At 39.6% G+C, this 288358-nt stretch overlaps 3 protein-coding genes across 5 annotated transcripts; 2 read left to right on the top strand and 1 right to left on the bottom strand.

The window, feature by feature from the left end:
• The first annotated feature begins 54486 nt into the window (after window positions 1–54486).
• Window positions 54487–57656, top strand: LOC108695396 (potassium voltage-gated channel subfamily S member 2). The gene is made up of 2 exons (XM_018223875.2): window positions 54487–54955; window positions 56072–57656. Exon 2 carries the CDS (start codon window positions 56104–56106, stop codon window positions 57535–57537), a length of 1434 nt encoding a protein of 477 aa, XP_018079364.1. The 5' UTR covers window positions 54487–54955; window positions 56072–56103; the 3' UTR covers window positions 57538–57656.
• A 34886-nt stretch (window positions 57657–92542) lies between these two features.
• On the bottom strand, window positions 92543–234341 carry stk3.S (serine/threonine kinase 3 S homeolog). The gene is given in 11 exon segments (NM_001091664.1): window positions 92543–93825; window positions 126017–126192; window positions 144471–144672; window positions 159429–159554; window positions 168931–169068; window positions 207564–207731; window positions 207812–207976; window positions 213121–213235; window positions 214239–214367; window positions 222034–222114; window positions 234275–234341. Coding segments are annotated over 11 exon segments (1482 nt in total). The 5' UTR covers window positions 234298–234341; the 3' UTR covers window positions 92543–93666.
• A 26125-nt stretch (window positions 234342–260466) lies between these two features.
• osr2.S (odd-skipped related transciption factor 2 S homeolog) lies at window positions 260467–271318 on the top strand. 3 transcript variants are annotated; one of them, XM_018268816.2, is made up of 4 exons: window positions 260467–260777; window positions 265284–266030; window positions 268721–268820; window positions 270772–271318. In XM_018268816.2, exons 2-4 carry the CDS (start codon window positions 265375–265377, stop codon window positions 270952–270954), a joined length of 939 nt encoding a protein of 312 aa, XP_018124305.1. In that variant the 5' UTR covers window positions 260467–260777; window positions 265284–265374; the 3' UTR covers window positions 270955–271318.
• Window positions 271319–288358: the final 17040 nt, after the last annotated feature.

Genomic DNA, 288358 nt, shown 5'->3' with positions numbered 1-288358 from the left:
TCCAAAATAAAGTCCATCAGTTCTAAAATGAAAATCGAAACCACGATCAAACGAAAGGAAGTGGAAAAAATGCAAACCTGCTGGAATTTAAAATGTGACCATGACAATTCCAATCGGATAAAAGCAATTTTTACTCTGATTTGTTTGGAGAAATGTATTTTTAAAATTACAGCGGTTCAGAAGGTTTAGACATTTCCTCTCAACACATAGAAATACTCCTGCGTAGGCAAAATGTCTTCTCCAGAGTCAGCTGAAAATCACACGGGGAGGTTGGGGGGTTAAGAAAGTTATTCTCTATCGGTAATCTCATTTATTTCTTAAGGTTAAACACATATTGGTCATTGACTTTGCTACTTTTGAGCAAATCAGCAGAACATTGCCTAAGGAGTTGGGCCAAAATGATTGCCGTCTCCACTTCAGGGCTCCTTTGGATATTACTGGGAAGTTTTGGAAATCTCTCTAGGTGAGGGCACGCCTCCTGAGCCATAAAACTTATAGGAACTCTGCAAATAGACGGGAATTCTATTGCACGAAGAGCACCAAAAGTTAACAAAAGTAATCAAAGGAATTGTCTAACGGGGATTGACACCTCTCTGGGCATTCAGGAAATATCAACCTGCAAAACAAATGTCTGTTAAATTGCTCAGAAAGCTCTACTAAGCATGATTAAAATTGACAACATTTATTTTTTAGTTTTCAAGCTATTAGTAGTTTTGTACACTGCTGATATAATTAATTTGCCAACAACAGCAACATTTTGGTTTCCTTAGCAAAGAATGTACTTTCTCTGTTTAGAAAATGAAGTTAGTGAGTCACTGAATGTTCTACTTTGGTTGGTTCTAAGCTGAGCAACATTATAAGACCTTTTTTTATTTCTCTGGAAATTAATTAAACATTTGAGTAAAGAAAATGTAAAATCTACAGCAAAATCAGCTCTTCGGTGTCTCCACCGAAGAGCTGGAATATTTGCTGCACTAGGCTTAGATAAGGGCCAGTTTAGTGAAATGCAGGTAGAAGAGTTACGTGCCCCCTAGTTCTGGCCCTGCATGTTACATGTCTGATTAAAACGATACTGTCATGGGAAAAAAAAATTTTTTCAAAATGAATCAGTTAATAGTGCTGCTCCAGCAGAATTCTGCACTAAAATCCATTTCTCAAAAGAGCAAACAGATTTTTTTATATTCAATTTTGAAATCTGACATGGGGATAGACATATTGTCAATTTCCCAGCTGCCATAAGTCATGTGACTTGTGCTCTGATAAACTTCAATCACTCTTTACTGCTGTACTGCAAGTTGGAGTGATATCACCCCCCTCCCTTTTTCCCTCCAGCAGCCAAACAAAAGAACAATGGGAAGGTAACCAGATAACAGCTCCCTAACACAAGATAACAGCTGCCTGGTAGATCTAAGAACAACACTCAATAGTAAAAACCCATGTCTCACTGAGACACATTCAGTTACATTGAGAAGGAAAAACAGCAGCCTGCCAGAAAGCATTTCTCTCCTAAAGTGCAGGCACAAGTCACATGACCAGGGGCAGCTGGGAAATTGACAATATGTCTAGCCCCATGTCAGATTTCAAAATTGAATATAAAAAAACCTGTTTGCTCTTTTGAGAAATGGATTTCAGTGTAGAATTCTGCTGGAGCAGCACTATTAACTGATTCATTTTGAAAAAAAAAAATTTTTCCCATGACAATATCCCTTTAAATATGAAGTTAGCGACCTGCCTCTCCCACTCTTGTCCCAGCAGAATGAATGCAGAATGTATTAATGGTTTTAAGTGATGAGTGAAACTTTTCACCAAGTTTTGCTGTGCAAATGACGTCCATAGACTCTAATGGGTGAAAAGAAATTGTCAAAGATTTTGTGGCCCATAGACTTCATTTCGGTGAATTTTCACGGGTTTCACGAATTTTCAGCAAAGTGAAATGGGTCAGATTCCCCATTACTAATGGTGTTGGTTGGAGGTTTCAGCACTCTGAAATGGAGCACAGAGGCTTGTCCACTTCATTTAGCCTGGAAGACAAACTACAAAAAATTATAGATTGGGGCAATTTTTTTGGACTTTGCACCCTGCCTTCAGTTATTTGAAGCACTTTTTATACGCATTTCTTATTATAGTTTTCTTGCTTTTTTTATAAGCAGAGCAACATCAGAAGACTTTCTTCTTCTTCTCCTGAAGTTTTCCTATAACAATTAGACTGGTGTGTAGAACTGACCAGCAGGTGGTGCTGTTGTATCAGTTTAATTGCATTAGCAGAGTAAAAACAAGAAAAAAAAGATTTATATTAATTTAGTTTAGCTAGGGTTTAACTGGTGACAGGCAGATGTACAATGTGAACTAACTGCAGAGCTATCTCTCCTCAACAGACAATTGGCTGTTCTGCTTTTTATCCAGAGCAGTGAGGTTCTTTCTCAAAGCAGGTCATGCCATTTTCTATGCATTCAGCACTATTTTATAGTGAAATGTAAATTCCACAGGATTTGCTGACTCTGCAAGCGTTTAATAGAGATGTCGCGAACTGTTCGCCGGCGAACTTGTTCGCGCGAACATCGGGTGTTCGCGCTCGCCGGAAGTTCGCGAACGTCGCGCGACGTTCGCCATTTTGGGTTCGCCATTGTTGGCGCTTTTTTTTGCCCTCTCACCCCAGACCAGCAGGTACATGGCAGCCAATCAGGAAGCTCTCCCCTGGACCACTCCCCTTCCCTATAAAAACCGAAGCCCTGCAGCGTTTTTTCACTCTGCCTGTGTGTGCTGAAGAGATAGTGTAGGGAGAGAGCTGCTGCCTGTTAGTGATTTCAGGGACAGTTGAAAGTTTGCTGGCTAGTAATCGTTTTGATACTGCTCTGTTATTGGAGGGACAGAAGTCTGCAGGGGTTTGAGGGACATTTAAGCTTAGGTAGCTTTGCTGGCTAGTAATCTACCTTCTACTGCAGTGCTCTGTATGTAGCTGCAGTGGGCAGCTGTCCTGCTTCTGATCTCATCTGCTGACTGCTGCAATAACAGTAGTCCTTGTAAGGACTGCTTTTATTTATTTTTTTGTTGTTTTACTACTACTACTACTACTACTACTATAAGAGCCCAGTGCTATTAGTCTAGCAGTGTTGGGGAGTGGGACTGGTGTGCTAATCTGCTGCTCCTAGTAGTTCAGCAGCACCAACTTTAATTTTTTTTTTTTAATATTCATTTTTTTTTTATTTTACTTTTTTTTATTTTACTACCGCTGTAGTAGTGTATAAGTTGACCTTTTAGGCATTATTTGCCCTGTAGGCATTATTTGCACACTGTTTTCTTCAACCCGCCATCGAGCTGTGTGACCTTGTTCCCATTCTGTCTAAATATCCATAATATTACCGTCTCCAGAAAAAACACCGGAGTCACTTTTTTCAAGCAGCATTCATATATTTTACGTAATCCGTATCCACCGCTGTAGTAGTGTATACGTTGGCCTTGTAGGCATTATTTGCACACTGTTTTCTTCAACCCGCCATCGAGCTGTGTGACCTTGTTCACATTCTGTCTAAATATCCATAATATTACCGTCTCCAGAAAAAACACCGGAGTCACTTTTTTCAAGCAGCCATAATATATTTTACGTAATCCGTATCCACCGCTGTAGTAGTGTATACGTTGGCCTTGTAGGCATTATTTGCACACTGTTTTCTTCAACCCGCCATCGAGCTGTGTGACCTTGTTCCCATTCTGTCTAAATATCCATAATATTACCGTCTCCAGAAAAAACACCGGAGTCACTTTTTTCAAGCAGCCATAATATATTTTACGTAATCCGTATCCACCGCTGTAGTAGTGTATACGTTGGCCTTGTAGGCATTATTTGCACACTGTTTTCTTCAACCCGCCATCGAGCTGTGTGACCTTGTTCCCATTCTGTCTAAATATCCATAATATTACCGTCTCCAGAAAAAACACCGGAGTCACTTTTTTCAAGCAGCCATAATATATTTTACGTAATCCGTATCCACCGCTGTAGTAGTGTATACGTTGGCCTTGTAGGCATTGTTTGCCCAGTTTTTTTGGCCACAGCCACTGAAGCACAGAGGCCAGAAAAAATATGCCATATAAATGCTGAAAATAGTCATTTTTTGCCATACGTTGACTCAACGTATATGGCAAAAAATGACTATTTTCAGCATTTATGTGGCATATTTTTTCTGGCAACTGTGCTTCAGTGGCTGCAACCAAAAAAACTGGGCAAACAATGTCTACAAGGTCAACGTATGGCGAAAAATTACTATTTTCAGCATTTATATGGCATATTTTTTCTGGCAACTGTGCTTCAGTGGCTGCGTCCAAAAAAACTGGGCAAACAATGTCTACAAGGTCAACGTATGGCGAAAAATGACTATTTTCAGCATTTATATGGCATATTTTTTCTGGCAACTGTGCTTCAGTGGCTGCGTCCAAAAAAACTGGGCAAACAATGCCTACAAGGTCAACGTATGGCAGTTGTTTAAAGAGAACAGTAGATTACTAGCCAGCAAAGCTACCTAAGCTAAAATGTCCCTCAAATCCCTGCAGACTTCTGTCCCTCCAATACAGAGCAGTATCAAGCAGATTACTAGCCAGCAAACTTACTATCATCTGTCCCTGAAATCACTAACAGCTCTCCCCCTACACTATCTCTTCCAAGCACACACAGGCAGATTTTTCAGATACATTTTTGCCCTTGATCCCCCTCTGGCATGCCACTGTCCAGGTCGTTGCACCCTTTAAACAACTTTAAAATCATTTTTCTGGCCAGAAATGTCTTTTCTAGATGTTAAAGTTCGCCTTCCCATTGAAGTCTATGGGGTTCGCGAACCGTTCGCGAACCGCTCGCATTTTTGCGCAAGTTCGCGAATATGTTCGCGAACTTTTTTTCCGACGTTCGCTACATCCCTAGCGTTTAATAGCAAAGTCTATCGAGTCAGAAGAAGAAGAGGTATCACAGAGTTTAAAATAAAATGATTCCAGTGGGTTTAGGTAAATCAGACTGTTAATTAATTAGCAACAGGAATATGGAAACAGAGCTAATCATAATAGTGTTTCCTAACAGGTATTGCACCTTCCTCCCCGGGACAAACTATGGTCCCCTTTACTAGCAAAATAATGTAAGCACAAGGAATAAAAGAATGGAAAATGATGTACTCTATGATGATGAGATACTCTAGTTCCCTTACCTTTAGCCAAGGAGCTAAATATAGCAGCCTTAGAGAAAATGCCCAGGTGACAGCCAGTAACAACATCACCTTATTACTTATTATATGGCAGGTTCTACTGAATTCATATTCACTGGGAATAATGAGGAGCAGGTCAGCTACATGAGCAATTTGGGCTCAACCGCAGAATTAAGAGGGTTCAACACCCCTCTTTGTTGGCAAGGATTACTCAGACTCAACATAGCATAAATATAACACCACCTGATCAGCATTGTGTTACAAGTGCACCCAACATGGCCCACCAATTGAATGTTACCAGCACTGTGGGCAGGAGGTACCACTCACTGACAGGACTGGACCAACTGGTAGACATAATATTAGAACTTTCACAAGACTAAACCAACTTGTAGACAGTTAGAGTATTACAGTGGTGTTCAGGGCCCACCAGGGCTGTCGTCTCAGGGCCCCACCATCATAGTCACTCACTCCTCTGCTCTCATGAAACGCCAGTCTATACCCCCATGTGGCGGGAGGGGGTGAGAGAGGAGTTTTTGTTGGAGATCGGAGCCCTCTGGGTTTTTTTCTGGCATACCTCCAGCCCAGTCCGACCCTGGTTAGTGTGATACACATACTTACTGACCTGCCCTCCTGCTCTGACACTGGGATAGCTGAAAATAATGCAGTTTCCAGAAACCTGACCCAACAAAATAATTCTCAAGTAACCCATCAGGCCCAAGTATATAATTATGTGTGACCAATCAGGTTGCTGTAGCAGGGACCTGAAAACTGCAAAAAAGCTTCTCACCTCCATGTTCCTCAATACCGACTGTGAGAAGGTATTTCTTCTATAATCTTAAAACTGAGGCTTTACCCTTTTATTTAAAAACTATTATTGCGCTTTCCGTTCCTCTTGTTCAAAGGGCAACTGACTAATGCGAGCCACCAGATGTCGCTCTGCAATACATGATGAAAATGAACCAGAGCATTTGTGGATTTATTTTCAGTCGATGAATACCGTAAAGCGAATAAATAATTAAATGACTCTTCTTTCATCAGCCACTTGGCACTGATTAAAACAATGTATTCCAGTGCAACAGAACGCCGCAACACACTGAAGCAAGTCGCTGCCATTAAAGAATTATTCCTGAGGCAAAGGCACGTGCCAGGAGCTTACAATCAATTTATTATTTATGCATATAGTGGAGTAACCCAGTGCATATTGTGAAGTCACTTTGAGAAATGACTATACAGACGTTAAAGGGGATCTATGGCGAGAAAAATGTGTGTTATTATAGAGCAAAGCAAGTCACTTTGTGATACAGGTATGAGACCTGTTATCCAAAATACTTGGAGCCTGGGTTTTTCCAGATAAGGGATGTTTAATTTAGATCTTTATAGCTTAAGTCATTAAGGGTCTGGCCGCACAGGCAGATTAGGGGGGGGTTTAGTTGCTAGGCGACAAATTTCGTCTTCTTCGCTGCGATTAATCTCCCCAATCTGCCTTCCCCTGTCTTCCGCTGGCTAAAATGTAAATCGCCTGGGGGCAGCCACACGGAGCGCTTCATTTTCTGAAGTCGCCCGTAATTGCCTCACGAGGAAACTTCGGGCAACTTCTGAAAACGAAGCGCTCCGTGTGCCTGCCCCCAGGCGATTTACATTTTAGCCGGCGGAAGGCAGGGAACGGCAGATCAGGGAGATAAATTATGGCAAAGAAGAGGAGATTTGTCGCCTGGCAACTAATCTCCCCAAATCTGACCGTGTGGCCAGACCCTTAAGGAAAAGGAGTCTTTTTTGCCAAAAGTTAGGCACCCCCTAGTGAATGTATTTACTTACCTGACACTCCAGGCCGGAAAAACTGCACCAGCCTGGGGTTATTCCAGCGAGCACCCCGGACTCTTCTCACAGCTGCGCATGAGCAGTAGAGTGAAAAGATGAACTTTAAAGAAAAAGTTGACTATTTAATTCTACTACGCAGGGGCATTTCTGCTATGAGGCAAGATAGCCAAGACCATAGGCCAGTGATCCCCAACCAGTAGCTCGTGAGCAACATGTTGCTCTCCAACCTCTTGGATGTGGCTCCCAGTGGCCTCAAAGCAGGAGCTTATTTTTTAATTCCAGGCTTGGAGGCAAGTTTTGGTTGTATAAAAACCAGGTGCACTGCCAAACAGAGTCTCAATGTAGGCTTACAATCCACATAGGGGCTACTAAATGGCAAATCACAGCCCTTATTTGGCACCCCAAGAACATTTTTCATGCTAGTGTTGCTCCCCAACTCCTTTTACTTCTGAATGTTGCTCACAGGTTCAAAAGGTTGGGGATCCCTGCCATAGGCCATGGCACAGTTTTTAGCACAGAAATTAAGTCTGACACCACCTTTCCGTTTTAAATGCAGCTTCGCTGGCTTCTATTTGGAAAAAAAAATCAATGCTTCAGTGCTCTTGCTTCACATAAGCATTAGCAGTCCCGCTGTAACACACGTCTCAGAATCCTCTCTTGGACTCACTCTTGACATTCTGTCTCCTGGGAGGGGTTTTCTCTCCAGTCCTTTGGAGATCTCTCCAACACTTTGAGTGGGGAATCACAATCTCTTTCCCAACTACTTTCACACACGCACCCCTCCTTCCTGCACATGGAGGTTTCCACGGGCCACTCACCCTCCTCCACTCAAGGAGGTCTCAAGGGGTAAGCCCTGAGGTGTAGTCTCACACCTGCTTTGTAACTACAGCTTCATTAGATAAATACCTCTAACTTAGGCAGCTGCAAAACACTTAATGGAGGAAAGAATGGAAGGCCCATCCTGCTCTCCTCCATTCACTCCAGGGACCCATTATCCAGCTTTTCCTGAGCTGGCAGAATACACAGCGTTATTTGCTGCAGAAACACACATATTTCCCTGGAGTTTACTATTCACCAGCCTAATACTGGCAAAATACACACAATATCATGGTCTTTTTAACCACATCTCTTAAACAGGTAAGTCAATTCATGCACTTAATTGGTTTCTGGATAAAGGATCCCATGCCCATATACAAAAATAGTATACCCCATAGTGAGGCTTCCCTGGCCTGTAGACTTAACCTTCTAGATAAATCAATACTATATAATAATGCCAACAAGATTTCTCTCTTATGCTGCATTTCTTTTAAGGTAACTGGTAATGTATTAGCAGGCACTGAATCCAAACCAGTTTGTAGAATCCAGGAGCCAGAGTTTATAGTTAAAAAGAGATTTATATTTTACATTCTGATTATTAAAAAAACAGCCTTACACGTTTCGTGTCAACAGGGACACTTAATCATATGCTATTGAACGGCTATTATTTTTTAATCATAATGTAAAATAAAAAATATCTTTTTAACCAGAAAATCTGGCTCCTGGATTCTACAAACAGGTTTGGATTTGGTGAGTGCCTGCTATTACATTAGCAGCTGCATCTGTTGTTGTTTCTTTTTGGGTACTCTAATCTGTGTACACAAGAGAAAGACCTCTCATTGTTATAATTAATACTATGTCGTAGATTTTATGAGATAGCATGAAAATAACTTTACCTAGAATTCTATGGTTCCCCACTTTTATATATCAAGCTGATATGTGTTGGTGAATTCACATTTGTTCAGAGGACTTCTAGCCTGAATAGCATTTAAAGGAGAAGGAAAGGCAAAAATGAAGTAAGCTTTATCAGAAAGGTCTATATAAATACACCAGTAAGCCCTCAAAGTAATGCTGATCTGAGTCCTCTGTCAAAAGAAACACCTCATTTCCTTCTATTGTGTACACATGGGCTTCTGTATCAGACTTCCTGTTTTCAGCTTAAACCTCCAGAGCCAGGGCTTGAGCATGCTCAGTTTGCTCCTCTCTCCCTCTCCCCCTCCCTTTCCCCCCTCCCTCCTCCACTCCCTGCTGTAATCTGAGCCCCAGAGCTATGAGTGAGCAGGGAGAGACTAAGGCAGGAAGTGATGTCACACCAAGCTAATATGGCAGCTGCTATCATAAACAAACAGAGAGATTCTAGAGCTGTTTAATAAGGTATGGTAAAGCATTCTGCAGAATAAATATAGTTGCTCACGTGCAGTAACAGCATCTTTTGTTCACGGATCTGCACACACACAATTCTCTTCAGTTAAGGATGTAACCCCTTTTTTATTGTTATATCACCAACAGTATCAATGTTTTGGGGGGGGGGTACATCCTCCCTTCATCAGCCTGAAAATTAAAAAAATAGGGGTTACATCCCCAACTGCAGAGAATTGTGTGTGTGCAGATCCGTAGACAAAAGTTGTTGTTGCTAAGGGACCTTGTCGGGTCAACGGAGGGCCAGCACCACCATTGCAGTAGGAGTGATACAGGAGATACAACGCATTATTCATGTGCAGTAACCCATAGCAACCAATCAGCTGGTAGCATTTATTGATCACCAGTTTAAAAGCAGACACCTTATTGGTTGCTAAGGGTTACTGCACCAGGGCAAAATTACATATGGGTGCCTCTAGACTGCCCTGTCTCATTGGCTGGCTGGCCATACTATGGGTGTACTAGGGGTGAACATGAGGGACTCTGTCATGGGCTCTGAGGTGGGGGGCCCCTAGAGATATGAAAGTGCAGGTTGGTTGGGGCAAGGATTGGGCAGATCATGGACAGGGTTTTGGAATACTGGATCAATACTGGAATGAATTAGGGGCATGACCATCTATACAGAGAGATTTTTTGATCTGGAGGTCTAGGTGACCACTGGGCTAATAACTAGGACCCCATAAGGTGAGGATTCTGTTAAGTTTGTATTATGAGGCCCCTGATGGTGGTCCTGTCAGTCCAGCCTTATTCTCTGACATCACTGGAACATGGCTAGTTAAACTGGATAGAAATGATGCTCTCCAGAGAAGGTCCAGCCTTGTAGGTATTTATAATAGCTGTATTGAGAGAGAAAATGTATGTTCCCCTGTACTAAGCAGAATTCTGCTGAAAAATCAGGAGTAAAGTGGCCTTTTAGTCTTGGTTGCACTTCACTTGAATTACTCAGACCTGCACTCAATCCTCATAAGTCTTTTTCAGCAACCTTTCAACCCAAGAATGCTGTATCACTGGCATTTAAAACAATAACAGTCATGAGATTCCCTGCTGGAAACAATAAGGGGGGTGGTTGCAAATGGTAGTTTGTTTGGTCTTCCCTTAAAGGACCTTTATGCTGGAAAACAAGCCGAGAGGTTATGTCAGGTTTAATGATTTCAAACATGAATTAGGAAAAACCAAAGTAATAGTTCTAGTAGAAGACAGCTCTCAGGCTGCAACAACAGGCAATTCAGCACCTTTGAAGGATTAGCAATGATTTAACCCCACAAAAATGCACAACAAATTGCAATTGTGATTTTTTTTTCCTTCTCTATTCATTGTCAGTGTCTAGGCTGGAGAAACATTTGCGCTTCACCCACAGCTGGAATCAATTTTTAATATTTAAAACGGAAAAAGAAAACAAAATGTGAAACACACACATAGATCTGTCTGTTTCCCATTGCGATGTTCCCAAACATTACAGTTTAGAAATAAACTCCTGATATATTTATTCTCTTGCCAACTGGCATCTGTCAATGGCACATACTGCAGCGCTATATCTGTGCACATCTGTCAGCAGAATAACCATGTAATAAGATAAATGACTAGACACAACCATTCCACAACCTCCCCCATCAGCAAATGGCTGGAACTACCGGTCCCATTATATCAGCTTATTCTCACCTAGCAATGGCTTGTTACTGAGACCTGTAAATGTGGCACGGCCCGGCTACACCAATAACATATCTAACACAATTTAAAACCATGAAATATAAGCTCTTAACACATTTCAGTGATTCTATACAGACTATGAAAAGCCAGGGATCTTTAAAAGCAAAGTAGGTTATAAGTGCAAAGAATAAAGTGCAAAGTGCTGACCAGTTATTGGCTTAGAAAACTATTAAAGGGATTCTGTAATGATTTTTATGGTGTCTTTTTTATTTCTAAATTACACTGTTTAATTCCCTCTACCATTTAAAATTTTGTTCCTGAACCAACAAGTGTATTTTCATAGCTGTATTATTGGTGTATTATTTGCTCATTGTGCCTATTCCCATGCTTTCAGAAAGAGGCAAAACTTCTTGATGGAACTGCTTTCAGTTAAGCTATTGTTTCTCCTATTCAATGTGACTGAAGGAGTCACAGTGGGACTTGGATTGTTACTATCTGGTTACTGCCATTGTTTTATTGATGAGCTGCTGTAGGGGAAAGGGAAGTGGGTGATATCACTCCAACTTGCAATGCAGCAGTAAAGAGAGTGTGAAGTTTATCAAAACACAAATCACATGGCTGAGGGCAAAAGTTTGCACTCCATTTAGAAAGCAAGTGCCTGGGTGCCAGAATCTTTTACAATAAAGCAGCATATAAAACCTGCACTCACAAGACTTTTGAAGTGAAAAAAGGGGTTGTTGTTTTTTTCATTAAACCAATGTTTTGGTCTCAACGATGTCTCTTTTGAGAGCAAAACGTCGGCTTCCATGGTCCCCCTAGGGCAACAGCTTTAAAGGAAAATGAAAGTTTCAATCCAACAATCCAAGGGTAGTGGCAAATGTTAGGGCACCCCTTAAGGATTGAAATTACCAGGATCGGACTGGGGAGCCCGGGGGCCCACCAGGGCTTCTGCCTCAGGGCCCCCCTCTTGACCCTAGGGGCTGCTGCCTCAGGGCCTTCCATCCGAAAACACCCCCCAGCCGCACGTGTGCGCAAGCGTACTAACGCCCGCGCAGTCACGTCAGTGCGCATACTGCTTTATGCCATGACAGGAGAAAGAAGAAAACCTGGGTGCAGATCTGGGCCAGCGGGGCCCACTAGAGCCCAGGGACCACCGAGTTTATTCCCGGTATCCCGCCGGCCCAGTCCGACCCTGGTAATTACTTGCCTGATACCCTGGGCCGGTGCTTCTGTTAACAGGGAACTGCATTTATCCAGGGCCTAATGGCAGACTGCGTTGTGCCTCGAAACACATTTCAACCAAAATTTCACTGCCCTGCACTCCACTAGAGATAACATTATTGTAAGAAATAAGGATTCAACAAATTCAGGTTTAGGTGCTAAATATGAATTTGTTGGAGGATTCAGCATTAGTTGCATCCCTAGTAAGTAAGGCACATCAGCTTGAAATGCACCGTCAATAAATTCACAGAATTTTATTCTTGTTTAACTTTGGATTAAATACTAGTGTTTTATATTGAGCAGCCAACCCGCATGCCAAATGATGTTTCCATTTGACTAGGGGGAGCATTATATTTCCATGCTGGCAAACTGTAGACCAGTTCATTGACATATCTTAGGCTGGAACATATAATGTCTAAAATAATGACAGTTGTGAAATTATCAAACAAACTGTGGGAATGGTGAGTCATGTCACTTACCAAGCAGACACTTTGGGGCCTGTGATGTTAGAAATGGTGCATAGGCCCTGAAACACACATTAGGGCTTGGCAAGTATCGTAATGAGAATCTTCCTAAATTCGCTCCAAAGATGTTTCATCTTCTCATAGAAGAGGCACCCTAAAATGGAAACCAGAGCTAAATGAGCCACCTCCATACAACAAAACACAATATATTTTCCAGTGTCCACGGCACATTGTATAAATGAGTCATGGTCAGAGCACTTTATCAAGATAAAATGAACATGGAAAGTGCATTGGCAATGAAAAGATTCGCAGTCTAAACGGACAATTAGGAGATTGATTATATAATGAAGATTAATTTTGATATGGGACAAGTGTCATGTGTTTCTATTTCTACAATCTGTTTATATGTACATGTATGTATGTATTCAGCGGTCTAGTTTATGACTGACGTCAAGCTGTAAGAAAGAATATCGAAGGTACCTGCTGAAAGGGGGATTCTGGATTCACCTGACATAGGGAAATTAGGATTGATGTAAGGAAAGAAGAACAGCACATGGTCATTCTTAGTAAAAACAAATAATAATTATTAGAAATATGAAACTAGGGCAAATCAGTGGTCCAATCATATTTTTCTTGTGTATCTCTATTGATCAGAGCTGTCTTTAGATGGATGGATGACTGTCCTGGGAACCACATAAAGTTGAGGTAGCTGTAGAGGAAATCGCACACCCACGACAGACGTCCAATATAGTGGTACCTGGTGCCCGGTGATAAAGGAATCGGCAAACCTCTCAAATGGATACGAAAAAGCACACCGGCACACAGGATTTGAAGCTGCAGGGCAAGCCCTTGCAATTTTTTAATGCAGTGCAGGTGCAACGTTTCGGGGTCACGCCCCTTTGTCAAGCATGCTTGACAAAGGGGCGTGACCCCGAAACGTTGCACCTGCACTGCATTAAAAAATTGCAAGGGCTTGCCCTGCAGCTTCAAATCCTGTGTGCCGGTGTGCTTTTTCGTAACCACATAAAGTTGGACACTGAAGAGCAGCAATTGCAGGGTATAATAATGAAAAACTGCTAAACTTCTAAGGCAAGAAGGCAACATTATGACAAGATGGCACCCATAACACTTCATATTAGTTCTGTGCATCCTGTGGCCCTTCAGGTGTTGTCAATTGACAGATTATAGCAACTACATACAAGGGAATGTTTTACGATTACTAGATCTTCAAGTAAGGGTTATACTGCATATCTTGTTAAATGTTGAAACTCCAGGACTTTCCTACAGCTATAGTCTCAAAGTTGTCCAAAGGTGGATTGTTCGGTTGAAGAGAAGCTTTGGAGGGCTATTTTTTTTAAATGATAATCCCATACAACAGTGATCCCCAACCAGTAACTCATGAGCCACATGTTGCTCCCCAACCCCTTGGATGTTGCTCCCAGTGGCCTCAAAGCAGGTGCTTATTTTTGAATTCCAGGCTTGGAGGCAAGTTTTGGTTGCATAATAACCAGATGTACTGACAAACAGAGACTCCTGTAGGCTGCCAGTCCACATAGGGGCTACCAATAGCCAATCAAAGCCCTTATTTGGCAGTGCACCCCCAGGAACTTATGCTTGTGTTGTTCCCCAACTCTTTTGACATCTGAATGTTGCTCATGGGTGAAAAAGGTTGGGGACCCCTGCCATACAACATACATCCAGGCTTCTCAACCATCTATTGAGTGGCCACTAAATGTGTTAGTTACACTGTTTCTCTTCTACACATCAGGCTGGTATTGAAACGTGGAATGCTAATAGTAGTCGGTCATGTGAATGGAGCCTCCCTATATGGATCGATCAGTCAACCTGCAAACATCAATTCACAGTTTTGAGGTGCAAAACACAAAATATCTGCTGAGCTCATTCTTTGCAGGCAATAAGATGGGAAATGAGATCCAAGTACATTAACTCTCATTTCAAAACCAAATAAATGGATAGAACATTCTGTGTACCTTTATGTAAATAATATTACAGTTGTGTTGCTTTACATTGATGGTATATACAGATATAATAAGTGATCACTTGACAGTTAACTTCAAGATAATTGTCAGGAAGTTACTCACCAGCATTTCGGAAGATGTTTCAAATCTCTCTCAAACATTTTATTAGTACGTGAAACCACAACAGTCCTCCTCTCCCGAAAATGGAAGCAAGAAAGAGTAGATGGGGCTGTTATGCTGAAGATTTTACTCATGTGGGTTTTTATGTGGTAATTAACATCTGAAATGATCGACTTTTAAAGCAACTTCAATAGTTATCGAAATGAAACACTGTCCCACCTCCCAAACCACAACTGAAGGATCTTGATCTTTACTGGGCTGCCATAAACTCTGGGAAATGTGTGACAATACATAAGGATTTCAATATTAATTGTGATTACTCACTGCTGTCCTTTATTCCTTTGCATTAGGCTTGCCTTTCATCTTAGGGCTGCTCATTTTGGTTACATTTCCTATTCTGTACATAAGGAGTCGTCATCTATAAATCTTCAAGCTTCCACATTTCTTAATTAATAAAACAAGGTGTATCTATTGTCTTAAATTGTCTGTAAACCCAGCAGCTGATTCTCCAAAATGCCATAGGCTCCTCCATGTCTGATTTGTAAATTAAAGTCTATGTAGGCAATCTACTCCAATGTATTGTAGTTTATAAAGAAAAGAGTTATAGGAATGTTGCAAATGCTGCTGTCGGTGATTTTCTACATTCATTACTGCAATGTCATTTTCCAAGTCTCTTTGCCGTTTTCATTGCACGCTTCACCTAGTGACAGACTACATCTAATCTAAAAATAAGAATTGATTTCAAAGTTGAGGGTTGACTTTAAAATATATATATGGATGAAAGAAACTCTGAATTGTATCAATTGAAATTACTTATGGAAATAAGCAGAACTGGTTGTGTTCCTTTAAAGAAAACACTCAAGGCATGGCTCCTGCTCTACTGCTATATTTGGAACTCCAAAATCTTCTATTGCCCTATGTTTCAGTTGCTTCAAAGGCCCATTACAAGAGCGTTCTAGAAGACATTTTTGGAATAAATTATTTGTGGTATTTGGTGTTATTTGTAGGGTTGTCATCTTTTCCCCACTGTTTGCTCTATGCCAGGTAGAAAACCATTGCATATATGACTGCTGGTGTTTAAAGAAAACAATGGTTGGTGTCCAGCTTTGGCTCTCCTTCACTTTCTCATATAATGATGCACCATACACTTAGTGATAAGTTTTTCCAACATGCCCGATTCCTGAACTAATAGCAGAGCAGTCAGTCCATAGTACATGGACATCAGCAGGAATCATTGGGTCGGGATACATGTACAAAATATTATTGATGCACAAAATGTTACTGTTTAACAACTTCCAACATAGCATCCATACCATCACATTATCAAGGGTTCAAGCAAGCTGGGAGCTATAGTAATTCCTCCTACATCAGGAATTACTGTATGTTTGGAAAGCTAAATCAGCACAAATCAGAAAGCTTTAGCGAAGAGGATGGGGGTTGGAGAACACACCTTTTCTGTTTTGCCATTTTGAGTATAGACACTAGGTGTAAACATTTAGGACATGTAAAGGCAAAAAAAATAAAATCCCATTTTTACTTTCTTTAATGAAAAACAAACCTATATCCAATATACTTTAATTAAAAAATGTGTACTGTTTTTATAAGAAACCTGACTGTATGCAGTGAAATTCTCCCTTCATTTACTGCTGTGGATAGGAATTGTCAGACGGTCCCTAACTGCTGAGCAGGGAAACAATCATACTTATGAACAGCAGGGGGAGCCCCCACCTTACTTCCCAGCCATGCAGAACTCAAGCAGCTTTGTTTATGATGATCCCTAAGCAGCCCAGACCACACTGAGCATGTGCACAGTCTTAGTCTTGCAAAGATGTTTAAAAAAGTTACAAGATGGTGACCCCCTGTAGCCAACTTTGAAAGCATAAATGATTTGTTTGATTAGGCTTGTGATGCAGTAAGTTCATGTTTGTATTAAGTATACAAAATACAGCATTTCTAGCCTTATTCTATTTTAGACTTTACATGCCCTTTAATAATTAAACTACCAGGTTTCCAATCTCCAGGTAGGATATTTAATGGCACACTTCAGTTCCTGGCACAAAGTCCCTTTTCTTTATTACTTAGAGTAGAACTATCTTCCCTCCTGTGCAAAAAAGCAGCTGTTCCTTCAAAGCAAACACACCCTACAATTGTTTGCTACTCACAAGTAAGCTCAGAGGGGTTGACTAGCTGGAGTTCACAGGGAGCACTGACACTTTTTACAGAGGGAACAGTCACACCCTGGGCATCTTGTAGCTTGGCAGCAGGGAAGAAAGACCATCATTTATGGTTTTAGGTCTTCATATTGACTTCTCTCTGACCCTTGGGTAATCAGAATCCCTCCAGATACTGTTAAACATGCCCATGCCACCAACAGCTGGACCTTTTGGATTTCACTAGTAGGATATCTTTACTGTATAATTGTATAAGGGAAGTAGCCCTGATCTAAGTGCCCTTTATGTGTTGTACCATCCTTAGTATAATAAACTGTTTGGAAAATGGCTGTGCTTCAAGTACAATCACCTGTACAATATGCACAGCGGTGGATAAATAAATAGGCTACCCTGGGCTATAGATTAGGGGTCCATAGTGTTTAGGGACCCATCTAGCTTTTTCCATTATTATTATTATTTTATTTGAAAATTTTATTTTTATCTGCGTTGCTGGGCCTGGTTGTGGTCAGGATGAGTGCATGATACCTGCTGGAAGAAGACTAGGCAGCCAGACAAGACAAGGTGTGAGTGCACTTGAGCTCTTGAAGACATGTCTTACCAAACCTCCCAACATTCTGGAAATAGAAAGAGGGACAAAAATATTTGCTGCGTTGAGGGCGGCAACATTTTTTGACCATGCCTATTTTGTCACCACTCATTACCATGTCAATTTTACAAAATTTGGCAGGTTATGAAAGTTTGAACACACTACTTTGGTTTTTATGTGTTATTACAGTTTTGCCAACGCAGGTAAATTGCCCTTTAAGATGCAAATCAGTTTCCCCAAGAGACCTCCTTATCTTAAATTGTTGCAAAAGTATCTAAGTATCTATTTTGGGCTCTCTGCCAAAAGCCAATTAAGTTAGAAACGTTGTATCTTTTTCTGGCTGTTCAGTGCAGGAGATCAAAGAGAAAGTCAGGATATTTCAGTAACAATCTGGGACTGCGAGTTGAGCTGTCAAAATCAGGACTGTCCCGTGAAAAACGGGACAGTTGGGAGGTATGTCTTGCAGAGCTTGGGTGCACAGGACACACCAGTGTCGGACTGGGACACCAGGGGCCCACCCAAAAACCTTTGACTAGGGGCCCACCAATTAATCTTAGAGCAGGGGCCCACTCTCAGTAGTATTATTCTTCCTGTCCTCACTCAATCTCTATTCTCCTAGTCTCTTTTCTTTACATACTATAATACTATAACCTATTATTCCATCGATTTAGCCACTTTGTTCTCAAAAAAATAGGGAATGGCCATGAAATAGGCCAAATGTTTAGCAGCATGAGTTCCCACTGACACCTGGGCCCACCGGGACTTTTCCTGGTATCCCGATGGGCCAGTCCGACACTGGGACACACACCTTGTCTTGTCTAGCTGCCCAATCTTCTATATATAAAATCTACTATATGTTTACTGGGCACATGAATAATGTTCGGAGTATTAGTTCCTGGGCTGAACATTTACTGAGGAATTGCAGATAATATCAGAGTTATTTTTGATATGTCATGGTGGTGTGTATATTTGCAAAAGCCTTGCCACTCATGTGTTGTGTATCTATGTCTTTCTGCATGGGATCGTGTGGATTATGTGGATCCTTAAAAAAATCTCTCTCTAGCCTGAAATCAACATTATTTTTTGTTTGAGTTCTATTTCTTTAAGTCATATGTGTGTATAAGGGATTGTTTTTCTGCCTCGTTGGAGACTCGCTCCATTCCCCCCCAACTGCCACGGAGCAGAATTTTCCAGTTACCGCCATGTGTTGTCAGATTCTGTCATAGGCAAATAATGAACTAATCCTGAATGTGGATTAAGGTTTCGTCTGAGTGAAAATGAAAAATGAAGCCTTGCCACTCTGTTGTGATATTGTATGTATAAGATGTCGCCAGTTTATAAATCGGGCCGTCCTTCACAACCCTGCACTGGCGAATATTAACGCTTCGCATAACTAAAATATAAATATCATTTAAAAGCCCCATAATGATGACAAATGAATGGGTTTGGAAGGATGAAATAACAAACATACATAAAGGTCCCAATCTACATCTCTCCTCGATTTCTGAACATTCAGTATGCAATGGCATCTAATTATTTCACAGATGAATCATTTATTGCTATTTACGTTTTTTACTCCATCGCCCCATGAGCTTCCATTACTAATATTTTTACTATGAAATCCTACTACAGGTATAGGATCCCCTCCGAATTACGGAATGGCTGTCTCCCATAGACTCCATTTTATCCAAATAATCCAAATTTTTAAAAATGATTTCCTTTTTCTCTGTAATAATAAAAGAGTAGCTTGTACTTTATCCCAACTAAGATATAATTAATCCTTATTGGAGGCAAAACCAGCATATTGGGTTTATTTAATGTTTACGGTAAATGAATTTCTAGTAGACTTAAGGCATGAAGACCCAAATTACGGAAAGATCCGTTATACAGAAAACCCCAGGTCCCGAGCATTCTGGATAACAGGTCCCATACCTGTACTCTCTCCTACTTCATAGTCTCCCATAACAAAGCAAGCCATTCAGCATTGTGCAGTGGTTATTGATCATAATAACTTAACATTACGGTCATTAATATAAAACTCCCATTTGGTCTATGTCATAACTAGGGATCAGCGCCTGCACTAGGTCCTGATAATGGAACCTAAACAGGTATGGGACCTGTTATCCAGAATTCTTGGGATCTGGGGTTTTCCGTTTAATGGATCTTTCCGTAATTTGGATCTTCATACCTTGTCTACTAGAAAATAATATAAACATGAAATAAATCCAATAGGCTGGTTTTGCTTCCAAGAAGGATTAATTATATCTTAGTTGGGATCAAGTACAAGCTACTGTTTTATTATTACAGAGAAAAAAGGAAATCATTTTTTCAAATTTGATTAGATTAAAATAAAGGGAGACAGACTTACTAGCTGCTGTGTAGCCATTAGGGGCAGCCATTGAAGTACAGACTACACAGTTAATAACATATACGTTCTGAAGAATCCCACTGAATACTACAGAGCTTATCTGTTATCTGCTGTGTATCCTGTGCCTTTTCTCCTTTTTCAGCTTTGAATGGCTGCCCCCATGGCTACACAGCAGCTTATTTATATAAACTATAGTGGTGTTTCTGAAGCAAACACACCAGTTTTACCAGTGCAGAGCAACAGTACAGTGTTTTTAAACACTTTAATTTTTTGGTGTTACAGTTCCCGTCCTTGTAATCTAAATATTTTAATAATAAGTTTAAATATATAGGTTACAAGGATGGGTACAGACAGCATAATTCAGCTGAGTTCAGAGCTGGTGCACCAATCAACCAACGAAATGCCTGGGTGCTGGTTATAGACAGCATACAAACGAAAAAATGAAACCGGGGTTAGGGATTTCACTTCCTGAAGACGGCTCGAGTGTAGTAGCCGAAACGTTGAAATAAAGCCTACCACGTGTTTTTCATCAAAGCCCTAGGAGTGCGATTTCATTTTTTCGTATATATATATATATATATATATATATATATATATATATATATATATATATATATATATATATATATATATATATATTATAGTAGAGTATTGTAGAGAAGGAAAAACTGTATTAAATTGTTATTCTTTTAAAACACTTTCACTTTTTTTGTATTACTGTTCCTTTAATACATACTCTTGCAAGTTACAAACTGTCTGCAATGTCAAGAGCTCATTGATCAAGATAATTGCATATTTCACAGAGTCATTGATATAAAATATCTCTTTGTTCTGTCTTATAATTATTGATCAAATTGTCTGCAAGACAAAACGGGTTATGCTAAGATAATACATCATTAGTCCTGCAAATGGCGATGTAAAATGTAGGTATATACAACGTACATGGCAAACTGTGCATTATTGACGCATGTATAGTAATTCATTTATGTGTTATTAGTGTGGAATAAATGAGTAGGGAGGCAAATTTTGATAACCATAATCAATGAATAATCTGGAATCACCAAAGAAAACGCAGTGAACTTTCAGGCTATAACAGTTAAGCTAATGACAACATAAGTCAGTTACCAAGAAGAAAGGTTGGTAGTTAGTAGGTTGGTACTATAAGCACCTGATTTCCCCAGTGTAGTAGTCAAACTGGAAAAGTCACTGACTCCAACTACATTGTACATTCTAGTTATTGGACTATGCTGTCTGTCCATGTCCCTGTAACCAGTACAAAGCTGTTCTTATTTCTAAGCTCATTACTTATGCCAACCTCAAAGCAAGTCTGACACTGATATAAAATACCTGCCTGATCTATGTTATAACTATTGATTAAAGTGTCTACAAAATGGAAGAGGTTTTGCTGGGGTAATACATTGTTTTTCCTGCAAACGGCAATCTGAAATGCGGAAATAAAAAAAAGGCAATAACTCATCAATACCTGAATGGCTCCTGTTTCAATGTCTCGGTGCAGGCATACTAACATGCATGCAATGAAAATGAGATACTAGTAAGTTTGGGACTGAATGAGCTTGTGGTTGAAAGGAAGATGGGTATATTTTACCTCTATCCTGCTAAAAAAAGGCAGAATCCTGGCCGAATCTCAAACCGAATCCTGTACTCTGTGCATCGCTACTAAATACACAAAATTAAAGTGGATCATGGAAGTGCTTGCCAAAATTGTTACAAAACACATAAAAAGGAAATGCTTTATGTATATTCCATCCCATCCCCCACATTTCCCCTAACTTGCACATTTAAGTAAGGGAGCAATGGGGGTAGAAGAGGGCCCTGTATTTATTGCCTGCCCTATGGCAGATGGTAGGAAGAGTATTTCTTTGCTCCTGCCAACACTGTGTTCTGCATCTTGTGCCAGAATATTTATCCAGCTCAAAGTGTAGAACACAGAAGCCAGACAGAAGTGGAGTGATCTAGTTAAATAACCTCTACATAATTAATTTAACAAGATGACCTAAGGGGACATGTACCTAGAGCCTGGAAGTATCGGCCAATGCCAGCAGTGCCATATTCACCAGGACATTGAAGGTCTATGTGCTTTGTTTTAGAGCATAGAGGCCTGCAGCAATTCTTCTACCTGTAGGACAGGGTAACAACTACAAAAAACATGGGGTGGTGCCCATTTTATGCACTTTATACAGGTAATAAAAAATAGCCCCTCTAATGTCCAGTGCTGGGCCAAATCCTTACACAGGCACACGGAGAAGGCTTTGAGTTTGAATTCCCTTCATTGAACATCTCAAGAGTTTTTACATAACATGAAAACAAACTGTAGGCTAGCATACGCTAAGTGGCTTGGAAGATTGCTTATTTGTTTCAATGATAACATTTGTTTATACCATGCACATTGTTTCTGGCATAGAAAATAAATGGCTTCTGCGCTGCTAAATATTCCCTGCTATTTTGTTTGGAGCTCGTCCCTAAGATAAACCTAAACAGAAGCATTGAAAATGATGCATATATCAAGACCTACAAATCAAGAGCATCATCATTAAAAGGTCTCAATCACTAGGGTTACTCATTGTCAGGAATGCCGGAAGCACCTGACGGCGCTGCTTACCTTCCCGGCGGTCGCGATGAAAATCCAAGATGGAGTCTCCCATGCTTAACACATGGGTGTGGCGTCGCTGAATGATGATGTCATCACTGGTCAGGGATTTTGTAATTAAAGGGTGCCCTGGACGCTGAAACCCTGCCCAATAATAGGTCTTCAATCTTGTGAGTACCTGGGTGTATTTTTGTCTGTCTGATTCCTGGTTTTGATTCTGCTGTGATCCTGACTCTGATCCTGATCTGCCTGCCTGTTTGAACTCTTGTCTGGACTTTAACTAACGATTGTGCCTGATTCCTATTTGTACTGCATACTCTGACCTTAACCCTTGTTGGGCTTCCTCCTCGGTCCTGACTACTCCTGCTGGGAGCTGATAGGCCCCCTGACACTCATGAGCAATGGCGAGTATAATGGGAAGACAAACTAAATGAGGAACCGTCACACAGGATCTAATGCAAATGGGGATATACCCCTTACTTGTTTATTACATCAAATGATACACAACGTTTCGGGGGCCGGGCCAGCTCCCGAAATGTTGTGTAACATTTGACATAATAAACACGTAAGGGGTAAATGCCCATTTGCATTAGATCCTGTGTGATGGTTCCTTATTTCGTATGTCTCCATTGGATGCAGGGGAGTGCTGTCTCTCTAGAGGATTGAGCACCAGGCTCGGCAGCATTGGAAGGCCAGTGAGTGCATTCACACTTTCTCTTCTACAAGTATAATGGGAAGACCAGTGTCTTTGCTAAGACCTTGTTGTTCCTGGAGAAGAATATCAGAACCCGAGTCACAATAAGACTTAAACCCTGTAGGCTCCAGCCCTCCTGGCTCCTGCAGACCCAGGCCTGCTCCCTGGAACTTTGGGTATGCCCCAACACCCCTGATCGCAGATGCAAGGAGAAAGTTAAAACAAGTAGATGGGTGCATGTGAGAGACAGGTTGGCGTCGGGTCTGACTTCTGGAGGAACTTGTCTGGGGTGGGGGGCTCGAAATTGGGGTGGGGAGACCCTGAGAAGGGGCTCTGAGGTGACAGCCCCAGTGGGCCAGGATACCCCAGTCCAGCATTGTATAAATGAGTCTAGTTTATTGTTTATGTTTCCTGCAAGTATAACAAAGGAACATTTCAGATGGAAGGTGATATTTTTCTTAAAGCAGTCTTTTCCAAGTAAGTCTAATAATGTGTCTGTTAGTATGTATGTATATTATGTAGTTACATTGCGCAGCTGTTGGTTGACCATAAAAGGAGAAAGAATATCATCATCCCCAGCTTCTGCACCCTATAAACTCAATATGTTATTCTAATTATAGCAATTCTGAAAAAGAAACTCAATTACTCAATTTCCGAAAAGGCTCATTATAGGGCCGCTATACCCAAACATTTTCCAGAAGGATTGTCCTAGCTGCTAGTAGCACCTATGCTGATACACTGTAGTCTTAGGATATTTCTCTCTACAGGCTATTAGAAACCCAACTTGATTATCCCTGCAATACAGAGTTCTTTACACGATCATATTTGGTTCTCCACATTCCAGTGACATCAGAATACAATTATTCTGGCTTATTAACACCAAAGACAAAGTCATTGAATGAAAAAATAGCAAAGCAGATTGCACTGGCCTGGCCTATCACACAGTTCAAGCCACACTCACTTAACCTTGCTTACTACTAGGTACCTTAGTCCTTAGAATGAGTTCTTAGAACCTCCTAGTTGTGTTAGTGGCTTTTATTCCACAATTGTGCCCACATGACTATATATATATATTTTAGAAATGCTGCATAAAGCCAGTGCAGGCAGAGATGTCCCTAAGTGATTGGTGACATAAGGATTAAGACCTGCTCACTAATTATTTAATTTTGGCATCATTGCTGGGACTGAATCAATAACCTACTGATAACATGGAGATTCCTCACACCTATGGATCAGTAATAAACCAATACAACCTTTGCAACCCTTCGTATGTTTCCCATGGAGGAGAACCAAAGTGTCCGTTCAATACTTGCCATTTCAAGTGCTGACATTTTTCATCGAAATACAATTCTTTATCGGTTCTGCTGAGAATTTGCCTCAAAACAAGAGGAACAAAAACAGATTTATATTTTTTTCCAAGATTAAAATAAAAGGGTTTTATCTCATGGAACACGGGATTAAAATTCTGATTGCAAGCAAAAAAATGTCAGTATATGTAAATATACATTCATGCCAACTGCCAATTAAAGAGTCATGAGGCTTTATTAAAACAGCTGGAGAAAGTGAAACGCCTAAATTTAATTATAGTGGAATTGGTCATGTATCGCTAAGATCTCTAGACTGCAATATCTGTTACAATAGTGGTTGCTAAACAAAATTGTCCTCAGGCCCCCTAAACCCTGCATAGCTTTGGCCTTTCCCAACAGTAGCACTGGAACAGCAGTCAGTGCTACTCACACATTTTTAATGGTTTATCAATGAATAACATCTTTTTAGGGTGACTCCATCTTGGAAATTGCAGAGGCTAAGAATGGTATAAGTAACAATAATATTCTACATCACTATGTGCCGTGAGTACAACGTATACACATGAGTAGTGATCTGGCAGTAGCTGGAGTGGCATTAGGATGGTATTATCCCAGACAGCAAAATGTTGTGAGTTTTCTCCAAAAATAAAGACCAAAATTAAGATTAAGAATTCAAATAATTTATTGGGACATATAGGTAACGCGTTTCATGCCTACTGGGGCACTTACTCATAGGCTATGGTATTATCCTAGACATAATACAAATAATAAATGGCAAGCACTGTCATAACTATAACCTACCATTTTTCACAGGGCCATTCCCAATCATTGACCCCCATGATGCTTGTTGCTGACCATATGGGGTTTTAAGTGGTATGGGTATGGTTGGTTTAAATGGGATGTGTCTTTGGTGATAATGATAAAAGTGTGAATCTACTCTACTGCTGGGATCTTCCTGCCATGTACCTGTGTTCTAAAGCCCAATGGAGAACCATAGTTTATAGAAAATCCTGTGTAAGTATGAAGAACAAACTAGGCCTGACCTGAGATTCAGTAAAAACCCTGGCATTTCAGTAGCTTTTTGATGATATATATGCCCCATTATTCTCAGTCTGCAACAGTATTCCATCCATTTCAAGTCACAGTGTAAAAAGCCCATCAATGTTAATTGCTAAGGCATTTTCAAGTACTCTGACCTTTTTAAGGTGGTGGCAAACAAGGAAATTAGTCGCCCCCAGCGACAAATCTTCGCTACTGCGGACGACTAATCTCCTCGAAATGCCTTTCATAGTTGCCTCACGATGAAACTTCTGGAGACTTCGGAATTCTGAATCGATACGTATGCCATCCCGTCGGCGATTTGTATTCTTGCCAGGCATTTCGGGGAAATTAGTTGCCCGCAGTTGAGAAGATTTGTCGCTGGGCCACCACCCTAATGCTGCTCAGTGGAGTTTCAGACTTCTCTACTAAGTAGCCCTATCTATCTTCTTCACATTTAACTTCAGGACTTTAAAATGTAATGGAACACAGGATGTTTTAATTAATGGAATTTGTAGCCGTTAGAGTGCTTATTATATCACCAAACCGGGAGTGATTTTATAATGTTCTGGCATTTGTTTCAGCACAAGACTATGTAGATCCTGCCTTGCTTGTGTTGAGATAAGTGCAAACTCCAAGTATCCAATTTGCACATTGTAAATAAAACCGTCAGAGATGTTTCTGTCGTTTTTCATTTATTTAAATTCTACAATAAAAACGTTGTTGTACAGACACTATAAATAGGCCGGTGGATTGTGCATTTGTACTCGGAATGGTTTAGATGGATTGTTGTAGCATCTGCTGTTTAATGTTAACCAAGAACCATTAAAAGACTATGTTAAATGTTTATTTCCACTTGTTGACTTGTGTTATGAGGAAGCTCGCTGTGAGATTGTATAGCTTTAAGCGTGGCAATAAGTTTATTATTGTCATCCACTTAGGAACTCATTTAGGAAAGTGGTTTATGTAAAGGCAATCTAAAGTATTCACTAGATTCATCTAAATAGGAGGCCCCTGCCTGAAAGCAGACACATTGCATTATCTCATGAACATGTCAGAATTGCTGAAAAATTGTTATGAATACCAATATATATATTTTTGTGTGCTGAACTGAAGGCCCCCTTTTCTTTATGATTGATAACTGCTGTGTTTAATATCACCAAAAGCTTAAATGTATATATTGTACTATTCATATTACATTATATGTGTAAATATTTACTGAGCACGATTTAGTTATAGGGTGAGTATTTGTTTTAATGATCCTGAATGAAAGATCCTTTCTTTTTAGACTAAAGGAAAGCTGGATTCACTGTAAGGCAATTTTTTTACAGTACAGATATGACATCTGAAAGTCACTGCCATTTAATGCGGTTAGTAACCACGAATTATGGGAGTCACTGTCCCATTTCATGCCGGAAGTCACCGTGTGCAATAGAACAAAATAAAAATGAAGCATGGGGAGTATCTCCTCCACATAATTGCTAAAGCTGGCTAAATGTACACTAAAGACTTTGGTCCGATTCCATTTGGACTGATAATCTGTTCTCCAAAACTGCTGCATACCATAATGCTAGTCTGGCAGCCTGAATTGGAACACATATTTGGAACATGCATCCGACTGTTCTAGAAGTCAATAAATATTACATCTTTGTAAATGATTTGAAATGTTGAATCTGATCTTTCTACAGAGTTCAGGTCTTGCTGGAATTGTGGTGGGTAATTTGCACTGGGTCTTCATGTAGCAACATATTCCTATACGTAATTCATACTAAAAATATAATAGAATGATGCCACGAAGGTTATGGGTGTTCAAGGCAGGGATGGAATGGGACCTAAAGACTTGCTGGGAAGTCTCCTGCTGATCTGTGGGCGATAGAATGGAGGTAGGGAGACATTTTTGTTTGGGGAGGCCTTAGATCAATATATATAGCTTTTAATCTCCTTTTAGGGGGGACTAAGCCTCCCTAAATGTGCATTATTCACTGCCAATTGTTAATGAATTTCTTCATTTGCTGTATCCTCCTAGACCTTAGTGGGTAATTGGCTAAATGGAACTTCCGATGGTTCTTAGAGAAAGTAAAAAGAAGATGTCCATGCACCCACGTCGGGTTTGGCCCTTGTAACTAAGTTCTCATTGGAAAGTTTGTGGGATGTAACACTACTAACTCAATGAAGCCAGCCATTGTAAATGCCCTAATAAGAGGCAAATTGTAACAACCTGCCTGGAGTTGAATCAGGGACCTGGTGTTCCTGTGCTTTCTGCATTCCCACTGCTCTATGTGAGGAGACAACTAATGCCCTTGTTTACTCCTATGCTTTGTAACGGCAAGTAGCATGGCTTGTCTCACCTGTTTCCAGTCTGGCCACAGATGATCAGTGTAAGCCATTGGCTATAAAAAAAAAAAAACCCTGCTCTGTTCTTTTTGACCAACGTAGGTCTATTTCCTGATAGCTCTTAGGTTTGATTCTCATCTGCTTTGCTGTTCCTGACCTTTGCCTGCTGTCTGAACCGACCCTTGCCTGTTTGACCACTCTTCTGGATCCTGACTTTGTACCATGTTACTGACTGGTTTTGACCCGGCCTGTTTATCTTGACTATGCTCCTGATTTTGTACTGCGCTGTCTGGTTGTACTGTCACAACCTGTTCCACTACTTCACTCTCTGTTCCCTGTTACTACTGTATACGTTATGGTTCCCTTGCCTGCCCAGAACTTTCTCGCTGGTCCTAATACTTTAGTCATGGTGGCATCCGAGTAGCAGAGGGCTACTCCCGAAGTCAAAGGTAGCTGCTATAGGCGGACGTGTGAGCTGAGGCCAGGACCTAGGAGCTTTTTCTGGGTTTGGGATACCATACTTGACACAAATATCACATATCATAAATGCAATTAAATCCACTTTTACTTTAGCACTTTCTCCAAACTTTTCAGTCTGTTCAGTCCTGTTCTGACGGAATGAATTTAGTTTTACCCCGGTCATAGGGCTGGTTTTATGATAGAGGGGTAGCAAATATAAATTATAAATATGGAGATATAGAATATTGTATATGCTGCTAACCAGGCATCCTCACAACTAGACAATACATCTGAATGGTCTAATTCAGGGATCCCCAACCTTTTAACCCGTGAGCAACATTCAGTAGTAAAAGGAGTTGGGGAGCAACACTAGCATGAAAAATGTTCTTGGGGAGCTGGGATTGGCCATTTGGTAGCCCCTTTGTGGATTGTCATCCTACATCGAGGCTCTGTTTGGCAGTACACCTGGTTTTTATACAACCAAAACTTGCCTTCAAGCCTGAAATTTGCAAATAAGCACCTGCTTTGAGGCCACTGAGTGCAACATCCAAGGGTTTGGAGAGCAACATGTTGCTCATGATCTACTGGTTGGGGATCACTGGTCTAATTGCACTGACTCATTTCCTCAGATCCATGGAAAGGTGCATGTGGGGCCTCCTAGCAGGGGCATATTTATATTTAGCCACTCAAGGGCCTGTGCTTAGTGTGGCTGTATAAATCCAGTGGCAGAGCTGGGGGTGAAGATAACATGCACTGGCAGACCATGTTGTGTCACCTGGTGGGTGGGGGCACATTGAAGTCCGATACCTAGGATGGCCCTGGACGAAAACAGAGCCCTGACAGATTGGGCAGAGAAGGAGTAGGATTTAGCTGGAATTGGGGTGTAATGAGAGGGAATTACAAATCTACTGGAAATAAATTTGCTCTAAATTTGTAATAGTGGCAGCAGCCTTGGCTGGAGTTTTACTGCCTAGGTGTGTGTAATACTGGCCAGGAGGCAACCTTAAGGTGGCCATAGACGTAACAATTACGATCTTTCTTGAAAAAGATCTTTCCAAGAAAGATCGTTCGTTTCTATACACATGTAGAGCTGAATTTTCAGATATATAGGTAGAAACAATAGAACTCTACCTGTATCAGACGATTCAGCACTAACAATGGCCGATGTTTGGGTTCCTTCAAAGGCACCCGATCAAAATTTTCCATCCAGCCAATCGGCCAGCCGTCCGAAATCCAAGTCTGCCGATATCGGTCAGCTCTTTTCCCACCATACACGCTCCGAATATCATATGAAAATACGATTCTTACAATATTATCTGTGCCTCTATGGCCACCTTAACTTTCAGCCTGTCACAGATCCTAATCTTATTTGATGACAAGCTCCCTCATTGACTCTCAAAGACTTTACCATTCCATGTGCATCAGTCAAGGTGCTTGTCATTAAACACCATTAGATGTAGTCACAGGTGCAGAGGTGCATTTTGTCCGATGCTGTTCAGCAGTGACAGACAAAACACCCCATGTGCCGTTACCCATCACTTTTGCTTAGCCTACCGATGGGGTGTTGGAAGTGGTAGAAGAACTAAAAAGCTATAGATAGCAAATGTATATTAAAAATGGTCTGTTTTGCCACTATAAATAAAGACAGCCCTGGGGGTTACCCAGACCAAAATTAAAAACAGGAGGTTATTCTGGAATGCTTTGGGCTTCATTGATTTCTATCAGCGTACATCTCACAAAATCTGTCCCACAAAACCATAGCACCGGCCCGGCAAGTTCCCCCTCCTCTCCATTTATCTGATGCTACGCTAGAACTGTGGCTTGATCTTTACTCGACCCTTGATGTTTATCTCTGAGAACATGTCCTGCAGGAAACAAAAGAACCCTGGAATCCAGTCTCTGTTTGGACAGGGACTGCCAACCAAATATCTGTTTACTGTCTTTAACCAAATTATAGCCCTGCGCTTAACATCTGGGGCTCTTGTTTTACATAATGTACATCTAATTAGATAATCAAAGTAAATAAAGTTTGGATGTTTGCGAGAAAAAAGATTACCAGTCCATCAGGATATTTGGCCGGAGAAACTGCCTTTTGGTGGACACGTACAACGTGACTCATCGTAGACCCCAGGACTCAATCCATTCTGTCCAAGTAGGAATAAATCCAATTAGATTTTGTGATTGACAACAGCAGGCAAACATCTCATCTTTAAATCCTGCTCTCAGAACACATAATCCTAAAAATCATGTTGTATGATTGTGTCCTCCTCTGCTTTGTTTAACAGAAAGTGTGTGAGACCTTAATCCATCTTCGAGCGCCTCTGCCAGCTGGGGTATAGTCAGTCGGACAACGGAGTGTATCTATAGTAGGGCAACTTCAGGCTTTCTACATAACTCAGCTTTAGGTTGATAATCCGATCACTTGGCTGTAATTATCATCTTTATGCTGATGATACCCAAATATATTTAGCCACCCCTTCATTAACAGCTGAAACAGAGGCTCAAATCTCTAACTGCCTCCTAACAATCTCCAACTGGATGAACCAGCGCCACCTCAAATTTAGCCTAACAAAAACTGAACTAATCATCTTTCCACCAGGGCAGAGATATGAGCTCAGATTCGGCGAGATTTAGTCGCCTGGCGATAAATATCCTCTTCTTCAGGGCACCTCATTTTCCAGAACTGCCTCCCGCCAACTAGAATGTAAATCGCCGCAGGATGGCACTTGGAGTGCTTCATTTTCTGAAGTTGCCAGAAGTTTCCTCTAAGTTTCCTCTCTATTTATGGAATACTCACAGGGTCGGTCCCCACCGGGGCCCCCTCTGCCCCCCTACTGTGAGGAGCCGATCAGGGCACACGTATGAATGCGCACCCAGCGAGCATGCACGAACAGCGGCGCGGATGCGCAGACGGCATTGCGCAGTGCCAAAAGAAACTTTTTTTTAAGCATTCCTATATCAGAAGAGGGGTCTGGCCTGGCGGGGGCCCATGAGGGTCGGCCCACCTGGTTTTTTCCCGGGTTTCCAGTCGGGCCAGTCCAACACTGGCTTGATAAAAGGCCATTTGAAGCCTGAAACATCGCTGTGATGCCCAGAAGTCTGCAATAAAGGCATTTTTATCTTACAAAGATTGAGTGGTGCTGTTCAATTACAATTTCTTCAATATTGTGATAAGTGGCCACTGGGGAACCTGCACTACAACTCAAAAAGGTGTAAGAAGTCGTGCTGACTGCTCCTTGTACACAGTCCGACACTGAATACTCATTAACCCTGCCAACTCAGCTCGCTGTCTGGGGGATAATCTTTGACACCTCTCTCTCCTTCTCTCATCACATTAACACCACTGTCAAAACCTGTCACTATTTCTTATGCAATATTGCCAAAATCCGTCCTTTCCTTTCACCTGCTACGGCCAAGACACTCATGCATGCTCTCATATTATCCTGACTAGATTACTGTAACCTTCTACTAACTGGCCTCCCTAAATCCAATCTCTCCCCTCTACAGTCTGTATTAAACACTGCTGCTAGAATTATCCTCCTCTCATCCAAAGGGGTACAGGCCCCTCCGCTGCTGAAGTCCTTATCATGGCTTCCTATAAAACGAAGGATAATTTATAAACTCCTCCTCATAACCTTCAAAGCCCTTCATTCCTCTAAACCTAACTACATCTCATCTCTTGCTTCTCTATATGTTCCTGGCTGAAACCTCCTCTCAGAGCAACCGCTTAACTGTACCCCCCACTACTACTGCTGTTTCCCATGTCAAACTCTTCTCTCTTGCTGCTCCTTATATTTGAATCTCTCCGGAGAGAATCCTCCCTTAATTTTTTTTAAAACGAAACTCAAAGACTACCTCTGGGAGCACCTGGATTACACTTGAACTTGGAACTGCCACTTATTTGACAGTGTCACCCACTGTAACCTACAGCACCTTAATACCCCTCTGAATTGTGTAAATTACTCTCCCATTTAGACTGTAAGCCCCATGGGGTAGGGTTCTCCATCCTTTGTCTCCTTGACACTAAGAACTTAATCTGTATTGTAATTATATTTTATGTTTATGTGAATTGTATTTCTAATAATGCACTTATTGTTATGTATTATTGTAGTGACCCCTTGTTTGTTACTACTAATTTATTGGAGCTGAGCACAACTATATATAAGTGCACAAGAGTGCACGTGGATGTATGTATCTTTAATGAAGCAGGAACATTTTTGTGATCAAAACTGCTGTTATAAATCAGCCAGAATATATTTTCAGCACACATATCCAGTACATGCTAACAGGCCCGTGCCAATGACTGGGCCTACACAAATGGACATCTTGACCTCTTATGACTACAAACAACATCGCTGTGGAACATGTTTCATAAAAGGGTGACTTCACAGCTCTCTATTTTAGTGATGGGATATTAAATTCAACAGGCATGGATTTGCTGCGATTTTCCGTGTTTCGCCACCAGCGAATATATTCACAAAACTGCGGCGAAAATTTGTCGGCGAAAAATCCACTGCAACAACAAAACATTGTTGTGCATCAGAATTGTCGTGCATATAAAATTGTTGCGCATTGAAATTATTCGGATGCTCACTGCATTTGGATCCAGCACATGGGCCAGGAGACATGGAATCCATGTAATTCTGATGTGCAAGAAAGGAAAGGAAGCAGAGCACTGCCAAAATTTGTTATATGTCCAGAACTGATAGATCCCAGTGGTACTTCTGCTATTGCCCCAAACAGTTAATGACCATGAAAATGCTGCACTTGTAGTAGTGTGTTTGTCCCAATTTTTCTTCTTAATCGCTTGAAAATTGAGTCTGTTGCATTTAATGAATATAAACCACTAATAAATGTTGTAAATCAGCAATCCGGAAGGCAAAGAAAGGAAATGAAGAGTTAATTGCGGTGGAGGTGAAAACTAACCCTAAAAAGTTTTTTTAAATGTATTAGTAGTAAAAAGATGCAGGTTGAAAGTGTTTCTCCATTAAATAATGGTACCAGTATGGTTGTAACAGATACAGAAAAGGCAAATGTGCTAAATCAGTTCTTTTCTTTGGTGTATATAATAGAAGAGTCGGAGTTCCCAGGCTCACTTTATAGCTGCACTAATGGCTCAGCTCAATCTAGTCAGTGGCTGACTCAGGATATGATTCATAAAGCTTTAATAAAAATTAATGTAAACAAGGCTCCAGGGCCTGATGGCATACACCCCTGGGTTCTAAGAGAGCTTAGTTCAGTTTTAGACCAGCCCCTATTTCTGATTTTCTTAGATTTGCTGGTATCCTGCCTATGGATTGGAGAAAAGCTGATGTTATTCCAATATTTAAAAAGGGAATACGATCTCAGCCTGGCAATTATAGGCCAGTAAGTTTGACATCTGCGGTGGGCAAATTATTTGAAGGCTTGTTAAGGGATCACATTCAAAATGTTGTCCTAGTGAATGGCATTATGAGCAGCAATCAGCATGGCTTTATGAAAGATAGGTCATGTCAGACAAATCTGATTGCATTTTATGATGAGGTAAGTAAGATTCTGGACAGTGGGGGGCAGTAGATCTATTTAGATTTTGCCAAAGCGTTTGATACTGTGCCCCACAAACGAGTGCTTTCTAAACTAAGGTCTGTTGTGCTTAATGAAGTTGTTTGCACGTGGATAGGAAACTGGCTACAGGATCGGGTACAGTTTGCTCCATGATAGGATCAGTGCACTTTTGCGTAACGAATCGCACACAGCCATCATATCAATTCGACAGCCAAATACAATGTCAACTCTAACTTTTGGACGCCATTGCTTCCAAACATCCTCAGTTGCACGGGCTTTGATGCATCAGATGCAACTGCAGTGATTGCAGGGCCACAAACTTGCTGGAATTGTGGGAAAACATACAGCAATGTGAGGATTCAGAAAAACACTTTGCACAATGGACTTAAAGGAGCCCTTATATCTGTAACTGTGTTTTGAATTAACGGGTACACAAAGGTTAAACTTTCAAGGGGGGCTTGAATTAGAAATGAGCCCCTTCTTTTCAACATGTGCTGAGGCTAAAGAGGCCCCCACACGAGGGGCCAACACGGCAATTCTGGAACATCTTTACGCAGTAGCTTTACCTTTGGACAACAGTAGCAAATGGCAGAGTTAGCAAATCCCCCAGTTTGTGCATCAGCAGCTGTTTCTGTTGTTAAACCTCTTACTGCAGCGAGTGCTAATAATCTGGTATATTTTCAATAAATACAGACTTTCGTTTTATTAGTCAGCCGCCTCCATGATCTGCACAAACCAGGGCATCAACACTGCTGAGTCTAATGTGCCGTTTACCTACGTGTGCCAATTTGCTCCTTCAGCAAAACAGTGAAACCCACACGTTCAGTCATGTACCTTTATTTATTGTAGGAGTCCCCCTGCTGCAATGTTCATGCTTAATGAGTAAACCTGAAGAATTGCAAAGAGCTGGCGCTTAAATGGGGGAAAGTATTCATCAGCTCCTTGTTCTGAAGACAGTTTGATTTTGTCAGCAGTAAATAGAAAACGACTTTGATTCTCTGCAAAAACTTAAAACCTCAATACTCGACAGTTTTTCTTTTTATGGCAGCTCGTTACAATTCTCGGAATGATTATTAGCAACATTTATGATTGGTTACATTTTCTGTGGTTCCCTGAGATTTCATTTGACTTGAATTGTTTTGCTGCGTACAAGGAATTCCGACGCAGGAATGGAAAGTTAATAGACACCATCCTTGTTTGTTAACATGATCCCCAACATGATGGGTTTGGGTCGGGCGTTTGTTCTGCTATCAGCATGTTTGCATAAGGAATAGGAAGAAATAGGAAGGTGCAATAGGAAGAAATATAAGAAATAGGAAGGTGCAATAAATAATGAAAGCTCATTGCAAAAACAGAGCTTAAATTTTAAAAAATATGTAAAAAAAACGTTCAAAGCATTCCAACTAAGGGACTATTTTTGACTTTGTTTTTTTATTGCTGGCCCTAGGGCCAAGCGATCATATTACAAGAGCGGGTATATGAGCTGTCGGAGCAAGGACCGATCAACTAGCTGATGCGGTCCGCAAACTCACAAAAAAATCAAACCTGTCCAATTGACATATGACCAATTTTTGGTCATGTATTGGTTTGGGTGGGCTCATCGGAAGTCCCCATACACTGGGTATAAATCTGCCAGGGTATGGCCACCTTTATATGGACAGGGCATGCAGCAGCTATGCAGGACGTGGCATAAAGAGCAAAGTCTGGAATACAGATGACTGGTGCATGAGATTTATATTAGTCTGGTGTGCTATGCTGGCCCAAGGGATAAGGGATAGACTGTAAGCTCTACGGGGCAGGGACCTCCTTCCCACTGTGTCTCTTACCACATAGCACTGAAGCCTTTTTGTCCTGATATGAATTCTGTGTATATTTATTATGTAATTTGTCTTCCCCATGTATGCTGTTATATATATTGTACTTTTATGTACTGGACAGTGCTGTGGCTCCTTAAAGGACCAGTAACATAAAAAAATTTAATTGTTTTAAAGTAATAAAAATATAAAGCAGTGTTCTGCACTGGTAAAACTGGTGTGTTTGTTTCAGAAACGCTACTATTGTTTATATAAATAAGCTGCTGTGTAGCAATGGGGGCAGCCAATCAAAGGAGAAAAGGCTCAAATTACACAGCAGATAGCAGATAAGCTCTATAGAACATAATGGTGTTATCTGTTATCCACTATTTAACCTGTGCCATATAGCCTTTTTTCAACTTTCACCATTGCTACTCAGCAGCTTGTTTATATGAACTATAGTAGTGTTTCTGAAGCAAACACAGCCGTTTTACCAGTGCAGGGCAACACTACATGATTTTTTCATTACTTTAAAGCACTTTCATTTTTTGGTGTTACTGTTCCTTTAACATCACTTTTTTAAAGTTATACATACATACATACATGAAGGTGGCATTTCTAGTGTGACACAGATCTGAATATTGCTCCCTTCACTCCTGGGGATGTTAGACCTGGACGGATGGCCAGAAGATGATTCCTTCAAGCTTAATACGGTTATCGAATTCCTGCAAGAAATCTGACATGGACCTATGGAAGGCAATTTATGGAAGGGTCAGCTTGTTTATATAAACTATAGTAGTCTATCTGAAGCAAACGCACCAGTTTTACCAGTGCAGGGCAACACTACATTATATTTTCATTGCTTTAAAAAAACTGTCATTTTTTTGGTGTTACTGTTCCTTTAAAAATAAACATGATCAAACTTTGCATTTTTTCCCAATTACTTTTGTCCCATAAGGATTATAATCCTTTGAATTATTCTGGGGAAAAGCGATCCTCCTTTTTATGTATTAAGATTACTGCTAAGGATCGCTTAAAAATTTGGCAAAACTATAAGAATAATATTTATCCAGAATCTTGGAAGGACCAACAATTTAGATTATTACATCTTGGTTCCAACACAATGTTTTCTGAATCCTCTGATTTAAGAAAAGAATCTTATTGTCCAAAATTTAACGAAAAATATGGTATTGACATTTTTCACGCTTTTTGGTCATGTCAAGTGATGGGAGAATTCGTCCAGTTTCGCTTTGTTATATGCGCGCATATTTTGGTCAAATATATTAAAGTCAATTGGTGTCCGAATAATTTTGACGCGCGACAATGTTAGCGCACGCGATAAGTGCCCAAATTTTATTCAACACTGCGGATTGTTCGCAGGTGAATTTTCTTTTCTCCAGTTTTGCAAATGTATTTGCCGGTGGTGAAACGCAGAAATTAACCGCAAATTTGCGCCTGGCGAATTTATTCACCCATTACTAGTCATGTCCTTTTATCAAGATCTTTTGGGATAGCATTCAGGAATTTATTAGAAAAGTTCTAATTTTAAAATTAAACTTGTCCCACAAATGCATTGCTTGACTTTACAGATTATCTTCAAGAATCGGATAAAATCACTTCATGTTATTTCTGACGAAATGGTTAATTTTTGTTTTCTTGTTGTGTCAGCCTCTAGGAAGTCAATTTTTTTTAATTGGATTAAAGATACTGCTCCTGTTTTGGAAAATGTTCTTCATTACACTTGGGGCAGAGACACATGCTCAGATTTGGGGATATTAGTAAAGAATTTAAGATATGATAAGGTTTCTGTTATCTGTTGAGATTGTTAAAGGGCATGTAAAGTCTAAAATAGAATAAGGCTAGAAATGCTGTATTTTGTATACTAAATATAAACATGAACTTACTGCACCACAAGCCTAATCAAACAAATAATTTATGCTTTCAAAGTTGGCTACAGGGGGTCACCATCTTGTAACTTTGTTATACATCTTTGCAAGACTAAGACTGTGCACATGCTCAGTGTGGTCTGCGCTGCTTAGGGATCATCATAAACAAAGCTGCTTGAGTTCTGCATGGCTGGGAAGTAAGGCGGGGGCTCCCCCTGCTGTTCATAAGTATGATTGTTTCCCTGCTCAGCAGTTAGGGACCATCTGCCAATTCCTATCCACAGCAGTAAATGAAGGGAGAATTTCACTGCATACAGTCAGGTTTCTTATAAAAACAGTACATATTTTTTAATTAAAGTATAATGGAGATAGGTTTCTTTTTCATTAAAGAAAGTAAAAATGGGATTTTATTTTTTGCCTTTACATGCCCTTTAATGAAACCAAAACTTTTCCATTCACATAAACATAACCCTTTAGTTCATGGAGAGATTGCATCTGCTATATTATATTATATTTCATTTCTCATTTTGAAATAGTCATGTCAATTTATAGTCTGAACTGTTTTATTGCTGGATTATTTTAAAATTCAACAAAGGGAAATTGAAAAGGAAAAAAAAAACTTTGCATTTTCAACTGTGTTTTTGGTGAAAAATGCAAACATCATAATTAGAATTTCTCCATGTTTTTTGTTTTACTGGGGAAAAAACTCATTCTTTTGTGGCAAAATAAAAGGCCATCCCTTCCCAATGACTTCAATGTATTAGGTGGAAATGCCTGCGAAATTTAGTAGATTTTCGTATTTCTGCAATATCACAACAGGCCACTTTCACTCATCATTTCCAATATTAAATTCAAACCATTTCACAACGTTAAATTGCTTAGAGTGGTCTTCTGAGCACTGCAATTTACATGATCTATTTCATATATTTATTTTATCTATTTTGATTACATTATTTATTTCTAGAGTTCATGACACTGGCAGTTTTTACACTGTCAAGTTACAAAGGTGTAACCTGAGTGCCCCCTGCTGTTCAGCCAAGTCGAGAACCAGGCAGAGCAGCAAAAGCTTATTTTACTGAAGCGGGAAGGGTCTCTTGATGTTTCTCTACTCTAATCTGGGAAAAGTCAGAAAATGATTCTTGTTACAGTGATTTATGCATTTGCTGCTCTGTCAGGCCTTAACTGACAACAAACATCAGGGGGCTCTCAGGTTACACATTCATGGTAGCAGTAAAAAAATAAAAAGAAGTATTAAAATTAGGGATGCACCGAATCCACTATTTTGGATTCGGCCGAACCCCCGAATCCTTCGTGAAAGATTCGGCCCAATACCGAACCGAATCCGAACCCTAATTTGCATATGCAAATTAGGGGTGGGAAGGGGAACTTTTTTTTACTTCCTTGTTTTCTGACAAAAAGTCACGTGATTTCCCTCCCTGCCCCTAATATGCGTATGCAAATTAGGATTCGGATTTGGTTCGGCCTGGCAAAAGGATTCGGGCGAATCCGAATCCTGCTGAAAAGGGCCGAATCCTGGCCGAATCCCGAACCGAATCCTGGATTCGGTGCATCCCTAATTAAAATGCAAAAGAGCAATGAGAGCAATTTCCCTATAAATACCTTTAAATTCAGGATCATCATCTAACTATAATGGGCCAATGTGTCACTGAAGTCTATTGATGTTCGCAGATCTATTAAAGGAACAAGCAGCATTGTAGTTTCCAGCCTTACTACTAAATAATGCAAATCTGTAAATAAATTAGGCTATCTAGGCAAAATAGTACAATCAAAAATATATATTTTACTGAGCCTTTGCAGAAAGATACATTGATGATGAAGTTCAAATGTGTCCTTGCTAGGAATGCACTGAATCCAGGATTTGGTTTGGGATTCGGCCAGGATTCAGCCTGTTTTAGCAGTATTCGGATTCGTCCGAATCTTTCTGCCCGCCTAAACAGAATCCAAATCCTATTTTGCATATGTAAATTAGGGGGGGAGGGAAATCGCGTGACTTTTTGGAAGGAAGTAAAAAATGTTTTCCTCTTCCCACCCCTAATTTCCATATACAAATTAGTATTCACATTCAGTCCGGTATTCTGCCGAATCTTTCACGAAGGATTCAGGGGTTCGGTTGAATCCAAAATAGTGGATTCGGGTCATCCCAGTCCTTGCCTTTCATTAAGTGCAAATGAACATTTGCACTAACTGTCAGTTTTTTTACACAGACTCACAACATCATTTTCTACCCTATTTTTGTGGTTGAGGATTTCTGTCCAACAGACGCTTCTGATATTTATAGAAATAGAATTCTCAGCCTTGTCAGAGAGAGAGACACAAGGAGAAAGCTGTGTGATATCCAAGCAGAGCAGAGAAACACAGCAATGACTTTTAAATGGAGTCTCATTTAATATGACAAAAAAAAAATCATTTGCAGATTATAGGCTGGCTTCTTTCTCGTGAGTTCATTCATGGAAGAATAGATTTGTTGAATTTAAAACAGTGTTAAATATTTGCTCATTACTGCTGTCAAGTGAAATTAATTCCGCATTTGACTACCAATTCCCAAATGGATAATAGGATAGCAAATTAAAATAGCAGCTCTCAGTAAAAATTAGCCTTAACCAGATAGAAGTAGCAGCTATTAAAGTCCCTCTGGTTCCCAGTTTGTGTGGCTGCCCCTCATTGATGCCCAAAGCAGGGACAACCTCTGAATGTTCTTCATTATTAAATTAGGTGAATGTGCTTAGTGACATACCATAATATCATATATTTGTCCCTTTGTTATCAACTAATAGACCACAAAAGAAAGAAAGAATGAGAGGGGTGACAGTAGGGCAAATTCTCTACATAAGCACCAAGGCTAGGACAATATCTTTAGGGGCAGCCCTTGGGTACCTGTAAAAAAAAATATTTTCCCCAACACACTGCCACATACTTGCAGCTAAATCCAGTGGTGAAGCTAATAGTTAGGATGAATTTCACTCTCTCCCATGATTAGAGGATGAACTGACCAGCAACCACAGGGGACAGGCTGGGGTCTGCTGCCTATGGCAGTGCCCTAAATCCAGTTCTGGATGACAGTCCAAAAATGTTTAAAAATCAATGTTCTAGCACAGTGATATTGCAATTTTTGAGCTGAAGCTCCCCTTTGGGTTCCAACATTTTATCAGGTGCATAAAGACATATTATTAAAGTAATACAGATATGGTAAGAAGATCCAGTACAAATCTCACCCAAGACAGACAACAGATAGATAGATAGATAGATAGATAGATAGATAGATAGATAGATAGATAGATAGATAGATAGATAGATAGATAGATAGATAGACAGAGAGAGAGAGAGAGAGAGAGAGAGACAGAGACAGAGACAGAGAGACAGATGATAGATGATAGATAGAGAGAGAGAGATGATAGATAGATAGATAGATAGATAGATAGATAGATAGATAGATAGATAGATAGATAGATAGATAGATGATAGACAGACAGACAGACAGACAGACAGACAGACAGACAGACAGACAGACAGATAGATAGATAGATAGACAGATAGACGTTATGGGATTTGAGAATATCTTACCCCACAGTTAAACACCTTTAGAAACGTTCATGTTTTCAAACAGCAAACCACAAATAATGACTTCTTTTAACTGCTTTTTATTCTGGACAAGGGGCTGCTTTTTTTAAAATTTGAGTATTACCAGGAATTAGTGTAATTTTCCCCACGCTACATGTTTCCTCGTAGCAACTCTTGTTCGATAAATGATGAGCTGATACATTAGTATCAGCAGTAGAAGGCCAGTAACTAATAGTATCAGATTGTGACCATTGCCCTGATACAGACTTTAGTACAGTGTAGGGAACATGCTCAGTAGGGGCTGAAGTTGCTGCTGTTGGGAAATGTACCAAATAACACATTAAGGTGCAGGAAAGCAAAGCTGCTAGGAAACATAAGAAGGAAAAAAACAAATATATTTTTTAACATAATTTTAAGAAAATCAATTAAATTGAAAATAAAGCAATGGAAATACTTGTTGGTGTTCTATTTGAAACAATATGTTCTGTACATGTGAACTGGACAGGTCTCTCCAATGTTAAAACAGTCCAAGCATGGGCAGCCCATCTCTCCCATTAATTCATTTAATCGGCCTTCAATGTACTTTCTTTAATTAGACACAGTTATACAATGTTCTTTTTGTGTGCGGCAATCTGAATCCTGCCACAAGGTGGCGTATGTGGTGAAAATCCCCAATGGAGTAAAATTGCTTTGGTATCACTGGGCGCTCCAATGTTGGGCACATTTAGATCTGAATAATGCACATAACTATATTATTATATAATTAATAACATCAGCTCCACTTGCTGTTCAGTTTTGCCAACCGCCCCACAGTCAGCAGAAAATTAAGTTAGCGAGAAAAGCAGACACTAGAGACGTTGCTCTGCTCAAAGTATGAAGTTAGTGAGCAGAGAAGAGTCTTCTAACGTTTCTCCAGTCAGTTCTAAGCAGAGCTCTCTGGTCAGTTCTCACTAAATAAATTTTCTGCTGCCTCTCTCTGGACATATTGGTGGTAGTGTTGCTTCAAATTCACAATGCTGGCATTGAGGAGAGTGAAAACTTGAAAATAACACATGTTAAGTTTCCAAAGTCGCCAAAGACGAGTGCTCCAAGCAAGTTATGGGTTTATATTTCATTTCAATCCTGTAAATGCATGCAGATAATAGCTGGATATAGAAAAAGGGATTACTGCTGGCACTTGCATGGTTAATTAAATCCCTGTGCTGTTGCCAGACTGTTATTAGCCACAGCCTGCCTATCTTTGGAACATGTGCCCCCAGGCATTTCAATAATATTGCAATTCCCTAAGCAGGAAGCTGCCCATATTGTACTGTAACTGTCATGGAGGCATCCACATGTAATAAACACACACACATGCACAGCTGGGAAGTTATTTCCATAAACATAAAAAAAAATGAATATTTATACACCATCAACCCATGACAGATCTCCCTTTAAGTCAAAACATATCTGTAAGTGAGGTATTGCAAATGTGCTCAGAATAAGCCGCGTCCCTCTTATGTAACTGTCTCTTTGCAATATATAAATGGAGGGCAAAACCAGCTTCTAATCAGGGTAGATTTTTCCTTTAACCAATAGCCAATGAGACACTTTTACGGATTAATAGCCAAGAAATTGTTATCGTCGGCAGAGCAGATAGCGAGGGGCACATTTGATAGCCGGTTCGTTTTGTTGGATTTTAATTTGAATGCTCCGCAAAGCTGCCTGCGTGAAGCCCATTAGAATACTAATGTTCTGAGCCGCCAACTAAATTAGGAATAAATATGCCGGGTGCTGCTGGAAAGTATATCCGCACGGCAGAACGCTTGGCAAATAAAATAAAACAGTTCAATGATGTAACAGTTAGAGAGGGGGTTCAAGTTTCATTTATTAAAGGGCATGTAAAGTCTAAAATAGAATAAGGCTAGAAATGCTGTATTTTGTATACTAAATATAAACATGAACTTACTGCACCACAAGTCTAATCAAACAAATGATTTATGCTTTCAAAGTTGGCTACAGGGGGTCACCATCTTGTAACTTTGTTATACATCTTTGCAAGACCAAGACTGTGCACATGCTCAGTGTGGTCTGGGCTGCTTAGGGATCGTCATAAACAAAGCTGCTTGAGTTCTGCATGGCTGGGAAGCTACGACGTTGCGCATTCCCCTGCTTGTTCCTAAGTATGATTGTTTCCCCTGCTCAGCAGTTAGGAGACCGATCTGACCAATTCCTATCCACAGCAGTAAGTGAAGGGAGAATTTCACTGCATACAGTCAGGTTTCTTATAAAAACGGTACACATTTTTGAATTAAAGTATATAGGAGATAGGTTTCTTTTTCAATAAAGAAAGTAAAAAATTTTGAACGATTCGAAGGATTTGAATCCATCGATCGAAGGATTTTCCTTCGATCAGAAAATTGTTAGGAAGCCTATGGGGACCTTCCCCATAGGCTAACATTGGCCTCAGTAGGTTTTAGGTGGCGAACTTGAGGGTCGAAGTATTTTTAAAGAGAGAGTACTTTGACTATCAAATGCTCGAATAGTCGAACGATTTTTAGTTCGAATCGTTCAATTCCAAGTCGAAGGCCGAAGTCGAAGGTCGAAGTAGCCCATTCGATGGTCGAATTAGCTTCACTCGAGCTAAGTAAATGGGCCCCTTAGTGTTGTGCTTCTGTACCAGCCCAAGGCAACCACAGCCCTTTAGCAGTAAAGATCGTTGTCTCCAAAGATGCCCCAGTAGCTCCCCATCTTCTTTTCTGCTGATTCACTGCACATGCTCTGTGCTGCTGTCACTTACTGAGCTTAGGGAGCCACTCACAATATACAGTACACATAGAATAGAAATGTCACAATATAAGGCTGATTAGTAATTAATACAGATAATTACTACATGGCAGCACAGAAACCAGTGCAATTAGCATCAGAATTTAATAATCAGCCCTGTAGTATCAGCTTATATTACAGACCAACCTCATTTTCTGCTGGATAATTAGTGACGACCCCTAAGCTTAGCTTCTCAACAGCTGCTCAGAGCCCACTGAGCATGTGAGTGTCACAGACACTTTCCAAGATGGTGACCCCCTGTGACAAGTTTGAAGTCCTGGATCATTGCTGCTATTGACAAGCTGCAACTTTAGGCTGGTGCAATATGTTCAGTATATAAAATATGATATTTTTAACCATATTCATTGTTAAGGTTTAGTTCTCCAGGCTTACTGCAAGTTGCAGAGAAGCAAGTATGGGCACAGTACCTTTCTAAATAACATGAATAAATAAAGTGAGTTTCCTCCTACAGAACAAAATCTGGGGAACTTGATATGAAACAGATCAATATTTTAATGGAGAAGAGAGAAAACTTATTTACAGTGACTGCAGTATCCAAGTCTCCTGGCTTTGATTTGAATCCCTGTTCTTTGTTTTATGGTCCTTCCATTCCTTTACATTGTCATTTGTATCATTTATTGCCCTTTTACAGGAATTTAAGAGTTTTGATTCTGACACTCGAGAACCAGGAGGCTGTTTAGCGCTAATCTCATGCAAGATGTAGAAAGTCAGCAATGAAGAACAAACAGCGTACAAATGGTAAATGGACTGAGCAGCAGGTACCCTAAAATAATGTTTTGGGGAGGAGTGAGTCTGCAAGATACAGCGGAGCACAAAAATAAACGTTTTAAAAAGTCATACTGTACAGCTTATTTCAAACTTGTATTTCTGCTATGTTTTCAGAAAACCTAAATAAAAGTTTCAAAAAGGCAAAAAAAAACATTATTTGGGGGTTAAAATTGACACGTAAAATAGGAAGGGAATTGTAATATATTTTCATTAAAGACAGCCTGGGGTCCTAGAATGGGATCTACTCAATGGGGTGCACAGTGGCGGTAGCAATGTTGCAGATGAAAGCTCACGTGCTCTTAGAGACAATTATTCATAAACATCTTCTTGGTGATTAGTGTAAGGTCTTTATGCCGATGAAGATCCCCCGAGGCCTAACCAGCAAGGCAGTAATGAGCTCTCTGGGGCTCATATCCTCATACACCCAAACGTGAATAAGCTGCACCCAACAGGCAACTTATCCACTGCAAATAACCCTTGCATTAATCTGCCAGCCAATCAGCAGAGAGTACAAAGCACCACCAAAATGCAGCTGACATTCCATTGCCAGGCATTATTCTGTATATAAAGAACATTTATTTTATTTTACATGGAAGCATCCTTCCTCCCTTGTCACATAAAAAAGCAGCACAAATGGGACAATGATAATGAGAACTGACAGATTCTGCTGCAGCTAATGGCATTAGGGTGGAAAAGAATTCTGCTTTATATCAGCTCTTGGGTCGGGTCGTTAAGAAGACAAGACGTTGTGATTCATTGTGATGATCTGTAATAATGAAGTAGATGTGGAATGTATACATTGATTGATGTCTCCTCAGTTACTAACCAGAAGCAGCAGCTATGGACATTCATTTCACAGCAACATTTATAACCTTTACATTAGGGATGCAATGAATCCACTATTTTGGATTCCGCCGAACCCATCATCCTTGGAGAAAGATTCGGCCGAATAATGAACCAAATGAGAAAATATTTTTTACTTCCTTGTCTTGTGACAAAAGTCACACAATTTCCTTACCAGGCCCTAATTTGCATATGCAAATTCAGATTCAGTTCGGCCGGGCAGAAGGATTCAGTCGAATCCGAATCCAGCTCAAAAAGGCCGAATCCCGAACCAAATACTGGATTCGGTGCATCTCTACTTTATATATATATAAAGGTCACTTGACTTAAAGGAGAACTAAACCCTAAAAATTAATAGGGCTAAAACGCCATGTTTTATATACTGAACTTATTGCACCAGGGCTGATTAAATTCTGATGCTAATTGCACTGGTTTCTGTGCTGCCATGTAGTAATTATCTGTATTAATTACTAATCAGCCTTATATTGTGACTTTTCTATTCTATGGGGCTGATTCACTATGGGTCGAATATCGAGGGTTAATTAACCCTCGATATTCGACTAGGAATTGAAATCCTTCGACTTCGAATATCGAAGTCGAAGGATTTAGCGCAGAAAATTCGATCGAACTATCGAAGGATTATTCCTTCGATCGAACGATTAAATCCTTCGAATCGAACGATTCGAAGGATTTTAATCCAACGATCGAAGGAATATCCTTCGATCAAAAAAACGTAGGCAAGCCTATGGGGACCTTCCCCATAGGCTAACATTGACTTCGGTAGCTTTTAGATGGCGAACTAGGGGGTCGAAGTTTTTTTTAAAGAGACGGTACTTCGACTATTGAATGGTCGAATAGTCGAACGATTTTTAGTTCGAATCCTTCGATTCGAAGTCGTAGTCGTAGTTGAAGGTCGAAGTAGTCCATTCGATGGTCGAAGTAGCCCAAAATCGAATCCTTCACTCGAATTTAGTGAATCAGCCCCTTTGTGTACTGTATATTGTGAGTGGGTCCCTAAGCTCAGTAAGTGACAGTGAATCAGCAGAAAAGAAGATGGGGAGCTACTGGGGCATCTTTGGAGAAACAGATCTTTACTGCTAAAGGGCTGTGGTTGCCTTGGGCTGGTACAGAGGCTCAAAACATCCTGTTCAACATTTCTAGCTACTACTTTAGTTTAACTTTACTTGTCCTTTAAGAAGTTGGCATGGCAATTGCACCCACATGTGTTTGTCAAAATGTCATTGTTTTACAGAAACGATGTGCAAGGGGCATAAATGACAAATACTCCATAGTTCATGCAGCCTTTATCTTCATCTATTCCCCCCTCACATAATGTACAAAAGAACAGCTTATCTAAAGCACAAAAAGACAAGAGGAATTAGACTGGTTCCCTGGATCAGCTCAGTACTTCTAGTATCAATAGGAAAGGGTTAATATCTTTTAAGCAAGGAAGAAAATACAAGGCTAAATACTGGTAGTCTTAATGCAATGGTGACAGGTCTGATTGCTCTTTTGGGGTCAGAAAGGAATTTACCTTCATCTTTGGCAAATGGGAGAACGTTTCAATGTTCCCTCCATCCTGTGGATTAATTACATTAGATAGGATTTACCTGTGTAAACGTTTGATCTTTATTGACGTTATTTTTCAGCCTCAATTTATAAGGTAATCTTATATTATGTCACTTGCTAAAAAGGCAGCAGAACCTTTATTGAAACTGTTGAATGTATCCCCTTGTGATCTAATATATGGTTTATAGTACCCCTGTCCATTTCCCAAATGCATCAGCCCAAGCCCAGGCAGGAGAATGCACCAGAACTTCCATCTGAAATCATGTGGTCCCAAATGACTTACTTATTAAGGCCCACCCCTTAATTATTAGCACAACTGAGCCCCCTGGACTAAGGAGAATGGACCCCCCCCCCAAAAAAAAAGCATAACTTAATGATTCATATGGCCATACACATAATATATCCTGGCCATGGCCCTTACAATCAGTAACATAGTAAGTTAGGTTGAAAAAAGACACACGTCCATCATGTTCAACCTTAAGTCTATATATAACCTGCCTAACTGCCAGTTGATCCAGTTGAAGGAAAAAACCATCTGAAGCCTCTCCAATTTGCCTCAGAGGGGAAAAATTCCTTCCTGGCTCCAAAATGGCAATGGGACCAGTCCCTGGATCAACTTGTACTATGAGCTATCTCCCATAACCCTGTATTCCCTCACTTGCTAAACACCATCCAACCACTTTTTTTTTATTCTTTTTTTTAAAAAAGTTAATAAAGTACAATAAATTAGTTAATAAAGTACAACTTTACATAAAATCAGCGGCTTGAGTGTCATTGATAGGTTACTCTATGTCTCTTTATGCTTGGGTTATCAAAGGTTCACTAGTCATTAGGGATGTACTGAATCCTTAGTGAAAGATTCGGCCGAATACCGAACCGAATCCGAGTGGAAAACATTTTTTACTTCCTTGTTTTGTGACAGAAAGTCACGTGATTTCCCTTCCTGTCCCAAATTTGCATATGCAAATAGGGCCATATGCAAATTAGGATTTGGATTCATCCGAATCCAAACTCTGCTGAAAAAGGCCGAATCCTGAACCGAATCCTGTATTTGGTGCATCCCTACTAGTCATAGGATCCAACTCCCTCGTAACCTCCTTTCTTCTAATCGGAATGATAAATATGATACAGCCTCAACAAATTATCACTTTCATTCAAGTCCATGGAATAGTTATAAGGGTTCAGCCTCCCCCACAAAAATCTTAGGGGGGCCTTGAACATGCAGCAGACACTCTCCCCATTCTGGCCACTCACCACAAATGAGTAAAAGAGAAGGCAACTGGGCGTGTTCAAGGCCCCCTAAAATGTTTGTTGGGGAGGCTAAACCCTTTTAGCGATGACTTAAATGAAAGTGATAGTTTGTTCAAGCTGTATCATATTTACATTTCATAGAATTACAGGTCTGCAAAATCAAATCCCATACACGTGAATAGATTAAAGGGCATGTAAAGGCAAAAAATAAAATCCCATTTTTACTTTATTTAATGAAAAAGAAACCTATCTCCAATATACTTCGATTAAAAAATGTGTACCGTTTTTAGCAGGGGGAGCCCCGCCTTACTTCCCAGCCATGCAGAACTCAAGCAGCTTTGTTTATGACAATCCCTAAGCAGCCCAGACCACACTGAGCATGTGCACAGTCTTAGTCTTGCAAAGATGTATAACACAGTTACAAGATGGTGACCCCCTGTAGCCAACTTTGAAAGCATAAATTATTTGTTTGATTAGGCTTGTGGTGCAGTAAGTTCATGTTTATATTTAGTATACAAAATACAGCATTTCTAGCCTTAGTCTATTTTAGACTTTACACACCCTTTAAGTTGCCTTTTTCCCAGGGATTCCAATCAACATCAAAATTGACTGAACCCACTGAATGTCCACACAGTCCTTGGGGGGATTGATTACAATGCAGTTGATTCAGAACAATATATTTACAGGCAAAAACAGAAGATAGACGGCACTTCAGGACTTGTTTTATTATGGCAGACAGCTGTGCAAAGGAGCTTTGCACAGCTATCTGCCATAATAAAACAAGTCCAGAAGTGCCGCCCAGTTTTTTCGTACAACACAGTGGGGACACTGGAGACTGAGCACCTGGCAGGGGTGGAACTTAGCGGTGAGCTTGAGCGGTCTCCATCTTTGTGTTTTTTTATATATATTTACAGGTATAACATGTACTAAACGCGCAAATTTTTGGAGTTCTTCCATTGTAAACATCGATGATTCCCCTCCATTATTCTACCCAATCAGATGCACAGGATCCTACATGCGATTTCAAGCTCAGATATACCTATTTACTAGGTTGCCTTAGATCAGGATTGCCATGACCTAGGAAAAATAAAGGCTAAATGAATGACTTCCATTAACCAAGATTAAAACCAATCAATCTCTGTGTATGTATATAAGATGTATATAAACATCACGTTATACGTAGAATATAATATAAATGTGCTGGTATACACAAACCTTTGTTAAGCAGTTATAGGCATCGTGTGAGCTGAAAAGAAGCCGAGAAATGAAATTGGAATAACACGAAGTGACATCTGACTATATTTGCAATTTCTGCAGCTGGTGTTCCTGCCTGTGTAGCAGCTGGTTACATAATACACAGAGTCTCACATATCAGCTGCTGGGGAAACAGCCATCCCTCCAATCCTGTTCAGCCACCAAAAATACAGAGGACTCAGTATAGAGCCAATTGTTCTATGGGGCCAACAGCTTGTTGTCTTATTGTCAACTGCTGCCCCCCTGGTCTTACATTTACAATAACTAAATGCAGAATACACGTGTCCATATCCCAGATTCATAATAGTTAGATTATTGCAAATAATGACTGACCCCTACAACGTTAGATATGGGACTGATACAAAATGATTTCCCTGTAAAAAAGAAGACGAGATCGTCTGTCAAATGCTGTCTCCCTATGGAAATCATTTCTGAGAACAACAGTATCTTCATTTCAGACAGAGCTGCTTGAAGAAGTGAGAAAATAGGACTTTTGCCCAGGTCCCCAACAGAAGAACGGACACAATGGGGCATATTTATCAAAGAGTGAAGCTAGAGATCCCTACAATTCACTAGATTGAAATTCCGCCATTCTCCATTCATTTCAAATTTCTATTTCATTTAATAACACCCATTGCAATCTGGAATAAATCTTTGCAGCAAGGGTGCAGGGTTTGTGCATGTTAGTGAACTGAACACATTTGAAAGCCTGTCATTTAAGGAGTGAATGGAGTCAGGAGATGGACCTCCACTCGGATGCCTTTGATTACACCCTATTAAAGTGGACCTGTCACCCAGACACAAAAAGCTGTATAATAAAAGTCCTTTTCAAACTAAACCTGAAATCCAATTTCTATTTTTATCAAAGCATTCATAGCTGCTGTAAACTCTTTTTAAAAGTCTCAGCTGTCACGGCTCCTTCACGTCCACTTGCTTTGAATCGTTTTGCAGGCAAGCACCATTGGCACCAGGCATTCTCAGTTTAACGTACAAATTACTCAACAGGCTGCCCACTGAATCTTTCAAACATAACTACATGCTACAATGGGAGAAGGCTCTCCAAATTACACTCTCGACCCAGCAATGGTCTCAATGCAGCCTTACGGCGAATTTGGGGAGTACTTGTGTTTCCAATAGAGAGACCTCGATCAAACTCCTGCACAGGACCTACCTGGTGCCCTTGCGACTGCATCGGATCTACCCGTCTTGCGACCCGCATTGCTTCAGGGGCTGCCAAGCCACAGGCTCCATGCTTCACATTTGGTGGACGTGCCCAGTTATCTCCATCTTCTGGGATCGCATCACCCAACTATTATCCAAGATCTTCCATATTGACTTTCCCAAGGACCCCGCCACTTTTCTCCTGGGGAAAAAACCGGCCAAACTGTCCAATCCGTCTCATAGGCTGTCACAGCACATTCTCACAGCTGCCAGGTTGATTATTGCTCGCAACTGGAAAAAACCCACTATCCCTATTCTCATGCTTAAAGCAAAGATAATTGACATTGCAGCTAACGAAAGATTGTCTTACATGTTGCAAAATGACCTGGAGGCCTACGATAAGATTTGGTTGCCCTGGTTAATGTATGAAAATGACCCCTTGCTTTTCTCAGCATTGCATGTATAACCTGTCTCCTTTCCTTTGGGTCCTCTCACTGCATGTGCCCTTGATTATGCTCATGATTATTGTTCTCGTTTACTTTGACACCTAGCCCAGCCGCCGTTTTTACTTTTACTTTTTACTTTATTTTCTTTTTCTGTTTTTTTTTTTTATTTATGTGTTTAATTTCATACTGTTACTGTACTCATGCGACAATGAGATGTATTCTTTCTTCTTTTATTTTTCATTTACTGATATTTTTGGAAAATCAATAAAACTTTCAGTTTAAAAAAAAAAAGTCTCAGCTGTCAATCAAATGACTTTCACTTTCCATTCATCACTTCCTAGATGTCACTGCTCTCCCCACATTCCCCCAGTTCACTTCAACGTTTAATTGTGTAACCAGTACATGGGGATGGACATCAGGTCCCCCATTCTGGTGCACAAACAAGATTCTGAGATGATACAAGACTTGTCTTAATAACAGTGTCCACAAAATGGCTCCTGTCTACTTGTTATAATAATTAATTCCCAGAATTAAGGAAACAAGATTCAAATAATTTCTACAGTGTAAGTAAAGTTCATTTTGCTTGACTAATGTGATAAAATAGGATTTTGAATAATTTGTTTGGGTGACGGGTCCCCTTTAAGCAATATGAGCATTCAGTCAATAAGCTTTTAATTGGATTGGGTTCAACATACTAAATAGTGGGTTATTAATGTGAATTTTGTACTTTAGTAGCTTTTTTTTGTGCAATTGGCACAGATTAATCAAGAAGATTATATTGCAACAGTATGAACCTATAAGCACAAAGCACACGGGGAGACAAGTACTTAATGCCTGCTCAGGGCAAGTGTTAATAATGGGGAATTCCTCAATTAGAGCCCACTGTGTGCTGTATCTTGCACTTAATGTGTGGCTGCAACTGGCTCACCAACACAACACACTCCTATAACAGGGCACAAGAGCTACAGTATATGCCGAGTGTTTTAATGGTCACAGTTCTTGTGTCCCATCCTTTATGGAGTTGGTGTGTTGACCCATTGCTCCTAAACCTGCCTTCCTTGTAAACAGAACAATATTGTTTTAATTTAAAGCATTAAAGAACAGTGTTACATTGTAATTATAGTCATTCTTCTAAAAGTAAGGTCAGTTTGTGCCCCTGTAAAGCTTGGCTGCCCTCAATTCAGTCCATCGTGGCCTTCTCACAAATTCAGGCACAATTATATTCCTTTCCTCTTAATAACATTCACTATAAGAAATGCTCCCTTGGCAATTCTTTACTATAGGAAACAACCTCTTCCTTCTTCTGATAAACTTGCGTGTGAGTGCAGAACCCCCCCCCCCATTCCTAACATAAGAACATTAACTTTTATCAGAGATGATTAAGAACCAGGCAGAGAAACTGCTCTCTGGAATAAGTTCTTGTGAAACAGTAAGGTGATCACACACATTTACATGAATGCATAGGGGTTTCAATAAATGCTTTCAAATTGGACTTGACTTCTTCGTATTCTAGGATTTATTTTATATTCCTAAAACGATTAACCTTTTCTTGTGCTACTCTCTCCAGTTTGATGTTTGTTGTTAGGGTCCCACGGGTATAGGGGAGTGTCTGAACAGAACAATAAGTTAAAAATACAACTTGTAATATTAGCTTTGAGAATATGGGCTCAGCGAGAATCTGATATACAGCTGCTGAAGGCTCAGGGGTTGACAATCTCGAATCACATAAATCTAGAGTGACCAATAGGCAGATCATGATTTAACACCAGCTCGTGGCGCAGAGCAGAGCACTGTTATTAGATCACAATCCCAGGTGCATGTCACCGTTATTCAGATATTTATACTAAATTACTTGAGGAATTGCTGCTTATGGTCTTTATGGCGTAACATCATGTGCATGTGCAATCCTGGTGTAGCTCACAGCATTTGACAACAGAAAAAGAAGAGTGAAACTGAGAATGAGAGGAAAAGAAAGAAAGAAAAAAAGAGAGAGAGAAAGAAAGAAAGAAAGAAAGAAAGAAAGAAAGAGTTTATTGTCATTTCATCCATATACGTTTGTACAGTACACAGTGAAACAAAACAACGTTCCTCTAGGACCATAGTGCTACACACAACATAGATGTACCGGACAACAGACTAAAAGTGCAAGTGCAAAAATATGCAACTTCTGCAAGACAGGACAGCATAGTGCAGGGACAGGACAATACAGTGCACACTGTCTTGTCCTGATGAGAGAAAAGAAAGAAAGAAAAGAAAGAAAGAAAGAAAGAAAGAAAGAAAGAAAGAAAGAAAGAAAGAAAGAAAGAAAGAAAGAAAGAACGAGAGAAAGAAAGAACGAGAGAAAGAAAGAAAGAACGAGAGAAAAGAAAAAGAAAAAATAAAGAACAAGAAAAAAAAGAAAGAATGAGAGAAAGAAAGAAAAAAGAATGAAAGAAAGAAAGAAAGAACGAGAGAAAGAAGGAAAGAAAGAAATAATGAGAGAAAGAAAGAAGGAAAGAAAGAAAGAAAGAAAGAAAGAAAGAAAGAAAGAAAGAAAGAAAGAAAGAAAGAAAGAAAGAAAGAAAGAAAGAAAGAAAGAAAGAAAGAAAGAGAAATAAATGGCACAAGAGGTGAGTGGGTAGTTGTGTAACATATGCACCTATATTATTATGTATTGTATATGGTAAAGTGTATATGGTAAAGTTCACCAGGTGTATCAGTACCTAACCACACCCCAGGATATGGGTCTGTAAGATGCAGGCTTTCAGAATTCAAGTACATAAGAAAGCCTTTAAAGGTGTTGAAATTGTCCAAAAAAAATCCATGCCTTCCAAGCAGGGCAGTGTGATACACCAAGACTGCCTGAAAAGCTCCACAGATTTCTCAGTATTACATCATCAGTCTAAGCAGAGATATGAAACAAGGATTCCTCTGTAGACAGCTAAGTACAATTGAGAGGCAACAGGAGGCCTGTGGTCTGTGTGTGACTTAGAGCATTAAAAAAAGCATTATGAGTTATACAGGTCATGGAATTTCAAAATGAGCCCAAGAGGTACATTATTTCTAAAAATAAATAAATATTGTTTTTTTTGTGACCCAGGTGAAACGTGGAGCCATTAGAAGTCAATACTAATGGGGGCAGGAGATATAGGGGGCCCAAATTAATGAGTAATTTCAACACATATTGCTTAAACAGGACAATCTCTGGATATGTTGGGGGCCCTAAAACGAATTTGCTGTGGGGCCGAAAACATCTGGTTAAGCCAGTGCACCAGCCCCTTTCTCATGCTGAATAATTGGTGTAAAGGGGTCAGAGCTCATCATGGGCATCAGCCTCCCCAGGACTCCCCGATACATATGAGCTGTGAGTCCTACACGTCATATCTCCAGTGTAAGGTGAACTTTGCTTTCCAGACATGCAGCTCATCCTTCCCTCCTCCCCTTTGTCATGGTGCAGAGGAAATCCAGTCTGAAATCAGCATCAGTCACTGGGAGCACCTGAACAACCAGGCAACTGTCACAATAACAAAAGCTGCTCGGCCGGGGAGGTGGCAGTTGGGCGCCAGGGAGTGAGGAAAGGCGAAACGTCGGGCGCACAATGGACCTGATGCTGCTGCTGCTGCTGCGGAGAATGGGAGCGGAGTGAGCGCGCCGGGGAGCTGTCCTTTCAGCACTACCGCCGCTTTCATTCCTCCTGCTGTTTTTAACGCTTTTCCCCAACATCGCTGGCAACATAGGGAATCCTCGCACAGACATGGCAAGTGCCTTTAGAAGTTGGACTACTGGATTCCCTGCCATTGCCTCTAAACTTCAAGCAGCAGCAGGTAAGAGCCAACCTTCATTCCATTCAGTGCTATGGAGGCAGCCAGAATCCTTATTAGCGCCGATCTATGTACTTAGCGCTGACATATTCCTCTCCCACCAATCACAGATTATTGAGTTCATAGGGGACCTGGGTGACCCCTGACAAACCTTTTGCTCTACCTTCAGTAGGGTGAAGAACTGTCTGAGAAAATGAAAATTTGATATAAGCTTCATCATACTAAAATGAGAAGTTTTGTAGATATGCTTAATTAGAAATTCTGCATGGTTTCTGAAATAAATTAATCTTCACTATTCCTCTCTCAGCATCTGTTTCTCTTCATTCTGTCTTCATGCAGGAGTTGGGTGTCAGATAGTCATTGACGGTAAAATCCAATATATCCTTTTACCTAGAACAGGGATCCCCAACCTTTTGAACCCGTGAGCAACATTCAGAAGAAAAAGGAGTTGGGGAGCAACACTAGCATGAAAAATATTCTTGGGGAGCCAAATAAGGGCTGTGATTGACCATTTAGTAACTCCTATGTGGATTGTCAACCGACATTGAGGCTCTATTTGGCAGTACCTGATTTTTATTTAACCAAAACTTGTCTCCAAGCCTGGAATTCAAAAATAAACACCTGCTTTGATGCCACTGGGGTTGGAGAGCAATATGTTTCTCACGAGCTACTGGTTGGGGACCACTGACCTAGAAGATGTATTAGAGCTCACTCACCAGACATCATGTCTCTCTACATGCAGGATTTGTGCAAAAGGCAGTAATTTTGTTAGACTTTGTTTGTACTGGAATCAGTTATTTGAGTGAGCTCTAATTCATTTACTTAACATGACTTGGGGCAGCTGGGAAATTGACAATATGTCTAGGCCCATGTCAGATTTCAAAATTAAATATAAAAAAATTAGTTTGCTCTTTTGAGAAATGGATTTCAGTGCAGAATTCTGCTGGAGCAGCACTAGTAACTGATTCATTTTGAAAAAAATGTTTTTTCCCATGACAGTATCCCTTTAATTGATTGTATTTAGAAAGTTTCTTATTTCAGCATGTTCTATATTCAATTTCCATTTTCACGATAGTTCCCCTGTAAATATTTCTTCCTTGGCGTGTGCTTCCCTTGCAGGTCGGTTGAAGCAGACAGTGTGAGGGCTCAACATGACAGGGAAGATCCTCGTGGGGTTGTCCGACTCCAGCTTTGAGGAAACAGAGATCAGCATCAATGTTGGGGGTTATAAGAAGAGACTACGGTATGACACTCTGCTGAGGTTTCCAGAAACCCGACTTTGCAAGCTCTTAGCCTGTCGCTCCAAGGAATCCATCCTGGAACTGTGCGATGATTATGATGATACAAAGAATGAGTTTTACTTCGACAGGAATCCAGAACTGTTCCCCTACGTGCTGCATTTCTACAATACTGGCAAACTCCATGTCATGGGGGAGCTCTGCGTCTTCTCTTTCTGCCAAGAGATTGAGTACTGGGGGATCAACGAATTCTTCATAGACTCCTGCTGTAGCTACAGTTATCATGGGAGGAAAGTGGAACCTGAGCAAGACCAGTGGGAAGAGAACAGCGAGAGGGAAAGCACCACGTCTTCCTTTGACGAGATCTTGGCATTTTACCATGATGCTGCCAAATTTGACAGGCAACCATTGGGGACCATTAGGAGAAGACTTTGGTTGGCTTTAGATAACCCTGGTTACTCCATCCTGAGCAGAATATTTAGCATCCTTTCCATTTTGATAGTCCTTGGATCTATTGTGACCATGTGCCTCAACAGCTTGCCAGAATTCCAAGTGGTCAATGCCAATGGCAGTCTAGAAGAAGACCCTCGGTTTGAGATAGTAGAACATTTTGGGATAGCTTGGTTCACTCTTGAACTGGTGGTGCGTTTCGCAGTCTCCCCTGACCTAACCCTGTTCTTTAAACACCCACTGAACATTATAGACTTCATATCTATAGCCCCATTTTACATTACATTGATAGTCAATTTGGTGGTAGAGAGCAGCCCAACTCTTGCCAACCTAGGAAGAGTGGCCCAAGTGCTCAGACTTATGAGGATCTTTCGTATCCTGAAACTTGCCAGACATTCTACTGGCCTGAGGTCTCTAGGGGCCACTTTAAAGTACAGTTACAGGGAGGTGGGACTGCTGCTGCTCTATCTGTCTGTTGGGATTTCAATATTTTCAGTTGTTGCGTACACTATAGAAAAAGAAGAAAATGATGGGCTAGCCACCATTCCAGCCTGCTGGTGGTGGGCCACAGTAAGTATGACTACAGTAGGGTACGGAGATGTCGTCCCAGGCACCATCGCTGGCAAACTAACTGCCTCAGCTTGTATTTTGGCTGGCATCTTGGTTGTTGTCCTCCCCATCACCTTAATATTCAATAAGTTCTCTCATTTTTACAAAAGGCAAAAACAACTTGAGAATGCAATGAGAAGCTGCGATTTTGGTGATGGGGTGAAAGAGGTCCCGTCTGTAAACCTAAGGGATTACTATGCTCATAAAGTAAAATCTCTCATGGCGAGCCTCACAAATATGAGTAAGAGTACTCCAAGCGAACAAAGTCTCACTGACTCCATTAATTAGTTTACATTAAAGGCAGGGTCTCCAGTATATTCAGAGGCATCCAATCCTGCAATGATAACAATGTGTCTGTCTGTAAATGTTGCCCCTCACTCTCTAATTACTTTGTTGGACACAGTTGTGAGCTCACAGCCTGAGACAGAACCATAGGTCGAGAATAATGAAGGGAGCCTTGGCCCCCCAATAAGAGACCAAATATAATAAAATGTTCGAATACAATTGTAAGTTCTCCAATGGCATGCCTTTCATTGGTAGCCTTACTAAAAATAAGAATTCACCTCTCCCCCACCCCCTGGACAAAGCCTTGACGTTCTTCAGGGGCGTAACTACAGAGGAAGCAGACCCTGCGGCAGCCAGGAGATATAGGAGCCCCCATGAGGCCCTAATTCATATACATTTTGAATAAATACTGGTAAAACAAGTCAACCTCTAGACATTTTTGGGGCCTAATAAATAATTTGCTGTGGGGCCCAGTAATATCTAGTTACTAGTGATGGGCGAATTTATCTGCCAGGCGCGAATTTGTGGCGAATTTCTGAGTTTAAATATATTTGCGGTGAAAATTCAAAGCACGCCCATTGACTTTTATGCAATTGGACAAAATAGGTGCGCATCTAATTGTCGCCGGCATTGGAATTGTCGAAAGCGCCGGTGTCAAAATTTTCATTTCGCGAAACGGGACAAATTCGCCCATCGCTACTAGTTACACCACTAATGTTCTTCCTTTATGGCATTGGGACTGTACTCTTGCTGTATGGAGCTATTAGGGTGGGGGACACATTCATACAAAAAGTAATAAAAAGCAAAGCCTGACACAGTAATTACACGGGACAGTAGCACCCGAAATAATAAAACTGACTTAAATGCATTTAGGAATATCTATAAACCATGATTTTTTTTTAACAAGAATACATTAAACGAGTAGTTTACCTTCACAATAACTTTTTGATTGACACTCCTTTATTATTCCTTATAGTTTTTGAACGATTAGCCTTCTTCTTCTTCAGAATCTTTCCAGCTTTCAAAAGGGGTTCACTGAGCCCAGCAGCCAAAAATTATTAGAAAACCAATAAATGTGAATCCCTTCAAAATATCAAGTTCAAAAGTTTATTGTAAATACAAAAAATGTTTATTAGGACATAGTGAATAGAGGCCTAACGTGTTTCGTGGGGCACTTGCTCATAGGCTTTCACACTCACAGCCTATGAGTTAGAGCATGAAACGCATTAGCAACAAATCACTTCTTCTTCGGACGACTAATCTCCCTGAACTGCCTTCCTGCCAGCTAGAATGTAAATCGCCAGCGGGATGGCACTCGGATCGCTTCGGCTTTCCAAAGCCGCCCGAAGTTTCTTTGTAAAGGCAACTTCGGGTGGCTTCGGAAAACGAAGCGTTCCGAGTGCCATCCCGCTGGCGATTTACATTCTAGCCGGCAGGAAGGCAGTTCAGGGAGATTAGTTTCCCAAAGAAAAGCGATTTGTTGCTGGGCGACTAATCTCCCGAAATAGCAGCGTTTCTGCCCTGAATGTGGCTGATCACAGTGGAGCAGATAAACCCCCACTGCAATAAAACTTCTGCTTCACAAGGGACAAATACATGTCAAGTGGGAGAAATCATTTTCTGTTGCCACTGGTCCTTTAAAAGCCAAAATGCTGCCCGTTCTTATGTTACTCCCGTTGATGTGCCTGGTTTCCAGTGTTCTGTCTCTCTGTAGCTCTTGTATTGTGCACGAAGGCAATATGTTTGCAGCTAATTACTTCCAAACTGAATTGTGAGCAATATCCGTGTTTGTTTCTATTGCAGTGTCAGAGATAAGATCCTATCAGCTTCCTGGAGTGTCTTTGTGCCCCGTGTGTATATAAATATATATATATATAATCTGTCTCTGTCTGTCAGGTGGTGCATTTGCTAAATGAACATCCAGTAAATGTAGATATTGAACGTTCCCTCACACTGCGGGTGCTGGGGTTGTGTTTCCGTACAATCCACTTATCAATATGAGAGTAACGTGTATCCATCTCTCTGTGAGTCACAATCACAACAACCTTGGGGGGAGACGCAGGTCTAAGGCTGCAGGGCTGTGCAATGGCGAGATGCAAAAACTAGTTTATGTATTAAAGGGGATATATCAAGGGCTGATACTGTGTAATAATTGTTTTCTAACACTCTAGAGTTTATACCTAATCAGTGGGGTAATTAGAGTGCGCCGGGCCCCCCTGTAAAAATATCCTCAGAAGGGCCCAGCAGACACCAATCCCCATCTTCCCACCCACTTACCGTCAGCCTCTGCCCCACCCACCTCTGCCCCACCCACGTCCCACCTCTGCCCCACCTATGCCACAACTCCGTCCCACCTCCACCCCACCCACGTCCCACCTCCGCCCCACCCATGTCACACCTCTGCCCCACCTACGTTCCAACTCCAACCCACCCACGTCCCACCTCCACCCCACCCACGTCCCACCTCCGCCCCACCCATGTCACACCTCTGCCCCACCTACGTTCCAACTCCAACCCACCCACGTCCCACCTCCGCCCCACCCATATCCCACCTTCGCCCCACCCACATCCCACCTCCGCCCCACCCACATCCCACCTCCGCCCCACCCATGTCACACCTCCGCATGTGGGTAAGAAAAATATTCACACAGTCGGCCGACCCAACTTTAATGCAACTGATCCTGTTTATGAAATCCATTTGCCTCTGGCCAACAATAGGCAATCCTCAAAATGGGTTTGAAATACAACTCTCAGCGTTGCTCAGGCAGTCAGATGTTGGGGTTTGCTGGGAGTTGTTTGAACAGCTGCTGGAGGGCCACTGACAGACCCCACACCTACTTCTGTGACAAGAACAGAATCAGGGTATAAGGCATTTGTACTGTATATGTCTATGACATGAAGTTTTTTTGTTATAACCTTTGTGTACGTTCTATTAAATCAGAATTTCTGTTGTGGAACCGTGTTTGTGAGTTTATACTGTTTATTTATGGCACATTCCTGCTACCGAGATGTTCTGTGCGAAAGATAAAAATGGTTTAACCTTAGAAGCACAAACATTTTATGTAGAGCTGAGTGGAACTATTTATGGACCAATCATATGATAATGTACCAACTGGGTGACGTGGCTGAGAATGATCAAAATCTGTCCACAGGTTAGTCCACTAACATCGATCAGCCTCGGAGTATGAACTGTTAAGCTGGCCATAGACTCAAAGATCCGCTCGTTTGGCGACATAGCCAAACGAGCGTATCTTTCCCCAATATGCCACTAACTGCGTGGCTATATCGGGGGTAATTCGAACGTTCGGCCATATGGCCGAATGATCGAATTACGATGCGCCAAGGGGCTCTGACGGGTCGGTCGGTTAAAAATCAAACCTTCCCGATCAATATCGTGACCAGATATCGATCGGGAAGACCCGTCGGAAGCCCCCATACACGGGCAGATAAGCTGTCAAATTGGTCCAAACGACCGATATCTGCAGCTTTATCTGCCCGTGTATGGCCACCTTTATACCTACAATGTGCTTTATGCTGATTTCCTAACTGTCTCTGGGCACCTGCTTTCATCTATCAGAGAACTTCATTCACCCTCTAAATAAAAAAACACATTAAGGCAAGGACTCTTTTTTGCACTTACTGTACATTTTGTCTTCTGTGTTGTGACATTTGTTGAAAACACTGGAGGCCAGAGGGAAAGGCTGATCTTTATTCCACTGCTGCTGTCCCTCTCCATTAATGCAACTGATCTGGGCTTTATTAATCTTAAACCAATAGTAATGAGTTCATTGGTATAAGGACCCTGTCACTGGTGTTGCTAACCTGTTGTAATGTTGTTATTGCAAGTCTAATAAGGTTCTAGCATTTTGAAGGTTCACCTTAAAGCTGACTTTTAGTCTGTTATAGAATGTCCTGTGCATCTTTTCATTTGGTCTTCATTTTTTATTTTAGTTTGTGAACTATTTGCCTTCCTCTCTTGCCTCCTAAATAGAGGTCAGTAGGAATGGGCGAATTTGACCCATTTCGTTTTGCCAAAAATTCGCCGCCAGCGAAATGTCACCGACGCCCATTAAAGTCTATGGGCGTCATTTCCATGGCGAAACAAGGCGGAAAAATTTGTTTCTCTGTGGAGCTAAAGTATTTTACTATTAATATGTTACATTCTTTTCAGGCACTTTTTATCTTCCAGTCTCCCCTTCATACTACTCTATAGTTTCTAGTATAACTTAAACCCTAGCAACCAGTGGCACATCTTAGAAGGGCCGTACCCCAGCAAAGAAATCAACAAGAAAGTGGGCAGTGTGCTTAGTAATGATGGGTGAATTTATTTGGCAGGCGTGGATTCGCTGCGAATTTCCGCGTTTCGCCACAGGCGAATACATTTGGCGCAGAACTTCGCAGGCCGCCGTCAACAGTTTTTCAGTTTTCAATTTAGACATCGGCGATGAGTAACAACGCAAATTCTTTTTTTAATAATTTCGCGAGGAATTCTCGAAATTCGTGGAGAAGCGAAATGGGACAAATTCACCCATCACTAGTGCTTCCTCACTGGTTGCCCCAATCAACCCACACGCCACATACATCAGAATGTTTAGCAGAAGAAGGGGCTGAAGATTGGCACTGCCGTACAGCAAGACAACATTAGTAGTTACACCATTACTAGTAACCAAATACCTGCTGAAATGCTGTTGAACAAAAACCTTTATAAAACAAAAAAAAAATTAACCCAACTGCAAGTTGTCTTAGAATATCACTTAAACCATATTGTTTAAAGGGGTGGTTTACCTTTAAGTTAATATGTAATAGTATGGCCAACTTTTCAATTAGTCTTCATTATTATTTCTTTTATCGTTTTTGAAGTATTTGTCTTCTTCTTGTGACTCTTTCCAGCATTCAAATGGGGGTCACTGACCCCATCTAAAAACAAATGCTCTGTTAGGCTACACATTTATTGTTATTGCTCCTCTTTCTATTCAGGCCTCTCCTATTCATATTCCAGTCTTTTATGCAAATCACTGTATGGTTGCTAGGGTAATTTGGACCCTAGCAACCAGATTGCGGAAATTGCAAACCGGAGAGCTGCTGAATTAAGAGATAAATTATACAAACCACAAATGGTAAAAAATGAAAACCAATTGCAAATTGTCTCAGAATATCACTCTCTAGTCTACACCATACTAAAAGTTAATTTAAAGGTGAACAACACCATAAAGTCTACTGTGGCTCTTGTTTAATGTAAGCCTGTCCCTCTCTCATATCATCATATTGTCATTTGTTGTAAGCTTATTGTATACCTACTGTTTGTGTTTACAAAGACTGGAAAACTGTGGGTGTAAAATGCTGGACCTCAAAAGGGAGCTTCAAGCAAGAAAACCCATATCATTCATCAGTTTCTAGTTGGTAAAAGAGCCGAACAGTGAATATGGTCATAGAGCAAAAAAAAAAAAACATGAACTGCCAGGGAATCACCAATTTTGGTCTAATGACCCTCCCTTGGCTCAAGGTTTGGGGAAGCTGCATTTCCTATGACAAGTTAAGGATGTGCATAACTGGGTCTCTCTCATCTTCTGATCATTAGTATTAAATTGTCTGTACCGCTGTGTAGGTGGTTGCAACCTCAATTTAGCTTGTGATATAATGTACAAATAGTCACACATCTAAGCAACAACTTTGCATCCCTTTGAAACCAATGATCTCCTGTTCTTCTGGCGACTAATCTCCCCAAAACGCCTTCCTGCCTGATAGAATGTGAATCACGGCAGGATGGGATCCTTGTGAGGCAATTTCGGGAAACTTCGGAAAACGAAACAATTAGGGGCTGATTCATTAAGGGTCGAATATCGAGGGTTAATTAACCCTCGATATTCGACTAGGAATTGAAATCCTTCGACTTCGAATATCGTAGTCGAAGGATTTAGCGCAAATTCTGCGATCGTACGATCAAAGGATTATTCCTTCGATCGAACGATAAAATCCTTCGAATCGAACGATTCGAAGGATTTAAATCCAACGATCGAAGGAATATCCTTCGATCAAAAAAACTTAGGAAAGCCTATGGGGAAGGTCCCCATAGGCTAACATTGACTTCGGTAGCTTTTAGCTGCCGAACTAGGGGTCGAAGTTTTTTTTAAAGTGACACTACTTCGACTATCGAATGGTCGAATAGTCGAACGATTTTTAGTTCGAATCCTTTGATTCGAAGTCGTAGTCGTAGTCGAAGGTCGATGTAGCCCATTCGATGGTCGAAGTAGCCCAAAAAATACTTCGAAATTCGAAGTTTTTTTACTTCGAATCCTTCACTCGAATTTAGTGAATCGGCCCCTTAGAGTTTCAGGGAGATTAGTCGCCCGAAGAAGAGGAGATTTGTCGCTGGGAGACTAATCTCCCCCCGAATCGTAGCGTGTGCCACCACCCTTAGAGATACTGTATATCATTAAGGGATTAAGACGCTACTAGGAGCATAGAGGGCCCCATGGGAGTCCAAACTGATTCACATTTATTTTATATGTGCAAACATAAACTTGAGGTTAGAGGAGTGAGGGTGGCATGAAATAATTTGGCAGAAGTGAAGCAGCAGTTGGGTTTTCCATCTTTTCTTATGTCCCTAAAGGTAGGAATTTAAATCCTATCCTTGTAGCGTTCTTGAGGCCCTGGTCTGGTGCAAGTTATATAAATTAAATCCAATGTCTATACGATTGATAATTGTAAATTAGGAGTCGGGAGCATCAGACCTCCAATAGCGTTTGCCTCCGTGCTGCACGTGTGTAAATCACACACCAAGGAATTCAATTTGGCACAAACTTGTAGAACACACGGAGCATCAGGAACTAACGATCAATTAGCAAGAAAATATCACTCCATTAAAAATGTTCCAAATATTTTACACACCAAGGGGATCTACGCTTTACGCGTTTCGTGGCATCTCGACACTTCCTCAGGGTTGTAACATGTTTTGCACCTTTATTGAGCTTTATTGCTCGTGTCAGGGCTGTAACATTATATCAGATATAAGTAGAAGTATCTCACCCCCCTCCCTCGGCAAGGGAAAAAGGAGCGCAAGCCTGGGGCCATTTGTTTGTTCTTTGTGGTACAGATGGAATAAATATCGACAGCCATTGTCTCCTTGTTTTGTTATGGCTCTGCAGCTCCTTGTAAAGTAAATCACAGCGCATGATCCCAGTTATAGAAAGCAAAGGAAACAACTGAAACCAGTGAAACACAGGCATTTACAGTCTTCACACTTCCACTCCAGGGGACATTGTTCAACTCTAATTCTACTATAGTGCTGTTTGTTGTCCCTTAAAGGGATACTGTCATTATTTTTATGGTGTCAGTTTTTATTTCTAAATGACACTGATAACACTGCAAATAATTCATTCTACCATATAAAATTGAATATTTAATATATGAAACACAGAAAAAAACATCTCCAGGGATCGGTGTAACCCACGCTGTGGCGTTGACCAGCCTCTAGAAACTCTTGTGCCAGCGCTTGGTCTAACCCACAATCTGGAGTTTACCAGATTGCGGGTTAGTCATACACAGCTCACAGATAGTGTAGGACTCATGTACTACGAGGGGCCTTAATGTAGCACGTGAGCTTACATATTTTGGCCAAAGTGTGGTACCAACACCTGATTCTTTTATAATAATTATTTTTAAAGGCAAACTGTGCACTGGCAATTTTTCTATAGCTGCCATTCAGCCTTTAAAGTGGGGAATTATTTATAGGTGGATGTTATTGAGCTGGGGCTTAAAAGCTCCTTGCTTTCTCACTAGAGCTTTAGAGTTAAGGGTAAGTATACAATGGTCTTACTACTCAGTCACACTGTTTGCTGGGAGACTTGATTTTAAATGCACTACATACTTAGAATGCTAACTCTATAGTGTAGGACTCACGTACAATGAGAGGCCTCGATGTGGCACGTGAGCTTACATATTTTGACTAAAGTATAGTATAGCACTTAATTTTTTGTAACAAATGTTTTTTTAGTTGTAATATCGGTGTGTAGTCGCATCTCAGGTCATTTTGCCTGGTCATGTGCTTTCAGAAAGAGCCAGCACTTTAGGATGGAACTGCTTTCTGGCAGGCTGATGTTTCTCTTACTCAATGTAACTGAATGTGTCGCAGTGGGACCTGGATTTTACTATTGAGTGCTGTTCTTAGATCTACCAGGCAGCTGTTATCTTGTGTTAGAGAGCTGTTATCTGGTTACCTTCCCATTGTTCTGTTAGGCTGCTGTGGGGAAAGGGAGGGGGTGATATCACTCCAGTACAGCAGTAAAAGGTGACGTTTATCAGAGCACAAGTCACATGACTGGGGGCAGCTGGGAAACTGACAATATGTCTAGCCGCATGTTCGATTTCAAATTTAAGTATAAAAATAAATCTGTTTGCTCTTTAAAAAAATGGATTTTAGTGCAGAAAGGCTACTGGAACTGCGTTATTAACTGATGCGTTTTGTTTTCCCGTGACAGTATCCCTTTAAGCCAACCATACACACCTACATCTTGTAGTTCTTTGTTCCGCTCCTGGTCCCAGAGGGAAGCAAATATCTCTCCTCTCATTTTCACAAGAGTCCAAAAAAACACTATCCTAATCCCTCCCACAGCAGAAGAATTGTCATTATATTTGGAAATTCTGTATCTTACACACATCCCCCGCACCTTAGCACGAGCCAATAGACTTATGCAGCTTCTGTCTTTCCAGGGGGAGTTGCAGAGGTTAAAACACTAGCAAAGATTGACTACTATCTCGACACATGCCCTACATTCAGTTAATGTTTTATCCTATAGGGATAACATAATTGCAGTCACACAGCATGACGTTGGCACCAATAAAGAGTAAATATATATTAGATGGGGAAAGAATATAAGGAAAAGTGTCAGTACTAAGTAATGGTAAGCACTGGGGAAATAATAAACATCAGGTGATTTCTAATCAGTCTCAGAGAGAAATATTGACATTTATTTGGTTCCATAAAGAGTGTTTTTCTGTGTTAGCTGCATGTGTTTAATGTCCTGTGTTTGGGATTTATTTGTAGCTTTGTTATGAAGGTTTGGCTCCTACTCATGTGCTGATACTTGGCAAGACGTCAGCTGAACGCTTGAATGGCTGTAGCTTTCAATGTGTCTCCCTGACAATAATACACAAAGCAAAGGAGAGGATAGAGAGATCAAATATTCCCCCCTTCAGTACTCGTAGTCTTTCCTTTTATACACAGGGAGGGAATTTTAGATTTTCATAGAAATATTATAACTCACAGTTACTATGATCAAGGGCAGAAGCAATCAAAATACATCGGGTTATTGGTGCTGTTGCTATATTGTTTTTAGAAGACATTGAAAAGAGACAGGTAAGTGATCCATTCTCCGCAAACCCTTTATCCAGAAAGCTTAGAATTACAGGACAGTCATCTCCCACAATTAATTCAAATTTTTAAAACACATTCCTCTTTGCTCTGTAATAATAAAACAGTAGCTTGTACTTGATCCCAGCTAAGATATAATTAATCCTTATTGGAAGCAAAAGCAGCCTATTGGGTTTATTTAATGTTTAAATGATTGCGAATCAGACTACGGAATGACCCCTTATCCAGAAAACCCCAGGTTCCATTCTGGATAACATGTTCCACACCTGTACTGTAGTTTGATAGACAACTATTCAATATTTTCTTACATAGTGCACTTACATAATTAATTTGTCAGTCCTGTATATTATAATTATTATTCAAGAACACATCCAAACCCTTGTTAAAGGTATCAAGAGAACCTGCCCATCACAACATCATCCAGAGGAGCATTCAATAGCCTCACTGCCTCACTGCTTCAGGTGAAAATTATTTTATTCCTTACTACTGTCACTAAATGCGTTCCTAATAAAGATGTAATATAGAGTTTTCAGACAGAGTGGGATCCCACATGGCTGGGGGCAGCTGGGAAACTGACAATATAGACAAATACAAGAGTCCTCTGCACTCAACCCGTTATCAATAGCTCCCACCCTTCCCAACTATAGTCAGGTGATCCCACTGGTGTCTAATATAAGGGTAAGGCATTTTTCAGTAGCAGTATGCACAAAATGCCTCTGTCTTAAATATATTGATAATGGGTTGAGTGCAGAGGACTCTTGTATTTGTCTATATGTATTTTGTGAAGCAATAGAATTCTTAATGAATCAGATGAAAATTGAGGACTGGCCAGATATGGGATGACTGTGACGTAGTTGGCCAGCTTAAACATATTGCAATATATGGACAAACAATCCCTGTGTTGTTTAAAGGGTAAGGCATTTTTCAGTAGCAGTATGCACAAAATGTCTCTGTCTTAAATATATTGATAATGGGTTGAGTGCAGAGGAATCTTGTATTTGACTATATGTATTTTGTGGTCACAGCCTCATTGCACCCCCGCCTAATGGTTTTAAAAAATAGTGGTGAGCACAACTTTCCCTTGAAACTGACAAAATGTCTAGCCCCATGTCAGATTTCAAAATTGAATATAAAAAAATCTGTTTGCTCTTTTGAGAAATGGATTTCAGTGCAGAATTCTGCTGGAGCAGCACTATTAACTGATGTGTTTTGAAAAAAACTTTTTTTCCCATGACAGTATCCCTTTAAGAACAAATATATAATGTGTGTGTACAGATACCCAAAGTTTCTTTCTTGCCACGAGCAAAGGTATAAGGGCCTTTTCGCATTCTTTTTTTTTACTTGTGGATTGTTTTCATCCAGTTCCATCTGACAAAGAAAACAGAAAATATGGAAGAAGAACAGAATTAATTCTAGTACAATATCCCCAAGCAATTGAAACTGAATACAGGTATGGGATCCATTATCTGGAAAGCCATTATCCAGAAAGCTCCTAATTACGGAAAGGCCATCTCCCACAGTCTCTATTTTTATCCAAATAATCCAACAAGCTGCAGGCTCTATAGATCATCTCCACAGCTGCTATTTATTGTGCCCTTCATTTCTATATTGCTCTGTTTTACATCAAGCTGAAATATCATCCCCAAGTCCACATAACGTCAGTCTTGGTTGTTTAAATGAAATTCTGGGTGCTGGAAACCTTAGATATCATATCGTCTAATGAACAGATACGGGAGTCTCTTTGAACATGTGATAGTTAGAAAAGGAATATACCATGTATCTAATCTATAGATAATGCTTTAATAACAGGTCATGTTCTATAGAGTTATTCAAGAGATTTAGGGGCCGATTCACTAAATTCGAGTGAAGGATTCGAAGTAAAAAAACAAGTATTTTTTGGGCTACTTCGACCATCGAATGGGCTACTTCGACCTTCCACTATGACTACGACTACGAATCGAAGGATTCGAACTAAAAATCGTTCGACTATTCGACCATTCGATAGTCGAAGTACTGTCTCTTTAAAAAAAACTTTGACCCCCTACTTCGGCAGCTAAAAGCTACCGAAGTCAATGTTAGCCTATGGGGAAGGTCCCCATAGGCTTGCCTAACTTTTTTTGATCGAAGGATATTCCTTCGATCATTGGATTTAAATCCTTCGAATCGTTCGATTCGAAGGATTTAATCGTTCGATCGAAGGAATAATCCTTCGATCGTACGATCGTAGCATTTGCGCTAAATCCTTCGACTTCGATATTCGAAGTCGAAGGATTTCAATTCCTAGTCGAATATCGAGAGTTAATTAACCCTCGATATTCGACCCATAGTGAATCAGCCCCTTAATCCATATTGACATATGATTGGTACCAGTTAGCAGGAAATTGATAAATAACAAATTGCCAGCAGAAATGTAAAATTAGAGACATAAATGACAGAAGTTATACAGTTTTATAGAGCTATGCAGAAAACATTGCCTCTTAGGTAAAAATCTACCTGGTGCTCAATGCTCTAGGAGGGACATTTCTAGAAAACAATTTTCATAAGATCATAAGATGACAATCCTGCACACATGGGGTGGGGGAGCAGGAATATTTAGCTGGCATGTCCTAAATATGCCACAATGTCCCCCAAGACACAGAAAGGTGTTTATTAACCTCCTGTAAGCTTAACTGTACATTCCCTTAAGTGTAAATATTTTTTTAAATTAATGAAAGGGGAATAGATGGGGAATGAGAGCAAAGTGGAGAAAAGTTTTGCTGAAGGGCCACAACATTATAAGTAACCTTTTCCCTATCTGGGGCCCAATACAAGCAATGGCACAATTACATAAGGATAATCTGGGGGTTCTGCCAGGGCCCCAAATTCCATGAGGACTGGTGTGGATTTGGCCAAGGAAGCATCAGGGGCAGAGCTGGGGTACAGCCCAAGGACAAAGGAATAATACATTTGCCCGTTTGCAAATTCATCATTTGTGTTCCCCTTTACCCCCAAAAGACTTCACACATGAATTCATTAAAGGCACTGACTTGGAGAAATACATAGGGGTAAAATTACTAAAGGGCAAAGTGGCCGTCGCTAGCAAAAATTTGCAAAAAAGTTAATTCTCAGGGACATCGGCAATTTACTAAGAGGCGTAGAGGACAATTTGCTAGCGAAAAATCTCAGCGCTAACGGAGTTTTGAGTCCTTTCGCCAGATGAATGATCGTTACCTGGCGAACTGATAAGATGAAGCTACATCCTCCTCAATCTTATGTCAGTGACATCACATCCTGTATTCCAAAAAGTCATAAAAAAGACAAAACACTGGAGATTTTTCATATTTTAATGTGGGATTAAGCTTAAAAGTTGTAACTGTTAAATATATTTTTTTAACCATTTGAAGCTCATTCCACATTTGTTTTAGGGTGGGCTCATGTCTAGGGCATTAGAAGACCTCTTTTGTCTTTATTTTGCTTCCATATATACGACCTATATGTACCCGCCATATTTAGATTGACGTAAGCGCAAGTATGTTAACGAAGTTTCGCTAGGAAGTAATGGTAGTGAAAATTCGTTTTGAATCGACAAAAGTATGCCAGCATTTGATTGCCACGCTGAAACTTCGCAATTTGATAAATAAGCGTATTCGCTATGAATTAACGAAGTGTGGAGAAGCCTTCTGAAGCGAAAATTTGTATTTTTGCCCCATAGGCAATTAGTAAATTTGCCCCATAGGGTTGCCATCTGGCCAGTATTTTACCAGCCTGGTCAGTAAAAATTCTGATTGATGCCAATACTAGTAAAGAAAGATGACGATATTGGAAGGATAGTTTTTATTCGAAGAAAAGGTGGCAACACCACAAATAACTTCTTATAGAATTCAGTAGAATATCACAGCGTCCATCATTACAGCAACACAGCACCCGGCTTCTAGGAACCATAAACTGAGACTATTAAACATTTCATTTTCCTTGTGTTTATATCAGTGTAAATGTTGGGGGGGGGGGGGCTAAATGATTTCATGAGTCGCTTTAACAGAAGGTTTTGATATTTCTGATGGAAATCCCGTTGTGTGTGAAGGTGAAATATTTCATAACAAAATCCCTGTAGTATTATAGTTCAATCCACTTTGCGGAAGTGTTGGAAGCATTCGAGTAACACAATAATCCCAGGAGCATGGCGTAAGGATCCAAACAACAGGACACTGTCAGACAACAAACAGCTATGAAGAAATGAATGAGTTGAAATAATACAGGAAGCTTTTTTAATTTGGGCTTTTCATATATACACTAATCAGACAAAGGATTTGGCTTTGTTCTCCCTAAATTGGCCTTGTATCAACAGCAACCATGACACAAAGCCCCAGAGTTTATAAGTACATGATATTCACACCCCTGACACTGTGTTTTATCTTTGCTCCACTTGTAACCTTGGGAGGCAATTGTTTCAAATAATATTGAGCTGTGCCTGGGGAGGGAGTTCTAAGCAACTTTTTAATTAGTTACCATTAATTAATTTTTATAGTTTTTAAATTATTTGCCTTCTTTCCAGCTTTCAAATGGGGTCACTGACCCATCTAAAAATGCTCTGTAAAGCTACAAATGTACGGTTATTGCTACTTTGTATGACTCATATTTCTGTTCAGACCCTGCTCCTGTTCATGCTCCAGTCTCTTATTCAAATCAATGCATGGTTGCTAGGGTAACTTGGACCCTGGCAACATCCTGCACTCCATCATCGTCAGGACAGCCCATTAAGAAAGAATGGTAATGGCTGGACCTGCGCTCCCCTGTGTTTCGGAAAAGCCCTTAAGCTGGTCATACACTTAGAGATCCGCCCATTTCGCAAGGTTGCAGATAAGCAGGACTTTTTCCTGACATGTTCCTGTGACATCAAGTTTGGGCCCTTGGACCAAATAATCAGATCACAAAAATGGTAAATGCAGGCCAATGGCACTAACTGATGTGGCCCTTGCAATGATAGCTTTTTTTAACCTGCTCGATTAAAATCTACTTGATTTCAAATCACTACTTGTTAGATTAGGTGGGTGGCATCAGGCCCGGATTTAGGGTTGCCACCTATTTTTTTTTGGCAAAAACGGGCAGGGGCGGGCTGGTGACGTAGGGGCAAGCTAGTGATGTCAGAGGGGTGATATCAGGGGGCGGGGACGGTGAGGTCAGGGGCAGGCGTGATGACGTGGTGATCAATGATTAGTTGATCGCCATGTCATTCACTTTAATGTCCTATTTGGAAATACAGACAGAAACTTTTAACCCAGCCAGACCTTTCAAAAACTGGGCTGTTCGGGTGAAATCAGGTGGCAACCCCTTCCCAGATTTTTATGGGCCACAGGAAAATTTCAGGGGCGGCATGCTGCCCATCCACATTCTTAGGAGCCAGAGGCTGCCAGGACCTAACATGACCACCTTATGCTCATAAACTCCACCCCCTGCGCGTGCACGCTAGGACCTGGCGGCCTAAGGGCACCAAATAAGCAAAGCCAGGCCTGGGTGGCATTTATGTATATAAGTGAGTCCCTGGGAATGCTCCCAGCTTGTGCACATTCATCTCATGTTGGGGACACAAGGAGTCATGGTGCCCTGTCCTCTCTATGGCAGATATAAGTACAGGGATCCTTTGTGGCTCACAGTTCTGCTCAAAATACACTACAGGGTTCAGGGATCTGATGCAGCTTCTGTACGGCTGGGTGCAAGAGGAGGATTTGGCTGTAAGGGAATGCCGGGTGTTTTTTAATCTTCGTTTAAACAACAATAAAAAAACAACTGTGTAAAAAATGTAGAAATGCAATCAATGCCGTTGTAGGCAGTGTCGATTTCCAGGAAAGATGCCGTGAGCTGCAAATGACCTCTAAGCCATTGACTTTCCATCCTTTCACTTCTGTTGTACATGTTGGATAGAGGGGGCCACCGTTATGCATTAGTGCAGCAGTATTTATTACATTCTATAGCCCAGAGATACTTCCCTAGATACCTGGGCTGCTGTAAGGCACATGTCAATGGTAGCTGAAGCCTTATTCATGTCTAGAGATACATGTTATTACTCCTAGAAAGCCTATGTACCTAAAGAAATGTGTCCTGTGAACCTCTGTGAGCTCCTGCCTTTATTTCCACCTACCTCAACCCCAGTTAGACCAAAAGCTAACGACACCTACAAAACACATTCTAGGGAGATTTCTGGTACCCTCTATGGCAGGGATCCTCTACCTTTTGAACCCATGAACAACATTCAGAAGTAAAAGGAATTGGGGGAGCAATGCTAGCATTAAAAATGTTCTTGGGGTGCCAAATAAGTGCTGTGATTGGCCATTTGGTAGCCCCTATGTGGATTTTCAATCTTCATTTAGTCTCTGTTTGGCAGTGCACCAGGCTTTTATGAAACCAAAACTTGCTCACAAGCCTGGAATTGAAAAATAAGCACCAGCTTTGAGGCCACTGGGAGCAACATCCAAGGGATTGAAGAGCAACATGTTACTCATGAGCTACTGGTCGGGGATCACTGCTCTATGGGCAGCATCCTCCAAATACACAATTAAATGAGTAAGAAGGGGATTTCTTTAATTGCACAGAGCTGCTAAAATGAAAATATAAACACTGGTTCTACACAATACCATACAATCATTGGAAATATATTTCATATTTGGGGCTAGGATTTCTGATATGGCCATAAGTAGGCCAAACGTGACTGGTCTTGCCAAATGATCTGTACTTTGGCTCTTTGAGCCGTCCGGGTCAAAACTGCCTGCCCAGTTTTTCAAATTAGGAAAACCGGGCAGGATTCGCAGAGAGTGACGCAGGCCTGGACTGAGAGTCAAAATAGACCCGAACTACGAGGTACACAGAGGCCCAAACAGCCCACTAAATAGACAGTGTCTATGACATCTTACAGCAGCCCCTCTGGCATTTGCCAAAACCTACAGATTGCCAGTCTGGGCCTGGAGTGATGCAGTAGTTGGCCAGTTGCCAATTGTCATGTCATAGCCCAGTCCTCACCATGACCACCCCCGCCGGGAGTAATAAAGGTGGCCATAGACACACAGATCCTATCGTACGAATCGAGCCGTACGGCCGAACAATCAGATTACCCCCGATATAGCCATGTTTGTTAATGGCATATCGGGGAAAGATCCACTCGTTTGGCGATGTGGCCAAACGAGCGGATCTTTGCATCTATGGCAGGATCGGCAAAATATGGACTTGGGCAGGGTTGGACTGGGCCAGCTCGACCCTGGGAAAAAAAACCCGGTTGGCCCCATGGCCTGCTCCTCATCCTAGACACTGCACCCTTACCTTCCCCCAGGCCCTGATAGTGACTACAACAAGATAAACTAAGGAATGCACAGGGGGGTTGTTTGGGATAGGGGTGGAGGGGGTTGTGGCTGCAGCAGGGGGGGGGTCAAACCCTCCAGTCTGCCTCTGCCACTGGCACTGGGGGAGAACAAACTCAACTAGATTATGCGCCCCTCATCTGATGGGATTTTGAACCTTCCTGATATCTGCATGATTTTCAGCCAGTTATTGGTTGGACAGACTTCATACTCAGGCCAATGGAGGGGCAGGAAAGAAGGGAAAAGCAATGTAAAATGAACAGCTCAAGTTATTCCATCTGCTCAACCCATGTGCCAGTTTGGAGATTACTAGTGACTGGGCATAGCCGAGTGCAGTGGGAGCATGAAAGCCATCTCTTGCAGCACATTTACAACAGAATTCTCAGTGTATATTCTTCAAAGTGGCTTTGTGCAGAATCACTGATAGCTGGAAGTGTACATCATTATCCCATATATACCCAATTACTGAGTCAGACCTCAATGCAGCTTCATGACAGCGACACCATTACACAAAGACACATCCTGTAAATAAAGGAGAGGAGAATTTCCGAGGTTGTTAAATCATATTAAACCTAATTTAGCGAGGAGAAGATAAAGATTATTGGATAATTTCCCAGAAACCAGGCCTGTAAATCTGATGGAAAAACCTATAGATGTCTTGTCACAATGAGAAATTGGATTCAGTATTGTTAGAGAGAATCAGTGAAATTACATTTAAGAACCAGATGGACTCCTTGGAATGGGTGTTTGTTAGGAACTGATTGGCTAAACAATTCAATTGAAATCCATATTGTAATTAGGAGGAGATTCGTATCTCATATATATATCAGGGGTTACTTATTGCAGGTTGGATTTACACATAGGTCTCTATTGTGAGTCTTTAGTCCTAGACCTGGTGTCAACCCAGGAAAACGTAGAGTAAGTGTTGCCTTTTATTGGCTTGTTTAGTAGATTACAAAATGGCAGCTTTCGGGTCTCTCCTTCAGGCATCGTATTTAGTATCAACTCATTGCCTTGTTAGACTTATACAGATAAACTGGTAAAAGCTGCTGAGAGCATATTACAGCAGAGCAGAGTGTAAAATCTTAAAACATCTGTATATTCCGTAATTGGTGTTGAAATATCAGTCAGAATACATTGATATGTATAAAAGAAGAAACAAGTAACAGAAATAAGGCAACAAATAAAAACAACTGTGTGCGAGTCAATGTGAGTCAATACTGCACCTGAGCAAGAGATTTCCACCTCCCACATCTGGAATAGATCTGCAGAGTGTAGGGTGGATTAAAGGGCATGTAAAGACTAAAACAGAATAAGGCTAGAAATGCTGTATTTTGTATACTAAATATAAACATGAACTTACTGCACCACAAGCCTAATCAAACAAATAATTTATGCTTTCAAAGTTGGCTACAGGGGGTCACCATTTTTTAACTTTGTTAAACATCTTTGCAAGACTAAGACTGTGCACATGCTCAGTGTGGTCTGGGCTGCTTAGGGATCGTCATAAACAAAGCGGCTTGAGTTCTGCATGGCTGGGAAGTAAGGTGGGGGCTCCCCCTGCTGTTCATAAGTATGATTGTTCCCCTGCTCAGCAGTTAGGGACCATCTGACAATTACTATCCACAGCAGTAAATGAAGGGAGAATTTCACTGCATACAGTCAGGTTTCTTATAAAAACGGTACACATTTTTTAATTAAAGTATATTGAAGATAGGTTTCTTTTTCATTATAGAAAGTAAAAATGGGATTTTATTTTTTTGCCTTTACATGCCCTTTAATGCCCTTTTTTATACAAGACAGAACTTTATTTGCTTTAGTGGCCACAGAATGACACTGCCCAGAATTAGACAACTTGTTATCTACAAAAACCCCAAGATCCTTCTCCAAACACACTGACATTTAGTGTATAATATGTGTCTGTCATTAGATCTGGCGGATGAGAGGGGATGGTCCTTGCAGGGAAAGCCCTGGGCTGTTTTGTCCTCTCATTGCTCCTTTGGGTTGATACCAAGTGCCATTGAACCACTCCATTCAGATGTTTAGATTTAGAATTTCATGCCAATTGACATAGGGGATCCCGGAAGGTAACTTTAATCTTCATGTTTCTCACTCTGGCCAGCATCGAAAGGTCTAAAGCAGTGATCCCCAACCAGTAGCTCGCGAGCAACATGTTGCTCCCCAACCCCTTGGATGTTGCTCTCAGTGGCCTCAAATCAGGTGCTTATTTTTTAATTCCAGGTTTGGAGGCAAGTTTTGGTTGCATGAAAACCAGATGTACTGCCAACCAGAACCTCCTGTAGGCTGCCAGTCCACATAGAGGCTACCAATAGTCAATCACAGTCCTTATTTGGCACCCCAGGAACATTTTTCATGCTTGTGTTGCTCCCCAACTCTTTTTACATCTGAATGTTGCTCATGGGTGAAAAAGGTTGGGGATCCCTGGTCTAAAGAATCAGGTGCAGTTGGTATGATGTTGAGACTATAAACTTCACCATCCAGACAAACATTTTTAGCTGAATTACGGGCAATTCATGTCATAGCGCCCACTTCTGCTTATCCCCACAATTACAGTGGAATTATGGGTAAAAACTGTATTCAGTATAAAAAGCAATGAATTGAGTAAAAAGTTGTACTTTTTGTAAGTAAATTTCACCCATCCATTTTAACTCCAATCACTTGAGTGAGATGAACAACAATATAGATGAGACTAATTACAGACCGCCTCAGGCAGGAGAAGAAAGCAAATATATACTTGGGGTTAGTCTTTCTATTTTATATTATCCATGTTTTTGTGTTTTTATTTTTTTGAATGCGATGTATTTACAATATTTTCTTTTATTGAAACCTGAAAACAATACTTTTAAACTGCCTTCTTGATAACCAAACTTAAGGCACCGGCCGTGCAAGGTAAAGTGGAAGCTGGAGATCCATTTGGGCTAAAAAGAACTAATTTAAAGGACAAATAAAAAAAGAACACAAAGAATATTGATCCAAGGATCCTGGGAAGGAATTATCCCGCCCACCTGGAAAAAAACTGCTAATAGTGTCAACAGGATTTATAGCTTTCTAACCCAACTGTTAACAGAACTGTGAATGGCCGGACATTTTTTCTACCTCATTAACCGTATTTCTGCAAGTAGGATATTTTTATTTAATGTGGTTTTCTCCTTTATGGTTAGTGAGAGTTAGCAGACAGCTGCATGAATTATTCATCACTTTCTGAGACAGGCCATAGCCCAATATTGTCTTCTACAGAACAACCCTGAATGATTTAAATGGACATTATACATCTATATTCAAAGTGAAATGAGTAAATTGCATTAAGCTGCCATTATAATTTTTTTATTAGCTTTTTCCTCAAATGAATCTATTGCTCATGCAGGAGACTATCCAGTCGAAAAGGTGGACCCAAAGGCACCATGAGCTCTATTTCAGCTTCTCAGGCTCCAATGGGCATTGTGGGGTCCATGAAGATCTTTTCATAATGAGGAACAATACACCATGATATTGTATCAAGTGTTGGGTGAGGGATGTACCTACATCACATGCAAAAAGATTTTGGGCCAGTGGCGTAACTAGTTGTTACTGGGCCCCATAGCAAATTCAATTTAGGGCCCCAAAATATTTATAAGTTGGCCTATTTTACCAAGATATATTAAAACTGATTAGGGTCTCACTGGGCCCCCTACACTCCTGGGCCCCCCTGCAACCGCAGGGTCTGCTTTCTCTATAGTTACGCCCCTGCTTTGGGCTCTTCATCGGTTATGGGAGATTTATCACACCTCGACCATGGAAACAGTTCCAATTCAAATAATTGCCACCTAAAAGCTGCCGAGTTCATGTAGAAGTCAATGGCTGCGGTCCGTTGAACCATTTGAATATGTTAATTGCTTTCCTGACGTTCAAGTTTTTTTTTTCTTAATAACTTCCCATTCAAGTTGTGAGTATATTCAAATTTAGTAGGGTAAAAAAAATAAAAAATTCACATAAATTCTAAATTTGACCATTGATAAATCTGCCTATTAGTGTGTTATAGAAGGGCCAATTTTTAGCAACTTTTCAATTGGTCTTCATTTTTTCTTTTGCTTTCCTGACTCTTTCAAATTGGGGTCACTGACCCCTGCAGTCAAAAAACGATCGATCTGCAAGGCTATAAGTTTATTACTTCTTATTACTTATCTTTCTATTTTCTTACAAATTCATATTCCAGTTTCTCAAACCACTGTCTGGTTGCTAGGGTAATTTAAATCTTATAAATCAGCTAATAGCACATTCTACAACATACTATATGTTAATTTAAAAGGGGCTGTTCACCTTTAAATTAACTTTTAGTATGATGTAGACTTGTAGAGTGATACTCTACCATGTACAACCATGTATTGATTTGTTTAAAATACTGGGATATGAATAGGAGAGGCCCTGAATAGAAAGATAAATAATAAAAATTAGCAATAGCAATAAATGTGTAGCCTTACAGAACATTTGTATTTTAGATGGGGTCAGTGACCCCTATTTAAAAACTGGAAAGAGTCAGAAGAAAAAGGCAAATAATTCAAAAACTAATGAAGGCTAGTGATGGGCGAATTTCTCCCGTTTGGCTATGACGAAAAAATTTGCGAATTTCCTGCGAAATTTGCGAAACGTCCAAAAATTTTTACAGACGCATGTCCAAAAATTTTCATTGGCGAATTTTCACAGGAGTCTAGCGAATTTATTCACCGGTGGCGAAACGTGGAAATTCGCACCAGGCAAATTTATTCGTCCATGACTAATGAAGGCCAATTGAAAAGTTGCTTAGAATTAGCCATTCTACAACATACTAAAAGTAGTGAACCCCTTTAAGGCATCAGATCAGAGGGCCCAGTCCATGAGGGATCAGTACAATCAGTATATGACTTGACTTGAGAACGTAGGGTGTCGTTTATGCCCCCAAATTCCATCCGCAAGTCGCTATTTAAAAAAAAATAAAAAAATACCCATCCACTGTGGTTCCATCTGATGTAAAATGAGTGTAAATTGCAGCTAAAATGTTGATAGTGGGGATGGTACTACTCTTGGCATTTGCCGTTTAACCGCATAAGAGTGTTATCCTTTGGCTGCAAGTCTGCTGCTCCTACTGATGCAGAATGATGATGGACAGCTGGAATGAATGCAACTGCCAGGGTTCCTCAGTGTCATAAGACTGAATATAGGGAGCAGGATAGAGCCATTAAAGCAATACTATGTGCAAGGAGAAAGTGTGGACATGTACCATTAATAAATAGCAATCAGCCTTTTTTGGCTAAATCTGTATACCGGTATGTGTCCTTCGGAGAGAGGACCACATGTTGGAGATGCCAGTTATTGATGATTTCAAAAGGATCAGAGTCCATTAAATGCAGATCCAGTAAGATAGATATTAGGTATAGATATTTCTATTTCACTCCCAAAGGAAAAGCATTACAGATCAGAGGGAACTAAACCCAATGCTACTGGCTCCAGTGATTGGCTGCTTCCAACTTCTAGATAGACTAGAACACGGTGATGGCAGTTTTCAAGGGGGGAGTCGGGGTCTACGAAGAAGACTTCACTAATAAACTAATTCCGCATCAACTCAAAGAAATAAATACATTAAGGGGCTGAATCACTAAATTCGAGTGAAGGATTCGAAGTAAAAAAAACTTCGAATTTCAAAGGTTTTTTCGGGCTACTTCGACCTTCGAATCGAAGGATTCGTAGTAAAAATCGTTCGACTATTCGACCATTCAATAGTCGAAGTACTGTCTCTTTAAAGAAAACTTCGACCCCCTAGTTCGGCAGATAAAAGCTACCGAAGTCAATGATAGCCTATGGGGAAGGTCCCCATAGGCTTGCCTAAGTTTTTTTGATCGAAGGATATTCCTTCGATCGTTGGATTAAAATCCTTCGATCGTTCGATCTAATTTTCTGCGCTAAATCCTTCGACTTCGATATTCAAAGTCGAAGGATTTCAATTCCTAGTCGAATATCGAGGGTTAATTAACCCTCGATATTCGACCCATAGTGAATCAGCCCCTTAGAGTTTAGTTCTTCTTTAAGTACAGCGAGAATATGAATATTCCGTTTGAAGATAGAAAATTCTCGCATTTCATCCGAAGACGCCTGGCAAAGTGTCAGTGAACAACAAATCTAATGTGCGGCGCTGCGTTGCCGCTTGAAATACCCTTGGAAGTGTGACTCACGGTGCGCTGGAGGCTACAAATTAGATTGATTTTCAGAGGAATCTAATTATTGCAAATGACAAAAGATCGTTTGAATTTTTTTTTTAAAAAAAGTTTCTCAAGTCTTTTTTTTCTCAGACAGGAGCTTTGTTTTTCTTGTAGAAATGCAAAAAATATACTGGACTTATGGGGAAATCGATGGGGAAATACCAATAAATATCTACATTATTATGTTTTATTCAACAGCAATAGATTGTGCAGTGGTTCCCCCATTTACATCAGTCCCTGTCCCAGCAGAACTCACAATCTATTTACCATTCATCAGTGAGTTTTTCAACTGCGCAGAAACCCCATGAAAATAGGGACAGAATACACAGTGTTGGACTGGTCCAGTGGGACACCGGGAAAAAAACCCTTTCCCCCTTCCCCACCAGGAACCAAGCTCGCTCCCTCATCTGGACCCAGGCCCCCTTTCCCACCAGGAACCAGGCAAGTTCTACTTTATACGTCTACCACAGGGGTCCCCAAACTTTTTTTTTTTTTTTTTACTTGTGAGCCACATTTAAATATATAAAGAGTTGGAGAGCAACACGAGCATGAAAAAAGGCTGAAGGAGAGAACTTCAAACTTGTCACAGGGGGGTCACCATCTTGGAAAGTGTCTGTGACACTCACATGCTCAGTGGGCTCTGATTGGCTGTTGAGAAGCTAAGCTTAGGGCTCGTCACTAATTATCCAGCAGAAAATGAGGTTGGTCTGTAATATAAACTGATGCTACAGGGCTGATTATTAAATTCTGATGCTAATTGCACTGGTTTCTGTGCTGCCATGTAGTAATTATCTGTATTAATTACTAATCAGCCTTATATTGTGACATTTATATTCTATGTGTACTGTATATTGTGAATGGGTCCCTAAGCTCAGTAAGTGACAGCAGCACAGAGCATGTACAGTGAATCAGCAGAAAAGAAGATGGGGAGCTACTGGGGCATCTTTGGAGACAGATCTTTACTGCTTAAGGGCTGTGGTTGCCTTGGGCTGGTACAGAAGCACAAAACATAATATACAACATTTCCAGCTACTTCTGTAGTTTAACTTTCCTTATCCTTTAAGGTCCAGATGAATGGATTCAGTCTTGTTCTAACACAGTCCATTGGGTTATAGCCTGGGCCCTTGTATACGGCTTTTGATGGAGTATATGTGAGTAGAGCATGTCCATTGTGTGTATATTGAGCGGATCAACATGACTCCTAGTATGAACCTGCAAAATATAAATTCAGTGAATCTGCGTCTTAGAATGCATAATATAAAAAAAAAAAAATCCTCTATGAAAATATGGAAAATTTCATAGAAATTATTGAAACGTCATTGAAAAAGTCCTCTCCATTTCACTGTGGATTAACAAGTCTGGCTTCATAGTTCAGTACAGGCCACACATGGGGTTAACAGATAAAGGAGTGCCAAATGCAGCCGTATGTTTGCATGCAATTGATTTAGCTATAATTAACTGCATATTCTATGTGTGCTCCCCAACTATAAAATAATACCTCTCAAGCAGGGTTGGTTTTACACTTGTTCCTGTTGTATTAGAGCACAGACCCTACAGAAAGAAGCCTGAGCAGTATTGTTTTCCCCTGGCGAGGCTGAAAAGGCAGCTTGTGAGCAGTTATGTTTGGCCTACATCTCTACATTAATTTGCAGAGTGTTTTTCCAGCCTATAATGTACAATGTTAGTATATATATATATAAACATAAACTGCCGTGACCCTTAAAGGGATACCATGAGTTAATAGTGCTGCTCCAGCAGAATTCTGCACTGAAATCCAGTTCTCAAAAAAGCAAACAGATTTTTTTTATATTCAGTTTTGAAATCTGACATGGGTCTAGACATATTGCCAGTTTCCCAGCTGCCCCCAGTCATGTGATTTGTGCTCTAACAAACTTCAGTCACTTTTTACTGCTGTACTACAAGTTGGAGTGATATCACCCTCCTCCCAGTAGCCTAACAACAGAACAATGGGAATGTAACCAGATAGCAGCTCCCAAACACAAGATAACAGCTGCCTGGTAGATCTAAGAACAGCACTCAATAGTAAAAGCCAAGTCCCACTGAGACTGATTTAGTTACATTAAGTAAGAGAAATAACAGCCTGCCAGAAAGTAGTTCCATACTAAAGTGCAGGCACAAGTCACATGACTGGGGCAGCTGGGAACCTGACAATATGTCTAGGCCCATGTCAAATTTCAAAATTGAATATAAAAAAAAGTGCTTTTTAGCATTTGGGGAGAGATCACGTGAATCCCTACGAGACAATGTTTTACATTCACGATGTGCATAATCAGAAATAAGTAAATATCTACGTCCACACTCCATTATGATCCGATCGTTGGGCCCTAGGGCCCACGACCGGATCAGGCCGATATTGCCCACTTCAATGTGGGCATAGTGGGGAGAGATCCGCTTGTTTGGTGACGAGCGGATCTCTAAGTCTATGGCCACCTTTAAGCACACAAAGCTTTTCAGTTGAATTATTAAAGGGAAATATGCCCCCTTTTTAACATGAGCTCATTCAGTTTAATTTACACAAAAGATTTGCATAGATACTATCTCATTGGGACCGCCACCCCCTCCCTTAGGCTCAAAGTGTAAGGGTAAGGCCAGACGAGGAGATTCGGGGAGATTTTGTCGCCTGGCGACTTATCGCCACGTCTTTTGCGCGACTATCTCCCAGAACTGCCTCAACGTCTTTTCCCCATAGGCTACAGTGCAAAATTGCCTGGGCTAATGCATACGCGGCGATGCGTTTTCAATAGTCGCCCAAAGTTGCCTCAGTTGACTATTGAAAACGCATCGCCGCGTGTGCATTAGCGCAGGCGACTTTTCAAAAAAACGCTGAGGCAGTTCGGGGAGATAGTCGCGCAAAAGACGTGGCGATAGGTCGCCAGGCGACAAAATCTCCTCGTCTGGCCTTACCCTAAGGCAACCCCTCCCTGATCTTGTTTCACGACAAAGTGATGGATTCTGCTTTCCATAGTGGGTGGTGCACAGATTCTCTGGAAAGCAGAGGCACTTCAAATCCAAGAATTCCTCATTGCACAATGGAACAAGGTATGGGAGGGGTTGAATTACAAGTTAAATCTAAGGGGGGTAGAAACTGACCCACAGAGCCAGGGCTGCCATCAAGGGGACACAGGGGGTACAACTGTACTGGGCCTGAAGGGGGGCCCGGCTGTGTTGCACTTTTCAAAAGAGCCAGACCCCCCCTCCACAGCGCCAAAGCCTTGCCGCCCTTCGAAGTCCTGAACCACCAAAAAGCCGAACAGCCAAAGTCCCGAAGCGGCAAAAAGACCCGAAATCACGATGGCAGCCCTGCACAGAGCACAGACAGACAAGACTACCATGGCTTCCTTTCATCAGGTATGTCAGGTATCAGGTATGCCTGTGTAAATATGTTTGTTAGTTTATTTTTTTGGTTCAGTGTTTATGCACTTTTTCTACCTATACCCATGAGTTTATGTAAACAAAGGGAGTATATCTTCCCTTTTTAACTTACAAGAGCTGTCCCTGCTGTATCAGTCTACATTCTTTCTTGCAAACTAATTCCCATATGCAATGAAAGGCACAACATTTGCCCAGGTGCAGTAACCCATAGCTTTTATACAGTTTTTTGCGGATTGGTTGCTATAGGTGAACAGGGTTGTAAATAATTGGCTATAATGTACATTGCGCACGTGTCTGAAATACATGTAACCTGGCAGAGCAACATATGTAGAGATACACAAAAAGGGATATAAAATCTATGTATACATTCCAGACCTCAACCAAAATCCACTGCCCAAAAAAAATTGTTCAGTTTTCCCTTCAACAATACAGGCTTCTTACCTTGTGAGCGAATCTCCTCTAATTGGTTATATATGAATATATTGTCAGTTGGTGGGCTCGACCGTCGGCACTAAAACGACTGCAACATGAAATGCAAGTACTGGGGGGTAAATGACAATTTGTAGCAGACAACCTTTTTTTATTGCAACAGTTACTTAAAGGAGAACTAAAGCCTAACTAAAGAAGTAGCTAGAAATATTGTACATTATGTGTTGGGCTTCTGTACCAGCCCAAGGCAAGCACAACCCTTTAGCAGTAAAGATCTGTGTCTCCAAAGATGCCCCAGTAGCTCCCCATCTTCTTTTCTGCTGATTCACTGCACATGCTCTGTGCTGCTGTCACTTACTGAGCTTAGGGACCCACTCACAATATACAGTACACATAGAATAGAAATGTCACACTATAAGACTGATTAGTAATTAATACAGATAATTACTATATGGCAGCACAGAAACCAGTGCAATTGGCATTGTCTGTAAACTGAAATTCCTGTCCGATTTAAAAAAAGGTTGTAGTCTAACAATCGCTGAACTTTTCATCTGACCTACTCTGTCACAGGTCAGACTACTTTTAGGATTTCAAATACTCTAGGACAAACTGGAATACATTCCCAGCCTCTACTGTAAACCAGTTGTACCACCCATAGGTCCAGAAATATGACAGATAGTAATGTGTTTACTCTAAATATGTCTTTTTTGGTAATAAGTTTATGAATCTGCATTCTCATACCAGTATATATTAAGGTGTTGGTGTAGAGGCAGGTTTGCAGGGTGGGTTGAGGATCTTATCTATATTTTTATCTATTTTATTTTCTGTCCTGTCCTGTCCACTCCTAATGAGATCATGTCTGGTTCGCAGTGATGAAAAATCAGCTAATTTTAAAGGAACAGTTCAGTGTGAAAATAAAAAGTTGGTAAATAGATAGGGTGTGCAAAATAAAAAATGTTTCTAATATAGTTAGTTAGCCAAAAATGTAATGTATAAAGGCTGGAGTGAACAGATGTCTAATAAAACAGCCAGAATCCAACTTCCTGCTTTTCAGCTCTATAACTCTGAGTCAGTCAGTGACTTGAAGGGGGGCCACATGGTACATTTCTGTTCAGTGAGTTTGTAATTGATATTCAGCATTCAGCTCAGATTCAAAAGCAACAGAAATGACCCATGTGGCCCCCCCTCAAGTCTCTGATTGGTTACTGCCTGGTAGCCAGGGTAACCAGTCAGTGTACACCAAGAGAGCTGAAAAGCAGGCAGGTAGTGATCTGACTGACATGTTATACATCAAATCACTCCAGCCTTAATACATTACATTTTTGGCTAACTAACTATAATAGAAACATTTTTTATTTTGCACAGCCTATCTATTTACCCAGTTTTTATTTTCACACTGAACAATTCCTTTAAAGGGATACTGTCATGGCAAAAAACATTTTTTTCAAAACACATCAGTTAATAGTGCTGCTCCAGCAGAATTCTGCACTGAAATCCATTTCTCAAAAGAGCAAACTGATTTTTTTTATATTTAATTTTGAAATCTGACATGGGGCTAGACATGTTGTTAATTTCCCAGCTGCCCCAAGTCATGTGACTTGTGCTCTGATAAACTTCAATCACTCTTTACTGCTGTACTGCAAGTTGGAGTGATATCACCCCCATCCCGTTTCCCCCCCCCCCAGCAGCCAAACAAAAGAACAATGGGAAGGTAACCAGATAACAGCTCCCTAACACAAGATAACAGCTGCCTGGCAGATCTAAGAACAACACTCAATAGTTAAAACCTATGTCCCACTGAGACACATTCAGTTACATTGAGAAGGAAAAACAGCAGCCTGCCAGAAAGCATTTCTCTCCTAAAGTGCAGGCACAAGTCACATGACCAGGGCAGTTGGGAAATTTCAAAATTGAATGTAACAAACTGTTTGCTCTTTTGAGAAATGGATTTCAGTGCAGAATTCTGCTGGAGCAGCACTATTAACTTATGCGTTTTGAAAAAAACATGTTTTCCGATGACAGGATCCCTTTAAGGACTCGGATTCAGTTCGGCCAGGCCAAATAAGAACCCTGATTTAAAAGGCCAAACCCTGACCTAATACTGAACCGAATCCAGGATTTGGCGCATCCCTATCAAATACATTTTTTTCTGCATACCTTCCAACTGTCCTGTTTTTAGAGGGACAGTCCCTCTTTTGACAGCTCAACCCGCAGTCCCTCGTTTACACTGGAAACTTCAGATTTTCTCTGTACTGAACAGCCAGAAAAAGAAACAATGGTTCTAACTTAATTGGCTTTTGGCAGAGAGCCCAGAACAGCTACAGCTTCAGATAAGTTACTTTTTTAACAATTTTGAGAAAAGCAAACAAGTTATTGTAACAATATAAGATAATAGGTCCCTTGGGAAAACTGACCTCACAGCTTAAAGGGCAATTCACCTTCATTAGCAAAACTGTAACTGAAAAAAAACCCCACAATTATGTTCAAACTTTCATAAACTGACAAATTTTGTAAAATTAACATGGTAATTAGGGGGTGTGGCCACAAAAATGGGCGTGATCAAAATTGCCCTTATTTATTGTCCCTATTGTCCCAGAACTATTTATGATTAAAAAGCAAAAAAAAGGAATCCCGCAGACAATGTGAAAATGACCATTTTTATTTTTGCCCAATATATTCTGAATGTTATATATTAAAACAAAGACCTATCAAAGTGGTTATTGGAACCCGTTTATGCCCCAGAGATTTCTCCAAATGGAAAGGTTTTAGGAATCCAGCCTGGAAGCCGGGGGGTGGGGGCTAAATGAAATATTGCATGGAATGAATACAGACCTACACACCACTCACAAAGTAAAACAATAACACATATGTAGAGATTACCAAATACAATTGTCTAACAGAAACAAACTAAAAAAAACAAACAGAAAAGTAAGTTATGAACATACATTGTATTAAGAAAGTTATCATCACTGCGGAACATCCCAAGAACAGATGAAAGATTCTTTGTATAACAGAGGCGCAGAGACACACAAATGATTGGAATGAAAGTCCTTCCCTACAAGAGAGAAAGGTAAATGGCCTAGTTCATAGACTGAATTTCTAGTGCAACTGGTCCCGGCATATGATAAACCAACAGTAAAGAGAAGTCTGTCACCACCAAAGCTCAGGCAACATAGGGAAATTATTTTATCCTCCTACTGCATTCAAAAGCCAATTTGTATTGGACACTAGTGAAGCAGCGTGCAAGGGTTCCAATTAGGGATGCGCCAAATCCACTAAATTCGGGGAGATTTAGTCGCCTGGCGACTAATCGCCTCTTCTTCTGGGCGACAATCTCCCCGACCTGCCTCCACATGTCTTCCCATCTGCTATAATGAAAAGTCGCCTTCGCTAAAGCACAAGCGGCACTTCGTTTTCCGAAGTTTTCTCGTGAGGCAACTTCACAAAACTAAGCGCCGCGTGTGCTTTAGCATTAGAGCAGATGGGAAGACACGCGAAGGCAGTTAGGGGAGATTGTCTCCCAGAAGAAGAGGCGATTAGTTGCCTGGCGACTAAATCTCCCCGAATCTCCTCGTGTGGACTAACCCTTACTTGGTGAAAGATTCGGCCGAATACCAAACCAAATCCGAATACTAACTTGCATATGTAAATTAGGGGCAGGAAAGGAAAAAGGGGAAAAATTCTTCTTTTGCAATAAAAAGTCACGTGAAATCTCTACCCACCCCTAATTTACATATGCAAGTAAGGATTCGGATCTACCAGGCACAAGGATTCGTCGAATCTGAATCCTGCTGAAAAAGGCCAAATCCTGGATTCGGTGCATCCCTAGTTCAGATACAGATGGAGTTTTCTACAGATGCTCCATGCGATGTACAGAACACATACACTGATCATCATTCAGGACATTATATTTGTGCCAAAAATGTGACATCAAAAAGTTCCCTGATTGGTAAAAGTATTTGCATGTGCTTGTTGGCTAGTGCGGTACTAACATGGGCACCCAATTACACATGTACAAAAGCCAGTAGAACAGCAAGGAATGAATTACCCAGAGAACCCCTGGGCACTGATTGTATTAAAGGCACCACTGTTAACCCTTTAGTTCACTAAGGCAACATAGGAAGAGGTGACTGGTGTCTTTGGTGGGTGCCTCAGTTATAAGAATGCTTTCTAATGGTTTCCTTATACAGGTATGGGACCTATTATCCAGAATGCTCGGGACATGGTGTTTTCCCAGTGACGGAACTACCGGGGGAGCAGGGGGTGCGAGCAGGCCAGGGCCTGCACCCCCTCAGGGCCGTGCGCCACGGAAAATGCGGCCGTACGGAGGGGGGCGGGCCCGGCTGCGCGTCACGCTCCAGGGCCCGCCCCCCTCCAGTTACGCTACTGGGTTTTCTGGATAATGGATCTTTCCTAAATGTGAATCTTCATACCTTAATTCTACTCAAAAATCATTTAAACATTAAATAAACCCAATAGGCTGGTTTTGCTTCCAATAAAAATTAATTTTATCTTAGTTTGGATCAAGTACAGTTACAGAGAAAAGGGAAATCCTTTTTTAAAATTTGGATTATTTGATGATAATGGAGTCTATGGGAGATGTTCATTCCGGAACTTTCTGGATTACGGATCCCATACCTGTAATCGCAATTCTAAATCTTATGGTCCAAAAGAATAGGCGACCCAACATCAAAGCAACAAATGTCCACAGTTTGGATGGTGCATTGAAACCAGGAATTTTCAGCAATAACACGAATTTCTTGGGCTGGATGAGGCTTTGCTTCTCATTCAATGGGAAAACAGAACACAGCCACTTGCAATGGGTTTCCAATAACAGCAGCAATTTTTTTCACCAGATTCTTTGGTAGGTTAAAGCTATTAGTCCGCCGAATAAAATCCTTCAGATGTCAAATGGACGTGACATTCTAAATGAATGTTCCAGCTAGTGTCATTAAATTCACATTTGAGAGTTTTCTCTATGAAATACAGCAAGCACTCGACTATTAATAGGGCTCCTTACAAAGGGCCTGGATGTTTAAAATGTACTCATATTACAAATTAGAGGCATCCAACTTGTTATTTCTAGTTTCCCAGTCACATTCTATTCTCAGTCTGGAGAAAACCAATAGACCAAGGAGTGCTTCTCTATAAACTGTATGAGTGTGGGATTTCTTCGCTAAAAACCCAATATCCAGGAAGCTCAGAATTATGGGCAATTTTCCATGGGGTCATTTAAAGCAAACCTTTGAATTTTTTAAAAAAATCCTTTATCTCTGTAACAATAAAAAAAAAAGTACCTTGTACTCTATGGTAACAAAGCTGCATAAATTGGGTTTATTCTTGTTTTTAGATTCCTTAAAGGTGTTGTTCACCTTCCAAACACTTTTTTCAGTTCAGTTGTTTTCAGATTGTTCCGCCGAAACAATTGTAAAATGTTTCAATTAATTTTCATTCTTCATTTCTTACTTTTTTTCTAAAATCTAAGTTTAAAGTTGAATGGTCGTGTCTCTGGAGTTTGAGTCTGACAGTTCAGTAAATCAGGTGCAGATTCTAAAATATTGCAACATTTAGGGGCACATTTACCTAGGGTCGAATATCGAGGGATAATTAACCTTCGATATTCGACCGTCGAAGTAAAATCCTTCGACTATTTACAGCTATTCCTACGATCGAAGGAATAATCGTTCGATTAAATCCTTTGAATCGAACGATTCGAAGGATTTTAATCCATCGATCAAAGGATATTCCTTCGATCAGAAAATTGTTAGGAAGCCTATGGGTCCTTCCCTATAGGCTAACATTGGCCTCGGTAGGTTTTAGGTGGCGAACTAGGGGGTTGAAGAATTTTTAAAGAGACAGTACTTCGACTATCGAATAGTCAAACGATTTTTACTTCGAATCATTCGATTCGAAGGTCGAAGTAGCCAATTCGAAGGTCGAAGTAGCCGATTCGATGGTTCGACCATTCGAAATTCTAAGTATTTTTTCTTCTATTCCTTCACTCGAGCTAAGTAAATGGGCCCCTTGGTTGATCCATTTCTCAGCAGCATCTCGGGAGTATTAGCAACTATTGTATCAATTCTAACAGCTGCCTGTAATGAAACCCAGAGATTCAGCTCAGCAGGGACAAAGATAAGAGATGTATCAACTAAATGTATCCATTTAGAACAGTTTACAGGGTCGGCGACCCCTACCTCCCAGGGCTGCTTCACTTTACACTTATATTAGAAAAACGGTGACACATAGAAAGTAATAGGAAAAAGTTGCTATTTCTGGTGATCTATCTGAAAACTAGTTGTTTGAAGGTGAACCACCCCTTTAAAGTATAAACTCCATACATCCATATTAGGACTACCCACAACATATAAGCCAGGTAAGTGTCAAAACATTTGAACAAAAGAGGGATATAGTTATCTTTTACCATTTTAACAATGTGAATAAGAAGAGGGACTTCTTGCAGAATGGCACCAATCACATGAGTATTTCCATAGACCCCTTATCCAATACCCCCAGATAGGGTCGTATTTACCAAGCAGCTTTAATGTTTATCATTTAGGTGCCTATATGGCAAAGAAAAAATGGGGAAAAGATCTCTATGGTGCTCCGTCAGCTACCTGAAGCTAAATCTGTTGGAGGTGTTAAAGGGGGGAGGGTGCTGCACATGTGCAGTACAAAAGATAAAATAAAAAAAGATAAAATAAAACCCCTATAGGTAATGGTTAATATCAGATTAAAAATACCTTCATTCAACGCTTATAAAATAAATAGAAACAGCTTATAGTATAGGCTACTGAGAAAATAATACTTGGCATCATTAATGCAAACGTCCTCAATGTGAAGAATTTTCTTCCTGGTTCTACACGCTATGGGATACAGAGCAATCAAAGGGATATTGCCATCGGAAGTAAAAAACCATTTAATTTTGCATAAAAACAATGAGCAAGATTGTGTTCAAAGGATAAATAAACCTTTAAAATAAGTGAATGTAAAATTGATGAGGGTGGCATTCTTAAAGTTTTTGCAATGAACATTCATTATTTATTCTTTTTTCAATCCAAGATATTAAAGGAAATCTGTACTGTTAATATTTATGAATTTTGTTCCAACAGCACCACTTGCTGGTCAGTTTCCGACCATTCTGACCACCAAGTAGTCAAGGAAGTTGTCAGGAGAAAGAGAGAGGTTGCTCTGATGTTTTTCTGCTTAGGAAAGTTTTGAGAAAGGTTTCTATTTTTGTCCTAAGCAGAAGAACATCAGAGCGGCCTCTTTCTTTCTCCTGACAACCTCCTTGACTACTTGGTCATCAGACTGGTCGTAAACTGACCAGCAGGTGGCGCTGTTGTAGCAAAATTAATTCATATTAACAGTACATATTTCCCTTAATATCTTGGAATGAAAAAAGAATAAATAATGATTGTACAATGCAAAAGTGCTTAGAATAGCACCCTCATCAATTTTACATTTACTTATTTTAAAGGTTTACTTATCCAATAAATAGTGTAGATTGTGGGGTGGGGGATGATAACTACTTAACGATAAATACTTTCAAGCTTGAAGGGCCAGTACCATTGCTGAAGCACTCAAGCAGTTGGGAGGCTGGGATGGATCTGTGTTTTTTCTCTGCCAGATGAAATAGGGTAATGGCACAGAGGGTGTATTTTCCATCAGCCTAATATGAGGCAGAAAGCTCAGCTAAATGTAACAGTCAAGGTGAGAATTGGTGGAAATGTCCATTTTCTCTACTAGATACACCAGAAATCCAGCTTGAAGGTCAGTTAGGGTAAGATCTAATGTGAATACAGTGAAAACCCAATTTTACAGTCTCCGATTTGACATTTTCACACATTTTACACTGTTTGTGGTCCCACCATATATAATGCATAATACATTTCCCCTGATTTTACTAAATACTTTTCTGGTTCCCTGAAAAAATCTTTAAAATTACATAAGGGGAAACTTGACCTTCAAGTGGGGCTTGATTTAAAAAAAAAAAACAAAAAAAACACTGATCTAAGGCAAGAAAAGTTAGCACATAATAAAAAGTTGTGCGATTATTATTAAATGGTATCATACTAATATGTTGACTTATGTGATGACCATATCCCTTTAATATCTCTAGTGCGTCCACCAATACCCTAAACTCACAATCTTCATTTACCTGCTCAAAAAAAAAAAGTTACATTTAATAATCATGCGGCCAATGTATTTGGTTAAAAATTGATAAAAAGAAATCAAGGCATAAAAATTAAAATGTAGAAATGTTTCACACAAGAGCCATGTTTTGCTCAGCCCAAGTAAAAAGAACATTCTACATAAAATAATGGTATAAAATAATATCCCAGTCTGTGACAACAACCAATATCTCAATGCAGTCCTCAGATGGTAGGGACGTTAAAAAGTTTTAAATGCTGCACGGGGCACGTTGGTTTATCACACTAAGCCTAAATTTCCTTTCTATTTCTTGTATAACCAACTACTGGATAATCCCCCATCCCGTTGCCAATAACTGCCATACCTGTAGGACTTTGCATGCAAGCACAGCTCAACAGAAGGTCTCAGCATCATCATAAAGACCTTCTTTATAGGAAAGAAGACCTTTTCTTTATGGGAATTCTTGAATGTTGTGGAACATAGAATAGTGAAGTGGTCAAAGCTTCCCCACAAAGTATTAACTGTACAAAACACATACACCTACTGTTGACATATCTCAGAAGAAACCTGAATTATGTCTGTAGAAGCTGAATATGATTGCAAGCACACAATGTGTTTTGGTCATTAATGAGTTTCACAATGTCATGTAACAGAAATTAATAAATAGATATGTGTCATTTTAAGGCAAATTGCAATTAACCGAAGGTGCTTACATATGTCCCTGAAAGATATGTACGGGTTTATCAAAGCAATGAGCCGACGGCTGTCTTTAGATGCATGAAGGAGTCAAGCTCACGGTGTATGTTAATTAAGGGTTGTTCAGATCTACCCCAACTGGAACTATCCAGATACCTGAAACTAAGTGGATACAGTGCTGAAGCTCGGCTTCAGTAGCAGAGGAGCAATGCGGTTTACTGGCCCAGAGAAATTGGTCGGCAAAAGAGAAAAAGAAGCAAACGATAAAAAACAACTCCTGTTTAAGGACACACACTCCAATCCACAGCCCAGTGCAGCTTAACCAAGGACAAATTAAAACACAACCAAGTCAAACACTGCTTACGTTGAACTGGAAAATTATGAGCAGAGCAATAGAGTCACATTGTCAACTACTGTGTCATTGGGTAAAGCTGAAAAAAAGAACATAACTGCATGATGGGACCGTTGTTTTCCTTCAGGAGTTCAAGAAATTGCATGTGTCCAAATGTAATGAAGGAGTGGAGTCTGTAAGTGCTCCTCAGAAGTTCTGCTGCCGTCTCTTCTTGGCATCCATCGCATCTAGGATGGGTTGCCTCTTTGCATTGTACCTCTGTCTCAGGTCTTCGATCTCTCGCTCCATCATGGGGTCCAGAGCTTTTAATCTCATCTGCAGCTCCTCAAAGCTTAAGTTTTTTAACTGGAAGAAAAAACATTTTAGGACATTAAGGATATGAAGGCTGAGATAAGGATACTAAATAACACAGTGCTACCATAACAGACAGACATGTCCACATTCATGCTAAATAAATGTTTATAAGTATCATGAAAATCATCGAAAATCTATGGGATTTGATTTGAAGCAGGCTGTCCATGCTCGGCAGCCATCAAATTTAACTGAACTGGAGAGATTTTGTATGGACGAATGGTCAAAAATACCGCCATCCAGAATCCAGACTCTCATCAAAGGCTATAGGAGGCGTCTAGAGGCTGTTACATTTGCAAAAGGAGGCTCAACTAAATATTGATGTAATATCTCTGTTGGGGTGCCCAAATTTATGTATTTTGTTATGATGCATATTGCAGATTTTCTGTGAATCCAATAAACTTTGTCACTGATGAAATACTACTGTTTCCATAAGGCATGTTATATATTAAAAGGAAGTTGCTACTTTGAAAGCTCAGCCAATGACAAACAAAACGCCAATGATAAACAAAACTCCAAATAAATAAAAGGATGTTCTCAAAATATTTCATATGACTGTACATATATTTATGCAACCACAACGGGCTTTTAAAGGTTTTATTTAATCACAATCTTTGAATCTGTGTGTTCCCAATACCTCAGGAAATGTCAGAACAGTCACCTGACTATATTCTATTTTTCTATGTATCAATATATGGACTATATTCCATATATAGAAAAAGATATAATAAACTACTATAATAAACACCCGTTCAAGCCCATGCTTGCCTGCAATTGCAGGTGGAAGTTGACCCCAAGCTTTAGAGGAAGCTGACAGCAAAGTCCGGGTCCCCCTTTCCCCGGGCCCCTCACCCCCACGGTCGGCTTCCTTGAAAGTTCTAGTTTTACCACCAGTGGTTCACTGGATTGGATGGGTTTCCAGCACAAGCTCAGGTCTGATGGACTAGACCAGAATCTGACCCATATTTGTGATCAGACCCGTTAGTATTGCCCAGCCACAAATATTGTTGCCTGTAACCCAACCTGAACAAGTAATGTCATCAGAAAGGCAGAAATTGTATTTATTATTATATATTATGTTCTTCTAGACTCAACCCAACCTACACCTTCTCCGCACCATCTCTACAATTTGCTAACCACCCAGTAACCAAATGTATATGAGCGACTGAAGGATTTTCTGTAGCATTTATACACCATTCAATTTTCCTTAGAAACAAAAAGGAGATGTTTTAGGTTCAGCCTTTAGCACAAGAGCTTAGCAATGGAGTTTTTATTGGTAGCAGCTCAGTATTGTCCCCACTTTTTGCTTGGGGGAATCCCAGCAATGTTAGAACCTGCTTCCCGCCATGCTGGATATTGTTGCAGCACATGCAGTACAATTTTAAATGAGCAATCCAACCTAGATGTTAACACAATAAAATATGTATTGTTTCCATAGCAACATGAGGAGGCCTATTATAGGAAATCCAGAGAATGAGCTGAAATCCCATAGAAACTAGCCAACAAAGCAAAGCTCTGCCATCTACGAGACTAGCATCTAAAACCCAGAAATAATAGTAAAAGTGCTGCCAGAAAGGTCAAGTCATTAAAACATAATGACCATATATGTATTCAAATGTACGATTATTTCATATAATACATAGTCGCTTTCTTTCGGGTTACTTTGTAATAGCTGTTAATACAGAAAAAAAATGTAAAATGTTAAAACATCATTTAAACAAGTGAATCAATCACACACATCTATGAACAAATACAATACAGATATGAACCACTGTTATGGAATCCAAATAAGAAATGTGCATAATTCACTTGCCAAAATGAACCTCTTCACTATGAAACACTGGTCTTTGGATAATAACACAACAAATGAATTATTCATAATGCTTCTAGCTCCAGATTCCAATTAGGAATGTTCTCCAGATGCTGGAGAAAACATGATTTTCAGCTTCGTTGCTTAATAGGAAAGGCAAATTGCGTATATTCTGGGAGATTATGTTTGCCACTTGTAAATTATACAAATCAGGGTGATTTGTGCCAGTACTTTAACATAACTTTCAGTTGTTCTTGGTTTGAGGCTGTTGGAGGTTGTTGTAGCCTATAACTGGCCTTGTCAGTAAATTTGTAAATGCCTGACCTTTTCTTCCCTCCCTAAACCATACCTCCCAGCTGTCCCGTTTTCTGCTGGACAGTCCTGACTGACAGAAATGTCCCGACTTTCTCTTTGATCTCCTGCACCGACTCGAGAAAAAGATACAAAGTTTCTGAAACTTAATTAAAATAAGAGCATTTTTGGCAGAGCCCAGAACAGCCGGCAGCTGCACTTGGATACATTTGTAACAATTTAATATAAGCAAAGTAACAATTGTAACTATTTAAGATAAACAGGTCTCTTGGGAGAAATGAGACTAACAACTTAAAGGACAAATCACTTTCATTAGCAAAACTGTTATAACACATAAAAAATGGCCCTAAAACTCCCAGAAATGTGTTCAAACTTTCATATACTGCCATATTTGTAAAACGGACATGGTAATTGGTGGCCATAAAATTGGCGTAGTCATAAAGTTGTCCCTCTTTTTGTTTTTCAAATGTTGGGAGGTATTCTAAACTTTCATTGCCAAAGCCTGCCTTTTAAGCCCTCCGAAAGAAGATGGCTGCCGTGAACTCCAAGGCCAGAATCTGCATGGAGGGGTGAGTAAAAAAACTAGTGGCATTTGCCCGGGGGGGGGGCAGATAGGTTGGGGGAGGGTTTTTTCTTATTACGGGTTGAATTCTCCTTTAAGGTATGAAGATCCAAATTACAGAAAGATGCATTATCGGAAACCCTGTGTGTGATCCTTCATACCCCCATCTGGCGACTTTCATTTTTACATTCCTGTCCTGGCCCAAAGTCACCGACAGATGGGCTGGGGGAAAACATAATGTACAATATAAAGCGAAGAAGTGAAGACCGTAAAGCGAGATGCAAGTGGATTTTTTTTGTTGGTCCACAAATCACTGTACCAAGATTATAAAAAAAAAACAAAAACAAAAAAAACAAACAGAATAAGCAGGACATACATGCTTTAAATAGATGTTTGCTACTTTTTTTACAATTCAGCTGTGCTTACAGGGGATCTAAACCCAAAAAATTATTGAAATTCTTCGCTAAGCAATTTAAAGATGGGGCATCCTTGCAGCAGTATACTGAAAAACTGTCAATCAAGGCAGCTAAGTGGCAGAGATTGAATGCTGATGAATGTAGGGTTATGCACCTAGAATGTAAAAATACACACGCCACCTGTACCCTTAAGGCAGGAACTACACAGCGTTTGTTCTTTCCGATCCAATTCGAAGAGAGGAAGCGCAGGCGGCACGTCGGATGTGCCGAATCTTATGTAAGTAATACAAATGCCGCATCTACAAATTGATTGCATCCGACACGACTGTCGGATGAAGACGCAACGTGCAGCGTTTGCACCCGATAGTCATGTCAGATGCAATCAGTTTGTAGATGCAGCATTTGTATTACTTACATAAGATTTGGCGCATCTGATGTGACGGCTGCGCTTCCTCTCATCGCGTCGGATCAGAAGGACAAGTGATGTGTTGTTCCAGCCTAATGGGAGAAGGTCCTGCAGGTACTTGTAGATAATAAACTTGGCTGTAGCAATGACAGTAAACAGCTGCAAGGACAAACAAGGTTTGCACAAACTTTATGCAGACTGCTCATTAGACTTTAGGAGCTCTAATTACCTGTTCCGGTCCAGGATTCTCAAAAGCTGCCCATAGATGTAAAGATTTATAAAAGATCCGATCGTCATCGGGAGACCACGATAATCTCGAAACGATTGTACGAATTGTCCATCAATAAAAAAATACCATTTCAGGCGATATTGCCAGGAAAACAAAGGGTAGCTGCCTGCTTGGCCCTGCAAACATAGATAGATTGCACTGGGAACGATTTTTGTAACCTGGCCGATCAATTTTCTGTCAGATGTCGGGCGAAAAATCGTAAGATGTTTGATCGTTCGAATCCCACTAACCGCACGATAATTTCGAAGGATTGGTCAGACTTCGCTAAAATCGGTCGTTCGGCAAGAGAAATCTTTGTGTCTATGGGGAGTTTAATATATACTTACATGCTACACAGATTAAATTCGGTCTCTGCACCACTGGAGCATAAAGTCTAAATTTCAAATCGAAATCACATGCACTCAACGCATATGCGCGAGTTTTTATTCCTATCAAAGCCTATGAGCAGGTATTTTAATTTAGAGTGTTGGAAGAGATTGAGTTGTCCAGAGGAAACACACACAATGGAGGAACACAGAAATTAGTGCCTAATTCATAATAAAACTCAGCACACGGCTAACTACAGAGCCCCTAGCCATTTTTAATTTATCTACATCTAGAAGTGGTTGCAGGACTTTTTCAGTTGAAGCCCCCCCTTGAATGTCCAAAGTTTGGCCTTAGCTATAGTAACAAGAATTTCTAGGAGAGCAAATAAACTGGGCCTTCAGTTGTATCCAGGAGAGAAAATGTTCATTCTTCCCAAGCTCTACCCTTGACATTAAAAATATTGTGAAGGACGTGAGCTATTAAGTATACCAGAGAGGGAGCATCTGGAACTAAAATTATTTCACAAGCTCGCCCAAGTTTCCCACAAAGCATTAGAAATCACTGAGAATAAATTCACAGGCAAGGCAGCCATACAGATATTAACGTTATTTACATCTGTAACATTTTATCTATATCATTCACCACCAATGGAAAAAATGTTTATTGCTTTTCGTAGTTCAACATTCAGCAAAAAAAAAAAAAAAAAGCCATTTGAAATCTTCAGAGTGTCTTGTTTACAAAGAATTTCTTTTATGAAAAACAGCTCCTTCTGTGGTTGACAATGGGTAATTTTTGAATGTTAGCTGGTTATTACAAAATGTTCGGGAAGAATATTTTGGTTAGAAGCACGGGATAAAGGGTTGATTGTGAGAAAAACAAAGCAATTCATCACATCAGTAAATCTTTCTGATTGCCAAGAGACAGAGACTAGTGTTTAAAATGATCTAGAAGAGGTAATGCGTTACATTAAAGCTTTCTCCCCCACATTACACCGCAGCAGAGAACTCTTCCCCAAATAAGGACCAGATTCAGAGGAGCACTATTCACTGCATTCTATGGAGGAGCAGAATATAAATTGGGTTTGTTTTTCTTCTAAACAATACAGGCTTAGGATCAATCATCCGGAAACCCATTATCCAGAAAGCTCAGAATTACGGGAAGATAATTTTTCCATATACAGGTATGGGACCTGTTATCCAGAATGCTTGGGACTTGGGGTTTTCCAGATAATGGATCTTTCCGTAAGTTGGATCTCTATACCCTACGTTTACTAGAAAATCATGTAAATGTTAATTAAACTCAATAGGATTGTTTTGCATTCAATAAGGATTAATTATATATTAATTGGGATCAAGTACAAGGTACGGTTTTATTATTACAGAGAAAAAGAAAAAATTTGAGTTATTTCATTATAATGGAGTCTATGGGAGATGTCCGTTCAGTAATTCAGAGCTTTTTCTGTTTTTGCAGCTTAAATATGTTTCACCTGCATGGAGAGCTCCTTTCGCACGTTGTCTGTTCACAGCAAAGTCTTCCCTCCTCAAATCAACTCCAGGGCTTTTATCTGCTTCATTGATAATTAAATAAAGGAATTGCCCACACCTGCCCATGAAATAGCCTTTGAGTCAATAGTCCAATTACTTTTGAGCCCCTGAAATGAAGTGATTGTTTCAAAAAAGGCTTTAAGGTGGCCATAGACGAAAAGATCCGCTCGTTTGGCGACATCGCCAAACGAGACCATCTTTCCCGATATGCTACTAATGGGCATGACTATATCAGGGGTAATCTGAACGTTCAGCCCTAGGGCCGAACGATCAGATTATGATGAGAGCACAATGGGCTCCGTTGGGATTGGATCGGACCAAACGACTGATCTCCGCCGGACGAAAAATTACGGGACTCTCCATACATGGTCCGAAAATTGTACGAATCCTTGATAGGATCTTTGCGTCTATGGCCACCTTTAGTTCCTCACATTTTTATGCAATCTTTTTGTTCAACACACTAAATTAAAGCTGAAAGTCTGCAGTTCAACTGCATCTGAGTGGTTTCATTTAAAATTCATTGTGGTCATGTACAGAACCAAAATTTGAAAAAAAAAGTTGTCTGTTCTACATATTTATGGACCTAACTGTATGTTATATATGTTTACCAATTATTTGGGCCTCATGGGGCCCCTTATACCTCCTTGTCCCCCCTTTGAGGTTTTAAATCTAGTCGGGTCTCCTTCAAAGGTTACAGACATAAGAAAATACTCTGGTCTCAAGATTGCTACACAGAGCGACAGCACATAGTGGCAGGTTATCGAATAATAATATCATTAGCCTAATGAGCATCACTTTACTAATTATTAATTAAAAGGACTGCTCAAACAAAGACAGACGTGGCAAGTATTAGAAATCTATCTGGCGAGAGAGAAATTGATAGAAATACTCAAGAGAGAGCCAGCACACAACATAATGTACTCTCAACCTGCAGAACTTCATTTCTACCTGAGATGAAATATATCCAACTGTCACCCCCAGGAGGTATATGGTATCTCACATAATGCCTGAGAGGTGCTTGAGACAAGAGGCAAAGACTTTTGTTTTCCTTTACATGAACATGTCTTTATTAATTAAAATAAAACTCATACTCTAGTTTTATAAACTAAAATAAAACGAGAGTATGAGCTCTGAAGGAACGCACACATTAAGTCTACTTCACATTTGTTAAATATTTACTTAGGATTGTTATTGGCATTTGCTATTGAGCGAATTGGCAAAGAAATTTGATAGAGATTCCATGCTGCAATTCAAATATTTGTTTTATCTTTGCCATTGGTTAAGGCATGTTTGATGAAGAAGAAACGTTCCCATGAGCTTAGTCAGTGCAGAATCCACACAGCTCAACTGTATCCTAATGTCATAGAACACAATGTATCAGCTGCTTATGGACAGGGCCAAAATGATTTTCCGTGCAAATAAAGTCATTAACCTTTTAAACGGTTTAAGGGTTAAAGATACAGTAACACTAACGAAAAAAAGGAAGTGTTTATGAATTTAAATATAATGCACTGTTATCCTGCATTGTGTGTGATTGAAAAGCAATATTACTGTAGAACACAATGGTTTTATTTCTTACACATGGGCAAAACGTAATTCATGGTTCTCTGCAGATCTATAGAATGAAAACACACAGGTCTCCATAAACTCACTGAGCACATCAGACTTTTGATGCCATCTGCACCCCATCTAATATGGCCTCTGCTATTGTCTTCTACAGTCATAACAACACAACAGGAGGGCTTTGGGAGTCAGACTTGGTCACTAAGGGGCAGATTTATTAAACGGGACCAGTCACCCAAAACAATTATTCCAAATCCTATTTATTTCACTAGGCAATAAAAATGAACCTTAATTACACTCAGTGGCGTAACTAGATATTACTGGGCCCCACAGCAAATAATTTTTCAGGCCCGCAAAATGTTTAGAGGTTGACTTGTTTCTCCAATTTTTATTGAAATTGTATATGAATTAGGGCCTCATGGGGCCCCTATACCTCCTGGGCCCCCCTGCAGCCGCAGGGTCTGCTTCCTCTATAGTTACGCCCCTGATTACACTATATAAATTATTTGAATCTTGTTTCCGGTGTCTTGACTGGCATATCGGTGCATGCGCAGTTGGAGCAATTTTGAGTTTCGCGACAACTGCGCATGTGCCGAAACTCACGAAAATTGCCAAAGCATCGGTCTCATGCCGAAGATTGCGAATTGGCTCAATATGGCGGCCGTGAACTCCGCTGGACAGAATCTGCACAGAGGGGTAAGTGAAGAGTTAGGGGCATTTGTCTGGGGTAACAGCTAGGCTGGGGAGGCGGGGTGTATGTAGGGTAGGGTTTTTATTTTTATTAAGGGTTTGTTTCTCCTTTAAGTCCCTTGAAGTACCTCTTGGGTCACAAGGTAATGCTGTAGAGGTTTTTTACTGTTCTATGCAAGAAAAATTCTTTTCAGAAAGATTATAGCTTACTCACAGCCCCTAACGTATTACTGTCATTACAGAACTGAAGATGACAAGTGATTCTTGGACAGATTACATTGTTACTTGCTCATCTATTTGAAAGAAGAACCCAGCAAAATTCAAAACTTACTTGTATTTCTTTATCTTGGCTCTGGGGGGTTACAGATCAGGCAAATCTGACAGCTGATAATATAATATTATGTGGTCCCTGGTCTTGCACAATGCTGGCACAGGTTTGTTTTATGGTATTTAGATCTGCGTTTCAAGGTTTATAGGAAGGTGGTTACAGTATTTGTTCAGTTTGGAGAAGACCTGTAGCATGGGGAACCTTTCAAAGATTCTTATAGCAGTATGTTGTGATACACATGCAATGTTTTCAATACTGAACTTATTGCACCAGCCTTAAGTTTCAGCCTTATATTGTGTCATTTTTATTCTGTATACACAGTATACAGTGAGTTGGTCCCTAAGCTCAGTAAGTGACAGCAGCTCAGAGCATGTGCAGTGAATCAGCATAAAAGAAGATGTGGAGCTACTGGGGCATCTTCCTGTGCAGCCATGTCAGTTATAAGAAAAACCTTTATGCAGAAAGTGCTGAATTACCTCTAAAGCCATCTCCTTTACACTCCATTTTAATCAAATTTTTTTTTTAAAACCATACCCTTTTCTCTGTAATAATAAAACAGTACCTATCACTTGATCCCAACTAAAATATAATTAATCCTTATTGGAGACAAAATAATTATATTGGGCTTATTTAATGTTTTAATGATTTCTTAGCCGACACGAGGATCCAAATTACAGAAAGATCCCTTATCTGTAAAACCCAAAGGTCCCAAGCATTCTGGATAACAGGTCCTATACCTGTACTTTGAAACAAATGTCAATGGAATGATCTTTGCAAGCAACAGGAACAGAAGAAGTTAAAATAAATGAAAGAATATGATATGCTACATTAGGGATACAACATAACTGTGTACAAGATTTAATGTGTAGGCCAAAAAAATCTAAGTATCCTTACAAAGAGTTTCACAAGCCAATGATAATGAACATGAATTTAAAATGAACATGGAGTAATTGGCTGTTCCTAATTCACATTCCTAAATTAACTGAATGTTCTAATTAAGTAAATCCAAGCGTGAATTAAACAAAAAAATACTTTACTTTTTTTTTTTATAACAGAACCAAAATTCTTTTAAAAGTTTACATATTCAACATTCTGCCAAGAAATATACTGGTGCTTTTGAACAGCGATTTCACTCCTCAAAGCAAAGGGACTGTAAAATGGGGAGTTTCAAAAAGGCCTTTTTGCGTTCAGATTTCTTGCCACTTCTAGAATAAAAATGTGGGTGAGACTTTTCAACTATTGGTTACATTACTGTGATGTTTTATCGCATAAAACTTTCTTCCATGCAAATGGAATATCTCAGAAATGCAAGTACGTTCCGCAAATAGTTTCCGGTCTGTAGAATAATACTTTAATGAGGGTGGAGACCAACCTAGGTAATTAGCAGAGCAGAAGGGAAAAAAAAATAATGATTAATGTGGGAGATACAAAGAGTCAAAAAATAACCTGCTCTGGCTCAAAGGGCACAATTAAGAGACAGAATACAAGAGACATATGGATAAGAGGACAAGTGGAAAGATCATGCAATACCAAGAAGGCGGTTTGACAACAACACAGCAAGAAATGTTTAGACTAGCAAAAAATTAACAGATAAAGGAGGTGGCTCAGCATCAGCACATTATGGTTTTTTTGCTTGTAATTGTCCAAAAAACAAAAAAAAGGTATTTGTATTTTTTTTTTAGCTTGTTCAGACTTTTTTGCTCATGCTTTTTAAATTCAGATCTTTCAATAAATTCCATGGGAATCATGGTTTAAGAGTGTTTGTGGTTTTAGAGAAAGTGAGTTTTCAATGGTTTCAAAAACCTCTAAAGCCACTAAAATAAGAATGTTGATAAATCTGCCCCTTATTGTAAACTGCAAAAGTGCTCAGAGGACCACTCCTTTGTGTGTATTTGGGTTTCGATCCTTTTTCAGGACATAAAGAGGATAGCGTTGTGAAGGTTGGGAGAAAGACGATATCTTGGAAACAGAACAAGAACAGGAGATTAAGGGCAAGGATTTGGTCAGATAAAACTTGCAGTATTTGTAGCCAATGTTCCCTTTTGAAGTGCCCATGTGCACACATATGGAGTCCAGATCACACAAAAAAATGTTTAAACTATTTTGGACCCGCCAACTTCTCTGTGCACACACAGCTTTAAAATGTGCACAAATTATATTTTTTGTGCACTCTGCCTTAAAATAATTAGAGGAAATATTGTTTCTCAACACATAAGAATGACTGAAGGTGACCATACACAGGCCAAGGAGGTAGCCTCTCTGCCGAATCGGGTCGAGCCTATGTAAAGTGTACGAGGGGCCACATGTGGTAGGGCTGTGCAGAGTGCATGGATGACTGGAGCAGCCAATGCACCATTAATTACTCAACATGGAGAATTGGTTGATACATTTTTTGGCACATGGGGCAACATAGACATACCAATAACCCTAAAAAATTATTGGTACAGGTACGGGACTTTTTATCCAGAATGCTCGAGAACTGGATAATGGATCTTTATATAATTTGGATCTTCATACCTAAAGTCTACTAGAAAATCCTTTAAGCATTAAATACACCCAATAAGGAGCTTTTGCCTCCAATCAGGATTAATTATATTTTAAAGGAAAACTATACCCCCAAAATGAATACTTACGCAACCTATCATATTAAGTGGCATATTAAAGAATCTTACAAATCTGGTATATATATATATATTTAAGTAAATATTGCCCTTTTACATCTCTTGCCTTGAACCACCATTTCGTGATGGCCATTGTGCTGCCTCAGAGATCACCTGATCAGAAATACTACAACTCTAACTGTTTTGGGGGCATAGTATTACTTTAATCTGGATTAAATACAAGGTACAGTTTCATTATTACATAGAAAAAGTCTATAGTTTTCAAAAATTTGAATTACTTGATTATAATGGAGTCTATGAGAGACTTTCTAACAGATCCCATACCTGTACATGCATGCATGCATGGCCAGCTTTAGTGTGAGAATGTCCCATCAACATGTTTCATTTGAGATTTCTCACACACACACATACACATAAATATTGCCACATACATATTAATGCATACCTCCCAACATTTTGGAAGTAAAAAGAGGGCCACACCCCCTAATTACCATGTTCGTTTTACAAAATGTGACAGGTTATGAAAGTTTTAAAATATTTCTCCTTTTCTAAACTGTGTTTTTGTGTCTCAAAATTTTTACAAAGTATCTTATTTGCACCTGTTACCTGTTCTGGGCTCTCTGCTAAAAGCCAATTAAGTGAGAAACTTTGTATCTTTTTCTGGCTGTTCAGTGCAGAGAAAAGAGGGACTTTCCAGTACAAATGAGGGACTGCAGGTTGAGCTTCCAAAAGAGGGACTGTCCCTCTGAAAAAGGGACAGTTGGGAGGTATGTTAATGCATTCAATAATATCAAGACTATCCACATAACCTTAATTTAAGGAAAAAAAAAAAAAAAAAAAAGATTTGTATTCATAAAAAAGTAACTAGCATGTCAGTTATATACATCTGCTCTCAGTCCCGAATCCAAGGGAAGCTGCTGTCATTTAAAGGTTTCTGTAAATAGCTAATAAACTTCTATATTCTCTATCCCATTAAAAACAACAAGGTAGCTGTGCATGTTTGGAAATTGTAAATCAACAGTTTGACTGTTTCTAATATCTAACAGACATTGTTTTCCACGTTAACAGAAAGAGAAATTCTCAGCAGGGTGGCACTGATTATTATCAAAAATTCTGACTGGAAATATTGTTTTGGAAGAGAATGTGTGCCGTGGAGCCACGAGAGAAAACTTGCAAATCGGGTATTGGATGTGTAATCCAGCCTTATAATTGATTCTGATAGGAGCAGTCGATAAAAAGAGGAAAAAAAAAGGTGCAATTCTAAGAAGTACTAGGTAGATTTTTGTTGCTAAACATACAGAAATGTCATGTTTAAAACAGAATCGAAGTTTAATGGAAAAAATGGCATTTTAGGGCCTCTCTCGCCCAAGTTATAACAAGGGCATAAACTACAAATATTGCCTTGAAACTTTTTTTTTCCAGTCCAAAGAGATAGCCAGTTGTATAGGTCCCAACGTCCCAGATCCACAAACACATGCTGGCTTTATTTGAGAAAATATACACACATTATTTAAAAGAAATATGAAATACAAATCTACTTTGCATGCTGGAATTTTCTTGCCGCCTGCATTGACGCATTAGCTTGAATAATTTATAGAGGGCAAGGGTGGAAAAAACAAAATGGCATAAAATTAGAGTGCTTACGTAAATCCAAAAGCCAAATGGACCATATTCCACTAAATGAATTATTGAAATGTAACAAAAAAGAATCCACAATTAGCAGATTTCCCTTTGTAACTACCTATTATTGTCATTTAAAGGAGGTACGTAAGGACATTACGAAATATTGGCAGATTATGATGAATGACCCAGGTACCTCGAGACTATTCACTGAATATCCTCTGTTTGCCTATTGGCGTGGCAGGAACTTAGGGGACCAGTTAGTGCATAGTGATATGAACCCCAGTCAAATAAAGAGTACCCAACGGTTTATAGGAAAGCCGGTAATAGGTACTTTTCCCTGTCTGTCGTGCCACAACTGTAACGGAATTATTAAAGGGGCCAATGTTTCGCATCCTACATCAGGTGCACAGATTAGAATCAAAGGCTATCATACTTGCATGTCAACCAATGTTATATACCTACTGAAGTGTCCATGTGGTTTAGCTTATGTGGGTAAAACCAATAGGATTGTCAGCGTAAAGGTGGCCATACACCGATAGATCCGCTCGTTTGGCGATGTCGCCAAACGAGCGGATCTCCCTCCGATATGCCCACCTTGAGGTGGGCAATATCGGGCTGATCCGATCGTGGGCCCTAGGGCCCAACGATCGGATCCTTCACGTTCGCAAACGGGCGGTCGGATCGCGGAACCGCATCAACGAACAGATGCGGCCGCGATCCGACGGGATTTTTAACCCCATCCGATCGAGATCTGGCCGACTTTCGGCCAGATCTCGATCGGGGAAGCCCGTCGGGGGCCCCCATACACAGGCCAATAAGCTGCCGACTCGGTCTGTCGGCAGCTTTTATCGGCCCGTGTATGGCCACCTTAAGACTCAAAGAGCATAGAAGTGCCATTTGGAATGTTAAAACTAAACCCACATCTATAAGTCGCCATTGGGCTGAATGCAACTATTCAATTTCACAACTACGGTGGATGGTATTAGAGGAGGTGGTGACTAAATCAGGCAATGTCGATCAGAAACTTCTCCGGAGAAACATATTGGACATGGAAGTTAAATATTTTGGCACCTAGGGGCCTCAATGAAGCAATTAACTATACAAGTTTCTTATCAATTTATGTCTAATATTTGCCTTCCGTTTTTTTGATGTGTTGGAGAAGGAGAACACGATTGGAAATTTAGTTGATTGAGAGGTATAAGATAGAGTCTTTCCTTCTCCGCAGTTAGTAAGTATTATAATTAATCATTAATTCAGTTATTGAAAATAATTAGCAAAACATTATGTGTATACCAGATCTGCTTTTACTTTAAATCAATAGTGATGGACTCAAGTGACTGTTTTGAACTTCATTTGAACCTTTTTTGGAAAATTGTTTTTGAAAATTCTCTCATTTTTTGTGCACATTTTTATTTCCTTTGGACTCAAGGAAGAAGGCTTCGGAACTTGGTGGTACACTGGAGCTGTTATGTTATGTTACTATTGGAATTGTTGAATGTATAATTATATAAAATGTACCATTGCTTGCAATATAGGGGTTGCACACTAGATGGCACTATACATATTGTTATATAAGCAATGTTGGGATCTATGGTGGGTTATCACTTGAGGAAGGGCAGTTGATGTCCCGAAATGTTTGATCGTGACCTGTGTGTCCAGAGCACTTAATAAATTTGGGAACCCCCCATTTTTGACTAAGATATTGGCATTCTATTTTTCTCAGTACTTATAGCTGGAGGTGGGAGAGGCCAGTACCAAATACCTTTTTCCCCATATTCTTGAATTTTTTGTATAAAATTAGAGAGCAACAGCCCAGGATTTGAATGTCGGCTTCGGGGGGCTAAGAGTCTAGAAGGTGTCAGGAATCGAACACCGCCATGCATGAATATGAGATCATATCAGTTAAGGGATTTTCTTTTTGTTTCTAATTAGTCTGATGTATATGTTTTTTAAGGGGAACTTATGTATTGAATGAAAAGTTTTGTTTTAGTATTATTGCTAACTGGGAAAAATAAAGGTGGTAATAGACTTTATAATTACGATCTTTCACGGAAAAGATGAATTGTTAGTTATACTGATAAACAATAGAATTCTACCTGTATCTGACAATTCAGCACCAACAGTGGCCAATGTTCGGGTACCTTCAAAGGCCACCAGCTCGATTGACGAGCCGACCGATATCGGAGTCTTCTTCTTCTTCTTCTATCGGTCGGCTCGACTCCTGCCATAGATGCACAAAATATCGTACAAAACGAAGTTTCGTATGACATTATTGGTGCGTCTATGACCACCTTAACTTGAGAGATTCCAGTGTGCCCTATATAAAGAATCTTTTCATCTGCTAATTATAGACTCAGGAGCAACTGGCTTCTACCCCAGTATACATACATACTATCTAGTCCTCAGCGTGCAGACTATTTTTTATTTTTGTACATAAAAGAAAAAACTGAAACCAGTCCGTATGGAAGGTTGTGTCCAGGAAATATGCCATTTATTTGATACCACATTTTATGCCATTTTCTAATTTAAATTATTTTATACAGTTTTATAAATAGGCCCCTAAAATGGAATAATCCGGATGACCAGGGACACATATATATATAATAATGGTGTCACAGAACCAATTTTTAAGACCACAAACCCATGGCCTGTGATCCAGACCCACAAGCCAGATTTTTACCTGCCTGGATCTGCTACCCAACCCGACCTGCAACTGCCTTATCCAAAACCCGCTGACCACCTTTAAACAGGAAGCGCAGTTGCTAAAAACTGGAAGTGACATCAGAAATGGACAGAAAAAAAAGTTTTTAAAAATGTTAAAAGGAGTTAAATATTGATAATATAAGATAAGGTAAGAAACAGACGAGACCTGCAATTCTACCTGCATCTACAGATGCAGAACATAAACAGCATAGTTTCCATTTTACTACAAAAACAGAATATCTTTTGATGGCCGTATCTGCCATTTAAGCCTGCGATATATGATTTATTTGTTATTGTTTAAGTCACAATTAACATATTTGTGTGTGTTTTGTCATCAGTTACTGTATCTTCAATGCTATCCTTGCAGTATTTATTTTATCAGTAGGGGGTGTTGCTAATGCCCTCATACACATAACATGTAAAACTCGGGAAGGGTTCAAGTAATGTATAAAGGAGCCATTACACAGCAATATTCAGAATGAAGTCAAGACAATAATGAAAACAGATGCCTGACTAAATGGAAATATGGGCAATTGTCTATTTTGACTGTGCTATTACAAAGAAGTCCATTCCCATAAATAATGCAGCATTGTGTGGTTAGGTCTTTATGTGGTAAGGTTTATGTGTAATTAAAATAAGCGTTTCTTTTAGGGATCTCAATTACTTTCTCTACTACGCTTAACTGGTCTGTGCCTTGAGGAAAGATGGATTGTCATTTAACGAAAAATGTTTAACTCCTGCGACCAAAATGGCATTTCCTAAACACATGAAGCATGTAGAATTGAATAGTGCAATACACTAAAACATGGAGTATGTGCACACTTCAAGCGCTTCATCAGGGGTCTCTGGGAACCCTAAGATGCAACAGAGGAAAAGTGGGCATATGAGCAAAAACAATGTTCCGTATACTGCGTGCTTATACACATTCTTTAAACGCTTTCGTTAATATTTTAGTGCAGTAAACAGAATGTGATCATTTCAATGTACAGTTGCTGCTGGCCAGCTTTAGTAATGGAAAACTGATGCATGTGAGAGGACATTAAATACGACCAAGAGTATCCCCCCATGAATGTCCCCATTCTGAAATCCTGTGTGGGATGGGACCTTTTGGGGCGAAGTGGCTAACGCTAGCGAAAATTCGCCAGCATGACGTCATTTTGCCACTTCGTCAATTTACTAACAGGTGCTGGCGTAAATTTACTAGCGAAGTAGACCTACTCTATCGCTACTTCGCACCCTTACGCCAGGCGAAGTTGCTCTATGGCGAAGGGACATAACTAGGCTAATTCACCAACTTGCAGATTTTACTGAACGTTACCTCTTGCACCAGACTTGCCTTCACCACCTCAGACCAGGTGAAGTGCAATAGAGTAGATAGGACTTGCTTCAAAAAAAGGTTGAAATTTTTTCTACGTCCCAAAAAACGCAGGCGTCTTTTCCTTTTTTAAGGGTGATAGGCTGAAAAAGATCGTAAATTGTTTTGGGGGTACCCTCCTTCCTCCCTACATTTCCTAACATATGGCAACTCAACTATACAGTGGGCACATGTATAGGGCAAAATAACTTATTTTATGAAGCTTTCCCAGGCTTGTGTAGTGTAATGTATTTGCTGCAACATATACGTCCATTGTACCTTAACTTGGCGCCGTATGCAAATTAGGCATCGCTAGCGTAACTTCGCTTTGCTTGACGAATTAACACTAGCGCAACTTGGCTCCCTTACGCCTCCCTGGGCGCAACTTCGGATTTTAGTGAATTTGAGCAGCCCTGTCAAAACTATGCCTGGCGAAGTGCGACGAAGCATTCGCTAGCGAATTTTTTTTCAGTTAGTGAATTTGCCCCTAGGTTTGCCCTTATTGTGTCATGAAGGCACTCCATGCTCACTTCCAGCACTGTGCAACACACCACATATATTTACGGCCTCTATTCTACTCAAGGACCACTACCAGTAGTATCATGATTCCACCAGGGCCTCTACTGATGCCCCAAGATTCCCAGCACTTCCCAAGTTCAAGCACTCTCTTGTTGAAGGAGACCAGACATGAAGGAACAAGAGGGTAGCTGCTATATGGTAGTTACAGCACTAAACAGCAACACCAAACTCTACTACCAAGCTTGCTTTAAATTTGAGATTCATAGTTTTTATTAAGTCATCACTCCTATTTATTGACATAAGTTTCACGTCCATTGTTTAAAGGAACAGACCATCAAATTAAAGTGTATTAAATTAATTAAAATATAATGCACTGTTGACCTGCACTGGTAAAACTGGTTTGTTTGCTTCAGCAACTCTATTATAGGTTATATAAACAAGCCACTGGGTAGTTGTGAGGGCAGCCATTCAAAGCTGAAAAAGGAGAAAAGGCCCAGGTTACTCCGCTTTTAAAAGATAAGTCCTGTAGTGTACAATATGATTCTACATACAGGAAGTTCTGGAGTTACGTACACCCGACATACATACAACTCACACTTACAAACAGAAGATGTTACAGTAATGTACTGTGGTTTGCTTGAATTTTATTAGCCTTTAGATTTAATAAACCACTTGCCCCAATGCCCTCTGGTGTGTAACCCAAGGACTGCTTGTACTCAGGGCCGCCATCTGGGGGGCACAGGGGGTACAAGTGTACAGGGCCCGAGCCTGAAAGGGGGCCCAGCAGTGCTGAACTTTTTGAAGGAGCTGGGGCTCCCTTGACAGCGCCAAAGCCGTGCCGCCCTTACGAAACCCCTATGAGCCAAAATGCAGAAGTGCCAAAAAGCCGAAGTCCCAAAGCGCTGAAAAGACCCAACCAGCGAAAAGACCTGAAGTCACGAAAACAGCCGAAATTTAAGTCCTGAAGCAAGTCACCATAGGAGGCGAAGATGAAGTCCTGAAACCATGAGCTCAATTCTACTGAACACCAATGTGTGTGTGTATTTTTTTTAATCCCTTCACCACCAATGTATTATTTTAATAATAGGCCCCTGCCACCAATGTTTTTTTTAAAAAAATGTTCTCTGGGGCCCCAATTTTTTTTTAACTTGTAAGGGGGGTCCTTGGCACGAATGTTTTTTTTAAAAAACATTGTTTGGGGCCCCAATTTTTTATTTACTTTTAAGGGGGGCCCTGGCACCAATGTTTTTTTAAAAAAACTTTTATGGGGGGCTCTGGTGCCAATGTTTATTCTTGTTAACTTATAGGGGTGCCTTGGTCACCAATTTTTTTTTTTTTTTAACTTGTAGGGGGCCCTGACCACCAAAAAAAAACTTTTATGGGTGCCCTGGCACCACAGTTTTTTTTTAACTTATAAGGGGTCCTGACCATCATTAGCTTTTTATAGCTTGTGTGTGTGTGTGTGGGGGAGTTACTTTTTTTAGCGCTAATGTTTGTGTGTCTTTTAACTGTGGTATGGGCAGGATCTGGGGTGGGGCTTGGGGGAGGGCCCTGAAAGTTTTGTTGTATTGGGCCCCGTGATTTTGAATGGCAGCCCTGCTTGTACTTATCTGCTACCTATTTTGTCTACTTTTGTCTTGTGCTTGAATGGATGCCCCCATGGCTACACAGCAGCTTGTTTATACAGGTGTGGGACCTGTTATCCAGAATGCTCGGGACCTGGAGGTTTCCGGATAATGGATCATTTTGAAATTCAGATCTTTATATCTTAAGAAACATCTATTAGAAAATCATTTAAACATTAAATAAACCCAATAGGCTGCTTTTCCTTCAAATAAGGATTAATTATATCCTGGTTTGTATTAAGTTCAAGGTTCGGTTTCACTATTACAGAGAAAAAGGAAATCATTTTTAAGAATTTTTTTTATTTCGATAAAATGGCATCTGTAGGAGATGGCCTTTCCGTAATTCTGAATTTTCTGGATAAAGGGACCAGCTTTATGCTGAGACTGCTGTAACAATGGTCATTTTTGTGGCTAACAATAATTTTGGAGATAGTGTAATGAAAATTCTTTTTATTTGAATCCCAAGCACTTTCCACTGTAATCCCAAAACCAAATTGAATTAAAATGCACAATCATTGCAGAGTATAAACCGCTAGAAATATGGCAAGTGTTAAACTGCATAAAAAACAAACACATACCTCCCAACTGTCCCTTTTTCAGAGGGACAGTCCCTCTTTTGACAACTCAACCCGCAGTCCCTCATTTGTACTGGAAAGTCCCTCTTTTCTCTGCACTGAACAGCCAGAAAAAGAAACAAAGTTTCTCACTTAATTGGCTTTTAGCAGAGAGCCCAGAACAGCTAACAGGTGCAAATAAGATACTTTGTCACAATTCTGAGACACAAAAACACAGTTTAGATAAGGAGAAATATTTTCAAACTTTCATAACCTGCCAAATTTTGTAAATCAAACATGGTAATTAGGGGTGTGGCCACAGAAAGGGGTGTGGTCAAAAAAATTGCTGCGCTACGTGCGGGAAAAAATTTTTTGTCCCTCTTTTTACTTCCAAAATGTTGGGAGGTATGCAAACACAGCAGCAAATGTACTCAGCCCTGTTCAATACTGATTTGGAAAAAAACAGCCACTGCATGTCCTACATTAAAAGCACTAAATGAACGCTGGTCCTCTCGTGTATCACAGATAATAGTGTATGTGCTGTGCATACCAACATACTATAGAAACAGTTCAGTAGCATCAAATGCCTCTCATCAACACTTCATTAGTCAGACTGTGCACAAGTCGAGTTAGTCTACTATGGAAAACAAGGTTCAGCTAATGCTCTGGGCACGACGTGACAAATTCAGACTAAATGCCCTTTCAATGTTAAAAACATACAATTGATATACAGGTATAGGATCCCTTATCCGGAAACCCGATATCCAGAAAGCTCCGAATTACGGAATGGCTGTCTCCCATAGACTCCATTATATCCAAATAATCCACATTTTTAAAAATCATTTCCTTTTTCTCTGTAATAATAAAACAGTAGCTTGTACTTGATCCCAACTCAGATATGATTAATCCTTATTGGAAGCAAAACCAGCCTATAGGGTTTATTTAATGTTTAAATGAATTTCTAGTAGACTTAAGGCATGAAGACCCAAATTACGGAAAGATCAGTTATCCGGAAAACCCCAGGTCCCGAGCATTCTGGATAACAGGTCCCATACCTGTACAAGTATATTCCAGATGTGTGCAATTAAATAGAGAGAAATGGCCCTACACAACCTGGAGTTAAAGGAAAATATTTTAACTAAAAACTAGGGTTATACTACTTTAGAGCAACTGCACTTGGGTCAATTTAGCACTTATCACTGCATATCATTGATAGATGTCAGAGCTGCTTAAAGGATAAGCAAACCTTAAAAATAAGTTAATATAAAATTCCAAGACATTAAAGGATTCATGTACTATTAATTTTGTTACCATGCTGATCATTTTCCCGCTGATTCTGACAACCAAGTAGTCAAGGAAGTTATCAGGAGAAAGACAGAAGCTGCTCTGATGTTCTTCTGCTTAGGAAAAATTTGAGAAAGGTTTAATTTATTTCCCAAGCAGAAGAACATTCAGCTTCCTTGACTACTTGGTGGTCAGACTGGTCGGAAAATGAGCAGCGGGTGGCGCTGTTGTAACAAAATGTATTCAAATTAACAGTACATGTATCCCTTAATATCTTGGAATTAAAAAAAAAACCAAATAATGAATATACATTGCAAAAGTACTTAGAATAGCACTCTCATCAATTTTATATTAACTTATTTTCAAGGTTTACTTATCCTTTAAGAAAGACATCAGGTGAAAAATAAAACTTAAAATTTTAAAATAAGAAAAAAGGTCATTTCTGGTAAACTATCTGAAATCAACACTGAAAAAAGTGTTGGAAAGTGAACAAACCCTTTGAAAACCAATAAAACAAATGCAATTAAGTGAAATTGACACAATGCATGGCGAAGATCATATCGAACAACTTTTTGCTTGAATAATTGCAGTTATCCACTGCAAAACCCCAAACCACAGAACTTTTTATGTGTGCAATTTTGAACTTGGAACCTTAGTTGATAAAACTGTAAAGTGTAATTGTTGTGTGCATGAAAAGGAATGTCCATTATAAAAGGTATACAATAAGTACAGTATAGCGCAAATATAAAAGAGAATAACAGCCCATTCTTATGGAAAAAAAATAAATAGAAAAGCCATCAAGAAAGACCAGGATAAAAAAAAAGAAGAGAGAAAAAGACAAAATAATAAAGACCTGGGTAGATCAGCTTAAAGGGATACTGTCATGGGAAAAAAAAATTCAAAATGAATCAGTTAATAGTGCTGCTCCAGCAGAATTCTGCACTGAATCCATTTCTCAAAAGAGCAAACAGATTTTTTTATATTCAATTTTGAAATCTGACATGGGGCTAGACATATTGTCAATTTCCCAGCTGCCCCAAGTCATGTGACTTGTGCTCTGATAAACTTCAATCACTCTTTACTGCTGTACTGCAAATTGGAGTGATATCACCTCCTCCCTTTTTCCCCCCAGCAGCCAAACAAAAGAACAATGGGAAGGTAACCAGATAACAGCTCCCTAACACAAGATAACAGCTGCCTGGTAGATCTAAGAACAACACTCAATAGCAAAAACCCATGTCCCACTGAGACACATTCAGTTACATTGAGAAGGAAAAACAGCAGTCTGCGAGAAAGCATTTCTCTCCTAAAGTGCAGGCACAAGTCACATGACCAGGGGCAGCTGGGAAATTGACAAAATGTCTAGCCCTATGTCAGATTTCAAAATTGAATATAAAAAAAATCTGTTTGCCCTTTTGAGAAATGGATTTCAGTGCAGAATTCTGCTGGAGTAGCACTATTAACTGATGCGTTTTGGAAAAAAAAAAAAAAAATTCCCATGACAGTATCCCTTTAACTTATGTTGTGGAAACACAGTCATGTTGAAAGCCTTTTTGACCAATATACAGTAAGGTTTTTTTTTCTTTTAGAAAAGGATAAAACACAAATTAAACATATTCTTTATGTATGCTGTCGACTAAACTTGTAAAAATGCTTCTCCACTGGTGATAATGAACAGATAATGTCAGCTGTGGTAAAACATATGCATCAATTTGTTTCTCCAAAGTCATCTCACAAGGAAACTTCAGAAAAACAAGAGCCTCATATGTTTTATCATTTACTGCCTGCAGTAGAGGAGGTTTTTTGCAGTTGACTAATCTTCGTGAGTATCAGGAATTGTTGTGCAAAATAAAAACAGTTTCCAATATAGTAAGTTAGACAAAAATGTAATGTATAAAGGCTGTCTACAACCCACGAACCTCATTTCTGACAACAATCTGCTGGACCCTCTGCAATCTGGTTTTAAGCTACAACACTCCACTGAAACTGCCTAACCCAACTAACTAATGACCTTTTAACAGCTAAAGCCAAAAACCATTTCTCACTACTAATACTGCTTGATCTCTGCTGCATTTGGATCACCCTCTCATCCTCCAGTCCCTCCATTCGCTTGGCCTGTGTGACACTGCCGTATCCTGGTTCTCTTCTTACCTCACTAATCGTTCCTTCAGTGTCTCCTACAAAGGAGTGGCATCTTCTCCCCTACCTCTTTCTGTTGGGTTTCCTCAAGGATCTGCACTGGGCCCTTTATTATTCTCCCTCTATACTTCTTCCCTCGGCAAACTAATCAACTCTTATGGTTTCCACTACCACCTCTATGCAAACGATACTCAGATCTATCTCTCCTCTCCTGATCTCAACCCAGAACTCCTAACTTGGGTCTCCTCCTGTGTCTGCTATCCCTACTTGGTTGTAGCAACGCTTCCTCAAATTACCTCTAAAACAGAAATGGTTCACGTTCCTCCAACTAACACCCATAACATTCCAGAAGTACATATAGTCAAATACAAGAGTCCTCTGCACTCAACCCATTATCAATATATTTAAGACAGCGACATTTTGTGCATACTGCTACTAAAAAATGCCTTACCCTTTAAACAAAACAGGGATTGTTTGTCCATATATTGCAATATATTTAAGCTGGCCAACTACGTCAAAGTCATCCCATATCTGGCCAGTCCTATGTATAATGAAGCAATAGAATTCTTAATGAATCAAATGAAAATTGAGCATAGGACTGGCCAGATATGGGATGACTTTGACGTAGTTGGCCAGCTTAAATATATTGCAATATATGGACAAACAATCCCTGTTTTGTTTAAAGGGTAAGGCATTTTTTAGTAGCAGTATGCACAAAATGTCGCTGTCTTAAATATATTGATAATGGGTTGAGTGCAGAGGACTCTTGTATTTGACTATATGTATTTTGTGGTCACAGCCTCATTGCACCCCCGCCTAATGGTTTTAAAAAATAGTGGTGAGCACAACTTTCCCTTGTTTGTTATAACATTCCAGAAGTATCCATCATAGCTAACTATTCCTCTATCACCCCATCTCCACAGGCCAGGTGCCTTGGGGTTATCCTAGATTCTGCCCTGTCCTTCACACCTCATACCCAGTCACTTATTAAATCATGTTACTTCCACCTAAGGAACATATCCAAAATTAGATCATTTATCACCCAAGATGCCACCAAAATTCTTATTCACTCTCTCATCATATCACGTCTAGACTACTGTAACTCTCTTTTAATTGGCCTTCCTCACCAGAGACTGTCACCTCTTCAGTCCATAATGAACACTCCCGCCAGGCTTATACACCTCAGCAACCGCTAATCCTCTGCTTTCAAAAGATCTCTTAAATGCATTTATTTAGAGAAGCCTACCCTCACTCTGCTTAACTTCCAAATGCAATACCAAATACTACAGTACAGTACTACATCTCTCACCCACTTCATTCTGATCTTGCCCACTCCCACATCTTGTGTCTTATTCCCTTCTTTAGAGTGTAAGCTCTTTTGCACAGGGCCTTCCTCACGTTTTGTACCGGTATTGGTTGTGATGTATGTAACTTCATATGTTCTATGTATGTAATTCATGTGATTTAGTTGTATAAACACATTTGCTTTACAGTGCTGCGAAATATGCTGCCGCTATATAAATACATGTTAATAATAATGATAAAGCAAAAAGTTGACTATTAGGTTAGACTCCCACATTTTACATTTTTGGCTAATTACGATATTGGAACCATTTTTTATTTTACACAACCTATTTACCCAGCTTTTATTTTTACACTGAACTGTTCCTTTAAGGACTATTATCCACTGTTACTATAGGCACCATCTCTCCCTACTATACCTGCTATCCCACAGTCACACTCCCTTCCCAGAGACTATTATCCCACTGTTACTATAGGCACCATCTCTCCCTACTATACCTGCTATCCCACAGTCACACTCCCTTCCCAGAGACTATTATCCCACTGTTACTATAGGCACCATCTCTCCCTACTATACCTGCTATCCCACAGTCACACTCCCTTCCCAGAGACTATTATCCCACTGTTACTATAGGCACCATCTCTCCCTACTATACCTGCTATCCCACAGTCACACTCCCTTCCCAGAGACTATTATCCCACTGTTACTATAGGCACCATCTCTCCCTACTATACCTGCTATCCCACAGTCACACTCCCTTCCCAGAGACTATTACCCCACTGCTACTATAGGCACCATCTCTCCCTACTATACCTGCTATCCCACAGTCACACTCCCTTCCCAGAGACTATTATCCCACTGTTACTATAGACACCATCTCTCCCTACTATACCTGCTATCCCACAGCCACACTCCCTTCCCAGAGACTATTATCCACTGTTACTATAGGCACCATCTCTCCCTACTATACCTGCTATCCCACAGCCACACTCCCTTCCCAGAGACTATTATCTCACTGTTACTATAGACACCATCTCTCCCTACTATACCTGCTATCCAACAGTCACACTCCCTTCCCAGAGACTATTATCCACTGTTACTATAGACACCATCGCTCCCTACTATACCTGCTATCCCACAGTCACACTCCCTTCCCAGAGACTATTATCCCACTGCTACTATAGGCACCATCTTACAATTTTTGTATGTTATTTAGGCCTTACAAAGGCTAAGACCTGGTTTGTGTGGTGTTAATGAGTACAGAAGCTCAAAGCAGAACTTGATTTAATTTTAGTGCAAAATGCTTCCTGTAAAGAGTGACATTAAGCTTGCCAGACTTCTACCTTTCTGCAATCTTATTCCACAGCCAACTTTAAGAAATGCCTGGACATTCTATAGACAGTACAATATTGGCAGACTTTTGCAAGGTAAATATGAAGAGCTATTAACAGAAGAAAAAAAGAGGAGGGCTTGAGCTCAACTAGATTATTGTTTGGCATGAAGCTCAGCCTGCTTCGGAAATCTGTGCAAGCATGGCAATGTAATCCAACAGATTTGCCCAGAACATCTATGTCTGAACATATGTTGGAGATAAACTAGAAAACACAATGAGACTGGGATCAGTTCAAGACTATGTTCCATAAATGTATATTAAGTTACTGAGCAGCTGGATGATTGCCATTTTAATAACTCTCCCAAAGAATTTTATTATCGGAACAGCTACATGGAAGCTGACTTTATGATGCTGCCTTGGTCCTTTGTATTACCCCCTGAAATCTGCATTTCATAATATAGAGCCAGAAAGGCCCATTGGCTCTACAATTCCAGCACAGTTGTTGCAATGGAATATTCAGCGTTATGTTTCCAGAACATTTATTACAGAGAGGGCTGACATGTTATTACTTTCTAGGATGACAGCTGTTGAATATTCCCCACGTTTTCCTTAAAATGACAATTACAGCACATTTACATTTTGTGCAAACAGTCATAATATCTAATTTAAGATGTTAATTTATAATGTTACTACATGCCTCTGTTTGCGCCATGCTCTTGTGCGCCAGGATTTTGGCTGGTGTATTAAATGACACTTGCTTAAAACTGCAATTGGCTTATTTCAAAATCTGTCTCTTGTTTAGGTGTAATGGACCAGAAAACACATATATGACCACATTTTAATGATTTGAGCCAAGAAGCTAAGCCAAAGAGGAGTCCAGAAGAAAATTGTATCAACATTGTGTGGTTGTGATTAACCAAGTCTCCATGGAATAAGGTTAAGGATCCCTTTATGAAGGAGTCCAGCAATTATACTTTTTATTTCATGATCTTAATGTATTCCGCTTGTATACTTTCTTCCAGTTAGAATTTAAAATGGTAGGTTATTCCGATTTCCATGTACAGACCACACTTTTCCGAGATTGTTTCACTGCCATTATCTAGACTCAACACTGAACAGAGTTATATAAAAAGTATAAAATAGTATAAAAAAATATAAAAAAGTATCAAAGTATAAAAGTATAAAGGTCCAGCCAATGCTAGGGTCCTGGAAATATGGAGTTTGTCAAGTATGTTTCAGGTGGCCCCAAATATTTCTAGTCTGGAGCCCAGTCGTAGAAAAATAAAAAAAAGTGTCCAATGGCCATATTATAGCTAAGATGCTAAATAATATGGACAGCAATAAAAGCCGCCATCTTGTTAGTGAAGCTAAATCCTGCAGTAAAAAGGGTACATAAATATAATGACATTAAGATTGATAGATTAAAGATTAAAAATATTTAAAAAACAATAGGTAAACCCTGTAATAGCTTCTCAAAATAGATGTCAACAGCAATTAAACTTTAAAAATGGTTACCATACAGCGCAACAATAAAGGAGGTAACAGTGTTACAATCATGGAGACCTGCATCCAAGTTCTGCATAGATATACTTACAGCAGAAGTCTCTATACAGAGGCCAAATGGGGGGAAAGTCTCCATTGCCAACAGGTACTACAATATGGCTTCTACAGTTAGCCTATAAAATCAATGGAGGTTTTTGTTTTTTTTTTAAAAGGCGAACTATTATGAAAATGTAAAAAAGTAAGCTTCGTCATACTGAAAAATGAAACTTTCTAAATACAAACAATTAAATATTCTGCATTGTTTTGGAAATAATCAGGTTTGTATTCACTATTCCACTCTCAGCATCTGTTTCTCTTCATTCTGTCTTCATGCAGCAGTTGGGTGTCACATAAATGATCCAATATATTTTTAAGATATATATATATTTTTTTTGGATGGTGTTTAGCAAGTGAGGGAATACAGGGTTATGGAAGAGAGCTCATAGTACAAGTTGATCCAGGGACTAATCTGATTGCCATTTTGGAGTTAGGAAGGACTTTTTCCCCCTCTGAGGCAAATTGGAGAGGCTTCAGATGGGGTTTTTGCTTCCTCTGGATCAATGGTAGATAGGCAGGTTAAAAAAAAAAAAAGTAAAAAGGTTTGAACTTGATGGACGTGTGTCTTTTTTCAACCTAACTTACTACGTTACTATGTTATAGGGGGGCTCCCTTTCCTAGCAGATGAATTAGAGCTCATTCAAATAACCAATTTCAATACAAACTAAATCTAACAAAATAACTGCCTTTTGCACAAATTCTGCATGTAGAGAGACATGATGTCTGGTGATTTTAATACATCTTCAAGGCAAAAGGAGCCCACCTATAAGATATTTTTGGATATTTTTTCAGTATAATGAAGCTTATATTACATTTTCATTTTCACGATAGTTCCCCTGTAAACATATGTGATATAAATGAGATTGTTTGGAGACCCCCCCCACCCCACGCACACACACACCCATTTTATCTTGGGAACAGCAGGTATGTTCATTGTAAAAACCAATACAAATTTAAGTTTACAAAGGTTAAAAAATTAAGCATAAATAAATACAGGTATGGAATCCATTACCCGGAAACCTGCTATCCAGAAAGCTCCAAATTACGGGAAGGACATCTCCCACAGACTACATTTTAATTAAATAATTACCATTTTTAAAAACTATTTAATTTTTCTCCATGATATTAAAACAGTGCCTTGTACTGGATTTTAACTAATATATAATTAGTCCTTATTGGAGACAAAATCTTATTGGGTTTAATGTTTAAATTCTTTTATTAGTACACACATAGAGATTCAAATTATGGAAAGATCCCTTATAAGGAAATCCCCACTCTGGATAACAGGTCCTATACTTTATTATATTATAAAATTCTGCTGATCAATACCAAAATCACTCCATATGCTTCAATACGAGTAGCTGGCTGCATTTCCATAAGGAAGCCTCAACTTAAGGTCGGAACTGCTGGGTTTCCATCATTCATGTTTCTAATTTAGTTTTTCTGCTCATTATTCCACACTTAAAGTCTTCAGTCTTGGTTAACAGATGGCTCTTTCAAGTTCTGTTATCATTCCAGAATGGGTGTACTTGATACAGGAAGCTTACTGAAAAGAATACATCCCAATATTGTGCACATCTTTATGTGCTAGCAAACAATCTGGAAAGCACGCTTGCTTTGGAAATGTTCTATCACTATGACATAAATCATTACGGCGGCATTACTGTAATAAGCACATTTGGCTTTTCGCATAATGCCTTTCATGCTGTCGGAAAGTTGAAATAGAGCAATACCAAAGGTTTTCCCCGATGTCATTTTTATCAGCTAAAAGCTAATTAATTCAGTCACTCCAACCATAAAATAAACACTTGTGCCTTACAGGCTTCTGACCTGTTATTTTAACTGAAATATTGCTACAAAAAGTAGAATAATGCAGAGTTGAACATCATCGGGAATTTCATTACGCAAATCCATTAGTATCTGGATTTTGGCTTTCTGGGGGAAGGTCAGAAATAACCAAAGTTGACTTCAAATTTACAGAATGCTATTTGTGATGTAGGAGTTATTTTGTTTAATATTATGCCCAGAAAATTTGTATAGAATCCATTGCACGCACTATGTGGCGAAATGTTTTGACCATGCCCATGTTGTGGCCACACCCCCTAATTACCATGTTTATTTTACAAAATTTAGCAGGTTAAGTTTGAACAAATTTCTGTAGTTTTTATCAGTCATATTTTTCTGGCTGTTCAGTGCAGGGCATTTCAGAAACAACCCGGGATTGCAGGTTGAGCTGTCAAAAGTGTGTGTGTGTGTGATGTGTGTGTATATACAATAATCTCAAACATTTAATGTCAATATTGCAAGCCACAGACCTTTTTCTCAATGAAAACTCCATCTCTGTGCCTCTCTGCCCATCAATATTCATATAAAATCCTGTTTCTGTTCTCAAAACTGCACCTCAGAGATGCATAAATTAAAGATACAAGGTCCCTTTTGCTTAGGTGCACTTGAATGCTTAATACTGCTTTATAATATTTTCCCTTTTCAGGGGACCAGAAAAAAATTATGTAGAATCCAGGAAAATGTAAAATCAGGGAAATGTATTATGCATAATATGTAGGCGGGACCACAAAAGAACAAAATAAGGGAAAACTTAAAATCAGGGGATGTAAAATGGGGGTTCTAACTTACTTTGCAAGTGTTCCCAAGCTTCTATAAAGGTTTTCAATTCCTTGCTGAATTTGCTGAATTTGTCTTGCCCTTTTCAATAATTCTTATCAACCCTGCTAATCTGAGTAAAATGTGATAGTTCTATAACAATAACCTGGCTTTAAGGGGACTTTGGCTGACACCAATCCTTTTTCTTCAGCTGGTTACACTATGGGAATGTTGTAGTCTCCACAACTGATATATCAAATGTATTCATAGGCTGCCAGCATGGCAAAACAAACGCAAATGATGCCAAAATGTCACACAAACACACACAGGTTGCTGGAGTGACACAGAAAAAACACACACTGGACCCACTGGCATCTCATTCAATCACACAGACAGACAGAGTGTTTCACAAACACATGAATGCCAATCAGCTTTGCAAAGAAAAGAAATTATGTAAAATAAATACAGATGCCACTAGAAAAAGCCTATTGGTTATGAGAAATCAGCCAAAGGTACTGGCATGTAAAGCATAATAAAACAATACAGTCTGATGTACGGCCAACCAGAAGGATTGCATTGTGCCTGTCTCAGCTGCCTAGTTCCATATATACTTCAATATTGGTAAAAATCATGTTTACGAAGTGTTTCATTTCTATTAAGAAAAAAAGCTAGAAAGTGATAGAAAGTGGAGGAGGAAAAGGGGAATCAATTGAAGTGTAAGGATGTTGTGCCTCATCTAAATCACAAACAAGTAATACAAAGTGAACCAAGCCAGCAAGCATATTATCCTATATTACATTTATAGATGCCTGTTAAAGGTTCAGTAGCCTTTTGCCTCTTGATGTGTATGAAGAGGCCCTCCAAACTCCAGAAAAACGTAAAGGGGTGGTTAGAATGGCCAATTCTAGGCAACTTTGCAATTGATTTTTATTATTTATTTTTTTATAGTGTTTGAATGATTTGCCTTTTTCTTCTGACTCCACAGCTTTAAAATGGGCGTATCTGACCCCTTATAAAAAAAACAAATGCTCTGTAAGGCTACAAATGTATTGTTATTGCTACTTTCTTATTACTTATCTTTCTATTCAGGCCTCTCCCACAGTGTCGGACTGGGATGCCAGGGGCCCACCAGAAAACCTTAGACAATGGGCCACTTTCCAAACTATTATTTCTCCTCTCCTCTTTATTCTCCTAGTCTTTTATATCTACTTACTATACTCTATTCTTCCATTATTAAGTCTAAGAAATAGGGAATGACCATGAAATAGGCCACATGGTTAGAAGCAAGAGGCCCACTGACACCTGGGCCCACCGGGAGTTTTTCTGGTATCCCTGTGGGCCAGTCCCACACTGCTCTCCTATTCATATTTCATTCTCTTATTCAAATCAATGCATTGTTGCTTAAAATGCTTGAGAGCTGCTGAATAAAAAGCTAAATAAATAAAAACCTTATATAACAAAAAATCAAAATGAATTGCAAATCGTCTTAGAATATCACTCTAAAGGGGAATTATCGAAAATGAAAATTTTATATAAGCTTCAGCATACTGAAATAAGAAACTTTCTAAATACAATCAATTAAATATTCTGTACTGTTTCTGAAACAATCAAGTTTATCTTCACTATTCATCTCTCAGCATCTGTTTCTATTCATTATCGCTTTATGCAGCAGTTGGGTGTCAGACATGTCATTGACAGTTAGATGCAATATATCTTAAAGGGGGGGCTCCTTTTGCCTAGAAAATATATTAGAGCTCACTCTATTAAAATCACCAGAAATCCTGTTTCTCTACATGCAGGTTTTGTGCAAAATGGCAGTTATTTTGTTACATTTCTGATCCACGCTGGCTGTAAAAGCCATTTACTGTCCATCTTGCTTGCTGGCCACAACTTTCCTTATTGCATAATGATAACTTATGAAAGCAAATCTAAGCAAAATGTTCCAAAATATAATGAAGGGCCTTCCCAGAAGAGAAGTAGCTGTTACAAAATTAAAGGTGGACCCATATCATCAAGGTCGGACTGGAGCATTGGGGGCCAGTCGATCAGGGAGCGAGTCTGGGCTGGCGGGAGCCCACTGAGTTTTTTCCCCAGTGTCCCGTCTGCCCAGTCTGACTCTGAATATCATTATATTATTATCATTATATTATAGATGCACCAAATCCAGTATTTGGTTCAGGATCTGGCCAAGATTCCTTTTTCAACAAGATTCGAATTTGGCCAAATCCAGGCGCCTGGCTGAACTGAATCCGAAAAGTCACATCACTTTTCAGACAAAGACGTCAAACATTTTTTTAAAACTGCGCGGTACACACAAGGTTCTTTTTCCCACTGTTCTTCCTAATTTACATATGCAAAATAGGGTTCAGATTCGGTTCAGTATTCAGCCAAACCCTAAAATGGTGGATTCATATTAATATGAATAATACCACCCCTGGGTTTGAGAATGAGATGTTGGATAGGCCAGTGTCCAGATATTTATGGACATAGTGTATTAGGGATGAACAGAATCCAGCACTTTTTGCAAGATCCCCATTTGGCAAGTGTTTAACCATGCTTTTGCGATATTAAAGCTCTACACTGCTGAATTTCACTGTCAATAGGTTTCATTTGACAAGCCTTATCAAAATTTGAAGGAGTTCTCTAAATACTGTAAAATATTAAGGTGGAAAAAAAATATAAAGTTTCTTCTTATACTTACAAAGTCAAAATCCCCATCAGGTGGAACCTTCCAGTTGTCAGGAAACACATTTTTAGATATGTGGTACTGTTCGTGCAGATTCTGGTTGCAGTTATCGTGAGGTTTGTTTTTCGAGTCTTGTTTATCAAAATAATCCATAAAAGATGGCCGTGGTCCTTGGGGGGAAGTTGCATTTCCTAAACAAAACAAGAAGTATTATTGTATATTATTTGGGAAAACATTCAAACCTACAGAGCACGTCTAGGATTCAGTGAAGGCAAAGTGAACTCCACGCCATAGACATTCAAATGTTATTCCTTGTACAATGAACGTTCACATGGCAATCATTAAAAAAAAAAGAACTAACCATTTAGATTTAAATTGTAGCATTAAAGCAGGAGAAATAAATCCGCTGATGTTCTGGCCATTAATGGACAGACAGCAATTGTATGAAGTTATGTCCTTAAAATAGTAGTGACACTCACGAATAAGTATCATCAGATAATCAGCATGCAAAGATACTATTGTTACCAGACAAAACTATTCTAACCTGTTTGATCGACTAAACGACTGATCATCAAGGTACAAAATTTTGAGGATTATTCCAAAGGCACTCTGAAAATCTAACAAAACAAAGACTAAATCTGTGCGTCTATGGCCAGATTAAGTCTAAATGAATAAATGCAATGCTGGAGATTTAGAAGACACAGCCAAGTAGGGTCATTTCGTGCTAAGTCCCATCATAAATTTACACCAATGCATTCACTGCCTGTTCAAGAGCAGAACTACCATTCTGTTACTCATGAAGTGATTCAAGTGAACGACTACAGTATACTTTACATATAGTGTACTTTTAAGAAGTAGCACAGTCTGATTGCACTGGAGCCCATGACCAGTTGAATATTCCCAGTTAAAACTTTCCTCAACGCCATTACCCTGAGATACCATCCCATTGTGCCCTTATCCAAGCATAATTCCCCTTGTTCAAGCATAATTCACAGGAACAGCATTGTGTATAGCAGCCCTTTAAAGGAGAAGTAAACCCTTGCTACTAAAATCCCCTACCCTACATAGACCCCCTCCCTGCTCCACCCAGCCTAGGTTGCTAAATGCCCATAACTCCTTACTTAAGCTTTGGTGCAGATTCTGTCCAGTGGAGTTCACAGGCGACATCTTCTTCTCTTAGGTAATCCTCGGGAAGTAAGTGCCGTATCGGCACATGCGCAGATGGAGCAATTTTCTGTTTCGCGACAAATGCGCATGCGTCGAAAGTCACGGAAATTGCCAAAGCACTGAAAGAAGATCTGCAGATTACCGAAGCAACTGAAGATGGCGCCCGTGAACTCCGCTGGACAGAATCTGCACCGAGGGGTAAGTAAAGAGTTAGGGGCATTTATCAAAGGTACCACCTTGGCTAGGGGAGCAGGGGTCTATGTAGGGTAGGAGATTTTAGTAGCAAGTGTTTACTTCTCCTTTCCTAGGCTGATCTTCTGAAGAATTAGGGATATTTAGAATATTTATGCAGAATGAGCTGCATTGATTAAAACTGAGCTGAATTGTAATCAAAGCCGACGCTTTCTCTACACTAAAGACCCCCATACACAGGCTGATAAAAGCTGCCGTATGTGTGGGTCATCCAATGGGTGTCCCTGATCGATATCTGCCGATCGGGCAGGTCAAGAAAACTAAAATCTTTTCGATGATGGGCTCCCACAATCTGACTGTCCGTTTCATCTCCATTCTGATCCGGATCAGCCCAATATCGCCTACTCACAAACCAAGGTTACCAATAGGCAACCACTGTAAAGGCAGATGGGGAGATTGTCCTGACCCCACTCAGGATTAAGAAGTCGCTCTCTGTAGATAGGAAAGGGGAATCAACCCTCCACCCAGGGTGGACTTAGTATTGTATAAAAAGAACAGAGGTGCCAAAAGATTAAAAGGATATAAACGAGTTTAAAAACCAAAACTTGGTAATCAGAGGAGGCAGTAGTGGACTCCTCCAAGCAGACACAAAACGACTGTAATTAAGCAGTCAAAATTTATTAACGAACTCCAATCAGTGCAACGCGTTTCACGGGCTCAGACCCGCTTCTTCAGGCAATAAACATAGGAGTTACAGCATCTGGCAGTAGTATACACACTTAGCGCCTCTGTGCAGGCGAAGGACGTCTGAGTGTCTTTTATAGTGAGAGTTTGGAGGGGAACCAGCATCTTACAAACAGGAAGTGCAATGTGGGCATATCGGGGATAGGGTTGCCACCGGGCCGGTATTTTACCTACCTAGGCGGTAAAACACCTGCCAAGGCCGGTGCCGGTATTACAAATTTACCAGCAATGTAGCTGCCTGTAAATTTGTAATACCCTTAACAAGACCCCTTGGCCCGCCCCCAATCCCCTGGGAACAACTTTTGTCCTCCGTCTAATGATCTCTGCAACGCAGTCCAGCACCCCTTTTATGTCACGGCACCAGCTCCTTTTACGTCGCGACCCGCCCCCTTTTATTCCTACCCCCCCCCCCATCAGCCGGTAAAAATTTTAGGAAAAGGTGGCAACCATAATCGGGGAGAGATCTGCCCATTTGGCGACATCGCCAAACGATCGGACCTCCCTGTGTATGGTCACCTTTAGGCAAAACATTATTTAGGAATACCCATAAGGCCTTATGTTTAAACCTAGAAACATCAGAATTAAAACATGCCTTCCAAGCTCAGTTCCCCCATAGGCATTGACGTTACCGAGACTACTTTGGAATTATATCTCCGCCGGCCCAATCTAGTAAAAGTATTGATTTACATGTTCATTAAACTGATGCACTTAAACACCACCCAATTGAATACAGTTAAACAATACTGGAGTGAAGATATTCCAAGTCTAGAGGAAGATATGTGGAAGGATGGCCTAGCTCTAGTATCCCAACCACTATATCCAGTAGGGACAGATACATACAGGTCAAATGCCTTAATAGAGTTCACCTCACCCCCCAAAGATTAGCCAGGATTTTCCCAGGGGTCTCTGACCAATGTCCCAAGTGTTTAAGGGCGGTGGGCACGTTCATACTGTACATGTTTTTTAGGATTGTTCAAAATTACAGGGGTTCTGGCGGGAGGTACTTAATTATGCTGAAACAGCATTAGCACTTCCTAATATACTGTCACTAGGGATGCACCGAATCCAGGATTTGGTTCGGGATTCGGCAAGGATTCGGCCGAATCCTTCTGCCCGGCCGAACCGAATCCTAATTTGCATATGCAAATTAGGGGCAGGGAGGGAAATTGCGTGACTTGTTGTCAGAAAACAAGGAAGTAAAAATGTTTTCCCCTTCCCACCCCTAATTTGCATATGCAAATTAGGGTTCGGATTCGGTTTGGTATTCGGCCGAATCCTTCGTGAAGGATTCTGGGGTTCGGCCGAATCCAAAAAAGTGGATTCGGTGCGTCCCTAACTGTCACCCAAGCCTCCATCTCCTGGGAATTGCGGTAACACTGCCATTGAGATCCTCGGCCAAACTTTGTTAACTGCAACTGTTTTATTATTTGAAGAAGGCAGTTCTGCTACACTGGAAGTCCATGGAACAGCAGACATTGAACTTTTGGAAAAAACTTAACGACTCTTTACCTAAGCAGACTCTAGTTTTTACCTATATCAGGCCCACTGGTTCAACGATAAATTTGAAGCAATTTGGGGGGTGTGGCTAGAAGTCAATATATAGCAGTAATAGAAGTGAAATTTATAACTGATGTAATGGGAAACATAATTCTTTTGAATCTGGTGATTTCCCTCAGCTTGCCTCCTTATCTCTCTCTCTCTTGGTTGGTACTCACGCTTTCCTTCTTCCTTTTTTCTTCCTAGCCAAAGGGCTAGGTTGTTGTATGTTATACTGTTGAATTTACCTCAAATGCAAAATAAAAACATAAAAATAAAAAACGAAATCAGAATTAGGGATGCACTAAATCCAGGATTCTGCCTTTTTCAGCAGCATTCGGATTAGGCAGAATGCTTGTGCATGGCAGAATCGAATCCTAATTTGCGTATGCAAATCAGGGAGTGGGAAGGTAAATCACGTAACTTTTTTTCCCTAACGGCCTAGGATGGGGGCCAAAATCTTCCAGCATTTCCAAAGCCTTCTTAAAGGAAAACTTTACCCCCAAAATGAATACTTAAGCACCAGATAGTTTATATCATATTAAGTGACATATTCATGAATCTTACCAAACTGGTATATATATTTAAGTAAATATTGCCCTTTTACATCTCTTGCCTTGAACCCCCATTTCGTGATGGTCTCTGTGCTGTCACAGAGATCACCTGACCAGAAATACTGCAGCTCTAACTGTAACAGGAAGAAGTGTTGAAGCAAAAGACAGAAATCTGTCTAATTGGCTCATGTGACCTAAGAAGTACAGTTGGTTTGGTTTATTTGTGTGCACAGTGAATCGTATGATCCCAGGGGGTGTCCCTTATTTTTTAAAATGGCAATTTTCTATTTATGATTACCCAGTGGCACATGCTGCTAGTAAAGTATATTATTATGAAAATGGTTTGTTTACATGAAGCAGGGTTTTACATATGAGCTGTGTTATAATATCTTTTTAAAGAGACCTACATTGTTTGGTGGTATAGTTTTCCTTTAAGATAACACCAGCTCTGAGCTGCAAGTGACAGTGTTGAGATTCTTTTAGATACTGAATGTAAAAGAAAAACACCAGATAACAGCAACAGCGGGGACCTATGTGTAGCAAACAATGAACAAAGCTCTGTATCGCAGAGACCTCCAAGTGTTATCTAAAAGGGATTCATACACATTATGAATTATTTAGAAATAAAAATGCCGGAGAACTGGAGGGAATGAAAGCGGATAATGAAGGAGATATCAAATGAAATCAAATGTTACACAGATTAAGCGAAGATGGCACATATGTTCCATCTTAAACACAGATAACCGTGTAAATTAATATAAATTGCCTGTGATCATTGTGTTCAAAGGTAACTCAATTCCCTAGGTGCTTTAGCCGCAGAGCAAACAGAGCAATGAGTCTCTGGCCCTTCCAGTAGTAATTAGGTTAAGATATATTTCACAGAGAGATACATTGGACATCACAGCAAGTACTAATGAGTGCTGATACATTCCCCTGCAGGCTGATATTAGGTTTCCTGGCAAAACACTCAATTAAGGAAGCACCATAAATGCCTATGGGCTGTGCTGATAAATAGCTTGGGTTTTATAGCATGGGCGACTAATGTGGCTATTTATATAGAGAATATAATGATGACCTTCTGCACAGGCATGCTGCTGTACAATGGTGATTTAGAACAGATGGTCGGTCAGCATGGAAGCAATACACTCAGAAATACTCAACTACCTGTTATTGAAGCTTATGGAAGCACTGCCTGCCTGGAAAACACCATTGTAGTCCCCCGGCACATGAATAGCACCACACCATAACAGGTGGCAATGAGGAAGAGATGCACTGCAAATGTTAATAGGCCAGAAAATTCATAATGCCATCTTAAATCAGACTAATAATGCTAATTATCTACAAAGCCTCCAGTTGCCTAGGAGAAAAATAGCAGAAAAAGGCATAAAAAAGTCTGGACTTTGGTAATTTAAACCTTTAGGCCAGTCTCAAATTAATATATTAAAGAGTATTTGTCTGAGAAATAAACAAGATTGCTATGAAATCCCAAACGTGCCTGCAAAAAGCCCTTTCATAATGTAACGCCTTGAATGTCAATATAGAAATCCGGGTTTGATGTTTTGTGGAAAACAGGGGTGCCCAAACTTTTTACAACGAGGGCCAGATTTGGTGAGGTGAAAATGTGTGGGGGCCGACCATTCAGCCTGACATTCTTTGAACCATTAACATTAAATTACAGGAATCGAGTAATCGTAGCAGTAATATTTGGGCACATTAGCGAAATGATCTGCCACTTGGTCTATACTGCTGTCTGTGTGCTGAAGGTGTTGGCAATAGACACGTACTGGAACGTAGTGACGCCATACTTCTTTAGTTCACTCTACTGGCACATCAGTACGTCTATTGACACCTTCAGCCCTCAAGAAGTATGCGAAAACAATGCGTCTCTATGTACCAGTACATGTCTATTGCTAACACCTTCAGCACACAGGCAGCAGTATAGACCAAGTCGCCCGGCGACTAATCGCCTCTTCTTTGGGCGACTAATCTCTTCGAAAAGCCTTCCCACTGGCTAGAAACTAAATCGCCAGTAGGATGGCACTCGGAGCGATTCGCTCTACGAAGTTGCCTGACGAGGAAACTTCGTGTGACTTCGGAAAACACAGCTAAGTGCCATTCCACCAGCGATTTAGATTCTATCCGTCTGGGAGGCTTTTTGAAGAGATTAGCCGCCCAAAGAAGAGGCGTATTACATCTCCCTGAATCTTCCCCTGTGTCTCTGTGCTTAAGTGTGGAGTCTCAGTTCTCCATAGAGACTTGCTTATCTTAAAGTATGGGAACTCCTGCATTAGAGAATACATCTGAGGCTTTGCTGGATGGGTCTTTTAATCACTTATTCCTTCAACATTAAAGAATAATCATTTAACTAAAAAAATATTTATTTCTGTAATTTTCATTAAATTTTCATTAAACAGACATGCTTCATTTGACAGTGTAATACAGTGAAACCTCAATTTTACATACCGTATATACTCGAGTATAAGCCGAGTTTTTCAGCCCCCAAAATATGCTGAAAAACTCTACCTCGGCTTATATTCGGGTCAAGCACAAAAACAGTCGCCGGCGCCTAAGAATAGTCGCCGGCGCCTAAGAATAGTAGTCGGCGCCTAAGAATAGTAGTCGGCGCCTAAGAATAGTAGTCGGCGCCTAAGAATAGTCTCCAAGAATATTCGCCGGCGTCCAAGAATGGTCGCCGGCATATCCAATGGGAGCAGAAACCCTCAATTTTTTGATTGAAACTTACCAGAAGCTGCTGCATTTCTCACGCTAGGCTTATAGTCGAGTCAATAAGCTTTCCCAGTTTTTGGAGGTAAAATTAGGTACCTCGGCTTATACTCGAGTATATACGGTACCTACAATTTAAAGTGGACCTGTCACCCAGACATAAAAAGCTGTATAATGAAAGTCCTTTGCAAATGAAACCCAAATTCTTTTTTTGTTTAAAACATCCATACCTTTTATAAACTCGTGTAAAAGTCTCAGCTGTCAATCGTATATTGCCTGCCCCTCCTCTATGCCCCACCTCTATTCCTGAGGCAATCACTCACTTTCACTTTCCATTCAGTACTTCCTAGATGTCACTGCACTCCTTCCATTCCCCTTCCCTCCTAACATTATATAATTATATAGAGTATAGAGTACCAAAATGGCACCTACCTGCTTACGATGATTGTGAATTCCAAGACTGAAGGAAACCAAATTTGATATAAAACATAAAAAAGAATATGTAATAATTTCTTAGTCCCCTTTAAGTTTTCTTTACACCATTTCTGTTGTCCTATTTCTATATACAATGCATTTTCCTGATTTTGCATTTTCCTGGACATTATACCATTTTTTATGTACAATGGGGAGCTATACAGCAAGTGATTACCCTACTTTGTAACCACAACCAACAGCTAAGAAAGATACTGGGAGCGAAAAGGAATGACCACAAGAAGCAAGTTTAAATACAATTAACAGACAGATGAAAAACAAGGAATTAGGTTTTTCTGCTGATAAACTCTGTTTCTATGGAACAGATTAAGGTGGGAGAAGGAGACAAAGATCAGAGACTGTGTCTCTCACACTGTAACCCAATAGAATGAGTTGAAAGGGGAACTAATAATAATTAACCTATATTACACAGTATAAATGTTACACAAGCAAATGAAGCTTAAAGGACAAGTAACATCAAAATTTGTTTTTAAAAAATTTTTTAGTATAGATCTAAAAAAAAAAATCCAAGACAAATGAAACTTTAAAATCGCAAAGCCTTTATTAAGAAATATCGTACCGAAACTCAGTTTTCCTCTTCAGAAAAGGCGACAGGGCGGCAATCCATCGAGCGGTGCTCTATTTCTCCTCCCTGGCTATCTCCTATAAGGAAGGCAGGAAGGAGAAATGGAGCGCTGCACGATGGATCGTCCGATCGCTTTCTGAAGAGGAGCGCAAACAGAGTTTAGGTAAGTTATTTCTTAATAAAGACTTTGCAATTTTAAAGGTTAATTTCTCTTGCTGGTTTTTTTTTTTTTTTTTGATGTATACTAACAAATTTTTTTTACTTTTTTTTGTTACTGGTCCTTTAAAGGAATTCTGTCATGATTTTTATGGTTTACTGTTTATTTCTAAATTGCAAATAATTCAGTCCATTATTTAAAAATGTTATTCTTGAATCAACAAATATAATTTTAGCTATAATATTGGTGTGGAGGAGCCATCTCAGTGCATTGTGTCTGATTCTGAGATTTGAGAATGAGCCAGCACTTCAAGATGGAACTTCTTTGAGACAGCTATTGTTTCTCCCCTTCTTTTTGTATTATACCATGACCTAGGTGGGCAACTTCAGTAATGCAAACAAATTCTTCAGCAGAGGTGTCAGGTAACTGCTATCTGGTTAGTAGTGATGTGCATGCCACGGGTCCAGTGGGTTCAGGCAGACTCCTGCACAAAATCTCCGGGTCACACGCGACCTAGCAGTTCCGGCGCCGGAATTTATAGGCTTCCGTCCCTTTTGTGGCGTCACTGTGGGGCAGGCATGGGTCTATGGGCAGCAGCGGCCCGGGCTGGGAGCGTATTGGGAGGGGGCAGGTTAGGGTCTGGTGTGGGTCAAGAAATTCTTGTCCTGCACATCGCTACATCAATTACTGGTTTAGCTACCCTTTGTTCTGTTGACAGGCTGCTGGTGGGATGTTGGGGAGGGAAGGGAATGTAGTGATATCACTCCACCTTGCAGTGTAGCAGTAAAGAGTTACTGAAGCTTATCAGAGCACAAGTCACATGACCCGAGGACACCTGGGAAACGGACAATATGTCTATCCTCATGCCAAATTTCAAAATTAAAAAAAAACAACAACCTATTTGCGCTTTTAAAAAATGGATTTCAGTGCAGAATTCTGCTGAAGCAGCACAATTAATTGATGCATTTTGAGGAAAAAAACATTCTGGGAAATATTTAGACCAGATTCCTTTTCTACGAGAAGCTTCTATGGTTTGCAGCACAGAAAATAGACATGCTAAACTACCGTAGCTTACCTCTTTTTACAATATAAGTCTACTGAATAGGGTCTGTGCTTAAAGGAAAACTATACCCCCAAAATGAATACTTAACCAACAGATAGTTTATATCAAATTGAATGACATATTAAAGAATCTTACCAAACTGGAATATATATTTACTTAAATATTGCCCTTTTACATCTCTTGCCTTGAACCACCATTTCGTGACTCTATCTGTGCTGCCTCAGAGATCACCTGACCAGAAATACTACAACTTTAACTGTAACAGGAAGAAGTGAGGAAGCAAAAGGCAGAACTCTCTGTTAATTGGCTCATGTGACCTTACATGTGGTTTGTATGTGTACACAGTGAATCTTACGATCTCAGGGGGCGGACCTTATTTTTTAAAATGGCAATTTTCTATTTATGATTACCCAATGGCACATACCGTATATACTCGTGTATAAGCCGACCCGTGTATAAGCCGAGGTACCTAATTTACCTAAGAAAACTGGAAAAATGTATTGACTCGTGTATAAGCCTAGGGGCCCCATGTCAGATTTCAAAATGTGAATGTGACCCGGCCGCAACAATTGGGGGACACTGGGCAGGTACCTGTTAAAGGGTCCTCTGTCTACCCCTATTTCATGTTTGCTTCCCTCTGCCACTTCCCCCCCCCTGCCCTCCCCATCTGTCGCTCTCCCCACCCCGGCCCTCACGTCTGCTGCTCTTCCCTCTGTCACAGTAAAACGTGACCCGGCCCCAGCAGGACTGTCTGTGACTGACTGTGTCGCCGCCCGGAGCAGGTCCAGGAGCTCCGGGCGGCGCGTCCTTCCCTGCCGGCGTTCGCTCCCAAAATGGCGGCGCCCATGGCCGCCACGTGGGTAGCGGCGCCGGTCAGTCACAGACAGTCCTGCTGGGGCCGCGGAAGGAGGTATGACCCGCGTATAAGCCGAGTTTGAGTTTTTCAGCACATTTTGGGTGCTGAAAAACTCGGCTTATACGCGAGTATATACGGTACTACTAAAAAAGTATATTATTATGATAATGGTTCATTTACATGAAGCAGGGTTTTACACATGAGCTGTTTTACTCAGTATCTTTTAATAGAAACCTACATTGTTTGGGGGGTATAGTTTTCCTTTAATAAACTTTTTAAGCCGGTCAGTGGGTACTGGTCAGTCCTTGATTGCTCCATTCTTAATGCTGGCTAACATCACTGGGGAGCAGTAATCGAGAACAGCCATGTAGCTGATTAATGATGGTATTAGCACTAAAAACCCTACAGGAGCATGGAGTGGGAGTAAAGCTCATCAACGGGCATGGAAAGACAGATTCAATGGGGGAGCACCAATAAATATACAGTAGTAGAGTAAAATCAGAAACTAAGTCTGTACTGCGTAAACCCAAGCCCAGCAAGAGATATCAGGGAAGAGTATAAGATGCCAATGTGGCATTATGATACTTGTTACCCAAAAATGAGCACTGGCCCAAGAAAATAATACTCTGCAATTTAACTCACTGTGGTTGCCTAACATTTTGGAACCCCAGTAAATTAGCCTAATTAATCCTTCCAGTTTTCAAGGTATGGATTGTGCTGAAAAGCAGGATTCTAATTCGGTTGGTTGCTTAGTGCTCAGCTGAACAGGATCAAAAAACTTTTAAAAGAAAATTATACCCCCAAAATAAATACTAAAGGCGACACGGGCGACAGACCGAGTCAACATCTTATTGGCCCGTGTGTGGGGCCATCCGACGGGCTTCCCCCGTATCGGGCAGTCGGATGTGGGACCACAATCGGATGAGCCCGATATCGCCTACCTCAATGTGGGCATATCGGGGAGAGATCCGCTTGTTTGACTATGGCAACCTTTAGGCAACAGATAGTTTAGATCATATTAAAGGAGAAGGAAAGCTACTGAAGCAGTTTATTGCCAATAGATTAGTCACAATAGTGCAAGCTATAACACTATATTTATATTTGCCATATTAGCTTGGTGTGATATCACTTCCTGCCTTAGTCTCTCCCTGCTCAGGCATAGCTCTGGCCTCAGATTACAGCAGGGAGGGGAGGAGGAAAAAGGGAGGGGGGGGGTGAGAGAGGAGCAAACAGAGCATGATCAAGCCCTAGCCCTGGAGGTTTAAGCTGAAAACAGGAAGTCTGATACAGAAGCCATATGTACACAATAGAGAAGGAAAGAAATGCTGGGCTTCTTTTGACAGAGCAGCATTACTTTGAGGGTTTACTGGTCTATTTAAATATACATTTCTGATAAAGTTTACTCAATAGTATCCTCTCCTTCTCCTTTAAAATAACATCTAAACATACTGTTAAAACAGTAAGTGCAGCCAATAAAGTGCCATTGATGCTTGCAAGTCACAACACACCCAGATAGACTTTTTAAATTGTCTCTGAGGAAGAATATTTCACTAATGAAAGCCATAGGGAGAAAAGGTGGAAGGATCAGTGATGGAAAAACAATTGCAGAGCATTTCACGCCTTTATTCTACCGAGAACCTACTCGAGACTGCAACATTTAATGGCTGATTAGAAACTAAACTAGAAACAGAGATCCATCTAATATATAGGGCAAATATCTAACCTGCTAATTAGGGATAAATAATAAAATTTTCCTTGTGATATATCATTTAGAGAGGACTGCGACGTGTTGTAACGGCACACAATAGGCCCCTAAATAGCTTTGAATTGACAAACCTTGATGCTGCTCTATTCTAGCCAGTTGAATCATCTAATTATAAGAATGCTTCCTTCTGTATTTTTGTGCAATTACAAAATGGCACACCATGGGAGAAGATATTTCCCCACAGGCGACAAAGCTTTCCATCTGACGTTGCCCTAAAGCAGTGATCCCCAAGCAGTAGTTGGTGAGCAACATGTTGCTCTCCAACGCCTTGAATGTTGCTCCCAGTGGCCTCAAAGCAGGTGCCTAGTTTGGAATTCCTGGCTTGGAGGCAAGTTTGGTTGCATAAAACCAGGTGTACTGCTATATAGAGCCTCCTGTAGTCTGCCAGTCCACATAGGGGCCACCAAATAGTCAATCACAGCCCTTATTTGGCACCCCAGGAACTTCAGTGAAAACAATTGTAGAACATTTCACACCTTTATTCTACGGAGAACCTACCCGAGACTGCAACATTTAATGGCTGATTAGAAACAGAGATTCATCTGATATATAGGACAAATATCACCTGCTAATTAGGGATAAATAATAACATATTCCTGGGGATTTATCATTTAAAGAGGACAGTGACGTGTTGCTGCTAGGTTAAAGGAGAAGGAAAGCTACGGAGGCATTTTATTGCCAATAGATTAGCCACAATAGTGCAAGTTAGAATGCTATATTTATTCTGTAGAATGTTTTACCATACCTGAGTAAAAAGCTCTAGAAACTCTCTGTTTGTTAAGGATAGGAGCTGCAGTATTAACATGGTGTGACATCACTTCCTGCCTGAGTCTCTCCCTGCTCTGGGCTCAGATTACAGTAGAGAAGGGAGGGGTGGGGGGAGAGGAGCAAACTGAGCATGCTCTTGCCCAGGGCAATGAGGTTTAAGCTGAAGGCAGGAAGTCTGGTTCAGAAGCCCATGTGTACACAATAGAAGGAAAGAAATGCAGTGTTTCCTTTGACAGAGGACTCAGAGCAGCATTACTTTGGGGGTTTACTGGTATATTTATATAGACCTTTCTGATAAGGCTTACTTAGTTTTAACCTTTCCTTCTCCTTTAAAGGCTTAGGGTAACGGCACACAATAGGCCGCTAAATAGCTTTGAATTGACAAACCTTGAAGCTGCTCTATTCTAGCCAGTTGAATCATGTAATTATAAGAATGCTTCCTTCTGTATTGTTGCGCAATTACAAAATGGCAACCCATGGAAGAAGATATTTCCCCACAGGCAACAAAGCGTTACTTCTGATGTTGCCCTAAACTAACTATTTTAAAGTAGCTGTGGCTCACAAGAACATCATCTAGCCACACTAGCTCCAAGATTTCAATACTGCCATCCCATTATTTAGCATTGGATACTTTGGTGATGGTCAATAGGACCCTGCCCTCCTGCAGCCACTTCCACATTTAGCTGCATGGCAAACGCATTTCTTAAAGGGATACTGTCATGGGAAACTTTTTATTTTTTCAAAAGGCTTCAGTTAATAGTGCTGCTGCAGTAAAATTCTGTACTGAAATCCATTTCTCAAAAGAGCAAACAGATTTTTTTATATTTTATTTTGAAATCTGACATGGGGCGAGACATATTGTCAGTTTCCCAGCTGCCCCCAGTCATGTGGCTTGTGCTCTGATAAACTTCAGTCATTCTTTACTGCAAGTTGGAGTAATATCATATCCTCCCTCCCCCCAGCAGCCTAACAACAGAACAATGGGAAAAATAGTGGTGGGAATGGGTGCTGGCTGCTATAGCTCTCCCAGAGCAGACCATAGTGTCTTCCATGTGATCCTAATGGTTTCCATCAGCAGACAGGTTCATGATTTTATTTTCAATAGGGGTCACTAATCTTATACAAAAAATGTTCTGTAAGGCTACATACAAATGTATTAATTTTTTTTTTTTACTCATCTTTATATTCAGGTCATCTCGTATTTATATTCCAGTCTGTTATTCTAATAAATTCATGGCTGCTAGGATAATTTGGACCCTAGCAACAAGACTGCTAAAATTGGAAAAACACAAATGATAAAAAATGAAAGCCAATTGCAAATTCTCTCAGAATATCAGTCTCTACATCATACAAAAAGTACATTTAAAGGTGAACTTTAAAACCATTTCATCCCCATCTTGTTTGGTAACAGGTTAAACGGCTTCTTTGTTTAGTTTTATTTACAACAGAATGTCTGTTGTATGAAAATTCCAAGTGTTAGGGTTACACTAAGAGAACTCCAAAAAGGGACTGATACGGATGCTAGTAAGCAGAAACACACCCTGATTATGCACACTAATTTGTCTCTGATGGAGAACATTTTGTAAACAAAAGGCAGAAGGGAAATGGTACCAGAAAGAAAATTGTGTATGTCATGCAAATTTCATTTTCCCATTCCAAATTACAAAACATTCCCTTCTTTATGTAGAGTACCACTGTGAACTCAGTGAGAGAGCGGCAGATCACTGGAGACTGAAGTTTATAAACAGAGAAGCAATGGAAGATTCACCCATGCATTGGAAAATCTCATTAGCCAACCAAGCATAAAAATACTTTCCACCAAACTTAAGGAAAATAAAACAGATTTCATGCTTTGTAATTAAAAAGCAGTTATATTGACCAATTATGTATCCTGCACACAATAAATGTCTTGTATGGCTTTTCTTGCTAAATTAAAAGAGGAGCACTCCCATATCTGAGTGAAAGTTACACCATTAATGTTTAGAAAATCCAGGCAAAGGGGCGGGCATGTTTTCTGACACTTTGGAGACTAAGAGCACTGCTTCATTTAATTCATAGCTTAAAGGGATACCGTCATGGGAATTTTTTTTTTCAAAACGAATCATTTAATAATGCTGCTCCAGCAGAATTCTGCACTGACGTCCGTTTCTCAAAAGAGCAAACAGATTTTTTTTATATTTTATTTTGAAATCTAACATGGGGCTAGACATATTGTAAGTTTCCCAGCTGCCCCCAGTCATGTGACTTGTGCTCTGATAAACTTCAGTCACTCTTTACTGCAAGTTGGAGTGATATCAACCCCCTCCCTTTCCCCCCCCCCAGCAGCCTAACAACAGAACAATCGGAAGGTAAGCAGATAACAGCGCCCTAACACAAGATAACAGCTGCCTGGTCGCTCTAAGAACAACACTCAATAGTAAAATCCAGGTCCCATTGAGACACATTCAGTTATATTGAGCAGGAGAAAGAACAGCCTGCCAGAAAGCAGTTCTATCCTAAAGTGCTGGCTCTTTCTGAAAGCACATGACCAGGCAAAATAACCTGTGATGGCTGCCTACACACCAATATTACAATTAAAGAAAAAAAATACACTTGCTGGTTCACAAATTAAATTATATATGGCACAGTGAATTATTTGCAGTGTAAACAATGTCATTTAGACATTGTCATTTAAACTACACCATAAAAATCATGACAAATTCCCTTTAATATTTACATTAGACAGATACAAAAATATTTTGAAAGGCACCAGAGCTATGAGTGCTCTTCTAACCACTTTTTCATTACTTTTTTTTATTTATTTTTTTTGACTTTCTTAGTATTAGCCGTTTGACACTAATAATATCAGTGCCCCCTACTGTTCTGTCTGGGTAGTGAGATGGACAGAATGGCAGAAGCTTAAAGGGATTCTGTAGTTAAATAAGCTGGGAATGGATTTTGTTTACCATTAACCTTCTGCTTAAAGGAGAAATAAAGCTTAACTAAAGAAGCAACTCGAAATGTTTTGTTTTGGACTTCTGTACCAGCCCAAGGCAACCCAAGTGCTTTAGCAGTAAAGATTTGTGACTCCAAAAATGCCCCAGTAGCTCCGCATCTTCTTTTCTGCTGATTCACTGCACATAGGGCCGCCATCAGGGGGTCACAGGGGGGACAGTTCTCCCGGGCCCGGAGGATTTTAAGCTGTGAGGGGGGCCCGGCCGAGCCGCACTTCACTGATTTGCCGGGCCCCTTCACGTAGAGAGACCGGGCCCGGCGAAACTTTCATTGGTGTCAGCGGCTATTCCTATTGGCTGCGCCCCGTGCGTACACATGACGTCAGTACGCACGGGCGGCACAATGCCGCCTGCAGACAGAAGAGTGAATCCCCAATGCGGGCACCTAACCCATTCTAGTGGATAACAAAGAGCTACATTGGTGGCCAGGGGTCACAAAAAAACACTGGTGGCAGGGCCCCTCTGCAAGTCACTGACCACCAATGATTGCCCCTGACCCTCCATGCAGCCCCTGGCTTGCATAAGGGTCTGGCCACCAGTGTTTTTTTTTTTTTGTGACCCCGGCCACCAATGTAGCTTTTCAACATCCCCCTGAATGGCGTGTTTTTATATATAATTTTAGTAGGCCACCAGTTTTTTTTTTTCTTGGGCCCTGCCTGGTTTTCTTAACTAGCCACAAATGTCCATGGGACCTTTGTACTGGTGGGGGCGTGGTTGGGGGCGTGGTTAGGGGAGGCATGGCAAGGGGGGCCCAGAAAATGTTGTTGTGTGGGGCCCCGTGATTTCTGATGGCGGCCCTGACTGCACATGCTCTGTGCTGCTGTCACTTACTGAGCTTAGGGACCCACTCACAATATACAGTACACATAGAATAGAAATGTCACACTATAAGGCTGATTATTAATTAATACAGATAATTACTACATGACAGCAGAGAAACCAACGCAATTAGAATCAGAATTTAATAATCAGTTAAATGCTCATGCTTAGCAGAGGTGTATATACTGTAGTTGTACATTGTGCCGCAAGATCATACATCAATGTTTTCAGAGTTTTCATAGCAGTAGAGCTGCACGCTCTGTCTTTCATCAGAAAAGCAATATTTCTGTGGATTACTGGCACCAGTGTCAGCACTTAATCTACTATATCAGGACACAGCAGGAAGTTTAAATTGCATTCCAGCACCCTGCTGAAAGAAACAGCAGATATCAAAGATACCTGTATAGCTATTAATGCAGGGGCTCTCTGGCTTTTCATGTAAGCTTCACAGGCTTACTGTACCCATTCAAAATAACAGGTATCGGACCGGTTTTTCAGAATGCTCGGGTTTAATGGATCTTTCCGTAGTTTGGATCTTCATAACTAAAGTCTACTAAAAGATCATGTAAATATTAAATAAACCCAGCAGGCTGGTTTTGTCTCCAATAAGGGTTAATTACTGTATATCTTAGTTTGGATCAAGTACAGGGTACTGTTTTATTATTACAGAGAGAAAGGAAAAATTTTAATTATTTGGATAAAATGGAGCCGATGAGAGACATCAGTAATTTGGAACTTTCTGGATAATGGGTTTCCGGATAATGGATCCCATACCTCTCTCTCTATACACATATACAGACACACACCCGAACTGAATCCTAATCCTTATTTGCATAAGAAAATTAGGCAGAAGAGTGGTGTGCGCAAGGTTAACATTTTCTTCACTTTCTTGTTTGTGTGACGAAATGTCGTATGATTTTTAAGATTCGGATTTGGTTTGACCAGGCACTTGGTCAAATCTGAATCCTGCTGAAAAAGGCCAAATCCTTGCTGAATCCCAAACTGAATCCTGGATTCGAGACCTAATATTCGATGCCATACATAATAGATATATATTTATAAAAGGTATCCCCCTAATATAAAATAGGAGGATATTAGAAGTCATCTTGGGAGTTCCATGACCATATAAATGCACAAGGCTGAAGGCCTCACCAGATCAGCAGGCAGCGGAAAAGGACTTGGAAATGTAAAAAAACACTAGGGGCAGATGTTGTCAGGCAACCCTATGGATCGCTTGTCCCTGCTTCTTGGCTTCCTCAGGATTAAAGTACTAAAACCAGTGTGTGTTTTTTTTTTAAGCAGCTGAGCACTGTGGCGCTGGGCTACTTTGGTCAATTGTTGGCCACCACTATCTTGCTCCAGGCTGCTAGGTATCCCTGCACAAGTAAAACGTAGCACAAGCACAGCATAGAATATTTCTGTCAATGTAATGTGCCATGTCTGAATTTGCACAAGTATGGGACCTGTTTTCCAGAATGCTCAGGACCTGTGGTTTTCCGGATAATGGATCTTTCTGTAATTTGGATCTTCATACCTTAAATCTACTAGAAAGACATGCAAACAATAAATAAACCCAATAGGCTGGGTTTGCTTCCAATAAGGATTAATTATATCTTAGTTTGGACCAAGTTTTATTATTACTGATCATTTTTGAAAATGTGGATTATTTGGATAAAATGGAGTCTATGGGAGATGGCCTTTTTCTGTAATTTGGAGCTTTCTGGATAACGAGTTACCAGATAATGGATCGCATACCTGTACTATGTCTGGAAGTTTGGGAAGAGGATATTGTCCTGCTCTGGACAAAAGTACCTCCAGGTATGCAGAGAAGTGCCAGCCCGGGGGAGAACATAAATGATTAGTCAGTAGGGATGAAGTGCCTAATGATTTAGCACCTTCCCATTGATTTTAAATTTTCTTACAATCCTGTAAGGTTTCGGGACCAACTGACCCTCAGGCAGAATTAACACCACACGAGGGGCCTTACACAGTATGACCACATTTATACTGTTCTGTTTATTTGGAGCAACTGCAGGAAATTACGTGAAGCCACAGCTCAACCAGAAGAACCTACTTTTCATGGTTCCGTCTTCTTCTTCCTCTTCTTCTTCATCATCACTGTTTATAACCATGGTACCCAAGTCAGATTCCAGCATTGTACTATTGTGTTCAATCATCGTTTGTGCACCTTCACTCATTGTGCTGGCGGCTCTCATGGTGCCTGCACTCTCTGAATTCGTTTTAACCATCGTGTGAGAATCAAGCTCATCTTCTTCCTATACAAAAAAAAAAGGGCCAGGGAGAAAGAGTTAATAATGAAAAAACGCTCTACAGATTAGACTTCATGGAAAAACACAGAGGAAACCTCTCCAAGAATAAAATCAGTTTAAACAAATGAACTTGCTTTAACCACATCACACAAACCTCAAATCATCGTATAAATACTAAGATCTCACTGGAAAACAATAGCCTAAAACCGCAAATGTTTTGAGTCAAGTCTGCTGTAATTTAGCATTTAAGCAAAGTTAAGACAGTAGGGCCTGAATGAGCAGCAGGTGGGAGGTTGTTTTCAGAAAACATAAGCGTGACACTAATTTATGCACAGACCTGTATGCCACTATTCTGTTTAAAATTTTTAAAAAAATAGACTAAATATATTTATGAACATGTTATAAAATAGTAATTTTGGTTTGTTAAAAAAAAAAAAAAGTCTGCTCAGCAGATGCTGAAGGATTGTTGAAAATAACGGATTCCAAAATTGGATAGAACAACGTTTCCAATCAGTGGCAGTAATGTTTATGGAATGTAAAAGCAAACTGATGATAATCCAGTGTATGATTCATAAGCCCCATGTGAAGTACAAACAGGCTGAAACAACAGCAACCCCATTGCCTTAGCTCTAATGGACTCTGTGCTGAATACATTAAGATCATGGTTAATGAGATATCCATATAACACACTGTATATAAAGGGGCACATTTAACATAAAGAGAAAAAATATATTGCCCATTAGTTTAGTACTATAATGAAGATTTAAAATAAGATGGCAAATATTGCACCTGATCATCAGTCTAAACCCAGAGAGGTTTTAAAGGAGATGGAAAGCTACAAAAGCAGTTTATTGCCAATAGATTAGCCACAATAGTACAAGCTATAAGACTATATTTATCCTGCAGAATGCTATACCATATCAGAGTAAAAAGCTCTAGAAGTCATATGTGGTTGTTTTGGATAGCAGCTGCCATATTGGCTTGGTGTGACTTCACTTCCTGCTAGAGTCTCTGCCTGCTCACTCATAGCTCAGGGCTCAGATTACAGCAGGATGTACACTGAGCATGCTCAACCCTAGCCCTGGAGGTTTATGCTGAAAACAGGAAGTCTAATACAGAAGCCCATGTGTACACAACAGAAGGAAAGAAATGTAGTGTTACTTTTGACAGAGGACTCAGAGCAGCATTAACTTTGAGGGTTTACTGTTGTATTTATATAGACCTTTCTGATAAAACTTACTTAGTTTTAGCCTTTCCTTCTCCTTTAAAGGGATACTAACATGGGAAAAAATGTTTTGTTTTTTTAAAATGCATCAGTTAATAGTGTTGCTCCAGCAGAATTCTCCACGGAAATCCGTTGATCAAAAGACCAAACAGGTTTTTTTTTATATATTTAATTTTGAAATCTGACATGGGGCTAGACATATTGTCAGTTTCCCAGCTGCACCAGTCATGTGACTTGTACTCTGATAAACTTCAGTCACCCTTTTCAGCTGTACTGCAAGTTGAAGTGAGAACAATGGGAAGGTAACAAGATAGCAACTGCCTGGTAGACATAACAGCAGTCAATATTAAAATCCAGGTCCCACTGCGACACATTCAGTTACATTGAGTAAGAGAAACAACAGCCTGCCAGAAAGCAGCTCCATCCTAAAGTGCTGGCTCTTTCTGAAAGCACATGACCAGGCAAAATAACCTGTGATGGTGCCTACACACCAATATTACAACTAAAAAAATACACTTGCTGGTTCAGGAATGAAATTTTGTATTGTAGAGTGAATTATTTGCAGTGTAAACTTAGAAATAAAAACTACATCATAAAAATCTTGACAGAATCCCTTTAAAGACATCTAGCATAACTCAGAACCCTCTAATCATGTAAACAAGAATACTAGTATGAGTTTATGAATACATTACTAGTTTGACTGGGGCTACAAATAATCATTATCTTAAGAAAATGTCCCTTTATTGGAGTTCCTCCTAGACCCACACTGGTCCCTGCCTGTGGTTCATAGGAGTGGTGGGTGCGTCCTAATGGTACTTGCCAAAAGCACAGTAGGAGGTGATTAGCAAATCAGAGCACTGCATTCACACAGGCAGAAAGAGGTTGCAGTTCCCTGTCAGGTCTGCCTAGTCACTGATTGGCCAAATCTTACAGGGTAAAAGTGCTAAGAGCTGCCGGCAAAGTCTGGCACATTCTTGTTTTCTGCACAAGATGTTCCCTTTAATATTTCCTCTTCTGCCCAGTAATTAAAGGGCATGTAAAGGCAAAAAAATAAAATCTAATTTTTACTTTCTTTAATGAAAAAGAAACCTATCTCCAATATACTTTAATTAAAAAATGTGTACTGTTTTTATAAGAAACCTGACTGTATGCAGTGAAATTCTCCCTTCATTTACTGCTGTGGATAGGAATTGTCAGATGGTCCCTAACTGCTGAGCAGGGAAACAATCATACTTATGAACAGCAGGGGGAGCCCCCGCCTTACTTCCCAGCCATGCAGAACTCAAGCAGCTTTGTTTATGATGATCCCTAAGCAGCCCAGACCACACTGAGCATGTGCACAGTCTTAGTCTTGCAAAGATGTTTAACAAAGTTACAAGATGGTGACCCCCTGTAGACAACTTTGAAAGCATAAATTATTTGTTTGATTAGGCTTGTGGTGCAGTTAGTTCATGTTTATATTTAGTATACAAAATACAGCATTTCTAGCCTTATTCTATTTTAGACTTTACATGCCCTTTAAGGGTCTGTTTCCACCTAAGAAGCTCATGCCAGAGTATTGCTCCTCAGCAAGGCCATCATGTCAGTTAAAGAACAACAAATGAAGACGAGGCGGAGAAAGATTTTGCACTGATATTTGCCATGTTGCATGGAATAATGTGCAGAGAAAATGCTATTTCACTTAAAAAATATTAATTATGCAAAATGTGTTGCAAACACCAAACATCTGAATATATTCTAAGTAAGACCATATAATTAGGATTGGCCTGCTCAGTTGGCAGAGGGGATATCATTAATCAGATGGTCTCAATTAACAAACTACACAGTGGATAAATGAATAACTGTGTTCCCTTGTTAACTTCCTGGTATTTGCTCAAAGCACAGGGCTTGTAAGTGACAATTACTATACCCAACTGGTTGGTTCCAAAGACACAAGTGTGTAGCATCTCTCAATTGATGGATTTATCTGCACAAAACTAGTCAGGTTCTCAGGCCCCAATAGGCAATCTGCAGATCTGGCAAATGGTGCTGTGTAAGATGCTTTAGACCAGGGACCCCCAATCTTTAGAACCCGTGAGCAACATTCAAAAGTAAAATGAGTTGGGGAGTAATACTAGTATGAAAATGTTCATGGGGTACAAAATAGGGGCTCTGATTGGCCATTTAGTAGTCCCTATGTGGATTGTCAACCTACATTGAGTCTCTGTTTGGCAGAACACCTGGTTTTTATGCAACCAAAACGTGTCTCTAAGCCTGGAATTTAAAAATAAGCAGCTGCTTTGAGGCAACTAAGAGCAACATCCGAGGGGTTGGAGAGGAACATGTTGCTCGCGAGCTACTGGTTGGGGATCACTGGTATAGACAGCTACTAGTGATGGGCAAATTTGGGGTGTTTTGTTTTGGCCGGAAAATTTGCGAATTTCCCGTGAAATTTGCGAAACTGCGCTGGCGTCTCGTACCATTTTTTGGCGGTTTCGATAATTTATTCGCCGGTGGCGAATCGCAGGAATTCACCGCAAATTTGCGCCTGCCGAATAAATTCATCCATCACTAACAGCTACTATTTAATGGGCATATGTGCGGTTCTGTGTACAGATATGGGACCTGTTATCCAGAATGGGACCTGTTATCCAGAATGCTTAGGACATGTGGTTTTCTGGATAATGGATCGTTCTATAATTTCTGTAAACATTAAATAAATGGAATAGGCTGGTTCTGCTTCCAATAAGGATTAATTATATCTTAGTTTGGATCAAGTACAAGCTACTGTTTTATTATTACAGAGAAAAAATAAATCATTTCTAAAAATTTGGGTTTTTTTTGGATAAAATTTAGTCTATGGGACAATTCGGAGCTTTCTGGATTACGGGTTTCCAGATAATGCCTATTCTGATCCCAGTACAGATTTGTAGGCCGTTCCGTCATTACTTTTTCTCCAGTTTCGCTGGTTCTTATTTGTTTATTACATTTTTCTTTTTTTTTTTTGCCATCGTAGGCCACACAGTATGTACCAAAACCACAACAATAAAACATTTTCTGCAGCCACCAGTAGAAATAAATTATAAAGGGATGGTCGGCCTTGAAGTTACGACCAATTCTGAACTATTTTTCATCTGGTCTTCGTTATTTTTTTTTTATTTCCCTTCTTCTGGCTCTTTCCAGATTTCAAATGGGGTCAATGGCCCCATCCAAATTACAACTGCTGCTCTGTAAGGCTACAAATGTGTTGTTATTGCTTTTGATAACTGATCTTTCTATTCAGGTCCTCTTCAATTCATATTCCAGTCTCTTATTGAAATCAATGCATGGTTGCTGGGGTAATTTGGAGAGCTGCTGAATAACTCAAAAACCACAAGTTCTAAAACATGAAAACCAACTGCAAATTGTCTCAGAATATCCCAGTCTATATCATACCAACATTTAACTCAAAGGTGAACAAACCCCTTTAAAAAAGAAGTACTTTGCCTTCCTAAGCAGCAACTAATAAAAATGGAGGGGACCACATTCTCTATAATAAATAATTATTAAACATTATACAGTAACAATTAAACAGAAGGGAAATGAAAATATTTGTGGCAAAATAAATATCTTATTTGTTATAAAAATAACTTCCACTTTAACAAATAATTTGAATATAGGACGACAGCTGGTTCTTTGCAATGTTCAGCCCCGATACCCTTTTAACATTCGGAAATCAATAAGCAGAAAGAACAGAGCAGAGAAACCAAGCTAAGGTGAAGGACTAAGGAAGGATCAGACAACAGGACTGTTGCCTATGGATCACCATCTCATCTTTAAATAGCATTTTATCATTACAGTTTTGCAGAGCAAACGCTCTATAAAAAAGTAATGTAAAAATACAAACAAAGATCATGGAGAAAATAACACTAGTAGAACCAGAAAAGAATCCTGGCTATTAAAACAGTAGCAATTCATTTTATTGACACACGGGGGTGCCAAAGTCAACCAAATGGTGCTTTTCTGAAGTTTATTGAACGGAGTGACTGTAATGTTTCTATAGAAGCAGGGCTTAAAGGATTCTGCAAGGGGAAAAAGAGTTCACCAATTCAAAGTACATAATGATATAAAACAGAATCAAAGTGAGAAGCAAAGATGGTTGCGGTTCAGTAAAAATCCATGTGTCAGATGGAGGAATATTTAAATGGAAGGAAGATGAATGATACACAGATCCTTTTGTGTGTAGCTAAATTACATGGATGTCAGAATCAATATTGCTATGATACTGCTATGGCTGAAGGCACGTGGGCTGTTTTCTAAAATTATGCCTTCAAAGCAGCAACTAAAACTGCGTCCATACATATGTTTACATTCCTGGTTAACATCTTTTATATACTTGTATTGTTCCAGGTTAGGAGTAACTCATTTATTCAGTTTTCAGGGAATAAGAAGGGATGTTACCCCATAACATGTGTAACATGCATTAAAGAATTTCTTAGGTATATAACTTGTAACAGCCACACCTCTTCTGATGAAGTACTTAATGGTGCGAAACGCGTCAGGAAGGTGTGGCTTGCATGAGGTATGGAGACAATGATGAGACACTAGCATGTGGTATGTGACAAATTAAATTATTCAACAGTGTTTTAGAATGATTTTGGAGAATTTGCTCAAATAAATGCCTGAAGTGAGTAAACATGCATTTCTTTGTTTTTTAATAATTGTTTTTTAATAATTGTTTTGTGTTTATAGCATATAACCATAGCATTCGTTTTGTACAGGCCTGTCTATTTACCCAGTTTTTATTTTTACACTGAACTATTCCTTTAAGGATATCTGGCCTAGAGAGAACACTGACAAAATCACCTCTAATCGAAGCATATTATATACATTAATGAGCTTCCCAGTATGCAGATAAACTCTCAGAATATATAACTATATAAATACATTTTAGCTGCTCATGGAGAATAAGACAGGGCTGTAAATTGATACTGCTTACTAATCATTAAACTATAGAAATACTCTTCCCAAAGGTCTCTGATTATAAGATTAAGGGCAAATCATGCCCTCTCTGTATCTGGGTTTATTAACATTCTTTTTTTAAATGGAAAATGCATGAAACGCAACCATAAATATTACAGTTTTCTGGATAAGGGATCATTCTGTAATTTGGATCTTCATACCTTGTCTACTAGAAAATCATGTAAATGTTAAATAAACCGAACAGGCTGGTTTTCCATCCATAAAGGATAAATAATATATCAGTTTGGATGAAGAATAATGTACTGTTTCATTAGCAGAGAATATAATTATTAAATAATAAATCATTTTGAAAAATTTTGACTATTTGGATAAAATGGTGTGTGTGGTGTGTGTGTGTGTGGTGTGTGTGGTGTGTGGTGTGTGGTGTGTATATATATATATTAGGGATTCCAGGATTCGGTTCGGGATTCAGCCAACATTCGGCCTTTTTCAGCAGGATTCGGTGCCCGGCCAAACCAAATAGTCATTTGCATATGCAAATTAGGGGCGGGAGGGAAATTGCTTGACTTTTTGTCACAAAACAAGGAAGTAAATGTTTTCCCCTTCCCACCCCTAATTTGCATATGCAAATTTGGATTCAGTTTGGTATTTGCCCGAATCTTTTGCGAAGGACTCGGGGGTTCGGCCAAATCCAAAATAGTGGATTCGGTGCATTATATATATATATATATATATATATATATATATATATATATATATATATATATATATATATATATATATATATATATATATACATAACCATACAGAAAGCTGACGCACAGAATAGTCGCCGGCGTCCAAGAATAGTCGCCGGCGTCCAAGAATAGTCGCCGGCGTCCAAGAATAGTCGCCAAGAATATTCGCCGGCATCCAAAAACGAGACGCCGGCACTTCCAATGGGAGCAGAAACCCTCAATTTTTTGATTGAAACTTACCAGAAGCTGCTGCATTTCTCACCCTCGGCTTATACTCGAGTCAATAAGCTTTCCCAGTTTTTGGAGGTAAAATTAGGTACCTCGGCTTATACTCGGGACGGCTTATACTCGAGTATATACGGTATATATATTTTTTTTCTTTCCCCAATATCAACACAACCCGTATGAAGGCTATTTTCTCTAAATGGATTTAGACTCTTAACACAGTTATGGCGTGCATGATGGAAACTTCTTTTGACAGCCGTAGACATGTTTGGTAAGTGCTGGGGTAAGTAGACAGATTTTTTTAATTATGTGAAAACGGCAAGCAAGGTATTCTGCAGGGGGGGGCTGCAGGGGGGGGGGGGCGCCGCCCGATCTGAAAGTCTCAATGTTAGTTTAAGCATACTAAATACGACCAACCACTTCTAGGAGAATTTTAATTTTCTGGATAGGATTCTGATTCAGGAGGTCAAGCAGCTGTGCCGTGAAATGTACCACAATCAAAACTATGCTCATGACAGCTTGTAGGGAACATGTCCAGATATTTATTACCTTAAAGAACAGGGTCATTCTGTTTGAAGCATAAAATTGTAACACTGCATAGTAAGATCCATGTAAGCTGAAAAAAACCACCCTTCTTTGATTTGGTGTTTCCTTTTAGCTTGGCCATGCTGTCAAAGCAAGCTGGAAAATAAGTATGAGAAAATATATATGGCCAGTGTCAAGTATAGGTATATGCAGACTTCTTGTTTGTTTGTGCTGCTCTTAAAGGAGAAGTAAAGGTTAAAATTAAGTAAGCTTTATCAGAAAGGTTTATATAAATACACCAGTAAACCCTCAAAGTAATGCTGTTCTGAGTCCTCTGTCAAAAGAAACACAGCATTTCTTTCCTCCTATTGTGTACACATGGGCTTCTGTATCAGACTTCCTGTTTTCAGCTTAAACCTCCAGGACTAAGGCTTGAGCATGCTCAGTTGCTCAGTTTGTTCCTCTCCCCCTCCCTCCTCCCCCCCTGCTGTAATCTGAGCCCAGAGCTATGAGCGAGCAGAGGGATATTTAGGAAGGAAGTGATGTCGCAGCAAGGTAATATGGCACCTGCTATCCTAAACAAACAGAGAGTGTCTAGAGCTGATTACTCAGGTATGGAAAAGCATTCTAAAGAATAAAAATGCTTGCACTGTTGCGGCTAATCTATAGTACAATAAAGTGCCTTGGTTGCTTTCCTTCTCCTTTAAAGGGCTAGTATACACTGCTGAACGAATATAACGAAGGTATTTTCTGCCTATTGTTAGAAATATTGATGGTTTCTGTTACTTGTGGCACTAAACAAGTATATCAAGCCAGTTTCACTTTAGTACTTTGTCACTTTTATGTGAAGGTATAGAGGGGTGTGTGTATGGATGCTGTTTTTTTATTTGGAGGGGTTGTACTTTATGGACTTTGTCTTTATTCAACCCGATTTAACTATGCAACTGTAACTTTTGGTACCACAGAACTTCAGAGGAGTTGAGAAAACTAATTACCAGTCCAATGAGAAGCCCTTAATAATGAGCTGCTCAAAGACTGCTGCTTAGATAAGTAAGAGGTTTGTGTGTTTAAAAGTACCGGTAGATAGGGAACTCTGAAAAACTGTTTAGAACTGATAATGTAAATAAAATATTTTTTTGTTATGAGTTAAACAAGGAAATTGAAACTACTTCATGTTGGCATACCTCTCCATTTTGAAAATAGGAAGAGGCACAAAAAGTTTTGCCAAGCGCCATTTTATGGCCACACCCCCTAATTAACAGGTCCATTTTACAACATTTGGCAGGTTATGGAAAGTTTGGACACATTTCTGGGAGTTATAGGGTCAGGTTTTATGTATTTTTACAGTTTTGCTAATGAAAACCAATAGCCTTTTAAGCTGCAAGTCACAGTTTCCCCAAGAGACCTGATTATCCTAAATAATTACAATTGTGTCTTTGCTTATTTTAAATTGTAAAAAAAAATTTAAGTGCACCTGCCACATATTCTGCGCTTTCTGCTAAAATCCAATTACGTTTTAGAAACTTTGTATCTTTTTCTGGATGTTCAGTGCAGGAGATCAAAGAGAAAGCTGGGACATTTAAGGAACAATCCGGGACCGTGTCAAAATCTGGACTGTTCTGGGAGGTTTGTGTTTGGTTCTTGCAAGGTAGATAATTAGGTTACCAGTGCATAGCTAATCCCCCTGCATAATGGACTGAGCAGTATAACCGATTTTTATCCCAAAGTTTTGCTCATGTTCCATAATTATTATATTATATATATATTATGTATTTACATAGCGCCAACATATTTTGCAATACATATGTACAGTGGTGTGAAAAACTATTTGCCCCCTTCCTGATTTCTTATTCTTTTGCATGTTTGTCACACTTAAATGTTTCTGCTCATCAAAAACCGTTAACTATTAGTCAAAGATAACATAATTGAACACAAAATGCAGTTTTTAAATGAAGGTTTACGTTATTAAGGGAGAAAAAAAAACTCCAAATCTACATGGGCCTGTGTGAAAAAGTGATTGCCCCCCTTGTTAAAAAATAACTTAACTGTGGTTTATCACACCTGAGTTCAATTTCAAAGGTTATAAAGCCATTTCTAAAGCTTTGGGACTCCAGCGAACCACAGTGAGAGCCATTATCCACAAATGGCAAAAACATGGAACAGTGGTGAACCTTCCCAGGAGTGGCCGGCCGACCAAAATTACCCCAAGAGCGCAGAGACAACTCATCCGAGAGGCCACAAAAGACCCCAGGACAACATCTAAAGAACTGCAGGCCTCACTTGCCTCAATTAAGGTCAGTGTTCACGACTCCACCATAAGAAAGAGACTGGGCAAAAACGGCCTGCATGGCACATTTCCAAGGCGCAAACCACTTTTAAGCAAAAAGAACATTAAGGCTCGTTTCAATTTTGCTAAAAAACATCTCAATGATTGCCAAGACTTTTGGGAAAATACCTTGTGGACCGACGAGACAAAAGTTGAACTTTTTGGAAGGTGCGTGTCCCGTTACATCTGGCGTAAAAGTAACACAGCATTTCAGAAAAAGAACATCATACCAACAGTAAAATATGGTGGTGGTAGTGTGATGGTCTGGGGTTGTTTTGCTGCTTCAGGACCTGGAAGACTTGCTGTGATAGATGGAACCATGAATTCTACTGTCTACCAAAAAATCCTGAAGGAGAATGTCCGGCCATCTGTTCGTCAACTCAAGCTGAAGCGATCTTGGGTGCTGCAGCAGGACAATGACCCAAAACACACCAGCAAATCCACCTCTGAATGGCTGAAGAAAAACAAAATGAAGACTTTGGAGTGGCCTAGTCAAAGACCTAACCTGAATCCTATTGAGATGTTGTGGCATGACCTTAAAAAGGCGGTTCATGCTAGAAAACCCTCAAATAAAGCTGAATTACAACAATTCTGCAAAGATGAGTGGGCCAAAATTCCTCCAGAGCGCTGTAAAAGACTCGTTGCAAGTTATCACAAACGCTTGATTGCAGTTATTGCTGCTAAGGGTGGCCCAACCAGTTATTAGGTTCAGGGGGCAATTACTTTTTCACACAGGTTTGGATTTCTTTTCTCCCTAAATAATAAAAACCCATTTAAAACACTCATTTAAAAACTGCATTTTGTGTTTACTTGTGTTATCTTTGACTAATAGTTAAATGTGTTTGATGATCAGAAACATTTTGTGTGACAAACATGCAAAAGAATAAGAAATCAGGAAGGGGGCAAATAGTTTTTCACACCACTGTATATCTCAAAAAGTTAGGAGGATTTGGCCTTAAATTTAACATTCAGCCAAACCACTCTTAGGATACCATAAAGTGCCGAAGTCGAATGACACGTTTCTATGGCTGTCATTTGTTTAGCTATGGAAAAAAACAGCTTGGATTCAGGCAAATTCCCATTTTGTATACACTTAATTCCAAGCATGACAAAAACACCATATTAAATAACATATGACATATAACATACACCATATTAGATAACATAGGACATATTTTGTTGAAAGGGAATAATAGCAGAAGATATGCTGAGAACCATGCAAAACACTGCAGTGCTCAAAAAATATATATTTCAGTACACCCATGATTCAAGCTGTTTTTTCATTTTTTACAAATTTTGGTGAGTCTTCCAACAGCCCCCCTTATTCAATAAGGCAAGGAATAGCATTATGTCAACCAAAACCTGACTATAATGGCATAAGTCTTCCAAGGAGGGCCACTAAAATTTGACATTTCCCTTATACATTTCCAGTTCATATTGACAAAACAAAAGTGTAGGAGGAAGGACTGCTGTATGCCCTTACTCATATCTGGCCTGTATGCCTGTGAATGTGTGCCTGAGATGACTCGGTTTATGAATCAGATGAAGTCACTGAAAGGGCCCCATGCAAAATGGTTTCTTTGCACTTACCAACTCATCAAACTGGGCCTGACTACAGTTACTATTTGGACAGAGACAACTTTTTTCTAATTTTGGTTCTGTACATTACCACAATGAATTTTAAATGAAACAAATTAAAAAACTGAAAATAAAATGTTAATTTCTAATACTTGGTTGAAATCCCTTTGCTGGCAATAACAGCCTGAAGTCTTGAACTCATGGACATCACCAGATTCTGGTTTCCTCCTTTTTAATGCTCTGCCAGGCCTTTACTGCAGCCGCTTTCAGTTGCTGTTTCTTTGTGGGCCTTTCTGTCTGAAGTTTAGTCTTCAACAAGTGAAATGCAGCTCAATTGGGTTCTGATCAAGCGACTGACTTGGCCATTCAAGAATATTCCCCTTCTTTGCTTTAATAAACTCATGGGTTGCTTTGGCTGTAGGTCATTGTCCATCTGTATTATAAAACACCTCCCAATCAACGTGACTGCATTTAGCTGGATTTGAGCAGACAGTGTCTCTGAACACCTCAGAATTCATTCTTGTGCTTCTGTCCTGTGTCACATGATGGATAAACACTAGAGTCCCAGTGCCACTGGCAGCCATGCACACCCAAGCCATCACACTGCCTCCGCCATGTTCCACAGATGATGTGGTATGCTTTGGATCATGAGCTGTTCCACGCCTTCTTCATATTTCTTTCTTGTCATGATTCTGGTAGAGGTTGATCTTTATTTCATCTGTCCAAAGAATGTTTTTCCAGAACTGTGCTGGCTTTTTTAGATTTTTTTTAGCCAAGTCCAATCTAGCCTTTCTATTCTCGAGGCTTATGAGTGGCTTGCACCTTGCAGTGCACCCTCTGTATTTACTTTCATGCAGTCTTCTCTATATGGTAGACTTGGATATAGATACGCCTACCTCCTGGAGAGGGTTGTTCACTTGTTTGGCTGTTGTGAAGGGGTTTCTCTTCACCATAGAAATGATTCTGCGATCATCCACCACTGTTGTCTTCCGTGGACGTCCAGGTCTTTTTGCGTTGCTGAGTTCACCGGTGATTTTTCTTTCTCAGGATGTACCACTCCTAATACTGTAGCAATTTCTTGGATGTGTTTTTCTGTTTTTGCAGCTTAAGGATGGCTTGTTTCACCTGCATGGAGAGCTCCTTTGACCGCATGTTGTCTCACATTTTTATGCAATCTTTTTGTTCAATCCCCTGAATGAAAGCTGAAAGTCTGCAGTTCAACTGCATCCGAGTTGTTTCATTAAAAATTACTAATGTAGAGAACATAATTAGAAAAAAGTTGTCTGTCCAAATATTTATAGACCTACCTGTATATAAAGCAGGTATGAAAGGTCAGGTAGACAATTCACACTGCTATTACACTTGTCATATCCAATCATTTTTATGTAAAACCAGTAAGGGGAAAAAGATTTGTAAAGCTTCATATTTTACAAATACAAACTGTTGTTAATACCCTCTTTGGGACAGAGCAGCAACCAAACAGAATTACTGAATTTCCTAACAATGCAACTGTATCTAGCTAAACAACATTAATCAGGATAAGTGGACACGCTGATTAATCCTGATTATAAGATAATGTTCAGTTACCCTTCTTTCTGAAACCACTATTGTCTCATGCGGTGTCATCCAGGGAATACACAGTGTTTCCTTCAGGCAAGGAACAAATAAAGGCATTTACTAGTACACAATTTACAGCTTCAAGGCCATCACACTGTTAACAAAAAGAAAATTTCAGCTGATGCTTTAAGTGCATTTTGAAGTAATGCAACTTAAGTTATATCTAGGCATAATTCATGGTTACTGAAGCTGAAATTAATCAATAGGAATGGCTGTGGGGCCTCCCCCTATAACTACAAGGTCAAGTTAATAGCCCTATATTGGCTACTTTAGCACCATCACAGGGTAGTGGCAAGTTCCAATTCAAGTATCAAGGGAAAATGTTTTGTTTTCAAAACATATTAGTTAATAAATAGTGCTGCTCCAGCAGCTGAAATCCATTTTTCAAAAGAGCAAACTGATTTTTTTATATTTAATTTTTTAAATCTGACATGGGGCTAGACATATTGTCAGTTTCCCAGCTGTCCCCAGTCATGTGACTTTGCTCTGATCTACTTCAGTCACTCTTTACTGCTGAACTGCAAGTTTGAGTGATATCACAGCCCTCCCCCCCTCCCCAGCTGCCCATCAGCAGAGCAATGGGAAAGTAACCAGATAACAGATCCTTAACACAAGATAACAGCTGCCTGGTAGATCTAAGAACAGCACTCAATAGTAAAATCCAGGTCCCACTGTGAAACCTTCAGTTACATTGAGTAGGAGAAACAACAGCCTGTTAGAAAACAGTTCCATCCTAAAGTGCTGGCTCTTTCTGAAAGCACATGACCAGGCAAAATGACCTGAAATGGCGCCTACACACCAATATTACAGCTAAAAAATAATATACTTGTTTGTTCAGGAATGAAATTTTACATGGTAGATTGAATTATTTGCAGTGTAAACAGTGTAATTTAGAAATAAAAAACTACAACAGAAAAATCATGACAGAATACCTTTAAGCATGGGATTGTCCCACCTAAAGGTGACGACAGTTGTTACAGGTAATATGTCAGCCTGACTAAACCCTTAAAGTAGCCATACATGGGCAGATCCACAAAAGAGGTCAACAAAAGTACAGATCTTGCCCTTATATGCTCACTTTGAGCAGGCAATATAGGGTTGATCCAATTCTGGGCCCTAGGGCCCAATGATTGGTTCACAACACCAGGAATGCAGGTGGTCGGGGCAAGGAATGCATCAAAAAATTGATGCTTTCCTTGATTAGATGGGATTTTTAAACCTGCCCCCCGATCTTCGTGCCAGATATAGGTTGGGGGAAGCCCATCAGAGGGCCCCATACACTGGCCAATAAGCTGCTGACTTTGTCTGTTGAAAAAAAGTGGATCAGGGTAACCCGTATAACACCCATAAAGGCAGGTAGAGTCACCACATTATTGGGCTTTAATAGGATCAACGTTTTTTGTTTTTTTAAATCAGATTTTCTGTCAGAATCTGTTACCTCCAATAAGGTAAGAAATACACCAATGATGTGTACAAAGGCAAAGAATAACCATGAAACTTTAAATAATATATATTTTCCCTTCAAAGGGCATAAACCTAGGCCAAATGAAAATATTACAGCCAATTTCATGTTATATTTAATACATACTGAGTTTTCATCTTCCTCTTCAAGCTCTCTCTGTAGTTCTTCATGTCTTTTTGCTTTGATATCCATGGCTTCAGTGATCAGGTCTCGCAGAATTGACACAGGTTTAGCATTCTTGATAAAGGGGTGCTGGGTACAGAAAAACAAAAGATAGAAAACGCTGTTAAAAAAATAAAAAAAAATAAACGAGCAGTCCCCAAAAAATTGCTTTTGTGCATACAGCAAGGGGTGATTTATGTATGTGGAATTCTTGAACTTAGCTGGAATTTTTCGGGAAAATAACCAACCAACCAATAATTTAGCCAATGCTAAATATCAATATTGATCACACTGATAGAAACTGATTAATTTTAAATTAACTTCGGTATGATATAGAGTGATATTCTGAGACAATGTGCAATTGGTTTTCATTTGTTTCTTATTTGTGGTTTTGAGTTGGTTATTCAGCATCTCTCCAGTATGCAATTTCAGCAATCTGGTTGCTAGGATCCAAATGATCCTAGCAACCATGCATTGATTTGGGTAAGAGATTGGAATATGAATTGAATAGGACCCGAGTATGAAAAGTAGCAATAACAATAATTTTGTAGCCTTACAGAGCATTTGTTGTTAGTAGGGATGCACCGAATCCACTATTTTGGATTCGGCCGAACCCCAGAATCCTTTGCAAAAGATTCGGCCGAATACCAAACCGAATCTGAATTTACATATGCAAATTAGGGGTGGGAAGGGGAAAACATTGTTTAATTCCTTGTTTTGTGACAAAAAATCATGTGATTTCCCTCCCTGCCCCTAATTTGCATTTGCAAATTAGGATTCGGTTCGGCCGGGCTGAAGGATTCGGCCGAATCCGAATCCTGCTGTAAAAGGCCGAATCCTGTCCAAATCCCGAACCGAATCCTGGATTCGGTGCATCCCTAGTTTTTAGATGGGGTCAGTGACACCCATTTGAAAGCTGGAAAGAGTCAGAAGAAAGAAGCAAACAATTTAAAAACAATAAAATGAAAATGAAAATTAAAGCCAATTGAAAAGATGCTTAGAATTAGTCATTCTTTAATACAGGTATGGGACCGGTTATCCAGAATGATCGGGACTTGAGGTTTTCCGGATATTCATACCTGAAGTCTACTAGAGAATCATTTAAATATTAAATAAACCCAATAAGCTGGTTCTAATTCCAATAAGGATTAATTATATCTTAGTTTGGATCAAGTACAACGTACTGTTTTATTATTACTAGGGATGCACCAAATCCAGGATTCGGTTCGAGATTTGGTCTTTTTCACAGGATTCAGATTTCGCCGAATCCTTCTGCCCATCTGAACCGAATCTGAATTTGCATATGCAAATTAGGATTCAGGTTCGGTATTCGGCCGAATCATTCGCGAAGGATTTGGGGGTTTGGCCGAATCCAAAATAGTGGATTTGGTGTGGCCCTAATTATAACTGAGAAATATTAAATAATTTTTTATAATTTGGATTATTTGGATTAAAATGGAGTCTATGGGAGACGGCCATTCCGTAATTCAGAACTTTCTGGATAACGGATCCCATACCTATATACTAAACTTTGACTTAAAGGTAAACCACCCCTTTAAAGTGTGTGATCTCAGTTCAGCCCAAATAATACCTCTTCATATAAATATGTAAGAGAAAGCATGGCCGTGCCTAAAAAAATTCTAGAAATTCTATAATTCAGAATAGGCATCATAGTTTTGCTTTCAAATTCAATTCAATTGTAACTGATCTAACTTAAGTCACATGGTGGCCTTCAGAGTCAATGAACTGCACGTTTTAATCCATTTATATGAACAGAACATACACAGAGCCCGCATTATATACTCAAGGAATAAACTGTAAGTCAAGGAGGCAGAAAATGTGTAACTGAATAAATCCAAGGATTGTAAGGAAATGTGCATTATGCAGGCACTGTGAGGGAGGTAATTGTCTGACATCTCAAAACAAACATCTTGTGGGATTTATTCTTCACAAAAAAGGAGATTTAACCAACTGACTGTGCAAATTATTGACCGCATGCAAGTAGCCATTTCTACTGTTTATTTCATTAAATCTGTCCCAGGTCTCTAACTTAGTAATTCTGAAACATAAGTTATTAGATAATATCTCCTATAAACCAGGAAAGAGCTTAATTTGAGCCATTCCCTAAATATCTTTAAAGCCAATTAGAATACAGTTAGTAGGTTTTATCTGCCACACAGAAATAAACAGTAACTGGATCCTGTGGGTTTACAGCACAAAGAATTGGCCATTGATTATAAACCGACATTTCCATTTTCATTAACATCTGACCTCTTCAAAGGCACAAGACTTTTTCCATGGACCAACACACAAACTATTCATAAAATGGACCCTTCAAATGCCTTAAAAAGGTTGTTGAGTTTGTGAAGAATGTCCAGGCTATTCACTCTCTCCAGCATTTATCATTCTACTTTGATCACAAAAGTATATTTTGTCTTTATCTCTTACCAACAGTAGCATAAACATCTTGTCTTTAAAGGAGAAGAAAAGTCTTCTTCCACTTGGGGTTGCCAAATGTTAGGCACCCCCAAGTGATTGTATTTACTTGCCTGAAACCCCAGGGCCGGTGCTCCTATCAGCAGAAAACTGCACCGACCCTGTGGAACGCTTCTCTTCCGGCTTTTTTTTTTTTAACTAAAAAGTCGGCTATTTCGATCTACTGTGCATGCGTCTGCCCCAGGAAATTTGATGTAAGAGAACCAATTCGTGGTTTGTTTTAAATCTATTATTCGATTAGGGTAACTTTAAAGGAGAAGGAAAGGCTAAAATTATGTAAACTTTATCAGAAAGGTCTATATAAATAGACCAGTAAACCCTCAAAGTAATGCTGCTCTGAGTCCTCTGTCAAAAGAAACACCACCTTTCTTTGTTTCTATTGTGTACTCATGGGCTTCTGTATCAGACTTCCTGTTTTCAGCTTAAACCTCCAAGGTTTGGGCTTGAGCATGCTCAGTTTGCTCCTCTGCCCCTCCTCTCCCTGCTTTAATCTGAGCCCAGAGCTATGAGTGAGCAGGGAGAGACAGACAGGAAGTGATGTCACACCAAACTAATATGGCAGCTGCTATCCTATACAAACAGAGCGCTTCTAGAGCTGTTTACTAAGGTATGGTAAAGCTATTGTGTTATAGCTAGCACTAATCTATTAATCTATTCACAATAACCTGCTTCGGTACCTTTCCGTCTCCTTTAAAAGGGCAGTATTCCTCCTGTTCAGTATAACCTTTTAGGCAGATTATAAAATTACCAGTACTCAGATTATCCCCTTGCATTCTAGACTCCTGTTCATCTGTGCACTGGTAATGCAAATTCACTAAAATCCGAAGTTGCGCTCAGGGGAAGCGTAAGGTTGCGAAGTTGCGCTAGCGTTAATTCGCCAAGCAAAGCGAAGTTACGCTAGCGATGCTTAATTTGCAAATGGCGCCAAATTCAAGTTACAATGAAGGTATATGTAGCATCACTACACAAGCCTGGGAAACCTTCAAAACAGCAAATAAAATTTTTATTTTGCCCTACACATGTGCCCACTGTATAGTTAAGGTGCCATGAGTTAGGAAATGTAGGGGGGAAGGAGGGTAGCCCCAAAAAATTTTTTGATCTTTCTCAGCCTATCACCCATAAAAATTGAAAAAACCCCAGCGGTTTTTGGGACTTGAAATTGAAGCAATCCCTATCTACTCTATTGCACTCCGCCTGGTCTGAGTTGGCGAAGGAAGTCTGGCGTAAAAGGTAGCGTTCAGAAAAATGCGCGCATCAGTGAATCTGTGTAGTTACGTCCATTGTGCAAATTCGCCAGGCGTAAGGGTGTGAAGTAACACTAGCGAATGTATGCCAGCGTCCGTTAGTGAATCGGCGAATTAACGAAAATGCGCTACGCTGGCGAATTAACGCTAGCGTTAGGCGCTTCGTCGTTCAGTGAATTTGCCCCATTATGTCTGGTGATTTAATAGAGTGAGCTCTAATACATCTTCTAGGCAAAAGGAGCCCCCCTATTAGATATATTGGATCTAAAGGTCAATGAATATCTGACATCCAAATGCTGTATGAAGTAGGGATGCACCGAATCCAGGATTCGGTTCGGGATTCGGCCGAATCCTTGTGCCTGGCCGAACTGAATCCTAATTTGCATATGCAAATTGTGGGGTGGGCGGGATTTCATGTCTTGTTTACAAAACAAGAAAGCAAACCAATTTTTTTCCACTTTTTCCTTTCCCACCCCTAATTTGCATATGCAAAGTAGGGTTCGGATTCGGTTCAGTATTCGGCCGAATCTTCCAAGATGGATTCGGGGATTCGGCCGAATCTAAAATAGTGGATTCGGTGCATCCCTAGTATGAAGAGAGAATGAAGAGAAACAGAAGCTGAGAGAGGGATAGTGAATATGAACTTGATTATTTCAGAAACAGTACAGAATTTTTAATTATTTCATTATGCTGAAGCTTATATTAAATTTGTAATTTTTGCAATAGTTCACATTTATGGTTAATTGGTTCTGTTAAAGACATTTTAGCAGTGATTCCTGCATTCAAATAAAGGGCACGCCTAGAGAAGATGTTAAAATACTCTTGTAAAATCTGTTAAGCAAGTGTCAGATTGTTCCACAGTTCAGAATAAATTGTATAATCGACGCTTAAATATGCGCGCACACACGTTTTCCCAATCAAAAGCTGCCACCCAAAGACCAGTGTGCAATAATCTGAGCAGAAACCTTGCACTGTGTGTTAGTGCATTCCACACACTCTATGTCACTGACCTAGAATAAGTCACTGGAAGGACCCAGCTCCAGGATCTGTTAATCATTTGGGCAATCAGTGGAAAATAGAACTGAGAGAGCTGATATTTATTTCATTTGGAACCCTTCCATGTTAAATCAGATATCTGGGAAACTAGCTCATAAAAGTTATTCAATACAGAAAAAAAGTGTTATCTTGAAAGATTAGACATTTGATATACTGCAATTTACAACATCATGTAAGAGTGAGCTTGTTGTGCTTCAAGGTGCAGCGTAAGGAAAGTTTTTAAAAAGATACTGTACTAAAAAGTTTGGGCAAGCCGTGTTCAGTTGACCATCAGAAACAAGACTTTAGGGAGGAGGGAATTCAAAATATAACTTTTAAAGGAGAAAGAAAGCTACCAAAGCAGTTTATTGCCAATATACCAAGCTATAACACTATATTTATTCTGCAGAATGCTTTACCATACCTTAGTAAGCAGCTCTAGACACACTCTTGTTTGTTTAGAATAGCAGCTGCAATATTAGCTTGCTGTGACATCACTTCCTGCCCGAGTCTCTCCCTGCTCATTCAGAGCTCTGGGCTCAGATTACTGCAGGGAGGGGAGGAGGGGGGAGAGGGAGAGGAGCAAACTGAGCATGCTCAAGCACTGGCCCTGGCGGTTTAATCTGAAAACAAGAAGTCTGATACAGAAGCCCGTCTACACAATAGAAGGAGAGAAATAGGGATGCACCGAATCCAGGATTCGGTTCGAGATTCGGCCAGGATTCAGCCTTTTTCAGCAGGATTCGGATTCGGCCGAATCCTTCTGCTTGGCCGAACCGAATCCTAATTTGCATATCCAAATTAGAGGCAGGATGTGAATCGTGTGACTTTTTGTGACAAAACTAGGAAGTAAAAAATGTTTTCCCCTTCCCACCCATAATTTGCATATGCAAATTAGGATTTGGATTCGGTTCGGTATTCGGCCGAATCTGTCTTTAAGGATTCGAGGGTTCGGCCGAACCCAAAATAGTGGATTCGATGCATCCCTAGAATGAAATGCTGTTTCTTTTGACAGAGGACTCAGAGCAGCATTACTTTGAGGGTTTACTAGTGTATTTATATAGACCTTTCTGCTAAAGCTTACTTAGTTTTAAGTTCTCCTTCTCCTTCGATGAGAATTAATAAAAAATGCTCTCTGGTTCACATTTTGCCAAATATTTCAAATGGTTAAGATGCAACAACCACCTTCAGATTTTTTAAAGTAGCTGTAACGTTAACGTTTAACTTTTTCAGTCATTTTAGAGCTCAAGTAAACCCTCAGCTCAAAATCAACCTGCCGAATATTATTACACAAGGTAAAATATATCATTTTAAAAGTTTTAAAAAATTAGGTTCCAATATCTGGCTTTTTGGCTGGCAGTTGGCAACTTGCAGTAGGTCTTCATTTTTTGGCTGGCTTGTCTAAGACAATTTGCAATTGGTCTTCATTTTTCATTATTGTTTTTTTAATTGTTTTGCTTCTTTTTCAACCAGTTTGTCATTTCAGTACCTGTATCTGGTTGCTTGGGTCTAATTTTGCAGGTGTTACCATCAAGTAAAGTGTACTGTTTTATTACAGAAGAAAATAGAAATCAATCAAAAAAAAATAAGAATTGTTTACTTAAAGGAGAACTAAACTACCCGTTAATCAAAAATCCCCATCCCCTTTCATCCATTTGCCACCCTCACTGATTTCTCCCTCCTTAGTAACTCAGTGGAAAAAGTGTCCCTGTCATTAACCTTGGCATATTCATGCAGAGTAGCGCAGCAGAGCTCTCCGGCGCCATCTTCTTATATGGCACAGGTGAAATAGTGGATAACAGATAACACCATTATGTTATACAGGCTTATCTGCTGTGTAACCTGAGCCTTTTCTCCTTTGAATGGCTGGCCCATTGCTACACAGCAGCTTATTTATATAAACAATAGTAGTGTTTCTGAAGCAAACACACCAGTTTTACCAGTGCAGGGCAACACTGCATTATATTTTCATTACTTTAACACTTTCATATTTTGATGTTACTGTTCCTTTAAGTTAAACCCCACATTCAACTGGCTACAGTTTCAGTAAGAACACCATTTTTGCTCTATCATGCTCTCTCAGGGAAGGTATAAAAAAATAAAAAATAAAAACATGGTAAAAAAAAAAAAAGTACCCTATAAAGATCAATCAGTACTTGTAAACCATCAAATGGCCATATAAACACAACAAATTCTCTGTTGTTACAAATTATCAATAGGTGGATATACACTCCCATATTAATGGCAGTTCTTATTTTGGCAATGGAATAAATGTTAATTTGTAACAGAGGTGCTGTTCAGTTTACACATTGATATGATTTTTTTTAGGCTTACGAGTGCAGAGTGCTCTTCATAGGACACTTTTCTTAAAGGGGTGCTTCAAGTTAACTTTAAGAATCCCATAGAATTGCCAATTCAAAGCAATTTTTCAATTGTTCTTCATTATTTATTTTAGTTTTTATTTTGTTTTCTTCTAACTCAAACAGGGGTCAATAACCCCATACAACATATATTACTTTTCATTATTCATCTTTCTATTCAGGCCTCTCTTATTCATATTCCAGTCTCTTATTCAAAATAGTGCATGGTTGCTACTAAAATTTGGATCATAGCAACCAGATTGCTGAAATTGCAAACTGGAGAGCTGCTGAATAAAAAGTTAACTATAAAATTAGGAATGCACTAAATCCAGGATCCGGTTCTGGATTCGGCCTTATTCAGCAAGTTTTGGATTCGGCTGAATCCTTCTGCCTGGACGAACTGAATCCGAATCCTAATTTGCATATGCAAATTAGGGGCAGGGAGGGAAATTGCGTGACTTTTTGTTACAAAACAAGGAAGTAAAAAATGTTTTCTCCTTCCCACCCATAATTTGCATACGCAAATTAGGAATCGGATTAGGTTCGGCATTCGGCCAAATCTTTCATGAAGGATTCGGGGGTTCAGCCGAATCCAAAATAGTGGATTCGGTGCATCCCTATAGAAAATGAAAACCAACTGCAAATTGTCTCAGAATATCACTCTCTGTCTACGTCATACTAAAAGTTAACGCAAAGGTGAACACCCCCTTTAAAATGATTTTTATTGGATTGTTTTAAGTATGTAAGGCTTAAACAACACCCTGACTAGGGTTAGGCACAAACTTGGAACATTAGGAAGCATGCCTTCAAAAAGTTTCAAAGGGTGCATTAGAATTTTTTCAGACTGAATGGCTGCCCTATTGCTACACAGCAGCTTGTTTTTATGAACTATAGTGGTGTTTCTGAAGCAAACACACCAGTTGTACCAGTGCAGGGCAACAGGACATCATATTTTCATTACTTTAAAACACTTATTTTGGGGTTCCTTTAACCATTTCCCAGTGCCTCAGTGCCATAAAGGGGTTCTGTCATGTTTTTCTGGTGAAGTTTTTATTTCTAAATGACACTGTTCACACTGCAAATAATTCATTCTACCATATAAAATGTAATTCCTGAACCAACAAGTGTATTTTTTTTAGTTGTAATATTGGTGTGTAGGTGCATCTCAGGTCATTTTGCCTGGTCATGTGATTTCAGAAAGAGCCAGCACTTTAGGATGGAACTGCTTTCTGGCAGGCTATCGTTTCTCCTTCTCAATGTAACTGAATGTGTCGCAGTGGGACCTGGATTTTACTATTGAGTGTTGTTCTTAGATCTACCAGGCAGCTGTTATCTTGTGTTAGGGAGCTGCTATCTGGTAACCTTCCCATTGTTATGTTAAACTGTTAGGGGAAAAGGAAGGGGGGATATCACTCCAACTTGCAGTACAGCAGTAAAGAGTGACTGAAGTTTATCAAAGCACAAGTGACTGACTAGAGGCAGCTGGGAAACTGAAAATATGTCTAGCCCCGTGTCAGATTTCTAGGGATGCACCGAAACCACTATTTTGGATTTGGCAGAACCCCTGAATCCTTCGCAATAGATTCGGCCGAATACCGAACTGAATCCGAACCCTAATTTGCATATGCCAATTAGGGGTGGGAAGGGGGAAACATTTTTTACTTCCTTGTTTTGTGACAAAGTCACGTTTTTTTCCTCCCCGCCCCTAATTTGCATTTGCATATTAGGATTCTGTTCGGCCGTGCAGAAGGATTCGGCCGAATATGAATCCTGCTGAAAAAGGCCAAATCCCGAACCAAATCCTGGATTCGTTGCATCCCTACAGATTTCAAAATGAAATATAAAAAAATCTGTTTGCTCTTTTGAGAAACAGATTTCAGTGCAGAATTCTGCTGGAGCAGCACTAGTAACTGGTGCATTTTGGAAAAAACACACGTTTTCCCATGACAGTATCCCTTTAAACATGGGGGATATTGGGCCCAAAAATCTGAGCAACGTCAGAATTACATTTACATTATAAAGTTACATTATATTTCAGATTACACAGAGAGAAAAAAAAGACTACATATATTGATTAAATTAACAATCAGCATCAATATTTTAATCTTTTAAATAAACAATGGAGATGCCCAGAGCCTTTCGGGTTTCTGCTGATCTCCTTCACTACAACCCAAAGAAAGCTCTGTACAGGAGAAACATTCCTTATCTGTACGGCTACATGGAGTAGTAGTATTCATTGGATATTATTGGATATTACAGCATGTGCTGCCACAATCATTGCTAGTGAGTAGCTGGGGATCACTTGGTTGTAGTAGAAGGAAGAGAACATACCTGTAAGAGTTGAGTGGCTGTTGCTCTCTGCTCTGGATTTTTCACCAAACATTTCTTTACAAAATCTGTGAATTCATCTGTCCACAGCTCAGGTTTTCTGAATGTGGGAGGGGGATTTGTGGGGATCATGAAGATTGCCTGTAGAAGATTAAATAGGCATATTATTATTTAAAAGCTTTAAGTTAAAACCTCAGATTTATTTCACACTGCAGAATTTAACTTGTACATCTTCATTTTAAGGACATAAACACCTGTACAGGTACCGGTTTTTAGTTTGCACAAAGTGTCTGTAATAAACTTGTCAAAGCCAATGATTGGCATTTCCCAAAAGCCCCCAAACGATGGTATTATCCTTAAAGGGAAACTCTGCTTATAAATATAAATATCCTGATCCATTAAGGGGCAGATTTATCAAGAGTTGAGGTGAAAATTCAAATTTTCAAGTTTTTTATGGCCAAAACTGTGAAATTTGACTGGGGAATTGTTAAAATTCAATTCAAGTTTTTTTAAAAATTAGATTTTTGAGATTTATCATACACTGGCCCTTTAAGAACTCAAATTCGACTATTCGCCAACTTAAACCTGCCAAATTGCTGTTTTAATCTATGGAAGTCATCCTGGGATCAATTTGGAGAAAAAAGTCGAATCTAATTGTTCAAATTTCGAATGCATGAGAGTCTTATTCGAAACTCGAAATTCGACTCTTGATAAATCTGCCCATAATACATTCTTAAAGGTTATGATTTAATAATGGTTTGCCCCCCACACACACCCTTCAAAGTCCCTAGAATCATCCCATAGTATGAGAGGTTGAGAAGAGCCAATATTCATACAGAGTATAAGGCAGTGTTTACTTAAAGGGGAACTAAAGTTTAACTAACGTAGGCTAGAAATGTTGTACATTATGTTTTGGGCTTCTGTACCAGGCTAAGGCAACCACAGCCCTTTAGCAGTAAAGATCTGTGTCTCCAACGATGCCCCAGTAGCTCCCCATCTTCTTTTCTGCTGATTCACTGCACATGCTCTGTGCTGCTGTCACTTACTGAGCTTAGGGACCCACTCACAATATACAGTACACATAGAATAGAAATGTCACACTATAAGGCTGATTAGTAATTAATACAGATAATTACTACATGACAGCACAGAAACCAGTGCAATTAGCATCAGAATTTAATAATCAGCCCTGTAGCATCAGCTTATATTATAGACCAACCTCATTTTCTGCTGGATAATTAGTGACGAGCCCTAAGCTTAGCTTCTCAACAGCTGCTCAGAGCCCACTGAGCATGTGAGTGTCACAGACACTTTCCAAGATGGTGACCCCCTGTGACAAGTCCTGGATCATTGCTGCTAATTGAGAAGCTGACGGTTTCTGCTGGTGCAATAAAGTCAGTATATAAGGTATGATACTTTAGCCATTTTCACTTTTAGGGTTTAATTCTCTTTGAACATGGCATAAACAAATCAAGGGTTTCTTCGTACAAGCAGTTGTGGATTTCAGAAGTAGGTTGTGAATTTCTTTCATTTTCTGGAGATTTCTAAGCAACATAAACTCTTTTATTGCTGTCCTTGAAGCCAACTATTTACGCTGACCTTTGATATGAGGAGCTCTCTCTTTATCTACTGATAATCGTAATTTAGATTTAACGGCAATTCAGTAGCTATCAAAATCCAAAACTTTAACCTTCTTTAACAGCTGCATTTATGATCTCTGCCCAAATACTGTATCTCACATACACGCAATAACAACAGTTAATATTCATACATTTTATGCCAAAGCACTAAACTATAAAGCATTTAAGACTCCTGCACTTTGATTTTCCAGTCCATATACTGCAGCTCATGTAACTGGTCACAGCAAGTATTATATATGCTGTTGGCCAATACCTATCACTGTGATACGTACTGTAACTAACATTCTAGAATTAAAAATCATGTCAGAGAAGTAATAACATTCACATTCCCCTTATAAAATAGGGTATCTACTATCATGCGGTCTAACATTCAATACAAGTCTATCTCTCCAGAATAAGAGTATTATATATTATTAAGAGTATTTAAGCATAATCAATGAAAAATTTAATTCCAGTTTTGATCAAATTAAAGTGGCCCTACATGGGCTGATAAAAACTGCCAATGGAACGAGTCAGCAGATTGTTGGCCCCAGTATGGGGCTGTATTGTGCAGTTTTGAAATTCCATTTTGGCTGTGAACTGCATCGGCTCATTGAGGAGGTCCTCGTCCTTGCGTTCTGTCATACCATTGTCATTGGCCAAACCATCAGATCAAGGGGAAAGATCTGCTTGTTTGGTAAGGATGCCTATTAAAGGGGTTGTTCACCTTCAGAAAACTTTTTCCAATTACTTTCTATGTGTCACTGTTTTTCTAATATTGAAGTGTAAAGTGTCATTTTTGACCTTCTAAAGCAGCTCTGGGAGGGGGGGTCGCAGACCCTGTAAATTGATAAATTTAGTTGATACATTTCGTTTGTTTATCCCTACTAAGCAGAATCCCTGAGTTTCATTACAGGCAGCTGTTAGAATTGATACAAAAGTTACCAATTCTCCAGAGAAGCTCCAGGGAAATTTATCAATTAAATGTTGCAAAATTTTAACAGTGCAGAGATTACTGAGCTGCCAGACTGATTTAGAAAACCAGTAAAAAAAATAATGGAAAGTAATTGAAAAAAAGTCTTTATTTCTAGAGAATAATCTGAAAACAATCTGTCTCTCTAGATCAAGGTTTTGAGCTGGAGTCAGCTTTTTGATGGACTATTAGCAAGAATTGCCACAGGACCAGTAAAACAAGGAAATTAAAGTGTTTGCATGTGCTTAAATAAAAAAACACACCGCTAAGCTAGTTAAAAAATTGTGCTTGCTTCAGTTAGATTAGACTGGTGCATTTTAAAAAACCACCTGCACCTTCTATGCTAATTTGTATAGTTCAACTGGGAGGAGCACAGACAGAGTCAAGTGTCATTCCCTAAATAAATACAGAATGTCTGTCTGGTTTTTTTTTTTCTAGGATTATAGGGGTCCACTTTAAAGGATCGATGTCTTGGCTATTTCAGTAGCGGGGGCATCGTTCTTCACAATAAATTGGCTCTAGGTTTATATAATATAGGTATTGTAGCTACAACATCACTGGTTTAGTTATTGACAGTATTATGGCACGGGTTTGTACTATATAAAGATCACAATTTATTAAGAAGATATTAGCACTTACTTCATGGAACTATATCAGGGGTTTTGGGTATGTGTGGTGGTTTTTTTTTTTTTTTTTTTTTTTTTAGGGGGGGGTGAGATATGGAACCCAAATTTTTGTCCTGTGCTGTTGGGTTTCCCTCCACGCCTCAGGTCACCAGGTTAGAATTTTCTTATGGATTTGTTTTTATGTTTATTATGTATGATGGATATGGGAAATATAAATGATTCTGTGAAAAAAGCATTCTGTATATAAATGTGGTTTAAAAGAATAAAAATTTATTGATAAAAAAATACAGAATGAAAACCTCTTTGTTGCAAAGCATGAGTTTATTTTCAGGTGATGGATAAACAGATACAAATGTAAACAATTCTATGGCTTTACAGGCCCTTTAAAAAGTTCACTCCATAAAACCAATGGCAACTTCATTGGGCTTGATTTAAAGGGGTGGTTTACCTTTAAATGAACTTATGTTATAGAATGGCTAATTCTAAGCAACTTTTCAATTGGCTTTGTTTTTATAGTATTTGATTTGCCTTCTTTTTCTGACGCTTTCTAACTTTCAAATGGGGGTCACTGACCTTATCTGAAGATCAAATTCTCTGTAAGGCTACAAAGTTATCATTATACCTAGTTTTTAATATTTATCTTCTATTCATATTCCAGTCTCTTGTTCAGATCAATGCATGGTTGCTAGGACAATTTGGACTAGGGATGCACTGAATCCAGGATTCGGTTCGGGATTCGGCTTTTTCAACAGGATTCGGATTTGGCCGAATCCTTCTGTTTGGCCGAACCAAATCCTAATTTGCATATGTAAATTAGGGGTGGGGAGGGAAATTGCATGATTTTTGCCACAAAACAAGGTAAGTAAAAATGTTTTCCCCTCCCCACCCTAATTTGCATATGCAAATTAGGATTTGGATTCCATTCCGTATTTGGCCGAATCTTTCGTGAAGGATTCAGGGGTTCGGCCAAATCCAAAATAGTGGATTCGGTGCATTCCTAATTTGGACCCTAGCAACCAGATTGCTGAAATTGCAAACTGGAGAGCTGCTGAGTAAAAAGCTAAACTCAAAAACCACAATTAATAAAAAATGAAAACCAATGTCTCAGAATATCACTCTCATACTAACAGTTAAATTAAAGGTAAACAACCCCTTTAATAAACTTAAATTAAATATTAATTCATCTTCCTCTGAATTTCTCTAGGTTCACATATGAATAAAGTGATATTCCAGAGTAAGGCTGAAGAGGAGGAACACATTCCAGGAGTAAACATTCTACTTAAAAGGGCATGGAAAGGCAAAAAAATAAAATCCCATTTTTACTTTCTTTAATGAAAAAGAAACCTATCTCCAATATACTTTAATTAAAAAATGTGTACAGTTTTTATAAGAAACCTGACTGTATGCAGTGAAATTCTCCCTTCATTTACTGCTGTGGATAGGAATTGTCAGATGGTCCCTAACTGCTGAGCAGGGAAACAATCATACTTATGAACAGCAGGGGGAGCACCCGCCTTACTTCCCAGCCATGCAGAACTCAAGCAGCTTTGTTTATGATGATCCCTAAGCAGCCCAGACCACATTGAGCATGTGCACAGTCTTAGTCTTGCAAAGAGTTACAAGATGGTGACCCCCTGTAGCCAACTTTGAAAGCATAAATTTGTTTGATTAGGCTTGTGGGGCAGTAAGATCATGTTTATATTTAGTATACAAAATACAGCATTTCTAGCCTTATTCTATTTTAGACTTTACATGCCCTTTAATAACCTCAAAGCACAAGAGGAAAACGTATCAGCTTATCTCATCTGTGTTAGTAAAATGTAACTACTGCTTATATATTTCTCTAGTCAGCAGTTTATATGGATAAAGGTAAGAAACAGAAGCTTATACAAAAGGGAGGAAGAATGACAAGTATAAAGTCCCCTCCGGACTCATAAAACTTTATCTTATCCCAGTAAGGAGTGGAATGGAAGCAAAACAATGTTTGCAAAGATGAGAGGTTATAATTAGGTAGCATTACACATGGAGGCACATTTATCAAGGGTCGAATTTCGAATTCAAATGAGTTTTTTAAGACTTCCATAAATTCCCATGACCTCGATATTCGACCAATCAAAACTTATTATAAAAATCTAATTTTTTAAACTTGGGTGAATAGGATGGTCCCGAAAATTCGAATCAAAACTTGATTCAAGTTTTTTCTATGTAAAAAAAAAAAAAAACCTTGAATGTCAGGAAGGCTGCAAACAACTCCAAATTGATCCCTGGATGTCTCCCATTGACAAACAGCAATTCGGCAGGTTTTAGTTTGTGAATAGTCAAATTAAGAGTTCTTAAAGGGCCAGTGTATGATAAGTCTCGGATTTTAATAACACCCTAGTCAAATCTGACAGTTTTGACCATATAAAAATGTTCAATTCGACCCTTAATAAATCTGCCCCATGGTGTTTGCGGATCAATTGCCTTCCACCTCATCTTAAAACACACTAATCATCTGCCTCTCAGTGCACAAATGGCCCAAAATCCATACTGGCGTTGTTTTCACACTAAAATGCATCCCATGTTTGCAAATGCTGTGCCAGTGCAAAGAAGCGGTGTAGAAGGAGCAGCTCAACAGTTTTCACTATGGGTCCTTGGGGACCCTCTGCACCCCTCCAATATTAATACAGTATATGGGTTTTAGGACAAATTAAGTATTAAGACATATACAGGCATGGGACCTGTTATCCAGTTATTCATAATTTAAGTCTACAAGAAAATCCTTTTAACATTAAAAAAAAAAACAATAGGCTGGTTTTGCTTCCAATTAGGATGAATTATTTCTTAGTTGGGATCAACTACTGTTTTATTATTACAGAGAAAAAATAATTTTTTTAAAAAAATTTGGATTATTTGGATAAAATGGAGTCTATGGGAGACGGGGATTCGGAGTTTTCTGGATAAATGGTTTCCAGATAACAGATCCCATACCTGTACTGATAAAGCTACTAAAAATTAGGGATTCACCGAATCCATGATTCAGTTCGGTCTTTTTCAGCAGGATTCGGGCGAATCCTTCTGGCCGGCCAAATCGAATCTGAATCCTAATTTGCATATGCAAATTAGGGGCGGGGAGGAAAATCGCTTGACTTTGTGAAACAAAACAAGGAAGTAAAAAATGTTTTCCCCCTTCCCACCCCTAATTTGCATATGCAAATTAGGATTCAGATTCGGTTCGGTAGTTGCCCGAATCTTTTGCAAGGGATTCAGGGGTTTGGCCAATCCAAAATAATGGATTTGGTGCATCCCTACTAAAAATTGCCTTCCCTTTAAACAAAACAGGTACTGTCTACCTATATATTACATGATATGTATACTAATTGACTGTCAACATTATCCCTGGCCAGCACCACATTCATTTTCATCTGATATATAGACTAGGTTATAAGTTTAACTTGCTTTTCCAATTTTAAACCACCCATATGGTTTACCAAAGGGCTCACCTAAAAAAAATTAATGGAAAACTATCGCGAGAAACGAAAATTCAATACAAGATTCAGCATACTGAAATAATAAACTTTCTAAATACAATCAAATAAATAATCTGCAGCATTACTGAAATAATCAAGTTTATCTTCACTATTCCTCTCTCAGCATCTGTTTCTCTTCATTCTGTCTTCATGCAGGAGTTGGGTGTCATATAGATCCAATTTATTTTACAGGGGGGCTCCTTTTGCCTAGAAGATGTATTAGAGCTCACTCTATTAAAATCACCAGACATCATGTCTCTCTACATGCAGAATTTGTGCAAAAGGCAGTTATTTTGTTAGATTTTGTTTGTACTGGAATCAGTTATTTGAGTGAGCTCTAATTCATCTGCTAGGAAAGGAAGCCCCCTATAAGATATATTGGATCAAACTGTCAATGAATATATGACACCCAACTCCTGAATGAAGACAGAATGAAGAGAAACAGATGCTGAGAGAGGAATAGTGAAGACAAACTTGATTATTTCAGAAATGATGCAGAATTTTTGATTGATTGTATTTACAAAGTTTCTTATTTCAGTATGATGACGCTTCTATTACATTTTCATGTTCACGACAGTTCCCCTTTAAGAATGGTGGGAACTACAAAATGGAGCTGGTCATTGCTCCTCTAACAACAAATGGGAAAGAATGTTTAGTGACCTTACACAATCATTTATCTAGGGAACTAATGGGGATGCATTCCTCATATGATTTTGCAGGCCAGTCAATCAGTGCCATTGCTAAGCCATAGGCTTATCTTGAGGATCAGAGTATGAGCAATGCATGTAGTACACTGAACAAGGCTACACGAATAGTTGTGATGATGTGGCACATGAATCAGTTCTCTTTATCAGGGAGGTAAGCCTCAACAGTGTGTGTGGAAACATTTGCTTTTACTATCTTGATTTGTATGATCTTGAGTTAACTACTGAACACATTTTAGAAACAGGATCCTCACTAAAACTGGTAATCACAGCAATCAATCTGACAAGCCATTGAGCTTATCAGAGAAAAAAGGCACTTAGTGGTACTATTAGAAAACCCACCTTTGGATGTTGTAGTTTTAACAAAGCAGAAGTAATATTACAAAACGTTATCCTTTCACCTGCACAGAATGATGTAGGGTTGATTAAAGGAAAACTATATCCCCAAACAATGTAGAGTCTCTATAAAAAGATACTGCATAAAACAGCTCATATGTAAAACCCTGCTTCATATAAATAAACCATTTTCATAATAATATACTTATTTAGTAGTATGTACCATTGGGTAATCATAAATGGAAAATTGCCATTTTAAAAAATAAGGGCCGCCCCCTCGGATCGTACGATTCACTGTGCACACCAACATACCAACAAACCATACATGTTAGGTCACATGAGCCAATTAACAGACAGAGTTCTGTCTTTTGCTTCCACACTTCTTCCTGTTACAGTTAGAGCTGCAGTATTTCTGGTCAGGTTATCTCTGAGGCAGCACACAGACCATCACAAAATGGTGGCTCAAGACAAGAGATGTAAAAGGGCAAGATTTAATAGTCTTCCATTAAATGAAAGCCCTCCGAAGAGCAATACACTAATGATGTGTGGGTCGGGCTTTTCCCGACTACTGCCGCCCACCCTACTTCCAGGTTCCTTTTATAGACCTGCGCCACCCCCATCGATGATGTCACAAAAGGTGCGGGACGAGAGGTGCGCGTCTATAAAAGTTCAACCCTGTCGGAAGCCTGCATTTGGAAGATAGTCAGAAGAGCTCAACCCGCACCACCACGGAAAGGGAGGTGCGAGGTTGGCCCAAAGCCACCCGACCCGCGTGTAAGCCTGCGGTTCCCGCGGGTATCGGGATGGCCCGCACATTACTACAGTCAGCGCCGTTTCTGGGGAAGGAGCCGCCTGAGGCGGCTCCTGCAATGCCGCCCCCCACACCGACTTACCTGTCGGCGAGGGGAGGCAGGAACACGATTGCGGAGAGCGCAATTGCGCTCTCTCGCAATAGCGCAGCCGGATTTCCGGTTTAAAAACCGTAAATTCGGCTCTTAAAGGTGCAGGAGCGGCTTTTTGCCGCCCCTGGAATCCTGTCTGGCGCTGCCGCCTGAGGCGAGCGGCTCAGCTCGCCTCATTGGCGGAGCACCCCTGACTACAGTATCACCATCTCCAAACAAAACAGCAGAGGTCATCTGCAGACCCACAGGTGACAGTAGGTTTTACATCTAATCTCACAACGGATTTCATTTATTGTTAAAGGGGTTGTTCCCCTTTAAATTAACTATTAGTATGATGTAGAGCGAGATATTCTGAGACAATGTACATGTGGTTTTCATTTTTTATTATTTGTGGTTTTTTAGTTATTTAGCAGTTCATCAGTCCAAATGACCCTAGCAACAATGCACTGATTTGAATAAGAGACTGGATTATGAATAGGGGAGACATGAATAGAAAGAGGAGTAATAAAATGTAGCAATAACCAGATTTGTAGCCTCACAGAGCATTTGCTTTTTAGATGGGGTCAGTGACCCCATTTGAAAGCTGGAAAGAGTCAAAAGAGAGTCAAAATTACAGAAAAGGTATATGCTCATTAAGGTTAATTAAAACCAAAATATATACATAAAGCTTACTACAAGAAACAATCTACTTTAAAAGAGAAATGAATCCAACAAAGTAAATATTACCGTTATTTGGGATCTAAACAAGCATAGGAACGTTGGTGATAGAATTTGATGTTAATATGTTGGGTTGCTGTATTGCACAAAATGTTCAGCAGCGTATGGGATCCATTATCCGGAAACCCGTTATCCAGAAAGCTCCGAATTACAGAAAGGTTGTATCCCATAGACTCAATTTTAGCAAAATAATCCAATGTTTAAAAAACTATTTCCTTTTTCTCTATAGTAATAAAACAGCATCTTGTACAATGAAAATGGGGACAGATAGTTGAGACAAATTATTTCTGAAAATCACCCATTGTGATTGATATAAACTTCCAGCTAGTAGCAACATGTAACCAGTAGTTTAACAACCATTAACTACTTATTGTACATGTGTATCTCTTTATAAAAATGGTTCAAATAGGACAAATGATGCAATTTCGGTAATAAAGTAATCAAGTCAAAGACACAAAATAAGGATAACACACAGTGTATGTTATGGAAACAATGTTCACATGTAGCAACAAGGGCAAGTAAATAATTAAGCAACCGTGAGAGATGATATTGATTTTGCTATCATGAATTGATTTGCAAAGGTATTTACCTGCAATTATACAGCCAACCCAATCATTGTGGGTCTTGCATTTTGTTTGCTGGTGCTATTGTCATACATTGCAATGTATTTAGCACACAATCTACATACAGCAAAGGAACTGAAGTACTGGGTTTACAGAGAAGGAGAAAAGCTACCAAAGCAGTTTACTGCCAAAAGATTAGCCACAAAAGTGCAAGCTATAACACTATATTTATTCTACAGAATGCTTACCATACCCGAGTAAACCGCTCTAGACATTGTCTCTGTTTGTTTAGGATAGTGGCTGCCATATTAGCTTAGTGTGACAAGACTTCCTGCCTTAGTCTCTCCCTGCTCGCTCACAGATCAGATTACAGAAGGGTGGGGGCCAGGGATGGGCAAATTTGACCCGTTTCGCTTCGCCAAAAATTTGTCGCCGGCGAAATGTCGCAGACGCCCATTAAAGTCTATGGGCGTCAAAAATAATTTGTCGTGCAGCGAAATTATTTTGACGTGTCTTTTTTTTTTTTGACGCCCACCGCCATACAAGTCTATGGGCGTCATTTTTTGGCGAATCGAGGCAATAAAATTCTCCCATCCCTAGTGGGGGAAAACGGAGGGGAGAGGGAGAGAGGAGCAAACTGAGCATGCTCAAGCCCTAGCCCTGGAGATTTAAACTGAAAACAGGAAGTCTGATACAGAAGCCCATGTATACACAACAGAAGGAAAGAAATGCTCGGTTTCTTTTGACAGAGGACTCAGAGCAGCATTACTTTGAGGGTTTATGGGTGTATTCATATAGACTTTTCTGATAAAGCTTACTTAATTTTAGCCTTTCCTTCTCCTTTAATCCCCCTATAGCAAAAATGGGAACTGCAGGTTGTGGTTATTTAATGGACTTAAAATAATTTTAATATATGAGAGACATACTTAAACCAGACTTTTCCTTCTGGCCATGCACTGTGGCCACCTCAATATATAATTGTCAGATTTGTTTCAGACCATGGAAAAAATCAACTAAATACACAAAACAAGAGGAAAAAAAATTTGTTTAACATTGAGGAAATAACCTCATATAAATAACACAATTTTATTTTTAAGCACAGATAAAAGGAAAAAGGAGGTATGACGCATGCTTCGTATCAATATCTTCAGCTTCTATTTATCAGACTCAAAATCTTTCCAACTTTCTCCTTTCCTGTATGAGACCAAAACTAAGTCATGTTCTGTTTATGTAACAATTACACTAATTCAATACAGGTCACTGTTTTTACTGTGTCCATATGATATTTTGGAAGGTAAACACTGGCCAATTAGCTACAGAGAAGAATAGAAGAAAAGAAATATATAACAGAGGAAGCTTGCCATTGGGGAGGTCACACGGTGGCTACTTAACATCAACAGCTATACAATCCTATATAACCAATGAGATTATTTACGTTTTACGTTAAATAAAGGTTAAAATAGAGGCAAGTTCATTCAGAGTCAAGATTTTCTCTAGACTGAACACATATACTCTTTGTGAAATTTAGAAATTTCACATATTGCTTATTTATCCAAATACTCTTTCTTTTGGAACCTTTGGTTTTGGTTTTGCCCCAATGACAGCTTAAAGAACAATTGACAAGGGTAATATTTAGCTAAAGGGACTCCCTCCTAAACACAAAAGTCTTTTACAACACAACTTATGGCTCAAACACTCATGGTGAAATGCAACCCTAGATTAGTATTAACACAAACTGAAGGCATCTTGCACCCCCAAGCTCAGGTGCATAAAAGGACACGTAAAGCCTACATTTTCCTACCATGTATATAAGTTGGGCATATCTTCCTCACTCAAGCCACATCATTTGTACTGTATATTTACTATGAATGTGGGCCCACATGTAGTAAATTATTTGGACGTAAAGGTTACCCTAAATGGGGGAACCTTTACAACCGATCTCTATAGAAAACAGACAGATAGAAATAACCTCCTACACAGAGATATTTACCACCCAGTAGGAGTAATGAAGGGACTACCAAAAAGTCATTTCATCAGAGCGAGAAGAATTACCTCGTCTGATGAACTATACAAGGATCAGGCAGACATATTGATAAAAAATTTTAACCAACGAGGGTATGACAGAAGGGAGTTAGAAAAGATCAAAGAAGAGGTGTTGGATATAGATAGAGAAGAATGTTTAAAAGTGAAAGAAAAAAGAAATAGAAAGAAAAAACAAAATTTGACATGCGTGACAACATATGGTCCCCATTCAACCTTTGTAAAGAAAGTGATACTACAATACTGGCCCATTTTACAAAAAGACAGAATATATGGCAGATTGTTTATGGAAAAAACACTCTTTAGCTTCAAAAGGGGTAAGACAATTTCTGATGGGATCATCAGAACTGATTTTGGGGAGAAACCCACCCAGAAAAGAGTTTCTAACAAAAATGGAACCTTTCCCTGTTACAATTGTGGACATTGTAACGGGGTGATCAAAGGAGATATATGTAAACACCCGAGTTTGGGGTATGATGTAAAACTCAAATCTTTTGCCACATGTGATACAGAAGGTGTAATTTATTTATTAAAATGCCCCTGTGGACTAGGATATGTGGGTCAAACATCTAGATCTTTCAAATTAAGAATGAATGAGCATAAAAGTGTCATAAGAAACTTTAAACCAGAAGCGAATGAGGTTAAAGGGAAAGAAAAAGAGAAATACAAGAAAGAGACACTACTAGCAAAACATTTCTTTGAAATGAAACATAACATATCGCAGCTAAGGTGGCAAATCTTAGAAGTGGTTCGAAAGGATGAAGGTAATGATTTTAAAAGGAATCTTTTAAGGCGTGAGGCCTTTTGGATATGGCAACTTAAAACGCTAACTCCAAAGGGTCTCAATGAAAATTTCAGTTTGGCTTGTTTTTTATGATTTATTATATATATTTTCCCTAGTATGTTTGTTCCCCGATTTTTTGCCCTACTCATTCCTTTTCACTTAATTTTACAATTTTTCATTTCTCTATTTTTCCACAGATATGAACTGTCAGGTGATAGAGAAAAAGTATTAACAGCAAAGGTAGAAAATGACTCACTGACAAAATTGATTTTATTGTTTGAAAACAAAGGGTATGGGTTTAAGTACAGGGTTATATTGAATTTGGGTAATGTTACAACACTCTGTGAAGTATCATAACAATATACGATTTTATATAAGAAAAAATCTTTTGATATAACTATTTATTGTCTATATATTATGAGAATTTTACAAAGTTTGAAATCTGATGGGGAAATTAAGGTAAAATGTTAATTAGATCACATGTAACAATGTAGGCGGAGCTAAGCCTATAAAGGTGTTTTTCTCACATTTGAATTTATATCCTGACGAAGGGAGGTTGTACCCCCCGAAACGTTGATATTGGTGGTGAATAAAAATAAAAGAAAGGGGGTTTCCCCGCTGCAGAAAACTGGTGTGTGCGGATCCATAATTGTTGAAATTGCTGTATATACCTCTGCCATCACATCTTCCTAAAAACAAATAGCAGCTTCACTGGGTGGCCATTTTCACTCGGATACATAATCAGTAACATTGAGGCATGTATGCTGTAAAAGTTCATGCAATGCTGAATGCAGCTTCACAGACACAACAATCTTTGATAAAAAGTTCTGTTGGCGTTGAGCACTGTAATGGTTAAACTGAGCTAGAAGAGGTGGTTAGTAGAAAAAAATAGGATCAGACAACTAGGGTAGTTTCTATGGGAAATAGAATCTCCTCATTGGCTGTTAGATTGGAGGGTGTGTTTAGTAATCTGAGCTGAGAAGAACGGAGCATGCTCATTAGCCAACAGCCACAGCAAATTCCTGAGGGAGGAGGTCAAGTGGGTTAGAGGAGGATAAGGATTTCTAAGTGATCAATAAGATGCTGTAGCCTTACTGTTAATCTTTTACCAACAAGAGTGGCAGTTGTCTAAAGATTTCAAAGGCTGTTCACTGATTACATTTTTGTGGAGGGGGTTTACGTGTCCTTTAACCTGGTCTTGGAGAACCATATGATCCAGACAGCCTGAACCTAGAAGAAGGACAGATAGTTGAAATGGATATTAAGATTTTCTCTAGACTAAACATCAATACTCTTCATGGCATTTAGATATTTTAGGGGCCCTTCCTAAGCACAAACATCCATCTGTCTGATTGTTAAAGCCCCTTTTTTTTCGTCTTTGTTCTTCTGTTGAAGTCTCTAGATAACTAATATTCCCACTCCATTACAGCACATTTCAAAATAGTAGGATTTCTTCCTCTCAGGCACCACTGCTAACACCACACAGTATCAACAATAAGCTATAGCATTGCTTTAATTGGGTAAACATAAAAGGCAAAGTTAGGTCCAAAAAGTTACAAAAATTCTTAGAACCCTGTTAAGTAATAATACAATTTTCAAGGCCACAGACTTGTAATACAAGAGACATTTTACCTTACAGTGAGGATCCACAACCTATTTTACCCAGTGTAAGAGTCGGTGAGCAAGACAAGCGTGTAAATATAGTAGAACCTGAATTTTACGTTTTTCAGGGGACCAGAAAAAAATGGTGTAAAATTCAGGAAAAATGTAAAATCCAAGAAAATGTAAAATCAGGGACAGGACAGGAAAAAGACAAAGGGGGATGGTAGTAGGGTGGATGTTATAGCCTAATGGGGTTAACCCTTTCCTGTCCAGTGGCCTGTAGGGCGGGAATACTCATATTGGTGAAGTGCTGCCATGGGTGGCTTGGGAAAGCTGGACCTGCCACCCATCTGAACCCTCGGCAGAAATCCTGTTTTGCAACCTGAACCCAAACAGCTCACAAGTCAACCACTAGGCACACAGTTTGATAGGCTCAAACCAAACTTTTAATTGTAAGGATATTCAATAGATGCAGACGGAGTTAAAAGATGGCCATACATGGGCTGATATACAAGTTGACTACTCAGCTTATTGCCATGTGTATGGAGACTTCCAGAGGGTCTGTCTAATCTAAATCTGTAATGTAATGTTGATGAGGCCCTTGGCCAACAGGTGTTTGTGAGTCTATAGAATAACCTAATCATTGGCCAAAGTGGCAACAAAAGCATCAGTCCAATATGTCCCAGGGCATGGGTGGCTAAATTGGGGAGAAATTCACTTGTTTAGCAACTTGTTGCGCGAGTTTCCTACTTCACACTCCAAAAAACATACAGGCAGTTAACTGGCTCTGGTAAAATAAACCCTAGTGGGTGAATATGATAGGGACCTTAGGCTGTAACCTCCACTAAGGCAGGAACTTATGCAAATGATATATAATATCAATAGAGCTCAGCAAATGCCAGTGTAATATGAATAATGTTTAAAGGAGAAGGAAAGATCTTTTATCCTGGGGGTGGCAAAAGTTAGGCACCACCAAGTGAACGCATGTACGTACCTGAAACCCAGAGCTGATGCTCCTATCAGAAGGATTCTTCCAGCGAGCACCACGGAATGATCTGGCTTCTTTTTTCTCAAAGCTGCGCGTGCGCAGTAGCGAGAAAAGCACGACTTTTAACTAAAAGGGAAATTTGAAGAAAGAAGAAGCCGAAATAGGATCGATCCGTGGTGCTCGCTGGAATAATCCCGGGCCGGTGCAGTTTTCTGCTGATAGGAGCACTGGCCGGGAGTTTAAGGTAAGTATATATAATCACTTAGGGGTGCCCAACTTTTGGCACCCCCAAGTTAAAAGACCCTTCCTTCGCCTTTAAAGGATAAATAAACCTTTAAAACTAGTGAATGTAAAATTAATGAGAATGCTATTCTAAGCACTTTTGTAATTAACATTCATTACTTATTTATTTTTTATTCCAAGATATTAACGGAACTATAGGTACACTTAATATGAAAGGATTTTGTTACAACATCTTAGGAAAACAATTAGAAACCTTTCTCAAATGTATCCTAAGCTTAAGAACATCAGAGCAGCCTCTTTCTTTCTCCTGAAAACCTCCTTGACTACTTGGTGGTCAGACTGGTCAGAAATTGACCAGCAGGTGGAGCTGTTGCAACAAAATTTCATATTAACAGCACATGTATGCCTTAATATCTTGGAATAAAAAGAAAATAATAAATGTAAATGACCAAAATGTTTAGAATAGCACTCATCATTTTTACATTCACGTACAGTATTTTAAAGGTTTACTTATTCTTTAATAACGTTTCCCTCATGCGGGTTGTTACTTACAAATGTTTAATTCTCTTAGCCATTAACAAATAGCAACAAATGCCACGGAATTCGTTTCTGCATAAAATAAAGGGAAACCATTTGGCACAAAAGTGCTAAAATTCTATTGGGTAAATTTCAGTACCTGACTATTGGAAATGTGAGAAAAACCTGGTGTGCAATTAATCCATCTGGATTAGCATTAGGGGAAAAGATCAGGAAAAGATCAGGTGGTGTGACATCACTTCCTGCCTGAGTCTCTCCCTGCTCTGGGCTCAGATTACAGTAGATAAGGGAGGGGGGGGAGCAAACTGAGCATGCTCTTGCCCAGGGCAATGAGGTTTAAGCTGAAGGCAGGAAGTCTGATACAGAAGCCCATGTGTACACAATAGAAGGAAATAAATGCTGTGTTTCTTTTCACAGAGGACTCAGAGCAGCATTACTTTGGTGTTTACTGGTATATTTAGATGGACCTTTCTGATAAGGCTTACTTCGTTTTAACCTTTCCTTCTCCTTTAAGCTGTGAGTAATTTCTCCCAAGGGACCTGCTTATCTTATATTGTTACAATTAATTGTTTGCTTATCTCTACCAAAAGAGAATTGAGTTAGAAACTTTGTTTCTTTTTCTGGCTGTTCAGTGCAGAGAAAAACGGGACAGTACAAAAGAGGGACTGCGGGTTGAGCTGTCAAAAGAGGGACTGTCCCTCTGAAAACGGGACAGTTGGGAGGTATGGTATGGTTTAGAAAGGACACAAGTTCATTGCAAACAGATTGCAAGCCGCATATTTCCCTCGGTATTAATGGACAACTTTTCTTTCACTTTCACAACAAACTAGGCCATAGTTTCTCCTGCACCTGAAAAGTTACGGGATTGTAGGCCTCAAGGCAAGGCACACACTGGGCAAACTTAAATGTGCACAGCTGTCATTCAGGGTTAGCCAGAAATACCCTCAGGCATTGTAAAGCTTATTAGTCTTTAATTAGAATACATTTAGCTTAACCAAAAAAAAATTCTGGCTAAATAGAAACTCTGAAAAGAAAGCAATATTTTAAAATTAAAATGTGAGGTCATTAAACCGCTGCCATAATTACACGTTCATAAATAAAAATACAGTCTGGCCATGCTAAACATACAGCAACTCACATTTTCATGCTTATGTATATAACATTTTGTAAATCACTACAAACGTCATCACATAGATTGGCCACACTGTGCAGTAACTAGCCTTCAGCAATAAGGCTGCAAAATCATCATAATGCTTTAATCAAAATATAGTTTATAAAGGGTGTGCCACGTTGGGCCATTGTATTAACCAGCAGAGCAAATCCATGCTGGGAGGAAGCTGCCCTCCAACAGAGTTACCACCGTCTGACCCCACAGCTTTAATTAACTTATACAGGTATAGAATGTTTTCCTGAAACCCATTATCCAGCAAGCTCCCAATTATAGGAAGGATGTCTCCCATATAATGAATTTGAATCAAATAATCCTAATTTTTAAAAATTTCCTTTTTTTTTCTGTAATAATAAAACAATACCTTGTACCTGATCCTAACTAAAGAATAATTAATCCGAAATAGCGGTAAACCAATTAAATTAGTTTTATTTAATTTTGAAATGATTATTTAGCATACTTAAGGAATGGTGATTAAATACACAAATATCACCCTTATCTGGAAAACGTCAGGACCGGAGCATTCTGTATAACAGGTCCCATAACTGTATTATGACATTTATATGTACGAAGCAAGCAAATGTAAGCAGAGATACTCCAGCCTCACTGGACATTTAGGTTCAGGGCACTTGCTCAGATTCAGGGAGATTAGTCACCCGGCGACAAATCTCATCTTCTTCGGGGCGACTAATCTCCCCAAACTGCCTCCCGCCGGCTAGAATGTAAATTGCCAGCGGGATGGCACTCATCTCCAATCTCGAATAGAGTTTGGATAATTCCCTAGTCAAATCTGACAGTTTTGACCATGAAAATATTCGAAAATTTGAATTTTCAATTCAACCCTTAATAAATCTGCCCCTTAACAGTCTAGATTTGGTTTAAGGATATTTAAGATGACAAGGCAATAACTGTACACTGCAAATTGCTCAAAGACAAATTTAATACACAATGGATACAAAAAAACTGCAAATTGTCTCACTTAGGACTATGGATGTACCAATTTCTGCATTTTTGGGTTCGGCTGAATCTCCTACTCCAGGGGTACTGATTTGTCCGAATACCGAACCAAATCCAAATACTTCTATAATGCCAGAGGTTCCAGTGGAAATACCTTGTAATAGCATCCCTAGAAAAGTAACATTATTCTTAAATAGGGATGGGCGGATTTGCCCTGTTTCATTTCGACAAAAATTCGACACTTTTCGAAATGTCACAGACGCCCATTAAAGTCTATCCCTATTCGTAAAGAGTAAAACAGGCCTGCATTACATCAATGGGCCAGATATAGATATATATATATCTATATATCTATATATCTATATATCTATATATCTATATATCTATATATCTATATATCTATATATCTATATATCTATATATCTATATATCTATATATCTATATATCTATATATCTATATATCTATATAAAACTCTAAAGAGCAACAGGGTATCATTAAAGTACAAATACAGATAAAGCCATAAAGATTACAATAGCAATGTAAAAGTTATTGTTCAAAGTCCTAGTAGTGCTGGTAGCTATATGGATTGTGTGGCAATCAGCTTGTGCAAATATTTATACTACTGCACAAGGGATAATTCCATAATATCAAACAATTGACTTAAGGTGGCCATAGACGCAAAGATCCTATCATACGAATCGAGGATTCGTAAGATTTTCGGACCGTGTGTGGAGAGTGCCGACATTTTTCGTCCGGCGGAGATCGGTCGTTTGGTCGATCGGACAGGTTTGATTTTGTCCCGACTGTCCCGCCGGAGCCCATTGCACTCTCATCGTAATCCGATCGCTCGGATAGGGCCGAACGTTCAGATTACACCCGATATAGCCATGCCCGTTAGTGGCATATCAGGGGAAAGATCGGCTCATTTGGCGATGTCGCCAAACGAGCAGATCTTTGCGTCTATTGTCACCTTCAAAAAGTCATGCTGAACTACAACCACAGAAAAGTTCCATACAGCAATTTTATTAATATTAAACTTTTGCTATATAGGTATGGGATCCGTTATCCAGAAAGCTCCAAATTACGGAAAGGCCCTCTCCCATAGACTCCATTTCATCCAAGTAATCCAAATTTTTAAAAATGTCTTCCTTTTCCTCTGAAATAATAAAGCAGTACCTTGTACTTGATCCAAACTACTATATAATTGATCCTTTTTGGAAGCAAAACCAGCATATTGGATTTACTTGATGTTTTAATTATTTACTAAACGTTATTAACAACCACATTAAAGAAAGATCCATTATCCGGAAAACCTCAGGTCCCGAGCATTCTGGATAACAGGTCCAACACCTGTAAATAAAACGGATGCTAAAGGTCAACAGCATCAACATGGCAGCCTCTGAATCTGCCACAAGGTGGCAAGCTCAGCTTCAACATTAGAACATAGTTCAGATAACAAAAATATCAAAGTGTACAGAGTATTGTTACTGTTGAGTAGTGGGCTTTAAGAATTCTATTGCTTCATTATACATTTTACAAAGGGACTAAGTTTTACCTGCAACTATCTTGCTGCTTTCAAAGTAAAACTCCCAAACTTGGTTGCCCTTTTATTGGCCACCACTGGGATCACCTGACTATAGCTGGGAAGGGTGGGAGCTACAACATGGAGCTGGTCACTGCTCCTGTATAAACAAGGGAAAGTTGTGCTCACTGCTAATTTAATTTTTTAATGCAATATATGGACAAGCAATCCCAGTTTTGTTTAAAGGGTAAGGCATTTTTTACTATGCACAACATATCTCTGTCTTAAATATATTGTTAAAGGGCATGTAAAGGCAAAAAAAATTCAATTTTTACTTTCTTTAATGAAAAAGAAACCTATCTCCAATATACTTTAATTAAAAAATGTGTACTGTTTTTATAAGAAACCTGACTGTATGCAGTGAAATTCTCCCTTCATTTACTGCTGTGGATAGGAATTGTCAGACGGTCCCTAACTGCTGAGCAGGGAAACAATCATACTTATGAACAGCAGGGGGAGCCCCCGCCTTACTTCCCAGCCATCCCTAAGCAGCCCAGACCACACTGAGCATGTGCACAGTCTTAGTCTTGCAAAGATGTTTAACAAAGTTACAAGATGGTGACCCCCTGTAGCCAACTTTAAAAGCATAAAATTATTTGTTTGATTAGGCTTGTGGTGCAGTAACTTCATGTTCATATTAAGTATACAAAATACAGCATTTCTAGCCTTATTCTATTTTAGACTTTACATGCCCTTTAATGGTTTGAGTGCAGAGGACTCTACCAGTAGACACTCACAACCCATATTTGGCACCCCCACAAACTTTTTACATGATTTTGTTGCTGCCCAACTTTTATTTAGATTTGAATGTGGCTCACGGGTGAAAAAAAGATTTGGGACCCCTCACCTAGAGCCTACTAGAAAATCATGTAAACATTAAATAAACCCAATAGGCTGGTTCTTCTTCTAATAAGGATTAATTATAGCTTTGTTTGGATCGTGCATAGGGTACTGTTTTATTATTTCAGAGAAATTATTGCATTATTTGGATAAGATATAGTGTATGGGAGAAGGTCGTTCCATAATTTCGAACTTTCCAGAAAACATATACCCAAAATCCAAGAAATTCAAAACCAGACTCTAAGTATTTAAGGATGCAAGTATTGAAATTCTTCTTCAAACACATAAATTACTGCTGACTAAACTTAAAGAGCTGAGGACAATAATATAAGCAAATCATGTGGATCATAAAAATGTCTTTCTATGATGTGCGAAGAATTCCATAAAACACATCTTGTAATAATATTTGTCACTAATTTCTGTCAGGCTCCCATCAGAACTTCATGAACTGTAAAATGAAGGAACTCACTACATCAAAATATGGGAATAATTAAGATTTGTTAACAAGCAAGCATGAATCTATAAAGTTCTCTAGAGACCCTTTACTTCACATTTTTGCTACTAGTTATTTTGAGTCACGCAGAATGTAGTCTTGCACTTTCTTTCCCTCTTAAATTACAGCCCTTTTCCCACACAAATGATTGCCATGGTGCAAGTATGGCAGTGACCCGAGGCATAAGGAGGGCAATGCAAAGCCAGATTCAACAGACAAGTATGTGGTGCCTTCCAATAGCAGAATTATGCCAAACCACTTTAATGTTGTGAAAGAAGTGAAGAAATGAAAATGAATCTGTTAAGGATAATATTGCAGGCATGTAAAGTCTAAAATAGAATAAGGCTAGAAATGCTGTATTTTGTATACTAAATATAAACATGAACTTACTGCACCACAAGCCTAAGTGGGGTGCAGTGTAATGGATCAGATTCACCCATCACTAATAGCATCTTCTACAAGGCCTTTTCCAACCATGGCAACGCAACCATTACGACCATAACACTACCAAATTCTAACTCAGCTATTCGCAAACTATAGGGCTACCCCACCTTGGAGGGGAGTGGAGCAAACCCCCCACCCTCCCTCCTCCCCCCTGGCCTACAGTCCCGCTGGGCAAATGCCCCTAGTCCAGGGAGTTCACAGACGACATCTTCTTCCACGGCGCATGCGCAGTAGGATAATTTCGCCGGTACGATCTATTGCGCATGCGCGTGACTTTTGGCGCATGCGCAGTAGGATCATTTCGCCGGTACGATCTATTGTGCATGTGCGTGACTTTTGGCGCATGCGCAATAGGATCATTTCGCCGGTACGATCTATTGCGCATGCGCGTGATCCGTACCGGCGAAATGATCCTACTGCGCCAAAACGCTGTTCAAAGCAGGAAGAAGATCGCGTGGAAGAAGATGTCGTCGGTGAACTCCCTGGACTGGACCTGCGCAGAAGGGTAAGTAACAAGTTAGGGGCATTTGCCCAGCGGGACGGGTAGGCCAGGTGGGAGGAGGGAGGGTGGGCAACAAATGGGGGGGTGGGGGGTTTGCGCCGACTAGGTTTCCTTCCCCTTTAAGGTCAGTTAGGGTGGGCGCGTTAGGGTGAGATTTCAGGTGAAATTTTTTTTTAATCTCAGATTTTCTTGAAACTATGACAGAATGAATGATACCCCATTATTCTATACCTGTACTCATTTCATTAGTTAAGGGGGGCACAAAAAAGTTTAAGAGACATGAATAAAAAAATTAAATGGTAGAGAAAATATGTTTGCATACTGTAAAACGTTCTGTTAAGAAGGCAAAGTTATACTAGCTATGGATGGACACTCCATCCAGATAACAAACCAAGAGAAAAATGGTGGCTCATTGGAGAAGCTACCAAAAGGCCAAAGGCTTTTTGGTGCAGCAATAAGCTTTTTTTTTGTATGAGGCTGGTTAAACTTATACTTAACATGATATACTAAAGATAGAATAAAACAATTATATTACAATTGCCCCAATAAAATTACTCACAATGTTTGCAAAGCCCATAACAATTTTTTACATATTGCAAAAAGCCTAGAGGAACAATCAATATAGGAAATGGATAGTATAAAATGCAAGTCTGACAGTAAGGGGCCCATTTACTTAGCTCGAGTGAAGGAATAGAGAAAAAAACGTCGAATTTCGAATTTTTTTTTGGCTACTTCGACCTTCGAATCTAACGATTTAACTTCGATGGTCTAATATAGAGGGTTAATTTACCCTCGATATTCGACCATATGTAAATCTGCCCCTAATTATTGAATAGCTAGGCAAGTATGATATTAAAATTAGGGTTCATCAATTGCTGCAGAGAGATGTGAGCAGTAATAAATAATGGCGGCTATATACACATATCTCAAACTACGTAAACCAGCAGAGACCAATCCCAAAAGTGAAATAGCTTAAAAGGGTCTTCCAACAATTATCATGCTCCTCAACAAGTACCTGAAATGATGAAGACTTAACCAGAAACAACAATTTAATTTGAATATATAAAACTTTCATTACAGACAGTTAACACCATAAAATACACTCATACAGTAGGATGAACTAAAGAACATTCAAAGAGGTCTACTAAATTCCCATGAAAACCGTTTAGGGCTTGAGTATTGTTTTAGTGCATTCCCACAGGGGTGAGCGTATATTAAAATGATAGTAGTTGCTTGCTCCGTAATCAAGCTTTATAGCCTGCTACCCGTCTTGAAGGTCTATTTTTGACGAACTAAACAAACAGACAGTGTTTAAAATTCACATATCCTGTAAAAAACAAATACAAGCTTTGTTCGTATCTTACATTTGCATCACTTTGCCCATTTCAAATAAATTTGTTTAACTTTAAAATGATCTGAAAACTCACTTTAAATACAGAACGACCCAACGCCATCTGTTGATGAATGAAAGAAGGCAGCCACAGTAATTTCGTTCCATCCAATTCCTTTCAAATTTCAGGGTGGTCTCCGCACCAGTTTGATAGAACTCCTGTTGCCAGAGGAATTAACTGGAAACAGGTGTGATCAAATTTAAATTAAAGATTTTGCTGTATTTCAAACCACCTGAAGTCATGTTTCCATAAACCTCCTATTGCAGCTACTACAAAATTTGCTAAATGTTTTAACAGGAAAGGGATGATAGATTGCCTGTGGACCATCACATTCTCACTAAAGAAATTCAGAATGATTGGAAATTATTGAACACTTTTTTCATGTACAAAACGGTCAACATTTTTTTATTAGGGGGCACATTTACTAAGCTCGAGTGAAGGATTTGAAGTAAAAAAAAACTTCGAATTTCAAAGGTTTTTTTTGGGTACTTCGACCATCGACTACGACTTTGACTCGAACTAAAAATCGTTCGACTATTCGATAGTCTAAGTACTGTCTCTTTAAAAAAAAAAAACTTAGAATACCTACTTCGCCACTTTAAACCTACCGAGCTACAATGTTAGCCTATGGGCACCTTCCCCATAAGTTTGATAAGCTTTTTGTGATCGAAGGAAAATCCTTCGATCAATGGATTAAAATCTTTCGAATCGTTCGATTCGAAGGATTTAGTCGTTTGATCGAAGTATTTGCGGTAAATCCTCGACTTCGATATTCGAAGGATTTTACTTAGAGGGTTGAATATTGAGGGGTAATTAACCCTCGATATTCGACCCTTAGTAAATGTGCCCCTAAGTGTTCACAGGGCAAAGACTACTCAAATATGGCAGCAATTGTGGGCAGCATTAGAATTTACAATTAGTAACAATACGGTAATGGCGGAGGTCACCCTGTGTGTTCCGTCTCCCACTCGACCGCTGCTCTCGCGATATGTCGGTCACTTCCAACCTGCTTCAGCATGAATACAAGGACTCGCTGCGGAGCGCTGATCAGAGCATACCAGGAGACAAACTCATATAATATCAATCCGGCTTTATTTCAACGCTTAAATTACATAGATCGGTAGGGTAAGTGATTCTCTAACGTGTTTCGTGCCTACTTCACTTCATCAGAGTTATTCATGAACACCTGTGTCCATGGTTAAATTAGTAAATGTTTGCATATCATTAATGATTTAAAGGTAAGGTGCTGCTGTGAATAGTAATCTTTAAAAGAGTGACTATAGAAGTCACTATAGAAATAAGTGAATGTGCATAAATAAATAAAACACCATATCTTACAGATATATGGTGTCTGTCCATATGTAATGTAATTTTAAGCATTGAAATAAAGCCAGATTGATATTATACGAGGTTGTCTCCTGATATGATCCGATCAGCGATCTGCAGCGAGTCCTTGTATTCAGCATTAGAATTTACTATAGGGTTTAAATCGTTAGGTTGGTTTTCTTTTTGGAAAATTAATTGGTTTGACTGTTAGATCATATTACAGGTATGATTTGTGGACAACCAATTTTTGTATTCATTACTCAGAATGTAGGTTTTGGTGCTTATCAGCAAATTGCAAAATATTAGACAATAACCACTTATACCCTCTCCTAAGTTATCTTGTGCCATTTGATGCCATTTTCGAGACGGAGAGACAAAATCAACCTGAAACTGTATAAAATATGTGAAGGCAAAGACCAAAAAGAAGCAACTCACTCAACGAACCACCAACAAGTAGAGGCACATTTATCAAAGGTTGAATTTCGAATTCATGTGAGTTTTTTTTAAAACCCCCATAAATTTGACTAGTCTAAATTTATTAATAAAATCAAATTAAAACTAGAACGAATTTAAAGAACCGGAAAACTCGAATCGAATTCGATCAAACTCGATTAGAGTTTTTTCTCCGATAAAAACTTGAATGTCAGGAAGGCTTATTGGAGGTTGGAGAGAACCTACTCGTTATTGAACTGGAGATTACACTTGGTTTGGGGCTTTATATTTCTTTTTAAATAATGTCAAGAAGGCTGCAAACATCTTCAAATTGATCCCTGGACCTCTCCCATTACAGCAATTCGGCAGGTTTTAGGTGGCGAATAGTCGAATTTGAATTCTTAAAGGGCCAGAGTATGATAAATCTTGAAAATCTAATTTTTTAAAAAACAAATCGAATTTGGATAACTCCCTAGTCGAATTTGGGAGTTTTGACCATACATTTTTTTATTTTTTTTTGAAAATTCAAATTCTCAATTCAACCCTAGATAAATCTACCCCATAGTATCAGATTTTTTCTGTTGCATTGTGTGTAAAGGGCCTAATGGACTACACACAGGTTGAACAATAAACAAGGTAAATGCAGGGCAAGAGATCAAGAGTAAGATATCAGATCCGAAGCGCATTATGGATTCATTCTGATTTCAGGGCTCACATACAAAAAAAGTCAAATCTATGTTTGATTCTAAACTGAGAACTGTCATTTGCTAATAATATTTACATGTTTCTTCTCAGAACAAAAATAACATTTCTTAAATTTAAAATATATATACACAAGCAATTTCCCAGGATCCTGAAGTAAAATTCTAATCCTCAAAAAGCTTTTGCAATGAAAGTCACATATTGCACAAATATCCGCGAGGCAAAAAAAATTAGGGAAACATCCCAGTGTATGACAGAACGTAAACACAAAGAGCAGAGTTTGCACGTTTCTGAGAAGGTTTGTTGGAATAAAGTTAAAACAAATATTTAAGAACAAACTCAGAGACCTTCCTACGACGAGGACAGGTTCGTTAGCATGGAATTTAGCCAGCAAAACCTCGGTCAAACAAAAAAATCAAAAATATCAACCACCATTCATCAGCACATTACAATTTACGTATTAAGGGATATACTACTTCGAAAATAATATCCTAAATTTGTGTATGAAGCCTTGATGTGAATCTCATTGGGATCACTGTGCAGCTCTGTAGAAGAAGATTAGCACTTGGAAGTATGTGAATTATGTTAGAAAAATATACAGTCTTTCATAAAACCAACCAACATCCAGTAAGCACTCACTCATTGTAGCTTAGATATCATGTTCAACTGCGTGCGTGTAATTTTGAATTTACAGTACTCATTCAGTGCTTACTTTGAAAATGATTAATCAAAGTCAAGGAAAAGCCAACCATCAAATAGGGCATGTTTCAAATTTCCCATTTTTTTGTGCTTATGTTCGTGTGTACAGAAAAAGCAAGGAGGAAAAGGATGAGCTTATTTAATCAAAACAACATCTGGGAGCAGAGAGAAAATGTATTCCATTTAATACCAATTAGCCTTCAATTGCTGCCTGACTTGTATTTCATACTTTCTGCATTTCGGCTACTTGATTACACATACCACTACTAATCTTTTCCTTTCAGCCCACACAAAAGATAAATGCCAACTTGCATTTCCTAGTTTCCTACTCAGAAGGAAAAGCCATAAAGCCATTTTTTGCCTCTAGTTTCTTAAAGGAGATATTTTTTGCCTCTAGTTTCTTAAAGGAGAACTAAACCCCAAAAATGAATATGGCTTACATGATCTCTGTTAAAAGATTTTGAACAACTTGTTTAGTTATATATTTACATCCTCGGAAGCTAATGGAGCCAAATAATGAGTCAGACGATTGAGTCCTATTTTATGTTTGTGATCAAACACATTCAATGGCTATTTAAATGTACATACAAAATTAATGTCCTGAGATGTAAATGTTGAATATTTGCAATAAAGAAATATTGAAAGAAAGAAAAAAGAAAAAAAAAAAAAGAAAAAAAAAATGAATATGGCTAAAAATGACATTTTATATACTACATTTATTGCAAGGATCCAGGACTTCAAACTTGTCACAGGGGGTCACGATCTTGGAAAGAGTCTGTGACACTCACATGCTCAGTGTTATTTGAGCAGCTCGAGAAGGAAAACAGAGTTAGTCACAAAATAGCTGAAAATTAGGTTAGCCTGTAATATAAGATGATGCTACAGGGCCGATTATTACATTCTGGGGCTAGTTGCACTGGTTTCTGTGCTGCCATGTAATAATTATATGTATTAATTACTAATCAGCCTTATATTGTGACATTTCTATTCTATGTGTACTGTATATTGTGAGTGGGTCCCTAAGCTCAGTAAGTGACAGCAGCACAGAGCATGTGCAGTGAACCAGCAGAAAAGAAGATGGGGAGCTACTGGGGTATCTTTGGAGACACAGATCTTCCCTGATAAAGGGTTGTGCTTGCCTTGGGCTGGTACAGAAACCCAAACATAATGTACAACATTTCTAGCCTACTTCTTTAGCTAAGCTTTAGTTCACTTGTAAACAGTTTCAACAGCTCCCTGTATTTCTGTATAGAAAACAAAATGATTTCCGCCATCAAACTGGTTTGGCAGCGGTTTCTACTTAAAAATGTTGTTGTATGGGGCACCATGATTTCTAATGGAGTACAGGTATGGTACCTGTTATGCAGAATGCTTGGGACCTGGTATGTCTCCATACCTTAAGACTACTAGAAAGTCATGTAAACTTTAAATAAACCCAATAGGCTGGTTCTGCCTCCAAAATAATTATATCATAGTTTGGATCAAGCACATAGTACTATATTATTATTGCAGAAAAAGGAAATCTTTAAAAAATTGGATTATTTGGATAAAATGGAGTCATTCTTCTGTAATTTGGAGCTTTCTGGATAACGGGTTTCCGGATAAAGGATCTCATACATGTACAACAGACAGTGGCTATGGTGTTCCTGTCCTGAGCTAGCTTCTAGAGAGCCAGTCTGTGGCATCCATCAAGTAGCACGATAAGCTGGCCTTCAGAAATCCTTGGTAAATATTTATTTGGACAGGTGTTTTTGAAAAATACTGTACAACATAAAGTTCTCCATACATCAAATAAAATTATGCTCGAGTCTAACACTTAAAGACTGTCAATTTCATTCAAAAAGCATAGTACAAAGATGTAGACACACTCAAACTATAAGGTATGTGTGTATTTTGGCAGGTGAAATCTACTCTAAATAAAGAAAACATCTGGAAAGGTTTCGTTCACCAACTGACTGTATTTACAATGTGTTCGCTGAATGTGGTGCATTTCCTGGGAACGGCTAATTGTACTAATTTCAATTACAAATTTGCACTGCAAGCCAACTGTAACAGTGTACAAGTATGCAAATGAATGCTGCGACATGACAGGATCACGTGGAGGCTTTCACAACCCATAAATGAAGTCTAAAGAAAATATATTTGCATTTGTTGTAATTAGGCCAGACAAGGAGGTATGTATGTAGGCATTATTTTTATTTGTTACACAATCAACAAACAGAGATCCTGTCATTGGAAAACATGTTTTTTTCAAAACGCATCAGTTAATAGTGCTGCTCTAGCAGAATTCTGCACTGAAATCCAATTCTCAAAAGAGCAAACAGATTTTTTTATATTCAATTTTGAAATCTGACATGGGGCTAGACATCTTGTCAATTTCCCAGCTGCCTCTGGTCATGTGACTATTAATGGATTCATTTTGAAAAAAAAATTTTTTTCCCATGACAACATCCCTTTAATGCGTTTCTTGGTTCACTTTAAGAGAGGAATAATCTATGGCTTTAAAACGTTTTTTTACTGTTCACCAAAAATACAGACACGTGCAAAATTCTAATTTTAATAAGAGTTTGTATCGATTGTCTGATAAAATAGAAGACATACATCTAACAACACATTCTGTAATCAGTAAAAAAAAAAAAGGTGAAAAAGCAGTGAAAAAAAATAATGTGAATTAAAAAAGAAAAAAATTCTGCATGGTTTGCACCAAGTCTATTAACCTACAGCCACTGATCAGAATTTGCGTCTGTTAGAAACGAAACATCTACCTGTCTATTGGTTGCTATGGGTTACTAGATCTGGTGTAAATTTTAATTCATTTTGCGTGAGTAAAATATTATTTCAATGGTGGCAGTTAAATGCAATTTGGGAGAAAATGACAGGGATTATTCTGTGAGGGGATTCAACATAGGGTGACAAAAATAAAAATCTAATGCAACATCATAAAAATTAAACTTTTTAACACTGTGTCATGTTAAAGGAAACGACATGGGAGTGCCATAATTATAGACACCACTTAGTGATTATTAATCTCTTACCCGATACCCTGGAGGTATGAGGGGCCCAGCGCATTCCAACCCCCATCCAGCAGCCCATGACCTGCCTCTGCCCCGCCCCTGCCTCCACCCACTCCCGCTCGACTTGCTTCCTCGCAGGTAAAAGAGAGCGGATGGAGATTTTTCTTATCTATAGAGGAAGCAGACCCCAGAATCTGGGCCTCCCTGCAACTGCAAGGTCTGCTTCCACTATAGTTACGCCACTGGGCATTAGGTAAGCCTAACATTTTGGTACACCCCAGTGATTATACCTATAGTTCTCCTTTAAAGGACAAGGAAAGGGTAATATCCTTGAACTACTTTAGGCACCCCCAGTGTAACTAGTGACTAATTTTTATTCCCCAAACTGGTACTCCTTTTCAGAAGATATAGCACAGGTCCGCCATCTTTTTTTCCACAATGTCGCCATCTTAATGACATTTCCCAAGGCTTTTTTTTTGCGGCTTCTTCAGACTTCCAGACTTGAACATGCACACAATAATAATATCATCAGATTTTACTTCAGAAACATTGATGCACAGGTGATGACAACAAATGGGGTAAACTCCCCACCAGTACGTTACATTGTATGTGTATAGCTCCAAAATTCTCTTTTGCACCCCAGTGTATTACCCTTTGTTTGTCCAATAAAAACTAGAGGCACGAGATCTGTAATCTTAAAATGTATTATCCAGAAAGTACCAATAGATGGCAATGAGTCCTATTTAAAGGAGAAATTTTGCGTAAAAAAATAAAAACGTACCATTGCGTTATACTCATTTAAATATAGAAGAATTGTGCTTAAAGGGGAACTAAAGTCTAAAATAGAATAAGGATAGAAATGCTGTATTTTGTATACTAAATATAAACATGAACTGCACCACAAGCCTAATCAAACAAATAATTTATGCTTTCAAAGTTGGCCACAGGGGGTCACCATGTTGTAACTTTGTTCAACATCTTTGCAAGACCAAGACTGTGCACATGCTCAGTGTGGTCTGGGCTTCAGTTGGGAGGTTAAGCTTAGGGATCGTCATAAATTATCAAAACAGCACAGGTCAAATAATATCTGCCATAGAAGCTGATACAGCAAGACTGATTAATAATCAGAATATGCAGACTTCACTGGGTCTGCGGATACAAATCTCTACACAGTCGCCAGATGCTCTACAGGGAAACAAACGAAGCTGCTCGAGTTTTGGGAAGGTCGTTTCCCTGCAGCGCAGGAAAGGGACCATCTGAAGTTTCCTATCTGCTGCTGTCAGAGCAAGTAAATGAAGGGAGAATCTCACTGCATACAGTCAGGTTTCTTATAAAAACAGTAGACATTTTTTAATTAAAGTATATTGGAGATAATTTCTTTTTCATTAAAGAAAGTAAAAATGGGATTTTATTTTTTGCCTTTACATCCCCTTTAATAAAGTAGTGTTTCAGGCTGATTTATTAAATATTTCTGCAAAAACCCCAATAATCCCTCCATTCTCTTCCACTTCCTGCTGCCTAAATTCACAGGCTGTCCATGGGAGCCGGCGGCACTCAGCTCACTGCACTGTAGGACAGGAACCAATCGGCAACTAGCATGACCCGATAGGGAACTGAAGCCTGTCTTTGCTTGTGTGACTGCAGGACTGTGATTGGCTGTCCCCCTCCTACTGTGCTTCTGGCAGGGACCATTAGGACACGCCCACCCCTCATTTGAAACACTGACAGGGACCAGTGAACATCTATAGGGAGCTCTAATAAAAAGGGGCTATTTTTAAAGATCATTTTTAGCACCATGTAAAAACAACACCATATATTACTCAAAATTGCCTATAAAATGTATTTTTTTCATTTATTCTATATGTCTCCTTTAAAGGAGAATTCAACCCTAAACTTAAAAAAACCATACCCCCTACCCTACATTGACCCGATCCCCCCTCCTCCCCCCAGCCTCATTTTTCCTTACCTTAATACCATAATGCACTTCCTTCTACATGTATGTGATCTTTTAACCTGAAATCTGTTATTTTCCAGAGGGCGTCATTCCTAATATGTAGCCCCATGCCTTTAGGCTAAACATTAAAAAACTAATTATTTTTTTTTTTTAAAGGAGAATTCAACCCTAAACTTAAAAAAAACCCTTCCCTCCTCCTCCTCCCCCCCCCCCAGCCTAAGTGTTACCCCGGGCAAACGCCCCCAACGTTTTACTTATCCCTCGGTGCAGATTCAGGCACTGGAGTTCACGGGCGCCATCTTCTTCTCTTCGGAAATCTTTGGAATGAGACCGGCATGTCAGTGCATGCGCAGTTGGAGCAACAACTGTGCTTGCGCTGAAACTCACGAAAATTGCCAAATAGCCGGTCTCATTACGAAGATTACCGAAGTGGCTGAAGATGGCGCCCATGAACTTCAATGCCTGAATCTGCACCAAGGGGTAAGAAAAGCGTTAGTGGCATTTGCCTGGGGTAACACGTAGGCTGGGGGGAGGAGGGGGGGGTCTATGTAGGGTAGGGTTTTTTTTTTTTTTTTAAGTTTAGGGTTGAATTTAGTTTTTTTATGTTTAGCCTTAAGGCATGGGGCTACATATATTACGGAATGACGCCCTCTGGAAAATCCCAGATTTCAGGTTAAAAGATCACATACATGTAAAACGAAGTGCATTATGGTATTAAGGTAAGGAAAAATTAGGCTGGAGGGAGGAGGGAGGGGGGTCTATGTAGGGTAGGGGGTAGGGTTTTTTTTACGTTTAGGGTTAAGAAGTTAAGAAAAAATTAATAGAAAAATACTTGCAACTGAAAGTCCAGAGAAAAACACTTCAAACGGGGCAACATTACAAAATTTAATATGCTGAAAAATCAATGTATCATTTGAGTTACTTGAAAGGCTAGCATAGCACAAAATTGCAATTAAACCAAAATAAATAAAACATAGATTAAAAGGAATCAATTGTAAAATCAAGAGCTGTAATGCCAGGAGACAACGAGATGGTAATGTCACAATGTTAATCTTTCTCTTCAACCACAAACATCCTGCAAGCCAGAGATGTGTGTCCTTTAACATGTAACCTGGTATATTTCTTTGGGTAGCAGCAGTGCGGTTATCATAAGGAAGCGAAGCTCGTTTGTAAGGAATCCACCATTTCCTCTATGCCAAAAACACTTGTTTTAAAAGTCATGTAAGACTTCTATTTAAAGCTTGAGCCAGGCCAAGAAGGAAATGGCCTGCTGGCAAAAAGAATAGTTTTGTGGCTGTGCCAACCGGCCTCCGGCTACACAGCATGTATGGTAATTTCAGCATGCGTTCCCAAATAATTGTACTTTACATAAAAACCGCAGACCGGGGACGATGTCCAGAGTAAGCAAAGCTAATCACCCTGGGTTTTCATGGTCGCCTTTATCAGTTCTACGCTAGAACTAAAATAAAATCGAAATACATCAACACATGTACAGGAAGCTTGGAAGGTCAGATCAGATAAAAGGTGGAAAAATATGGGATACAGAGTTAAAAAAAGAAAAAATCAAAAGCACATAAAAAAAAGCAACTTTCTCCTGATCATTAAGATTTTAAATTTTTTTCTAAACTAAATTTACTGTATGTATTTTTGGCTTCGGGTAATCGACAAAAAAATAATGGAAGCATGTAGACAAACATTCTGATACAGCGAATTCAAGCAGTTAAGTGCCGTATTACTTTTTGCGGAACCATCTACAAGACGGATACCCACTAAAGCGGAGTCTTAAATACAATGAAAAGCACCATATTAAGCTCTACTGTGTGACCCATTCAAACAGAAAGATACGATAGTGGGTGAGGCCTGAAACAAATTTCCAGGAGTGTTCCGCAAACCTATTTGTATTTTATTTTCTGTACAGGAATATGATATACAGACAGTTTTAACTTATGAAAATTGGATTTGGTTGAACCTCAGGTCCCAAGCATTTGGGAAAAGCCACAGTCCTATACCAGAGACTATTACCCCACTGTTACTGTAAGCACCATCTCTCCCTACTATACCTGCTATCCCACAGTCACACTCCCTTCCCAGAGACTGTTATCCACTGTTACTATAGGCACCATCTCTCCCTACTATATCTGCTATCCCACAGTCACAGGGCCCTACCAGAGACTATTATCCCCACTGTTACTATAGGCACCATCTCTCCCTACTATACCTGCTATCTCACAGCCACAGTCCCTTCCCAGAGACTATTATCCACTGTTACTATAGGCACCATCTCTCCCTACTACACCTGCTATCCCACAGTCACACTCCCCTCCCAGAGACTATTATCCCACTGTTACTATAGGCACCATCTCTCCCTACTATACCTGCTATGCCATGGCCACAGTCCCTTCCCAGAGACTATTATCCACTGTTACTATAGACACCATCGCTCCCTGCTATACCTGCTATCGCACAGCCACAGTTCCTTCCCAGAGACTATTATCCACTGTTACTATAGGCACCATCTCTCCCTACTATAACTGCTATCCCAGTCAGTCACACTCCCTTCCCAGAGACTATTATCCACTGTTACTATAGGCACCATCTCTCCCTACTATACCTGCTATCCCACAGTCACACTCCCTTCCCAGAGACTATTATCCCACTGTTACTATAGAAACCACCTCTCCCTACTATACCTGCTATCCCACAGTCACACTCCCTTCCCAGAGACTATTATCCCACTGTTACTATAGGCACCATCTCTCCCTACTATACCTGCTATCCCACAGTCACACTCCCTTCCCAGAGACTATTATCCACTGTTACTATAGGCACAATCTCTCCCTACTATACCTGCTATCCCACAGTCACATTCCCTTCCCAGAGACTATTATCCCACTGCTACTATAGGCACCATCTGTCCCTACTATACCTGCTATCCCACAGTCACACTCCCTTCTCAGAGACTATTATCCACTGTTACTATAGGCACCATCTCTCCCTACTATACCTGCTATCCCACAGCCCCTTCCCAGAGACTATTATCCACTGTTACTATAGGCACCATCTCTCCCTACTATACCTGCTATCCCACAGCCCCTTCCCAGAGACTATTATCCCACTGTTACTATAGGCACTCTCTCTCCCTACTATACCTGCTATCCCACAGTCACACTCCCTTCCCAGAGACTATTATCCCACTGTTACTATAGGCACCATCTCTCCCTACTATACCTGCTATCCCACAGTCACACTCCCTTCCCAGAGACTATTATCCCACTGTTACTATAGGCACATCTCTCCCTACTATACCTGCTAACCCATAGATATACTGTATTCCCTTCCCAGAGACGATTATCACTTCTTATAAAGGAAATCTGATTAATTGTAAAGTGAGGAAAGACAGGGGCTCTGTACAAAGCTTTTAAGCTTTTCTTAATATAAGCATGAATTGAGTTCCTATACCTTAAATTGACCCTTGGCAATTGTAAATGGTTATTACATCCTAAAAGCTAAGCTGAAAAATATCCCTATACTTCTAGATAACCAGTGCAACTAAATGCAATTAAGCAGTTTGAATGATTCCATCTGTTCTGTGGGTGATTGCATTTAGTTTATAGTATTACTCTGGAAATAAAGAACAATTATTACACATCTCTCAATGAGAAAATTGCTGATTGATTCATAAGTCACATATCAAGTGTTGAGGGGTGGAAAATAAAATGCCCTTATTTTTTTTATTTATTTAGCTTGGTTTTATTTTTAACCTTCACTCCAACCACTGCATGAAGTGGCTTTAAGATAAAAATGCATGCACTAGAGCGTAAACCTGATTTACTTGGAACTGAATGACTAATGTATGAATATACACTGTGCCTAAAATGGGATATCAATCATATAAAATAATTTCCTTTTTTAGTTTTTAAATCTTATTAGTCTAAAATATACCATTTCTTTTTTTACAAATAGTATAAATAGCCCATTCCATAATTTAATTTAATTTATAAGGAAGTAGCTGAATAGACTTGGGGTGGTAGCATCATTACAGCAATAAAATAGCTGTATAAAATATTTTATTAAACCAAATGGTTGCCAGCAAATTAAAAGCCAATTGTTATTCCACTGCTACTATAAGCACCAGTTCTCCCTACTATACCTGCTATCCCACAGCCACAGTCCCTTCCCAGAGACTATTAACCACTGTTACTATAGGCACCATCTCTCCCTACTATACCTGCTATCCCACAGTTACACTCCCTTCCCAGAGACTATTATCCCACTGTTACTATAGGCACCATCTCTCCCTACTATACCTGCTATCCCACAGCCACAGTCCCTTCCCAGAGACTATTATCCCACTGTTACTATAGACACCATCTCTCCCTACTATACCTGCTATCCTACAGTCGCTCTCCCTTCCCAGAGACTATTATCCCACTGTTACTATAGGCACCATCTCTCCCTACTATACCTGCTATCCCACAGTCACAGTCCCTTCCCAGAGACTATTATCCCACTGTTACTATAGGCACCATCTCTCCCTACTATACCTGCTATCCCACAGCCACAGTCCCTTCCCAGAGACTATTATCCCACTGTTACTATAGACACCATCTCTCCCTACTATACCTGCTATCCTACAGTCGCTCTCCCTTCCCAGAGACTATTATCCCACTGTTACTATAGGCACCATCTCTCCCTACTATACCTGCTATCCCACAGTCACAGTCCCTTCCCAGAGACTATTATCCCACTGTTACTATAGATACCATCTCTCCCTACTATACCTGCTATCCCACAGTCACTCTCCCTTCCCAGAGACTATTATCCCACTATTACTATAGGCACCATCTATCGCTTCTATACCTGGTATCCAAGAGGTACTATAGGCATTCCAGTGCTTCCTGCACAATTTAAATATATGATCGTGACATTTTATTATGCTTTCCCACACAACTTTTCCAACTTATCCATTTCTCAAAAGAGCAAAGAGACAGTTTCAATATACACCAATAGGGAATGGCATTGGATGGTGTCGAGCTTTTCTCTGCCAGCTAAAATATGTTGTTTGCCCCATATGACATTAAAGGATCAGTAACATCAATTTAAAAAATAAATAAATAAATAGTTAGTATAAAACTAAAAAAAAAACAAAGACATATTAAACTTTTAAATCGCTAAGTCTTTATTAAGAAATAACTTACCGAAACTCTGCTTCTGCTACTCTTCAGAAAAGCGGCACATCGACAATCCATCATGCGGGGCTTGATTTCTCCTTCCTGGCTATCTCCTATAAGGAAAGAAGGGAGGAGAAATCGAGCGTCGCACGAAGGATCGCTTTTTCTGAAGAGGAGCGCAAGCAGAGTTTCTGTAAGTTATTTTTTAATAAAGACTTAGCTATTTAAAAGTTTAATATGTCTTTGTGGTTTTTTAGTTCTATACTAACACTTTTTTTTTTTTAAATAATTGATGTCACTGGTCCTTTAACTTCAGACTTCCTGAATCAGCTTGCACAGTATAGGCCATATACTGTATGTATACAGACAATCCCCAGGTTACGTATGAGATAGGGTCTTTAGATTTAGTGTTTCGATACGGTCATGGTAAAAGCATGAGTCTAAAAGCATGAGTTAATAGTGCTGCTCCAGCAGACTTCTGCACTGAAATCAGTTCTCAAAAGAGCAAACAGGATTTGTTATATTTAATTTTGAAATCTGACATGGGGCTACTTTGTATCTGTTGTGGTTACACTTGAGAAAGGGCACTACAGCCTGAAACATGTCATGCTTAACAGTCCTTAAATAAAACTTTCATAGCAGTAAATCTGCACTTTAGTGCTCTCCTCTATTCTACTGATATTACTGACTTTGGTACATCCTTTACGAGAGGATTGAAGCATTCATCATAAGTAACTTTCAGCAGTGCGCTTGATTCATCTACTTTATAATGGGGCTAGACATATTGTCAGTTTCCCAGGTGCCCCCAGTCATGTGACTTGTGCTCTAATAAACTTCAGTCACTCTTTACTGCAAGTTGGAGTGATATCAGCTCCTCCCTCCCCCCCCCCATCAGCCTAACAACAGAACAATGGCAAGGTAATCAGATAGAAGCTCCCTAACACAAGATAACAGCTCCCTGGTAGATCTAAGAACAGCACACAATAATAAAATCCAGGTCCCACTGAGACATATTCAGTTACATTGAGTAGGAGAAACAACAGCCTGCCAGAAAGCAGTTCCAGCTCTTTCTGAAAGCACATGACCAGGCGAAAATGACCTTAGATGGCTGCCAACACACAAATATTACAACTTAAAAAATATATACTTGTTGAGTTAGGAATGACAGATGGTAGAATGAATTATTTGCAGTGTAAACTGTGTAATTTAGAAATACCTTCCTTGTCTTCCCAGCCATCAGCTATATATGCTCTCAAGATGTTGGAGGTCATGGACCCTAGCAACATTCTTATTATTGTTTTCTGCTTTTCTAGTACTCATTTTCTGTTCTGATTTCAAAACGTATCTAGTTTCTAGGGTGGTTAGCCCTAAGCAACCAAATAGTTTAAAAAACAGGTTATCATTCAAACACTATAAAACGTACATAAAGGTAAAGCCAATAAATACAATCAATGTAAAAGGAGAGGGCTTAGCAAGAGTGTAAAAAAAATAAATAAAAAACAACTGATACCATGAACCTTCTGAGAATAATGAAAGAAAGGCATTCTAAGCTGATGCAAAAAGCTGTATTACTTTTGGTAAATTAAGCCCTTACCTTGACGTGGTATGGTGGCTTTTCAACTTTATGATCATAACTTTGTAACTAAAAACCCCTGTTTTGTAAACACATGCACTTGCATTTATACTGAATTGCTTATGAGACAGGGGACCAGGGAAGTGCATTGTAAGTAGCACTTCCATTATACTTAAATATACTTTAATTTAGCCTTAAGAGTGCTTCCACAACCCCCCTGAATTTTGTAAATTAAGCCCTTACCCTCATTGGATGTATGTCTGCATACGGCGGTTTTCCTTCTGCCATTTCTATAGAGGTAATGCCAAGAGACCAAATATCAGCAACACAATTGTAGCCTATTTCTTGTATTACTTCAGGGGCCATCCAGAAAGGTGTTCCGATCACAGTATTGCGCTTTGCCATTGTATCCTAGAATACATCAAAAGGCACATCTGTGATGCATACTTCATATTTAAGGCCAAAAACAGATACCTGGAAATGTTACTTACCGTCAGCTGGCCAGCAACTCCAAAATCTGCAAGTTTTGCATGACCTTCAGTGTTCAGAAGGATATTTCCAGCTTTTATATCCCTGTGGATCTTTCTCATAAAATGTAAATATTCAAGCCCTTTTAATGTTGATCGCAGTATTGTTGCAATTTCATCTTCTGTTAACTAAATTAGAGAAAAACAGATTAGAATCTATTCATGTGAAACAAGTGATAACATTCAGCACCTGATTGGTAGAAAAGCTTTACGGCAATATCTTCCTTTCCCAAGTGACAGATGTCGGAGGCAACCCCTTAAGCTTGACCTAAAGTGAAAGGTGAATTCCTAATGTCTGTGTTTGCATACCTATTTAAATGTTAATTTTTTCCCCACACCCTCTACATGTATTGTTTCTAGAACAAATCCAAGGCAATTGCTGCTGCCAAGCAATTTTAAAGGAAAACTATGCCTCCATAATGAACAAGCTAACAGATAGGCCACTCAATATGATATTAACTAATAATCTTTCATAATGCCTTTCACAATGAACTGCAAAGTCCAAAATGGTGTAATAAAGTTTCCCAATTTACCACTGATTTTTTTCTACTGTAAACATTAAGCTTTGGATGCATAATTATTGCTTGGTTATCTCTAGCTTCTTGCAGTTCCTTTGTTGCCTAAGAATCCTTTATTCTCAAGCTGGCTGACAACTACATTCCTTAAAGGAGAAAAAAAACCTAAATATGAATATGGCTAAACATGCCATATTTTATATAAATGACCTTATGGCACCAGCCTAAAGTTTCAGCTTGTCAATAGCAGCAATGATCCAGGACTTCACTTGTCACAGGGGGTCACCATCTTGGAAAGTGTCTGTGACAATCACATGCTCAGTGGGCTCTGAGCAGCTGTTGAGAAGCTAAGCTTAGGGGTCGTCGCTAATTATCAAGCAAAAAATGAGGTTGGCCTGTAATATAAGATGGGTAGATTATTAAATTCTGATCCTAATTGCACTGGTTTCTGTGCTGACATGTAGTAATTGTCTGTATTAATTACTTACCATCCTTATATTGTGACATTTCTATTCTATGTGTACTGTATATTGTGAGTGGGTCCCTAAGCTCAGGGCTCAACCACCCATATCCCCTTGTAATATTATAAAACCATAACTAGAAACCAATATGTGGCATGGCCATGCAGCCAAGAAAGTCTGGCCAGCCTGGCAGAACTCCAAGCATGGCATTAGCTGGATCTATTCCCAAAATTCGCTCATATACTGGAAAGAGAGAGATATCATTATAATTAGCAAAAGTACGGTCTTGTGATAAGCACAATATATTGGATACTGGAAGGAAACCGCAATATATAAATATATATATATATATATATATATATATATATATATATATATATATTTTTTTTTTTTTTTTTTTTTTATTTATCTATTTGTGGTGAGCACAACTTTCCATTGTTTGTTATAGTTTATACAGGAGCAGTGACCAGCTCCATGTTGTAGTCAGGTGATCCCACTGGTGGCCAATAAAAGGGCAACCAAGTTTGGGAGTTTTACTTTGAAAGCAGCAAGTAAGTTGCAGGTAAAACGTAGTCCCTGCGTAAAATGTATAATGAAGCAATTGAATTATTAATGAATCAGATGCAAGTTGAGTGTAGGACTGGCCATACCGGGATGACTTTGATGTAAGTGGCCAGCTAAAGTATATTGCAATATATGGACAAACAAACCCTGTTTTGAGGTTAAGGTATTTTTAGTAGCTTAAGGCACAAAATGTCTCAATGTCCTTAATATAATGATAATGGGTTGAGTATATACATATACATATACACACACACACACACACACACACACAGTATATATGGGATTGAGCAAGTTGCACTTTTTTGGAAGGATTGCAAAGGTGCATAATAATGTGCTCATCAAGCAGTACTGTCATTTAACTCAAGAGGGGGCAATATACCAAAAAAAGAAAGGCTTTACTTAGGCTCCCCCACAAACTGAAGGGTTAAACGATGCCCCAGCCATTATACTTCAAAGTAACAAGTTGGGTCGGACAGCACTTTAAGAAAGCACTCCTAAGCCTTGCGGTCACTGCAGATGTTTTTCCTCGGCAGCTGGAAAATCTACAATTTCTGCTATCTATCTGATCAGCAAATATGGATGTTTCTGAGGTTTAACATGATTGCAGATCCGGCCATAATAAAATAAGTAGCGTTTCACCTACAGATTAAAGGGGACAGAAGCACAGAGGCAAAGAAAATAAAACTGTTAACATCAGCCCCATGCAAAACGCTGTAGGGAACAATATGGTCAAGGAAAAGGACTCTGCAGATCTGAGATTTATTTGGGCATTAGAGGAGGTTTGTTAAATTGAAGGGCTTATACCTATTAACATTCTTTCCCCAGACTGCACTGACTTTCACTTCTTAATGTTTTACCACATTCAATTTAGGATTTTCCAGTAGTAGCAATTTCTGTTCAAGATTAGATATAAAATAATTGCAGAACTTACTAAATACAATTTCCACAGAACTTTCCATTTAAACCAAATCAAACTGTTCTGTTACATTGTGGGCACTCCAGTCATACATTGTGCATTCTACTTTAATACTTTCCACACATTTTCCAGCTGTACTGAATATCCATTGGTATATGCTTCAGAAAGTCTGAATACCTCTAGCAATTACATGCTGTTATCATATTACTGGGAAAAACTGGGTTAGTCTGCCTTTATACCCAATTGATACCCCAACTGCGTACCATGAAGACCAATTCATACAAGTGTGTGGCACTCTACCCACATAGTAGTGATGTGCAAGTCGATTCAACCTGTACTGACCATAACCCACCCGCTAGTGATGTACTGGTGGGCCCAATACCCACGAGTAGGGTTGCCAGCTGTCCGATTTTGACCCTGACAGCCTGTAATTTGAAGGGCTGCTGGGTCAAAACTTCCTGCCCGGTTTTCCAAATAAGGAAAACCGGGCAAGATTCCCTGGATTGACATGGCGATCAGCCAATCGCCGCGTCGTAGCCCCACCCCTTGATGTCACCGACAATCCCATCTACGTCATGCCCCCCCCCCCCCGCCTGGTCTCCACCATTTCAAAAGGTGAACCTCCGGTTGCACTGCCGGCTTCCTTTTCTTATAGAAGCGCGCCTTATCTCCCTGCCCCTTTTGGGTGGGGCGGGTCTATAAAAGGAACCCGGAAATCGCGGGCAGGCGCGGGTGGAGAGAGGGTGAGTTAGGGTCGGTTAAAACCTGCACATAACTACCAGTCGTCTCCAGACCTGCACCGGAATCTTAAATCACACTTCTATTTATAGGCCCATGCAGGGCCGGATTTTTGTATCGGCCCCCTACACTAGCTTGTATCGGCCCCCTACATCGGCCTACCCTAGGCCAGAGGGTAAAACTCCCTCCCCTTCCGAGCGTGCCCACCTGCTCTCGCGAGAATGCACGCAAATGCGTCCACAGTGCTTTCTACAAAAACAAGAATGCGGCCAGACGGCATGCCGCCCTAGGCCTTGCCACAAATCTGGGCCTGGGCTCTTGCCGAACCCGGCCATCTCTGACATCATAAAAGGGGGTGGAGCAGGTGCACACCCATAAATAAACACTGCTGGAACAAGAAGCCTCCTCAGAAAGGTCAGCACACCTAGCCACGACCTGCAGACAGTGTGCATAACTTGGACTGAACCTGCCCAACCCGCAGTTGGCTGGCCCGCACATCACCACAGCTAGAGCTTAAGACACCATTGTTTTGCCTATTTGGTTCAACCATAAAGACAGAGTTAAGGTGGCATACATAGGCCATCTTTAGGGCTATCCACCCAATCTGTCCACGTGTCAGATATTGTATAATTTGTCCAATATCACTGTCCAATTCTATTCAGCCAAAAACACGCATAGCCTAGTGGAGAAGCTACAGTTTGTCTAACTTGTCCATTTATCACCTGCGTACTGAGAAGGGGCAGCTCATGTCAGCCCCATTAAAGTGCTAATCATTACAAGGTGGACAAGTAGGAAGGTCACTTGATAATACACTTAGAAGCCCATTTTGTAACAATCAAAAACTATGAAAACTTGTAATGCAAAACTCCCTTAAGTAAAAGCTGTCCGGGGACTATCGATAAAGGGAGCTGGGCTGAACCTATTGGACCACTTTAAAACAATTCAGACTTTTAGGAGGTCTTCAGATTTTTTTTTTTTTTTTTTGGCTAAATTGTCCGAAAAACTAAAAATAAATAAATACATTTTTAAAGGTAAGAAAAACGCGAATTTTTAGAGTTTTTCAAGGTATTTGTATTTTTTTATTGCATCTTTCAGCACAAGGACACACGTGCAGAGGTAGAGACCTTTTTTTGAGATAATTTTGACTTGAAGAATGCAGAAACTTGTGATTGCCTTTTGGTGATCTGCTTTTTTTTTTTTTGATAGGGTAAGGGGGTGTAACTGGTGTGTTAGGGCACAGTACAAATAACAGTATATAATGTATTTTCTAATCACTGTATATAAGGTATTTGGGGTTTCAGTAACCTCTGCCTTTTATATGGCCTTTACTATACACTCTGATTCTGGAAATCTGAAGTTAATGTCATATGGGGCAAGTTTGGGGTAAGCAGCATATTTTAGCTGGCAGAGAAAAGCCTGACACCACCAATGCCATGCCCTATTGGCGTATACTGAAACTAACGGACACTGCAAATATAAGTGGTTCTCAGCCCTCTACAGCAGAAATGCAGTAGAATTTGTCTTTTAGGCCCAGCTGTTACTGCATTCTATACATCAGCAAGAGGGATTTTAATCTGGTATAGATGAAAGCAGTGAATATGGGCTCCAGCAGATGGGGCATTTTGGACCACCAATGGGTTTTCCCTGGTGGCAGAAATCAGTAACCCCATTTGCTCTAGACCCTAAAGTAAATGGTAGGCAACATGGGCAGTTTATTTGCTACTGAAGCACAGAAGTTATGGTTTCGGGCATATAGAATATATAAATCAATTTATAGCAACAACAAAAAAAGTATGTTCACTGTGCTTGCTACAGAAGATTAATTACAGTAGAACCCCCATTTTATGTTTTTCAGGGGACCAGAATAAAATGGTTTAAAATCCGGGAGATTTATAATGCATAATATATAGGTGGTATCACAAAAAAAAAAAAAAACAATATAAAATAAGGGAAAACAAACTTAGAGGATGTAAAATTGAGGTTTTACTGTACAACAGAAATACAATTCTCTAAGATATTAAAAGGTAAGGCTGCATTATAAATGCAAACTCTGGGGAAGGAAGGATTTTATATATTTACCGTTTTGTTCCGTAAGCGTATAATGTCAGATACAGAGCCAGCTCCGCAATACTCCATTACTATCCACAGGTCAGTGTTTTTAAAGTAGCTGCCATAATACTTGACAACATAATGGCTGCACAAAAACAAGAGAAAATAAGGTTGTCATTTTACAATAATTAAAACAGCATTTAGGCAGAAGTGTGGGCTCTATGAAAGACAGTTCTTGCTGAAATGCTCACGATCACGGATCACTACTCATTTTAGTTAACAGGAACCACAATGGAAACTAAACTCATTCATTATTGTCATCTGGAAAGAGACTGGTGGATTTTTAATAGGGATGTACCGAATACACTATTTTGGATTCGGCCGAACCCCAGAAACCCCCACGAAAGATTCGGGTGAATACCGAAACAAATCCTAATGGAAGGGGAAAACATTTTTTACTTCCTTGTTTTGTGACAAAGTCACGCAATTTCCCACACGCCCCTTATTTGCATATGAAAATTAGGATTCGGTTCGGCCGGGCACAATGATTTGGCCAAATCCGAATCCTGCTGAAAAAGGCAGAATCCTGCCCGAATCCTGGATTCGGTGCATCCCTAATTTGTAATCAATAACTGCACACATGGCATACTTGCAGTTATTGTCCACAGTTTAGCTCACCCCTTTTATTATAACAGTGCATCAACATTTGCGTTCCCATCTACTTTCTCAAAGATTCCCATCTACTTTAAATTTTCAGATATTTCTCAATAGACTAATACTAAATATTGGCCCTTAACCCCTATGGCAGAACAAATGTATTTATTACTACAGGTATGGGATCCGTTATCTGAAAACCGGTCATCGAGAAAGCTCTGAATTACGTAAAGGCTGTCTCCCATAGACTCCCATTTTAACCAAAATAATCCAAATTTTTAAAAATTATTTCCTGGAGGCAAAACGAGCCTATTGTGTTTATCTAATTTTTACATGATATTCTAGTTAGGGATTTACTTTCCAAGGATGCACCTCCCATTGAAATCAAACTATAATCAAAATAGTGTAACATGGACCTTGCAGGCCTATTACAATTAAAAGGGTAAAGTGTTGTTTAACAATACTGTTGACAGACCAAAATGAATCTTCCTTACCTGTCACATTGCTGCATAATGGAAATTTCTTTAATAATTTCTTGAAGGTCAGATTCAACAGGAACTTGTTTGATTGCTACAACTTGCCCTGATTCTTTGTGTATGGCCTTAAAAACGCTGCCATATGAGCTGTTTACAAAAGAAACAAAACAATTTTATTAGAGGCACAACAATAAAATCAAGAAGAAATTGTAAACTAGATTTAAAGGAGAGGGAAAGCTACAGAGGGATTTTATTGCCAATAGATTATCTGCAATAGTGCAAGATAGAATGCTATATTTATTCTGTAGAATGTTTTACCATACCTGAGTAAAAAGCTCTAGAAACTCTCTGTTTGTTTAGGATAGGAGCTGCAGTATTAACATGGTGTGACATCACTTCCTACCTGAGTCTGTCCCTGCTCACTTATAGCTCTGGGCTCAGATTACAGTAGAGAAGGGAGGGGGGGGGGAGAGAAGCAAACTGAGCATGCTCTTGCCCAGGGCAATGAGGTTTAAGATGAAGGCAGGAAGTCTAATACAGAAGCCCATGTGTACACAATAGAAGGAAAGAAATGCAGTGTTTCTTTTGACAGGGGACTCAGAGCAGCACTACTTTGGGGGTTTACTGGTATATTTAGATAGACCTTTCTGATAAGGCTTACTTAGTTTTAACCTTTCCTTCTCCTTTAAAAGAAAAAACAACAGAATGTGCAAAGGACAAAAAAAAAAGCCCAAATGAAGAACTGTTAATTTTTATAAAACAGAAAGATAATTATACTATGTTTTATAATGTTTGTGCAATTTGCAATAAAGTTGGAGAAAGTAAAGAGACTTCCCAAAAAAAGGATATTGTTACTAAACCTCCGTACATCATAAAAACCTGCCTTTCGCAGCATTCTTGACATTTTCCTCTAAATCAGAGTTGTCCAAGTGGAGACATGTGGGACAAATATGGCCTTCCAATACATAAGGTTGAAGATCTGTACAGACATCTTTGTATGCAACTGTTATGTAATAATCCCTCCTCAAAACACGTTACTTAGCAGTAATTGTAATGGCCCTCCACATAAAGTCTTGGACAGACAGCTCTTTATTAGGGAAGAGTACTAGGGCCAGCAAAAAAAAAAAAAAATGAATTATGAAATTTAATCTCATAATTATGACTTTAAAAAGTCAGAATTATGACTTTTAACCTCATAATTATGACTTTTAATCTCATAATTATGACTTTAATAAGGCAAAATTATGATTTTTGATTTCATAATTATAACTTTAAAAGTTTTAGATTTTTTTAGTTATAATTATGAGTTTATAAATCATAATTATGAGATTAAATGTCATAATTATGATATTAAACGTCATAATGAGATTAAAAGATTAATTATTAGTTTAAAAGTCATAAGTCCGACTTTTTAAAGTCATAATTATGATATTAAAAGTCATAATTCGTCATAATTCTTTTTTTGCTGGCCCCAAATCCTCCACAGACTTCTTAGGGTAAAAATCAGTCCCAAAAAAGTCTATGGTAGGAAAATATAGGAAATGAAGTTATGAAAATTGCAGCTTTGTTGTTTGCTTGTTTGTGTCCATAAAACATTAATTGCACAGAATGACAAGTAGAACTGGTATAATATTTTATTTTGTGACCTCTCCATTTTTTAGCAATCATATACGTAAACATACCCAATCAGAGACATGTATCTAAGTACACGTTGGTGATTAGAGGTTATAAACTCAAAGCTTTGTTCCAATTTATGGAGATTTCATAAAACGAATTTTAGCTCTGCAGCTTGGTAGTTTAGAGCAGAAATACATTTATCTATTTGAATGACAGAATGTGCACTTTTCAAAAATAAAAATTGTGGGGTCAATGTACTATTATGGGCTTTTATCAAACACAAAAGCATACCATGTGCTTGTTTTGCAGTGGCCAAAATGGCAACCATAAAAATACATATACACTATTTACATTTTGGGGTCTCTAAGCCAGGTAAGGAAGACTCCTGGTAATCATATTATTAAAGAGTACTCATTGTACCTAAGGACATGTGGGTGATAAGATGCTATCAAGTGCAAGCTTTGATGATAATCGTTAATTTTTTGAGATTTCAAAAAATGTTTAAATTTTAAAAAAAAAAGAAAAAAATGCATTTTGGTGCAGAGGTGTTTGTCCATTTTTGAATTTAACTACCTACTTTTTAAAAATATGTTTTCTGGAGTTTTGCCAAATGGCAACAAAATGCAAAAAAAAAAAAAAATTTAAAATGACGACAGATTCCCTTTAAAGGAACGGTTCAGTGTAAAAATAAAAACTGGGTAAATAGATGTGCAAAATAAAAAATATAGTTAGACAACCAGTCACTCAAATTATATTATATTGATTACATTTTTGGCTAACTAATAATGTTAGAAACATGCTTTATTTTGCACATCTAGCAGAATAGAACACAACTTCCTGCTTTTTAGCTCTCTAACTCTGAGTTAGTCAGCGACATTAAGGGGAGCACATGGGACATATCGGTTTAGTGAGTTTACGAGTGATCCTTAGCATTCAACTCAGATTGAAACGCAACAGTCACGACCCATATGGCCCCCCTCAAGTCGATTGGTTACAATATGGTAACCTGTGAGAGCTGCAAAGCAGGAAGCATACCTCCGAAATGTCCCGTTTTTGACAGCTCAGCCCGCATCCGGATTGTTACTGAAATTTCCAGACTTTCTCTTTGATCTCCTGGACTGAATAATCAGAAAAAGATACAAGTTTCTAAAACTCCATTGGCTTTTGTCAGAGAGCCCAGAATACATGGCAAGGGCATTTAAATACAATTTACGATAAGCAAAGAATCAACTGTAACAATTTAAGATAAGCAGGTCTCTTGGGGAAACTGTGACTTGCAGCTTAAAGGGCAATTTGCCTTCCATTAGCAAAACTGTTATAACAGAAAAACCAAAAAAATGTGTTCAAACATTCAATAACCTCCCATAAAATTGGTGTGGTCAAAACTTTTTGTCACTTTCTATTTTCAAAATGTTGGGAGGTATGAGGAAGTAGCAGTCTGGCTATTATGATAGACATCCAGTCACTCAGCCTTTATACATTACATTTTTGGCCAACTAAATTGAAAATATTTTTTATTTTGCACAGTCTATTTACCCAGTTTTTATCTTTACTCTGAACAATTCCTTTAAGTTGGAATAATGGGCAATAATCTAGTGCTCCAAAAGGTAGGATCGGAGTTTCCATTACATTTGTGGGTGTTTAATCTATAAAACTGAGCAATTATTATAAGATCTATACTTTACATAAACAGTACAGACATACTACGGAGCATTTTACAAAGATTATACATCATTTACATAAGTCCATGCTCCACTGGAATTTAAGTTCCTATGAACTACATACACATAATGGTCAATTTATCAGGAGTTGCTACTACTGCAACTGTTAACCTACATTTTGGCATGAAAGAAATTATGCATATTAGATATTGGTACACTCAGGTTCCACCTATGTTTTTTTACAGATAATAAAATATTTCTCATTTGTTTCCCAATAGTATTTTTTATTTTTAGGTATTTAGAGATATAGAACGTTACTAAAGTGTTAACATAAAATTCATGATGAATTAGAAAAGTTAGTTCACCTTGGGGAAAAACAATTATATAAGTTAACTGTGCCAGTCATCAAGAGCGTATACTGGATCCAAACATCTACCATTACTTCTGCAGCATTATCTCTATAAATAAGAGCGAGTGATCATTGTAGGCTGGAAAACAATGAGAACACATTCAAGTGATTGGGAGACCGTGAAGTCAGTTTCAGACGCTATTGAAACTGCCAGAAAACACCCCATATGCTATGGCCCCAACTGACGGAAAAGCAGTGCCATTAATTCAAATGGTACTCGTATGTTAGTCACTCGTCCTTAAACAAAGATGGATGCCAGGAGAGACTTTAGAGCAGGGGTCTCCAATCTTTTTTAACCATGCGCATACTCAAATGTAAAAAGGTTTGAGGAGCTACACAAACATGCATACAGTTCCTGGAGGTGACAAATAGGTGCTGTGATTGGCTATTTGGTAGCCCCTATGTGGACTGGCAGTCTACAGGTGTCTCCAAGCCAGGAATTAAAAAATAAGCACATGCTTTGAGGCCACTGGGAGAAACATCCAAGGGGTTGGAGAGCAGCATGTTGCTTGCGAGCCACTGGTTGGGGATGACTGCTATAGAGCATAAAGTCAGATATCTACCATCCCTTGAAAGCAGAATAAAGCACATGGGTTGTGCTCCTGAAACCAGGCTGTAATTCGGATAATATAAAATTAATATAGTTGATTGAAAGCCAGAGGAAGCAATAGAGGTTCCTTCTCATTTGGTTCTACCCCTACATCGGAGCTTTAATTATTAAAAAAAAGTCATGGTTTCCCCCTACAAATTGCTTCTCTCTGTACATATATACCTTCTGCAGTACTCAGCCTACGATCTTCAACCCTCTCTCTTCAAGGGCATTTTAACATCTAATTGGGCATAAAACTGAAGTGTGATGCTCCAAATCACATTATTCATTCATTAAAACCAGAAAACTGCTTTGAGAGGCCTTTGAAGTTGCATTATTAAAGTGCACTGCAAAGTACATGCACGTGTTGTCAGAAAACACCCACAGCTCTTTATTATTTTATGTACATCTGCCTATGTGGCTCTTTATCAAAGGCTTTGGTGTGATAGAAGAAACATCTGGCCTTGGTGTCTAGCTCTGATTACATTATTAACTTTTGGTTTTCTGCTTCATTGTGATGCAGATCTCAACTGATAGAACATCTGTTATAACACTGCCTCTGTATGTCACTATTGATTGGAGCTAATCTATGAGCAAAGTAGAAAAGAACAAAGAGGAAAGCAAAAAGCGGGAGCTTCCAGGAGAGCTGCCAGGATATCCAATACAATCAAATACTGTTGTCACATAATTCTACCCTTTTAAAATAAAATTTAAAGTCTTCCACAAGTTTTGAATAACTTGTTCAATTTTTTATCACGTTTGAGATACAGATTTAATATGCAATAAACAAATATGCATTGTAAAAATTTAGTTGCCTCAGCCTGATCGTTCTTTCACTTTGTCCACGGTCACAGGGGGACAAAATAATGGAGCACCAAGTTGGGTTTGGACTTGGGCCATTAATCGGATCACACAACTTGTCTGTATAAGACCATATCCATGGCCACAGCCCAACAGGATTATCCAGCCAGCGAATTTCTGTGTGAAACCCAACAACATACAGACTGGGTAGCCACTGTTTCAGTGCCATATAAGGGCCAATAAACTGTCAAGCCAGAAGGCAAGATTGGCCCATGTATGAAAGGCCTAAAGGTGGGCATACATGGGTCAATAAAAGCGGATGACAAACTGAGCTTGCTGGACCTTGTATTGTTGCCCAACCGGCTTGTCTGACAGATATCGATTCCGTTGGATCGAGGATTGCATAGATTCGTTAATGCAAACCAAACCTATGGCTAAACATTCAGATAAGCCGGCTGGTGGGACTATTGGGGAAAGAGACACTTGTTTGGTGAGATCTCCAAGTGTATGGTTAGCTTTAGACAAAGACCTCTACAGGCAGCAATGTGGTGAATACAACTGGGCTTATCTAGACTCGAGACTATAGCTGGCCATATCTAGGCAGAGGAAAGGTGGCAATTCATGCAAAGATGTGGTGAGCGATATAGGCTGATCCAAGGCTGAACCAATGTGGGTGTGGTTGGGCAGCAGGATTTAAGGGGGCGGCATGCTCCCCAACCACACCCACGTTGGTTCAGAAACACTGAGGATGCGCAGGAGATACAAGTTTTTTTAAATTTCCTTTGTGCCGATCCTCATTGCCCTGTTCCCGATGATGAAAATTTGAGCTAATAAACAGGAGAGGACAAACAATATCGGGTCTAGGGGTGCCCTCTATGCAAATCCATCCCTGGCTGGTCTAACTGTGGGTCCTAGGGCCCAAACATTGTATCACAATGACGGGAACACAGGTGGTCGGAGCGAGAACCGCACCAATGAACCAATGCAGTCTGGCCAATAATTACCACCTTGGTGTGTCGGCAGCTTTTATCGGCCTGTCTATGGCTACCTTTGAGCTGCCAACTCATCCACCCTGAGGTGGGTGATATCAGGCTGATCTGATCATGGGGCCTAGGATCAGATCACAACGATGAAAATATGGGTGGTCAAGAACCAAAACAAGTAACAGATGTGGTCCTCAATTTGATAGGATTTTTAAACCTCGCGGATCGACATCTGCCCCATTTTTGTCCCGATATCCATCGGGGAAAGGATGTCGGAGCACATATCTATCAAGACAGGTTTAAAAATGTCATTGGCACGCAGTCCTCTCAGATATCTCAACAAAACAGTTCAGATATCAGCCAGCACAAGACAGCCTTAACAAGTGGACGGCCACCTTATAAATGCAAGTTGGAGGGGAATTGCTGTCCTTCCTTTAAGCGGCAAGTAGGGCTGTATGTTCCTGGAGAAATGAAGAAATGAGTGGCACCTTATTGGAGACACCCCCTATAATTAACCCTCTGCATGCATGAGAACTAAAAAAAAAAAAAGCAAAATAGTACATTAAAATAAAGAAACTAGATTTGCACATTTACCCAACACTTTTTCAGCTATTGAACAACCCACAAATGTGTGCAACAAATACACTGGTTTTGTTTAATGGCTTGTACTTATTCAAGTAAATCTTTCAGTCCTAATAATTGTATTAATCTGATGACCACTGTTCATTTCGGGGGGGTATTGAAAATGTTGCCATTTTCTGTGACATTCCACTGTGTAATGCATGAAAGCTGCTTGCCTGGCACCGAAAAGTGAGTTTGTCTATGGAGTAGTCAACAGGAAGGATATCATTATCTCAATGTTTAGATTGGGTTAGAGCATTTTCTTGTGCCCGTCATTACTGATAGTTTCCTGCTGGTAGAAACAGTTACATTACACACTCATTAGAGAGTAGGAAATGCACAAATTACGTCTGTCTGAATGTCTCTAAAGAGAAAATGCACCTTACCATAACTCATTGTTCTCAAGTACTACTCTATAAATAGACTTTTTTAATTTGCTTACTTTTTCCAATACTCAGTATCTGTTTCTTTACAGGAATTGTTATCGGTTGCAATAAAGCATTTGGAGCAGTGGGTAAACAATTTGTCAAAACTTTTAATGAAAATTTGCATATATATAGGTCTTTAAATATACCATTTATTTAGTTAGTAAACTTAAGACTGAAAATGTTTTTGCTAACCCCTCAATATATTAACATATGCCAAAATCCTTGTGTATAATGCCCTACGTTTGCTGTGGGCCTCACTTAATTTTACTCATTCTGCCCTATATGTCATCCAGGTGACATGCCTGCTCTAAATGAGTTACATTTCTCAACACCATCTGCAGCCTCTACTGCCTATTGTAAAATACAGGGATATTATACTTGGGCTGTGTTCTTGTTTGTTTAAAAGGACAGCAAACAAGCCTGTTTTTCCTCTCTGAATTGATGTACAATTATGTGATAAAAGGCTGGATTCATATCCCTATTAAAGAGTTAAACAGCAAGTGGAAATTGCTGGCATCAAAGATTATTTAATATTTTTCCCACCATAAGAGATCTGTTCTATATAGAATTTCTGCATAGCACGTATGCATTATTGAAGTCTAATAAAGCAGTTTACAGAAACTCTTAAAAGTTTTTTGGGAGTTCCCTGTTTTAGCCATGAATCAATGCACAAGTGATAAAAGGATATTACATTTTACACTTACCCTTCGCCAAGCTTTTCTAAAACATCAAAGACCTCTTCTGGCTGTTTAGTCAAGCTGTCTTCACTCAGCTTTTTGAGCTTGCTAATAAAAAAGAAGAAATGCAAAGACATAAGGTCAACATATCTCAAATGAGGGAGGAATCTAGACTGAGCACAAGCTTGCTATACGGTGAAGATCATCAACTACATATACGTAATAATGAAGATGTACTGTAAGGTGTCAGACATCACTATATATCTAGCATAGGAAATGGATTAATATGGACTGCTCCATAATCATTACTCCCATTGGAAAGGTTGATATACGTGTACATGGATCTGTGAACTCTAAAGTACCTGTCTAAAGCAAAAAAAAAAAAAAATAATACATTTGTGCAACATTCTTTTGGATAACACTAACCCAAAACTGGGACCCCATGCTAATTAGTATACAGTGGTGTGAAAAACTATTTGCCCCCTTCCTGATTTCTTATTCTTTTGCATGTTTGTCACACAAAATGTTTCTGATCATCAAACACATTTAACTATTAGTCAAAGATAACACAAAACAAACACAAAGTAAACACAAAATGCAGTTTTTAAATGAGGGTTTTTATAATTTAGGGAGAAAAGAAATCCAAACCTGTGTGAAAAAGTAATTGCCCCCTGAACCTAATAACTGGTTGGGCCACCCTTAGCTGCAATAACTGCAATCAAGCGTTTGCGATAACTTGCAACGAGTCTTTTACAGCGCTCTGGAGGAATTTTGGCCCACTCATCTTTGCAGAATTGTTGTAATTCAGCTTTATTTGAGGGTTTTCTAGCATGAACCGCCTTTTTAAGGTCATGCCACAACATCTCAATAGGATTCAGGTCAGGACTTTGACTAGGCCACTCCAAAGTCTTCATTTTGTTTTTCTTCAGCCATTTAGAAGTGGATTTGCTGGTGTGTTTTGGGTCATTGTCCTGCTGCAGCACCCAAGATCGCTTCAGCTTGAGTTGACGAACAGATGGCCGGACATTCTCCTTCAGGATTTTTTGGTAGACAGTAGAATTCATGGTTCCATCTATCACAGCAAGTCTTCCAGGTCCTGAAGCAGCAAAACAACCCCAGACCATCACACTACCACCACCATATTTTACTGTTGGTATGATGTTCTTTTTCTGAAATGCTGTGTTACTTTTACGCCAGATGTAACGGGACGCGCACCTTCCAAAAAGTTCAACTTTTGTCTCGTCGGTCCACAAGGTATTTTCCCAAAAGTCTTGGCAATCATTGAGATGTTTTTTAGCAAATTGAGACAAGCCTTAATGTTCTTTTTGCTTAAAAGTGGTTTGCGCCTTGGAAATGTGCCATGCAGGCCGTTTTTGCCCAGTCTCTTTCTTATGGTGGAGTCGTGAACACTGACCTTAATTGAGGCAAGTGAGGCCTGCAGTTCTTTATATGTTGTCCTGGGGTCTTTTGTGGCCTCTCGGATGAGTTGTCTCTGCGCTCTTGGGGTAATTTTGGTCGGCCGGCCACTCCTGGGAAGGTTCACCACTGTTCCATGTTTTTGCCATTTGTGGATAATGGCTCTCACTGTGGTTCGCTGGAGTCCCAAAGCTTTAGAAATGGCTTTATAACCTTTGAAATTTAACTCAGGTGTGATAAACCACAGTTAAGTTATTTTTTAACAAGGGGGGCAATCACTTTTTCACACAGGCCCATGTAGATTTGGAGTTTTTTTTCTACCTTAATAACGTAAACCTTCATTTAAAAACTGCATTTTGTGTTCAATTATGTTATCTTTGACTAATAGTTAACGGTTTTTGATGAGCAGAAACATTTAAGTGTGACAAACATGCAAAAGAATAAGAAATCAGGAAGGGGGCAAATAGTTTTTCACACCACTGTACATCTATGACAATAATATCTTTTTACAACAGAGCTGCATAATTCTGAGCCAATTCTTGTTTCACATAGCCGAATGCAGACATAAATGGGTGGTAGACCAAAAAAAAAAAGTGAAATTCTAGCAGCTTTCGTTAGGCACAATTTTACTGCAATGTATACAAGCTCATAATCTGGGTCTCCTGATTTAAAAAAAAAAAAAAAAAAAAAAAAAAAATCGCACAGTAGTGTCCTTAGGAGCGTCTGTTTTAAAAAGGATAGCTAAAAGTGCATGGGAAACATAATAAAAAGCACATTTATTTATGCATAAATAACGAAGGGACCAATAACTTGATTTTGTCACAACCAATTAGTACTCAAAATCAAGCAATGGGCCCACCTGTGATGATCCCCAGGATCATGATCCTCGTGTTTTCACAACTTTGCATCTGGGAGTTGTATCACGGCATCTGGAAGGCTGTGAGCCTGAGCCTGAATGTAAGTGATACATTCAGTTTAATACAAGTTGATCTTGCTGCCATTTCCTGTGACTTCTCCCCTATACGCAAACATTCTTCGGTTTATGGTTGTATCAGAGCATCCAGCAAATTTCCCATGCCTCCCATTATTTCTTCTCCATCTCTCCCCCACATGCAAAGGGTTACGCATGGATAGACTGAATCTTCAACAGACTGGAAGTCTTTAAAAAGCTTAAGTAAGTGAATCAATATTCACTTACTTTCTCTCAGTATTTGGTGTGACCCCCTTGTGCAGCAATAACTGGATGTCACACCTGGAGATTCGGGGAGATTTAGTCGCCTGGTGACTAATTTGCCTCTTCTTTGGGGCGACTAATCTCCCTGAACTGCTTCCCCGTGTCTTCCACCTGCTACAATGAAAAAACGCCTGCGGCATGGCACTCACGGCCCGAAGTTTCCTTATGAGGCAACTCACCAGAAGTTTCCTTATGAGGCAACTTCGGACGACTTCAGAAAATGAAGTGCCGCAAGTACCATGCCAAAGGCGGTTTTTCATTGTAGCAGGCTGAAGACATGGGGAAGCAGTTCAGAGAGATTAGTTGCCGGGCGACTAAATGTCACCGAATCTCACAGTGTGTCCTTACCCTAAACTTTTGCAGGAACTGTTGATCAGTCCTGCACATTGACTCAGGAGAATTTTAGCACATTCCTCCATATAGAACAGCTTCAGCTCTAGGATGTTGGAGGGTGTCCCCAACATCTTAATAGGATTAAGGTCAAAACTTTGACTTGGTCATTACAGAACATTCACTTTATTCTTCTTCATTCTTTGGTAGAACGACTTTTAAAGATTTAGTTCACGGACAGATGTTTTAACAGTTTCCTTTAGCATTCTCTGGTATAGTTCAGAATTCATTGTTCCATCAATGATGGCAAGCCATCCAGGTCCAAATGCAGCAAGACAAGCCCAACCCAGTACTCTCCCACCACAATGTTTCACAGATGGGATAAGGGTCTAATGCTGGAATGCAGTGTTTTTCTTTCTCCAAATGTTACACGCCTCTAAGTCAAAAAGTTATATTTTGGCTTCATCCATCCACAAAACATTCTTCCATTATCCTTCTGGTTTGTTCACATGATCTTTAGCAAACTGCAGACAGTCAGCAATGTTTTGGGGGGAGAGCAGTGGCTTTCTCCTTGCTCCCCTGCCATACACACCATTGCTGTTCAGTGTTCTTCTGATGGTGGGCTCAACATTAGCCAATGTGAGACAGACGTTCAATTGCTTAGAAGTTATCCTGGGTTCCTTTATAGCTTCTTGGACTATTAGTTGCCTTGCAGTTGGAGTTATCTTTGATGATCAAACACTTCTGGGTAGGGTAACAACAGTCTTGAATTTCTTCCACTTGTACACAATCTGACTGTTGATGGAGTCCAAACTGTTGCAACCTTTTCCAGTTTTATGGGCATCAACAACTCTTTTTTTCCTCGAGGTCCTCGGATATGAGCCATGATACCCATCCACAAAGGTTTTGTATGTGTGATCAGGCTTTTGCTGGATCCATGTTCTTTAAATAAAACAGGGTCTTTCACTCACACCCGATTGTCATCCCACTGACTGAAAACACCCAACTCTGATTTCACCTTCAACTTATATGATAAACCTAAGGATTCGGTTACATTTGCCACACACAGAAACGTTATTGATCATTTTTTTTTTCAATAAATGTATGATCACATATATAATAATTTATGCTTCATTTGTATAAGGAGGTCTTCGTCTACTATCAGCACTGGTTTGAAAATCAGATTTTCTAGGTCACATTCATTTAAAAATATAAAAAAATGTTTTAAATGGTTCACAAATTATCATGAACGTGCACCAATCACCAACAGACAGAAAGCAAAACAGGGGAAACGAGTTCAAGGAAACCAGACATTTCAAAAGTAAAATTAAAATAGAGAACCAAGGAGTAGACCATAAAAACTAAATACTAACAGCAATAAACTTCTAATTTTAAAAAAAATGGCATAATGGGCTTGAGGCATATATTCACTTCTTTCAAATTGTAGTAGTAGTCCGTTATTGTTAACACTATCTAAGATATATAGGGAAAAAATGTTCCGTATCAGCGCATTAAGCAGTGATTTTGGGGTTAACAAACGAGGGATCCGGGTGCACAAACCCCAAACTTTCAGCTCAGGAAGGCAATATAGAAAATAAGTGGTGAATGGGCTTGCACATTCACACTCCAAAAATATTGTTTATCAAATGTTTATTCAGCCTATGACTAAGTGCCCCCATGGCACGAAATGCGTAAGACCTCGTCGTGATGTTTTTGTTCTAATAAAATACTTTACTACATCTATTTTTGGAGTGTGATCCGGTTTGTGCCAGCCCATTCACCACTTATTATTTGCTAGTCTGTTATGGTTGGCATACAATCTCATGGTATTAAGAAAAGCAGAACTCAAATTTGACTTATAAACCCATATTTTTTCCCTTTTGAATATCTCCATTATTTGTAGATCAGTCGTATTTCCAACATGTGGCTTGAGCCTTGCCAGCATGAGTCCACAGAGATAGTTATTGGGCAATGGACAGAAGTCTGTGATAAATACAACACTGATTAGAAACGGATGCTAGAAACCTCCTCTCATCTGTGGCGTGTATTAGAACAGAACCTACACATCAAGACAATGACCCCACCAGCAGCAAAACAGATTGTCTATTTATTGTCCTTCTTATTTATTTCATCGGTTATAATTCTTGTCCTCTGTATGTACTTTTCTACACTGTAAGATTTCACAGCACTGCATATTCATGCAGCTCTTTATAAATAAAGTTAAACATACATATAGTTACACAATGAAGGCTTCCACTGATAGCCAAGCATTCAGCAGCCCCTTAAGGTTAATTAAACAAGTGTTTCCTTGAGTTGGAAATCTGGTTTGTATTGCTGGAAACAATTCACATAAAATGAGCTTCACAGACTGAAAGGGAGCTCCAGGCAGGCAGCAGTATGCTCCTTTCCATAGACATCCACATGATTCACCCAAACATCAAACCCCTAACTAATCTATACACCTAGGAAAAAAAAAAAAAAAATTATATATATATATATATATATATATATATATATATATATATATATATATATATATATATATATATATATATATATATATATATATATATATATATATATATATATATATATATATATACATATACATATACACACACACATACATATATCTATACTGTATCTATATCTATAATTATGGTGCCATGCCATACTGGACAAAATATATTCCTTATAACAGTCTCACACAGTCTCCAAAACACTATATCCAAAAGGAAGAATGTGAGGATCTCCAATAATGAGGAAACAACATTTTTAAAAAAGTACAAAATTTATTAGGACATAAGACCTAACGCATTTTGTGGCTAATGGGGCACTTACTCATAGGCTTATTTCCGCATTTCCTATAGACTCACACAGTCTCCAGTCTATGTCCTAGCAATGTTATTCTTATATGGAGTCAGGTGATGCCTTATTCTGCTAGGGGACAGACAGGTAAGGATACCTTTTTGTTCTAGGGGACTGACGGGTAAACTGGAAGCAACTAGATGAGAAGCCCCACCACAAAGGGCTTGAAAATAGTTTAGACAGACGATAGATAGATAGATAGATAGATAGATAGATAGATAGATAGATAGATAGATAGATAGATAGATAGATAGTGGAATAAAAGGCACTAAGTTTGCCCAGAAGCAGAAACTCTTAGCAGCCAATTGGCAAGTAGAATTTACTGGTCAACTGAGAAAAAGCAAATATCTTATTGGCAGCTAATGGTCACTGTTACTGGGCAAATTTAGTGTTTTAATTAAATATGGGGGTTTTCATGTTGGTGTACAAATTAGCATACACTAGAATTGTTTATTTTTGCTCCAGGGCAGTGATGAGATCATAATGAGGTCCTAGAAAGACTAAATGTGACCATAGACACACCGATTAAATCGTACAAAACGTATTTTCGTACGATATTTGGTGCATGTATGGTGGGAGACTATCCGACCGATATTGGCAAAAGACTTGGATATCTGTCAGCTTGTTTATCGGGCTTGTCTTTGAAGGCACCTGAACATCGGCCATTGTTAGTGCTGAATCGTCAGGTAGAAAAAAATACTAAATGATATCTATTTTTTTTGAGAAACATCTAGTGTTATGTAAATTTAACATAAATAACATACAAGCGTTTGTGCACTTAACATATTGCTGCACGCACTGGAGTCAATACCTGTGTATAAATCCCATAGCTTAAAGGGGTGGTTCACTGTAGCCATCGGTCTTTTAGTCGATGAAACAGGTTTGACGATTTCAGTCGGCTAATGATAATATCTCTGCATGTATTGCCTATCTGACAATATCAATGGGTGACTGTCACCACTATTTGTCGGACTTTCTGTGAATTCATGGCCAGAACATCATCTGATTTATTTAATCTGAATGGTTAGTTGTAGGTCAGGTTTTTTGTTGAATGTCTGCACATCTATGGCCAGCTTTAGCCTTGGTCTTAAAGCGTTTCGTTTTCCGAAGTTGCCTCACAAGGAAACTTTGGGCAACTTCAGGAAACGAAGTGCTCCGAGTGCCATCCTGCTGGCGATTTACATTATAGCCGGCGAGAAGGCAGGGGAGGCAGTTTGGGGAGATTAGTCGCCCCGAAGAAGAGGAGATTTGTCACCAGGCGACTAATCTCCCCCAAACCCCAAGGAACGGCCCCAAAGGATCTCCGCATTTCCTAATCTCTTAATCACCCTATGTACACTAGTTTTTTAATATGAACTACGTATCTCCTAAGATTCATAACCTCCCCCAAATCAACCCCCACACTATAGGACTCCCAGCTCTTTCAATGACAATGCCTCCCCAGGTGGGCCATAGTTGTGAAAAGGGGTCTCAACCTGAAGGAAAAACATTGTGGAATTTTAATGTGTGTCGATTTGCTCTCCGTAATTCATTAAAACTATATCAGATGTGGCTATTAGGCCCATGTCTTCAAATGATTGTAACCATATTTTGACTTTAAAGAGATACGGACACCAGAAATTGAACCTTGTTTTTACATATACCATAAAATTGACTTTGCATGCTTCTTATAATTTTGCCATAAAGTATTTCCCCAATGCTTTTACATAACCTGACTCCATGTGATAAGCTGGCCATAGATGTTGAGATTTTTAAAAGATCCGATCGTCATCGTGAGACCACGATTATCTTGGAATGATCGTACGAGTTGTCCATCAACTAAAAAGACCAATTTCCAAGGAAAACAAAGGGGAGCTGCCTGCTTGGCCCTGCAAACATAGATAGATTGCACTGGGACAGACAAAGATTTTTTAACCTGGCCGATCAATTTCCTGACAGATGTCGGGCGAAAAATTGTAAGATGTTCGAATCCCACTAACCGCACGATAATTTCGGAAGATTGGTCGGACTTCGCTAAAATCGGTCGTTCGGCAAGAGAAATCTTTGCGTCTATGGGGACCTTTAGTCTATGTGGGGGCTGCCATATTTGTGCAGCAGGAGTCTGTTAGCATTAGAAACTATAATGGACAGGCTGAGAAGAGACAATCAGTTTGGCAAACTGTCAGGTTTTGGAACTTCAACTAACAATTACTTACAAAAACAAACCTCTCGGCAAAAAAAAAAAACAATCAGCATGACCTATAGGTAACTTTTTTAATGTACATCACTTTAAGGGTGCCTGGCCAACATTTGTTCCTCATAGGGGTACAGTCTGAAGACTTAGGACACACAACCTATCATCTCATTTAAACAGCACTTGTAAGTGGAATCATAATGCGGTCTCTAAAGAGTCCTTACACTGGATCCTAGTCTTGGCTCTAAGTAGAACTTGCGTTATACCCTAGGACCCTACAAAGCCATATTCTATGTTTCATTGTATTTTCTAAACCACGCCACATGTAAGCACAGATGGAAATATATAAATATATAATCTCTAAAGCCCAGACACCTTAGTTACTCTAAAATCTATATGGGAATGGGTAAAAAGACAATTACTTAAAACATTAGTTAGCTTAGACACCTCTGTCAAAACCTGCACATTCATAGAGAGCATACATTCATGTATGTCTAGAATTGGTTTATTTTTGTTGTTGGTCTATTCCATGGGAGGAATAAATCTATTATGGTGAAATTAGAGTTGAAGGCATATATGCTGCACCAGATATTTCTGAAACTTCCGACTGGAAGGCCAGTTGTGGCGAGAATGGGGATAAACACTTAATTGTTTCCTTAGAAGAATCATACTATAGCACTGGTGATGGAGCCATGTTTTATTGAGTTTCGGGTGGAATTTGTCTAAATGTTAGATCACAAATGGCCATATGAAATCCTTTCCTTTAAAGGTGGTGTTTACCTTCCAAATTCTTTTTTTCAGTTCAGTTGTCTTTAGATTTTTTCCATCTTTTATTTTTTACTGTTTTCCCAAAATTGAAGTTTAGAGTTCAATGGTCCTGTCTCTCGTGTTTCAGTCTGGCAGCTCAGTGACCCAGATGCAGATTGTGAACGGTTATAATTTGCTACATTTAGTCAATACATTTCTCAGCAGTATCTGTGGAATATTAGCAACTATTATATCAATTCGAACAGCTTCCTTTAATGAAACCCAGAGATTCTGTGACCCCCCCCCCCCAGAGCTGCTTTACAAGGTGAAAAATGAAACTTTACACTTCAATACTTCACAAATAGAAAGTAATTGGAAAAAGTCTTTAATTCTGGTGAACAATCTGAAACCATCTGAACTTGAAAAATTGTTTGAAGGTGAACAACCGCTTTAAAGGGGTTGTTCATCTTTGAGTTACTTTTGAGTATGATGTAGAAAGTGATATTCTGAACCATTTTGTAATTGGTTTTCATTTTTTATTATTTGTGGGTTTTGAGTTATTTAGCAGCAATTTCAGCCATCTGGTTGCTAGGGTCTAAATTACCCTAACAACCATGCATTGATTTGAATAAGAGACTGGAATATGAATAGGAGAGTCCTGGATAGAAAGCCGAGTCATAAAGTATCAATAACCATAAATGTGAAGCTTTGCAAAGCTTTTCTTTTTAGATGGAGTCAATGACCCTCATTGGAAAGCTGGGAAGTTTTAGAAGAAAAAGGCAAATAATTAAAAAAATATAAGAAATTAATGATGAAGGCCAATTTAAAAGTTGTTAGAATTAGCCATTATATATCATACTAAAAGTTAACTGGAAAGTGAAGTTTAGAGTTCAATGTTCCTGTCTCAGTCTGGCAGCTCAGTGACCCAGATGCAGATTGGGAACGGTTATAATTTGCTACATTTAGTCGATACATTTAGTCAATACATTTCTCAAGAAAAATGTCAGGAGGATCAATACATGGTTCAAAAATCATACAAATCCTTTTATCCTTGCATCTATTGCCATCTTTAGGAGAAACAAACCCTTAATAAAAAAATCAAAAAATCCTACCCCCCTACCCTACATAGACCCCCTCTCTCCTCCCCCAGCCTGGCTGCCTCCCCAGGCAAATGTCCCTAACTCTTTACTTACCCCTCTGTGCAGATTCTGTCCAGCGGAGTTCAAGGGCGACATCTTCATCTCTTCAGTAATCTTCAGAATGAGACCAGCGAAAGAGTCACATGCGCAGTTGGAGAAATATATGTGCCAAAACTCACGAAAATTGCAGAAAAAGCACCGGTCTCATTCCAAAGATTACCGAAGCGCCTGAAGATGGCGCCCGTGAACTCCACTGGACAGAATCTGCACAAAGGGGTAAGTAAAGAGTTAGGGGCACTTGCCTGGGGAGGCAGTCAGGCTGGGGGGGTCTATGTAGGGTAGGGTTTTTTTTTTATTAAAGGGCATGTAAAGTCTGAAATTGAATAAGGCTAGAAATGCTGTATTTTGTATACTAAATATAAACATGAACTTGCTGCACCACAAGCCTAATCAAACAAATAATTTATGCTTTCAAAGTTGGCTACAGGGGGTCATCTTGTAACTTTGTTAAACATCTTTGCAAGACTAAGACTGTGCACATGCTCAGTGCGGTCTGTGCTGCTTAGGGATCGTCATAAACAAAGCTGCTTGAGTTCTGCATGGCTGGGAAGTAAGGCGGGGGCTCCCCCTGCTGTTCATAAGTATGATTGTTTCCCTGCTCAGCAGTTAGGGACCATCTGACAATTCCTATCCACTGCAGTAAATGAAAGGAGAATTTCACTGCATACAGTCAGGTTTCTTATAAAAACGGTACACATCTTTTTATTAAAGTATATTGGAGATAGGTTTTTTTTTTTTCATTAAAGAAAGTAAAAATGGGATTTTATTTTTTTGCCTTTACATGCACTTTAAGGGTTTGTCTTTCCTTTAAGACCCCTGGTAATATGAAGTTATGTGCTTAGGTAGAGCATATGAAGGCCACAACTGGCCATATATATGGGGGGGGGGGTTTCATGCAGGACCGGAAAAAAAACACCAGAAATGCTGACTCATTACAGCAAGAAAGGGAACCCAAATAACCAGTCCTGTATATGTGTATATGTGTATATATATATATATATATATATATATATATATATATATATATATATATAGTGTGTGTTTTTAATCTGCATAGTTACACAGCACTTTTCAGAGAATGGAGGAAAAGGAAAAACCATGCAGACATGGGGGGGGGATATAAACACCCCTCACAGAAACTGACCTCAACCTCCAGCACTAACTGACCTCTAACCCCAGGGCTGCAAGGAGAAAGTGCTAACCACAGAGACACCTGCCCTTTATAGGCAATTTACATCCAGGATAAGCAGCTCAGGATTTTAACTCCACTGGGTAGTAGAAGAAATGCCAGGGAGTTTGTTTTGTTTTTAAAATTAGGATTATAATTTCATATATCAGTGAGGTATTTAAAGGAGGATGAAATGCTAAAACGAATTAAGCTTTATCAGAAAGCTCTATATAAATACACCCGTAAACCCTCAAAGTAATGCTGTCCTCTGTCAAAAGGAACACAGCATTTCTTTCCTTCTAATGTGCACACATGGACTTCTGTATCAGACTTCCTGTTTTTATCTTAAACCTCGAGGGCTTTGGCTTGAGCATGCTCAGTTTGCTCATCTCCCCTTCTCCCTCCCCCCCCCGCTGTAATCTGAGCCCAGAGCTATGAGTGAGCAGGGAGAGACTCAGGCAGGAAGTGATGTCACAGCAAGCTAATATGGCAGCTGCTATCCTGAACAAAAAGAGAATTTCTATAGCTTTTTACCCAGGTATGGTAAAGCATTCTGCAGAATAAATATAGTGTTATGTTTTTCTTCTCCAGAGAATGATGCCTGGGTACATGGGGCAGTTAAGAATCAAAGCTTTTATCCCTTTGCACATGAGTTGTGTGTGTCAGGGATGAACACTGGGTATAACAGCATGCCTAGACTATTCCTGTGGGAATATGGGAAAACTAGAGACAGGAGAAATGTGTATAGGCCAAGCTCTGTAATGGTTTATGTGAAAGCAATGAGCTGCTGTTACAGCACTGACATCACGTGAGGATGGGGAGTGAATAAGACAAAGATATAAAAGTCCTGAGGGGCAGAAATGAAGTGGGTGTCAGTGTTGCATGATGCTCCTGTAACGTGAGCTCAGTTAAGCCATCAATCCCGAGACTTCGAGCTACCAAGAACTACAATACCCATAATGCCCAGCAACACAACTAAAGGAAAGCACAAGACTAGGCGTGTGGCATCCCAATACGATTTCCTTATTTCACATTCATCAATACGCTCGTACTTCAGTGACCCCCAGGCCTTGCATAGCCCTGGAACCATAACCCGTTAATTGAAAAGCCACAGACCCACCCTGAGACATTACCTCTTAGGCGCAGGCTGCTCCATGGCTGACAGCTTCCAATGACCCTAAAGACACCGAAAAAAAGGAAACGAAAACAGAGCGAAGCCCACACTAACTCTGTACAACTTCCATCTTCCTCTAAATACACATCATTCCCCTCCTACAGCTGCTGCCTCACAGAGCAACCTAACCTGCTCTCTTTCCCCTTCCCGCCCCAACTAATGCCGACAGCACTTCATTGGCTAAAGTTGTCCCAGATCTGGTTTTCTATTGGCTGCTTGCTCCGTCCGTCACCTTCCCTCTCATTAGCATGTGCATTTAGCGTGTGTATCCTCACACTAGTGCTTGCCCAGCCCCTCCCCAAAAACATTGAGACAGCAGGAAGAGAAGCCTGACAGAAGTGCATGCTGGGTAGGTGGTTTTAGAGACCCGCCTACATGATGAAATGGTAACGCCGATAGGGAAGAGACGTAGTAACCAAGTGATGCACCTGTCGTCCCTTTGTGGCACCGTGCAAGCAGAGGCGTCCACAGAAAATATTCCAGGGGGTGCAATTATATATATATATATATATCTACATATACAGTTTATACACACACACACTAAAGAGGGGCAGTTTCTATTTGGCTGGAGGGAACTAATTTACAGCCTTGTACTACGGAAAGCATTTTAGGCCATAATCAGGAGAACAGACGCTCCCTGTTGTAATCAACCCCCTCGTGGATTATTCCTCAGCTCTCCCTTATTACAGAAGCTCTCTGCCCTCGGCTATCCCTTCTCAGCCGTCAGCCTGGCTTCTGAGTTGAGGTCTGAGGAGGGAGGTCTGACTTAGGGTCAGGGCACACTCTCAGTAGCCTGGCGACAAATCTCTTCTTCAGGGTGATTAATCTTCCCAAACAGCCTCCCTCCGGTTAGAATATAAATTTCTCGCGGGATGGCACATGGAGCGCTTCGTTTTCCGAAGGTACCTGATGTTTTCTCGTGAGGCAACTTCTTCCGACTTCGGAAAATTAAGCGGTCCGAGGGCCATCCCGCTGGCAATTTACATTCTAGCCGGCGGGAGGCAGTTTGGGGAGATTAGTCGCCCAGATTTGTCGCCGGGCGACTAATTTCCCCGTATCTGAACTTGTGCCCTGACCCTTAGGGGCAGATTTATCAAAGGTCGAGGTGAAGTTTCAAAGTGAAAAACGTTGAATTTCCAGCTATTTTTTGTGTACTTCGACTAAGGAATAGTCATGCTTCGATTCAAATTTTTTTGAAGTATTGTCTATTTAAAACTTCGACTTCGACCATTCACCACCTAAAAGCTGCCAAAGTGCTGGTTTAGCCTATGGGGGACCTCCTACAACCTGTATGGAGGCAATTGGGGGAGTTTGGGAGATTGAATGTCGAAGTTAAAAAACCTTCGAATCGAAGTATGATCGTACGATTCGAAGTAGGCCAAATTCGGCCCACTTCGACCCCGAAAAAACTTCGACCTCCATTCGATTGGTCTTTTTGAATTCGAAGTTCGACGTTTTTTTAACTTCGACCTTTGATAAATATGCCCCTCAAAGTCACATTGACAATTGACGTGATCAGTCAAGTGGGAGCTGGGTCTGTCCCTTTATATAACAAGGACAAGTGGGTGGGGGGCAAGTGCCCTCCCTTATCTGCGGATGCTCATGCACGGTGCAAGTGACAGAGCTGCAACCTGCCAAGGCCTGCAGTGGAAAACGACTATATATAACATGGGTTAAAGGGGTGGTTCAGTTAACCTTTATTATGTTATAGAAAGGCCACTTGTTACCAACTTTTCAATTGGTCTTCTGATGTCATTTTTTCTAGTTTTTATTAGTTGCCTATTAGTTGACTTTTTTAAGTTTTCAAATGGGGGTCACTGGCCCCATCTTAAAAACAAATGCCCTGTAAGGCTACAAATGTATTGTTTTTGCTTCTTTTAATTACTCATCTTTCTATTCAGGCCTCTCCTGTTTCTATTCCAGTCTCCTATTCATATCAGTGCATGGTTGCTGGGGTAATTTGGACCCTAGCAACCAGAAATTGCAAATTGAAGAGCTGCTGAATAAAAAGCTAAATAATTCAAAAACCATAAAAAATTTAAATAGGGTTGCCACCTGTCTGGTTCTCACCCTGACAGCCTAGTATGGAAAGGTTGTCTGGGTGATAACTGCCTGTCCAATCGCTCATCACTATATCATAACTCTGCCCCAACATACCTGCCTGCACCTGGCCGATATTTTAAATTGTTACAAATGTGTCGAGGTGCATCTGCTCAATGTTCTGGGCTCTTTGCCAAAAAAGACTCTTATTTTAATAAAGTTTCAAAAACTTTGTTTCTTTTTCTGTCATCAGTACAGGAGATCAAAGAGAAACTTGGGACATTTCAGTAAAAAACCATGGACTGTGGCCTAAGCTGTCAAAATCAGGACTGTCCTGCAGAAAACGGGACAGCTGGGAGAAATGCATTTAGATGCTGATTGTGCTACATATAATAAGTATTATATATTGAATTGTCCTAGGGGGGGCACTGGGAGATCTCCTCTGGCAGTCAGGTCAGTCTGGCTCTTTGCTCACATAGCGTGTAAGAGCTACATGGCTACCACAAATAGGTCAAAGATGGTCAAATTTCAAAGTTGTAGCACTTCGAAATTCGACCCTTAGTAAATGTGACCCCATGTGTCAGTATTAAAGCAATGGGTTGTCTGCTATATTAAAGGGGAACTCCGGCTTCCAAACCAAAATTTGATAAACAGTCCCACATAACACAGAAACCCCTAATATACCCATCACAGTTACCTGTTTCTTGAAAAGGTATGAATAAATGCCATTTTCTATGGTGAAATCCAGCTGTTCTTCTCTTCTGCATCATTACAAATCCTGGCAGGGAAGGAGGGACTAAATACACTGCTTACAGACAGCATGCAGGAACTACATAACCCACACTGCATTGCACTTGATGTTCCATTCCTTATTGAAATCACATGTGCAGGTAATTGTGGGGTTTGGAGGATGCAGACTGAGGTCAGACAGTAGTCAGCCAACCACCACAAAAGTCTGCATATTTTTTAATTGATGTATATTACAAAGTTGCTTGAAAATATGTTTACTTTTCAAAAAGCATAGGAATAACGCTAAATCCTTCGACTTCGTTAATTAACCCTCGATATTTTACCCAATGTAAATCTGCCCCTATATGTTGTCTGGGACAGGACCAGTGGCAAGTACAGTTAAAGCTTAAAGCACCTATTAACAAGTATAGTGACTCTTTATTCAGGCTATTGCATTAGTTACAGGTTTCCATTAAAGAAAAACTATACCCACAAAATAAATACTTGAGCAACAGATATATAGTTTATATCAAATTAAGTGGCATATTAAAGAATCTTGTCATACCGATATATATTTTTAAGTAAATCTTGACCTTTTACATCTTTTGCCTTGAGCCACCATTTCGTGATGGTCTGTGTGCTGCCTCAGAGATCACCTGACCAGAAATACTGCAGCTCTAACTGTAACAGGAAGAAGTGTGGAAGCAAAAGACACAACTCTGTTAACTGGCTCATGTGACCTAACAAGTATGGTTTGTTTGGTATGTTTGTGTGCACAGTGAATCATACGATCCCAGGAGGCTGTCCTTATATTTTAAAATGGCAATTTTCTATTTAGGATTACCCAATGGCACATACTATTAAAAATGTATATTATTATGAAAATGGTTTATTTCATTAGGCAGGGTTTTACATATGAGCTGTTTTAAGCAATATATCTTTATGGAGATCTACATTGTTTGAGGGGTATAGTTTTCCTTTAAGGTGGCCATAAACAGACTGACCGGTTACCCGTGCCACCCATGTGCTGAAAGATGGAAGAGTGTAGTGGGAGTCACACACAGTATGGATTCCTTCCTGTTGTTCCAGTCTTTAGTGCAAGTAGCACATGAGGAACTGTGAAAAGGAACCATAACCTCCTGTGAACATCCTCATATGTCTACAGGGCCGGACTGGGAGGAAGAAGCAGCCCTGGCAAAAGTATCAAATCATCCCATGTATTCACGCGCATGCAAAGCATGATATTTCCAACCTCAACATTAATTAGAACTAGTGTTTATCAATAGATATTTTAAGTGTCCATTACCATAAAATCCCCTGCAATATTATACACCTTATGAACTGGAACTGGACCTTGCAACAAGTATCTCACCCTAGTTTCTATCACAACTATTGTATCAGATGGATTAGTGGCCCTATATTTACAGTATATTCTAAATTTTCCTTTCTGTGCCCCCAGCTAGACCATGCACCCTGGCAGATAAGAGGACTTTAATTACCATGTGTGTCATAGGACATACTTGAAGAGACTAGGCTGTCTCATGCAACAGCTCATTTTCATTTATAAAGCGAGTGGCTCATTTACATATTAAATACAGACCTAATTTGCATTTTTAGATGAGCAGCCCATTGACATTTTAAAGCAAGCGGCCCATCAGGCATTTGCCCGAACACACAGATTGCCAGTCTGGGCCTGTATGCCGATGCAGCATGAACTGGCCGAATTCCTGATCTGGAATTGGTGGGGCACCACACACACATTAATATTTTCATACTAGTATTATTGGCCAGCTTTAGCTATTAGCTTAGATTCTCCTTAAAGGGGAACTGTCACATATATATGTCTACATATATCTTGTAGGGGGGGGGCTTCCTTTCCTAGCAGATGAATTAGAGCTCACTCAAATAACTAATTTCCAGTACAAATAAAATCTGCCTTTTGCACAATTCCTGCATGTAGAGAGACATGATGTCTGGTTATTTTAATAGAGTGAGCTCTAATACATCTTCTAGCAAAAGGAGCCCCCTATAAGATATATTGGATCTAACTGTCAATGAATATCTGACACCCAACTGCTGCATGAAGAGAGAATGAAGAGAAACAGGTGCTGAGAGAGGGATAGTGATGATAAAATAGATTATTTCAGAAACGGTACAGAATATTTAATTGATTATATTTAGAAAACTTCTTATTTCAGTGTGATGAAGCTTTATATTACATTTTCATTTTCGCGATAGCAATTTTACTTTGATTTCATAACAAATCATAGAAAGATTCTAGCAGTGCAATGTGTCATTCCTGCCCTGGGCAAGGGTACAAAGCAACATCCTTGTGACCATTCTGTAGAGGAATCAAATTCACTTTCACTGCTAAGGCACTAAATTATAATTGTCTGAGGACTGTATTTGCATGGGACTAGCTAGATCCAAATTTCCATTGGAAAGAGTGTTGAACTTTTTAATATCATTTGCGACTAAGTTGTACACAGCTGCATGGAAAGTGAATGGGAATTTTACACTGAGGACATACTGTATTAACCTGTGGATGTGTACAATTTTGGTACCTGGAGCTTTTTGCCCACCACTGCCATGAAGCAGAAAACAGCAGTGGACAATATGATCCTGCTCACAAGTTATTTATCTGGGCACCCCCTGTCTGCCATGAACATAAGAGAGTAGTACCAACATTTTTAGCCATGCCCCTTGTGTGCTCTTCTTTTTTTTAACTACATCTACTGTTATACAAACACACAGACCATTTACGGACAAGCAGGGCTGTAACTATAGAGGAAACAGACCCTGCAACTGCCAGGGGCCCCAGAAACTATAGTGGGCCCCAGAGGAACTGTGACTGATAACCAGCCGATGGGTTTGATCATCTGACATCACTCTTAATATTATTTCATGTAAATTACCCTGTCTGGGCATATACAGAAAAATGACTGGCATCATCACCAAACTCTGTGTGCAATAATATTTGGAGCTGGGGCAGACTGAGCCCTTTAGACAAACTATATACTGTATCTATACATTATTATGTATTTGACCAATCGGCCCAGAGGTTAAACAACTGATGTTTTACAATATGGCTAAAGATGGCTATTGCCAAATACTAATATTCCATTTATTGGACCTGATGATTGGAACTGTCATTTAGGCAGGGTCGGACTGGACCGGCGGGATACCGGGAAAGAACCCGGTGTGTCCAGGCCCTCATGACCTGCCTCAGACCTGCTCCCCCAGCTGGTGTTTGTGCATTCTCGGGGGACGCAGAGGTTTGGAAGTTGGGAGAGGGCTCAGGGACTGCTAGGAGCGCCCTTGGTGTCATAGCCCCAGTGGGCCCCCAATGCTTCAGTCTGACCCCGAGTTTGGGAGTCTGTCTGTCTGTGCCTGGGAGGGAGAGGGCTGTTCCTTTCTGCAGTGTCGGACTGGGATACCAGGAAAACTCCCGGTGGGCCCAGGCGTCATTGGGCCCTCTTGCCAATCCGACACTGCCTTTCTGTATTAGATAGCTCGAAGATGGCCTCGGTTTTGTCATTTTGTGTTTTTTCTTTTTTTAAATAAAACTGACAGTGGGCCAGTTGTACCCTATTTTGGGACTCGTGTCATTTGGTGTCTCAGCAAGAGTGAGCGTGTCAGCCTTAGGAGACCAACATCCCGCTACCTATATTTCCTACAAAGTTGATTGATTTTCATTGTATAGTTAGGTGTTTAACCTATGGTTATTTAGTTCATGCTGCATTAAATGTCCCATAAGCCTTCGCAAGCCATTGATCTCTATTCTTACCTGGATTTGTCTCCACGTAATACATCTATAGACACAAGGATTTTGTATAGATATTAATTTAATGAAAATCTGGAATAGATAAATGTCGATTTGTACATCTGGCACCTCTGCATCTTTTCTATTCACACAGGAGCTTAGGGTTTGTTTTTCTTCTACTTCTGTCTAGATGCCAAGACTCTAAATTTAATATTTTCCCCCAGATACTAAATGAATGTGCTTTTTAACATACTGTAAAGCTGAATTGAAAATGTAATGATCCCAATACCCTTTGCCCTATTCCAGCTCCCAATAATCATAGCATCTCGCACTCAATAAACTACAAGCTGCTTTTGAAATACAAGCGGTCTACGGGTTTTCACCTTTTCTAGTTGAACGTCCATAGTAATCATATGTTTTGGTATATTTATGGAAAACAATGTAAGTGAAGATGTGTGTGCTTGCTCTATTAACCTACAGATTTATTTTTTCCTGCAGAAAAATATGAGTAATATAAGGCCTACAGCTAATTCTGTGTGCTCCTCAACATTTCTTTTTCCAAAAACCAATTTCTTCCTGGGGAGGAGAGCGATTCTGCTTTTAGAGTTTACATTTCTGAAGCTATGTATACTTTGCCAGCGTTTAACCACAAATCCCAAAACGATAATGTAAATAAACCATTTATGGCAAAAAAAAGTGACTGTTCACATACTGAGAGCAATTAATTGGGTTTAAAAAGAAGAATTCCTTCTGGGCCCAACAAAGATACAGCAGTTATTACCTTCAAATGTTGCTTAATGTCTTATCAACGAGATGTCCAAACAATCAATTCCAAAGAAAAAGAAAGAAAGAGCCAAAATATCATCCAAGTACTATTAAAGATGTGACATAACTGTCTTTTCTAATAATGTAACACTCGCCTTCAGTGTTCTATCAGAGATTAGAAACCTACAGCAATAAATCTCTACAGATGGATGAATTACCACCATTATTACATTCTGCACCAGTGGAGACCTCTTTTTTTTTAAACTATCTTGGACAGCCCTGATTCTATGATACAAATCTGTAATCTCTAAGATATTCATAATGTAGACAAGTGGGCATGCTCTTCCCTTTGCCTGCAAGATTTACAGTATTTAGGGAAGATTACCCTTTTTGAAAGGTCCCTTAGGAGTTCAGCATTTTAGGTTCTACCATATTTTACAAAGTTTTGCAACAAAGGTAAGTTTTTCTTATATCACCAGGGAGGCATCATGATACCAGGTCAATTCACAACAAATGCACACAGATATCCCCCTCTAGAAAGCTAACATTTATATAACAGCATGATATACAAAGACCAGATCCCCCTGGAGCCAGAAGAGAGAGGGGTCCTCGGCACAAAGATCATATAGTCAAATTAAGGAGGCGAGTGATTTGCTTTGGAGTAAAGTTAGACCTCATAATGAAGGTATCATTGTATGGCAGCAAGAAAGGGTGTAGCTATAGAGAAAGCAGACTGCTGGGTGCCTGGGAGGTATAGGGGACACAATTAACAAATGGTATTAATAGATGTTTATAAAGAATATCTAGGGGCCCTAAAATGATGATGCTATGGAGCTCACTGTCTGCTAGTTACACCAGTAAAAGTCATGTTTGTATAGTGCTATTAATGTTCTATAAACCTTTTTTTAAGGTTGGCACAGGATATCTAATAATCCCAAAACATGCAGAAAAAACACCGGGAACCGGCCTAACGAGGGACCATACCCATAATAACCTACAAATAAATGGAAAGTAAATTTAAAACAGAATGCTTGTGGCCAGGCTTGGAAGAAATCTCAAAGTAATGACATATGAAGCACGGAATATGGAATAATCACAAGGCACATGGTAAGTCAGACACTAGTCTACAAGGAGCAGTACACATGGTGACCATAACTTCATGCTGTCCGGATTTATTAGGCAGATACAACATTACATTCTACCGGCTAAAACTAGTGAACAGAAAATGGGTGCACACAGGTCTGTGAGCTTCAGGAAGGATAGTGAGATGGTGATGTGGTTTTGTATCCTACCACACTAATAATGACAATTGTTATGTATGACAGTTCTCACAATGGTCTGCCTTATTACTCTTTTCATCTCACTGTTTTCCAATGTCATTATTGAAATTCTCCAAGATATGTTACTGTGGATTATGTAAAAACTGTTCCTTTACCTTAATGGCAACTATCAGTACAACTATGGTCTTCAGTTGTATGGGCCCGTAGTTATTGTTTATATTGGTTATCACAGTAACTGTATCCATCCCAGACCTATAGTACTGTATATCAGAACTAAATCCAACATAGAGCTGTGGCTGGGCAATTCTGCTTGACCATAGCTGTCTATGTAAGGCTGGTTTTAGCACATACTGGGCATATGTTGACTAATAGTAGCCTACCTTCAGCAGAACAATCAGCTTTACATGGATAGTGATTTGAATATTTAAAATACACGAGATAAGATTTTTTTTTTATATTTCAACACAACATGGCCATGTATATTATTGCTTCTATAATCTAATCTGATTTTAATTAATTCCCAGCACATCTTCTCAGCATTCCAAGATAAACCTAGTAGTTTCCCATTTTTCACTCATGTATATATCTTTCACTGTCTGATCCAGGTGCACAAAACAAATCTATTTTCTGATTATTTCATTTACACCCATATCTTACTACTCACAGTTACATAATCTATTTCCATTTGTTCTTGGGTTCTGTCCAAATGCTGAAGCTACAATTCAATCACTCAGAGATTTGCTCTCACACCAGCGTGTGCATCCAACAAAATCATTCACATTTTCATAACAAAATCCATTCATCACTGATACAGTATCTCATGTGCAAATTATGCTTGTGAAGCAGGATTACTAAACAAGCAACCCAACTCCAAAAACAAACAGGCAGGTTAATTGACTTCCGATGAACTTGACACTAGTGTGTGTTGTATGAATGTGCTAGGAACCTTAGATGGTAAGTTCTACTGGAGTATGGCTTGATGGCAATGATGAATAATTTCTTGCCGATTATATAGGTTGGAAGTCAGTGGACTTTCCAAAACATATTCTAGCTTCTCCAATTAATAAACTGCTGATTTATAAGAGCCAAACTCCACAAAAGATTTTGATCAGATTTTGTGGGTCAGATTTAATCTGATTTTGCCATGCAACTGCAACACCATGCAACAGCACAAGGTTTGTAGTATCCTACATAATCTGATCCCCCTATGACTATAATGTAATGTCAGATCAGATAAAGTTGGAGGGTGTAGTTTGTTCCTGCATCTACATCCAGAGTCAATGTATTTCAATGGAAAAAAAAAAGTCAGGCACCATCCAATTTTATCCCATAGGATGAAGACATAGCATGCCACATTCACATGTGACAGTCGTATTGTGTCAGATGTAAAATTTTCCATGTAGTCTATAAATAAGATTTTTGTGTCAGTTCCATTATATTTTAACCCATTTGACTACATCTAATGTGATCTGTTGATCTAACACCTTTCATCAAAATCTCCTGTAACGTTTAGCCCTAAAGAACAGTCCCATATCCTTACTTTGCCCTAAGGGCATGTCTTATCCCAAGAATTCTGCATCATTTCCCCAAATTCCATAATTGCATTTGCTGCAAATATGTTGTGTGTGAATACGCCACCTTGCCATCACCTACTGTCCAACCTTTTGGCTTCCCTGGGCCACATTGGAAGAAGAAAAATGTTCTGGGGCCACACTCTAAATACACAAAAACACTAACTCTAACTTTTGATTTATTTTATTGTAAAAGAAAAGAGGGTATCATAAACCTAGTGGGATTTTTGACATTGTGTTTGAGAAACTAATGGATTAATATCGGGTTGAATGGAAGTAGTTGCAATTCTCAGTGAATTCTCAAGGTGTTCACCAGATAATTTGGCTCTAATTTTACTCTTGGGGGTAAATTCATCAAGGGTCGAATATCGAGGGTTAATTAACACTCGATATTCGACTGGGAATGAAAATCCTTCGACTTCGAATATCGAAGTCGAAGGATTTTGCACAAATACTTCAATCAAACGATCAAACAATTAAATCCTTCGAATCAAACGATTCAAAGGATTATAATCCAACGATCGAAGGATTATCCTTCGACCAAAAAAATTTAGCCAAGCCTATGGGGACCTTCCCCATAGGCTAACATTGACTTCGGTAGCTTTTAGGTGGCGAACTAGGGGGTCGAAGTTTTTTCTTAAAGAGACAGTACTTCGACTATCGAATGGTCGAATAGTCGAACGATATTTAGTTCGAATCCTTCGAAGGTCGAAGTAGCCCATTCGATGGTCGAAGTAGCCAAAAAAACACTTCGAAATTCGAAGTATTTTTTCTTCTATTCCTTCACTCGAAGTTAATGAATTGCCCCCTTAGTGTGTTTATTCTTGAAAAAAGGTTGCTCACAAATGTAGGCGCTGCATATATCCCTAGCATAGCGGGCGATGCCGCTGAAGAATGCTTATCTGCCTTTCTAAGTAACCGAACGCTAACTTGTTAACTGCTTTTCCTGCTTTAGGAAGCCACACACCTCACACCCCATGTAAAATTTAAACCACACATGCACACAATTAGCGACTCTGTGCGTGACATTGCAACATAGCGTTTCCTGGATTGGCGGAAGTTCAAGCTGGGCCGCATTTATATCCATCCTGGGCCACAGGTTGGACAACCCTGTTTTAAAGGAATGACAATATAATGTACTGTTGCCCTGCACTGGTAAAACTGATGTGCTTGCTTCAGAAACACAACTATAGTTTATATAAACAAAAATGACAATATAATGTACTGTTGTGCTGCACTGGTAAAACTGGTGTGTTTTCTTCAGAAACACAACAATAGTTTATATAAAAAAGCTGCTGTGTAGCCATGGGGGCAGCCATTTAAGTACGGGATACACAGTAGATAATAGATAAGTTCTGAAGAATCCCATTGTATACTGCAGAGCTTACTCTGTTATCTGCTGTTTATCTTTTGCCTTTTCTCCTTTTTCAGCTTTGAATGGCTACCTCCATGGCTACACACCAGTTTTACCAGTGCAGCACAACAGTACATTATATTTTCATTTCATTTTTTTGGTGTAACTGTTCCTTTAATTTATAGCAAGCAGGGATCTTACAATAAACAAGGTTTCAGAATAAAAGTGTGATCCAAAGGCATTGTCTAAAAGAGCTTAAAACTAGAACTGCTTAGATTTGACAGCAACATTTTTGGTATATTTTACTTATAATTGGTAACTATACTTACAATAAAAGATTAGCCTACACTGAGGGGCCCATTTACTTAGCTCGAGTGAAGGAATAGAGGAAAAAAATGTTGAATTTCGAATGGTTTTTTTTGGCTAATTCGACCATCGAATGGGCTACTTTGACCTTCGACTTCGAATCGAACGATTCAAACTAAAAATCGTTCGACTATTCGACCATTCGATAGTCGAATTACTGTCTCTTTAAGAAAAAATTTCGACCCCCTAGTTCGCCACCTAAAAGCTACCGAAGTCAGTGTTAGCCTGTGGGGAAGGTCCCCATAGGCTTAGCAATCTTTTTTTGGTCGAACAAAAATCCTTTGATCGATGGATTAAAATCCTTCGAATCGAATGATTCGAAGGATTTAATCGACTTTTAATCGACTTTTCGTTCGATCGAACGAATAGCGATAAATCCTTCGACTTCGATATTCGAAGTCAAAGGATTTAACTTCGACAGTCGAATATCGAGGGTTAATTAACTTCCCCTATGCAACTTGTATATAAATGTGCATTCTAATATTGTCATAAGATGCTTTTTATAGCTGGTATAATTGTAAAGACATTTCTATGATAAATCTATATATATATTTTTTCTCTTTAAACACTTCTTTCTTCCATATTGTGTTCCATGTAGTTCCAAGTCAAATTAAAGGCTATTCAAAATATTTTGCAGAAGGTTTTGCAGAGTTAAGGACATGACTGCTAAATCCGAACTACACTATGCAGCAATCCCTATAGTGTTCTCTAATTTCTCGACTAGTCTAGGAGATACAATGTTAATGAAGACGTTTGTTGGCTCCCCAGGAAGTTATCTTTCTACTACATTTGTTCATTTTAGGAATTCGATACTTCCAGGGATTAGATATTCAGAATTCAGTGCCCCATAGACCTCCCTTTTGTTGTTCTCAGGAACATCTGCTTCGTTTTTGGCCATCCTTATATTTCTGTTCAGCCAATGGAATCTTTTAGACCGAACTGACTAAACTACATTGTAACAACTGTGTTAAGTTGAAACTGTGTTTGTTTCAAGGTTGTGCTTATGATGACAGCTACAGCTTTTTACCTATAGTAATCAATCAGGCATTTTAAAACAGGCGACTAGTACAGGTATGGAACCTGTTATCCAGAATGTTTGGGACCTGAGGTTTTCAGGATAAGGGATCTTTGTTTTGCCTCCAATAAGATTAAATATGTCTAAGTTGGGATCAAGTACAAGGTTCTGTTTCATTATTACAGAGAAAAAGGAAATCATTTTTAAAAACTTGAATTATTTGATTGAAAATGAGTATGGGAGATGGCCTTCCCATAATTTGGAGCTTTCTGGATAAAAGTTTTATGGATAATGGATCCCATACCTGAACTGTGAACTGGTTGATATAGGACACTAGGCCTGAAGCAAGTGTTAGATTGGTGCTATATGGGTGACTTTATGTACCTCTAGTTAGGAGCAAGCAATAACAATGATTTTACCTGCAGTGATGGGTATATAGTGAGTTGGACAAGGACACAAGCCCGTCTGATCATGCCCTTGACTGACTTCTTAAGGATCAAGTCATTTTTGGGTAGGTATGTTCGTTTTGTGATGATCTTACCTTTGGCTGTGAGGCCATGAAACCATTGAGTTCTGGAGTGGAGCACACAAACCCTATGACTATGGAGAAAGACCAAGACCAGTAGTAATGAAAAACATTCAGATGGTTTCAGTATGATTCCAGTTTGACACATTGGCAAACACAGTCGGCAAGCACTCCGGACACCGCTCCGCTTTTAGGATGCTGAAATAAACTTCAACGTTTTACCTTTACGAGCATCCGGAGTGCTTGTCGACTCTCTTTCTGCATGCCAAAGTTCTCCCCCTAAGCTACAGGTTCGGGGCGATGCACCCAGACCACTCGTTAAACTCAGTGAGTGTGACTCCTTCCCTTTGATTTTTTTTCCTCATTAATGGTTTAAAGTCTGGAAACCCAGAAGCGTCAGACCTGGGGTTATATACACCCAGGTCACCAAAAAAAAAAATAGGGTGAGCATGAATAATTTAAACATATTTGAATGTACACCCTTTAAATGAATGGTGTTTCTTGCCGCTACCCACAAATTATAAAGTTATCTTAGAATTGTTTTGTATGTTATGCTTTTGAGCTGAGCGATAACAAAACATTTTGTACATTGGCGAACACAGTCTGCTTATGATGCATTTTTCCTGTGTAAGTCATCACCAACCCTAGAGACTAATGGCATTCTAGTCTAATCAGGTGACTGCCCAAAAAACAAAAAAGTTGTCCTTTATTGTGCAGTTGTATATGTTGCCAATGACCTGGTCCTACATCTGCTGGGATCCTTCCATCAATGTCAAGAAAGCATAGTGGTTAGTATTGATCCAATGCCGGTCATGGGTCCTGAGTTTCCAAAACGAGCGCTGTCTGCAAGTAATTTGCAAGTTCTCCCCATTTCTGCTGGGGTTTTCTCACACTCCAAAATGTACGAGTATATTAATCATACAGACCCTTCTGATAACAATCAGTTTCACAACATGAAGCTACCACCACCATGCTTCACTTTTGGTTTGGGTAGACTATATCAAATGCTCTGCATAACACTGACCTGCATGATTTATTCAAAAACAACTAAGTGAAAGTACTTCTAAAGTTTCCTCAAAATAAAGGGTTTTAAGGTCAAATGAGAAGAAAACAGGGCTTTTTAACTAAAGGTATATAGTGGTTTTTCCCAAAGATTCAAAAAGCAAAATGTAAATGTTTTACATTGAATAAAGATGTAGCCACAAAAGTAACTTTATCTTCAAGTACTGAAAGGATATAAGCACAGGAGTCAGGTTTACTTTGAGATATAATATTTACTGTGTTAATAACAAGGGGTAAGCATTGAAGGGTTAATGTTACACTATGGGGGGCCTGTACAAGGCCTCTGTGTCAGTCACATACACAACCTAAAGCAATAAGTGATTGGTGCAGGACTGTATAAGGGGCAGACTAATTGGAATTGACCATTTACAGACAGAACCAGGGCAAAATATACATCTGGTTAGTATTTTAAACCTCTTTATTTCACAAATAATAACATTCATAGAGGGAAAAAGCAGTTTTTGGGAACATCAAGTGACGGAACTTGGTGGGGACGGGCCCTGGTGCCCGTGCAGCCGGCCCCGCCCCCACCCTCGTCCGTGCGGCGCTGCAGCAGACTCCAGCCAGCATGACTCCCGGGGGGCCCTGCGGGGGTGCGGGCCCTGGCCCAATTACACCCCCTGCTCCCCCGGTAGTTACGCCACTGGGAACATCAGGACAAAATTTTTATGTAAAATCTGTGAAAACTTTACTTAAAATCAGGCAAATGCACCCATTGAAATGCATTATAAATTGGTGGGACCACAAATAAAAAATGTAAAATCGGGAAAACTTAAAATCAGGGTACTTAAAATCAAGGTTTTGATGTTTATGAAGCAAGTGCAACTTTCGCTAATGGGACACAACTCTCCAGAAGTTGAAGTGAATTTGTCCACCATGCGCCAATACAAGTGAATTGCTTTTCATGAATTGTATGTATAAATGACACAGCAATGACATTTATTAGCAATACATCAGGAGTGTGTGCAGTCTCATTGCTTTGCACACTTTCCTCCTTGTAGAACTGTATATTTCCCCAGCTGGGATCAGCACAGTGACAAAGGACCACACGTTTGTTTTTTCTATTTAAAATTTTGCTTTCTATTTGATTTTCTTTTTTTCTTCATTAAATGTGGCTCGCTGGTTCTGCAGCTGGGTCACACCGATGCATAATAACCATTGTGGACAGCAGAATCACACAACTGCTGGGTGATGTGGTGACGGGAAACATTTTAGTTCCCTTTAATACCGTTCACTCAGCAGCCAAATTCCTGCATTTGGTGCCCCTTCCATATTATAGGGTCTCTGTCTGCAGCTGACTCAGAATCCCATATATAACATGAACAGAAGTCCGTTGCATTTATAAGCACGATTGCTTCCCCTTGAAATCTTCAGCAAAACAGTTATTCTGCATCTACGTAGGTGCTGAACTAAAATAAAAGATTCTTCATAACCAGCAGTGCAAAAACAGTGAACCCAATGGCCAATGTGCTTTACTGAACATTGAGAGCACAAGGGGCAGACGAACATACACAGGTGCTAAGTTGTACTTGTGCAGTAGAGTGTTCAAAGCTAATTCTGAGGGTCGCTGGTCGGGTCGCGTGTTTTCTCAATAACGAGTTTTACTCCTTTTTTTCTGATCGCACCTACTTCTAATGGTGTCACTTCTGGTTTACAATGACAGCACATCCTGTTTTACTCCTTTTTTTCCTGATCACGCCTACTTCTAATGATGTCACTTCCGGTTTACAATGACAGCATTTCCTGTTTATTGATGGTCAGCGGGTCGCGGATTGGGTTGCAGATAAGGTACCTGCGGTTCGGGTAGCGGGTAAGTATGTGGGTCCGGGTTTTGGGTCGTGGGTCGGGTTTAACAAATTGGTTCCGTGCAGGACTCTAGGCCACACAACATGAGCGCCATGACTGGCCCAGGCCCACCCCCACAAGTTTAAAAAAACAATCCATTGACGGCCAGGGCCCCCCCCCCCACAGGTTAAAAAATGCTTGTGGCCAGAGCACCCCACAAGTTAAAAAAAGATTGTTGGTGGCCAGGCCCACCCCCTAACAAGTTTAAAAAAGATCATTGGTGGCCAGGGTTTAAAAATTTTTAAAAAACACTATAGGTGTTCAGTGGAAATTACCTTGAAAGTTTTCCTTGGTGGCTTCGGGGTCCTTTTTGGCAGCTTCAGGTCCTTTCGGCTCTTTCCACGGCTTTGTATCCATTCAACTCTTTTGCCTAAATTTTCAGCTGCATTGACTCTTCTGGAGGATTCAGTTCTCTCGTGACTTCAGCTGTCTTCGGGCTCCCGCAAGTATGGCATTGCTGGCCCCCTTTAAATTCACTGGGCTAGGCACGATTGTCCCCCCTGTGCCTCCCTGATGGCACACAGAGCACTACACAAAAAGTCTGCTGTGGGCTGAGGGAAGCTTTGAACTGGGAGTCCACGGGTCACCCAACTACTAGGGTTGCTACTAGTATACTAGGACCCTCATCCTGCAGATTTCCACATGCTCCCAAGACAATATCTGGCTGGTGCTCAACCAGATATAATTTGGGTTGGCTGGAAAACACCATCAGATAAGCACACTGAGCTGTGGAAATGGTCCTATACCCATCTAATCCAAGTGATGGTCTTGAATGGTTTGGCCCATAACCCAAATAGAGGAAAGACTCACCCGACCTTGTCAAACAGGCAGATTTTCCAGTGCACATTTGGTCACTGTCAGACAAGGGAGCCTTTTTCTGCCAGCAGAGAAAACACCACGTGTGCCTGAGAGGTAGAAGACCTTGAAACGCATGGGCGATCCTGGAGTTGCTGCTGCCCAGATGCCACCCCCCTCCTCCGCATTTAAAACATCACCGTCGGAACGGGTCAAAGGGGCAGCTTCGCTAATGAAATGAGCGCAATAGTGCCCTCTGCACTAGTGGAGCCGAATTTCTGGGTTAAAACAAGAGGCGGCTTTTTGCTGCCCCTTGTAACTAGCCGCTCGCTGGCTCCTGAGGAAGGTTCTCACTTTAACTCATGGCAGGAGCGGCCCTGTTGAAACTGGACATGTAAGATCCCAGATAGTCCTAAAATAATAAATAAGTGATTCATGATAATAAAAAAGTTCTTTCCGTGATTTTGGGGAGACCTAAAATGGTTTTGCTCTGGGTCCAGTGTCTACTAGTTACTCTTCTGCTGGTGTTTGTTTTAGGCACCACAACCTGTCCTGCACACAAAATCATGGAAGACCTGCAACATGAGTAAAATTAAGGGTAAATTCATAGGCGATTCTCATCCCCCTGTCGCCCCTCCCCCGCACTCACCTTTCTGGGGTCCACAACTCTAGTGCAATTACTCTCTCTTGCACTAGAAAAGTTGGATTTCCAGTTTAAAAAACAGAAATGTGGCTGTTATAGTTATCGGGAGAGGCTTTTTACTGCCCCTACTAACTCATGGGGCTCTGCCTGTGATTTTCTCAACTCGCCTCATTGGCACAGTGCCCTAGATGAATTATTGATGCCAACGGGGTCTGTGCCCATTATTGGCTTGTGTATGGGGCCCTGTGTGATCAATATCTAGCCCAGTGATCCCCAACCAGTGGCTCTTGATTAACATGTTGCTCACTAACCCCTTGGATGTTGCTCCCAGTGGCCTTTTAGCAGAGGCTTATTTTTCAATTCCTGGTTAGAAAAGAACTTTTGGTTGAATAAAAAACATGTCCTGCCAAACAGAGTCTCCTGAAGGCTGCCAGTCCATATAGGGGCTACCAAATAGCCAATCACAGCACTTATTTTGCACCACCCAGGAACATTTTTTATGCTTATGTTGCTCCCTAACTCTTTTTACATCTCAATGTGGCTCACAAGTAAAATGGTTGATGACCCCTGATCTAACAAACAATAATGTGGAAAGAGCTCACCCCTGCGTCTCCTCTCTATTGCTGCTCCAGAACCCAGCTACTTCTCTCCGACTTCAGCTACACATACTCACTCGCTTGTAAGCACTGATCGAAGCATTCTTGGAGAACGGTTAATTTAATAATTACGGTTAATTTAAGAGCAAGTTGGCTTTATTATGGCTCACATAATAATTAAAGTTCAGCAGTGGGTGTACAAAACTAACGATTTTCCCACACAATTACCATGCCTATGGGATAAATAAATCTAAAGGGGTTTCAATTCTTCAAATATCTTCCCGACTTTCGTATCAATTTAAAGGTGTGCATGTGGATCCTGCCCGCAGATATTTAGGGGCAAATGCATCAAGGGTCGAATATCGAGGGTTAATTAACCCTCGATATTCAACTGGGGAATGAAAATCCTTCGAATATGGAAGTCGAAGGATTTTGCATAAATACTTCAATCGAAGGAATAATCGTTCGATCGAACGATTAAATCCTTCGAATCGAACGATTCGAAGGATTTTAATCTAACGATTGAAGGAATATCCTTCAACCAAAAGACCAAAAAAAATTAGCCAAGACTATGGGGACCTTCCTCATAGGCTAACATTGACTTCGGTAGCTTTTAGGTGGCGAACTAGGGGGTCGAAGTTTTTTCTTAAAGAGACAGTACTTCGACTATCGAATTGTCGAATAGTCAAACGATTTTTAGTTCGAATCGTTCGATTCGAAGTCTAAGTCGTAGTCGACGGTCGAAGTAGCCCATTCGATGGTCGAAGTAGCCAAAAAAACACTTTGAAATTCGACATTTTTTTCTTCTATTCCTTCACTCGAACTTAATGAATGGGCCCCATAATGTTAAACTGTGTTCTAGGAAATGTCACGTACTCCCTGATCAATATCTATGCCCCAAATGAGCGTCAGAATAAATTTTTTGGAAAAATTATCCCTAAGCTGTTACAGTATAAGACAGGGAAGGGCGTATTGGCGGAAGACTTTAACATGATTTTGGATCCAGTTATAGATATTCTTATGGGTAAAGGGGGCTCTATAGCACAACCACAAAGAAACCAAATTAAAATGTTTATTGATTTAATGCATTCTCATGGGTTAATTGATGTATGGAGAGCTAGAAATCCACTAGTTTGGGAATATACATATTCCCCCCCCCCCCCCCGGTTTCATACACATTCTAGAATAGATGCATTTTCTCTGATCCCCAGACCACTACCCAAGTTACAAAAACCGGGATAGGCTTCAGGACATGGTCTGACCACGTGCCCATAGGAATGGCAATTTCAGATAACAATCCATTAAAGGGCATGTAAAGTCTAAAATAGAATAAGGCTAGAAATGCTGTATTTTGTATACTAAATATAAACATGAACTTACTGCACCACAAGCCTAATCAAACAAATAATTTACATCTTGTAACTTTGTTAAAGGGATACTGTCATGGGAAAAAAACATTTTTTCAAAATGAATCCGTTAATAGTGCTGCTCCAGCAGAATTCTGCACTGAAATCCATTTCTCAAAAGAGCAAACAGATTTTTTTATATTCAATTTTGAAATCTGACATGGGGCTAGACATTTTGTCAATTTCCCAGCTGCCCCTGGTCATGTGACTTGTGCCTGCACTTCAGGAGAGAAATGGTTTTTGGCAGGCTGCTGTTTTTCCTTCTCAATGTAACTGAATGTGTCCCAGTGGGACATGGGTTTTTACTATTGAGTGTTGTTCTTAGATCTACCAGGCAGCTGTTATCTTGTGTTAGGGAGCTGCTATCTGGTTACCTTCCCATTGTTCTGTTATTAGGCTGCTGGGGGGGGGAAAGGGAGGGGGTGATATCACTCCAACTTGCAGTACAGCAGTAAAGAGTGATTGAAGTTTATCAGAGCACAAGTCACATGACTTGGGGCAGCTGGGAAATTGACAATATGTCTAGCCCCATGTCAGATTTCAAAATTGAATATGAAAAAATCTGTTTGCTCTTTTGAGAAATGGATTTCAGTGCAGAATTCTGCTGGAGCAGCACTATTAACTGATTCATTTTGAAAAAAAATTTTTTTCCCATGACAGTATCCCTTTAAACATCTTTGCAAGACTAAGTCTGTGCACATGCTCAGTGTGGTCTGGGCTGCTTAGGGATCGTCATAAACAAAGCTGCTTGAGTTCTGCATGGCTGGGAAGTAAGGGCTCCCCCTGCTGTTCATAAGTATGATTGTTTCCCTGCTCAGCAGTTAGGGACCATCTGACAATTCCTATCCACAGCAGTAAATGAAGGGAGAATTTCACTGCATACAGTCAGGTTTCTTATAAAAACGGTACATATTTTTTCATTAAAGTATATTGGAGATAGGTTTCTTTTTCATTAAAGAAAGTAAAAATGGGATTTATTTTTTTTGCCTTCACATGCCCTTTAATTCCCTGGCTCACTGTTCCCTAGTTGCCACTGGCATTCAACAAATGTGACTTTTGTGATCTTTTATGAAATGGAGGAGCTTTGTGCTGTGTGTGTCCATTTGACGTGGTTGAAATGCCTGTAGGACTACAGAGGAGTTGTGGAATGGTCATACAGTAATGACTAATGTTTGGCAGTGACAAGTCCCGGTGGATCGCAATCAGCGCTGAGCAGAACCGGACACTTTCAGGTCAGGACCCCAATTGAACAGCGAGCAGGAAACTTTCCGAAATTCTCAGTGTAATACTGAACTCAACCAGTAGGTGGCGGTGCAGCTCTTCGGCCCGGCCATTTCTTCCATTTGCTCTAAATTTCATTGCTGGAGAGATCCCTTCCCCCTTGTCTGTTCCATGTGTCCCGGGATCCTTCCATCCAGTGTGCCCTCCTGCTGCACAACTACTACCCGTCTAGCTGAACTCTTGTACCCCTGGAAATAGATTTGCCCTTTCCTTACAGGCCCATGGGCATGAACTACTGGGGGAGTCCCAACTGCCAGCCCTGCTAGAATCAGCCTGACACCAGTAAGAGCAATACCAGGGAATCACTTTGCTTCTCCGGCGAGTCATTGCGGAACCCTAGAGATACCCAAGAGTAAAGCAGCATGGCATCTCCTACTTAGCTTCATTGACAAATAAAGAGGGTGGCTGAGCCCAAGAGACTTCATAGAAAACAAAATAAAGAAGAGCAGAAGATGAAGCCCAGTATCAGTAGGGTCGGTATCAGCCCTGGTATCTGACAGTTTCTCTCTGCCCCCCCCCCCCCCCACAGTACAAGGTCTCAGTGTGTTCTGCAGAGCAAAGTCCCGAGTCTGTAACTGCTCCTCCTCCTCCTCCTCCTGAGACACTTCTCCTGCCCTCAACTGCACCCACTCCCCCAGCAACAAACACCTGACATGTACAGAACTGGCCATTCATAACATTCATATATATCATATAAGTGATACATACAAGTGATACATACAAGTGATAAATACAAGTACTACATATAAGTGATACATACAAGTGATCCATACAAGTGATACATACAAGTGATACATATAAGTGATCCATACAAGTACTACATACAAGTACTACATACAAGTGATACATACAAGTGGTACATACAAGTGATACATACAAGTGGTACATACAAGTGATACATACAAGTGGTACATACAAGTGATACATGCTTATACTGATACACCATTCATTCTTCTGCACATTTGTCATCCATTGTTGCTCCTGTCTTGTGGGAACAAATGTTTAGATATCACTAACACTGGAGTGCTCGGTGTTACTCCCTAATATCTGCTGGGTACTACCTCCTGTATTTTCATCTTAAAAAACATTTACATTGTATAAGTCAGTCTGTCGCTATTTTGTCATTTTACACACTTTACATTCATTTACTCCCTAAAATTAGGACACGTCTTCTTCAAGTTCTGGTGTATCTGGCCTTTGTATTATTTGGATATAGGAAAGGCGCAAATCAGGGCAGTGGATGGACTTGGGGTGACTGTGCTTTAAAAGCTGCATGTGTGCAAAGTGCATGGCACAGTGTCGTGTGTGTGTGTATAGTATTATACTGAGCATAGATTCTCCATCATACACACACACACATATACAGACACACATATACAGTTACTCCATGATATACACTGTCAGACACACACACAAACATGTACAGACACACACATACACAAATACAGACACATACACACATATACACACACACACACACTTATACAGACACACACACACACATATATACACACACACACACACACACACACACACAGACAGATACACACAGACAGACACACACATATACAGACACACACTCTTATACCGACACACATACATACACACACACACATATACACACACATATACACACACATATACAGACACACACACACACACACACACACATATACACACACACACACACACATATACACACACATATATACACACACACACATATATATTTACACACACAGTCCAACACAAACACAAAATCCCCCCCCCCACTGATTTAGCAGGTCACCCCACCTTACTTCACTGTATGTATAACACAGTAGATATAGAACTATAAATGGTACTGAGTGATCTGACTCTGCAGTGGTAGAAGCCCATGTACAGTGAGCTCTATACATTACATACATGACATAAATACATATATTAATAGACACACATGAGTGCAACATACAGCGCTATATATAGGGAGCAGTCACATTGCCCTGTGTATATTACTATATATGGAGCGCTGGGGAGTAAAGGCTGAGCAGAATTATCCCAATTTATTTAAGATATCCACTACCCACTGTAACTATCAGCCCTATAGAACACACATATAGTCTCTAGGGTCGGTTCCAGAAACCTTGGACCTTTTCACTTCTATTCTTCCCAACTGCCTCCCCCAGTGACCCCGCTCTTTACCCCCAGCCGACCCTTCACTCCCACGCAAGAAACCTCACAAGCAACTTTCTCAGTTCATAAAGATCCCATGAGCCCTGTTTGTAGAATGTCAACTGCAGTTTGGTCTCATGATTTGTTTCATATCTCCCTATCTGCCAACGGTGCGGCCACTAACTGCCACTTTGCGCCGGAAATACAGCTACAGGGGCTGCTGTGCGTGTTCACTGCTACTCAGAACTGATGTGGGCTAGAGGGGTAAGGAATAGTCTCACACATGCCTTGTGCTTATGAAGAATGTCCTAGTAGGAAATTACTGGGAAAATACACATTATTGCACATTATATAACGGTCTAAACACAAGTACAACCTGTCCTATAATTATAGTCCCCTATATATGTATATATATATAAATACATACATGCACACACACATATATATATATAGATATATGGATGTGTGTGTACAGATATTTCTGTAAAAATCTCAATTTATTTTTACAACTTTAGTAAATTCTTATTCACAAATATTGGGGGGTGCTGACCATTTTTCTTTATTTTTGTCTTTTGTTGACCCTGCACCCCTTTAAAAGTTTTGTGTTCCTGACCCTGTACTTCCCTAAAGGCATTGTGAGCTTCCCTACACACATTCTGTACAAGTTCACACACACATAGAACTAAATATAATTGGGTTGGGGGAGATGTGGCTGGTGTACTTGGCACTGGAGACTGATCTCTGCAGCCAAAAAAAAGGCTCTTGCGCAGATTTTTCCAAGTGAAGAAATATGTTCAGCTGCTAATGCTACCCTGGGTGTATAGGCTGAACATGTATCACATATGCAAGCGATCTCATCGCACCGATCTCTGTCCAATCTATGGTGAGTGCCATGGGATTCCCAGATCTGTGTGTTGATCTGCAGCAACTCAATATCAGTCCTGAGCACATAAATGGTATTGGTTCGCACACTATTTCGACCAAATCCTTATAGAAATTACAGGGATAATTGAAGCAGATTTGTATTTTTTAGTCTCTGTACATATGATGGATTCCTAAATATATACAGTGACATTGTTCTCCTCTGTACATAAACTAAATATATTGAAATAATATGCAATAATAATAGGAAATAATATACAATAATAATATGAAATAATATGCAATAATAATATGAAATAATATGCAATAATAATATGAAATAATATGCATAATAATATGAAATAATATGCAATAATAATATGAAGTAATATACAATAATAATATGAAATAATATGCAATAATAATAATATGAAATAATATGCATAATAATAGGAAACAATATGCATAATAACAGTAAATAATATGCAATAATAATAGGAAATAATATGCATAACAATAGGAAATAATATACAATAATAATAGGAAATAATATACAATATATGAAATAATATGCAATAATAATATGAAATAATATACAATAATAATATGAAATAATATACAATAATAATATGAAATAATGTGCATAATAATATGAAATAATATGCAATAATAATATGAAATAATTTACAATAATAATATGAAATAATATCCAATTAAAAACGAGAAATGGAAATAAAACATTTTTTCCTATACAATAAAGTTTTTTTTATCCATCTTATTGGTTGTGCTTTGATAATCATACCGTTTCCAAATATTACCAAGGGAATCTCGATTCCTAAAACCTTGATAAATCCATTGTTTGTGTATTACGATGTTTATGTTGATGAGTGTGAAACAAAATAAATGTATAAATACGAAATAATCGCCTGCGAAGCGTTTTTGTCGCTGTGCGACAGCGATTTTTCCAGTTTCTGGGATGCGAAAATGTTCAAATGCGTTCCACGTATATTATCATTTCCTAATTATTGTGGAACAAATAATAATTTGGTTGAACTATAAATATATGTATAGAAAAGAATCTGCTAACTACAAAGATGTATTGTAAAAAGCTGGTGATTCGTGGGGAAACATATGGCGAGTTTGATGCGGTTACATTGGTTACAATATGATATATTTCATTGCATTATCTGGGGAACGACATTAACCCGTTCTTATCTCTTTTGGACTCTATAAAGAGCTCCTAGAGGCTGATGAATGAAGTTAGCAGGGATTAGGCAGGAGTGCAAGTCTCTATATTATCCCTGGGCTCCCACGTGTCCTTTATGTGGATCATTTATAGGAGAAAGTGCTGCATTTAATCACTTTTATTCACTTATATGTGAGACACACACACACAGGGAAGCCACAACAAGGGGTAACAAAATGTGCAATAATTATTCTGTAATTAGAGTTTCATTAGATTAAAGGGCAGGGTTGCTTGACTTGTTTTACAAATATATGAAAAAAAACATAACTTTATAAAAATCATAAGATCTTTAGATTCTTCCTCTTTCCATGGAGTATTTTACGTTTAGTTGTAAATAAGGAACAACTAATCAGGAAATATTAGTGGCCAGGGGTGTAACTACAGAGGAAGCAGAACCTGCAATTGCAGGGGGTCACAGGAGGTATAGGGACCCCAGCAGGCCCTAATTACTGTGCTATTTCATTATATATTGGTAATACAGAAAACCTCTGAATATTTAGGGGGCCCTAAAATATATTTGCTCTGGGGCTCAATTACTTCTACTTTCACCACTGATTAGTGGTACATAGAGGTGACACTTTATATATAAAAACGATGGAGGAGGAATTATGATGGCAAAGGGCACTTTAGGTAGAGTGGAGTGAAAAGGACAATTTCCCCTTTAAAGTTCAGTTGCTATCCAAACACAAGTAAACATTCAGCGCAGAGAGGAAAGGGTGCAGCAGAGAAGGGGCGTGGCTATGGCACGTCTGAGGGAGGGGATAGCCAGTTGCAAATGCTTAAACATTCCCATTAATGGGAGGGGCCGTCTGTAGGAGGCGTGGCTAAAAGTCCAAGGCACCGAGAGCTGAAATGTGTTGGATCTCAGGGGCTGCCCTCAGAGTTGCACCAAACTTTGTAAGGGGAGAAGCAGCAGAGAAGGGACAAGGGAAGAAAGTGAGAGGCAAGAAGCTACAGAGCTGTAACCCTGCAGCACTTCCAGGACTGATCCCCCACTGTTACATTAAAGCTCCACCCGACCTACCCTCCAGCATGAATGGTACCGACCGGCCTAGAGAGGGGAAGCTTTGCTGAGTCTCCATGGTGGGCCCATTGCTTGGATCTAATGAAAAGGCCGGGACGTTGGTGGTCTCTTGTGGACTTATTGGACTAAACACGTCTCCTGGGGTAGGTACCCCTGCTGCACCCCTTCCTTCCCAATGGCACCTCTTCAAGGGGCTCTGGTTTCACTATCTCTGAGTGTGAGATGGAGCTGTGTGTGTGTATCACAGAGACCACGTCTGTAAAATGTGTGTGTAAAGTTGTATCTGTACTGTATTGTATAAGTGTGTAAGTTATAGGGAAAATGTGTCCCTGCGAGTGTATTTCTATATAATAAAGTGTGTGTAAGTGTGTTACAGTGAGTGTGCCTTAGTGTACATGATAATTGGGAATATGTGTCCCTGTGAGTGTATTTATATATAATAAAGTGTGTTACAGTGAGTGTGCGCCTTAGTATAACGAGGTAATTGGGAATATGTGTCCCTCTGTATTTCTATATAATAAAGTGTGTGTAAGTGTGTTACAGTGAGTGTGCTTTAGTATTACTAGGTAATTGGGAAAATGTGTCCCTGTAAGTGTATTTCTATATACAATAAAGAGTGTGTAAGTGTGTGGGGGGTATAAAGTTTAATAGTGTGCATGTGCGTATATCAGTGTGTGCGAGTATATACGAGTGTGCGGTAAATTTACAGGCGGGTGTGTGTGTAAAAGTGGCTACACTCGTGTGTGTAAAACATTATATGGGATGTACCAAATAGCCAGTGCTTAATAAATTACACGTGCGTGTGTCGCTTTACTGGAGTAACGGGGACTTTGCTGGACCCCCAGATTCTCAGTGGGAGATGATATAGAAATCACAGCCCACCCTGTGGGTCTCAGTGGGGTAATGAGGTCCCTACTTTCCATGGAGAGATATAGGGTTTATTTAGTTGCAGGGAACGGCACCCGGTAGGCAAGTCGCTGCCATGCGACGCGACTGGACAAGAGTAGCTGCGACTGCTTCATTATTTCCCCGGCTCATCTGCCCGTGCATTAGGGTCACATCTCAGCTGAGGCGGCTCCCATAAAGCAGTGACAAGTATCTCTTGCAAGAAATAGATTTCTTCTTATTATATCGGTTTAAACACAATATTAATAGTCGCAATACATCACTTGATATTGAAGAGTCGAATAGTTCTGAGCAGACAGCGCTAAAGATGCAAATTCAATTAACTCAGGACTGTTGTTGATCTAAGGAGCTTGTGTAGGACAAACAACATCTTTTGCACAGCCATAGATTTATAGAAATGAGACTCTTTAATTCCTACTTGTGCTTCTTAACCTCTTGGGTGCCAGACACTATCCAACCTGTCTGCTCCAAGTAACCCAGTTGTTACACCTTCATTTTCTACTCGTTATATTAAAAACCTTGTTTTTCCTTGCCTTGAAATATTAATCCATCCGCTACTCTTCAAAAATCGCAGGGGCAAGACATTACAAATCCAGGTTAAAATATTAACAATTAAAAGCGCCCCTTTAGAATCAATATAATTAATAGTTAAGCACACAGGTAACTCTTAAAATTAAAATAAAGAAAGGAAAGAGGGGGGGTTGCTGCTGGCTATAATAAGTAGTAGATTTGTTAATTGTCTGTGTGTATTTATTAGGTAGGTATTATAATTGTACATGAACATTAGCTACAAATTGAATTTTTATTTTATCTTTTTTTTAGGGAGAAATACTTTATAATAATTGCTAATCCAACATATAAACATAATAAATCCAAGTTAAATTATATTTTTGGTGGAATAGATATTTGTCATCATTTTTAATTCGATTTTATTTGTTATAAAACTCTCAAACTGCCCCTAGCAAATCTATCTGATCGAAAATACACAATAACAGCACAAGCAACTACACAAGAGTCTACAAAAAAAAATAAAAGAGAATAACATATTTTTGGTGATGTTTGGACTCAATAATGCGATTCGAAATCGTGGGATTTGAGGACCAGTATTTTGATTTTTTACTATATAAATTTAGGCAACACGTTCAACTTTATTCTTGTTCTCACTAACTTATTCCTAATAAAATTTGAATGAAGATAAAATACGGTTTCAAGATCTTGGTTTTTTATTGCCAGGGCTTGTTGTTGTAGTAGTGATGAGCAGCTTATTATGTGGTTTATGTGTATTGGGGGAGTTATAGTTGTGTACAGGTTTTTGTGCTAGTGATATACATATACAACCTGTCTATTGTTTTGTGTGTGTGTATAGATTGTATATTGATAGTATTGTGTTGTAAAGCAAGTGAGGATCTCACTGTATATTGGAATGAGGTATAAAGGCTGGATATTATGACAGACTAGTAGTGTGTTGTATATGTATTGTACAGTCTGTGTATTGTGCTACTGCTACACCGGATAGGGTTTAGTAGTGACCTACTTGTGTATTATGTTAGTGTAGTGTATTCAGTATCGATTTTAATATTGTAATTCGGCATTATACATTGTGTGAGTGTGTTGTGGTGCAGTCTGTAAATTGTGTTTAGCTTACTCTGTACAAGAGTGTTTATTCTGTATATATATACATATATATCTATATATATCTATCTATCTATATATATATATATATATATATATATATATATATATATATATATATATATATATATATATATATATATATATATATATATATATTAGTTCCATGTTTTTGCCCCTACTGTGCCAGGCTGCAGTTTATATTTTATGTATCAAGTACATGGCCCAGGCCTGGGTGTAAGGTGCCAGCTGAACAAATGGTCCAACTTTCTGATTATCCCCAGCCTTGTGTGTGTGTGTTTGTGTGTGTGAGTAAGGAGTGTAATTGCACATTTAGGCCCCTGTTTGTTTATAATGGGGAATTAGTGCCTGCTCCCCCACCATGGGGTATGAAATGAACAGGACACATTACAGCAACCAGTGCAAAAACCTTATTACTGCCCAAATATCTTCCTTCTGTACACATATTTATACCAGTGACTTTACAGCTGCTATAAGTTTGTGCCCAGGGGTAGTGAACTATAAATGCAAATATCTACTGGCCCCAATTCATAACTGTGAATGTGAGAGTGAATGTGGTTAATAGAATATTAATTAGAACTCCTATAAGGGTTTCTCCCTGTGCCCAATGTCTATATATATCAAATGGCAATGCTAAGCTTCCCACATCACTTGAGAATCCAGGGGCACGTGTAATATTTAGATTTTTATTCAACAGCTCTCCAGTTTGCAATTTCAGCAGTCTGGTTACTAGGGTTCAACTTACCCTAGCAACCATGCATTGATTTGAATAAGAGACTGGACTATGAACAGGAGAAGGCCTGGATAGAAAGAGGAGTAATAAAAAGTAACAATAACAATATTGTAGCCTTACAGAGCATTTGTTTCTTAAATGGGGTCAGTGACCCCCATTTGAAAGCTGGAAAGAGTAAGAAGAAGAAGGCAAATAATTAAAAAACTATATAAAAATAAATAAACAATGTAGACCAATTATAAAATAGCTTAAAACAGGCCATTCTATAACATATTAAAAGTTAACTTCAAGGTGAACCATCCCTTTGCATTTTATTTCAGGTGCAACTTTTTAGATGGATCTTCTAGATTCTAGAATTTCCAAGTGATCGTGTTCCCTTACCATGGAGCTCTGTGTTTTACAGGCTGTAAACTCCGTTCTAGGATCATTGGGAGTGAAGTTGTACTATAGGGAGAAATCATTTTCTATCGCCGGGAAAACGCCGCTTTAGAATCGCTGTATCAGTGCGGGAAACTCTCGGTGTTACAGAAGCGTCTCCGGGAAAGGCAAAGGTCCTTTATTATTATTATCAGCTCAGTTAGCGGCGGGGTCGGCGCCCGAGCGTGTTGGTTAATGTGCACATCAGAGAGGCCCTTGTGGTTGGCTTTACTAGTCTGTGACCATCTGGAAGGGATCTGATTTTATAGTGGATTTGTTTAGAACCTGCAGTGTCGGGAAAGTGTTGCTTTTTCTGTATGTTTGCTGATGAATGAGTTGTTGGGGACCCAAAGGCGAATGGCTCTCCCTTCCCCGGAATTAACCCTTTGCTCCCCACAATTAAAATGATATATCCCAGTGGCAGTGGAAAGGTTAATAAATGTATAGAGACTGTAACAGAGATTAGGGGGGACATGTTGTTCTTTTAAACTTCCACCTATCACATCACTGCATACATAGATATATTATTATTATCATGGGTGTCCGCTGAAGGGGCAAGAGGGGGCAGTTGCCCCATTCTGGCTTTTCCAGCTAATTCCAAATAATTGTCTGTAAATTTAATTCTCAAAAACGCAAACATGTTTTATACTTCCCACCCCAAGGCAATTCTTAATTAGGTTATCTTCATTGGGATACTACCCTATATGATATTACTTGGCCCCACCTGGAAAATTTTCTGCAGACACCCGTGATTATTATTATTATTTAATTCCAAGCCCTGCAGGGTATTTATAAGTGCCCTGGACTCTGCAGCCTGGTCGTGCCCTTTAAATACAGAACCGATGTCCTTTGGAAAATCTTCATCTGATACCAATGACTTTTAACTCCAGGTTAATTGCTCTTGTCAATAATTCTGTTCTCTCTTCTTCCCTTCCCTTAGGGATTGGCTGCCGGCGACTGGGGAGTTGTCAGTGGATCTGCGTCAGTAGAAAGGTGCTGCTGGGCTCTGTGACTTCCATCCCTCTGGGAAGATGGGCAGCAAAGCTCTTCCAGCCCCAGTCCCTTTACACCCATCTCTGCAGCTCACCAACTACTCCTTCCTCCAAGCAGTGAACACCTTCCCGGCAGCAGTTGACCATCTGCAAGGACTTTATGGACTGAGCGCTGTACAGACCATGCACATGAACCACTGGACTCTGGGATACCCAAACCTACATGGCCTCACAAGGTCCACCATCACTGAGATGGCAGCAGCCCAAGGCTTAATGGATGCCAGGTTTTCTTTCCCCGCTTTACCCTTTGCCACACACCTTTTTCACCCCAAACAAGGAACCATTGCCCATGTTATACCAGCCTTGCACAAGGACAGGCCCCGCTTTGACTTTGCCAACTTAGCCATTGCTGCCACCCAGGAGGACCCACCTAAAATAGGTGACTTGTCCAAGCTGAGCCCTGGGCTTGGGAGCCCTATCTCAGAGATTAGCAAGTTGTCCCCTGACCGAAAACCTTCCAGGGGGAGGCTGCCCTCCAAGACAAAAAAAGAATTTATCTGCAAGTTCTGCGGGAGGCATTTTACCAAATCCTACAACCTGCTCATCCACGAGAGAACGCACACAGACGAGCGGCCATACACGTGTGACATATGCCACAAAGCTTTCAGAAGACAGGACCACCTGAGAGACCACAGGTAAGGCTCCCTGCATGCAATAAGGCCATATGTTATACTGCATAACCATGTGTTTATTGGTACTGGCTCACTCCTTTGTTTATCCATACGTGCTATTGTCTATTCATTAGGAAGGGGTGGCTGTTTGGTCTTTTAATTTAATTTTATTTAATTTGGAGTACATTTGGAGACACACCAGGACGCTACTATCCTATTATCTAAGTCTGAATTGGGCTAAACTAATTACTGAATCCAAAATAGCCATGGGGTGTAGAGAATACAAATATATGCCCCACCACCAGGTCTGGACTGAGAATTAAAATAGGCCCTGGCATTTCAGGTACACAGAGGCCCAATCAGCCCACAACAGCCCACTAAATACTGACTTTCTATGGGACCTTATAGCAGCCCCTCTGGCATTTTCCAGAACCCACAGATTTCCAGTCCGGACCTGCCAACCACCCACCTATTATTGAATATTAAATATTATTAAGGGGTGCCAAAATGTTCTACTTCTACAGGGACTGCAATTCACAAGAGTCTTCTAAGAGTTTGTATTTGTTTGTAAACCCAGCAATATAGAAATAATTTAAGCAGTGTATTGTACTTCTATACACATGGTGCATTTAAAAATGGTTAATATGGCTGCATTTAGCAGTCAGCTGGATTTGCTGAGTAACCGTGAAAACGTTTCACCCCCCCCCCCATCCAAGTGGATTCTTCAGTTTAACTGTTAATACAGGGGATAGTAGCATATGGTCTGTACCATTTACTTGTGGGGGTATCTGTCTGTTACAGTATGAATCTGGTCGGGAGGCAGCCAGACCCCACAGAGGCCAGAAAATAGGATATCCTTTAGTATAAGGGAAATTCCTGCTCAGCAGTCCCTAAATCTCTTGGAAAATTCACCTTCCATCCTCCTCGTACATAGCAGCAAAGCCTTTCCTCTCATATAAAAATAAATCATTCCGCTGCTCCAGTGCTATAAATAAAATTGTGGCTTGTTTTTATAGTTTTTCCACCCACAGTGGGACAGGCCCGTTTTATAATTTACAGCCTTTGTGGCACATGGAGGGTTAAACGAGGTCTCAACTGAAGTTGGAGGGATTGGCAATACACTAACATGGGTGTTCTTTCTGCAGCCCTCCAACTGTTGTTGAACTACAAGTTCTAGCTCCATAAAGGCTATCTATGGTGGGTCAGAACTGCAAAAAAACAAGGGATTTATACAGTTTTATGCATTTGAAGGGGGTGTTGGGTAGTTGCAGATCAAGGGTTACTCTAGACTCCTGGTAATGTGGCACATCAAGAGTAAATGAAGTCTTCTGCTGATGTGGCACATCAGGGGGTATGAACTGTTTCTATTCATGCACTTTGGCAGTAAAGAATGACTTCTCTGTTTCACATTGACGTTTAGCATGGCTCTTGTTCATGTTGAATATCAAGGGTTAAAGGGATACTGTCATGGGAAAAAGTGTTTTTTTTCCCCAAAACACATCAGTTAATAGCGCTGCCCCAGCAGAATTCTGCACTGAAATCTTAAAACAGATTTTTTTTATATATATTTGATTTGAAATCTGACATGGGGCTAGACATATTGTCAGTTTCCCAGCAGCCCCCAGTCATGTGACTTGTGCTCTGATAAACTTCAGTCACTCTTTACTGCAAGCTGGAATGATATCACCCCTCCCAGCAGCCTAACAACAGAACAATGGGAAGGTAACCAGATCCCTAACACAAGATAACAGATCCCTGGTAGATCTTAGAACAGCACAACAAAATCCAGGTCCCACTGCAACACATTCAGTTACATTGAGTAGGAGAAACAACAGCCTGCCAGAAAGCAGTTCCATCCTAAAGTGATGGCTCTTTCTGAAACACATGAACAGGCAAAATGACCTGAGATGGCACCTACACACCAATATTATAAATAAATAACAATCCCTTTAAGTATGGCTTGACACATCAGGGGTTAAGTATGGCTCCTGCTGATGTGATTGGGGATTGTTATGTGCCCACCCTAAGGCTAAGGGCACACTAGGCGATAGCGCCGCGATTTGACTTTTAATCCGCAATCGCTGTGGAAACTTTTGCGCTGGCGTCTATGGGGAATCGCGACAAATCGCCAGCGTAAAAACACACGCGGCGATCTTTTTTCTATTGTCGCTCGAAATCGCCTAGCGAGGCGATTTCGAGCGACAATAGAAAAAAGATCGCCGCGTGTGTTTTTACGCTCGCGATTCCCCATAGACGCCAGCGCAAAAGTTTCCACAGCGATTGCGGATTAAAAGTCGCGGCGAACAGTCGCCGCGAGTCAAATCGCGGCGCTATCGCCTAGTGTGCCCTTAGCCTAAATATGGAGCCTGTATGTACAGGAGCTGTGTAGATAAGAGAAGATCCCAAGGTCATTGTTCTGCAGGTAGTAAAACTAATAGATTAGAGTAGGACAATGCTCAGTGTTTGTGCCTCACACACTACAGACTAATCTATTGGGCAGACAGGGCACGCAAAGCTTTTGATCAGCATCACTGATCTGTTTTCAATAGGCCAATTCTGGTTAACCATCCACAGAATGAGCAGGAAAGGGGTAGGATCCAAGGGAAGGGGGGGGGGGAGGATCTGCATTGGAGATGATAAGGGATCATGGACTGATTGATGTGGCCCAGTGTTTTCTCACAGTGTTTGAACCCAACCTTGTTATTGATTTGCAGATACATTCATTCCAAAGAGAAACCATTCAAATGTCAGGAGTGTGGCAAAGGATTCTGTCAGTCCAGAACTCTGGCCGTGCATAAAACCTTACACATGCAGGTGAGATGGACCTCCCCTTCTACTTTATTCTCTGTTCCAACGGGCCTGATGCTCTCTAGTGTTAAAGGGGTTGTTCACCTTTAAATTAACTTTTAGTATGATGTAGAGAATGATATTCTGAGACAATTTGCAATTGGTTTTCATTGTTTATTATTTCTGTTTTTTTGAGTTATTTAGCTTTTTATTCAGCAGCTCTCCGGTTTGCAATTTCAGCAGTCTGGTTGTTAGGGTCCCAATTACCCTAGCAACCATGCATTGGTTGGAATAAGAGACAGGAGTGTGAATGAGGAGACGGGCTGAATAGAAAGACGAGTCATAAAAAGTAGATTTTTAGCTTTACAGAGGATACGTTTTTAGATGGGGTCAGTGACCCCCATTTGAAAGCTGGAAAGAATCAGAAGAAAAAGACAAATCATTTAAAAACTATAAAAAAATAAATAATGAAGAACAATTGGAAAGTTAGTTAGAACTGACGATTCTATAACATACGAAGAATTAACTGAAGGATGAACCACCCCTTTAACTGGAGGTGATGGGAGATATAGTTGCAGAACAGCTGGAGAGCCACAGGCTGAAGTTATAATATTTTCAGACAGTGATATTCAGAACTGACTTTAGGGAGTGCAAGAATGAACGTTGAACCCACACTATGTATGGGGAAAAAATACCTTTCCACCCTGCAGGCTTATCTCCAATATGGTGTATAGTTATGGTGGTGCCTATAACTGTGGCATAATGTGTATAGTAAGGTAAGACAGTGCCAGAGAATAGTAAAGAAACATTGAGTTGGGGAGCTACTTGTAGTAAGTTACTGTGTCACAAGCTCCAATGCAGGTTGTTGTGACCCCACTATTGTCCTCACTATTAATGCAGCCCCTAGTGCTAATGAAGGATTTCTACTCTAGAGATACAATGTCTCTTAGGGCTGATACAATAAAAAATAAAAATAATGAAATACCTCTAGTGATTAACTGCTCCCTGCACCCCCCATTATTCTTTGGCACCAGAGCTTTCCATATGGCAGATTCCACATCTGTATCCACAGGTTTTCCCTATAAAAATAGCAATGTTATAAGTAATACGTGGATTTAAACCTATACTCTGTTGTATTTTCGGTTATATATCCTTATAAACGGTGACTAGTGATGTCATCGGTTATAAACGATGACTAGTGATGTCATTTTTGTCACATGACTCACTAAAACTTGTGTATTATATTAAATAAAGTACCCCTTGTTGGAAAATATGAGGATGTTAGAAGTAGCCTTAGAAGTAGCCTTGGAGTTCCATGACCTGTACAAAAGCACTTGCCTCATGTTTTTATATGGTTATGAAACTCATAAGTGACTTATAATATCCTTATATTTTACAATAGGGGCTACTTTATTCACTATATATCAGTAAGCAGTGGCGTAATTAGATGTTACTGGGCCCCACAACAAATTCATTTTAGGGCCCCCAACATATCCAGAGGTTTCCTGTTTTACCAATATATATTGAATTTGCTTATTAAATAGAGACCACGTGAGCCTCTATTTAATAAGCAAATTTAATATATAGTGAATTTAATAAGCAAATTCAATGTATCTGATTACAACAAAGTGGTCTACAGGTTACACACCCCTGATGTCCTTCATCACCAGGGTTATACAATAGAATATGTTCTATTCACCCTCTGACCCTACGGCCCAGCGACCTACCCCTATAACAGGCCCTGGATTATTATGAATCTGAAACTGAGCTGGACCAATGCTTCCATCAGATAAATTGAGGCTTCCTCAGGTGTTTAGGCTGCTAGGGGGTGCTCCCTGTTAAATGATGATTAGCCTGGCCCATGCACCCTCCATTGCTCTATCTGACTGTTAGCCCAGTTTGGTGTTGTAGTCACATTAGATAACGAAGGAGAGACGGTGTGAAGGATTAATCCTTTGCTTGCTTCAAATCTGAACAGGAATCACCCCACAAATGCCCCACATGTGGAAGAACCTTTAATCAGAGAAGTAATCTGAAAACTCACCTTCTTACCCATACAGACATCAAGCCCTACAGTTGTGAGCAGTGCGGAAAAGTTTTCCGGAGAAATTGCGATTTGAGGAGGCACAGTCTGACCCACAGCCCCAGACAGGACTTCTAAAGATGGACCCCAGGGCCCTGCCTCCTTCTCCCCCCCCCCACATTCCCCCATGGGGGTCACTGCTAAAGCACAAGGACTTGTTAGAATGGACTGCATCTCTGCAAGGATAGCCCAGCAGCACTACAGTTCCCATCATCAGCTGGCAGGGGATTCTGGGACTTGTAGTAAAGTACAAAAGTCTGCCTGCTCCACAATGAAGGCCGATGTTGTGCTTTGTACAGATAACGGCTCATTTTAGAGCTATGTAAATAGCGCTATACTTTTTTATATTATTAATATTATTGTGCACAATGGTACAGATGTTTGGGAGGATACAGACTTAATACTGTATTGTAAACAATAAAAAAGAAAATCTGTTTTGCAACGTTGCTTATTATCTCCTTTATTGCCATTTGGTTCCCACGTGAATATTTATTATAGGACAAAAACATAGACTATATCCTGGGCCCCTGAACCACAGAGCTTGCCATCTGCTTTGGCATATATATATATATATATATATATATATATATATATATATATATATATATATATATATATATATATATATATACATAATATTAAATATAAATGTAATAATAACAATAATAATATTGAAACCACCATTTGTTCCCATTGTTTAGGGCCTTGAGAAACACTGGGAATGACTGTGTGTGTCTGTACGGCTGTGTGTGTCTCTGGATGACTGTGTGTATCTATTGATAGGCAATGGTGTGTGGTCTGTACACTATACAAAGTCTCACAGTGAGGGGTATAAATTTAATTCATTGGGCCCAGGAAATATTATTGGAGGCTTCAGTGGGGAAAGCATTGGGTGTGAATAGGAAAGTCAACTGAACTGTGAGGCAGTGAGTTAATTACAGACAGGACTGAGCAATAAATGCTGAGCCATAGAGAACTTGTGCAACTAACCAACTGCAGGGCACACAATAGGGATTATGTATTGGCTCACAGTTACTGCTAATATAAATTTATTCCATTGTTATAGTTTTATATAATAATATGGGGACCCACTGTTCGATCCCAGCAAGGTCTTCCCCTGGGACTGACAAAGACCCAAACATGCTGATGATTCTAAAAACTGCCTTGTAGTGTTTTTTGAACTCATCCCTTGATCATCTGCACTCTATGCTTTAAAGGGGAATCTCCACCAAAAAAACCTATATAGCTTTTTTGCATAATTAAAAGAAATAGCATTTTACATTTTCCAATATATATTTATTGCAAATGTTGCATGGCTTAAAGTCATTTGTTAATGTAATTGCTTGCAGTGCTTCTCTGGCTCTTTTTAATCTCTTGCACTACTCAGACTCCTAAAAACAATGTAGCAGAAGCCACTTGATTATCAGACCTGGAGAGGAACTGACCTCTGCTACATTGTTTCAGACACAGTGAACATACATTCTTCAATTGTAATTACATTTACAAATAGAAATCACAATTTTTCATTGGATATGTTTATAAATATATATATATATTTAATTTTTTGGTGAAGATCTACTTAAAACAGGAGGGCTCCCTTTAACTGCTCTCCCTTTCTATTGCCATTACATTTCTGTGTCTATTAGTAGTGCACAAACCCAAATGTAATGAATCTGAACATCAAACGTTAAAGTGGAACAGATAAATGTGAATGTAAATATATGGGGATATCTGGATGGTATAGTGGCCGCCTGACTCCCCTGTGACCATAAAAAAAATCATGAACTCACCTGTCAATATAAAAAGGCGATATCACAATTGTCACCATGGGATATATAGGACTTTGCTTTTTTTTCGGATTTCAGTCACCAACTTCAATTTAAAGGTATCGGTTTCTAGGTCCAGTACAAATAATAATATATATTTAACGCGTTTAACGCATTACATACGAGAGGATTTTATGTAAAATATAGAACAGTATTTTACAGCAGCCTTATCGTATAGTCTATATGCAATTTTTCAAATGGGTTTTATTTCAGGTGAATATATATACATATATCCCTCCTTGGGACCTTTATCTTTACCTTTATGTATGAAATCAAACATATCGATCGTGCACCTCTGTCTCATATAGAATTGAGTGCGGACATCAACAGCACTTTCATATATATATATATATATATTTTTTTTTTTGCCCTTTAGGGAAAAAATAGATAAAATACAGGTGCAAATATACTAGCATTCTTCCATGTACTCTAACACTATTTTTAATTACCTATCTATTAATATCTCATCTGTGTTGAATTTTCTTTTGAAATATTTGTACATACTGCGGCACACTTTGCGGTCACTGAGTTGAACAAAAATGAGTCGCTTTGCCCTGATTTTTTTAAAAACCGTTTTGAACCTTTATTTTAATATTTTTTAGTTTCCGGTTGTACTTTTACACTTTTAATCCGAATGTGATTTAGATGTTACTAGCAATAGGCATTCACGCACAGGGGAAATTAATTGTAGATTGTACAATCCCCGCACCGGTTATAATAATTGACGGTATTTCTGTAGCTTTGCGCTTTTTATATTTCGCGCTGGTGTTAACGCCAAGCAGGTACATTAAAACACATAATTAACATGCAGAAACTACAAGTAATTTGAAGAACCAATTGAAGAACTTGAAGAACCAATTGAAGATATATATATATATATATATATATATATATATATATATATATATATATATATATATATATATATATATATATATATATATATATATATATATATATATATGTGTGTGTGTGCATTTCGTACTGTCGATTTATGGCATGATTTATTATCTTTATACATATATGTATGTATAAAAAAATAAATATATATATATATACCTATATAAAGCATGCCATAAATCGACAGTACGGAATCTTGAGATACTATATCTATAGATATTATATATCTATAAAATTGGTATATCTATATCTATAAAATTGGTATATTAATACAATTAGGAACGAATTTTTGGGATATAATGATGCATATTTTACATTACACGAACAACCAATTTATTATGAACATGAAGATGAATTTATTCGTATTAAACCATTTTTTCACTCTTTATTATGGAGGGAACATTTATTTATCAGTTTGTTCAGGGTAAAAAAAAAACACGTTTCGATTTGCCTTTATAGAACAATTCTGACTGAACAATGGTTTATGGTATTTATGCTAAAAAAAAAAACCCTGCCTTTATTCGAATGAGTGTTTTGCTTTGTAGAACAACGTGGCTCCAAAATGGTTAATGAAAAAAACCTAGTTGTTTCCAAACACTCTTGCACTTCAGCACCTCATTTTAAACGTTTTATCATGCTCATGATTTCCAGGCTGATAATACTTTTTTTTTATTACCACTGAAAACGAGAGAGAATGAACCATTAAGGGAACAGGAATTCCATAGTGAATATTTCCTATTTATTCAAATTACATGATCATAGATTGCTCTTAAGTGAATCTGGGCAAAGATCAGCCAAGAAACTGCTCCACAGACAAATATATTAATATGAACATATTAGTTAAAGGAACTGGCAAGCTTTCAGATACAGTGATCTTTTTACTAAAAAAAAGTTTAGAAATAATTTAAAGTGACTATTTGTTCCTTTCAATCTCAGGTGCCCACAATTCACTGCAGGTGCCAGTTCTTTTTAATAGTGTTCACTGACAGTTTGTCCAGTAATTTAATGTGATCCTCATTTGCTCATGTGGTCATAATTTATAAATGGAAAAGTATTTAGCTTGTGTGGATTGGCCTCACACAACTTGTTCTGTACACAGAGCAGTGAATCAGTAGATGTTTCTCATTTTTAAGAAACAGTCAATTTACCCTTTAAAAATAAAAAAATAGCAACCTTTAGTGGATGGAGCCCAGAGGTTCTAAATAACCACAGAGTAAAATAAAATAAAATAAAATAAGGGCATTTATTTGCTTGGCAGGAGGTGCAACTGTAAGGTAAAACCTTTCTGTTTGTTTTTGGATGTTTGCTGCCAGTTAAAATGTTACAACTCAACCTGTTATTTTTTTCCCGTTTTAATATTCTCAAATAAATTTATTTATTTGGTTTATGTGATTTGTACTGCAACTCCTTCCTTCCCCTCATCTCCTAAAGGCTATGGCATAATGTGTGAATTCTGTACCAGCCAGAAAACACTGCCCAACACTTCAACCCCCCCATTCATTTTAAATGGAACAGGCTTGATAGTGATGGTAACTGGGATGAAGACAATCAATTAAATATTCTACATCATTTTTGAAATAATCACGTTTATATTCACTATTCCTCTCTCAGCATCTGTTTTTCTTCATTCTGTCTTGAGGTAGCGGACACCACCTATTTAGCCACTTAGAAATAGGGAATGGCCATGAAATAGGCAAAAAGTTTAGCAGCATGAGGGTCCACTGACACCTGGGCCCACTGGGCCAGTCCGACATTGCCTGGTCTAATATACTATTGCTTTTTGTAGTTAATACTGCATACAAACCAAGGTTTTAGGCTTAATGAATAGACTGGTTCCTGGAGCAGAGACCCCTCTATTTAAGAACTGTCTGATATTTGCTGCTGACTTATCCACCCCATCCAACTTTGGCAGCATATTTGCCCCTTTTATGGCTGCCATAATAACTGATATCTTGCTAGATATTGACCAGGTATCTATCACACAGGTTAGAATATCCCACTGGGTGAGGACCTTTTTGGCTTGTTGATGCAGCCCTCTCAAGAGAGGTCTACACTGGCACTTCCTCGAGGAATTATTTGTACTTGGGGTTCCCCTAGTCCCACTCGCATATATCACACTCCCTTTACACACTCAAGACCCTCTCTATTCCCCATTACAATCTACTCCTTCCCCACCATGCTCACATTATTATTGCTAGAAACAGCAAAAGGGGACCAAATTCAGGACAGTCTCTAGTGTGGCACCCCTTTTTACTATTACTAACAATGTGGCTCATGGGCAGCATTTCAGCTCTAAAATCTTGCCACCCTAGACCTGGGCCTTTGTGGGTCTTCCCACAAATCCAGGCTTGCACGTGTTGTGATGCTCAGATGATTGGGTAATAAGGTTGCCAAATGAGAAGACCTTTCTTTGTAAGGAGAGCCTAACTCCAGCCATGATGACTTTCTATGTTGTTCAATTATACAGTTTTCTAGTTGACAATAAGCCTAATTTATTATCGATATCGATAGGCCACAAGAACATAAAAGTGTCCGGCTAAGCTCACAGAGCTGCATATCTTTGCAGGGGGGTTATAGAGGGCAGTATGTTGGCGAACCCAGGAACACCCCCTAGAGTGCACACCATTCAGATGCAATCTAGTTGTGCACCCAAGTATAGGACACTCTAATACAGGGAGACCTGTATTAATTCCTATCTTTTTTTTTCTTTCTCGAAATGGCTGATTTACAAGATTTTGGGTTCACTGGAAAACTGTTCAGAGGAACAGAAGTCTTTAGTTTCGCTAAAATGTGTTTTTGCACCAAATTTTAATTTTTAATCTTTAATGAGAATGGTTAAAACAAAGATTTAGGGGAGGCCAGGACCTTAAGGCACGTTTGTAAAAAAGTGCATATTATATTGTGCAGTAACTGTTAGATGAGTCTAGAGATGTCTAGCCTATGGCTGGACATTCCTATATTATGTAGTACTTTCCTGTAAATTTGGGGGCTCTAGCTTCCATGCATTGCTGCAGTTTCCTTCACTTAGGCTCAGGCCTCACGACTGTTTATAAAATAAATTATCTTAATACAGTTCACTGACTGGCAAATGGGACAGTCAGCTATTTGCCTTGCTAAACTAGTTAATACTCATTTATCATCAGTTATTATGAGTTAGTTATTACTAATACAACTTAGGGGTGGACGAGAGGGATAATTTTAGCTTGCACTGTGCTCAGAGCTGGATTATTCATAGTCTCTCTGTGTGCTCATACCTGACCTTTATACCAGACACTTAGAACAAATGCACTACCAATCAGTATCTTTATCAGTATCCCATATGGTCAATGTAATCAGATGTTACTGTTATATTTCATATATAGTCTTTCCTGCACATTATACTTTACATTAGAAGTGAAATCAAAGTCTAAACTAAATTTCCCATAGGATAGGGCTGCTGCACATGCTTGGAGGTATATTCGATATAAGGATTGCAAACTCAATTGTAAAGAGGCTGGAAGCACGCTGATGGAACGCATTTGCGCTCTAATTAAGAATGGCGTACTTCTGCGTCCACATACTGCAGAGTCAACAGCGGATGTGACATTACAAACCACTTTTCACTCAAAGGGAGATGATGGAGGGCTTTGAAAGGTATTTAAACCTTGGGAAGGGGTGCAATTGTTCTGCCTTTTTTTTTTTTTTTTTACCTTTTTCTGTAATCTTTGCCCCTGATGAAGACCACCTTGGTGGTTGAAACGCGTAGGACCTTATTGGGCCAAAGCTGATTTGTAAGTGTGTTTTTCTGATGGAATACATTTTTGTCATACCTGCCCTCCGTCCCTGTACCATGAATAAGTTCCACTAATGGAAAATAAATGGAATAAACCTAGAAACACCTTAGATCAGGGGTGCCCAGACTTTCCCAATGTGGAGTTTATATTAAGTAAAGTTGTCACATCAACTCCTCTTCAGTCACTACTCTGCCATGTAAAAGGTAACTTCATTGCATGGCACTGACAACAGACAGGGCTAAATGAACAAAACCCATTTCTTAAGCAATTGTTTTAAAACTGTGTCCTCCGCACCAGTACAGGTTGCTCATACCAACCAAAGATTTGCTTCTAAACAGATGACCAGTAAATGTTGCCTGCCAATTGGTTGCTATGGGTTACCGCACCAAGGCAAAGAGTGTTTTTTTTTACAGATATGGGATCTGCTATCCATAAACCCACTATTCAGAAAGCTCCAATTACATATCTGCACTCCAGGATATGCCTGGCCCATTGCCAGTCAGAGAAACCTCCCCAAATGCCACCCACTCACTCTATGGCATCTTTGTTACAAGCTTTCAGACAATTTGAAAAAGAAGCAGGTCTGTCCAAAACTCAAACGGATCCACAGGACCGAAATATTCTAGTTAAAAAATATATATTTAATAGTCAAAAAGTATACTTGCATCTCCATCTGCCCTACGCGTTTTGTACCCACAAGGGCACTTAGTCATGGGCTATCAAACTTTCAGACAACTATTGTAGAAGGGATGGGAATGTACTGATATGGAGTATGTCAAGGAAAGGAAAATCACGGTAAGTACAAGATACAATTTTCCTGACGTACTCCATATCAGGGACATAGCAAGCTTAAAGGAGAAGGACAGGCTAAAATGAAGTAAGCTTTATCAGCTTTATCTATATAAATACACCAGTAAACCCTGGCCACAGACGCAAAGATCCGATCATACGAATCATTGTACGATCAGACTTTCCCATCTCTCGACCCTCCACTAACTATTCTGATCAAATAAAGTAGAAAAGAACAGATCAGCCGATGTTCTGCCCCTGACAGCAATCGTACGAAAGTTATGTCCAACCAAAGCTAGTGACAGTCTCCCTCTGAAAATCCTATGATCGGCAATACACGCAGAGATATTATCGGCAGCCGACAGAAATCTTTTAACCTGTCCAATTGACCAAACGACCGATCTCCGCTGGACGAAAAATGTCGGGACTCTCCACACACGGTCTGAAAATCATACGAATCCTCCATTCGTACGATCAGATCTTTGCGTCTATGGCCAGTTTAATGCTGCTCTGAGTCCTCTGTCAAAAGAAACACAGCATTTCTTTCCTTTTAATGTGTTCTCATGGGCTTCTGTATCAGACTTCCTGTTTTCAGCATAAACCTCCAGGGCAGGGCTTGAGCATGCTCAGTTTGCTCCTCTCACCCTCCCTCCTCCCATCCCTGCTGTAATCTGAGCTCAGTGCTGTATGTGAGCAGGGAGAGACTCAGGCAGGAAGTGATGTCACACCAAGCTAATACGGCAGCTTCTATCCTAAACAAACAGAGACAGTGTCTAGAGCTGATTACTCAAGTATGGTAAAGCATTCTGCAGAATAAATATAGCATTCTAGCTTGCACTATTGTGGCTAATCTGTTGGCAATAATCTTGGAGCTTTCCTTCTCCTTTAATGCCCAGTTGGGAGGGAATTAGGCCCTAACAGACACATGGATAACAACTTACTGTTGTGAAGTACAGCAAATTGTCATACTATCAGCTCCAGGTGAAGAACCTAGTAATCTACAGTTATTAATCATGAAATATTCTGCTTGCATAACACACGGCACAAAGAATCCTGCAGCTGGGCTACAGCTTAACACATCCATACTGCCTGGCCTTATTATGCAAGGTCTACCAAACCCTTAAAGCAATACCATCACGTTCCTATAAAAATCATAGGAACATGTCCAAATCAAGGAGCGGTTGCTCCCAGAATAGTTACCACTAAAAGCCCCCCTCAAAGCTGTCCCCAGCCCCTCGAACCTTTGTGCAGCCGACCCTCTGACACTGCTAACAGCTCTTCTGCGTTGTTTCAATGACACTGGGCAGGGGACGGAGCGATCCTTCCATAGGCTGAAGACCAAATAATAGACATATAGTCCGTAAGAATATCGTTTCCAAAATTACATGTAATTGTTCACAAGTTTTTAATGTCCAAGGAATTCAAAGAGTTCATATCTCCTTTTAAAAATGTACAGAATGGGCCAAGTCGCTTGAAGCACCAGTAAAAGTTAAAGTTGCCCAAGAACCAAAACAAAGATGAAGAAACGTCCATTTAAATTAAATAACTATTGCTCCGCATACAATTCACTGAACATTGTAAGGATTATATTACACCAGGATAGAAACTTTCCCTAACCCACAAGAAAAAGAAACGTTTTTTGTTTTATCTTTCCCTGGGGTGTTCAATAATTAGGTAAATGAGGTTTATAGTAAGAAGAGAGGCCAGATGTGCATTTGAATTACCTCTGAAGCCACTTTTTTGCAATCCCATTAGGGGACTATCATGGTATCTTTGCTGTAGTTTAGACTAAAGGTGGCCATAGACGTAACAATTACGATCTTTCTTGGAAAAGATCTTTCAAGAAAGATCATTAGTTTCAATACACACGTGTAGAGCTGAATCATCAGATATACAGGTAGATATACGGGAAGAAACAGTAGAATTCTACCTGTAGCTGACGATTCAGCACTAACAATGACTGATGTTTGGGTCCCTTCAAAGGCACCTGATCAAAATTTCTCGTCCAGCCCGATCAACCAGCCGACCGATCTCCAAGTCTTCTGCCGATATCGGTCGGCTCTTTTCCCACCATTCATGCTCCGAATATCGTACGAAAACTTTTTCATACGATATTATCTGTGCATCTATGGCCACTTAAAGAAGTAACTTAAAGGGATACTGTCATAGGAAAAAAAGTTTTTTTAAACACATTGGTTAATAGTGCTGCTCCAGCAGAATGCTGCACTGAAATCCATTTTTTATATTTTTTATATTTAATTTTGAAATCTGACATGGGGCTAGACATATTGTCATTTTCCCAGCTGCCCCAGTCATGTGACTTGTGCTCTGATAAACTTCAGTCACTCATTACTGCTGTACCGCAAATTGGAGTGATATCAGCCCCTCCCTTTCCTCCCCCCCAGCAGCCTAACAACAGAACAATGGGAAGGTAATCAGATAGAAGCTCTCTAACACAAGATAACAGCTGCCTGGTAAACTCAATAGTAAAATCCAGGTTCCACTCGACACATTCAGTTACATTGAGTAGGAGAAACAACAGCCTGTCAGAAATCAGTTCCATCCTAAAGTGCTGGCTCTTTCTGAAAGCACATGACCAGGCAAAATGGCCTGAGATGGCGCCTACACACCAATATTACAACAAAAAAATAATAATTTCTGATTCAGGAATGAAATTTTATATTATAGAGTGAATTATTTGCAGTGTAAACAGTGTAATTTAGAAATAAAAACGACATCATAAAAATCATGACAGAATCCCTTTAAACTGGTCATGTTCCCAGCTCTGACCCTGTACTTTTACCTGTTCAGGGGGAATATTAGCCCTAATATAATATTTTATACTCGGAACAGCAGGTCCCTCCGCACAGCCCATTACAGTTTCTTGGAATTTAACCAGTTAGTGAATTAGGAGCAAAGAGGCCAACAGCAGAGCCATTTTATGGTTATGGATTTATTTATATTAATGCTCTGATACTAATTGCACACTTAATAGAAATAAAAGCCTTGAACTCATTGTATAAAAATATTAGGTAATTGCTACCAGTTGTAAACAGGGTTTATTCTCCTTTTTATACACTGCACTCTTCATCATAGGAAAATTTCATTCCAATCTTAAACTGTGTGTCATTAATCATACATCCAATGGGACATTCAGTAGCTATATATAGAGTATACAGTTTATATAGCTCCATATACAGAATTGCAATGTAACCATTTTGTAAAATATTAAGTTTCCTAGAAGTTCCATGACCATATAAAGGTATAAGACTGAAGGCAAAGTTATTTTACAGGTGATAAGACTCTAAACTGGTTTCAAATATTATTTTTTATAATACAATACATTTCAGTGAGTCATGCGACACAAATTACATCACTAATTATAACTAATGACACCATTAAGCACCAATTATAGTGAATTAAGTACCCCCTCCTGTAAAATATAAGGATATTATAAGTTACCGAGGAGTTTCATGACCAAATAAAAACGCGAGGCCGAAGGCCGAGTGTTTTTATACAGGTCATGGAACTCCAAAGGTAACTTCTAATATCCTCATATTTTGCAACTGGGGGTACTTTATTTATTATAATACACAAATTTTAGGGAGTCATGTGACAGAAATGACATCAGAACTCACCGTTTATAACTGATGACATCAGAACTAACCGTTTATATGGATATAATTTACAAGATATTCATGGCTTTTGTGTATTCTAAGGATATAATTTACAGAATATTCAAGGCTCCTGAGTGTTATCTCCAAATTTATTAGTGATGTACTATTCTGCAAAATTCATTGAAGATCTTATGATTGCACAAGAGGAAGTATTTTCAGAGCCTTGCCTGTCTTTTATTTAGTATTCTGACACTGTACAGATATTTGCCCAACATGAACCTATTTTACGAGCCAAAAAGCAGAAGGAAGGAAATAATAAAATAAGTAAATAAGGAGAGTAAAGAAAAAGAAATAAAAAGACAAACTGTACTTCTTAAGTCTTAGTTTGGCAGAATAAACAGCCTGCGCTGATGCAATCTGTCCTAAACTTTGCACTGAAAAATGAATAATATTCTGTCTAAATGGGGTCCAAGTTAAGGAGTGGGGCCCATGGCAATTATATTTCCTCCAAGATCTTCCCCTGTCCCTCAGATATCACTCACCGTAAACAACACCACCTTTCATTCCACCACACAGGCACGCTCTCTAGGAGTTAAAATAGAATCGCATCTGTTTTTTTCACCACACATTCAAGCACTTGCAAAATCTTGTCGTATTCAACTGCGCAACATTGCCCGAATACAACCATATCTCAGTTCAGAATCAACGAAAACACTGATTCAGTCCCATCATCTCCCGCCTTGATTACTGCAACTTACTCCTCGCAGGTGTTCCAACAAGTCACATTTCACAACTCCAATCTGTTCTAAATGCGGCTGCTAGACTCATCTATTTCACCGCTCAACATCAGCTGCTCCCATATGCTTCACTTACTCCCAATCTCCTCTAGAATCAAATTCAAATTACTAACACTCACATTCAAGGCCCTTAATAAAGAAGCCCTTCCCTGTATTTCATCTCTGATCTCCAGATACACTCCTTCACACAACCTTTGCTCTGCTTCTGATCTTCGCCTTGCTTCTCCTCTCATCTTCTGCTCATTCTCGTCTATAAGACTTCTCTCAGGCTTCTGCTTTTCTCTGGAACTCTCTGCCTCCAGCTGTCAGACTTTCTCCTTCTTTCCAAACTTTCAAGCGCTCCTTAAAGACCCACCTGTTTAAAGAAGCTTATTCAATGTACCTTAATTAATTAATCATTGCTGCATCAAAAATCACAAAATTGTTTCTAAAATCCTAATGCCTCAATTGTACCCTAACCTTTACTTTGTAAACTCTAATTTGTAGGGCCCTCTAATCCTATTGTACTCTGTAACCCTTGTTTGTTATCCACCATTTATTCCCTGTTTGTTATAACTAAGATAAATGATGATGATAATGTGGAAAATATGAGATGTCCTAGCAAGGACCAGCATACCTTTGAGTCCAGTCTCCTGACCCTGAAGATATAGGAGTTGTAGTTCATTTACAGCTGGAGAACTGCACTTTAGACATTTCTGTACTAAAAAATTTTTTTACGAATTCTGTGATATACATACATGGGGGATAGGCTGGATACCTGTGAGGACACTAGTCAAAAATGTGGGGAGCTGGACTGTCATGAGAGGAGCAGGACTTTCTACGAAAGGGCCAGGATTTGGCCTACCAGGGGTTGAGTTGGAATGATTTGGGGGCAGGGTTGGCAGATGAGGGTATGGGTATGCAAGAATATGGTACCCCAAGTTCCCTGATGTCAACCCTGTATATACACACCTACAGAGACCCTTTCTAAGTCCATCCTAAGTTTAAATGGAAAAAGGATTCTTACTGTCATACTGTCAAGAGAGAAAGTACACATAGTCCAACATTAGTCTAAACAACAGCCTGCCCCACCAGTATTCAGTATTTACAAGAAAGGGACCCGGTAAAGAGTCATGTTCCCCTCCTGACTTCACCTATGCCACCAAATGTGGGAAGACTGTATGTTGGGGATGGGCACATGGATAAATCATTTTTCCTTCCCACCCCGCCCCATTTGGTGAGGACCACGTCTGGCTGTCGATGAAATCCTGGTCCAAGGGTTTTGCATAGACAACTATTATGATAGTTAGAGGTCTATAAAGCTAATACAAATTAGTCAAGGAGGTCAGCAAACAAGCAGATCTGTCAGTGTTATGTCCAACTGTAGTACAAATCTGACCCACAGACTCATCCAATTGCCCTTTAAGAATAATGAAGGAATTTTTCCTGCTGTCAGGAGACAGCTTTAACTTTACTCTGGATCAACTGGAGGTTAGAATGGATTTACTTGAACCAAAGTTTGAGCTTGATAGACGTGTATACAGTATATGTACCAACTATGTAACTAAGTATAGCTAACTATGATAATATATATGTCCTTTTATTGGCTCTCCCATTGGGCTCCTGTAATGCTGAAGGCCCAGGGCAAAAGACCTATCCTTTAACTTGCCATGCATCTACATTCATTTCATATTTCTGAGCCCGAGTAAATCGTACACCCTGGGATGAAGAAAGCCTTATTTTACATTTAAAATATTAGGAGACATCCTGCAAGGAATAATTTAGCTTCTCTCTCTGAAACCCAAGGGCTTTAGCCTGTTAAAGTAACCCTGTTGTCTGACATGGCCTAGCAAAGCTCAGCCCATGAGCAGGTCATTTATCACAGCAAATGCAAATACACAAGCTGATGGAAAGGGATACCATTAGCCGCATTTTCTGTGTCATCCATCAAAGTGTCCAGGTGCAAAGAATGTGCACTAATTTTATCATGAAAAAAAAGACTGTTTCCCATTAAAAACAATTACTCTTTTTACATCAAAACCATCTGGCTGCACAACCCAGTGTGAACTATTGCAAATACACGACGGTGTCTGTGGTTAGAATGTAATGTCCTGTATTTCCGTCAGGCTTCAGGTTAGAAAGTGGCGGTGGAAAAATCAAAACGGCACCAGATTTACTAAGTTTGTCAGACGTTTATAAATAGCCCCATTGAGGTCTGTCCTGAGGCAGCGCTGGCAGTGCTCGTTTCCTACAAGGTACTTTGGGGTCTCTTTTTAGACGGTGAGTTTATATATAGTTGCAGTACAGGAAGATATTAGAGCAAGGGTAAGGCAGTTACAGCGCTGGCTTATACTGTAAAAAGCTGACTTTTATGAATCTCATTGGGGGTCATTTATCAACACTGGGCAATTTTGCCCATGGGCAGTAACCCATGGCAACCAATCAAATTGCTACATTGATTGTTCTACTTGCAGCTGGCTTCAAAAAGCTAATCACTGATTGGTTGCTATAGGTAACTGCCCATGGGCAAATTTGCCCTGTGTTGATAAATGAGCCCCATTGTGTCTAAAACTAGTGATGGGTGAATAAATCTGCAAGGTGAAAATTTGTAGTGAATTTCCACGTTTCGGCAACAGTGAATAAATTTGCGAAACTGCAGCTAAAATTTGCCGGCATCAAAACTTTTTGGAAGCGCGTCGGAGAAGTCGCTTGCATCAAAACCGTTGTGTGTCAACATTAATCAAAATCCACATTTCGCAGATTTAGCTGGAAATTCATGATTTATTCCGCGAAGCAAAACGGGACAAATTCGCCCATCACTATCTAAAACGCATCTGTGCAACTGTTATAAATTGTACTGCAAATAGGGTTGCCACCTTTTCTGGATAAAAATACCAGCCTTCCTATATTCTAGCCGTTAACATCAAGCATCATGCAAAATACCGGCCAGGTGGCAACCCTAACTGCAAATAATATTGTTTATAGTTTTATAACTAGTAATGGGCAAATTTCTCCTGTTTCGCTTCGCCGAAACAGCGAAAAATTTGCGGAAAATCGTGAAATCGGAAAATTCACCAAAAAATCGTGAAATTCAAAAGTTTTCACGAAAAAATATGCTATATGCAAATTTTTTTGTCGGCGGCGAAAAGAGGAAATTCGCTGCAAATTCATGGCAGGCGAATTTATTCGCCCATCACTATTTATAACATTTACAAGGAGTAATGCTCCCCCAGCTGAATTCATATTTATATATTTAAAGGGATACTGTCATGGGAAAAAATTTTTTTTTCAAAATGAATCAGTTAATAGTGCTGCCCCAGCAGAATTCTGCACTGAAACCCATTTCTCAAAAGAGCAAACAGATTTTTTTTATATTCAATTTTGAAATCTGACATGGGGCTAGACATTTTGTCAATTTCCCAGCTGCCCCAAGTCATGTGACTTGTGCTCTGATAAACTTCAATCACTCTTTACTGCTGTACTGCAAGTTGGAGTGATATCACCCCCCCAGCAGCCAAACAAAAGAACAATGGGAAGGTAACCAGATAACAGTTCCCTGTAAGGTACCTGTAACCGCAGCCGGGGCGCAGACACGGGGGTGCTTAGGTTCCTGAGGATTCCCGGCGTCTGTCGCGCGCACGCGCGTCCGTTCATTCGGACGCGCGTGCGTCGCGATGGACGTGGGCGCGTTGACGCTGCGTCATTACGTTTTTGGCGCCAAACTTGTCCCTATAAAAAGACGTCAGCAAGAGCAAACAGTGCTTGGTGATTTCCTTGCTAGTGCTTGTTACTGTGTTCTCTGATTATTCTTTGGATTTGTCTTTCTTGTTACCGACCTCGGCCTGACCTGGATTTCGATTACCTTCTGCCTGCCTTCGACCTCGGCCTGTTCCAGACTACGAGTACTTCTGCCTGCCTACTGACCTGTTGCCTGATTCCCGTCTACGAATATCTTCTGCCTGCCTCCGACCTCTGCCTGTCCCTGACTACGTTTACCTCTGCCCGCCTACCGACTCTCTGCCTGTTCTCCGACCACGCTTTTGACTTGCATCTATTCCTTCGGGTCAAGTTCAGCAAGCTGTACACTAACAGCAGTTCTAACTGCTCTTCCTATTGAATCTCCAAAAGAGCCTGACAGAATCACCAAGCCAAAATGGAGCATTCGGAAGAGTTGCCTACCCTGGTCGACTTGTCCCAACAAATCGTTTCACTCACCCAGGTAGTGAGAGAACTTCGGGGAGATTATTTGCATGTGCAGGAACAGTTGCAAGATTTACAGATTTCTGCGATTCCTTCAGTCGCTCCCACATCTGGGCAATCAGGTGCTGCCGCCGGAGGAGCAACTTCTTCTTCCCATGAACCTAAGGTAGCTATGCCTGACAAGTTTTCTGGGGACCGAAGGACTTTTAGAACCTTTATTAATAGTTGCTGTCTTCTGTTTACATTGAAACCTCAGTCTCATGCTACCGATCAGATCCGGGTGGGAGTGATGATTTCTTTGCTTCAAGGGCAACCTCAGGCGTGGGCTCATCGTTTATTGGAGCAAAATAGTCCTCTCTTGGCTACGACGGATTCCTTCATTCAGGCCCTGTCTAAAATCTATGAAGACCCTCACCAAGTAGATACAGCTGAGGCAGCTCTACGAAACCTTCGTCAGCTCCGTCGTCCAGTAGAAGAGTATGTGGCTGAGTTTCGTTGTTGGGCTCCAGATACCCTCTGGAATGACAGAGCCCTTCGACATCAATTTCGTATGGGACTGTCCGACACCCTAAGGGATGAATTGGCAAGGGTTGGTCTACCTTCTTCCCTGGAGGAAGTGATTTCCCTCGCTATTCAAATTGACCAGAGACTCAGGGAGAGGCGCCAAGAAAGAGGTGTCAGCTCATCTACTCCGGACTGGGTGCTCCCTACTGCTCCCCCTCCAGTTTTCCCAGCTCCTTCGTCCTCTGACCCAGAACCCATGCATATTGGTGTGGTCCGTAAGGCACTTTCGGTGGAGGAGAGACTTCGACGTAGACGTCTAAATCTATGTTTGTACTGTGGCCTGGCTGGACACCTGCTTAAGAATTGTCCCACACGACCTGATGGTAAAATTCCTTCATCTCAAACTTACAAGTTGCCCTGCATCCCATCGCTGCAATCTTATATTCTACTTCATCTCTCGTTTCAGTGGAACCAAAGAAGGTTTGAAGTGGATGCCGTGGTGGACTCGGGAGCCTGTGGATGTTTTATTAATCAGGCTTTTGCAGATCTTCATTTGATTCCACTCATTCCCAAGACCCAGCCCATTCCTGTCAAGATGGCGGATGGAAATTTTGTTGCTTCGGGACCAGTATCCTTGGAGACCCCACATATTTTGACCTTTTCTGTTCAGGGGCATTTTGAGTTATTAAAATTTGATGTGATGGAAAATCTTCTCTTCCCTGTCATTCTTGGAATTCCTTGGTTAAGAAGTCACAATCCCTGTATTGATTGGCAGTCTGGGACACTTGTTTTTAATTCTAATTACTGCCGTGAAAATTGTCTTCCTTCCTCACAAGTTTTAGGCCTCACCACTGTGGATGATGAGACTTTTCAGTTGGTCCCTCATGTGTATCACAATTTTTTAGATGTCTTCAGTAAGAAAGCAGCGGACTCCCTTCCTCCGCACAGAAGTTATGATTGTCCTATCTATTTACTTCCCGGTGCAGCCATCCCTTTCGGAAGAATTTATCCTTTATCCGAACCTGAACTGGCTACTTTAAAGGATTACATCGATGAAAACCTTGCTAAGGGTTTTATCCAACATTCTACTTCCCCCG

This window comes from Xenopus laevis, chromosome 6S (assembly GCF_017654675.1).
Source record: "Xenopus laevis strain J_2021 chromosome 6S, Xenopus_laevis_v10.1, whole genome shotgun sequence".
Lineage (NCBI taxonomy): Eukaryota > Metazoa > Chordata > Amphibia > Anura > Pipidae > Xenopus > Xenopus laevis.
The sequence above is the reverse complement of the archived record's forward strand: the minus strand, read 5'-3'. Positions and strand labels throughout refer to the sequence as shown.

Bases quoted from the DNA above. Each gene is read 5' to 3' on its own strand.
- osr2.S (XM_018268816.2), top strand. From the start codon at position 265,375: ATGGGCAGCAAAGCTCTTCCAGCCCCAGTCCCTTTACACCCATCTCTG. The intron at 266,031-268,720 runs GTAAGGCTCCCT...ATTGATTTGCAG, and splicing joins GACCACCTGAGAGACCACAG to ATACATTCATTCCAAAGAGA. The intron at 268,821-270,771 runs GTGAGATGGACC...AAATCTGAACAG, and splicing joins ATAAAACCTTACACATGCAG to GAATCACCCCACAAATGCCC.
- LOC108695396 (XM_018223875.2), top strand. From the start codon at position 56,104: ATGACAGGGAAGATCCTCGTGGGGTTGTCCGACTCCAGCTTTGAGGAA.